The 250,720-nt window shown below is 36.7% G+C and overlaps 1 protein-coding gene and 1 pseudogene across 3 annotated transcripts; both read left to right on the forward strand.

Moving 5' to 3' along the window:
- The first annotated feature begins 688 nt into the window (after nucleotides 1-688).
- On the forward strand, nucleotides 689-194,514 carry LOC100021387 (protoheme IX farnesyltransferase, mitochondrial). 3 transcript variants are annotated; one of them, XM_001373524.4, is made up of 7 exons: nucleotides 689-871; nucleotides 24,523-24,656; nucleotides 29,318-29,639; nucleotides 62,326-62,450; nucleotides 108,170-108,240; nucleotides 152,603-152,835; nucleotides 193,666-194,514. In XM_001373524.4, exons 1-7 carry the CDS (start codon nucleotides 700-702, stop codon nucleotides 194,049-194,051), a joined length of 1,443 nt encoding a protein of 480 aa, XP_001373561.4. In that variant the 5' UTR covers nucleotides 689-699; the 3' UTR covers nucleotides 194,052-194,514. The 3 variants fall into 3 exon arrangements, with proteins under 3 accessions (XP_001373561.4, XP_056673447.1, XP_007483442.1); XM_056817469.1 differs by having other exon boundaries at nucleotides 152,603-152,694; XM_007483380.3 differs by having other exon boundaries at nucleotides 691-846.
- Nucleotides 187,233-187,351, forward strand: LOC130457816 (U6atac minor spliceosomal RNA; annotated as a pseudogene).
- Nucleotides 194,515-250,720: the final 56,206 nt, after the last annotated feature.

The following is a 250,720-nucleotide window of genomic DNA, read 5'->3' on the forward strand; positions in this document are numbered from 1 at the left end:
CAGACAGGGAAAGGAGATGAGGAGGGGCTTGTGGTTAAGGCTAGGTTCAACCAAAAGAGGGTGCATTTGCCTTATAATTAGGGCTGGTGCCCTCTTTCACGAAAGAGAAATAAACTCTGTCTTTTCTGCTCAAAACTTTCATTCTGGAGGTGTTTTTCACATACATACACACACACACACACACACACACACACACACACACACACTTCAGGTTAAGGGCAGAAACACGACCAGAAATAACTACAAAATAATCATAAAACCAGTATTAATTGGCCTGCTCCTTTATTCTGTTATCTGTGTGACGTCAAAATATTAAGAAATAGACCCCAGTATAGAAGGGGGGCCACTTGTATAGGATTTATTAAATGATATGGACGTTTAGCTCTCTATCAGTATGGGAAATGCAACAAGCATTGATCTTGGCTAATGAAGATACAAAAACTTTTTGTCTAATACAGTTCTTGCTCTCAAGGAGTATTGTATGGCGGAGGAGAGAACAAATTATGAAAATATTAGATAATATGATTAAATATTGTTATTACGATAATCCTAAATTTCCCTTTCTACTATTCCCGTGTCTGTCAATTCCAGGTTGCACAAGAAGTTGACCTGTCCCACAATTCACCAGTACCACACAGGTCAGCAGAATCCCAGTGTCTGCAGCTGATCACTTCCTGGGTTCCACTTCCTGTCTGAGGTATGCTCCGTTCCGGATGTGATGTAAGATGTGCTCACGGAGTAGGGGGGACAAAATGGCGGTGCCCAGCAGTCCGTGAGGAACGAGGAAATTTCGCTGACCCTGGCAAGGAGTCTGTAGCTTTTCGCGCAATGACTGCCGGCCTTCACGTACGTTCCTCACTATCCTTGACAGGTATTCAGTCCTCTACCTCTGTATCAACCGAATTGTGTGGTTCTTTGTTCTTCAGCTCTATACTGAGACAACCTTGGTAACTCTTGGAGGACTTTTTTCCGGACAGGGTAGAAAACATTCCTAAAGTGAAGGGGTAGTGATTCAATTTTCGCCTTTCGGCCTCCAAAGCTGTCATCACCAGTTCTCTTGTCCTTAGGACTTAGTTTTATTTTATTTCTGTGCTGTCATTAGAAACAGCCAAATGGGCATTTGGTGTTTTGCTGTAGCTCTTGGTGTTGTGGGACAGTCCTGGGATTTCTTGGGGATAGGATGCGTGGAGCCTTATTTTAGAGGGCCCCTGACCACAAATTTTTGTGTAGCGTTAATCTCAATTTAGTCCCATTAAAGTAAGTTCTCAGATTTATAGAATTACAGTTAGAGCTGGAAGAGTCTTAATTGATCATCTAACCCTGCCACCTTGTTTTGCATAGGTGGAAACAAGTTCAAAAAAGGTTAATGGCTTGGCATAGGATCATAAGTTTAAAGCAAGAAGGGACCATTTAACACTACTCCTTCATTTTACACTCGAAGAAACTGAGTGCCAGAGAAGGCAAGAGACTTTACAAGATCTCAAAACTCTTATTCCAAAGCATTCCACTCTAAAATTCCTTTATTTTGATCAGATCTTACCATGATTGCTTTTCAATCAATTTTGTTATTCCGAAACTCTATCAGGTGATAATATATATAATTGTAACATTTGTAATAATATAATATATAATATGTAATATTAAATTTCTGGGTCTATGATAAGTCACAAGTTCAACAGATAATTTATTAATAAGACACTAGGGATACAAAGAAATTTATTTTGTTCTCAAACATTTTATAATTAGGTGATGTATTCACAGATAAGTAATTTATGGGAGAGATGTGGGTGTAGGTCTTTCCAGGTTTTTCTGAAATGATCCTGTTCATTGTTTCTTACAGCACCATAGTATTCCATTGCTATCATATACCTCAATTTGTTTAGTCATTTCCCCATTAATGGACATCTCCTTAATTTCCAATTCTTTGCCAGCACAAAAAGAACTGCTATGAATATTTTTGTACAAGTAGGTCCTTTATTTTATTTTATTATGATCACTTTAGGATACAGACCTAATAGTGGTGTGATAGGATCAAAGTGTATGAAGTTTTGTAGCCCTTTGGGCATAGTTCTAAATTGCCTTCCAGCCAGATCCCCATCCAACATTTATCATTTTCCTTTACTGTCATATTGGCCAATCTGATGGGTATGAGGTAGTTTTTAAAATTTGCATTTCTCTAATCAAGAGTGATTTAGACCATTTTTTCTTATGATCATTGACAACTTTGATTTCCTTATCTGAAAACTGCTTGTTCATAGCTTTTGACCATTTGCCAATTGGGGAATGATTTGTATTCTTATACATTTGACTTATCTACCAATTTTAAAAATTCAACTTTGATCAGAGAAATTTGTTATAAAATTTTCCCCCAGTTTGTTGTTTTCCTTCTAATCTTGCTTGCATTGGCTTTGTTTGTACAAAACCTTTTAAATTTAATATAATAAAAATAATTCATTTTACAATGTTCCCTACAAATTCTTCCTTTCTCCATAAATCTGCCAGGGAAACTAGTCTATATTTCCCTAATTTACTCATGATATCATCCTGTATGTCTAATTCATATACCCATTTTGACATTGTCTTGGTATAGTATGTGACATATTGATCTATCCCTAGATTTTACCATATTCTTTTCTAGTTTTCCCAACAATTTCTGTCAAATAGTGAGTTATTATCCCCAAAACTGGAATCTTTTGAGTTTGTCAAACACTAGATTGCTTAGGTCATTTACCCCTGTATCTTGTATATCCAATCTATTACATTGATCCACCATTGTAGTTCTTAACCAGTACCAGACTGTTTCAATGATTACTGCTCTATAATGCTTTTTGAGATGTGGTACTGCTAGGCCACCTTCTTTTACTTTTGTTATTATTTATTCCCCTTATATTCTTGACCTTTTTGTTCTTCAGGATTAATTTTGTTATTTTTCTAGTTCTACAAAATAGTTTGATTGGTTGCTTGATTGATATGGCATTGAATAAGGATATTAATTTAGGCAAAATTGTCGTTTTTATTTTATTAGCAAGGCCTATCCATGAACAATTCATATTTTTAAGTTGTTTATATTTGACTTTATTCGTGTGAAAAGTTTTTTGTAATTCTGTTCATGTAATTTCTGTGTTTGTCTTGGCAAGTAGATTTCCCAAGCATTTTGTGTTGTCTAGAGATATTTAAATGGAATTTCTCTTTTTATCTTTAGCTGCTGGACTTTATTGAAAATATAGAGAAATGCTGATGATTTTATATCTTGCATCTTTGTTAAAGTTATTATTTCAACTAGTTTTTTAGTTTATTCTCTAGAATTCTCTAAGAACTTTCTTATCTACAAAGAGTGATAGTTTTGTATCATTGCCTACTATAATTCCTTCAATTTTTTTCTTTTCATATTGCTAAAGCAAACATTCTAGTACAATATTAATAATAGTGATGATAAATGGGCATCTTTGCTTCAGCCCTAATCTTATTGGGAAGACTTCTAACATCCTGAGTCAAGTTGATACTTGCTGATGATTTTATTTTATTTTATTTTATTATTTTAAACCCTTACCTTCCGTCTTAGAGTCAATTGTGTATTGTATATTGGCTCCAAGGCAGAAGAGTGGTAAGGGCTAGGCAATAGTGACTTGCCCAGGGTCACACAGCTGGGAAGTGTCTGAGGCCAGATTTGAACCTAGGACCTGTCTCTAGGCCTGGCTCTCAATCCACTAAGCTACCCAGCTGCCCCTGATTGCTGATGATTTTATATAGATACTATTATCATTTTAAGAAATGGCCAATTTATTCATATGCTTTCTATTGTTTTATAGGTGTATTTTTTCAGTGACTTTTTCTGCATCTATTGAGATAATCATGTTGTTTCTGTTAGTTTTGCTATTGGTATGATTAATTATGCTGATAGTTTTCCTAATATTAAACCAGCTCTGCATTCCTGGTATAAATTCCACCTGGTATAAACTCCACTCATAAGGAGTGATCCTTGTGATATATTGCTGTTGTTTTCTTGCTAGTATTTTATTTACATTTTTGCATCTATATTCATTATGGTCTATCATTTTCTTTCTCTGTTTTTGCTCTTCTCTGCTTAGGTATCCACACTGTATTTTGTTAAAAAGAGTATTTGACAGGACTGCTTTTTTCCCCCATTTTCCCAAATAAATTCCATCTGACCTTGGGGGTTTTTTCTTAGGAAATTCATTTATTGCTTGTTCAATTTCTTTTTCCGAGATGGGATTATTTATTATTATTATTTATTATGTTTCCTCTTCTGTTAATCTGGTCAATTTATATTTTTGTAAATTATTCATTCATTTCATTTAGATTGTTGGATTTATTGAGCAAAATAACTCCTTTACTTCAATTTCTTCTTTAGTGGTTTTCATTTTTTTTTTTCAAATCCTTACCTTCTGTCTTAGAATCAATAACTGGGTATTGGTTCTAAAGCAGAAGAGTGGTAAGGGCTAGGAAATGGGGGTTAAGTGACTTGCCCAGGGTCATATAACTAGGAAGTGTCTGAGGCTAGATTTGAACCCAGGACCTCCCATTTCTGGGCCTGGCTCTCATCTGGCCCAGCTGTCCCCACTCTTTTCATTTTTGATAGTAGTAATTTAAAGAAACAACTCACCAAGTTTATACTTGAGATCCAGTTAACTTGGACTCAAACCCCAACTACCTGACAGGTGAGAACTCTACTGACCAGACTTTGAAGCTGTCTGTGAGATAGGCAACAGCAAACTGAACTGTTACTTTGAAAAAGACTGATAGCCTAAAGAGACTGGCAAGAACTCTGAACTCTCTAGGACATTTATTTGTGTGTGTATGTTTTTTTGTAATGCAAGGAGGGAGAGGGCCCCTTCTCCCATACAAATATTTTCGACTCCATTTTGAGAATAGGGGAGAGACAAAGAATTTTGACTCCCTATTGAGAATAGGAGAGAGACAGACTCCCTATTGAGAATAGGGGTGTGAATGGTTGTTGGAATTTTTAATATTGTGATGGGTGCCAGCCCCAAAAAATTTAGAATGGAAGAATGTTTTTTTTTTATCATCTACCAGTTCATTCCTAATTGTTACAAACTTTAAGGAAGAATTGGCAGGCTGGTGTGAATTCAAAGATATGGACATGACTATTTTGGTAAATTTCTGATTGCTCCAATAATGGGAGGAAGTCTGAGTAGCAAAATAATTGCATCAGAAAATATTTAGCGTATGACTTTTCTGGGAGGTCTCTGGGTTGAACCTAATGTATTAGCTGCTGAGAGTTTAAGACAAGTTATTGAGATAGAAACAGGATATATTGACACTAATGCCAGGTGGAAATGGGTCAGATATACTGCTAGTAATTTGGGAAAATCAAACTGTTATATCTGTGCAGGCGGAAGGCCTAGAGTGCATATTGCTCCATTTCTGATGGGGCTAGATAAGTTTGAGACCAAATTCAAATGCATGGTTAAACTCTTTAGGAAGCTGACCCCAGAACATTGTGAAGCACTGTCATCTCTATTCTCAGAGAATGCTCTCAGTGAGGCAAGATTACTGGGAACACTCAGTGTGTATCTCACAACATGCAGGAGGTGTCTCTGGCCCACGAAGCTAGGGTGTTTACATATTTGGGATTTGACTAATATACCTGAATTTTTTGCCAAGAGTGAATCTCTTGTGGTCCTGTGGAGAACCTATGCTGTGAAAGGTCTTGGTCAGTTGGACTGGTATGTGTGCTCTAGTGAAATTGGCTATTCCCTTTCCTGTAGTGTATCTGAATCAACCCCATTATGAAGTGTGACAGGGAATTTTGTCATTGGAATTTTGGTATTGATCTGTGCTAAACCCATCCCCAGAACTGGTGTTATTGAGTGTTATGGATTTTGTGGGTAAAAGGCTCTTGGATTTGTTAGTTCTTCCCTCATTTCCCTTTCTTTCCCCTCTTAGATGTATAAATGTATCAGCTCTAAAGTGTCTTGCAACAATGTCTCATTTGTCTATCTTGTCAGAATGGTGTGGATTGCTATTTTAAAGATTTGCTAGCCCTGTTTGATTTTCCACTCCCTACACCCATTCTGCAAGCTAAGACATTTTCCAAAAAGGTTTTAATCTGTTCTTTGCTTTTCTCCATGCAGTTTTGTGTGCCCATGTATGTGAACCATAAATGTCATGTTTCATGTCAGCTATTATCTGTGCAATTTCATTTTCCACCTCAATTCTAGACTTTTGTTTTGTACTTAAGTTGCTCCCCTTGGCATCTTGCCCAACTATCTGTTTCTCCACCACTAAAATTTTAAAGTTTTCTTTTTTCCTTTCTACCATCTCCCTTTTTGCACTTTATGCTTACCCTCATGTTTTCTCCCTGGGATACCTCCCAAATTCATCTCTTTTTTACTAGATAATTCTAGTGCCTGGCATCATGTGATATAATTATTATTCCTCAATACCACTTCTGAATAACAGGGTTTTGCTCCAGAAGATATTGCTGCTTCCATGGATTTCAGGTCTGGGGTCTTCTGTTCTCTCAGTCTGCATTGAGAACAACACTGTTTCCTATTAGAGTTCTGTCTCCTATAGTTTTTGTTATTATATACTTTTCCCCAACGGATATGCATTTTGACCTTTCCCATCTCTCTTATTTTGGCCCTGTTCATAGTGATTTTTCATCGGACAGTTTTTTGTTATATGTCCTTGACAAGTGTGACCGTGAAAAATATGGTTTTAAGACTATGAATTGCCAAACTGTGAAGGTTTCAGCCAAACTGTAAAGATAATTTTTAGTGTCTTGATTTTAAATAAAAAATAAGTGGTCACCATGGGAAAAATTCCCAAATATGAAATACCCAAGTCAGCTTGGTTTATGGAAATTTTAATTAATATGAAGGAATTAAGGGAAGGGAGAGAGACAAAGTAAGAGGAAATAGTAGGGAAAGGCCTAGGCCAGCCTAGGCCTAAGCCTTAAGAGAGACTAGTCATTCTTTAATCCCTCACCACAAGATCGTTCCAAGCAAGCTCTAGTGTTCAGAGAGACCCTCCAATTTAGCTTTCAAACTCAACCAAGTTCAGAGGCCCAGCTACTCCAACTAGTCCGAGCTCCAACTAGCCCCTAAGTTGAGAGAGCCAGCTCCTTTTAAAGAAAAATTTCTCTTATGTCACCTCCCCTAAATTTTCACATCTACCAATCACAGTAGACATTTTCCACAGGACTGACCATTCTTAATTCACATCTTCTTTTGTTATCACCTTCCCTGAGTAGAGTAAAACTTCACACCTCTTTTGTTAAGCTTGTCTTTTGTAAGTTGCTTGACCTTTTAGTGATTAATTTAACCTTTATAGGTACTTAGCACTCTTTTGTATTAGATCTAAAAATAGACCTAGCTTAAGGTTTTAGCTTTACTATAAGTATGAGTTAAGGACTTTTCATTGTTCAGTAAGGAATTTTACAACTTTATCTGCCCCTTAAGTATGCCTAAGTATGGGTGGATTAATGTTAAAATTCCCAATAAATTCCTGATCAAGTACCTCCATTGTTTAAATGGGGAATAGCCTTAACCAAATGTTCTAAGGTAGAGTCTGAGAGGTCTTTAAGATTCACACAAGAGCACAAAAAGCAAGTCCTGGTATCTCTTTGTACCCTCTGTTGACTTTGGGGTATCTGTCTATACGGTGTGGTTTGTCTGTTAAATGTCTTAATTGTAGCCAGGTACTTAACCTCCTGTAATTCTTTCTGCCTTAATATTTCATTGGTCTCTTGGAGTTTTTTTCTTAAGATCGTTCTTTCCTCATCTACTTTGTTATTATGTAGATAGATGGCAGTGTCCCTAAGTTGGTTAAGTGAGATGGAGTCAAAATTAGGGCTTCCTGAAGAAATCCCTCAAGTGCTTATCACAGCCTAGAGAAATTGTCTCCTCACATGGACCTCTGATTCTTTTGAATCAGGGTTAAAGCCCAACAGTCCCTCAGTTTTTTCAATAAGGGGATTGCTAAATGAGCTAGGGTGTTCATTTTTTTCTTGGGATAATCTGTCAAATTTTCCCTATGCATTAAGTCTTTCTGACAATTGCTCCATTCCCTGCAATAGATCCTTACGGCGTTTTCTTAGATAAGTCATTGATCTTGGATTAGAAAAATCCAGATCCTCAAAAACTTCTGGCCAGCTTGTGAGTGAGGAATCTTCTAGTTTGCTCAATAAAGTTTTTATGTTCCTGGGGTATAAAAAGTTCAGATAAAGGAATTTCTACATCCTCAAAATCTGGTTCATAGAGGTGAAATGCTCTCTTTATTTCTTTAATTGAGAGATGAGGTTCTAATAAAAACTTAGTCATGTGTTTACGTAAAGACTCTTAAGTCATGGGTGGTGAATGACTTATGAACCCTTGCATGTAAAATGCCAGAGTAATCAGTGACCTTAGCTACATCACAGAAAGGCATAATCTTTTGAACCCCTAATGCATTTGCAAGATTGTTATGTTAGTAGATGCATTAGTTGGTGCCTTGTTGTTCTGTGACTGTATGTTGTTGGCAAGGTTAAATCCCCCTATTGCCCCTAATAGTGGCCCAGTATTAGTATTAGTAACTACATTGTCCTTATTAGTCTGTTCCATCACATCCCCAGTCTCCATGTTGGTTCCCTTCCCCATGCCTTGTTTTCTAAGCATGTAATCCTGGCATGTCTCAATTATAATAGGGATCTGACCAAACAATGCCTCTAATCTATAATCGATTACTAGAGCATGTACAGTTTTCTTTTGGAAGATCAGGTTGACACCAGCTTTGAAATTTTTTAAGATGTTAGTCACTGCCACAAACACCACATAAGTTTCGGGTATGATTTGCCAGAAGTAATTCACATCTAGATAATTCATTGGTAACTGTGTCCATCCCATAGTCATATTGGTTAATGTCCCCAGAACATTGCCTATCATTCCTGCCACTGTATTATAAATGATACAGTAGCCCTGCAAGCTACCACAGAAGACCACAGTATTAGGTGTAACATGTTTCCCATTAGATCTTTTCTTGGCTCTAACTATCAGGAGTTAACAATTAGAAAATGTTTGTTATCCCCACAAGCTTTGCCTTTAGCCAGGATCTAAGATGGCTAGATCCTATTGCTGACAGCCCTAGTACAGCCCTCTTTTTACAATATCCTCTCTTCCTCAATTTTCCAACTGACCAGAATGGCAGTTGGTAACTGACTTGTACTCCCCTCCACCAGGAATCAAGATGTTTTTGATCCCGTGTGGAAACTCCTAGGGAGAGCCCGTGACAATGGCTGCTAGCCTCAAGAGTTGTAATTGACAACAACTTTACAACTGACAGTTGATGACAGTTGGTGACAGTCATTAAAGCTTTTTTTTTTTTTAATAAATGGGGTTCTTTTAAATCCAGGGTGCCATTTGTATTAAAAGGGGAGGTTAAGTTATAATTGAGGGGTTCAGACTTCCAGTATAGAGAGGGGGAAAGAGAGGAGACCCTCCTCAAAAGTGGGGTTCATGGGAGGTAGCTGATGTTTAGGGTTGACTCAGAGAGACGAGAGGGGGTTTGAAAATTTTCCCCCTTCTGCCTTCCCTCCTTAGCTAAGGCTGCTCTCCCATATTCGCTCTTGTCCCTCTTATCCCCCCTCCACTACTTGAGACCAAAGGGTCTCCCCTTGATCTTTTCACTCACACTTGATTCACAGCTTGGGGAACAGATAATTATTTTAATGTCAACTCAATCAGGAGTTAACAAAGAATAACTAGCAGGGAAAAGGAATGGGAGAGGAAAGTGGGGGAAAGGGGTCCCTGTCTCTATCTAAACCCTTTTCCTCCATCCTCGAATTTGGGGGGAACTCAGGCTTTGGCAGCCTGAGCCCCCTGAGAGAAAGTCAGGTTGACTTACTTTGGGTTTGGCCCCTTGGCCACAGTTCAGACTCAGGGCAACAGGAATTGAAGTAAAGTCAAATGTTGGGGGGGAAAGATTTCTAGTCACCAGCAGGAAAAGTGGGTAACCCTCAGGAGAAAGTCTTTTTCCACCTTTTCTCTTTGGCTTCTCAAGACTGAGAGACCAACTTCTCTAACGGCCAGAATCTTCTCCTCAAGATTCTAATCTCTTGGGACCCCTCCCCGGTCAAGGTGGTCTGTTTCACACACTCTTCAATCTGGCACTTTTTTCTTTTAGTGCCAGCCTCTGTCACAGAAGGCAAAACAAAACTAAAGAGAACTACCCCTGGGGGCTCAACTGATCCCTCAGTATACTTAGATATTATTGGGGTACCCAGTTTTATTGGAATTTTATTATTGGAGTCAATGGAGTTTTATTATTCTGAGAACTATAGAATATGCATATTATAATTCAGAAACCCCATCCTGACCAAAAATTTCCTAGACTGATGATTTTTAAAAAGCAAAAATTGAAAGATCAGACTGAGATACTGAAGCAGACGCAATGCTTTGGGTAAGAAGGCCTTTGGGAGGGGGAATAATGCAAACTTTGAAGCGAAAATTGGGATGATCATGTGGGATGAAATTTGTACATTATACCCCAATATATATTGATTAGTATTAGTAATTATAGATTGGCAACTTCCTATAGAAAAATACTGAAGTTAGGTGCCCTCCACTAGGAGATATCAATCTCTCCTTTTGCAAAGTAGAAAAAAACATCTCCCCACGCAACTTTATACATATGTGTGTGTGTGTGTGTGTGTGTGTGTGTGTGTGTATGTATTAGAAAAGGCCTTTGATATTTTTTTCTCAAATGTGACTAAGATACTGTTCCCCTGCCTTCTTCTATTCCCATGGGAAGAAGTTTTAGGGGTGACCCAATTCTTATGCGAGAAATCTCAAAACTTACAAGTTATAAATCTTGACAACATAAGAAATGCTATGATGCTATAGTACTGAGAAATATTTCAAAGAGTTGAATTTCAAAGAGCCTGAATTGTTGCAATCTGATAAATCCTTGGACAGGCCTAAAACCCTGACTCAACTAAAAAATGCAAACCTCAGGAATATCCCCATATGCTTGGAAACACTCAGAAGTGGTGGGAAACAATGAGGATAAAAAAAGGAGGATAAAATAACATACAGATGATGGTGTTAAGTTTAATTTAGGGTTTGAGACTGAATATAATAATTATTGTCACCAAGGATTTTACTTATAAAATCCTAAAATGAAACACTCAAGTCAGAATGGAGTTTGATGGTGATTTAATTACAACAGGAGGAAGAAATTAAAAGAAGGAGAGAGGGGGAGAAAAGGAAAGGGAGTTAGTTCAATTGCTCCAGCTCAGACTGAGCCAGAGGCAGGAGCTCAAGGGTTTGGCCTGGGAGCCAAAGGGAAAAGGGGAGTCAGTCCTTATCACTCACCCACGTGACCAATTGAAGGAAAGCTGTCTGAGGGGCTCCTCCAAGCTTGAGTTCCAGGATCAGACTGGTGTCTAGCCCCCTCCACAGGAAGTGGCGAGAACTCCAGAGGCTGTTCTCTACCTTACTTCCTGCGTTCTCACATGTGCCAATGGTGGCTCAAACTTGGCTTAGGACAGCCCAGGGGGGCAGTTAGTTGTTTCTGATTTGTCATTAGCTAGCACATGCTTGTGTAGTGTGGGTGTGCACATTCCTGGGTGCTAGACCAAGCAAGATGGAAATTTAAAAATCACAATGGGAAAGTGGAGATAGCATTGTTTTGGATCTCTAATAAAATCTGAGTAAACCTAGGCATCTGTGCCCACTTCTGAGACCCCAGAGTGTGGAGTCTGTCTGTCTCTTTCTCTCCCTTTCTCCCTCCCCACACCCCTTCCTCCTCTTTTTCTCTCTCCCTCCCTCTCCCTCTCTCTTTCTCCTGTCTGCTCATTAGAGTGACTTTTGGGGAGGGGAGTATGAGCACCCCAAGGAATTTCACTACACATTGTGTGTAAATTATTTATTTTGTGTTTCCACTTCTCATTTTATTCTCTGGAGATAAACAAGTTATTACTTGTGGACAAATGCGACAAGGAAATCACTTTAAAAGACTGATATATATTAATTTAAGGTCGCCAAGGAATTCAGCTATGTAATTCCTAAATGAAAACTCAAGTCAGCAGTCAACCTTTTATGGAGTTTTTAATTACAAACAGGAGGAAGAAAGGTGAGAGAGAGAGAGAGAGAGAGAGAGAGAGAGAGAGAGAGAGAGAGAGAGAGAGAGAGAGAGAGAGAGAGAGAGAGAGAGAGAGGGGAGAGGGAGAGGGAGAGGGAGAGAGAGAGGGAGAGGGAGAGGGAGAGGGAGAGGGAGAGGGAGAGGGAGAGAGAGAGAAAGGAAAGAGAAGGGAATAGGGCTTAAATACCCCCTCTGTTTAAGCTGGGCCAAAAGGCCCAAGCCCTTAGATAGCTGAGGCAAAGAAAAGAGATCAGTCCCTATCACTCACGTGACCAAAATGGAGAAACAGTCTCAGGGGCCTCCACCTCCAGCCTCCTTTAGAGCCAAACTTCTCAGAGCACAACCTCTCAGAGCAAAACCTCTCCAACCACCCCTCAGTCCTCAGACCCCTCTCTCTTTAAGGAAACCATCTCAGTTCCCTCCCCTCAGTTCTCACATCTACCAATCACTGTCCATGTCTTCCCTGTGTCAGTGGTGGCTCTAGCTTAACCCAGGACCACCCAGAAGTCTGCCCCTTTGCACATGTCTGTTGAAGGTCATATTCTCAAATAATTAAATCTTGATCCTTGCTGCAGCCCTTCCTAAATCCTGTTAGGACTGAGTAGGGTGGAGATTGTAAGTTCCAAGGCCTGGTTCTGTCATTCCAAGTATCTCTATTGTATCAATTCTAAAATCAATCATGTCTCAAAGAACTTCCTGTTCTATGCTTAAGCATAGGTCAAAGCCCTTTCCATTGTTCAGCAAAAGGTTTCTGTCCTAAAGTAATCTTAAGTAGGGAGAAGGACCCTCCCATGCCAAGGGGGTTCACATTCCAATAGACTATCAGTAGGAAATTTTTCAAGTGTGAAATTTCCCAATGGTGAAATTTCCAACATTTATAAGTCTAAGAAATTTTAAGGTTTACACAAGCTAAGTCAATATAATAAAAAAAGCAGTGATGCCTAATTAAATTCACTCAATTTGTGCCTTATCAATAAAACAAAGAATTACTTTAAGGAGCCTGGAAAAAATAATAAAACACATTTGGGGAAGAACAAAAAGCAAAAAAAATCAAGGGAATTAATGAAAAAATATGAAGGAAGGAGGTCCAGAAATACCTGATCTTATTTTATTTTATAAAGCACTAATCAGAAATATTTGCTAATGGATAAGAAATAAAGTGGCTGATCAATAGAACACACTGATACATGATATATCAAAGTAAGTGAGCACCATAACCTAGTATTAGGTAGATATCAAAGAATTCAACTATTGGGGCAGAACTCACTATTTGGCAAAAATTGTTAGGGAACCAGAAAGTAGTCTGACAGAAACTAGCCATAGACCAGCATATCATACTATGTTTCATGATAAGCTCTAAATAGGTCCATGATTTAGACATAAAAGATAATATAAGGAGATTAGGGGGATGTGGGAAAAAATTACCTACATGATCTTTAGATAGGAGAATGATTCCTAACCAAACAAGAGAGAGATGTTCTTAGGAAATAATTTGGTTAGTTTTGATAATATAAAATTTAAAAGTTTTTTCATAATTAAAACTAATTCAGAAAATTTATAAACAATTTTGCAACAAGTTTTTCTAATAAAAAGTTTCTACTATATAGAAACTATATTCATTTTCCAAATATATAGGAAACTGAGCCAAATTTGTAAGAATAAGAAACATTACTCAATTGGTAAATGATAAATGATAAATGATCAAAGGAGATGAACATGTAGTTTTGGCGAGAAGAAATCAAAGTTAGCAATAATCATTTAAAAACATTTTGAATCACCATTAATTAGAGAATTAATTAAATTAGTTAATTTACAAAGCTGAACAGAAGAGAATTTAGGGACCACATCACACCCATCGGACTGACTAAGATGACAAAAAAAGGGAAAATGACATATAGAAGGGGAGAGGGGAAATTAAGTACTAATCCAACCATTTTAGAAAACAATTCAGAATTTTGCCCAAAGGTTTATAAAATTGTTGGTAACTTTTGACTCTGCAATGCTGCTACCAGATTTATACCCCAAGGAGATCAATGTTTTTTGCCCTAGTACATGATCAATTTTGTGAATGTACCATCTGCTGCTGAAAAGAAGGTGTGAATTTTAAAAGTCTCCATCTTGGTCTAGCACCCAAAAATTGTGCACACCCACACTACACGGGCATGTGCTAGTCAATGACAAATCAGAAATAACTAACTGCCCACCTGGGCTGTCCTAAGCCAAGCTAGAGCCACCATTGGCACTTGTGAGGCACAGGAAGTAAGGTAGGGAACAGCCTCTGGAATTTGCTGACTTCCTGTAGAGAGGGCTAGACACCAGTTGGTGTTAGAAGCTTGGATAGAGAGGAGGCCCGCAGACAGCTTCCCTTCAGATAGGTCACGTGAGTCAAGGACTGATTCCTTACACCTTGGCCTTTGGGCCTAAACTCCCTCTGCCTTGGTCAGAGGTTGAGTAACCCCCTTTCCCTTTTCTCCTCTCTCCTTCTCTCCCTCTCCTTTTCCCTACTCCCATTTGTGATTAAACCTCCATAAACTCCATTCTGACTTGAGTGTTTCATTTTAGGAATTTCATAAGTAAATTCCTTGGCGGCCATTGTTCAATATTATAATAATCTTTAAAAAGGTGAAAATTTTCACCACAACAAAGGTATATTTCTTTTAATCCCTATTTACTCTTCTCCATATATCTGTTAACTCTAATTTTTCAAAAATTTCATTTGCATTGGTTACTTCTTATTTATTTTTCAGTTTGATTCATCTAGATCTGATAGAGGAAGGTTGAGGTGTCCTACTAGTATAGTTTTACCTTCTATTTCCTTCTTAAATTTCAATAAAATCATTCTTTAAAAATCTGGATGCTATGCCATTTGGTGCATACATGTTGAGTATATATCTTCATAGTCTATATTGCCTTTTATCAGCATGTAATTATCTTCCTTATCTCTTTTAGTCAAATCTATTTTTACTTTGGTTTTGTCAGATATCATGATTGTAACTTCTGCCTTCTTTTTCTCAGTTGATGTCCAATAAATTCTGCTACAGCCTCTTACCTTTATCCTATGTGTCTGCCTGCCTCATGTGTGTTTCTTGTAGATAACATATGGTAGGATTTTGGTTTTTAATCTAGTCTGCTATCTGCTTTGGAAGGAGGTTTTTATAGAAGATTGGACTGGATTATTTAAAATTAGGGTCACCAGGAATTTAATTAATTCCAAAGTGATTTATTTAACAATTTATTTACAAAATATAGAAAGAGTAAAAGTAAGAAAATGAGAGAGAGGATAGGTAAGATATCTAGCCTAAGCACTAAGTATTTTGCTCAGACCCCTAGCTCAAAAACAGGCAGGACTAGTTAGTCGTTAGCCAGGAGGGGCTTCTGCCCCGAGCTGAGACCTGGGGATGCACAGAGCCTATCTCTAGAGGATAGGTCTCTCCTGAGGCTAGTCTCTTCAGAAAATCCAGGAAAGGAATCAACTCTTTCACTCACCACATGTCAGTCCAAAGGGAGATATTCAAGGACAGTCTCACCAAGTCTAAGGTCTCAGGTCCAGTCAGTAGATTCTTCACCAGCCTTCAACTCAAACCCAGAACTCCAGAAGAAGATAAAGTTCCCACAGGAAGTTGTAACTCCCTTTTAAAGACACTTTCTTTTGTGTCACTTCCCTTGCCTTCCTCCACTTTTATGTCTACCAATTAAAGTTTAAGCTTTGCTTAGGACTGCTTAGAGGCAATCAGTTTGATTCTAATTTGTCACCCACTATCACATACATGGGTCACAGACCTCCCCCACTCAATGATTAAGTGGGATGTTTACACTTTTGGTGATTAAATCTAAAACTGGGCAGGGGAGTTAATTTAATCTTCACAATCAGGGGAGAGTTTATTTCATTTTCACAATCAGGGGAGAGTTAATTTAATCTTTACAGTTTCCATTTTATTGGTGAGTTCATCGCATCCACATTCAGAGTTATGCTCCCAACATTTTGATTTCCTCTTTTAGTCCTTCCCTTTCTTTTTTTCACATTTTCCATCCACACCAGTTTTTTGCTTTTAATCAGTTCCCCTTTTCCCCACTCTTATTTTACTTTCCTTTCCATCCCCTCTTCATTCCCCTCCTATTTCTTTTTAAGGTCTATTAATCATACTCCCCTTGAAACTTTTCTCTCCCTTTTAATACCCTCCTTCCCCTTTCTTGTTCCCTTTCAACTTCTCTGTAGGGTAAGATAGAATTCTGTATTTCAAAAGATCAGGCTGTCTTTCCCTCTCAGAACTGATAACATTGTGAGTTATGCTTAAGTATTACCACTCTTTTCCTCCCATTAACAAACTGTTTAAATTGTTGCATTGGTTACTATTGTTTTCAAAACCATATTTCTGTATTGCACTAATATGACCTACCCCATTCTCCTTAATCCCAAATTTTAGAATAGGGTTAGATAGGTTAGAATAGTAAAGACAACTAGGATTTTTATTTTGAGGGGTTGTGGAATACTTTAATATAGTATAGAATCATAGCTTAGACAGTTAAGGAATATTAATATGAAAGGTAAGTATGGAAAAGACAGTTGCAGAATTACTGGTTGTAAATTCTGCTAAAGACAAAAAAATGGGGATTTGTAAATGAAGATTTTGAAAAGTGGCAGATGCATCTGCAAAAAGAAAAGGAGCTCAGAACTTTGTGAAATGCCAATCAACTGAGATGGGGAGACAGTTTCCATGAAACCTTGGGGAAAAAGCAGTAAAGCAGCTTGAGCTGACTGAGAGGGTTTCCTTCTCTGACTGTTTAACCAGAAGGTAGAAGATAGCTCTCTAGCTATTGCCTTAAGCACAAGATTGTGAGCTGAAAAGACATTTTGGGTTTTAACCCAGAAGAAACCTGTCAGCATTGCAGTCAATATCTCCCCTTATGGAAAGATAATTTTGTTTCCTGAATTTGAATATATCTTGAAATCTTCAATCAACAGGATAACTTAGAAAATTTAGGGAGACCTAATTTCCTCTCACCCCTCCCCTCTCCTTTCCCTCCTCTATCCAAAGAATAAAAGACCTTTTAGTTGAAAGATTTGGTTGTGGGATTTGGTGATTAGGGGAAATCTTCAAGCTTACCATCAGTGAGGAGAATATTTCTAAGACAGTTGAAAGGGAACAGGAAGTAGTGTAGGGGGAGGGACTCAAGATCTAGTCTTTTTCCTGGCTTGCTTCCTGGTGTTACCTCTCTAATATTTCCCCATTACCACAATTCCCTAGTATCAATATCTATTATACTTCCTTTCTTATAATAATAGTATTCTTTCCATACTCCCACTCCCTCATGCTCCTCTTTCTGTGGTATAATTATCCTATTTTATTTCTTCCTTTGAGTTTCTCTTAGTACCATCCTCTTTTTTGTCCCCACAATTTTTAAAATATCATCTTAAATAGCTTAATATCACAACCTCTACCTATGAATATATTTCTTCTATCTGCTATGATAATGAAAACAGTTTTTGATTTGAAATTTTTTATTTAATTTAGAATATTTTTTGATGGTTACATGATCCATGTTCTTTCCCTCCTCCCTGCCAACCCCCCTTTCATAGTCAATGAGCAATTCCATTGGCTTTTACATGTGAATGAAAACATTTTTTAAGAGTTACAGATATCATTTTTCCATATAGAAATATAATCAATTTGACCTTATTGAAGCCCTTAAATTTTTTCCTTCTCTTTCTTGCTTACCTTTTCTCTTGAATTTTGTATTTGGACATCAAATTTTCCATTTAGTTCTGGTCTTTTCTTTAGGAATACTTGGAACTCTTCTATTTTTCTATATGCCTCTACTTTCCCCTGAAAGTATATAGTCACTTTTGATAGGTAGATGGTTCTTGCTTGTAAACCCACTTCTCTTGCCTTCCAGAATATCATATTTCAAGTCTTGCAGTCCTTTAGTGTGGATGCTGCCAAATCCTGTGTAAGGCTCCTTGATATCTGAATTGTCTCTTTTTGGCTGGTTGTGGTATTTTCTCCTTGACTTGGAAGTTCTTGAATTTGGCCATAACATTCCTGGGTGTTGTCTTTGGAGGATTGAATGTAGGGATTTATCTATGGATTCTTTCAATGTCTATTTTGCCCCCTTGTTCAAGATTAGGGTTCTAGTTCCCAGTGCAGTAGGTGGGAGAGAGATATTGGATCTTTCTCTTAGAATTCAATTTTATTTGTGTATCTTTCAGGTTTAATCAAATAAGAGAGACCTGTGGTGCTGTCTTGTTGTTGAGTTTAGCTTTCTGTCTTTTTTGTATGCTTGCTCTTCTTATTGTTTGTTAGCTCTGTTTGTTTGAACCTTTCTATCCTCTACAAGCTTTTTCTCTGCATTCTTGATAAACTGGAATTAGCCAGTTGAGCTGATCTTTAGAAGTGAATGTGCTCTGAGGCCAAAATTTTCAATGGCAGAGGCCTAGATGGATGTGTGGTGGCTGAAGACTTGGACAAATCTTCCCTCTTCTCTGCTTTTCTCCTCCAACTACCTCTTTGCCAGCTGTGGTCAGAGCCCTTAGCTTCACATAGTTGTGATAGCAAGGTACCCTGTCCCAGCTGGAGTCCTCCCCTTGAGAATCCCACCAACCAATTGCGTCTCAGCATAGTAGGTGGGGGAGGGGCACTGGGACTTTCCTTCTTTCTTTTCGGTAAACCGGAGAATCCAGTCTTCTCTGAGTACCTTCTAAATTGAATTGAAGAGGAAGGTCCTCCACTCTACTCAGCCTTGTTGGATTTTGCAATCGATACGCTGCTTCTAAGCTGCCATTTTTGACTCTGCCCCCTTGGAAGAGATCTTGAACAACACAAATTAAATAAAACATAATATCTTTTGGTCTCTATTCAGACTCCATCAGTTCTTTCTCTAGAGAGAAAAGGCTTTTTTCCTTGAGTCTTTGGGATATCTTGGATCACTGCATTGCTAAAAATAACTAGGTCATTCATACTTGTTCATTAATATTACTATTAGTATATACAATGTTCTTCTGGCTCTGCTCACTTCATTTTGCATCAGCTGATGAGTCTTTCCAGATTTTTTGAAATCATCCTACTTGTCATTTATTATAGCCTAATAGTATTTCTTTAAAAACATATCCTGCAACTTGTTCAGCCATTCTCCAATTGATGGACAACCCTTCAATTTCCAATTCTTTGCTACTACAAAAAGAGCTACAAATAAATATTTTCGTACAGATAGAGCCCCCGTTTCCCTCTCCCCCCATTTCTTAATTTCTTTGGGATACAGATCTATTAGTTTAACCCTGTCTTAAAAACAAAAGCCTCTTATTTCCTCTGTTCTGAGAATTCAAATAATGTTTGTGCCCAACTTGCGTTTTCTCTCAGGCATACTTTTATTGATGTGTTAGAGTCATTTTCTTCTTCTGTTTGTGTCTTGAGGACCCCTGCCACCATAATAGTTCTTTATAGTGAAATTCTATTTTTGTTTGCTTGTTTTTCCAGCCCACTTCTTGATTTAGGATTTGATGTTGAGACTAGTCTTTGCCACACTTCTTGTGGGGAAGGTCTGAGGTGGTTCTCTGACTTTTCTTGGAATATTGATTATTGCAGGATCTTAGGGTTAGACTGGAGATCTGCAAGAAAGTTTTCATTGTTCCTAATGTGGTCTGAACTAGGATAGCATTGTAATAAATAAAGTAAAATATTAAATGTAATATCAATTAAGAAAAGATTGTGGTCGCCGTCTATAAAATTAACTCTCAAATCACAAGTCCATTCGTAGCTCTTAACAATTAAGTTTTAATCAAAATGGAGATTAAGTAAAAATAGGGAAATGTAGGAAGGAGACAAAATATCACCCAGCTAAAATACCCTAAGCCAAATCCAGAAGCTGAAATCCAAAGCCCACAAAAGCCCTCAAGCACACAGGAGGCACCAGAGCTCCCATTTCCTACTGTGCTCCACAAAGTGCCAAACCCCAGAGTGCTCTGCCTCTTCCACCACACCTTTTTCTTTAACTCCTCCTGTCACTCAACTTAGGCACACAAAATGGGATGGGGGTGGGGTGGGGGTGGGGGTGGGGGAGGATGAACTTGGGGAGGATGAGCCTGGGGAGTGGATTCTGTCTACACAAGTCTTATTGCTACCCCCTTGGTCTGATCCCTGCAAGTTCTTTACCTGGTTTTCATTTAGAGCAACAGTAGAATTCTGTTGGACTTAATCCCTATCAGTCTGCTAGGAAGTTCCATTGATTCAGAGTGAGTGACAAAAATTTCAAGTTCTTTTGGTCTGAGATTCCTATCCTGGTTATTTTGCAGGTTGGTTTAGATTATGAAACTGAGATCCTTTCACTGCTCCTGTAGTCAAGCCTCTCCTCTACTGCTAGATTTTGACATTATTCCTTTCTGTAAACACTGCATATATTGTGCAGTCTTCCCATCTGGGAATTCCACACCCATGTGCAGGTCCCTGCTCTGAATCTGGGACCAAGAACTGAGAAATGGGCATCAAGGCTGCTATTTGACACTTATCCATTTTGTATTAGGGGAGCTAGGTGGTACCATGGATAGAGTCAGGAAGAACTAAGTTCAAATCTATCTTCAGACACTTAATATCTATGTGACCCTGGACAAGTCACTTAATCCTATTTGCCTCACTTTTCCCATATGTCAAATTAGCTGAAGAAGGAAATGGCAAATCACTCTAGTATCTTTGCTAAGAAAACCTCATATAGGGTCATGGACATAACTGAAATCACTATTATCATATATTGTATTGCTCCTGTACAGGTTATAGAACCTTTTTTTTTTGCCTTAGTGGGAATTTTTCCTTTAACTAGTGAGGAAAAATAAATTTTTTTTTAAAACCCTTACCTTCCCTCTTGGAGTCAATACTGTGTATTGGCTCCAAGGCAGAAGAGTGGTAAGGGCTAGGCAATGGGGGTCAAGTGACTTGCCCGGGGTCACAGAGCAGGGAAGTGTCTGAGGCCAGATTTGAACCTAGGACCTCCCATCTCTAGGGCTAGCTCTCAATCCACTGAGCTACCCAGCTGCCCCCGAGGAAAAATAATATTATGCTGTATCATTTTATATCTAAATACATCTTTTAGTCTAGCTCAAAAGAGACCTCCAGTTCCAGCTGAGGAATGTAATTGCCACTAGACTCCAAGGCTAGAACAGAGGCCCTTACTTTTGTTTACCCTGAACACAGAATCTAGCCTGTACCAGGTTCTTCCCCAGGAATAACCCTTTGTCCTTGCTATTCCCCTCATTAAAACTGGGGGTGATCTGGCAAAAAAAAAAAAGGAAAACCAAGCCAGTAAATGCCTACTTGAGATGGCTTATGTATTTTAATCAAAATTACTTGGAGTAGCCATTTCCAATGGAGCAACTAGAGTTCTTTGAGAGAGGAGTAATCATCCACACCTAAAGGCCAAGTTGATTAATAGTCAGGTTGCCTTTCATTTGTTAGAGGAGGTCCCAATAATGTATTGTCAAAAAGACAGACCTGAATTTAAAGGGTCATGTGACCCTTACTTCACTTTAATCACTGAGAAAGATCAATGACCTCAATTTGTTGGTTATTTCAACCCTATTTAATAAGTTTGATTATGTATGGTATGTTCAGAGAAAATTAGTACCTGTGGTATGAGGTCTTGCCGAGCCCTTTTTTTCAAGGCTGCTTTTCTCCTTTGGTGTTCACCTGCTATTCAAATCTCACCTGTGGCTCTAAGAATGTAGGTGACATGCCCAGCAGCCAGACCCTAGTAAACTATCTTGGTAGCTGGGCTAAAGCAGATTGAGGATGACGGACAGGCCTCAAACCTGATGGTGAATTACAGCTGTGTCTACCCAGCAGAAGGGGAAGATGAGAATGGTTTATTCCAACAGCCATGAAGGTTGTGGAAGCAGGCAATCTGAAGCTATTAGTACTTGATTAGAAACCATCCTGAGCCATCACTTGACAGTCTTCTTGACTTTTGTTTTGCCAATGGATTTGAATAAATTTGGAAGAGAGAGCAAGTCTGATGATATGCAGCAACTCTGTCTTACTTAAATCCAATTTATGTGCAAGTCAAAAGATATCACCAGTGGTGTCATTTTGGTCCTCTTTGAACAAAGGGCAGCAACCAGTAAATTGGTTGATCCTACCTGTAACCCTGTCTCTTTGAATTTCACTTGTGATACTGTTATGCTTACATGCAGCATTCAGGCTGCCCTATTTTGCATAATCTCCAGTTCATCAGTATCCTTTCTAAAATGTGGTGCCCAGAACTCAATTCTACTTCAATCTTAGAGGGTAACCATATGCAGGAATATCACATCATTTAATACTTTTTTAATACTGCTTAAAATCACAACTACTATTTTGACTGTGGGAAGATGGAATTAACTCCCCTTGCCTACTTTTAAATTTAATCAACAAAAGTGAATATAACCTACTTAATGTTTACATATGAGAAGTCCACAAACTACTTACTAAAAGGGTTTGCACCTCCACAAACGACTGACCACCCCCTGGGCAGTCCTAAGCAAATTTAAAGACTACAGTTGGTCCCCTAAAGAGGAGGAAGGAATGTAAAGAAGGGTCTTTAAAAGTGTCCGAAACTTCCTGTCACGAGGTCTTTAAGCTCTTTTGAGGCTCTGGAGGCTGGTAGAGGGCCTTCTTCAGCATGGACCAAGGACTCTTAACATTTGGTAAGACTGCTCTTGGATTTTCCCCTTTGGCCTACAAACGTGAGTGAGTGAAAAACTGACTCTTTCCTGGCTTCTGGAGAGATTAGTTTCTGGAGGAGGCTACATGGTTATTCACCACCTAGTTCTCCAGCTAAACAGCCCTCCAACTGACAGTTCTCTGGTGGAGGGTTATTGAGTCCTGCCTGGGTTGAGCCAGGCACTGGATAAACATTTAGGGTGATAAGCTAAACTGCTTATTCTGCCCTCTTTCACATTTCTCCACTTTACTCTTTCCCTCTATTTTGTAAATAAAAGCTGCTAAATGAAAAGTCATTCAGACTTGAGTTATAATATCTGTGACCACATTCTCTTATATTTAGTCAGATGATATTAATTTTAACCTCTACAACAGCCATATCACACTGTGGACTCATTAATTTTGTAGTCCACTTAATACCCCAAATCTCTTTTCAGACAAATTGTTTTAGTTTAATTTTTAATGCCTCCCTCTTATTGTACTTGTAAAGTTGATGTTTTTGCATTTAATTATTTTCCTTTGCTTTAATCTATATGGTCTCCTTACCATCTAAGTTGGTTTCCTGTGTAGCAACCTTAGTCTTTTTAAGATAACTTTCCCTTTTCTTCAATAGAATTTGTTCTCAATGTTTATTCAAATTTCATTTCTTCAATGCTTCCTTTCATTCTTGGGATGATTTTCCTTCTAGAATTTTAATTCTTGGAATTTTATCTTTCATTTCTCATAAATCTTTGAAATCTGTGTTACTGCACTCTAGGACACATTGAATTATATTTGTCTTTCTGTATTAAAAAATTTCAGATAGAATGGTCATTTATTTCCCTTCAGGGTCTAATGACCATCTCATCAGTGTGTCCCCCTATTAGTGAGAATCAATCCAAAATTCGCCTCTTGTTGGTTCCTCTACATTTTGAAGGTTGAAATTAGCATTGAAGCAATTCAAGAAATTATTATTTGTTCTACTTTTAGTAAAGATAAATCTTTAGCAGCTATATATATTATTGAAGTCTACCGTTATTACTAACAATATTCTGACTGTCAAATGCTTTACTAAAATCTAGATAGACTTCATCAAAAGCATTTTATTGTCTACTAACTGTATTAGGTAATTGATTTAAGGGTTATGATGATTGAGAAATCAGATCTGGCACCCTCCTCCCTTTTGTCCTCCCTTCTCCCTCCCCCCTCATCAGTTGGGGGAGTTCCTTCAGTTGATGTCACTGGAAGACAACTCTGAGTGAGTTTCCTGATAAATCTAATATTTAACTCTCTCTTGAATAGTTTAAACAAGGGGGTTTATTTAGAAAAAGGGGAAGGACAGGTAAGTTTGATGGGAGAGAGGATTAGGGTTTCCCTAATCTTAAAATACTCCTAAATTGAAGAATATTAGAATAGAGTCTTGAATTAAGGGATATGGCTAACAGGTTGAGGATTTTTAGTCACTTTTGTCCAGTAGGGAGAAATCAGTAAGAGGAGGATCTTCTCAGTCCTAATTTGAAATGCTGGCTCTTCATGATCATTGCTTTTTTCCTTTCTTAAAAGTTGAGGCTGGCTAAAACATTTATTGAGTTGGTACCTTTTTTGGCTATTAATTATTCAAAACTAAACTTTAGATAGCTGTGAGGTTATCAACTCCATAATTCAGTATTAACTATGGTTATTAACTTTGATTACTGATTAGATTTAACCATTCTTATAGTGAATTGAACTACCTTTTTTTTCTTTCTTTACATTATAGGCCAGGTAGGAGCATGTATCTGTCACCTTGGAAGAAAAACCATGCAGCAGACACCTCATAGACTTATGCATCTTTTTAAGAGTGGTAATAAACAGTGGATTACATTTCAACACCTTAATTTCCTCAAGCACATGGTAAGTTTAGAATAATATTCCAAATCTGGTATGGAAAATTCTTGTTAATTCTAATTTATTTGGTATTTTTTAAATTCTGTTTAGAAATTTTTATGTTATTGCTTTTGTAAAAATTAAATCTCAATAATAAAAATATTATATTTTAAGAGATTTATTAATGATCATTAGAAATCAAGGAATAAAGAAGATACAAAATAAAGACCATGAGCCCATGGCTGATCAGCCAGTTCAAACACCTGCCTTATCACCATCAAGCTTGGGACCGAAAGTAAAGAGGTGGGACCTTCCATGTCCCCACCTTATATCCCCTATCTACAAGAAGTATGTAATGACAGGAAGTCAGTGGGCTCCTGGGAAATGTAGTTCTTTTTTTAGGCTAACAGATTTATACACTTTGATGGTTTTTGTATGAAAAAAATCAGAATTCTCAATCACAGCATTAAAAGTATGGCCCTGAATTTATCAGTTCATTTTGAAGAAATCTTTAACTTCTGTCACTAAGCTAAAATAAGGAAAACCTGAATTTCATAGCAAATTACTTAACCTCTTTGAAACTCAATTTCTATAATTATTAATTGGGCTAGGAATACTGGCACTACCTACTTTAAAGCTTATTGGAAGTAAGGTGCTTAATGAAACTTTAAGTGCTATATAATGACAGAGACTCATTTTAAATTCAAAGTACAGAAAGAAGTCTATCTTGAATACCCATACTTCTAATTAATTTAATTCAACAGGGGAAGTTAGTGGCTTAGTGAATAGAGTGTCTGGCCTGGAGTCCAGAGGACCCAGGTTCAAATGTGATCTCAGACATTTCCTAACTATGTGACCATGGGCAAGTTACTTAATCTCAGTTGCTTATCCTATAATGCTGTTCTGCCTTGAAACCAATACTTATGTTGATTCTAAGGCAGAAGGTATGGCTTTAAAAAAAATTTAAATTCAACATATATTTATCATATTTTCTATATATAGGGACCTTGTGTTAGATGATGGGGATATAAAGATAAAAGTGAAAAATCATCTTAACCTCAAGGAACTTTTACATAGGATCAAAGGATCATTAGGTTCAAAGAAGGAAGGGATCTCAGAGGACATGTAGTTCAACTTCAGCTTCCCCTCCCAATCTCCCATCCCTCCTCGGGCATTTGACAGATGAAGAAATTGCTAGACAGGTTTGAGACCTGTCTAAGGTCATAAAATAATAAATAGCTGAGGCAGGATTTGAGCCCAAGTCCTTCTACCTCAGGCTATGTATTTCTTTCCACTGTTATTCATCTCAAAAATGTAACATATCAGCATATATTTGAGGAGAGAGAAAACACTAAAAACTAGAGGGATTAATGATTTAAAATACAATTTTTTAAAATTTCGTTAAAAAAATTTTGAGTTTCAAATCTTTTTCTCCCAATAGTTCCTCCCCCACCTATTGAGAAGGCAAGCAATATGTTACCCATTATACATGTGAAGTCAGACAAAACATATTTTTATATTAGTAATGTCAACAAAAAGAGAAGCAAGGAAAATAAAGTGAAAAAAAATTCTGTTTAAATATATACTTGCATTCCTTGAGTTCTCTCTTGAGATGCCATTTTTCATCATGAGTCCTTTATAATTGTTGTGGATCAACTGTTGATCAGAGTAGCTAAGTCATTTGCTTAGGATTACATTGTTACTTAGTACAGTGTTGATCAGAGTAGCTAAGTCATTTGCTTAGGATTACATTGTTACTTAGTACAGTGTTCTTCTGGTTCTTCTTATTTCACTTGTATCAATACATGTAAGTCTGTCCAGGTTTCTCTTCCCATCATCATTTCTTATATATTACAGAAGTATTATTATCATCTAGAGGCAGCTAGGTGGCACAGTGGATAGAATGTTGGACCTGGATCCAGAAAGACCTGAGTTCAAATTTGACCTCTGACACTTTATTGACTCTGTGACCCTCTTCAGATCACTTTACCGTATTTTCCTTGGTTTCTTTATAAGATAAGATAGAGAAGGAAATAGCCAATCCCTCCAGTATTTTTGTCAAGATAACCTCAGATGAAGTCACAAAGAATTAGATATAACTGAAACAACTGAAGAGCAAAAACACATTTCATCATAGTCATATACCACAATTGACAAATATTTTTGTACCTATAGATCCTTTCCCATGAAATTGTGTTTTTAAAAAAAATGATATCCACCTTCTTAAAGTAAGTATTATTAGTTATATAATATTTTCATAACTATATAGAGGCAAGGGCAGAGTTGAGGAAAAAAAAGTTTGTGTCTTCATTTTAATAAATATATGTATTTTACTTGCCATTTTATAGGTGAGAAGATGCCTTAGGCTCAATGTGGACAAGTAGTTTGCTCAAAGCCAAAAAGCTAGCAGGTCTCAGACCTAAGATCTATTACTCCCAAAGCTATTGCTCTTTCCATTATATTTCTTATTCAGATTCTTATCATTTTTTACCCTGAATTATAACAAGAATATATTTATTACCTATTTTTCTCCATCTCAGGACACAAAACTTTTAGAATATTCTTTCTGACATAGTTTTCATTATATCAATTACCCATTTTAGATCTTATGATGGTTCCTTTTGAGTTAAAACGATATTAGATTCAGTCTAACATTTATTTCTTCATGCTGAACTGCTGCATCTAAGTAAATGCAATACTTTGCCTTTGTTAAGAGAGATATAGTGTTTAGAATGAGGGATCTGATAGTTCAGCTGTTCTTTGCCCTGGTCAGAGCACATTTGGAGTATTAATGCAGTTCTGGATTCCACGTTTCAGGAAAAATATTGATAAACTAGATCACACCTAGTGACTGAAGACATCATAGGATCATAGCTCTAGAGCTGAAAGGAAACTGAGATGCCTAAATAACCTGTCATATGTTTTTTTTCATTGATTTGAAGAACTTTTCCTCGGAAAGGAAAAGATGTATCAAGTATTTGAAGAAATGGCATGTCATAGAGGATTAGACTTTTTAGCTTCACTTTAAGAGGAGTAATAGCTGAAGGTAGTGGAGAGATAGGTTTTAGTTTAGTGTATACAATTAAATTGAAACTCTTACTAATGATTAGACGTATTCAAAAACTCATTTGGAAGATATTGAATTATTCTTTTCTAAAAGTGGAAGTCTTCAAGCATAGCCTGGATGACTTTTTCTGGGATATTATAGAAAGAATTTCTTTTCACAAATAGTTGAAACTATACATGTCCTCTAAGATACCTTTTAACTTATAAATTCTGTCTGATTATTGTCAGAATGTTAAGAATGAAAAAACCAAGCCATTAAGCAAAGGGAATAGGCAAAAGCCAAGTTATTGAATTAGAATTTGAAAATGAAGATTGGGATCTAATATGAAATAATAGTCACACAAAAATACATATTAAATAAATGGATAAAAATTTTTGTTATTAAAAGTAAAAGGAAATGCTTCTCATAATTTGTTCTAGCTAAAAATTTAATTTTGGTTGCCTAAAATGACTATATTTTGAAAATATTTTTTGTGTTAATTTTGTGAATCTTAAAATTTCTCAGACTCTACCTTAGAATATTTGGTTAAGGGGGGCAGCTGGGTAGCTCAGTGGATTGAGAGCCAGTGCTAGAGACGGGAGGTCCTAGGTTCAAATCTGACCTCAGCCACTTCCCAGCTGTGTAACCCCGGGCAAGTCACTTGACCCCCATTGCCTAGCCCTTACCACTCTTCTGCCTTGGAGCCAATACACAGTATTGACTGCAAGATGGAAGGTAAGGGTTTAAAAAAAAAAAAGAATATTTGTAAGGCTATTTCCCATTTAAACAATGGAGGTACTTGAACAGGAATGTACTGGGAACTTTAAAATTACTCCACCCATACTTAGGCATATCTTAGGGGAAGATAAAGTTGTAAACTCCTTACTGAACAATGAAAAAGTACTTAACTCATACTTATAGTGAGGCCAAGCCCTTAAGCTAGGTCTATTTTTAGATCTAATACAAAAGAGTGCTAAGTACCTATGAAGGTCAAATTAATCACTAAAAGGTCAAGCAAACAAAAGGCAAGTTTAACAAAAGAGGTGTGAAGTTTTAGTCTACCCAGAGATGGTGATTAACAAAAGAACATGTGAATTAAGAATGGTCAGTCTTGTGGAAAACGTCTACTGTGATTGGTAGATGTGAAAATTTAGGGGAGGTGCATAAGAGAAAATTAATTTTAAAAGGAGGTCAGGAACTGAGAGCTGGGCTCTCTTGGTGAGGTCTCTTGGTGACTGAACTTAGTTGAGCTCAGGGACTGAACTGGAGGGTCTCTGAACACTAGAGTTTTGCTTGGAAAGATCTTGTGGTGAGTGATTAAAGACTGACTTAGTTTCTCAAAGAGAAAGGCCTAGGCCAATGGCCTTTTCCTATTTCCTCTTACTCTGTCTCTTTCCCTTTCCTTAATTCCTTCATTTATATTAATTAAAATCTCCATAAAACCCAGCTGATTTGGGTATTTCATATTTGGGAATTTTTCCCATGACTACCACTTATTTTTGATATAAAATCAAGACACTACAAATTATCTTTACAGCTTTGGCAATTCACAGTCTTGAAACCCACACTTTCACGGTCACAGTTTATGGCAACCACTCTTTTGTCTATAACAATCTTATACTAAAATACATTTTTCTTTCAGTGTTTAATGCAGTTGAACAGAAACCTCAATCAGCAAATAAAACCCAAGCCAGAGTCAAGTGCATCTTTGTTCCTTGAGAAAACATCTTCAAGTCAAGCCAAAACAGTTGTTCATGAAATGAGACCAATTTCACTTCCTAATTTACCTTTGTCTACAATTTCAAATCAGAAGGAGTTGAAAGAATTAGAAACTACACCAGAAGTTGAAAGCCTAGGAAGAGTTGGGCTAGAATCCAAAGATGAAAAGCAATGGAAAGAGATGAAACTACAGATGGATGACTTACCAGGAATTTTAGCTCGGCTATCCAAAATCAAACTTACAGGTACACTTCTTATTTTACTTATTTAGGTCATTTCTTTATTTTCAAGCTCATCTCCAGTTATGGGAAGAGCTATTTTTGCTTACTGTGTAACATTTATTAAAATTGGAACTCTTTTAGTATTATTTTTGTTTCTCATTGAACTTTAATATAAATCTGAATATATTCTGAATTCTGTTTTAATTTGACAAATTACAAGGCTCCTATCTAAAATTATATTATCTTCCCTTAAAAATGCCACTGTTAGTTCTTTAGTTTCACTTCTAGTTCAACTTTACATTAAAGAAGCGTTTGAGGGTACAATGAGGTGACTCAGTAGATTGAGAGCCAGGCCTTGAAATGAGAGACACTTCCTAGCTCTCTGACCCTGGGAAAGTCACTTAACTTCCATTGCCTAGCCCTTATCACTCTTCTGTCTTGGAATCACTACACAGTATTGATTCTAAGACAGAGGGTAAGGTTTTTTGGTGGGTTTTGTGTGTGTGTGTGTGTGTTGTTTTTTTTTTTAATAAGCATTTGATATATGTAAGGGTCAGAAATGTGAGGGGTTTATATAAAAAGGTGGACTGGATTATTTAGGAGAAGGGTCGCCAGGAATTTAGTCCAATTCCAAAGAGATTTATTTTAACAATTTATTTATAAAATATAGAAAGAGTGAAAGTAAGAAAATTGATGAGAGGATTGGGTCTAGCCTACACACTTAAGTATTTTGCTCTAACCCCTGGCTCAACCCAGGCAGGGCTATTTAGCCCTTAGCTGGAGAGGCCTCGGCCTTGAGCCAAGGACGTGGGGATACAGGAAGCTTCTCTCAAGAAGATAGGTCTCTCCTGAGTCTAGTCTCTTCAGAAAATCTAGGAAAGGAGTCAGCCTTTTTCACTCACCCCACATGGTACTTTTATGGGAAGTAGAAGCAGTCCAAGATCCTCAGTCAGAGCTCCTCCAAAGTCAAGTTGAAGACGAAAGATCGAAATAAAAAGAGTCTTTACAGAAGTTCTTGGCATTTTTAAAGATTATTCCTTTTCATCACTTCCTGTGAGTTTTTTCCATTTTATGTGTATGAATTACAGCTAAAGTTTTGCTTAGGATTGCCCGGGGCCAGTCAGTTGATTCTGATTCTTCACCCACTATCGCACAAATGGGTCACAGACCTCCCCCACTCAAGTGTGAGTGGGGTGTATACAATTTTGGTTATTAAATAAAAAAATGGGCAGGGGAGAGTTAATTTAATCTTCACATTTAGAAACTTTTTATAGTAGGGGAGAACAGCAGATTATTGTAAATATATCATTTGCTACTGATTATCTTCCGTTTGTATCTTTGGGTCACTAAGTGTTGTCCTAGGTAAGACAATTCGTTAAGGGGCCTGTTTTGGTCTGGGTATACCCTGAGAGGTCTTTTCTGCATTTAACCTATAGTCTAAAAGACTATTTATTCAGTTGTTCACTTTCTATTCAGTGTCCCCTTGTTAGGTTCTAGTTCCAGATAAATTGCATATGGGGGAAGAATAAAATGGAAAAAAGATGGAGTTTGAATCTAGGCATTTTGGGGAACAAAGTAGTAAAATATGAGAATATCTAAGTAAGAATTTGGCAGTTGTGACGAAACATATACATCTTGGGGCATGAGAAAATTTCTTCAGGTGAAATTGTCTTGAATGCAGTGTGTGATAGTGAAATCACTTTTAAAGACTGATATATATTAATTTAAGGTCGCCAAGGAATTCACTTATGAAATTCCTAAATGAAACACTCAAGTCAGAATGGAGTTTTATGGCAGTTTAATCACAACAGGAGTAAGAAGAAGGAGAGAGAGAAGGAAAGAAGCGGACAAGGGAAAGAGGTTAACTCAACCTTCTGGCAGAGCCAGAGGGAGTCTAGGCGTTGGAAGGCCAAGGTAGAGAAGAGAATCAGTCCTTTGACTCATGTGACCGAACTGAAGGAAAGCTGCCTGCGGGTCTCCTCCCTGCTCAAGCTCCTAGAACGAACTGGCGCCTAGCCCTGTCCACAGGAAGTGAGTGAACTCCAGATGCTGTTCTCTACCTCACTTCCTGTGCCTCACACGTGCCAATGGTGGCTCAAGCTTGGCTTTGGACAGCCCAGGAGGGCAATTAGTTATTTCTGATTTGTCCTTGACAAGCACATGCCCGTGTAGTGTGGGTGTGCACAATTTTGGGTGCTAGACCAAGCAAGATGGAGGAGATTTAAAAATCACAAGTGACAAAACTCAGTAACCAGCCAGGCACAACTTGTTGCCTTCTGTGTACTTAGAATGACCTCCAGCTTATTTTGAAGAAAGCTGTTGACCTGATGGATAATCAAGAAGCCAAAATTGCTAAGTGGTGCAAGGACTATGAATATCAAGGGCCTGGCCAAGACATCAGAGAAGGCAAACACTGATCACTCACTTTTTTTTCCCTTTTAAATATTATTTTATTAGGTCATTTTCAAACATTATTCATTGGAAACAAAGATCTTTTTTTCCCCTCCCCTCCCCTCTCCTGCCATCCCTCCCATAGCCTGATCACTCACTTTTGAGAAAAAGACCATCATATCAAATTTCATCCCATAAAAAGGGTACTGAAATAACTGATAGATGTGACTCCTTAGTGATCTTCAAAAGATCCTGGGGGATTAAAGAAGGACTAATGAAGTGATTTTTTTATGAATGAAAATGAAAAGAGAATAGCATCCGCAAATTATATGAAAATTCTAGAGTATATTATTAAAGATATGATCAATAAATATCTTGAAAAGGAGACAATGATCACAAAGAATTAGCATGTGAAGTCAATAACAAGACATGGCAGACTAATCATATTCCTTTTTTTTAACAGCATGACTGAATTAATAGTTCAATAAAATGCTGTAGATTGAGTTTATCTAGATTTTAATTATTTGACAAAATCACTTACATTGTTCTTGAGAATAAAATGAAAAGATGATCTAAATTATAATGTATTTAGATACTCGTTGACTGCTCAGACCTAATGAGCAGTCTTTAATAGTTCATTTTTCAAGGTGGTCTTCATTAAAGTGTTCCAGGGTTTGTTGGCCTTGTGCCGTTTCACATTTTCATCAGTGATTTGGACAAAAGTAGAGATGGCATACTTTTATTTATACAGACAAATCTAGATACACTGACTGAAATCAGAATTTTGGAAGACTTTAACAGGCTAGAATATTGGTGTAGATCTAATAGAGTAAAACTTAGCGACAAATATAAAAAATAACAAAAAAAGGGACAAATACAAAATTTTATACTTGAGTTCAAAATGTCAACCTCATAGGAACAAAATTGGGGAGACAACTGTATAGCAGTTTGTCTGAAAAAGATTTGGAGGTGTTAGTAGACTACAAGAGCTATGCAACTCATTAGAGTGATATGGCAGTCAAAAAAAATTTGGAATTTTAAAAGTACTATAAGGCATAGTATCTAAGAATTAAGGAGGTAATAGTCCTGTTGAACTCTGTCCTATTCCATATATGCCCTGTTGAAACCATTCTATTCTTCATTTAATCATTGAAGTAATTTTCCCAAAGCATGAATCCAAGTCTTTTAATTCCCCCACTTAGCAAACTCCATTGCCTCCCTCTTGTCTTCAAATTTCTCTGGGTGACATTCAATGCCCTTTATAGCCTAGCCTCTCCCTACCTTTTCAGTCATCTTATACTTTACTCTCTACCATTCACTCTTCATTCCAGTGACACTGGACTTCTTGCTGTTCCACAGACAAGACACTCCATTTCTCAGCTCTGGGTACTTTTTCTCACTGACCCCACTCTTGGAACTTTTCCCCTTCTGTGTTCTGACTACTGACATCCCTGGCTTCCTTTAAGTTACTGGAAACCTTCCCTGACATCTCTTAATTCTAGTGCTTTCCCTTTGTTAGTTATTTCCTATTTATTCTATATAAAGGTCAGCTATGTGTCACAGTTGATAGAGTGCTGGCCCTGGAATCAGAAAGACTCACTTTGCTGAATTCAAATTTGGCCTTAGACATTTCCTAGCTCTGGAACCCCAGGCAAGTTACTTAACCCTGTTTGCTTCAGTTTCCTTATCTGCAAAATGAGCTGGAGAACCTCAAAGGGGGTCACAAAGAGTTGGACATGACAATTTCATTTAGTAGACATTGCCTATTTCATCTTCTGTGAAATGTGATCTTTTCTTTTGTTTGATTAAGACTTCTTTCTTAGCTATAATGGCTAAAATTTCCTAAATCTGTTAAAATCAAGATAAGGCTAACTGAGGCATAAAGTTCCAAGCTTGATCAACTTATTAGTAAAATGTGACTTTACCAGTAAATAGGATCTCAGCTTCCTTAGCAAAGTTAAGATCTCAAACAAGATTTTGGGGAGTCCAGAACAAAGACTAGGATTTCATAGATATAGAACAAGTTACAGTTGGTTAAAAGAGCTTGAGATGGATGACAAAATCACTATGAATGGTTACAGAGTTGAAGTATGAAGGGTAATAGGATTGGTTGAAAATTGGGAATGAGAGGCTAGCAACAATCCCCTCCTTCCTTCTGTGACTAAGAAATATTTATTGTTTGATTCTACCTGAAAGGTTAGAGGTAGTAGACAAGACTTCTTTGGATAATAAACCATATAAACTTAAAGAATATTTTATGGTATAAAGTTACAAAACCAAACTCCCTGGTGTCTACTGGCTTTCCTCAAGAATAAAATATTTCCTTGAGGCAAGAATAGACAATAATTAACAAGAGAACTGGACTTCTAAACTTAACTCATTATAAGCCAGCTGCTGAACTAAGTTCAGAGACAAAGAAGCATAACTTAGCCAGTCACAGAACAAAATGAATGGATTGTAAATTTGTTGTTATCATTTAGTCCTTTTTCATTTATGTCTGATTTTCTGTGACTCCTTTTAGAGTTTATTTGGTAAAAATGCTGGAATGGGTTGTCATTTCCTTCAACTCATTTTACAGATGAGGAAAGTGAGACAAATTGGATTAAGTGACTTGCCCAGGGACATACAGCTAGAAAGTATCTGAGGCTGGATTTGAACTCTGGTCCTCCTGACTTCAGGCTCAGCACTCTATCTACTGCACCACTTAGCTGCCTAATGATAAATGGGATAAATTAAAAGATGATACAGAATCAATTATTTAATTATTTTCATTATTCATTTTTCTTCCAAATAAAAATCTAATTAATATATTTTTATATAATGTATATCTTGAAGTATATATCTTAATATACCTGAGAAGACTCTCTTGTATGGGGTGGATAAGGAGAAGGGAAAAGGAAAACATGAACAGAGAGAGATAAAAAGTGAATAAAGGGAGAAAACCAACCCATCATCTCAGTCAGATAGTGAATTTGCAATGCTTCACACCCATTTTCCCCACCTCTGCCAAAAAGGAAAGGAAGTGCATTCTCTTCTCTCTTTTGGGGGAGCCAAAGTTGATCATTATAATTACACTAAGTTCAGTTTGGGATTAGCTTTGATGTTGTTCTTTCTACTTCACATTTTGGTAATCATGATATGTTATTTTCCATATTCAGCCTCACATATCAGTTTTAATATAAATCTTCCTTTGCTTCTCTGTATCTTTCAATTTTGTTTCTTAGGACAGTAGAATATTTCAATATATTTGTGGACCATTTATTCCCCAATTAAGGGGCATCTTCTTTGTTTCCAGTTCTATATGATCACAAAAAGTTATGCTTTAAATATTGTGTTATACTTGGAACATTTCTTTCCATCTTTGACCTCTTCAGGGTTATATGCTTAGCAGGGTGATCTGTTAAAGGGTGCATGAAAAGTTGCTAATTATCATTGATAAATAATTAACAACTTTCTAAAAATGCCATGATGTTTAGTTTTTGTTCATAAATATTTTATCCACCACATTCTTAAGTCTATTAAATAAATTAAGCTCTGATTTGTAAAGATTTGCTGATTTCTGAGGGGTTATATAAGCTCACATTAAAAATTAAAAAATTGACTTTATTTTGCTAGTAGGAACTGACTTATCTTTGTTAAACACTTAAGCTACATTTTTAGCACAATTTCTTATTTTAAAATGTTTTTATGGATATTTATTGTTTCTTACATTAGTAATTCTGACTTCTCCCTCCTCTTGAGAGCCATCTTAACAAATATTAATTTTTTATAAAGAAAAATATCATCTTAATGTGAATCTTAAAAACTACTCAGAAGTTTAGAAGTTTACTTTAGAAGATTTTAGCTATTATATTGTAACAATGGAGATACTTGGTCTAACAAGAATCAGGAATGTATTGGGAACGTTTAAAATTACTCCACCCTACTCAGACAGTGCCTTAGGGAAAGATAAAAGTTGTAAACTCCTGATTGGACACTGAAAGTCCCTAACTCATACCTTAAACTAAAGCTAGAACCTTAAGATAGGTCTGTTTTTAGATCTAATACAAAAAGGTGTTAAGTACTTGTAAAAGTTAAATTAGTACCTAAAAAGTAACTTACAAAAGGCAAGTTTAACAAAGAGGTGTAAAGTACTCAGAAGATATAATCTAATCAGAGAAGGTGAGAACCAAAGAAGGTGAGAACTAAGAATGGGCAGTCCTGGAAGAAAGCATCTACTGTGATTGGTAGACGTGAAAATTTAGGGGAGGTGACATAAGAGAAAAGTTTCTTTAAAAGGAACGGATAAAAGGTCAGGAGGTAAATTGAGTTTGGAGTTCAGGAAATTGAGTTGAGTGGAGGACTGGAACCCAGCTTGGAGACAGTCTCGTGGTGAGTAATAAGACTGACTCCTCTTTCCTGTAGGCTCAGGGAGGCCACTTTGGTCAAGGCCTTTAACTACTGCTAACTCTCTCTCTCTCTCTCTCTCTCTCTCTCTCTCTCTCTCTCTCTCTCTCTCTCTCTCTCTCTCTCTCTCTCTCTCTTTCTCTCTATTTCTCTCTCTCCCCCCCTCTCTCCCCCCCCCCCTCTCCTCTCACCCCTCTCTCTCTCTCTCTCCTTCCCTTAATTCCTTCATTTATATTAATTAAAATCTCCATAAATCGCCAGCTAACTTGGGTATTTTTCATATTTGGGAATTTCCCATGATGACTACTTATTTAGATTTTAAGTCGAAACACTAAAATTATCCTGACAGTTTTGGCGTTTACGGTAACTTCTTGATACACTGAAAGTCTGAAAACATAAGAAATAAGAAAAACCTGTGGTTCTCCCACCTCTGCAAAGGATATGTTGGGGAGTGTCTTTTCATTTCTTCATTTGAATCCTGCTTGATCTTTATTATTTTTTTTTGGTGTGTTGGTCTTTCCATTTACATTGTTATAATTATCATGCAAATTCTTTTTGTGGCTCTGTTTGCTACTCTTCAGTTGTTATTGATGTCTCCATGTATCTCTCTTTTCATCTTATGCGTGTCTTCTTATAGCAGCATGATTTCTTATATTAAATTCATATACCTAATTTTGTTTAGCCATTCTTCAGTTAAGGGGTATCTATTCTCTTACCCCCATTCTTCGCTCTCATAAAAAGTACTGCTATACATATTTTTTTTCCCTTTTAAACATTGTTTTATTTGGTCATTTACAAACATTATTCATTAGAAACAAAGATCATTTTCTTTTCCTCCTCCGCCTCCCAACACCCCTCCCATAAGCTGATGCACGATTCCACTGGGTATCATATGTGTCCTTGATTTGATCCCATTTCCATGTTGTTGGTATTTGCATTAGGGAGTTCATTTAGAGTCTCTCCTCAATCATGTCTCCTCAAACCCTGTAGTCAAGCAGTTGCTTTTCCTCGGTGTTTTTATTCCCACAGTTTGTCCACTGCTTGTGGATAGTGTTTTTTCTCCTAGATCCCTGCAGAATGTTCAGGGACATTTTATTTACACTAATGGAGAAGTCCATCACCTTCGATTGTACCATAGTGTTTTAGTCTCTGTGTACAGTGTTTTCCTGGTTCTGCTCCTTTTGCTCTGCATCACATCCTGGAGGTTGTTCCAGTCTCCATGGAATTCCCCCACTTTATTATTTCTTTTAGCACAATAGTATTCCATCACCAACATAGACCACAATTTGTTCAGCCATTCCTCAATTGAAGGGCATCCCCTCATTTTCCAATTTTTTGCCACCACAAAGAGCACAGCTATGAATATTCTTGTACAAGTCTTTTTCCTTATTATCTCTTTGGGGTACAAACTCAGCAGTGCTATGGCTGATTCAAAAGCCATAGTTCGCCCTTTGGACATAGTTCCAAGTTGCCCTTCAGAATGGTTGGATCAATTCACAACTCCACCAGCAATGAATTAATGTCCCAAATTTGCCACATCCCCTCCAGCATTCATTATTTTCTGTTGATGTCATGTTAGTCATTCTGCTAAGTGTGAGGTGATACCTCAGAGTTGTTTTGATTTGCATCTCTCTGATTATCAGAGATTTAGAGCACTTTTTCATGTGGTTATTAAAAGTTTTCATCTCTTTGGCTGAAAATTGCCTGTTCATGTCCCTTGTCCATTTATCAATTAGAGAATGGCTTGATTTTTTGTACAATTGATTTAGCTCTTTATAAATTTGAGTAATCAGGCCTTTGTCAGAGGTTTTGTTATGAAGATTGTTTCCCAATTTGTTGCTTCCCTTCTCATTTTGGTTACATTGGTTTTGTTTATACAAAACCTTTTTAATTTGATGTAATCAAAATTGTTTATGTTACATTTTGTGACTCTTTCTACTTCTTGCTTGGTTTTAAAGTCTTTCCCTTCCCACAGGTCTGACATGTATATACTATTCTGTGTTCACCTAATTTACTGATAGTTTCCTTTTTTATGTTCAAGTCATTCACCCATTCTGAGTTTTATCTTGGTGTAGGGTGTGAGCAGTTGATCCAAACCTAATCTCTCCCACACTGTCTTCTAGTTTTCCCAGCAGTTTTTGTCAAATAGTGGGTTTTTGTCCCAAAAGCTGGGGTCTTTGAGTTTGTCATATACTGTCCTGCTGGGGTCACTTATCCCAAGTCTATTCCACTGATCTTCCTTTCTGTCTCTTAGCCAGTACCAAATTGTTTTGATGACCACTACTTTATAATAAGAGTTTGAGATCTGGGACTGCAAGGCCACCTTCCTTTGTATTTTTTTTTCATTATTTCCCTGGATATCCTTGGTCCTTTGTTCTTCCAAATGAACTTTGTTATGTTTTTTTCTAAATCAGTAAAAAATTTTTTGCAAGTCCAATGGGTATGGCACTAAATAGATAGATGAGTTTGGGTAGGATGGTCATTTTTATTATATTGGCTCGTCCTACCCATGAGCAGTTAATGTTCTTCAAATTGTTCAAGTCTATTTTTAGTTGTGCAGAAAGTGTTTTGTAATTGTGTTCATATATTTCCTGTATTTGTCTCGGGAGAGACATTCCTAAGTATTTTATTTTGTCTAAGGTGATTTTGAATGGGATTTCTCTTTCTAATTCTTGCCGCTGAGCTGTGTTGGAAATATATAGAAATGCTAATAGAGAAACTAGGAGAATTGAAGGAGGAAAACGACAGTAAAACCATATTAGTGGGAGACTTGAACCAACCACTATCAAATTTAGATAAATCAAAACAAAAAATAAATAAGAAAGAGGTAAAAGAGGTGAATGAAATCTTAGAAAAATTAGAATTAATAGACATATGGAGAAAAATAAATAGGGATAAAAAGGAATACACCTTCTTCTCAGCACCATACGGCACATTCACAAAGATTGACCATACATTAGGTCACAGAAACATGGCACACAAATGCAGAAAAGCAGAAATAATAAATGCAAACTTTTCAGATCATAAGGCAATAAAAGTAAAGATCAGTAATGGTACATGGAAAACCAAATCAAAACCGAATTGGAAACTAAACAATATGATACTCCAAAATCGTTTAGTTAGAGAAGAAATCATAGAAACAACAGTTTCATCGAGGAAAATGACAATGGCGAGACATCCTTTCAAACCTTTTGGGATGTAGCCAAAGCGGTAATCAGAGGTAAATTATATATTATTGCATATATTAACAATTATGCATATTAAATAAAATATATGCATATAAAATCAACAAATATGCATATATTAACAAACTAGGTAGAGCAGAGATCAATCAATTGGAAATGCAAATGAAAAAACTCAAAAGCGATCAAATTAAAACCCCCCAGCAGAAAACCAAACTAGAAATCCTAAAAATTAAGGGAGAAATTAATAAAATCGAAAGTGATAGAACTATTGATTTAATAAATAAGACAAGAAGCTGGTACTTTGAAAAAACAAACAAAATAGACAAAGTACTGGTCAATCTAATTTAAAAAAGGAAGGAAGAAAAGCAAATTAACAGCATCAAAGATGAAAAGGGAGACATCACCTCTGATGAAGAGGAAATTAAGGCAATTATTAAAAATTACTTTTCCCAATTATATGACAATAAATACACCAATTTAAGTGATATGGATGAATATATACAAAAATACAAACTGCCTAGACTAACAGAAGAAGAAATAGAATTCTTAATCCCATATGAAATCCAACAGGCCATCAAAGAACTTCCTAAGAAAATATCCCCAGGGCCTGATGGATTCATCAGTGAATTCTATCAAACATTCAGAGAACAGTTAATCCCAATACTATACAAACTATTTGACATAATAAGCAAAGAGGGAATTCTACCAAACTCCTTTTATGACACAAACATGGTACTGATTCCAAAACTAGGCAGGTCAAAAATGGAGAAAGAAAACTAGACCAATCTCCCTAATGAATATAGATGCAAAAATCTTAAATAGGATACTAGCAAAAAGACTCCAGCAAGTGATCAGAAGGGTCATCCACCATGATCAAGTAGGATTTATACCAGGGATGAAGGGCTGGTTCAACATTAGGAAAACTATCCACATAATTGACCACATCAACAAGCAAACTAGCAAGAACCACATGATTATCTCAATAGATGCAGAAAAAGCCTTTGATAAAATACAACACCCATTTCTATTAAAAACACCAGAAATCACAGGAATAGAAGGGTCGTTCCTAAAAATAATAAACAGTATATATCTAAAACCATCAGCTAATATCATCTGCAATGGGGATAAACTAGATGCATTCCCAATAAGATCAGGAGTGAAACAAGGATGCCCATTATCACCTCTATTATTTGACATTGTACTAGAAACACTAGCAGTAGCAATTAGAGAAGAAAAAGAAATTGAAGGCATCAAAATAGGCAAGGAGGAGACCAAGTTATCACTCTTTGCAGATGACATGATGATCTACTTAAAGAATCCTAGAGATTCAACCAAAAAGCTAATTGAAATAATCAACAACTTTAGCAATGTTGCAGGATACAAAATAAACCCACATAAATCATCAGCTTTTCAATATATCTCCAACACAGCTCAGCAACAAAAACTAGACAGAGAAATCCCATTCAAAATCACCTTAGACAAAATAAAATACCTAGGAATCTATCTCCCGAGATAAACACAGGAACCATATGAACGTAACTACAAAACACTCGCCACACAACTAAAACTAGACCTGAGCAATTGGAAAAACATTAACTGCTCATGGATAGGATGAGCCAATATAATAAAAATGACCATCCTACCCAGACTTATTTATCTATTTAGTGCCATACCCATGGAACTCCCAAAAAATTTCTTTACGGAATTAGAAAAAAAATAACAAAATTCATTTGGAATAACAATAGATCAAGGATATCCAAGGAAATAATGAAAAAAAAATACACAGATGAGGGGGGCCTTGCAGTCCCAGACTTTAAAGTATATTACAAAGCAGCAGTCATCAAAACAATTTGGTACTGGCTAAGAGACAGAAAGGAGGATCAGTGGAATAGACTGGGGGCAAGTGACCTCAGCAAGACAGTATACGATAAACCCAAAGATCCCAGGTTTTGGGACAAAAATCCACTATTCGATAAAAACTTCTGGGAAAATTGGAAGACAGTGTGGGAGAGATTAGGAATTGATCAACACCTCACACCCTACACCAAGATAAATTCAAAATGGGTGAATGACTTAAACATAAAGAAGGAAACCATAAGTAAATTGGGTAAACACAGAATAGTATACATGTCAGACCTTTGGGAGGGGAAAGACTTTAAAACCAAGCAAGACATAGAAAGAATCACAAAATGTAAAATAAATAATGTCGACTACATCAAATCAAAAAGCTTTTGTACAAACAAAACCAATGTAACTAAAATCAGAAGGAAAACAACAAATTGGGAAAAAATCTTCATAAAAACCTCTGACAAAGGTTTAATCACTCAAATTTATAAAGAGCTAAATCAATTGTACAAAAAATCAAGCCGTTCCCCAATTGATAAATGGGCAAGGGACATGGATAGGCAGTTTTCAGATAAAGAAATCAAAACTATTAATAAGCACATGAAGAAGTGTTCTAAATCTCTTATAATTAGAGAGATGCAAATCAAAACAACTCTGAGGTATCACCTCACATCTAGCAGATTGGCTAACATGACAGCTATGGAAAGTAATGAATGCTGGAGGTGATGTGGCAAATTTGGGACATTAATTCATTGCTGGTGGAGTTGTGAACTGATCCAACCATTCTGGAGGGCAATTTGGAACTATGCCCAAAGGGAGATAAAAGATTGTCTACCCTTTGATCCAGCCATAGTACTGCTGTGTCTGTACCCCAAAGAGATAATGGACAAAAAGACTTGTACAACAATATTCATAGCTGCGCTCTTTGTGGTGGCCAAAAATTGGAAAACTAGGGGATGCCCCTCAATTGGGGAATGGCTGAACAAATTGTGGTATATGTTGGTGATGGAATATTATTGTGCAGAAAGGAATAATGAAATGGAGGAATTCCATGGAGACTGGAACGACCTCCAGGAAGTGATGCAGAGTGAGAGGAGCAGAACCAGGAGAACATTGTACACAGAGAAACACACTGTGGTATAATCGAATGTAATGGACTTCTCCATTAGTGGCGGTGTAATGTCCCTGAACAATCTGCAGGGATCTAGGAGAAAAAACACTATCCATAAGCAGAGGACAAACTGAGGGAGTAAAAACACCGAGGAAAAGCAACTGCCTGACTACAGCGGTTGAGGGGACATGACAGAGGAGAGACTCTAAACGAACACTCTAATGCAAATATTAACAACATGGCAATGGGTTCGAATCAAGAACACATGTGATACCCAGTGGAATCACGTGTCGTCTATGGGGGGATAGGGGGTAGGAAAAGAAAATGATCTTTGTCTTTAATGAATAATGCATGGAAATGATCAAATAAAATACTATAAAATAAAAAAAAAAGATTTTTGAAAATAGGTCAGGAAAACTTAAAGTTTTATGGTGGGTGGGGTTGGGATGCAGGCAATTTTGGTCTAAGGAATAGTAACATTAAGGGATCTTGAGAATTAGAGTTACAAGCTAATACTCTGAGAATTACACACTGAATCTCATTACACACTAGATTTATTGATTTTATCTATGCAGAACTTTTCAGTTGAATGAAATTCAAGTTACTGGTATTATCTTTTGTAATTTCCTTTATCTCCTGTTTGGTTAAGGATATAACTCCTACCCTAGCTAGTAAATGTATATGATCTGGGGGACAGCAGGGTAGCTCAGTGGATTGAGAACCAGGCCTAGAGATAGGAGGTCTTAGGTTGAAATCTGGCCTCAAACACTTCCTATCTATGTGTCCCTGGCAAGTCACTTACCCTCCATTGACTAACTCTAATTAGTCTTCTTCCTTGGAACCAATACACAGTCATTGATTCCAAGACAGAAGGTAAGGGTTAAAAAAAAAAATAGGTATATGATCTGTTTGTAGTCTGATGTTTTTATAGAATGATCATTAATAATTAAGGTCTCGTATCTATATTTAATAAGTTTTTTGTCTAAGCCTAATTTCTTCTAAACTGCCTTTCAATTTTCTCAGAAGTTAGTATAAAACAAGTTTTTCCAAGTTAATTTATGATTTTCATTTATCAAATAAGGGGTTATCCAGTTGTATTGTTTCAGAAACTGCCTTGTTTGATTTATTCTATTAATATATATCTCTGGTTTTGATGACGATTACTTTATAATTTAAGTTGACATTCTGGAAGTTCTATAGCCCTCTTTGTCCCTACTTCTTTTAACTTTCCTTTGATATTATAGAATTTTTGTTTTTCTGAATACATTTTGTTATTATTTTATTGAATTATGTGACATACTCATTTGGTAATTGGATTAGTACAGCATTAAATGTATAAGTTAATTTTGGTGGGATTTTTTTTTAATTTTATTTTATTTGATCAGCCTTGCCATGAACACTGAAATTTCATTTACGTTATTCTTTATTTCTTTAATGAGCATTTTGTAATTGAATCTATACAAATCTTTTGTGTGATTTGGGAGATCAATCGCCAAATATTTTATGTATTTTCTAGTTATTTAGAATGCGATTTATTTTTCTATTATTTCTTCCTTTATTTTTTTTATTATACAGAAGTGCTGTTAGGTTTTGAAATTTTCTTTTAGACCCTGCAACTTTCTTGGAACTATTAATTGCTGATTCTCTGAGGTTTTCCAAGTTAATCATTATACCATTAGCAAACAGTAATACTTTTATCTCTTTTCCTATCTTATTCCTTTAATTTCTTTGACTTGTCTTATGATTGCTGGTTTTTCTAGAACCATATCAAGTAATATGGGGAGAATGGGCATCTTTAATTTATCTCATATTTTTAGGAAGGATTCTAGTATATTCCCATTGCTTCTGATGCTTAGCTTTGGTTTCAGATAGATGCTTTTTATGATTTTTAATAAAACATGACTATCTTTTATAGAGTTTTTAGTATAAAAATGTGTTTCCTTTTGTTCAAGGCTTTTTCTATATCTATTGAGATAATCATGTGGTTTGGGATGTTTTAGTTTTAATTAACTAATTAATTTAATTTAAATAATAAGATTAATTATGTTGTTTGTTTCCCTTGCATCCATGATATAAATCCCACTTGATTATAATGAATAATTTCTTGGATAAATCAGTCTAGTATGTTTAATGGAATTTTTAAAAAAACTTTTGAGTCAATACTCATTAATGATAATGGCCTGTAGTTTTTTTTTTTACCCTCCTGGGTTTTATCTTTGTCTGATTTAGATATTGAGATTATATTTTTCTTAGAAAAATATTATTTTTATTCAAAACGTTTTATTTAATTAATTTAGAATATTTTTCCATGGTTACAAGATTCATGTTCTTTCCCTTCTCTCCTCCCACCCCCTTCCATAGCCAACAAGCAGTTCCTCTGGGTTTTACATGTGTCATTATAAAAATATTCTGTTAGGATGCCTCTTTTTCAGTTTTTGAGAATAGCTTTTGATATTTTGATACTAACTTCTTTAGAAGATTAGTAGAATTCTCCTTCATCAGAACCACAATTGCTTTTCTTTGGTAGTTCCTTTAGAGCTAGATCTACTTCCTTTCCAGGTTGTTTAAAGTCTCTCACTGGTCTTCTGGTAATTTGGATTTTTTAATAGTTTTCAAGGTATTTCTCTTCTGTATTCATAGTTTAACCTGTAACTGATAATAAAAATCTCATTTTTATCATTTTTATTTCTTCCAGTTTTGCTGTGATTTCACCTTGATTACTTGCCATTTTGTTGATTTGATTTTCTGCTCTTTAAAAAAAAAAACGTATTAGCTAAGAGCTTATCAGTTTTATTAGCATTTTTAAAGAACCTGCTTTTAGTTTATTATTTTTATGATGGTTTAAAAAATTTCCAGTGACCTACTTCCTTTGTAATTTTTAACATCCTTTTGTGCTTACTTTAGGTTTGTTAATTTTTTTACATTCTAATTTTTAAAAATTTACATTTAGTGGTTCGTTGATCATTTCTTTTTCTATATTGTTAATAGGTTTGTAACGATATAAGTTTTCTTTTGAGACTTTTTTGGTTCTATCCCTGAAATGTTCAAATGTTGTTTTATCATTTTGATTCTCTTATATAGTTATTTTTCCAATATTTGTTCTTTTACCCACTTATCATTTAGGATTTCTTTGTTAAGTCTTCATTTGTCAGTATCTTTGTGCACCCTAAGTCAGTTTCTGCTTTTATTATGCTCTCTCCTGTAAATGACGTACAGTGGTACCTTGATACACAAGAATCTTAAGTCATTAGCAATTTGAGATACAAGCAGTCACAATCAGGATTTTTTGCTTTAAGTCACGAGCGGATATTTAAATCACAAGCTTCTGCCACCCTCCACTAGATAGCCTACCGAACATTCAGTTTCACAAGTTACATGAGGCTATCTCATTTAGTTTAGTGTTTATCTGGCCTTGTGAGCATCTATATTCAATTGCTTTTGCTTTCTTCTTTATTTTTGTCTTATCAGTGTTTTTTTGGCAAATTTCTTATGGAGGAATTGAGGTGTTAGAACAGCAGCAGCTTATGAAGGTTTTGCAGGAAATTAGTGAGTTGGATGAGGTAATCAGTACAAGTGAGGTTAAGGAAATGTTATGTTTATTGAAAAATACCCAGAAAAAGTTGCAACTGGTTGTGCATTGGAGCTGTTGTAATGACACTTGTTTTACACATTATTGAAATGTTCTGAAAAGGAGGAAGAAACAATCTTCCATGGAAAGGTTTTTGTTGAAACAGCCTTTTAAGTGAAATCGAGGAAAGTGGCAAAACAGCCCAAATTCAGTGAAGAAAATGATAATTAAGTAAGTAAAAAAATAGCAATTAAGTTTGACAATGAAGTTACATATCATAAGTAATTAAGTTATGTTAAGTGGCAGTGCATGAAATGAAAACCTTTTCTGAAGGTAAGTGACATTTTATATGCAAGTTTATTTCTTTATATTCTTTCTTATTACATGTAAATATATTTATTTGCTTTTTTATAAAGCACATTTTTGTATTTAAAAGCATATAAAACAAAAAATCCATGTGGGTTTTTTGGGCTGGAATGGGTTAATAGCATTTCAATTAATTTAAATGGGGAAATTCAATTTGACACATGAGCAAATTGAATTACAAGCTTGACTATGGACAAATAATTTTGCCTTTTTTTTGCATTTGTTTTCAATATCTCTGTTCCCTAGCATATGGCCAGTTTTTATAAAAATTCTACATAGTGCTGAGACATGTATATTCTTTTGTTGCCCAATTAAAAAAATAATTCTATCAACTTTAATTTCTCTAACAGTTTATTAATTTACATTTTTTTCTTTTATTTATATTTGTTTTAGGCTATTGAAGTCTCCCATCACCATCACTATTTTTTTTTGGTAGCAAGTAAAAGAGCTTGGCCAGGTTCTCTGTCCTCAAATCTTTTTTTTAAATTAAGTTAAAAAAATGTTTTTTAAGAACCAACTTCTACTTAGAGTTTTCTGAAGTTCTATATTCCAAACTGTCTAACCTCCTTAGTCGCTCCTTTCTCCCAGAGCTGACAAGCAATTCAATCTGGGTTATACATGTATTAAATCATGCAAAACATGTGTCAATATTATTCTTTTTTATCCTTAAAGAGTTTTTTTATTTTTATTTAATTAATTATTTTAGAATATTTTTCTATGGTTACATGATTCATCTTCTTTCCCTCCCCTCTTCCCCACACACCCTTCCTGGAGTTGACAAGCACTTCCACTGGGTTATATAGGAATCTATAATGGGGAACTATCCTAGAGGGATGTGAGATGATACATCTAGGAACGCCCCAAGGCCAGTGAAGCAAAAACCCTTTGGCTTCCAAAAAAAAAAAAGTTTATTTTATAATGAGAATAAGGGAAACTGGTAGGTAGGACCCTAACTCCACCCAAATTCTAAATCTCCTGAGAAAGGAGAGCCTTCTTTTACTTCTCTGGGCCTTGCCTACAGCTCCCTAATACCTAAAACCCTTCCCCAGGCTATCTGACTCTATCCTGATCTTCCCACTAGTGATTTGCAAAAGAAAAAAAAGAAAGCTTGGGTTTGGCTGCACTAAGTAACCCAAAGTAACAGATGAAAATCTTTGGATTACCTTAGCCCTAAAGTGCTTCTGGCAGATGGACCACTGGCAGATGATCTCTGGACTCAAGTGAAAATGGTTTCCTCCAAATACATTCTCTACCAAGAACGAAATTTTGATTATCTTGGGAAAATCTCTCAGAGCAAACCCCTTCAGCTTGGTGGAAATTCAGGTGGTAGAGTCCAACCTACTTCCAGCTCAAAGGAAATCCAAGAAGGAAGTAAAGTCATTTATTATGTAGTAAGCAAAGGAAGATTGCAAAAGGATTTTGCAAAATGAACTTCATTGGATTGACAGGGACATGTGACAGAATCACATGGGAGCCTGGGTCAAGATTCTAAGGTCTCAACTGAAAAAACAGTTTCCTGGGGAAGCTTTTGGAGATAGCTGGAATTTCTGTCTTTTCTAAAAGGTTTCTGGCCCTTTGTAAGATACCAGCTTTAGTGGAGAAAAACCTGCTTTTACTGGCTGTTGGCAACTGGACAGAAGACCAAAGAACCACTTCTCAGCTGGACCTACTTTGAACGTTTCCTCTGGGATCCTGGTTCATTTACTGGACTCTTTTGTGTGGTTCTGTTTGGGGGAAAACTGAATTTATTTAGTCTAGATAAGTTAGCCATTAGAATATTATTAAGGGAATTTAGGTTTGGGAATTAGATTAAGTACTTCCTTCTCCCTTCTTACCCTCCTTTCTCTTCCTTCCCATCAATAAATTTAAAATATTTATATGTTTCTTCCTGTCTCCTTCCCTTAAACAATCCCACCATAACAACTGTCAGTTCAAACTCACACAATTCCTTTCTCCTTCCCAGAATCCTCTCCCAGGGCTTGTATTAAAATTCCTTTCTTTTAACTAATCTTTGAAATCAGTTTATCCTTAACTTATATTCCTACAAATCATTGTTCAAAACCTATTTCCATCTTATTAGTATTTGTAATAGAATGATCATTTAAAGCCAAAATCTCCAATCATGTACCCATCGAACCATGTGATCAATTATATATTTTTCTTCTCTGTTTCTACTCCCACAGTTCTTTCTCTGGATGTGGATAGTGTTCTTTCTCATAAATCCCTTGGGATTGTCTTCAGTCATTGCATTGCTACTAGTAAAGAAGTCCATTATGTTCGGTTGTGCCACAATATATCTATCTCTGTAAAATGTTCTGATTCTGCTCCTTTTGCTCTGCATCAATTCGTGGAGGTCATTCCAGTTCCCATGGAATTGCTCCAGTTCATTATTCCTTTCAGCACAATATTCCATCACTAACAGATACCACAATTTGTTTAGCCATTCCCCAATTTAAGGACATTCTCTCATTTTCCAGTTTTTTACCATCACAAAGAGCAAGGCTATGAATATTTTTGTACAAGTATTTCCCCCTATTATCTCTTCGGGGTACAAACCCAGCAGTGGTATGGCTGGAACTAAGGGTAGTCAGTCTTTTAAAGCCCTTTGGGCATAGTTCCAAATTGCCTTCTGGAAAGGCTGGATCAGTTCAAAACTCCACCAGTGTCCCCATTTTGCCATATCCCCTCCAACATTTATTAGTTTCCTTTGCTGTCATATTGGCCAATTTGCTAGGTGTGAGGTGGTACCTCAGAGTTGTTTTGATTTGCATTTTATAAATGCAAATCATAAGAGATTTAGAACACTTTTCATGTTTATTGATAGTTTTGATTTCTTTATCTGAAAACTGTCTATTCATGTCCCTTGTCCATTTCTCAATTGTGGAATATTTGTACAATTAACTTAGCTCCTTATAAATTTGATAAATTAGACCTTTGTCAGATTTTTGTTATAAACTTTTTTCCCACTTTATTGATTCCCTTCTACTTTTGGTTACGTTGATTTTGTTTGTACAAACCCCTTGTTAATTTAACATAATCAAAATTATTCATTTTACATTTTATAATATTCTCTATCTTTTGCTTGGTCCTAAATTCTTTTCCATAGATCTTATAGGTATCCTATTCTATGTCCACCTAATTTATGGGTGTGAGATGTTGATTTAAATCTAATCTCTCCCATACTGTTTTCCAATTTTCCCAGCAGTTTTTGTCAAATAGTGGGTTTTTATCCCAAAAACTTTTGGGTTTATTGTACACTCTCTTGCTGAGGCTATATTATTTGTTTTTCTAAGTGAAACATTTAACAAATCCAAAACCCTAAAACATACACCCAAATAATAAGTGATAGATTATATGCTTCCATCTTCATTCTTACTCCAACAATTCTTTCTCTTGAGGTAGATAGCATTCTTTTTCCTAAGTCATGTAGAATTTTTCTGGATCATTGTACTGCTGCTAATAGCAAATTCTTTCACGTTCCATCATTCTGCAACATTACAGTTACTCTGCACTGTTTTCCTGGTTCTGCTTATTTCACTTTGCATCTCTTCATGTAGGTCTTTCCAGCTCTTTTTGAAATCATCCTATTCATCATTCCTTATAGCATAATAGTATTCCATCACTATCACATACCACAATTTATTCAGCCATTCTTTAATTGAGGGACATCTCTTTAGTTTCCAATTCTTTGCCATCACAAAAGAGCAGCTATAAATATTTTTGTATGAGTAGATCCTTTCCCATTTTAAAAAAATCTCTTTGGGATACAGACCCAGTAGTGGTATTACTAGATCAAAGGGTATACATTCTTTTGTAGCCCTTTGGACATAATTCCAAAATTACCCTCCAGAAAGGTTGGATCAGTTTACAACTCTACCAGCAATGGATCATTGTCCAAATTTTGCCACATTCCCTCCAACATTTATCATTATCCTTTTGTAAGGGGGTAGAAATGTGAAGGGTTTTTATAAAAGGTTGGACTGGATTATAGAAGAATAGAGTCACCAGGAATTTTATGAAATCCCAAAGGGCTTTATTTAACAATTTATTTACAAAATATAGAAAGAGTGAAAGTAAGAAAATGAGAGAGAGGATAGGTAAGATATCTAGCCTAAGCACTAAGTATTTTGCTCTGACCCCTGGCTCAAAAACAGGCAGGACTAGTTAGTCCTCAGCCTGGAGGGGCCTCTGCCCTAAGCTGAGGACCTGGGGATGAAGGGAACCTATCTCTAGAGGATAGGTCTCTCCTGAGGCTAGTCTCTTCAGAAAATCCAGGAAAGGAGTTGGTTCTTTTTCAATCACCAGGTGTCAGTCCAAAGGGAGACATTCAAGGACAGTCTCACCAAGTCTAAGGTCTCAGGTCCAGTTAGCAGATTCTTTATCAGCCTCCAACTTGAACTCAGAATTCCAAAGAATGAGAGCACTCAGAAGTCCCAAGCATGAAGAACTCCAGAAGAAGTCCTCATAGGAAGTTGTAACTCCTTTTTATAGACACTTATTTTGGGAACAGCTGGGTGGCTCAATGGATTGAGAGCCAGGCCTAGAGACAGGAGGGTCTAGGTTCAAATGTGGCCTCAGACACTTCCCAGGTGTGTGACCCTGGGCAAGTCACTTAACCCCCATTGCCTCGCCCTTACCGCTCTTCTGCCTTGGGGCCAATACACAGTATTGACACTCCAAGACAGAAGGTAAGGGTTATTTAAAAAAAAAAAAGACACATCTTTTGTGTCACTTCCTGTGCCTTCTTTGTCCACTTTTATGTCTATCAATTACAGCTAAAGCTTTGTATAGTACTGCCCAGGAGGCAGTCAGTTGATTCTGATTCGTCACCCACTATTGCACACATGGGTCACAGACCTCCCCCACTGAATTGTGAGTGGGGTATTTACGCTTTTGGTGATTAAATCTAAAAATGGGCAAGGTAAAGCCTCCCGCCAGCGAGAAGCTTTATGGTAGGAAAATAGAAAAGGGATAGAAGTTTTGGATCCAGCGAAGGGCATGAAGGAGCCAAGCTTTTGAGATGTCAATAATGAGTCAGTAATCAAATATTACTAATATTTGGGAGCCACAGCCATGCTCCGATCAATGGACTTTCCTGGAAGGCTATTTTCCGCCCAGAGATCCCGTTTAACACTACACTGGTCAGAGGATGATATAGCTCAGCTGGGAGAATGAATTGAGGCTAATAGAATTAGAGAATGCTAGGTATTAGCATTGGAAAAGAAAGAGAGACACACCCGGCCGAAGGCCAGGCCTCAGGTAAAGATAGAGGAGAGAGAAAGGTGGTGATAGCAAAACTGTAGCTTGTCCAAGAAGAAGGAGGTGCTGGCCACGGGCTTCTCCATTTATTGTCTTTGAGATACGCAAATGAACTCAATACATATTGATAAGTTACATGATGACTCAATACATATAGATGAGTTACATAGTGTATTGCCATTGGATAATTGCAAATTATGACAAGGTGAAGGTGGGGTTTTTATCCTCAGGTGAGTGCCATGGGCAGAATGGCTATGTGCCCATTCACAAACCTTGCCTCTTTATAATACCTATGGGCTGGACTGCTACACAAGGAGAGTTAATTTAATCTTCACACTTTACTGTCATATTGGCCAATCTCATAGGTATGAGGTTGTACCTCAGTTGTTTTAATTTGCATTTCTCTAATCAAGAGAGATTTAGAGCATTTTTAAATATGATTATTGATAGCTTTGATTTCTTCATCTGAAAACTGCCTATTCATATCCTTTGACCATTTATCAGTTGATTGAATTGGATTCTTATAAATCTGATGTAGTTCTTTATATATTTGAGAGAGGACACCTTTATCAGAGAAATTTGTCATAAAATTTTTTCCCCTGTTGCTTCCCTTCTAATCTTGGTTGCATTGATTTTGATTGTACAAAATCTTTTTAATTTATTATAATCAGTTATTCATTTTACAACTTGTAATGTTTTCTGTCTTTTGTTTCATCATAAATTCTTCCTTTCTCCATAGATACGACAGGTAAACTATTCTATGCCCTCCCTAATTTACTTATAATAATATAATAATACTAGCAATATAATATAAAACATGAACTCTTTATGTTTAAATCATATACCCATTTTGACCATATCTTGGTATAGGGTATCAGATATTGATCCACACCTAATTTTTGCAATACTGTTTTCCAGTTGTCCTAGCAGTTACTGTCAAATATTGAGTTTTTATCCCAAAAGCTGGAATCTTTTGGATAAACCAGTGGGTCATTTACCTTGAATGTATTCCATTGATCTACCCTTCTATTTCTTAGCCAGTACCAGATTATTTTGATGATCACTGCTTTATAGTACAGTTTAAGATCTGTTACTGCTAGGCCACCATCCTTCACTTTTTTTTATTAGTTCCCTTGATATTCTTGACCTTTTGTTCTTCCAGTTGAAATTTGTTACTATTTTTTCTAGTTCTATGTAGTTTTTTGGTAGTTTGATTGGTATGGCATTGAATAAATAAATCCATTTAGGTAAGGTCATTTTTATTTTAACCCTGTTCATGAGCAGTTAATGCTTTTCCAGTTGTTTAGATCTAATTTCATTTGTGTGAAAAGTGTTTTGTAATTGTGTTCATATAATTCATGTGTCTGTCTTGACAAATAGATTTACAGGTATTTTATATTGTCTAGAGTGGTTTTAAATGAAGTTTATCTTTCTAACTCTTGCTGCTTAGCTTTTTTGGAATGCTGACGTTTGGGTTTATTTTGTATCTTGCAACTTTGCTAATTATGAATTATTTCAACCGGTTTTTTAGTTGATTCTGTAGGATTTTCTAAGTATACCATCCTGTCATCCAAAAGAGTGATAGTTCTCTTATTGCCTCCTTTAATTCCGTCAATTTTTTTCGTTGATTTCTAAAGCCAGCATTTCTGATACAATATAAAATAATAGTGGCGATAATGGGTATCTTTGCTTTTATTCCTGATATTTTTGAGAAGTCATCTAACATCTCCATTGCAGATAATACTTACTAAAGGTTTTAAATACTTTTTTCTTTTATTTTAAGGAAAGGCCCTTTTATTCCTGTGTTTTCTAGTGTTTTTAATAGGAGTGGGTATTATAGTTTGGTTTCTTTGCTAGTATTTTATTTTATATTTTTGCATCAGTGTTCATTAAGGAAATTGGTCTGTAATTGTCTTTCTCTATTTTTGGTCTTCCTGGCTTAGGTATCAGCAGAATATTTGTGTCAAAAAGAATTTGGTAGAACTCCTTTGCTTATTTTGCCAAATAGTTTGTAGAGTATTGGGATTAATTATTCTTTAAATGTTTGATAAAATTTATTTGTTAATCCATCTGGTCCTAGGGATTTTTCTTAGGAAATTTATTGATGGATGCTCAACTTTTTTTCTGAGATGGGATTATTTAAGTATTCTATTTCCTGTTTTGTTAATCTATGCAATTTATATTTTTATAAATATCCATTTTACCTAGATTAATTGTGATATAATTGTTCAAAATAGCACCTAATGAATGATTTTATTTCCTATTCATTAGAGCTTAAATCACTCTTTTCATTTTTGATACTAGTAATTTGATTTTCTTCTTTCCTTTTTTAAATTAAATTAACCACTGTTCTATATTTTTTCATAGAACCAACTCCCTAGTTTTATTTAATTCTTCAATCATTATTTTTCTTTCAATTTTATTAATTCCTCCTTTGTTTTTTAGCAATTCCAATTCAGTCTTTAATTGGGGATTTTTAACTTGTTCTTTTTCTATTTTTTTAGTTTCACTACCAATTTATTGATTTACTTTTTGTCTATTTTCTTGATACAAGCATTCAGGGATATAAATTTTCCCTGAGTACTGCTTTTCCTATATCCCATAAAAATTTTGATAAGTTGTCTCTCCTCATTGTCATTCTCCTCAATGACCAACACACTTTGAAGAATTAGATTATTTAGTTTCTAATTAACTTTTAATTTGCCTCTATATAAACCCTTATTGATAATTTTTATTGCATTTTGTTTTGACAAAGTTATATTTATTATTTCTGGTTTTCTGCATTTTGTTGTTAAGTTTTTATGCCCTAGTACATTGTCAATTTTTGTATATGTATGTGCCATTTGTTCCTGAAAGCAAGGTATATTCTTTTTTTCCCTTTTCTTTTTTCTCCAGCTATCTATTAGCTTTAACTTTTATAAAATTTCATTCACTTCCTTACTGCAAGATATGTTGAATATTAATACTTCCTCATTGTCTATATTGCCTTTTATCAAAATATAATTACCCTCCTTATCTATCTTAATCAGATCTGTTTTTGCTTTAGCTTTTTCTGAGGTCATGATTACTATTTCTGCTTTTTTTTATCTCAATTATAGTCTAATAGAATCTACTCTAGCACCCTTTACTCTGTGTCCGCCTCAAATATGTTTTCTCATCTTTTTTTTTCCCATTTGAATTAATTTATTTAGTCAATTTAGAACATTATTCCTTGGTTACAAGAATCACATTATTTCCCTCCTTCCCCTCCACCCATTCTTCCCGCAACCAACATGCAGTTTCATTGGGTATTACTTGTGTCCTTGATCAGAACCTATTTCCATGTTGTTATTTACACTAGGATGTTCATTTAGAGTCTACATCCCCAACCATATCCCTTTGACCAATGTGTTCAAGCAGTTGTTTTTCTTTGGTGTTTTTACTCCCACTGTGTTTCCTCTGGATGTGGATGGATAATGGTTTTCGTCGTAGGTTCCTCCAAGTTGTTCAGGGTCATTGCATTGACACTAATGGAGAAGTCCATTATATTTGATTATACTACAGTGTATCAGTCTCTGTGTAAAATGTTCTCCTGGTTCTGCTCCTCTCACCAATTCCTGGATGTTGTTCAAATCCCCATGGAATTCTTCCACTTTATTATTCCTTTTAGCACAATAGTATTCCATCACCAACATATACCACAATTTGTTCAGCCATTTCCGAATTGAAGGGCATCCCCATATTTTCCAATTTTTGGCCACCACAAAGAGCCCAACTAAGAATAATCTTGTACATGTCTTTTTCCTTATTATCTGTTTGGGGTACAAACTCAGCAGTGCTATGGCCTAATCAAAGGGCAGACAGTCTTTTAGCGCCCTTTGGGCATAGTTCCAAATTGCCCTCCAGAATGGTTGTATCAATTCACAACTCCACCAGCAATGAATTAATGTTCCAACTTTGCCACATCCCCTCCAGCATTCATTACTTTCCATAGTTGTCATGTTAGCCAATCTGCTAGGTGTGAGGTGATACCTCAGAGTTGTTTTGATTTGCATCTCTCTGATTATCAGAGATTTAGAGCACTTTTTCATGTGGTTATTAAAAGTTTTCATCTCTTTGGCTGAAAATTGCCTGTTCATGTCCCTTGTCCATTTATCAATTGGAGAATGGCTTGATTTTTTGTACAATTGATTTAGCTCTTTATAAATTTGAGTAATTAGACCTTGTTCAGAGGTTTTTGTTATGAAGATTGTTTCCCAATTTGTTGCTTCCCTTCTCATTTTGGATGCATTAGTTTTGTTTGTACAAAACCTTTTTTATTTGATGTAATCAAAATTATTTATTTTATATTTTGTGACTCTTTCTAAGTCTTGCTTAGTTTTTAAAGTCTTTCCTTTCTCAAAGATCTGACAAGTATACTGTTCTGTGTTCACCTAATTTGCTTATAGTTTCCTTCTTTATATTCAAGTCATTCACCCATTCTGAGTTTATCTTGGTATAGGGTGTGAGATGTTGATCCAAACCTAATCTCTCCCATACTGTCTTTCAATTTTCCCAGCAGTTTTTATCAGAAAGTGGATTTTGATCCCCAAAACTGGGATCTTTGGGTTTATCATATACTCTCTTGCTGAAGTCACTTACCCCGAGTCTATTCCACTGATCCACCTTTCTGTCTCTTAGCCAGTACCAAATTGTTTTGATGACCGCTGCTTTATAGTATAGTTTGAGATCTGGGACTGCAAGTCCTCTTTCCTTTGCATTTTTTTTTCATGATTTTGCTGGATATCCTTGATCTTTTGTTTTTCCAAATGAACTTTGTTATGTTTTTTTTTGTAATTCAGTAAAAAAGTTTTTTGGTAGTTCAGTGGGTATGGCACTAAACAAATAAATTGGCAATGAGGAAACCAAGCTATCACTCTTTGCAGATGATATGATGGTCTACTTAAAGAATTCTAGAAAACCAACCAAAAAGCTAGTTGAAATAATCAACAATTTTGGCAAAGTTGCAGGAAAAACATTGATTATCATGGGTGGGATGAGTTAACATAATAAAAATGACAATGCTACCCAAATTATTTTACCTATTTAGTGCCAGACCCATTGAACTACCAAATTTGTTTAATTTCTAAGTGTCCATGCTATTATGCTGTTAAGGATTATATTTTGTTATGCGGTAGGTAATATACTAGGGTTTGGTATGTATCTTTTTTTCCTAGTGTAAACCTTAAAAACAGGATTGAGTAAGGGCTGCAGCCTAGATCAAAATTTAATTATTCCAATCTCTACCCTACTCAGGTTAACAGGATTTAGAAAGGGCTGTAGCAAAGGAGCAAAGATTTAATCATTTGAAAATATGACCTTCAACAGACATGTGCAAAGCCTCTGGGCGGTCCTGGGTTAAGCTACAGCCTCGATTGGCACAGGGAAATTGATGGACAGTGATTGGTAGATGTGAGAACTGAGGGGAGGCAACTTGGATGGTTTCCTTAAAGATCAGGGGGGTCTGAAGACTCGGGGGGGTTGAGGAGTTGATGGGAGTGGTGGCAGTGTACTCTGAGAAGCTTGCTCTGAAGGAAGCTGAAGGTGGGGGCCTCTGAGACTGTTTCTCCATTTTGGTCACGTGAGTAATAGGGACTGATCTCCTTTCTTTGCCCCAGCTATCTAAGGGCTTGGGCCTTTTGGCCTAGCCTAAACAGAAGGGGTATTTAAGCCCTATTCCTTTCTCTCCCTTTTCTCTCTCTCTATCTCTAATTCCTTTCTTCCTCCTATTGTAATTAAACTCCATAAAAGATTGACTGCAAACTTGAGTTTTCATTTAGGAATTACATAGCTGAATTCCTTGGCGACCTTAATTAATATATATCAGTCTTTTAAAGTGATTCCCTTGTAACACTAGTCAAATCTGAAATAAATGTTTGGTGTAAGATATTTGTGCTAAGTCTTGCTAAGTGTGGATGTATTATGTTGAGCTATCGTCTGGTGGAATGAATGTGAGGTTAACTTTTGTCTAAGTACCAAGGTTTGGGAGTATAACATATGAAACAAATATGATCAGTTATAGAGATAATAAAAGGGGAAATATAATTTGAAAACTTACATTTGGTACCAAAATAATTATACCTAATATCAGAATAAGACATCATTATGTTACATTTTTCAAGGTAGCTGAACCACAACAATAATAATTGTTGGGCAGAGGTTAATACAAAGGGTGAGGTGGCCACTTATAGATATAAAATTGGGTAAAATTTTTTGAGAAGCGACTTAGTTAAGATTGATTAGTCTTAGTCTTAGGGAGGCTTTCCACCACTAGGGATTGTTCTGCCATGTGAACTATTCTTTTGGCTTGTCTCCAAATCATGGGCTTCAGTGACTCAGGTCTTAGGAGTGGTCATCTTGAGTTTTTTATATTGGCTGTTCCTGCTATGGGTGTTCATTTCCTATGTAAATAAAAACAAAACCTGGACTCCCCATATTATATTTATGGGGTTTTTTGTTTGTTTTTGTAAATAGATTGCTTCAATTCATGATCAGTGATTATACAAATGAATTAACTCATAAGAGATTCATTGTAACTCCAATGGAAACAAAAACTTGGGGTGGGGTATAGTTTCTTAAATAATTGATTGCTATACACATTCAAATTTCTAGGGCTTCAATTATTATTTCACTTTTCTTTGAAAGAAAAAAGTGGGAAAGGATTAAACACTATTTGACTTCAGGTAAGAGTCAGGGTTATTCTTTCCATTTGAATGTTGCATACAGTTCAATGATCTAACAGACAACAATGCCTGAATTCAAAATCCAAAAATTATATTAGTTGCAATCCCCAAAGTTTTTACCTTAAACAGAAATATCTGATTTTACAAGTCATGATAACTATTTTTTTCTTTACAATAATTTTCCAGTCTTTTCTGAGTTTCAATACTTATTAAAATGTCTGGAAATTCTTCCCAATTTATACAGAAAAAAGATACACAATTTTTGGAGGAGTCAAATTTCCACTAACATCTTGATTAATGATGGCTGGTGTAACAGGAGTTTGTTAATGACTTGAAAGAGAATCAACATTATCTTAATACATAACATAATATCTTTTGTACATTGTCATAAACAATTTACCCCAAACTTTTAGGTTACAATACAAATCATATATCACTGCAGGCAGACAGGACTAATTACAGTCTCCCAATTTGCCCAGCACTGCCCAAGTTAGCTAGCTACTAAGTAGGAGTACTGTAAATTCTTGATTTGATTAACTAAAAATAGACAAAGGGATAGTTAATTCTATCTACATAATTGGCTCAACCTGCCCATGTGCAGGTTGTTTTTCCAGCAGTTTAAATCTGCTTTTATTTGTGTGAAAAGCATTTTGTAATTATGTTCATATAGTTCTTGTGCTTGTCTTGGCAGGTAGACTCCCAGGTATTTTATATTGTCTTAGAGTTATTTAAAATAGAATATCTTGCTGTTGGACTTATTTGGTTGTGATTGTTGTTACTGTGTACAATGTACTCTTGGTTCTGTTCACTTCATTTTACTTCAGTTTATATAAATCTTTCCAAGCTTTTCTGAGAGTATCCAGCTCCTCATTTCACAAACATATTCCATCCGAATCACAAACTGGAACTTCTTCAGTCATTTCCTTTTTGTGGACATCCCCTCAATTTCCAATTCTTTGTTGCCACAAAAAAAAAATGCTGTTATAAATATGTTTGTAAAAATGTCTTTTTCTTTCTCTTTAATGATGATTTATGTGGGTTTATTTTATATTTTTTATCCTACAACTTTGTTCAAGTTATTAATTATTTTGATTAGTTTTTTGTTTAATTCTTTAGGATTCTCTAGGTATGCAAGCATGTCATCTACAAAGAGTGATAACTTTGTTATCTCATTGCCTATTTTAATTCCTTCAATTTCTTTTTCTTCTCTTATTGCCATACCAAATATATGTACTAGAAAAAATATATGTACTATGGCAGCTTTTTTTTTGTGGTGACAAAGAATTGGAAATTAGGGAATGTACATAAATTAGGGAACGGCTGAATAATTTCTAGTTTATGATTGTCATAGATAATAATTTTCTTAAATGACATGGCAGATACTCAGAAAAACTGGGAAAGACTTACATAAACTGATGCAAAGTGAAGTGAGTAGAACCAGGAGCACATTGTATACTGTAACAGTATCGTATGATTATATGTATGAATTACTTGGCTATTCTGAGAAACGGGGATCCCAAGAACTCATGATGAAAAATGCTATCCATTTCCAGAGGAAGAACTGAGAAGTCTGAATACAGATCAAAGCATACTATTTTTCACTTTATTTTTTTCATAGTTTCAAAATTTGTTTTATGATTATCCTTCCACAATGATATACATATATGGAAATATATTTTATCTGATTTCACATATGTAATATAGATTAAATTCCTTACATTTTTCAGGGAGTGGGCAGGGAACAGAGGTAGTGAAAGAATTCACAACTCATAATTTTATCAAAGAAATACTAAAGATTGTTTTAAAATGTAATTTGAAAAAACAAAATATATTACTTTAAAAAAAGTACAAAGAGTAGAGAACAGAGAGTTTCAAAGTTTGAGAAATTCAGTTCATTGCTAACACAGTTCCTCCAGTATTTAGGCCAGAACTTAGGATATATTAAACATTTAAAAAGTACTTGTTAACATGTTTTTAAAAATAAAGAAAATGGTAAATACAAGGGAAACTTAGAGATGGATTCATGTTCATAGATTACAGAGAACAAGCTAGTATATGGAGAGCAAAAGGGCAATTTGCTGGAAATGTAATTGAATCAAGGTTGTATTTATTGCCTTGATAAGAAAAAGTGTCAATGATAGAAATAATCCATAGTTGGGTTTGGGCCACACTTAATGAGTCAAAAGACAAGGTGTCTAGGGAGTTTGAGCATAGGGAACAGTCTAGAGTTAAAGCAATTGACTAAGCAATTTAGATACACACTTCCATATTGGTCATTGTTGTCACAGCAAAGTTATACATAACCAAAGCTGTAAATAAAGTCCAAAATACACTACTGTGAAAGATCACTCCCACAGTTCTTTCTCCGGAGGTGGATAGTATTCCCTATCATAAGTCTTTCAGGATGGTCCCAGATTATTGCATTGCTTAGAGTAGCCAAGTTTTCACAATCATCATCTAATATTGTTGTTATTGTGTACAATGTTCTCCTAGTTCTGCTTATTTCACTCTGTATCAGTTCTTGCAGATCTTTACAGCTTTTTCTGAAATCATCTTGCTTATAATTTCTTATAGCACAATAGTATTCCATTACCAACATGTAAAACAGCTCATTTCCCCACTTTTTATTTATCTCTTTGGGATATAGACCCAGGTGTGGCATTACCAGGGCAAAGGTATGCACAATTTTTATAGCCCTTTGGGTAGGGTTCCAAATTGCCCTCCAGAATGGTTGGTTTGGTTCATAATTCCACCAACAATGCTTCCATGTTTCAATTTTGCCCTCTAACATTTACCACTTTCCTTTACTACCATATTGACTAATCTGATAGGTGTATGGTGGTACCTCAGGTTTCTTTTAATTTGCATTTCTCTAATCAAAGGTAATTTAGAACATTTTTTTTTAAATTTAGAATATTTTTCATGGTAATATGATTCATGATTTTTCCTACCCCTCTTCCTTTCTCCCTCCTGGTGCTGACAAGCAATTCCACTGGGTTATACATGTATCATTGTAGAACATTTTTTTCATATGATTATTGTTGGCTTTGATTTCTTATCTGAAAATTGATTGTTCTTATCCTTTGACCATTTGTCAATTGGGCAATGGCCTGTATTTTTAGAAATTTTATTTATTATTTATAAATTTGAGGAATTAGACCTTTATCGGAGACGTTTGTTATAAAAGTGTATTGTTTCCCTTTGAATCTTAGATTAGTTTTGTTTGTGAGAAGAAAGTTTTACTGTTATAAGTGTGATATTCTGGAGAAAAAGTGAGAAACAGATTCATTGGATGATAAAGAACAGTGGAGGGGATAGCTGAGTAGCTCAGTGGATTGAGAACCAGGCCTAGAGACTGAAGGTCCTAGGTTCATAAGTGATGTCAGACACTTCCCAGCTGTGTGACCCCGGGCAAGTCACTTAACCCCCATTGCCTAGCCCTTACCACTCCTCTTCCTTGGAACCAATACACAGTATTGATTCTAAGACAAAAGGTAAACCTTAAAAAAAAATAAAGAACAGTGGAATTCAGTTTATAAGGCAATAACAAAGATGGAATGACTAAAGGCTGAAGATCAGTGAAGGAACTTCAGAGTTAATGAATATGAAAATTAAACATTTGGCATTGGAATTGAGGAATCTGATAAATTAAGATGTTTCAGGAAAAATTAGTATGTATATTAAATAGGCTCCAAATGAGATGGAAGCAAGGGTTGTCTCAGGGTGTGGGAAGAAGTTTTGTAGCACACCTAGGGCAGCCTGCCTTCCCTTTAAAGATCACTGCCTAAATGCTTAATAAATACTTGTTGGCAGAATAAACCCAAACCCCCAACCTCTTTGTGTATTTTAGAAACTGTCATGTACCATACTAGGGTTTGCCTTCTGTTTTCTGTTGCAGCTTTAGTTGTGAGTACAGCTTCAGCTGGTTTTGTTCTGGCTCCAGTACCTTTTGACTTACAGTGTTTCCTGCTTGCCTCTGTCGGAACAGGCCTTGCATCATGTGCAGCAAACTCCATCAATCAGGTTAGTTCATTATTATTTATTTGGTCTGCAAGTGTCTATTCTTGGCTATACCATTGTTTTTTCAGTTATAGCTAGAAGTAGTGATGTAAAAATGAGGTGTTTTTTGAAAGAATAAGAAGGAGATTGAATTTATAGTCATAAGTATATATAATCATATGTATGAGAAAAATATCAACTTGATTTTTCTTTTGAATATAGAATATAATCACAATCATAGTAGAAATGGTATAATCATTTCAACCCTAATCTTAAATCTCATTTTCTTGATTTTTGTTTGGTGTTTTTTAGCATACCTACTTAATTCAAAAGAAAGTGTTAAGCTTGCTGTGAAAATGCTTCCTTGTTATCCAAGAAATAGAGTGTTAGTAACCATATGGTATTATATTCAATGTTAGATTTTGTTGAAACTAAAAACAAGTCTGTACCTTTAATGACCTGATCTTGGGGCTTAGTAATGAATTCACTTTTAAATCAGGAAACTTTATATGTCTAAACCCTTTCAACTTTGAAATACAAAAATTACCTTGTCCCTTTTTTAAAAATTATTTTAATTGAAAATAAGAAAAACCTATTGTGAGTGCCCCCTTTTGAGGGGGAGCATAACCGGGACCAGAGTTCCCCAGGTAAGGTTGAGGAAAAATAGTAAGAGGAATACAAAGATTGAAGTCATAAGAACCTTGCCTGTAGGTAAGGGCAAGGGGAAAGATAAGAATCAAAAGATGTAGTGAAGACGCAGTGTGGGGTCAGAAGGACCTCATTGCTGATGACAAGGAGTGCAATTTAATGTAAAGTGGTTACATCTTTTAAAGGTACAAACCAAAGAAAGTAAAAACAATCATCTGTGAGAAAAATCCATTGGAAAATGTAACAAAAATGTAGATATGGCACCTGGTGTAGGAGATAATGATTCCAAGCATCACCTGGGTTCAGGGAATGGTCAGCAATAACATGTATTGTTATTATAAGCCTAAAGAAGGTGAAGGAGAGGGCACTTGGACCCTTTCTCAGACAGATTCTGAGTTATCGACCTCTTGACGAGGGCACTCAGATCTTTGTCTAAGATGACTCCGAGTTATCCACCTCTGACAACTTATATGCGAAATCATTCTAATGAGGAAAGTTTGCAATAAATTAGATCTAAACATCAGACTTTGGGCTTTACCCTACATTATCTACCTTAAATGACCTAGAACCTGTGGGTGAAAAATTGGTTATACAGCCTCATTTCCCATTCCCAAAATGGTCTTGCTTTCATTTCTAACTTTCTTTTCTCTAATGAAGTTAAAGGAATCTGAATTCAGTCTTCTAGGTTTCTTGCACACTTTGATATTTAAATAATATAAATATTATTTATACATTTATAAATAATATAAATCAATAAAACAAAAACATATTATCTTTGCCATTAATATTAAACCTAAATACTAAGTACTTAAAGTATTTGGATCTTTATTTAATATTACCATCCTCCAGCCAAGTGTGGCAACACTTCTAAATTGTGTTGTGTAGTATCAAAAGACAAAATTTATGAGAATAATAATCAGAAAAGAATTTAAACCTTTATCTAAAGAAAGCAGGTTCTGGCTGAATTAGAGATTTTTTTTTTATCATGGTAGAAATCTATCTCATTACTTTAAAAATTCAATAGATATCTTATTTCCCATCTTTATATATATATATATATATATACATATATATATATATAGTCATAAGACACTAAATTAGTCTGTTAAATGTCTTTATGAACTAGTCTGATTGTTAGCTAATAATTCTTTATTTGGCATATCCTGTCAAAATATTTTCTAAGTATCTTGTATCCTAAATAAAATATGGTTTTAGTCAACAAATTTTTTTACAAGAAACAGAAGTTATAGCGTATCCTTTTAAAAGTAACTTTAATGCCTCCTCATCTTCATTTCTCGATCGTCCTGGTTTCCTTCAATATGAAGCCTTTTGTCATCACCCCAGGAGCAAATGTCCTTCCTTTAAAAACTACCTTGCATTTTTTGACATGCTATCTATGTATCTATAAATATATGTGCCTGTATAAAATTATATATATTAATATAATAATATATTTTCTGTATGTATGTGCACATTTATAGGTATGTATGTGTCATATATTGGCTATGGAGATATACATGTGAAATCTCCATGCATTTGTACTCATGTGTGTATATAATCTATATTTTAAACATAATATGTTTTATACATGTAATATAGCATAGCCACATAATATATGCACATCTCTCACATTAAACTTTAAAAGCCACAAGGATAGGGAATGTTTTACTTCAGTCTTTATATCCCCATTACTTATCACAATGCTTTTTAGTGGGATATTGGACTAGGTTATCTATTAAGATCCCCTTTTTTCTATTTTCTATTTCTATTCTCATAGATAAAAGATGAATAGACATAATAGACCTGCTGTAATAGAACCTAAAACATTTTAAAGCCAATAATTTCTTTAAAAGCAATAACTGAGAGGCAGTTATGTGGCTCAGTGGATCGCGCACACCAGGCCTATAGATAGAAAGTTCTACATTCAAACATGTCCTCAGATAGTTCCTAACTGTGTGACCCTGTCACTTAATCACAGTTTCCTAGCTTTTAACTCTCTTCTGCCAATATTCTGCTAATATATTGATTCTAAGAAAGATAATAAAGGTTTTTTTTTTAAGCAGTAGCTATGTCAAATATCTTTAATGACTTCTTTCTGAAACCTTCCACTCACTTGATATGAATCATACTTGCAAAGTCAAAGCCTCAAAGAAAAATGTGAGGTTTTTTAGGCCCAAAAAGAATTCCTGGAAAAGCACAAAAAGGATTTTGAAAATCAAATGAGAGAGAAGAAAAATTGGGAAAAGAAATGAGAGTGATACAAAAAAATTATTTTAAAAGAGTTGAAAGCAATATTTAGTAAAATAGAAATGGAAATAGAAAGAATTATTATTTACTTCCTTGAAAGAGATTCCAAAATGAAAACTCTCAGGAATATTATAGCTAACTTCCTAAGCTTCCAGATTTAGAAGAAAATATTATAAGCAGACAAAAAAAGAAACAATTCAAATATTGTGGAGCTACATTAAGAACAACAACAGAAAATTTAGCAGCTTCTGCATTAAAAGATGAGAGGACCTGAGTTAGGATTACAACCAAGAATGAACTACCCAGGATAACTGAATAAAATCCTTCAGAGAGAAAAAAATGGATATTCAGAGAAATAGAGGATTTTGGAAGCACTCATAATTAACAGAAAAGGTAAATCATAAGGGATTCAATAAGATTAAACTGTTTATATTCCTACATAGGAAGATGATACTTGTAATAACTAAGAACTTTATTAAGGCAGTTAAAAGGAATATACATAGAGACCATGGTGTGGGTGGAATATAATGAGATGATACCTAAAAACATAAAATCAAGATGTGAGAAATAGAAATGATCTGGGAGAAGGGTTAAGGGAGAATTCAAACGAGTTAAATTATTGCACATAAAAGAGGCTTGAAAGAGCTTTTTACAGTGGAAGGGAAGGATTGGGGAAGTAGAGAGAGAAGTACATGAGCCTTTCTCTTATCAGAATTGGTTCAATGAGGGAGGAACAAGCACAATCAGTTGGGTATAGAAATCTATGAGAAAGGAGAGATAAGGAGAGGAGGTCTAATAGAAGGGAAGGCAAATTGAGGGAAATGGTCAGAAGCAAAACACATTTGACTCTAGAGGCATGGGGTGGAAGGAGAGAAAGGAAAAATAACAGGGACACAGTAATCATAACTGAAAAAAAATTATAACAGGTTTCTCAAAGAAAGGCCTCATTTCAATTAGGTTTAGATCAACATCTTATATCCTATACCAAGATAAATTCAAAATGGGTAAATGACAAATATAGAGAGTGAAATAGTAAATAAATTAGATGAACATAGAATAGTATACCTGGCAAATCTGAGGGAAAGAGAGGAATTTAAGACCAAATAGAGAGATAGAGAATATTGCAAATAGAGATAGAGAATATTGCAAAATGTAAAATGAATGATTTTGATTTTATCAAATTAAAAAGTCTTTGTACAAACAAAACTAATGCAACCAAAATTAGAAGAAAATCAACAAACTAGGAGAACATTTTTATAACAAAACCCTCACAAAGTTTTAATTTCCCAAATATATAAGGAACTAAGTCAAATTTATAAAAAAAATCAAGCCATTCCCCAGTCAACAAATGGTCAAGGGTGTAAGGATGAAATTAGAAAATAAGTATTGTTTTATTAGGTTAGAAATAAGAAGTAAAGTGGCTGGCTGGAGAAAACAACTGGAGTTTGAAGCAGAGCTGAGAGAGCGTGTTAATTTCAGATGTAACAGTTATAGTCGTTTTTCTATGTCAATTATTCTGTCAGTTGGGAATTGGGCTCTGGCAGTTGGCAGAAACACTCTCAGAGACTCTCTCAGGGTTGGAGGAGGTAACGTATTTGCCTCTCTCTGTCTGAGGGAAAGATCTGAAGGAGTTCAGTGTTTCCCTTTCCCAACCTGGGAAACACTATTGAATATCTGTTGTGGTTTTATAGATTGTTTAACTCTGAGAAGACCAAAGAAAAACCTGGTCTTTGGTTTGGACTCTGAGTTTGTTAAGACTCAGAGTCCTAACTGGATTCTTGTTGAGACTCAACCAGCTAGCCTTTGCTATTTTGTAACTTGAGGGCGAAGTTAAGATTTATAATGATAATAGTGGTAGTTTTTATTTAGATAGTATAAATTTAGGTTAGTCAGATTAGGGAGGATTAGTGTAGCCTGTGAAACACAGAAGTGGCTCCTTGTGGATTCTTGGAGTTTATTTGGGTGGATTTAGAATCCCTTAGAATTTGAAATCCTTTATCCTTATATATTTCAATAAATACTTTATTTTTATAATAAGAGTCTTTTTAGCATCCTTGTGCCTGGTCCTGAAGGGAAGTTCACATTTGAACTTCACTTCATCACTGGGGATACTTTTGATTACATCTATCAAATGTATCCGAACAGTTTTGAACAGTTTTCCATCTATATTTTATGTAGCTTGCCATTATTTTTTTTTACAAGGAACATGAATAGGCAGAATCAAAACTATAAATAAGCACATGAAAAAGTATTTTAAATCCCTCCTGATTAGAGAAATGCAAATAAAAACAACTCTGAGGTACCACCTCACACCTAGCAAAATGATTATTGTTGGAGGGGAGCTAGCAAAATTGAGACCCTTGTGGATTTGTGAATTGGTCCAACCATTCTGGAGGGTAATTGGAACTGTACAAAGGGATTTAAAAGACTGTCTACCCTTTGACCCAACCATACCACTGCTGGGTTTGTAACTGAAAGAGATAATAGGGAAAAATACTTGTACAAAAACATTTATAGCTATGCTCTTTGTGGTAGCAAAAAATTGGAAAATGAGGGGATGTCCATCAATTGGGGAATGACTCAATAAGTTTTGGTATCTGTTGGTGACGGAACAAAATCTTGCTGAAAGGCATAATGAACTGGAGCAATTCCATATGAACTGCAATGACCTCCGGGAATTGATGCAGAGTGAAAGGAGCAGAACCAAGAGAACATTGTACACACAGAGACATTATGGCACAATCAAATATAATAGACCTGTCTACTAGTAGCAATGCAATGACCCACAATAATCCAGAGGAACTTATGAGAAAGAATGCTAACCACATCAAGAGAAAGAACTGTGGGAATGGAAATACATTAGAAAAATATGTGATTGATCATGTAGTGCAATAGGAATATTATTGGGGTTATGATGTTAAACTACTGCAGATATGAATAACATCGAAATAGGTTTTCAACAATGATACATGTATAAGCCAGTGGAATTTCTTGTCAGCTTTGGGAAGGGGAGAAAAGAATGGAGTATGGGGGTATCATGAATCATGTAAACATGGAAAAATATTCTAAATTTTAAAAATGACCTCATTTCTCAAAGATGTTAAGAAATGAATCAAATGTTGAAGAAAGCATGTAATTCCCCAATTGATAAATGACCATAGAATATAAACAGGTAGTTTTCACATGAAGAAATAAAGTTCATCTACTATCATATGAGAAAATGCTCTAAATTCTTCTTGATTAGAGAAATGCAGTCACTCTGAGGTATCATCTTGTGCCACTCAGATTGGCTAATATGACAGAAAAAGAAAATGATAAGTGTTAGAAGAAGGATGGGGTAATTGGGACACTAATACCTTGTTGGTAGAATTGTGATCTGATTCAATCAATCTGGAGAACAATTTGGAACTCTGCTGAAAAGATTTTAAAACTGTGCATACTCTTTGAACAATCAATGCCTTTAGTAGGTCTGTATTAAAATATAGTAAGATTGAAGGAGGGGCAGCTAAGTAACTCAGTGGATTGAGAGTCAGACCCAGATATGGTTCAAATCTGACCTCAGACACTTCCTAACTGTGTGACCCTGGGCAAGTCACTTAACCCTCATTGCCTAGCCCTTTTGATTCCAAGACAGAAGGTTAGGGTTTAAAAAAAAAAAAGATTGAAGAGAATTTAAGGAAAAAACATAGAAGGAACATGTAAATATTTTGATTTTATTAAACAAGCAAAGGGAAGGCAAAAAAGAGGAAGGAGGGAAAGGGAGAGATCTTAATTATTTTACCCTCTAAGTTATAAGCTATCTGACTAAATCGATCTTATTTCTAAGTACATTAAAGGTAAAGTCTTTAGGGATCAGTTATCTTACAACAGAGTCTTTTTGTGGGCAAAGTCCAAAATCCCAAGAGAAATATCCAAAGGTGGTCTGTTTAGCTTCTTCTTCTATCTGTCCAGCAGAAGAATGAAGAATGCCTTCTTTTCCACAACCAAAGATATCCCCAGACTTGTAATTTAAATGATGGTTTCTCAAGCTGCTCCTTCATCCAGGTCCAGAGAGATTTTGTCAGTTGCTTAACTGTTTCTCTGGGATTCTATTTCCACCAGCTTCAGGGAAAATTCTAATTCCATGCCCTGTCAATCACTCTTATGTCCTAAATCTTATTTCTTATTGTAACAGTATTCCAAAGAGATTAAAAAAAACTTATTTGTACAAATATATTTATTGCAGCTCTCTTTGTGGTAGGCAAAGAATTGGAAATTGAGGGATTGTCTATCACTTGGGAATGGCTGGACAAGTTGTGGTCTATGATAGTTATGGAATACAATTGAGCTATAAGAAATGACAATCAGGATGACTTAAAAAAAATTTAGAAAGACTTCCATCAACTGATGCAGATTTGAAATGAAAAGAAGCAGAAGAACATTGTACACAGTGATGGCAATATTTCTTGATGAACAACTGTGAATAACTGCTATGGTGTATGGGACCTGCCCTCACTGCAGGGTACAGAGTCCTTGGCTGGTTTGATGGTGTCGGCGTAATGAAGAAAACAATAGGGAGACAGTTGAAGTTTTCACCTGCAGCTAGATGTCACAAGAACTGTTCCTCCTCTTGGTGGCTTAATTTTTATTTTTATACCCTCAGTGGTTACATATACTTGGCACACATTTTCATTTTTCAGTATACATGCTTCCTTACAAGTAATGGAATAAGTCATACATTAACTTTTTTTTTTAATTTGAATTAGTCAATTTAGAACATTATTCCTTGGTTACAAGAATCATATTCTATCCCTCCCTCCCCTCCCTTCCCCCTTCCCGTAGCCCCTCCAACATTCATTACTTTCCTTTGCTGTCATGTTAGCCAATCTGCTAGGTGTGAGGTGATACCTCAGAGTTGTTTTGATTTGCATCTCTCTGATTATAAGAGATTTAGAACACTTTTTCATGTGCTTATTAATAGTTTTGATTTCTTTAACTAAAAATTGCCTATTCATGTCCCTTGCCCATTTATCAATTGTAGAATGGCTTGATTTTTTTGTACAGTTGGTTTAGCTCTTTATAAATTTGAGTAATTAGATCTTTGTCAGAGGTTTTTATTATGGAGATTGTTACCCAATTGATTTCTTCCCTTGTAATTTGGTTGCATTGGTTTTGTTTGTACAAAACCTTTTTAATTTAATGTAATCAAAATTATTTTACATTTTGTGATTTTTTTCTACCTCTTGTTTGATTTTAAAGTCTTTCCTTTCCCAAAGACCTGACATGTATACTATTTGTGTTCACCTAATTTACTTAATAGTTTCCTTCTTAATGTTCAAGTCATTCACCCATTCTGAGTTTATCTTCGTGTAGAGTGTGAGATGTTGATCCAAACCTAATCTCTCCCATAATGTCTTCCAGTTTTCCCGGCAGTTTTTATCAAATAGTGAGTTTTTTACCCAAAAGCTGGGATCTTTGGGCTTGTCATAGACTGTCTTGCTGAGGCCGCTTACCCCAAGTCTATTCCACTGATCCTCCTTTCTGTCTCTTAGCCAGTACCATATTGTTTTGATGACCACTACTTTATAATAATTTGAGATCTGGGACTTCAAGGCCACCTTCCTTTGCATTTTTTTTTTCATGATTTCCCTGGATAGCCTTGATCTTTTGTTCTTCCAAATGAACTTTGTTATGTTTTTTTTCTAATTCAGTAAAAAAGATTTTTCGTAGTTCGATGGGTATAGTGTTAAATAAGTAAATGAGTTTGGATAGGATGGTCATTTTTATTATGTTAGTACGAGTTTGGGTAGGATGGTCATTTTTATTATGTTAGTATATATCGTACCCACAAGCAGTCATTGTTTTTCCAATTGTTTAGATCTAGTTTTAATTGTGTGGAGAGAGTTTTGTAGTTGTGTTCATATAGTTCCTGTGTTTGTCTCAGCAGATAGATTCCTAAATATTTTATATTGTCTAGGCTGATTTTAAATGGAATTTCTCTTTTGTAATACATAGATAATCTTTGGAGAATATTTCTGGTTGTGGTAAATGGATATACTCTGGCTTGTGACTGGAGAGATGCTAGGGGGACACCTATGAGATAATGAGAGATATAGACAAGAGCCATTGCACAGAGCCAAAGAAAAGCCAGTCCAGGATGGATTGATGCACTTCTAGGCCAATGCAAAGGTTTTGAACCTAGTGTGAGACTTGGGGTTGCGACACTTAGTGACTTATATTAAGATGTAGGCCTTCCTTGTGTCCACACTCACTCTGAAGATACTCACAGACGAGTATCCCCGAAACCTTGGCTTCTATAATCTGGTCCCCTTTTCTTCCTCTCATAGTGTGGTACCTTTCTGTAGTCCTGGCTACTGACTGGGTAAATGCATCATTGCTTAGATCATTTTGATTGGGCCCTGATTCAAGGACCTGTTATAGATTTATTTTTCTTTTACTTGGAATTTTTTCACATAAGACTTTGATAGTCTATTTTTTCATCCAGTATTTTCTTTTTTATTTCGATTTTTCTCATATCTTTTTAATATCTGTTGCCAATTGATTCATATACCTCATACCTCAGCCATGGATCCTTAAGTGATCCTGTTTTTTTAATCACCCTCTTAACGGGGGGAATGTAAAAAAAATCATTATTTAAATTGCAAAGTTTAAATTCCTTTTGAGAAGAATTTTAGGTAAAAAAGAAGCTACCTCTCTGAATCCAGAACTGAACTGTTGGAGAAGACACAATGAAGAAGCCTCCAGACCACAACCTGCACAAAAATGAACTTTGGGTGTGGTTGATTGAACATTTATTTGTATCTATACTTTCATGCCAAAGTGGACTGCCTCCTAACTGACTTTTTGTCAATGCGTCCAGCAGTTATTGGTTTTGTTCTTTTTTTCTCTTATCCTCAAGTTATTGTAATCTTTATATAGATTATGTTTTTATGATCCTTTGGAGAAGTCCTTCCCAGAGGATCAAACGGGGGGGGGGGGGGGGGGGAATGTAAAATTGAGATTTGAACTCTGGACTCCATTCCCCAGGAATGCCCTCTAATCTCACTGAATTCTCACCTGGGATGAGAGCAAATTTTTATTTAAAGGGTCTTCCCTGTAGGCGGGGCTCTCTTGACTTTCTGTCTCTGCTGGCAAACAGACTTGTCTCATGATGTGAGTGAAATTTTGGGTGGGCCTTATGGCCCACCTGGCACGTGCCTTTTCTTACTTTGTATATTCTTAAATTCTCAACCTTTAATAAACCTCATAAAATATAATACTCCTTGCAGAGAGAAACTAATTTCTGCCTGCCTCAGTCTCCCCTAAATTTTAATCTTTACAGAGATGCAGCTGGAGGAGTATTCTGGGGTATTCTGGTTTTGCCTATAGATCACTGTTGATGACTAATAGATCAAGATATTTTCCTATCCTCCTCCTCCCTTTTGCCCCTCCCTTAAACACCCTCTTCTTGAAGCCTTTTGGCTTCCTCCCTCCCCCCTAAGTAGACTATAAAGATTTATGAGGAAAAACTCTTTTCTTTTCCTTTTTCAAGTAAGGGGGTTTATTGGGAACAATAGGATGAGGATTGAGGTAAGAGGGATAGGGGTGACCCTAATCTACAAGGAGAATTAGGAGTATTATGGAAATTGTCAGTCCTGTCACAACTGTGATTCAGGGACAGTCAGAGAGATGGAGGACAACTGTTTAGTCTTCTTTCTTCTTCCAATTACACAAAGCCACCAACCATAACTAATTTCTTCTCAAGCAAACTCCAGAAGCCCCCCCCCCCAACCCCCAAAGGTCCTTCAAGCTAGGATATATGAAGCCAGTCTCCCCCTGGTCAGGAACCTCAGAGAAGAGGCCTCTCCCTTGATCAGTAAACCCTGAGCAGAAGTTTTTCAATTCATCTCCTATGGCCAGGCCCAACTGCCTTTCCTGGGAACATTCTGTTTTGGAATGTTCACCTTGATTGACAGATCAGGTCCTTTACTTTGGTTTGCATGCTTGTCTTGTCTTATAAATCCTCTCTTTCTTCATGCCTCTTCCACAATCCCCGCTTTTCTTCTTCAAAAAATGTACCTTGCATTTTTTAATGACACTTACCTTTATTATAATTCTATCTATCTATTCTTAACACTATACTATCTTAAATATTCTCTCCCCCCCCCCCCCAATAACAAAATCCTAACTTATTTTAGCTATTCTATCTAAGCTAAGAGTGGCATAGGAAAATCGTTTAGGTAAGGGATTTACATGAACATAGTTATTTCATAAGAAATCCTGTAACAATTTTTCAAATCATTCCAACAATTTCACTAACATGCAGAATATGCAATTGTCCTAGTTCCTAATATCTATAAATTCACTAAGTAGATTCTTCTAATCCTAACAAATGCTAACCTACAATCATAATGCAATCTATTTCTATACTTCAGTCTCTACTTTCCTAAGACTTAAACAAATACACTAGACCAGTGGTTCTCCACCTTTCTAATGCTGTGACCCTGCAATACAGTTCCTCATGTTGTGGTGAGCCCAAACCAAAAAATTATTTTGGTGGCTACTTCAAAACTGTAATTTTGCTACAGTTATGATTTGAAATGTAAATACCTGATATGCATTATGTATTCTCATTGCTACAAATCAAACACAATTTAAACATAGTGATTAATCACAGAAACAATATTTAATTATATGTTGAGAAATATTACAGTTTTTAAAGGGGAATTACAATAATTTGGGGATAAGAGGAAAATAAAAGTGAAAAGGAACAAAACCAATAATAGGTGCATTGACAAAAAGCCAATTGGGGGCAGTCCTCTTTGGCATAAGAGTGTACATTCAAAACAAAAGCATTTTAATCCCCCCACCCCCCACTCCCCCAGCCGAAGTTCAAATTCACCATATCTCAAAGTTCACTCTGGATCTTCTGATACAGTGTGTGGTCTCTGCAGGCATCTTCACAGCACCTTCTAGATTCTGGGAGGTTGGCTTTTTTTTTTTCATTATTTAGTCAATTTAGAACATTATTCCTTATTTACAAGAATCACATTATTTCCCTCCCCCACCCTTCCTGCAGTCGATACTCAGTTTCATTGGGTATTACATGTGTCCTTGATCAGAACCTATTTCCATGCTGTTGGTGTTTCCATTAGGATGTTCATTTAGAGTTTACATCCGCAATCATATCCCCTCGACCCATGTATTCAAGCAATTCTTTTTCTTCTGTGTTTCTACTGGGAAGTGGTCTCTTGTTCTAAATTTGGCTCAAATTCATGGTAAATTTCAGAAGAATAACATAGTCCCCCCTGAGCTAAATAATAATACATTCCCCCCCCTGAGGAAAATACAGAGATGCAGGTAGGAATTACACAGGTATACATGGTCGAGTCATAAGGCATAAGAATCAAGTATCATAAAACATCAAGGAATCAAAGAAATTAAAATAATAAAAATAATGTCTGAGTCAGATAAAAAATATAAAAAGAAAACTTGAAAAAAAATTCTGCGAAGCAGGAAAAAAAGAAAAAAAAACACAAGTCACAACAAGGTCTTGTAGTGACCCATGTCCCATAAGCGTACAACAATTAATCACTAACCCAATTTAGCAGTCTGGACTATAGGAAGTTGTCACATCATGAGAGAAAATAGAAAAAGGGAATATATTTCGAGATAAATTGGAAATAGAATTTCCTGGTTCAACTCTTTTCTTTTTTTTTTTCCGGATAATGGAGCCAGAGCAAAAGATGTCATGTTCTTGATATAGAGTGTGGTACAAGGAAGTCCTGCATTTAAACATGTTAAACAGCTGCAGTCTCTAGTCTCACATATGGTCAAGTCACTGCTTTTTGTACAGAATGTTATCAATCACCGTAGGATTGGTTTGGTTTCATTCACCTTTTTTGTGCTTGTTTGGCACTTTGCAAGTCAAGTTCTGTGCTCCTTTGTGGTCTGTTTGTCCTTGGATTAGACATAGTTATTGAGCAAAAGTCTCATAATAGTTAAATAACTAGTGACAGGTTGCCATAGTCTAAAGCTTTGGGGGTATGGTTTTTATATGCTAGGGTAAATCGATATCTTAGCTTATGCTATTGCAAAAAGTACAAATAGTTTAAAAATTTTTCAATACTAGTGACATGGGTGTCAATAGCAACAAAATGAGAAAAAAAGGGAAAAAATACTGTATAACACATGTAGGAAGAAAACAAGATGTTAAAATTGTGTATATTTCACAATTACAAATGTAAAGTATAGGGACTAGTTTTCAAAAAACTTTGACTTACCATGAGTGTGAGTGCAAATAAGGCAGATAAAACAATTAGAGTGCAAATGAGGTAGACAAAGCAATAGTACATTCAAGAAAATACAAAAACAATTAGTAAAGGCACAAAATTTTACAAAAGACACATTAGGTCAATATAGGTCACTAATACAGATTTTCTTCTATGAGGTAGTACATGTTTTATCCTACAATGCAATTTGTGCAAATACAAGGGATCAATTAAATAAAGTGCAACAAAATAGTACAAATCCAGCAATAAAGTCCAATCACAATCAGTAGTCAAATACAATCAGTGCAAGCAATTATTCACCATCAACCGAAGGTACTCGTTTTACATGGCTACAATGAATCCATGAGTCTCTCCAATTTTTATGGCTTTTGCTGTAATTAATGGGACCTGGAATGGTCCATCATAAGCAGTTTCAGTCAACCCAGTATATTTGAAATTCTTTACACACTATCACCTGGGTTTAAATCATGAAGTGAGAAATCAATTGGGCCTGCTTGAACAGCAGCTTCAGAGTCTTGGAGCTCTTTCAGTTTTGTTTGTAATTGTTTGATATATGTAGCAATGGTTGTATCCCCTCCTAACAGTGAGGTATAGGCAGGGGAAATGGTTGTGCCTGAATAGGTGGATGTCCAAATAGCATATCAAATGGTGAGATGTGTTAATCACCTCTGTGTCGGCTTCTGAGATAAAATAGGACCAGAGGTAGAATTTCAGGCCTCTTTAAATGAGTCTCTGTGCATCATTTGCCAATCATGGTTTTTAAGTTCTTTGTTCATTCGTTCAACTTGGCTGGATCTCTGAGAATGATATGGTATGTAATTTAAGAGTTATCCCCAGACATGAATAAATTTGAGATAACACCAAATCGGTAAAATGAGTTCCTTTATCTGAATCAATACGTGCTGGCAGGCCAAAACGAGGAATATTTTCTTTCAAAAGGATTTTAGCAACAAAAGCCACTGTTTTTTCCACTGCAGTAGGAAATGCTTCAGACCACCTCATAGTTGATCAACTATGACCAGACAAAATTTATGTTGTCCTGCTTTTGGCATAAAGATAAAGTCAATTTGTAGGTGCTCAAATGGTGTGTAAGCAAGAGGATATCCACCAAAGATTTTTCCTTGAAAGGTGTGTTAATTAAAGGCCTGGACAAGCTGTACATACTTTGGAGGCAATTGTAGTTATTCCAGGTGGTATCTATACTTTTTTAACAGAGTCTACAATGTCTTGGGTGCCAAAATTGCCATGTTTATGAATAGAGTGACAAATCTGGTTATAAAAAGCTCTGGAGAGTAAGGTTTTGCCATCAGATGATACTCATACTCCATTTATCTGTTTTGCTTTAAGTTTCTTCTTCCATTTTTCCACTTTACATTATAAGAAAGGGATAGATCCAAATCATCAGTAATTGTTAGTGGCATAATTAATTCAGGGCCTTCTAAGGCTGTTAGTTTTATTGCGATATCTGCTTAATTATTTCCCCTGGAGACAGGGTCAGTGCCACCTATATGTGCAGAGCAGTGAACAACAACTATAGCTTTTGGGAACTGGATGACAGAAAGAAGTTCAGTAATAAGGTTTGCATTTTCCAGCTGATGTTAAGAATCCCTTCTGAAGCCATAGCATGCCAATGGTGTGACATATGCCAAAGGCATATTGGGAGTCTGTGTAAATTGTAACTCTTTTATCCTTTGCAGTAATACAGGCCTGTTTCAAAGCTGTGAGTTCTGCACCCTGTGCGCTTACATTTGAGGGCAAGGAAGCTGACCACAGAGTAGTTCCTGCATAGCGCACACCATCCCTCATGAATGAAGAACCATCTGTAAATAATATTAAATCCAAATCATCCAAAGGGGTGTGCAATAAATCATTATGAGGTTTATCAACAGTGGACACTAAAGATGTACAATCATGTAAAGGTTCTCCAGAAATTGGTAAATTAGGGAGCGAGGTTGTAGCATTAAGAACTCCACAGCGTATTAGTGTGATATGCTCATTATTTAATAGGGTTATTTCATATTGTGGCATTTAAAAGAGTGGATGCCATAAACTGTAGTGATTAAAATGGTTGTGATCATAAACTGTAGTGAGTTAAAATAGTGGAAGACTTAAATTGTGACCGCTAAAAGAGTGGGTGAGTAAATTGTGACCGCAGAAAATATGTTTTCACCACAGTGTCTTGTTTTAAATCAAATATAAGGTGGTCGCCAGAGAAATATTCCCAATTATGAATATACCCACGTCAATTGGGTTTTGTAGAGAATTTAATTAATAATACAATAAGGAATCAAAGAAAGAGAGAGAGAGAGAGAGGGAAAAAGGAAATAAATGAGAAAAGAATAGGTTGGCCCAGGCAGCCCTGGCCAGCCCAGGCCTAAGCCCTAAAAGAAAAGATCAGTCAGTTCTAATCACTCGCCATAAGATCTGTCCAAACAAGGGATTCTAGTGACACCAGGCCAGCATCATCTTAGCTGCTTTCATCAGCTCAATCCTCTCTCTGAATGTTACAGAATGAGTTCCCGAGAGAGTCTTGAGAGAGACCCTTCAAGGCAGCTTTTCCCAGCTGACTGTTTTTCTACTCAGATTTCTCATCTCCTTATATAGGGCATTTTCTCCTTTGTCACCTCCCCTAAATTCTTACATCCACCAATCACAGTAGACGTTTTTCAAAGACCATTCTTAATTCACATTTTGTTATCACCTTCTTAATTCACATCTTGCTCTCACCTTTTCTGGGTAGACTAAAACTTCTGAGTAATTCACATCAGGAAAGCTCTGAGTAAGTTTTCACCTCTTTGCTCCTTGTAAGTTCAGAAGTTGCCTGACCTTTATAGGTACTTAGCACTGCTTTTTAAAAATAGGCATGGGTTTAAGTACTTTTCATTGTTTTGCAAGTTTTTCTTCCCTAAAGCAGTCTTAAGTATGGGTGGAATAGAGGTCTTCCCATTTCTGATCTAAGTAGAGTTCTCACTTTCCAAATGGGGAATGGTCCCAGTAGGGAATTGTTCCAATGGAGAATTCCCCAATGGGGAATTTTTTAAACATTCACAAGTCTGAGAAATTTCAAGACTCACAATATCTAGTAATCCTTTGGTCAGTAAATGCCTGTGTTCTTTGTCTTAATAACAATGCATCGACCTCATGTGGGCACATTAAGGTCAGAGGGCACCCCAATACCAGAGTGGCAGATTTTGTTACCTGTAAAGCTGTGGCAGCTACTCCTCTAAGGCATGGTGGTGCTCCGGCAGCTACTGGGTCAAATTGGGCTGAATAATAGGCTACTGGGTGTTGAGCAAGTCCCAAAAGTTGAGTTAGAACACCTGAAGGTACCCCTTTTTGTTCATGGGCATATAAGGTAAATGGTTTACCATAATTTGGTATGCCTCGATCAGGGGCAGACAAGATGGTTTGTTTTAAATTTGAAAGAGCTGTTAGGTGTTCTGTTTCCAATTTAAGTGGTTCAGGGACTAATTTTTTTTGTGACAGCTACAAGGGACTTAGTGATTTCCCCATGACAAGGGATCCACTGCCGACAAAATCCTGTTGCTCCAAGAATAGCTTTCAATTGCTTTTTAGTGGTAGGAGCACTTAACTTCTGGATATTTTCAATACACGTGGGAGAAATTAAATGGGACCCAGTATTCAAAATAAAGCCTAAAATATTGTACCTTGGGGAGACACGACTTAACTTTGTCCTTGAAGACCTTGTGGTCTCTCTTATGTAGCTCTAAGAGGAGGTGTTTTCTATACACTTGGCATGCTTCAGCATTTGGTGAAGCCAAGTAAATAATTCATATATTGAATTAAACAACTGTATTTAAATTTTATGGCATCTGTATCAGCAGTTAAGAATTGTGTGAACAGAGTAGGGCTGTCCACAGAATTTTGTGGCAGATGAGCCCAGGTTCACTGGGAGCCCTTACAGGTGAAAGCAAAGATATGCCTAGAATTCTCATGGGTATAGAGGAAAAGGCTGAGCACAAGTCTACTACTGTAAAGGATGTAGCTGTGCCAGGTATTGTAACAATTAAAATTATAGTTGAGACTGAAAAAAAATCTAAATTTAAATGATCGCCTAGGGAAATCCCAAATAATAAAATACACAACTCAGCTGGCAAATTTGTATGGTTATTTAATTACAACAGGAGGAAGAAAATATTACAGGGAGAGAGAGAGAGAGAGGGAGAGAAGGAAAGGAGTTTAACTCAGAACCACTCTGGCTCAGGCTGAGCCAACACGGGGGTTAAAGCCTTGGAGAGCCAAGGCAGGGAAAGGGATCAGTCCTTATCACTCACGTGACAAATCTGAAGGAAAGCAGTCTGTGGGGCTCCTCTAACCTCAAGCTCCAGGATCGAACTGAACTCTAGCCCTCCTCACAGGAAGTCCCGAGAACTCCAGAGGCTGTTCTCTACCTCACTTCCTGAGTCTCACATGTGCCAATGGTGGCTCAAGCTTGACTTAGGACCACTCAGAGGTCTGTCCTTTTTTTTGCAGATGTCTGTTAAAGGCCATTTTCTCAAATAATTAAATCTTGAGTTTGATGCAGCCCTTCCTAATCTTGTTACACTGAGTAGGGTGGAGAATGTGGATTTCCAAGACCTGATTCTGTTGTTCCAAGTATCTCTTGTTATTGATCAGGAAATAGCTAAATCAGATCTTCTAAATAATGGTCTGATTAGGGTGGAATGGTTTTGAAATTCACATTATAGAAGAAATAATAGTATTTATGTTGAAACTATAGGGTGTCTTTTTATAACATGATTGTTCACAGCTCTCACATCCTGGACAAAGCGATAGAGATCCATCCTTGCCATCTGTTCCCAGTTTTGACTTTTTAACAGGCTTAATGGGTGTATTGTATTCAGATTTATAGGGAATTGTGATGCTTTGGTCAATTAGGGAATTTATTACTGGTTTAATGGCTTCAATTGCCTCCTTCAAAAGAGGGTATTGATGAATGGAAGGAAGTGGGCTAGATTTTGTTTGAATTTGGATAGGGTCAGCCGATTTAAGTACGCAAACATCAGAAGATGATGTGGCCCAGAGAGACTCAGGTATTTCAGCTGGGATCTCAAAAATAGGAGTCTCCTTCATTTCATGAGTATCTGAAAGAAGTATAGGGAGTAAAATTAAGGATTCCTCAGGCAGTTTCAGTGTCATAGAGCCATCTGGAGAGCAAGTTATTGTGGCCGTTAACTTGCACAAAAGGTCTCTCCCCAGCAAATTTAAAGAGGAGCCAGGCATTAAGAGGAAAGAGTTTCCACACTAAGGGGTCCTACAGACAGTATTCTAGGGGAAAGCATGGGAACCATTAGGGGTGTCCCTGATACGCTTCTGGAACTGTAATATGAATCAGGTATACTCTTCAATACAGAACCGGGAAGCTCCAGTGTCCAAAAGGCAAATATAATAGATGTTACCAACCTTTAATGTTACAAGGGGCTCATTATTATGGTGGGGGCAGTGGATAGGGACAACAGGCAGTAAGATGGCAGTGTCTGGAAAATCAAAGGTTGTATCCTCTAATTTCTGTGCCCCCACCCCCCTGTACATATGACAAAAAAAAAAATTCCAACCATGTGAATGTCTACCTGCCTCATGTTTGTTTCTTGTAGACAACATATGATAGGATTTTGGTTTCTAATCCACTCTCCTATTTGTTTTTCTTTTATGGGTGAGTTCATTCCATTCCCATTCAAAGTTATTATTGCCACTTGTGTATTCCCTAGCATTTTGATATCCTCTCCTGGTTCTGTCATTTCTCCTTTTGCTCTATCCTTTTAAACCAGTGGTTTGCTTTTAATCAGTCCCCCAAATTCCCACCCTTATTATGCTTCCCTTTCTGTCCCCTCCCTTTTTGTTCCATTCTTCTTATTTGGGGGGGGGTCTGTTACATTCCCTCCCCCCCTCTCTTTCCCTCCCTTTTTGTACTACTCCCTTCCCCACTCCCCACCTTGGTTTATGCTTCTCACTTTCCCTGTAGGGTAAGATAGAAATTGATACCCCAATGGATCTAGATGCTCTTCCCTCTCAGAATTGATTTCACTGAGAGTAAGTTTTAAGTATTACCTATTAGCACTCTCTTCCTCTCCTTATAAGAGTATCCTTCCCCTCCCCTTCCCATGTGTAACTTTGTGTGATAAAGATTATCTTATTTATTTTATTTCTTCAAGTATTTCTTGGTGCCATCTTTGATTTCCCCCTCCCTTATTCTTTTTTGCATATTATCTTATACCACTTATCACTCCAATCTCTTCCTCTGAATGATTATTCTAATTACTACAACAATGAATATAATTTTTGAGAGTTACAAATAACATTTCCCCCATATATTAATATTAATAATTTGATCTTATTGAATCCCTTAAAGAAGAAAGTTTGAATAAAAGAATATTTTTCCCCCTTTCCCTCTCTTTCTTTTTTACCTTTTCATGTTTGCTTTGATCTTTGTGTTTGTATATCAGACTTTCCACTTAGTTCTGGTCTGTTCTTTACAAATACCTGGAACTCTCCTATTTTGTTGAATGCCCATACTTTCCCCTGGAAGTATATAGTCACTTTTGATGGATAGGTGATTCTTGGTTAAAGACCCAGTTCTCTTGCCTTTCTGAATATCATGTTCCAGGCCTTGTGGTCCTTTAGTGTGGAAACTGCCAGGTCTTGTGTCATCCTGATTGGTTCTCCTTGGTATCTGAATTGTCTCTTTTTGGCTTCTTGCAGAATTTTCTTCTTAGCTTGAAAGCTCTGGGATTTGGCAGTTATATTCCTGGGAGTTGTCTTTTGAGGGTTTAGTGTAGAGGGTGTTCTATGAACTCTTTCAATGTCTATTTTGCCCCCTTGTTCAAGAACATCAGGGCAGTTTTCTTGGATGATTTCTTGTAGTATGATGTCAAGATTTCTATTTATTTCTGACTTTTCAGGCAGACCAATAATTCTCAAATTATCTCTCTGTGATCTATTTTCCTGATCTGTCATCTTCTCAGTGAGATATTTTATGTTTTCTTCTATTTTATCAGTCTTTTGACTTTTCTTTATTACTTGTTGCTGTTTTGCAAGATCATTGTCTTCCAGTTGCCTAATTTTGGTCTTTATAGACTGGTTTTCCTTTTCTGTTTGGTCTATCCTGCTTTTCATGGCTTCCAGCTGTTTCTCCAGTTGGGAATTCTTGTCCTTTAAACTGTTATTTTCTCTTTGAACTATTTTCCACTTTTCTTGCCAGAAGGCTTCCATTTTTTTTGATAAGCTCCAATTTAAATTCTTCATGAACTTGTGGTCAATTTCTATTTTGGGGAGAAGGTTTTGGTGCATTTATTTGAATTTCCTCTTCTATTTCCTCTGTAGCCTGGGTTTTTCCTCTGTAAAAATTATCTGGGGTCAACTCGTTCTTCTAGTTTTTCTTGGTGTTGGGACATTGTAGTTCCTGGGCATTGTTTGCCATCACTATGGTGGTTTTTCATTCCCTTTCCAATAGGAAATTTGAGTGAGATGGGTAGACTCTCTGTGTATGGAGCTAAGGAGCAAGGATTTTGCTTTCAGCCAGCTCTCAATTCTCTGCAGATTCTACTGTTTACTGCCCTTCTCTGTGCTTTCTCCCCGTGAGCGCCCACAATATTAACTCTTCAGCCTGCTGGGGTTTCAGGCCTAGCTGCTGTCCACGGTAGGTCTTTGGTGGTCTTAGTCAGCTGCCAAGGATCTAGCGGTGCCCCTCACTCACTCTAGAGGTGCCCCTTGCTCATTCTCTGATTCTAGCGTGCACTGGCTCTGACTCTGGCTCCTTAGGTGGGGGAGGGTAGGGTAGATCAGCTCATGTTTTGGCGGGATCTTTTTCACCCCCTAAATTGTGTGGAAATGCCAAAATCCCACATGCCTTCAATGCTGTGCCCTACTGTAGAGTCCCTTCATTCATATGAATTTTGGGTTGTTTTTTTTTGTTTTGTTTTGTTTTTTTTTTTTGGTCTTTTGAGATAGTCTATATCTGTAGCTGCTGAGGAGAGGAAGAGTCCTGGGTCTAGACTGCTGCCATGTTTACCCAGAAGTCCTCCATATATTAACTTTTTAACAAATTGTTTTATTAAATATTTTGATTCCATGGATTCTAACAACAAACATGAAGCTTTTACAGATGATGGATGTTTTCTCATCACAGACAGCATAGCTAGATATCATTTCCTTATTCATCTGTGAGGTGCTCAGACATGCAGTTAAGCCAAGTGTGATTATTCATTGCACTAATCAAATAATATACTACTGTGTGGGGAAATTTTAGGATTGTGACTTAATCTAAATTTAATTGTTCAACCTGGAAGTAATCCCAAATTAAATACCCAAGTTAGTTGGGAAATTTTATGGTGGTTTAATTAAAATAAAGTGATGAAATTAAGGAGATGAGTGACGGAAAGGGTTAGGATTTCTTCTGCTTGGCCTTTGTCAGGGGTCATTTAAAGACCTCCACCACGAGGTCATTTCAGAAGATTAGAGGCTTTCTCAAGAGGATAGTGTTTTGGAAGGTAAAGGAGAAAAGAATCAGCCTAAACTCTGAGAGAGTTCAAAGACACCTCACCTGAACTAGGTTACTAAGCTTCCCCAGTAGTGTATCAAGGACTCTCACCATCAAACTCGGACAATAGCTGCTGCCATGTGTAATAATTAAAATGGTTGAGGCCATAAACTGTGGCAGTTAAAATAGTGGAAGACTTAAATTGTACTAGATAAAGAGTGGATGAGTAAATTGTGACCGCAGAAATATGTTTTTTATATTAAAAATAAAGTGGTCACCAGGGAAATATTCCCAATTATAAAATATACCCAAGCAACTGGGTTTTATAGAGATTTTAATTAATTAATACAATGAGGAATTAAAGAAGGAGAGAGAGAATAAAAGAGGAATAAGTATGAAGGGCCTTAGCCAACATGGCCTAGACCTGAGTCTTAAGAGAGAGATCAGTCGGTCTTTAATCACTCACCACAAGATCTGTCCAAGCAAGGATTCTAGTGATCAGAAAGGCACCAGCTGCAATTCAGACTTCCCAGCTGACTGTCCCGAGAGAGACCCAGGAGAGAGAGAGTCTCCTTAGAGGGAGTTCCAGCCAGAGTCCTCCTCAAAAGGAGTTCCAGACAGAGGCTGTCCCAAGAGCCTGTTTTCAGAGCTCTCTCCCAACAGCCTCCTTAGAGACTGTTTTCAAGAGACCGACTTTTTAGGAGACTGTCATCTCCTTATATAGGGAATTTTCTCCTATGTCACCTCCCCTAAGTTCTCCCATGTACCAATCACAGTAGACGTTTTTCAAAGGACAGACCATTCTTAGTTCATACCTAAGAAGCTGTCAATTTTTGAGTAATTCACACCAGGAAAGCTCTGAGTAAGTTTCTCACCTCTTTGTTCCTTGTAAATTCACAAGTTGCTTGACCTTTATAGGGACTTAGCCCCCTTTTGTATTAGTCCTAAAATAGGCATGGCCTAAGAACTTTTTGTCCCATTAGAAGTATGGGTTTAAGTACTTTTCATTATTCAGAAAGGAGTTTACAACTTTATCTTCCCCTAAGGCATGCTTAAGTATGGTGAAGTAGAGTTCTCACATTCCTGATCTAAGTTACTTTCACTGCCCAAATGGGGAATGGTCCCAATGGGGAATTTTTAAGGTTCACAACCCAACCTTATGAAGTAGGGTCTGAGAATTTTTAAGGTTCACATATGCCACAATGCCACCACTGCCACCTCTCCATGAAAAGAGGCCAGAGGAAGAGACGCCAAATATATAAACCGTTTTTACATCATTTTCCTGCATCTCACATGTACCAATGGTAGCTTACGCTTGACTTAGAACAGCCCCGGGGTCTGTCAGTTGCTTTTGATTTATCATTTGCTAGCACATGTCTATCATAGGCCATCCTTCTCAATACTTAATCCTTAATTAGGTGTGTAGACATTCCTGTTTTGTTAGACTAAGCAGGGTGGAGTAAATCTAAAATTTACACAATGAATCAGACTTCTAAGAAGATAATCATGATAATATTGTTGCCAAGTCTGTGAGGTCATAGGGTAATCAACACAAACCAGTTTTTAAGTATTATTTCAATACCATGATTTCATTTTCTAATGTTTCCAAGACATATTACCTAGCCAACATTTAACAAAGCAATCCCAGTGCAGTGGAGTCGTACATACCAGCCTCTCCATGACAGGCAATTAATATACCAATTCAGGGAGACTTGTCATCCCTGGCCTGTATGGAGGTGGAGAATCTAAATACAGTTTTGTTATGGGTTTTATACCTAGAAAAATGGGGGGTCCCATCTCTGATTCCTTTATCTAAATGGGTACATAGAAATCCTTAGGTTTAATTTTGTAAGTAGAATCTGGGACATCTATTTCAACCCTGCAAGCATTTTGCTCTCATCTATGTTTCCTGGGTCTGGGTAAGAATAATAATCATAACAATTTCAATAATAAGGGGATATTAGTTAGAGAAGTCACACAGAGGGGATCTGAGTGAGTACTTCCATCCTTCCCAGGAGTCGCTTTGTAGTCCTCAGTTTCCACCTGTGACCGTGTCCGACAGTGTGGATTTGATGACTCCTTGTGTAAAGATTAAAATTTAGGGGAGATGGGGAGACTGAGGCATCTGAGGCAGGTAGAAATTAGTTTCTCTCTGCAAGGAGTATTATATTTTTTAGAGGTTTATTAAAGGTTAAAGATTAAGAATATACAAGTAAGAAACATGTGCCTAGGCCAGAGGCCTAGACAAAATAACCTCACATCATGGAAGAGACGCCTCTGCTCCAAAAACGGAAGTCCCAAAAAGCCGAGCCCTTCAAAAGCCTTTGCTTAAATATCTTCTCGATCTCGGCCCAGGTGAGATTACAAGGCATTCTGGGGAAGTGGAGCAAAGGCTCATGGGGATTGTAGTCCTGTATTCGAGTCTATTTTTTACATCCCCCCCATGTGATCATTTGTGGAAAAATTAATTTTTCCCCAAAAGGATCATAAAAACATAATAAACTTAAAAGATTACAATAGTGTGAGGATAAGAGAAAAAAGAATAAAACCAATAATTTCTGAACACATTGACAAAAAGCCGTTAGGGGGCAGTCCCCTTTGGCATAAAAGTATACATACAAATAAATGTTCAATCAACCACACCCAAAGTTCAATTTTGTGCAACTTGTGGTCTGGAGGCTTCTTCATGGTGGCTTCTCCAACAGTTCAGTTCTGGATTCAGAGAGGGAGCATCTTCTTTACCTAAAATTCTTCTGAAAAGGAATTTAAACTTGCAATTTAAATAATGATTTTTTTTACATTCCCCCGTGTTGTGGGTGATTGAAAGATTCAGAATCAGTTAGGGATGCATGGCTGAGGTATGAGGTATATGAATCAATTGGCAAGAGATATTAAAAAGACATCAGAAAATCCAAAAGAAAAGAAAAATTTCTGGATGAAAATATAGACTATCAAAGTCTTATATGTAAAAATTCCAAGTAGAAGAAAAATAAATCTATAACAGGTCCTTCAATCAGGGCCCAATCAAAATGATCTAAGTAATGATGCATTTACCCAATCAGCGCCAGGACTACAGAAAGGTACCACACTATGAGAGGCAGAAAAGAAAGGGACCAGATTATAGAAGCCAAGTAGGAGCCAAGGTTTCGGGGATACTCATTTGTGAGTATTTTCAGAGTGAGTGTAGATACAAGGAAAGCCTATGTCTTAACCCAGGTTAAACATAGTAACCTTGAGTCTTCACACTAGGTTCAAGACCTTTGTATTGGCCTAGAAGTGCATCAATCCATCCTAGGTTGGCCTTTCTTTGGCCCTATGAAATGGCTCTTGTGTGTATCTCTTGTCCTGGAATCAGACAGAATCATTAAGCAAAGTCCCATAATTTATTTAAATAATTAGTGGCATCAGTTTCATAGTCACAAGCTTTTTAGGGCATGCATTAGCAAATGTATCTTAAACTTGTAGCACTGAAAATCAAAAGGTTTAAAGAAAATCTTAATACTGGTGACATGTGCTTCAAATATAAAAAGGAAAGAAAAAATAATTAAAAAACTGAAAAAGTATATTGCACATGCAAGAAAAATATAACAATAAAAGAGCTTTAAAAATTCAAAAAGTTAAGAAAATATAAAATGCAAGGCTTTCTCACCAAAAAATGAGATCCATTTCCTCTTTGTATCTTGCCATGATCACTGTGAGTAGAAGGCAAATGAATTGAACAAGGTTAACAATTTTTTCATCTTTAAAAATACAGTAGTACAAATATGTAGATATCAAAATCCCCAAAATTCTCAATAGCCCAATTAATTACAATAGCAAACAAACACACTTTCATATTTCACATAAGTTGCTGTGTGACATTTTTAAAACCTATGAATTGATGGACATTTGTCACAATTTTTACAAACGTAGCAATCTTTCAACCTTGGTAATAAACATATTTTTTTTTTTTAAACAAAGTAAAACTCATCTTGGGTTAAGAACATAATCAAGAAATCTATATATCATTCTGGTGCAAGTAAAGTAGTGAGCTGAAGAGTATAAATAAAGGGTGCTCCTTTTGGAGGCTTTTCCCAAGGGTACAAATGCCCTGAAATTAACTGCCCAACTTCCATTCACATGTGGGAAGGTTGGGGGTTATAAAATACATTTCACTTCAGCTACTAGAATGGCCTTACCTCGTGGTAGGGGCAGGCAAAAATAACCAGACTGTTAAAAAAAATTCCAAAATCATATTTAAAAAACCCTTAAAATCAAATCATTTGAGGTATTTAGTACATTAAATTTTCAAAGGTTGTTAATACAATTATAACCAGTTCTGAAGTCCATCTATCCTCAGCAAAATAGAAAAAAGCTGTTTTTTCATATATGGGCTTATTCACAACAATATTTGTTCAACAGTTATAGGGGAAAAACAACAGAATTTCAAAACTCAGTACATTCAAAATAAATTCAATCAACCTTCAGTTCACAGAATAATATTGAATCCAGTAATATATGAACTTAAAATCACAAAGTTAAACCTTAAACAAAAATGCAATAGAATACAGAGATTTTTTTATAAACCATTGGAGTCTGAAATGCCTTAGAATATAGCCTTTAGTCTCTTCAAAGTTCCTTGGGGGTTTTTTTTTTTGTTTGTTTGTTTTTCATTATCCATTTAAATGTCTATTGTCCGAAGGTAGAGTAGTAAAGGCTAGGCTATGGGGTTCAAGGGATCCGTCCAGGGCCCCATAGCTGGGAAGCATGGGAGGCCAGATTTTAGCTAGAGACCTCCCGTCTCTGGGCCTGGCTTCCAGTTCGCTGGGCCACCCATTTTCCTCCACAAAGTTAAAGTTGAATCTTTGGGCTGAGTCTGCTCCCATACAGGCAGGCAAAATCAATGAAATTGCCAGAAGAGTCAAAAATCCTTTTAAACAGCCCATTGCTTTTTATGTTTCTGTTTGAAAAGTCTGTTTCTTCTCTCTAGTCTTTTCTCTCTTTCCCCTCTCTGATCCCGCAGTGGCCAATACCCCCAGCCACGTGGAGGCTTAGCCTAAGGGAAAATTGCCCTTCTCCTTTCCCTCTGGTCTCTCCCCTCCGCCCACGTGGCCAATACTGTTACCAGCTGGTCGCAATGAGTCCTGAGCGATCTGCTCCAAGGATCTGGGTGATGAGCCGGCTGGGGTCACGCTTGTGGGTCTGGGGCTGGGGTGATGAGCTGTCTGGGTCGGAGGCCAGATGGGTGAGAGACAGACCGCCGGGGTGGGTCGGGCCGGGAGCCGGAGCGCAGCTCAGGCACCAGGTGAGAGGCCAGGAGCAGAAACAGGAGCCGATCAAGATGGTTTTCTAAAGAGTATCTTGGAGAATCGTGGCTTTAAAAAAAATTCTCTAGGCTAAAAACATTTTTGAGAAGTTCTCATCCAATCTAGTGGTCGCCAAAAACTGTAAAGATTAAAATTTAGGGGAGATGGGGAGACTGAGGCATCTGAGGCAGGTAGAAATTAGTTTCTCTCTGCAAGGAGTATTATATTTTTTAGAGGTTTATTAAAGGTTAAAGATTAAGAATATACAAGTAAGAAACATGTGCCTAGGCCAGAGGCCTAGACAAAATAACCTCACATCATGGAAGAGACGCCTCTGCTCCAAAAACGGAAGTCCCAAAAAGCCGAGCCCTTCAAAAGCCTTTGCTTAAATATCTTCTCGATCTCGGCCCAGGTGAGATTACAAGGCATTCTGGGGAAGTGGAGCAAAGGCTCATGGGGATTGTAGTCCTGTATTCGAGTCTATTTTTTACACTTGTAAATAACCTAATTATTCTCAGCAAAGTTTTGATCTGTTGAAAAGGGTTTTGACCCTCATCGATTATTGGTATTGGTATCAGAATTACCAATAGTTGTCACTTGTGTGGATAGGTTCTTGAGGTTGATCATTGAGGAAGATGGCTTCTCAAACAGGTGAAGGAAAAACTCCTGCTTGGGCCAGTTATATAAAAACTATTTATTATAAAAGGAAAAGTATAAGGAAAGTAAGCATTGACCAAGTATTCCCTAATAACTAATAAAAACTAAATAAATTCCCAATCAGCTTTCTCACAAGAGAATTTTTTTACCAACAAAGTGATCCTTCTTATTTTACACTTTATCTAAAATATAAGTTCTAACTTACTAAACCTATTTCCAAAAAAATTATGAACTTAACATTATAGAGTTCTGCAAAACTTTCTTCCCTTTGGCCACATATCAAAACAATGTCAGTCTCAGTCAAAAGCTGTTTCCTCCCAGCAGTTGCTCTCTGGCAGCTCCCAGAGGAATTCCAAAGCACTACTCAGTACTCTCATGCTCTCTGACCAAAACAACTATTCAGTTCCTTCAGATTTAAGATGTTGTAAATCTTCCACAAGGTCTCCAAGACTGATCAGAGAGGAAAGTAAGAAACAACCAATCTCTCAGTCTCTGTCCCAGAAGAATTGGGGGAGTGTCCATTTCTCAACCAACACTCTTAAGATACACTGCAAAATTCTCTATCTCTGACCTCATTGGGGTTCTATAGCAAATTCTTAAAGCACCCTAGGAAGTCTCAGATCACTTTTATAAACCTTCCATCTGACTATACTCTATTACAGATCCAAGGCAATCCCAGAGATTCATGCTGAAAAATACCATCTGCCCTTTGAGAAAGAACTGATGGAGTCTGAATACAGATTGAAACATGCTATATTTGATTTTCTTTTTGTTCTCACTGCACCTTTCTGAATTTCAGCCTTACTTTTTTTTGGCTCCATAATAAATTTCTGTGCTTAGGTAGGTATTTTTTAAGGTTTGCTCATTTTTCTTGACTTTAATTTTAACTTTTAATGTGGGCTATGTTTTTATTGTAGCTCAGGCACTCTTTACCCTCATTTCTAGTTCTGGGTTTCTGTAAGTTTCAGTTTTTCCTAGGTGGTATGATGGCCTGTGGACTGGGAGCTCTGAAAGTCACCTCCAGCTGTGTCCCCCAGGGACTAATGATGGTTTGCAGGGCTTGGAGCAGCTTGTTTCAGCTAGGTGCACAGAGGACTGCCCTGTGTTAGGACTTGTGCCCTCATTGCAGGCTTGAGCAAGGGCTTGAAACATTGTGGGCTATGTGTGTGGGTGCTCTGTTGCTCTAATCTAACATATTATATTACACTATGTCACTTTCTGTTAATGTGTTGTGGCCATTAGTTATATGTGCTGTTAATTGTCTTTGTTTCTACCTCCCCATATGACTAGGCCGGAGAAAATGCCATTATGAAAGTCCATAAACAACTTGGGCAAACCCCTTTTCATGACAAAACCATAGGTCTTTATCAATGCTGGGTTTCTCACCAAATCCATCAAGGTCACATGTTGCCTAAAAGGCCTTTTGTCCCTTTTTTGCCTTTGTTAATTGTCACATAGATGATGATGGATGGACTCCTTCAAATGGATTACAATCTGTAAACCCTTTAGAAAACTTAATGGTCTAAAAATTTAAATTGATTTTAAGGTGCCTTAAGAAATGATTTTTAGATATCTAGTAGCGCTACTATCTCTAACTGATCATTTGCCTACCTCTGAGTTGTTTGTAACAGGGGGTAAAGGGTCCATTTAGTAGCTGAAGTGACGTGCTGTAGCATTATTATATTCCCTACCACTACATTTATAAAAATGTAATGGATGAGACATCTGAAGTGATTTTCACTATTATAGTGCCGGGGACATCTACGGAGTCGCAATAGGGGACAGTTTAGAACTGTCGGGGGACAGCTTAGAGCTGTCAGAGAAGTCACAAGAAAGAAAGACTGGAACATTATCAAAGAGGGATAATGAACATTTATTGTAAGCAGAACACCACATTTAAAGCTCTTCTCGAGAGACACAATCTATCCTCCCCAATCCTCCCCAGAGTGTGAACAGGGGAGTTAACCCATTCCCGGGAGATCTTGGAACTGTTCATGCAGCCTTGAACTGAGATTACTATGTTTTGGCGTACTCAGCAGGAATGGTATGCCACAAACATCTGGGAAGAGGAACTCTATTCCATGAAGTCATGAATGGTTCACTGCAATTCCCCCTTTTTTGTTTATGTCATCCAATTCCCTTTGGTACAGGGTCTGATTAATAGTTTTTTTGCAATATATCAAAACTAGTCATTAAAGCTTTTAGTAAACAAGGCAAGCATAAGCAGATAAACAAAATCACAAGTGCACCAACTACAAGAAGAGTAATATCATGAAATAAGGAGGAAAATAATCCCTTTTTTGTTTCAATCCAATTATACAAAAAAATCTGCAATATACTGTGGTACAAGGTTCTCCTATAAGAATGAAACAATATTCTGAATTAATATACCCAAATCATTCATATCTTTGGTGATGTTTTCATGGTCCCATAATCCCTGTAATTGTAATTTTATTTTTTCCAATGTTTTTGTATCATTATTTACTGTTATGGCAAGCATGTTGTAGCTCAGGCACTCTCTTTACCCTCATTTCTAGTTCTGGGTTTCAGTTCAGTTTCAGTTTTTCCTAGGTGGTATGATGGCCTGTGGACTGGGAGCTCTGAAAGTCACCTCCAGCTGTGTCCCCCAGGGACTAATGATGGTTTGCAGGGCTTGGAGCAGCTTGTTTCAGCTAGGTGCACAGAGGACTGCCCTGTGTTAGGACTTGTGCCCTCATTGCAGCAATGCAATGTAGCAAGCAAAATGCAGCATATCTATAATCACTTTTCATGCGTGTTATCAATGACAAATATTCTACTTCATTCATTAGATCAATCATATTTTTCTGTAACATCATAATAATTTTGTAAAAACTCATATCAATTTCTTTTTGTCTTTCTAATGCTGAGGTTACATTAGCAGACAATGCTTTCAAATAATTGACATCATGTTCAAGAGTATGTAAGTTAGAAACTGATTGTGCCAAAGATATAGAACCTATTATAGTAGAAGCCAATGCAGAAACTAATGCTACTATACCTAATGTAATACAAGTAATACATCGTTATGTCATGGTCTTATTTTTTGTTGTAATACATGAAGAATTTGATCCCCTGGACTACCATACCATGAATCTTTATGTTCAGTGGCAAAAAGGGCCACGTGTGGTCGCTTGATGATTAAGACCGGCCTATCCACTTGTGATCCTACACAAAAACTGACCCTACAATTGCTACAGGTTACATTCCAATATCTAACTCCTTTGTGTGTTAATTCAGTAATGTTCAAAGCTTCAGATGATCTTTTACTGTAGTTATAAAAGCATATCTCCCTGTTAGGCAAGCTTGAATGTCTAATGTAACACTTCTATTTACTGGTCTTTGAACTTTCCCATTATTAGTAACATTAACATATTGAGACATATTTACTTTATCCAATGCCAGGGCTATCTTTCCATAATCAGTCAAAATCTGTGTGAAATTAGCAGAATGTAACCAATTAGCTCTGGGGGCATCACCCACGAAAGCAAACTGTATCCTCCTATAAAAGAATCATGAAATTTATAAGAATCCAGTTTCTTTCCAATACACCTTGTGTCGTTATGCCAAGACACCCAAATCATATTTTTCTGATGAATACATGATGCCCTTTTAGATATACATGACAGCAAGGGCAAAAACATATTAACAGTGTCTTTTTGTTCATATTCCATCACATATGGACAAATAGATCTTTCTTGTCCCCAAGTACTATCACAAGATTCCCCTAGCCAACCTAGATATTACAGTTGGCCTTAACCTTCATATTTTACCCCTTTGTTTACATGATAAGGTCCTATCCAGAAAGAGTCTGACAGGTCAGGATGACCATAATAATGTGCCTGCAGAGATTTGAGGGGCAGGCATGCAGGATGGCCTTGTGCGAGGCACACTGGGGGTGCCTCAACTAGTCCAGTCCAATTGAAAGGCACAAACAAATTGTTGGCCTGATTTCTGTCTTTAGCTTGTCTCTCAAAATGGTAAATGTCAGGAATATCAGAGTTAGTTTTTGTATATAAGATGACTTCTGGTAAAGCGTGTCCCATGTCGACATACTCTACCCAAGGTGGTTGTTCCCAAAAAACCCATCTCTTTATTCCAGTAGCTGTACTTAAATTCTGGAATAGAAGCAGAAGAGTTAGTATCTTATGGAAATGTTGTCAAGTCTCCTTGCGAGGCTTCCTGCATCCTCTCCTTGTCCTTTTCTTTATGGTCAATTTCTTGAACTAGGCGGGAAGGGAGCCGTACACTGTCTTTACCTGTGGAGACACAAACAAAACCTCGTCCTGGCAGGACCACTGGGTTGTCCTTGCCAAGACTGATTATCATCTTTCCACATGACACATTTTTGTTCTGGGGCAAAGAGCACAGGAGTGGTGGTACCTGAATTTCGTTCATAAGAGAATGCAGAGAAAAAAAATTTTAGCTCTGGATATATTATTGGAAATAAAGATCAAATTATTTATAGTATATACAGCTATTGCCAATCATTGATGTGGGGTGCTGTCTCCCCCTTTTTGTTTTAAAAGAAACATTTTAAGTATTTGATTACTGTGCTCCACAATAGCTTGTCCTTGTGGATTGTACGGGATACCTGTGAGGTGTTGAATACCCCAAGTTTGGCAAAAAAGAAAAAATGTTTGGAAGTATAAGCAGGTCCATTATCTGTTTTAAATGTTCTGGGTGGGGGGCCAGCCATCTGAAAAGTCATTAAGCAGTGATTAATAACATGAGAAGTTCTTTCTCCCATCAAACAGGAAGCCCATAAAAATCCTGAAGAGGTATCCACAGTGACATGTATATATTTAAGTCGTCCAAAGGACCATTCATGGGTCACATCCATTTGCCATATCTCTGTACTATTTAAGCCTCTGGGATTCACACCAATATGCATTGGGGGGTGGTTTAGAATATAATTAAGGCACTTTTTAACAATACTTCTGGCTTGATCTTTAGTGAGTTGGAACATTTTGTGTAAAGCAGTACTATTTTGGTGAAATCTATGATATGATTCCTCAGCTAATTGCATATCAGTTAGATAACATTGAGTAATTAAATCTTGATCTATGATATCATTTCCTTTAAAAATAGGTCCAGGCAGAGTGGTATGACATATACTGGATGTCCTTTGTCATATGACAGTTTGTAATTTACATTTGTACATTGCTTTGAGTAGATTTGATGACAGCTTGTTCTATACCCTGCAAAAACTGAAAAACATATTTAGAGTCTATTATAAGGTTGAAAGGCTCCTGAAATAACCAAAAAGCTAATAAAACAGCTGTTAATTCATTTTGTTGGGTAGAAGAATAAGGAGTGGTAAAAATGACAGGTGAGCTACTTTCCTTATATACTCCTGTCTTGTAATTAGCATTTGCATCAACATAAACATTAGGTCCTGATACCGGATGATCTCTGAGAATATGAGGAAAAACAATAGGATGTTGTGACAAAAAAGAAAATAAACCTTGTGGAGTGTAGGTGGTAGTAGCAATGGGGTATACTAATAGTAAAGACCATTCGTCATGACTTTGTAAATATTTCTGTAGTATATCTTTAGCAATGGGTACCTGGATTTCATGAGGATACTGTCCTAAAGCTGAGCCCCTAGATAGAGTACGGGACTTGTTTTTTGAATCTTTTCTTGAGCAATGACTAAATGGTATTTTTGCAAGGCAATTTCCAATTGACTATAGCACTTCCTTATTTGGGATTCAATTTCAGCTGCAATAAGAATATAATCCATATAATGGATGATGTACAGAGCAGGAAAGTATAGTCTTACAGAATGAAGGGCTGAAGCTACATATTGTTGGCTGAATAATCTTATCATTCTGGACATGGAATGTTTGCATGAAAATTCCACAGCTTTAAACAAGCTACTTGGTCAGACAGGGCTGGCAAAGTTTGTTTGTTTGAGCATCTTAAAACCTCTGAATCTACAATTAAAATATACTCATCTTTAAGTTCTGTCACACAGTGGGTGTCCCTGTTTATCCCTAAGTATCAGTCTTTCTCCCTGTGTGCGAGGAAGGGGTTAAAAGGAGAAATATAATTTCCCTCTCACCCTTAGAGTATCTCGTATCTCTCGTAGACTCATCACCGAGGGGATCTCCGTAGCGTCGAGACTCTGCATGACCAGCACACAGCGTTGGGGGTTCTCAAAAGAACCGGGCAAGCCAGGGATTCTCCAAAGAGAACCGAAGGGAGGGTTCCAATAAAAGAACCGGGAGGGAAAGGGTGTCCCTGTACTGGGCGCCACTTGCTGGGGACATCTACGGAGTCGTAGTAGGGGACAGTTTAGAACTGTCAGGGGACAGCTTAGAGCTGTCAGAGAAGTTGCAAGAAAGAAAGACTGGAACATTATCAAAGAGGGATAATGAACGTTTATTATAAGCAGAAAATTAATCTTCACAGTGCCTACAAGCACAAGGTCAAGGAGACCAACCAATTCTGTTTGGATTGATGAGAATCTGTACCAAGACAGCGGACTTGTTTTGGGGTTTGAGGAAGCACTTGGCTGTTTGACGTCAGATTTCTCTGTGCCATATTCTAGCCATATTGGCTAGAATATTCACTCACCTATCCCTGAGAGCAAAGGTAAAATCAGATCAGGGAATGCTATTTCCTATCTGCTACAAAAATTTAGTCCCTTTTCTGTCTTTCATAAGGGTGGCAATTTTCTGTAGTCCTGGCTGCTGCAATGTTCCTACAGGCATGTGGGACATAAATCACTTTATTGGGCTCTGATTCTAGGACTTGTTGTAGGCCCATTCTTGTCTACTCAGAATTTTTATATACTATTTAATTTTGATTTTTTTTAAATTTTTCTCTTTTTTATTTTTTTAGGTATTTTTTATTTCTTTTTATCAATTGATTCACATACTCAGCCATGTATCTCTGGGTGATCTGTGTGTTTGTTAACACCCTCCTCAGGCATGATTGTAAAATTGTCATACAATTCTAGTTTTATAAAAATTTTTCTTGTTTGAGAGTAATTTTAAGATAAGAAACTTGCTACCTCTTCGAATCAAGGACATGAACTGCTTGGAGAAGGTGCCATGAGGATGCCTGCAGAAACCACACACTACACCAAAAGATCCAGAATGAATTTTGGGATGTAGTGAAATTGAACTATGGCGTATTGGACACATTTATTTTGAATGTACACTCTTATGCCAAAGGGGACTGTCCCCTAATTGACTTTTTGTTATTGTGTCTACCAAACATTGCTTTCTCTCCCTCTCCCTCTCCCTCTCCCTCTCCCTCTCCCTCTCCCTCTCCCTCTCTCCCTCTCTCCTCTCTCTCTCTCTCTCTCTCTCTCTCTCTCTCTCTCTCTCTCTCTCTCTCTCTCTCTCTCTCTCTCTCTCTCTCTCTCTCTCTCTCTCTCTCTCTCTCTCTCTCTCTCTCTCTCTCTCTCTCTCTCTCTCTCCTATTTCCCTCATCTCCTATTGTAGTTTCCTCTTAAAAAGTGCAATATTTTGTACACCTCTAGAAATCTCTCAATCTGCCAGTTTCAAAGAATTAGATTATTTAATTTCCAATTGATTTAAAATTTTCCTCTCCATGAACCCTCATTAATTATAATTTTTATAGCATTATGATATGAGATGGTTGTATTCATTATTTCTGCTTTTCTGCTTTTGTTTGGTATGTTTTTATGTCTTTGTATCTGGTCAATCTTTGTGTGTGTATCATGTGCTTCAGAAAAGAAGGTATATTCCTTTTGGTACCTATTCATCCTTTTTCTAACATTTCATTCACTTCCTTACTTCTCATTTTTTGGTTCAGTTTGTCTAGTTCTGATAGGGAAAGGTCGAGGTCCCCCACTAGTATAGTTTTACTATCTATTTCCTCCATAAACTCCCTCAATTTCTCCTTTAAAAATCTGGAAACTGTACCATTTGGTGCACATATCTTGAGTACTGATATTTCTTCATTATTCATACTACCTTTTATCAAGATGTAATTTCCTCCCTTATCTTCTTTAATCAAATATTTTTATTTTAACTTTGTCTGAGATCATTATTGCTCCTCCTACCTTCTTTGTCTTAGTTGCAGCCTAATAGATTCTGCTCCAGCCTCTTACCTTTAATCTGTATATGTCTACCTGCCTCATGTGTTTCTTGCAGACAAAATATGCTAGTATTCTGGTGTAAAACACTGTGCTAACCGCTTGAGTTTTATGGGTGAGTTCATCCCATTCACATTCACAGTTATGATTACCATCTGTATATTCCCCTCTATTTTAACTTCATTCTTTAATCCTGACCTTACTACTTCTATTATTTCCCTTCCCTCTAGCATTTTGCTTTTAGTCAGTCTCCTCTCTTTCCCCTCCTTTGTATCACCTCCCCACACTTTCCTCTTACTATAGTATCTTTTGGTTGCACACAACCCCCAGCCTCTTCTTCCATTGTATTTCTCCCCTCCCCTCCCCTTGTTTCCCTTTTACTTTTCTATAGGGTAAGATATAGTTCTATACCCCAAAGTGTCTGGCTGTGCTTCTCTCCCTGAGCCAGTGCCAGTGAGGGTATGGCTTAAGTATTATCTGTCACTAATCTCTTCCTCCTTCCCCCCGGGCTTCTTTAATGTGACATTTCCTCCCCCCCTCCCCCCCATTTTAACTACTATAACAATGATAACAGTTTTTAAGAGTTACAAATATCATCTTTCCATACAGGAATATAAGCCATTTGACCTAATTGAAGCTCTTAAATTTTTCCTCTTATTTACCTTTTCATGATTCTCTTGGATTTTGTATTTGGGTCTCATATTTGCTATTCAAGTCTGGTCTTTTCTTCAGGAATACTTGGAAGTTTTCTCTTTTATTAAATGACCATACTTTCCCCTGAAAGAATATAGTCAGTTTTGCTGGGTAGTTGATCCTTGGTTGTAGAACCAGTTTCCTTGCCTTTTGGGATATCATATTCCAAGCCTTCCAGTTTTTCAATGTTGAGGTTGCCAGGTCCTGTGAGATCCTGATCTGGGGTTCCATGATATTCTAGCTACTTGTAGTATTTTCTCCTTGGTCTGGGGGCTTTTGCATTTGAATATAATGTTGTTGGGAGCTTTGATTTGCCGATTTAATGCAGGAGATGATCTGTGGATTCTTTCCGTCTCTTTTACCCTCTTGTTCAAGGATATCAAGGCCACTTTCTTAGATAATTTCCTGTATTATCATGTCTAAGATTTTTTTTGGGGGGGTGTCCTGGTCTTTGGGTACTCCAATAATTCTTAAATTGTCTCTCCTAGATCTATTACCCAGAAAGTTGTTTTTTTGATAAGGTGTTTTAGATTTTCTTTCTTGTTTTTGTTTTATAAATTCTTGATGCCTTGTGAAGTTATTAGCTTCTAATTGTTCACTCTTATTTTTAAAGACTAAATTTCATCATTTTGAATCCTCCTTTTCCTTTTGATCCATTTTTCTTTTAAATCATTCTTTTCATATTTTAATTTTTTTACCTTATTTTCGAGCTGGTCATCCCGGGCTTTTTAGGTACTATTTTTCTTGTTTTAGTTTTTATGCCTCTGTTTCCAGGTGATCTATTTTGCTTTTTAAGTAATTTTCCTGATTTTCTTCAACCTGTCTTATTTTTTTTTAATTCTTTTTTGACCTTTTCCAGAGCCTGAGTCCAGTTTGCTAGAGTTTTTCAGATTTTGTTTGATGTTCTTGGTCTTCCTCCTCTGTTCCATCTGTTCTCTCTTCTTTATCTGAATAGAAGCTTTCAATCATAATTTCCTGTTTTCTGTTCTGTTGTTTACTCATATTTTTTCTTTCCTCCCTTTCCCCCTCATGGGCTGTACATTCACTCCTCTGGTTGTTTGCTGGCTTTGTGAGTTTGAGCTTTTATGCCCCAAAGTGGCTTTTTCTCTGCTTTGCTGTTAAAATGAATTCAACCAGTTGAGTTGACCTGCTGAGCTAATCTGCCCTGAAGCCAAATATTCCCCAACTTCCAGCAGAGGCTGAAGGTGAAGGTGTGGCCCTTCCTCTGCTCTTTTTTGCCAGCTGCCTGCTGCCAGCCATGGTCCGAGTTCTCAGCTTCACATGGTGGTACCAAGGTATTCTGTTGTGACTTGCAACCTTCACCTTGAGATCCCACTGTCAGCCCAAGTCTTACTATGGGTCTCAGTGCAGTAGGTGAGTGAGAGGACTGTTGGGACTTTCCTTCTTTCCCTTATTCCTTAGAATTCAACTTTCTCTGGGTACCTTTCAAGTTGAATCAAGTATGAGAGTCTTGTGGCTCTTTTTTGTTGTTGGGTTTGGATTTCTGTCTTTTTACATGCTTTGTTTTGATCGGTATGGAAGGATAGACACAGAGGATTTGGCTTCTGCTGTTTCTATGCCACCATCTTGACTCTGCCCCAGTTTCTATCTTTTAAAAAAAAATATTTTTTCCCTCATTATGTTGTCAGCTTCTTTGAAGCAAGGACTGTTTTTTTACTTTCTTTATATACTCAGAATTTATCATGATGCCTGGAACATAATAGTCACTTAATTGATAGGTTGAAGTAAACATAGTTTTCTTTGTAGCACAAATATATGTTGTTCAGAATTATGTTCACATTAGTGGCATTCAGTGAGTTTTAATGTATTTTATTTTTTAGAAAACTGATCATCACAATATAAATATCAATTTGTATTCTTTGCAAAATAGTGTATACTTTTTCAGTATGAGATAAATATTTATACCAGAATTGTTTTGTATAGAATGTAGAAAAGAATTGTTATGCTCTTTGTCCCTATTCATATTGATCTCATTGAAGTGTGAGACCTTATTTACACCACCCAGTATTAATGTGATTTCATCTATGTAGTTACTTCTACCTGTGAAGATTTCAGTTAGTTCATGCTTTTTTACCTCTACATTTCCTGACCATGTTTTTCATACACCTTCAATAGAAGACCTACCAATAAAGCCTATCCAAAAAATTAAAAAGAACTGGTGGTCTTCCTTCTCTTTTTTACCTTGGATGTACCATCATCCTATTTTGCATCTTTTGTATAAAATGCCAGCTTCCTTTTTTAGACTTATGTCACCTCAAACACTCAACACTCATATGTTGTCCCATGCTATGTACTATTTTGGTTTCCTCGTCAATGAAATGCATATTTTTTTTCTGGTTTCCTTCAATATCACTTGCCCATGTACTTTATATTATTCATAAATTTTTATTCATCTGAGTTCATGTTACATTTACTGAGAGTTAATTTTGTTTCCTGGTGAGATTCTGACAAGATATTAGAGCTGGTGTTGGCTTCAGGCCTCTTGGAACAGATCACTAAATAACCAAGCGCTTCTAGCAATATTCAATAGGACCTTGTTTCATGTGAACTCAACACATGTAAATTCAGGTATACTAAGAAAAATAAAGACAGAAAAATATGTAAAATAAAACATTTTAATTATGGATTAAATCTTTGTCATTTTCCCAAGTGGTGTAAAACTTCCCTCCAGTTTGCCCAATAACACTTATTCTTTCTCGTGAGTATTGTTACTATGATTCATTACATTATTTTGCATGAAACATTAGCTCTCACATCAGTTTTTGTCTGGAGTTCTCATTTGTAAAACAAATTATACTCACAGTGCTTCTCTTCATTTTGTTAATGCTATTTAGTTATTAATAATGGCCCCAAAGTACAAAAGTAGTGATGCTGGTAGCTCTGATAAGCCTAAGAAACATTCACTATTGATGCATTATTTTCAACTAATGGAAAAGGTTTTTGAATACATTGCTTATATTAACCAAGATTCTACTGTATTTCTTCAGTCCTTAACCTACAAAGAGCAATCCAAAGAACAATCCTGATGTGGCTCCAACAGACCTGAATTGCATTGCAGATCAGGCTGGCTTTAGATACCCAGGGTTGTAAAATGTTCCTTGAAGGCTTGTTATCAAACTTATGACTTTGTTCTTATCTAGTCCTGGATTTACTGGACTTAGTAAACATTTGCCTAGGGCTTTCTATGTGCTGAACCCTGTTCTAAGGGACAGGAATACAAAAAATCAAGACAATCTCTGCTTTCAAGGAACTCACAGTCTGATAGGGGAGATAACAAGCATACAACTATGTGAAAACAAGATAAATAAGAAAATATAAAAATTATTTAAATAACAGAATATTATAATAACATATCAATCTAAAATGTTAATTTTACTATAATTGTTTTATTATGTATAAGAAATGATGTCTAACAACTGTTGGTATAAAATGGAATTAATAGTAAATTAATATGACTAAGTAATAAAAAGATAAATAATTAAGAGGGAGGAACTAGAATTAAGATGAATTAGGAAAGTCTTCTTGCAGAAAGAAGATGAAATTTTAGTTGCAACTTAAAGGAAACCTAGAAAATCAGGAATTAGAGATGAGAGAGAGCATTGTGGCATGAGAGATAGCCAAAGAAAATACCTCGAACTGAGAGATAGAGTATCTTGTTCATGAAATAATAAAAGGGCCATTGTCACTGAGTCAAAGAGATGATGGCAGGAAATAAGATGTTAGAAGATTGAAAAGATAGTGGGGTGTGTGTGTATGTGTGTGTGATTGTGTGTTTTTAATTTGATTCTGGATGTGATAGGGAGCCAGTAGAATTTATTGAATATGGAATGGCATGATCTGGCCCATACTTTAGGAAAATCCCTTTGGCAGTTAGAGGATGGGTTAGGGAGGGAAGAGACTTATTACAGACAGACCCACAAGCAGGCTATTGCAATAGTCCAAATGTGAAGTGATAAAGACCTACACCAAGGTTATGGAAGTTTTAGGGAGGCGAAGAGACTGATATTCAAGTGATACCCCCTGAGCCTCCTGATGCCTTGCCAGCAGTCAGAGCACTGTGAGCTACCTTATGCCAGGGCTCAAAGTCTAGCCTTAGTCTTGGGGCAGGGAGAGGAAGCTTTTGGTCTCACTCTGGCACCCTATGGACTGTATTGCCCTGGGGCCTGTAACTTCAGCTTGAGGTTTGGTAAGGGCTCCCACAGCATGCTGAAGACTGTCTTACTCAGACTGGCCATGCCTCAAAGCCTGCTTCATGATGAGGCTCAAGCCTTCACCACAAGCTTGAGCTGGGGCCTCCAGCATGCAGCACAGACTGCCTTGGCCTGGGATTCTGGACCTTACTGCAGGTTTGGACTGGAACTTGGAACTTTACAGGGTGTGCATAGGGTTGCGCTGCTGTTGGCTTAGGCTCAAATTCAGAACCTGGGACAGTCAATGTGAGATGGTGGGCCTGGTACTCCTTGGTGTAGCCTCTTTTAGCCTGTGCTACCCTCTCACCCCAGTGAATCAGACCCTCTCTGCCTACTTTTCAAGTTGTTCTCTGCATAAAAGTTGCTTTATTCCATCTCCTTGTTGGTTCTTTCACTCCAGTATTTGTTTTAAGACATTTTAAAGTTGGTTGGAGAGAATTTTCATTGCTGATTCAAGCTTTCCTTCCTTCTCAGCCATCTTGGTTTTCCCTGGAAATCAGTCAGGAATTGCTCTTCTTAGTACCCTCAACTCTTGGTTGCTTTTCTTATAGCTGTTTCATCCTATGGATTTGGCTGACTATGATGACTGTACCTCAGTCCTATGGAATCTTACTGTATCTCTTAGTTAGAGGATAAATTCAAACATATATCAAGGGCCCATGTGCACAGTACTATACTAATTCTTAATTTGGAATTTTCGGGCCAACAATACCTTTTCTCTAGGCCTAAGAAAACCCACAATTCCAACAAGACAGTTTCTTATCTATTAGATCCCAAAGATATCTTCCTTTACCGTGGTACCTCCTTTATCCTTTGGAAGCTGATTTAATATTTATTTTTTTCACTTCCACCTGCTTTTTAGTTATCCAGCTAGAACACTTTCTTCTCTTTACAGATTGAAATTTACCATCCTTCATTTTATTTCCTCTATGAACTTTTCTCTAACGTAAGCAATATGATTTTGTTTTACAACATGAGGAACAAGAAAATATGTATTATCTGATAATATATTTATAACCTATATGGTGTTGCCTGCCTTCTTGGGAAAGAGGAAATAATGGGAGGGAAAGGGGATAAAAGGAATGAGACACGAAATTTTGAATATAATGTATGAATTTATTTAGAATTTTATTCAGAAGTAGTGATAATGGTGGTTCATGGTTGTTGATGCTAGATAGAAATAAAAGATTAAACTTTATTCCTGGAAAATGCTGTGTTTTGTATTGATTGTGTTCAGCAGTACTCGTTGGTGGCAAGTTTAAATGGAATATATTTTCCTTTGTGGATATCAAATACTATAGTGTCCCTTCTATACTTGCATCAATTTTATGTGTGGAGGACATTAAATCCTAGGACTATAGTTAAGCAGGGGCAGAGTAAAAAGCTTTGTGATAATCAATAAAGGCTATATAAGTATTAGAGCACTTTAAGGTGTTTTGTTCAATAATTATTAAATTAGTAAGAAGTTGCTCTTTAGAAAGAATTGTGGAAACAAACGCAAAAGAAAAACATGATTAATCACATAGTTTAATAGGGATATGATTAGGATTTTGATGTGAAAAGATCACTCTTTTGCAAATGTAACTAACACGGAAATAGGTTTTGAACAATGATACATCTATAATCCAGTGTAATTGCTTGTTGGCTCTGGGAAGGAGGAGGGAAGAGGGGTGGGAAAAAATATGAATCATGTAACCGTGGAAAAATAATCTAAATTGAAAAAAAAAGTTGCTCTTTATACTTCTGGGACATTTTGGCATATTCTTTTGTTTTTCTTAAACAGATATTTATTTCTAATACATAACAATATATGTAACATAACATATGATTTGTCAAGAATACATAATTATAATAAAAATGCTTATCCAAGTGACATACTTTTAGTGAGTTTTGTCCTTGTCTCTTCTATTTATACTTCAAAGGGTTCACCAAAAAAACCACTAAGTTGTTTTGTTTGGGTTTTCTCCTCCATCATAGTCCTAGTTTGTTCTATCATTTCATTTCTAATTTGAAACAGAACCCTTTGAGCCCCTTTTCTGCCTCTCTACAATTTCCTGAGTCAAGTCATAGGGGCATTTGGAATTGGCTACTGGTTCTAACAACTTCTCTTTCTTGGGTCCTTGAGCCATTAGACTTATACCCAGTCCTGCTCAGAGTGAGGAGAGTTCCTACAGACTGTATGTTTTTTCTCCTTAGGTACATTTCAGTGATATGTCTGAGTCTACCACATGCTGCTGAAAAAAAAAAAGGGTTTTTGTTGTTTAGTCACTTTTCAGTTGTCTCCAACCCTTCATGACCCCATTTGGAATTTTCTTAGCAGAGATACTAGAGAGGTTTGCTGTTTTTCCTTCAGCTCATTTTATAGATGAAATTGAGGCAAATGGGGTTAAATGACTTGCCAAAGGTCACATAGGAAGTGTAAAATTGAGATTTGAACTCTGGACTTCAATCCCCACAAGTCCTTGCTCCACTTCCCCAAAATGCTTTGTAATCTCATGGAATTCTGAGGTGGGCAAGATCGAGAAGGTACTTAAGCTGATTGCAAAGGCTTTTGATTCTCTCTCTTTTTGGACTTCCATTTTGGAGCGGACGTGGCTCTTTCCATAATGTAGGTGAGGTCTTGATCTTTGCAGAAGTAAGTATCTGAGGTCAGTTTAAAACTCATGAAGATGCCTTACTCCACTCCTGGCACTCTAATTCACCACTTAGTTGCCCCACAAAACTTAACCAATTCCACTACAAATTTATTTTATCCTATCTCAACTAGAATCTTTCTGCAATAAAGCATTCATTGTACTACCAACTAATGGATTTATTCTTCCACTTTGTGAAGCAGCTGTTCCAGTCCTTTTCCTATCTCCTAAACCTTCTCATGGTATCCCTTATTCTACCCTTTTAGCTTAGGCCTTTATCTCAAACTTCTTTCAAAAGAAAAATTGAGGCCTTTCACCAAGAGCTCCTTCCTCTCCTCTCCTCCACAATTCACATCACACAGATATCTTCTCCCATGATTTCTTTCTTACCTTTGGTTTTAAATGAAGAGTAAGGCTTCTCCTTGCCTAGGCCAACCCCTCAGCATTCACCCTTGATCTCATAGTCTTTTTCAACAGATTACCCCTACTTTAACTTCCACTGTTTTGTTTTTTTTTTCATCTCTGCCTCTTGACACCTTACCCCCCGCTGTAAGGATGATATTAGAAATTAAGTCTTGTTATATTAGAGATAAGAAGTGAAGAAGCTGGTTTGAGAAAGAATTGGAGTTTCAAACAGATCTGAGACAGTGTCAGTTTCAAGTCTAACGATTTTTCTGTGACATTTGTTCTCTGGCAATGGGCATAATTAGACTCTTTCTGAGGGCTTGGAATTGTCTCTCACTGTCTGAGGTAGAAGGAAAGACCTAATGGAGCTAAGTGTTTCCTTTCCCAACTTAGGAAACACTAGGGACTATCTATTGCTGTTTTTATAGATTGCTTTTAACTCCGAGAAGACAAAAGAAAGACCTGGTCTTTGTTTTGGACTCTGAGTCTGCTAAGGCTCACAGAGGAGATTAATCTAGCCCCAGCTTTGTAAATGAATGTAATTTGAGCCAAGCCCATCCCAGGAATTTGCTTGTCCTTTGCTAGTCCTTTGGACTGTCCTTTTCCATACAATGAACATCAAGTGATCTGACCATGTGTCTGGTAAATACAGGATACAATATCAATACATCAATCATACTTCCAAGATGTTAACATGCCTGGTATGCTACACTATGTATGTGGCCATGGGCAAAGTAGTATTACTTAGCCTCAGTTTCCTTACCTGTAAAAGAGGGATAATAGGACCTGTAATGTCTACCTAACGTATTTGTTGTAAGGCTCATTGCAGGTGTTAAAATGCTTTTAGAGTGTGTATTTTTATTGTCTATCAAATTTCAACAAATGAAATTTATTATACAATATTTTAATGTTTCAGGAACTTGTAATTTTATAATTGTGGGTATTCTCAGAATTTGAGAGTTGGAAGGACTCTCAACAGCCTTCTAGACCAATACATATAGAAAGATAATCCCTACTAAAAACAAAGCAAGTGTTTATCTAGCTTATGCTTAAAGACTTCCACAATCCACCTTCTCTTTTTTTTAAAACCCTAACCTTCTCTTAGAATCAGTATTGTGTATTTGTTCTAAGGCAAAAGAGCAATAAGGTCTAGGCAATAAGAGTCTAGTGACTTGCCCATGGTCACACAACTAGGAAGTGGCTAAGACGAGATTTGAACCCAGGATCTCCCTTCTCTAAGCCTGACATTCACACTGCTAAGCCACCTAGCTTCCCCCAACCTATCTCCTCTTAATGCATTCATTCCTCTTTTAGATAATTGTAATATTGGAAAGTTTTACCTGACATCAAAACTAAAATTGCCCCTTTGCAACTTTCCAAAGAACCTCTGGTTCTTCCTGGGGCTAAACAAAGTGAGTCTGACTCTTACATATGGCAGCCCTTTTAGATGCCTGAAGACAGTCCTCTTCCCCATACAGGTCCTCCTTTTCAAATTATTTCCTGATTCCAATATGAATCCATGGATTCAAGGACTTTCACCATACTGGTTTCTGTCCTCTTGATACTCTCCAGCTTATCAGTGCCCTCCTTAAACTGTGATGGTCCAAATTGGCACCCCAAACTGAACATGATACTCAGATACAATACAATACCTGACAAAGTCAGGGCACATTGGCACAATGACCTCTCAATTGTTGGGAAACACATTTCTCTTAATGTAACCTCAGATACTAGTAATTAAAACACTTACTCTATTGTACCAGTATCCACATTTCTTTTAATTACAGATAATCTTTGAGAGATGCTACAGCCAAAAATGTCATTGCCCTATAGCTAGTCTGGTAATGGGACCCCTACATAGTTTGGTCCTTAAATAACAGAAATATAAATCTGTCATCAGTCCTCTATCAAAATGTTTTGAGCTTGAATTTGCCACAAATGATTACTTCTGTGGCACAATGAAACATCAGAGTAGGATTTTAGTAAAAGTGACTTTTGAAAGCCTATCATAATTAGAATAAAGTAACTAGAAAGGTAATCATTCTTATGTAGAAATAATTTTAATACTTTTTTATCTCTTTTGTCATTTTATTCTTCAATGCAGTTCTTTGAGGTTCCATTTGATTCAAATATGAACAGAACCAAGAACAGACCTCTGGTTCGAGGACAGATCAGGTAAAGTAATGCAATACATAACCCATTTAAATAATATATTAATCTTACTCTTTTTATGCCCTATTTTTTTCTGTTGATTTAAAGGCAGATAGGTGTGGAAATGGATAAAATTCTGGGCATGACATCAGGAAGACCTGAGTTCAAATACAACCTCAGATAATTACCAACTGTGTATCCCCATACACTTGATCTGTGGTGCCTCAATTTCTTCAGCTGTAAAATGGGGATAAAATTAGTAGCACCTACCTCTTAGGGCTGTGTAAAGACTAAATGATCTAATATCTGTAAGACACTTAACATAGTGCCTGGTATTTAGTAGATATTGTATAAGTGCTTATCTCTCTACCTGCCTTGTACTGTTAGACTACTTTTCTAAAATTTCCACAAAAAAATTCCCATGAAAGACTAAAAATAGACACATCTCTAAATATCTGTATGGTTAATAAAATACTTTTCAATAGAACCCAAAATACCACAGAGTGCATTTAAGTTTTTATAGGGTTTATTGTGTGATAAGACATATTCTTTGTTCTCAAATACAATATCAGAGCATTGTGATTGTCCCCTATTGTTAGTTCCAGGAGCAGCACTATTTGTACTGTAAGCCTTAAAATTTCACAGACTTATGAATGTTAAAAATTTTACTCCACATTGAGGAATCCTCCAATTCCCTACTTGAAATAATTCCCTACCAGATAGTGAGAACTCTATTTGAATGTGAAAACTCCTTGCTATGGGAGGATCTCTACTCCATCCCTACTTGGGGCTGCTTTAGGGCAGAAAACTCCTTGCTAAACAATGAAAGTACTTGAAAACCATACTTATAAAGGAAAGGAGTTCTTTGAGCCATGCCTATTTTTGGAATTGATACAATGGGATGCTAAGTGCCTATAAAGGTGGGGAAACTTGTAAACTACTTAGACCTAAAAGGTGAAAACTTACTCAGAGGTTTTCTCTTAATGAAATTAGTCGACACAGCAGCATTTTTTTCTGACTTACTAAAGAGATTAATCTACTCAGCTGTGAATTCAAAATGGGCTGTCTTTTGGAAAACATCTACAGTGATTGCTAGATGGAAGAACTTAGGGGAGGTGACATAGGAGATTTTGCCCTTAAAAATGAGAGCTCAGAGAAGAGCTGAGATCATTCTGAAACATTCAGATTGAGGAGGACTCATTCTGAAACATTCAGATTGAGGAAGGACTGATTCTGAAACATTCAGATGGAGGAGGGAGCTGGTGAAAGCAGTTGAGATGATGCTGGCCTGGTGTCACTAGAATCCTTGCTTAGACAGACCTTGTGGTGAGTGTTAAAAGGCTGACTGACTGATCTCTCTCTCTTAAGACTCAGGTCTAGGCCATGTTGGCTTAAGGCCCTTCATACTTATTTCCTTTTTCTCTCTTTCTCTCGTTTCTTTAATTCCACATTTGTATTTATTAAAATCTCTATAAAACCCAGTTGACTTGGGTATTTGAATAATTGGGAATATTTCCCTGGTGACCACCTTATATTTGATTTAAAAACCAAGACACTGTAGTGAAACATTTTCTGTGGTCAAATTTACTCACCCTCTCTTATATCTATCACAATTTATATCTTCCACTATTTTAATCACTACAGTTTAAGGCCTTCACCATTTTAAATCTCACAGTACAAATGATTTTCAAACAAATGCATATGTCAGAAGAAACATTTAAGTGTTGACAAAAATCAGACATGAAAAGATCATACAGTGATACCTCACCTATTGCAGGAGTTACGTTCCAGACACCCCTGTGAACTCACTTTCTGACTTTAATATGAAACATAAGGCTGAAATAAAAATAACATGTTAAAGTATTATTTTGATTATCATAAGCCAAGTAACATCATACGTTAGTGATATTTAACATTAAGCCTAACAACAAATGCAAATATAATAGACTGTAAATGGCAATATAGTAAAATAAAGTATGTGTACTATATTTTATTAAAATAATGGCTTAAAGTGAGATTTCTTTGAAAGGAAAAAGAATTATGTCACTTTCACTAAAAATCATACAGGATGGTTATATAAATATGTTTAATATGACATATGAATAGCTGAGAAATAAGAGAGTGCTAGTTATGTATGGTTCAGGCCCTCATCACCTCTCACATATACTGTTCCAATAGACTTTTTTTCCAAAATGCTTTCCTTCTGTATTATAACTGATACTAAGTATCAGTCTAATCAGAAGAGTGGTAAGGAATTAACCCATAATGGCAAACTTACGGCCATCATCTCAGCCAAGTTTGAAAGATTACACCTGAAAAACTTGTGACAGGTATCCATTAGCTTTAAATATCATACAGCAAAATCATGTGAATCCTAATGATAGTGGGTTTGTTTACTATTGTCATTAATTGGGCTATTATAACTGAGGATTTTGATACTTCTTGAATGTGCATTACTTGTTGTACTATTGTTCTTTATAAAAAACTGTTACTTTGTGAAAATCATTTGTACTCACACAGTGAATCATGGCCAAGTTTGTAAAAGAAATGGATCTGATTTTTGGTAAGAAACCTTTAAATTCTACCTATTCTTAGCTGTGTGCAGATGGAAAATTTGCAACACCTAGGTTACATTTCCAGCATCCTTTTAAGTTATGTCCTCATTTTACGTAAGGATGTTTAGGACATAAATTTGGCTGGAACCCACGCTGCGGGGCTCTTTTTTCAGAGCTTGTGCTTTTGGTGAAGTGTTGCATGTGTGAGTCTCTGTCTCTCTTTGCTCTGTTCACTTGACTGAAAGAGCCTTTTTTCTTTTCCCTCTTTTTTGATTTAGTATTAAAATCATATATTTTTTAAATACTAGGAGTATTTATTCATTTTTACTCCTACAGCTGACAGTGTGTCACTGATTGTAAGCTATATATTTTTGGGTTTTTTAACTTTTTTATTGTTGTTTTTGCTTGCATGTGTAATAATAGTATTTCAGTTTTATTTTTTCTCTCCTTTTTGTATTTGAAACACATGTCAGAATTATTGGGAAGATTTTCTTTAACTTCTTTTCATTTTGGAGTAATATAAGTTTAAAATACATTTGCCCTAATGTCAATGCATACCCAAAAAGCTTTATACTATAAAAATGATGCCATTGATTATTTAAAAATAATTATGGGACTTTGCTTAATGATTCTGTATGATTCAAAGAGAAGGAAATGCAAAAAGAGCCGTTGCACAGTGCCAAAGAAGCACAAAGTTACTTGCATAGTGCCAATCAAGCACAAGGTCAAAGAGAACAAACTAATCCTATGTGGGTGGTTTGATGACATTCTGAGCAAAGAGTGCAAGAACTTGATCATGTGTGAGAATTGAGGTTTGCTGTTTAACATGCAGGTCTTCATTTTACTACACACTCTATATCAAATGCCTAACATTGATTATTCTAGCTTCATCCTGGAATTTGCTGCTATAAATCTAGTCCCATTTCTGTCTTTCATAGTGTGACAAACCTTCTGTAGTACTGGCTACTGATTAGGTAAATGCATAATTGCTTAAATCACTTTATTGGGCACTGATTCAAGGACCTGTTATAGGTTTTTTTTCCTTTACTTAGAATTTTTATACATAAGACTGGATAGTCTACATTTCATCCAGAAATTATCTTTTCTCTTTTATTTGGATTTTTTAGATGTTTTTTATTTTTCTTGCCATTTGTTTCATATACCTCATAACTCAGCCATGCTTCCCTAAGTGATCCCTGTGTTTTTCAACATCCTCTTCAGGGAGGAATGTGTAATTATTCTAAAATGCAACATTTAAATTCTTTTTTGAGTGTAATTTTAGGTTAAGAAACATGCTACCTCTCAGAATCCAGAAAGTGAACTGTTTGGAGAAGACACTATAAAGATGCCTACACAGACAACATGTTGTACCAAAAGATCCAGAGTGAACTTTGGGATGTGGTGATTTGAACTGTATGGGGTGGAATGTATTTGATTTTGTATGTATATTCTTATGCCAAAGGGGACTGCCACCTAACTGGCTTTTTGTCAATGTGCCTAGAAATCATTGGTTTGTTCTTTTCCCTTTTATCCGCAAATTACTGTAATCTAAAAGTTGATTATGTGAAATGATCAAATTGGGGAAACTAGTTCCCCAAATTGATCATCAGGGGGGAATGTATAATTGAAAATCTGTTACCCTAAAAAAGAACTACAGGGGGCAGCTGGGTAGCTCAGTGGATTGAGAGCCAGGTCAGGAGATGGGAGGTCCTAGGTTCACATCTGGCCTCAGATACTTCCTAACTGTGTGACCCTGGGCAAGTCACTTAACCCCCATTGCCTAACCCTTACCACTCTTCTGCCTTGGAACCAATACACAGTATTGATTCCAAGGTGGAAGGTAAGGGTTTTTATTTAAAAAAGAAAAAAAAAGAACTACATTTCTCAGGAGTCCATTGACTTCCTGTCATTATGTACTTACTGTAGACAGGGGATAAATTTAGTGGGAGTTCTGGGTCTCACCTCCTTGACTTCCTGTCAATGACGGTATATGTGGGGGTTTTGAACTGGCTGATTAGCCATGGGCACATGATTTTCTACTTTGTATCCCTTTTATTCCTTTATTTCTAATGATCTTTAATAAATCTCTGAAAATATAATATTTTTATTGTTGAGATTTAATTTTAATTTTTATAATGAAAAAATGCATCACCCACTAAGTCTTATAGAATGATAATAAAAAACTAGTCAGACTTTGTATCTAGGTACCGTGACTTTCAGTTTACTTGTTGGATCACACAGTCCTAGTCTACCTTTACTCCTTATAATTTCTGCAATTTTAGATTCAAAGTATTTGGAGTGAATTTTCATATTCTTGCAGGGATCCTCACTACCAAGGAGAGTTGATACACATAAATTTGATCAGTGTTGTAGGATTTAAATTAATGCCCTATACTATAAGTATTATATTTATAAAGTTTTTAATAATCATTAGAAGTACAGGAATAAAAGGGTAATAATCTAACAAAATAAAATCATGTGACCAAGTTTTGCTGCCACCACAGGGAGAGGAGAGAGCAAGACCCAGAACTACACAGAATTTATATTCTGCCTACATCAGCATGGAATGTGAGGAGAGTGGCATGCTGGGAATCATAGTTTTTAGGGTAACAGATTCTAATTACACAATTCTCCCATTATCCTTTGGGAGACTAGTTCTCCCAATGGATCATTTTAACATAACCAGCTTATACCTTTAAAAATTTTCAACTAAAGGTACATATAATATTACACTTGCTAAAGGGGATATTATAATAATTTGGAGGGAAAAGGGAAATAAAAGAGAAAGAGAACAAAATGAATGATTGTTAGGCACACTGACAAAAAGCTAATTAGGGGGCCTTTGGCATAAGAGTTTACATTCAAAATAAATGCATTTAACCCCCATAGTTCAATTTCAGTATATGCCAAAGTTCATGCTGGATCCTTTGGTGCAATATGAGGTTTCTGTAGGTATCTTTCTTGTCACCTTCTTCAAAGAGTTCACTTTCTGGATTCAGGGAGGTAGCAAATTTCTTATCCTAAAATTACTCTCAAACAAGAAAAATTTTCCTAAAACTATAATTTAAATTAATTATACAGTGTGAAGACTTAAGAATGAGAAACGAAAATAGCTGTGGAGGAATAAGAAACCTGAAGGAAAAGGAATTTGAGATGTGAGGAGTCTGGAAACAACCAGATCAAATTAGGAAACAGAAGCATAGGAGGAAACAACTAGCTAGTAGAAGGAATGAGAAAAAAAAGTAGAATCAAGTGTATAGTTTTTCAGAGTATCCTACTTAGTAAAGACCTCAGATTCTTTCCCCTAACCATTTGGAATTCACTCAGTTAACTGAATCCAATCTAGGAAATTAAGAAAAACATTGTGGAGATGACGGTGCAGCATAGAAAAATGTGACTGGTAGGATGAAAAAATAACTGCTCAGTCTCACTACGGTATTTGAGCTAACTACTTTAAGTAGCCTTCTTCCAACCCTGATGGTCTAAAAGAAGAGGCAACAAGGCCAGGAGAAGTATCCAAAAGCTCCTGAAGGGAAAATATTAGTAGTAAACAATTTTGACTACATTTTTTAAATTTTATTTATTTTAAAATATTTTTCCATTCTTTTAACCATGGAATAATGTTCTAATTTGACTAAATAAATTCATTCAAAAACTGGGGGGAAAAAAGAAGTGTTTGTAGAAACAAAACCAATACAACCAAGATTAAAAGAGAAGCAACAAATTGGATAAAAATTTTATAACAGATTTCTCTGACGAAAGCCTCATTTCTTAAATATATAAAGAACTAAGTCATATTTATAAGAACCCAACTCATTTCCCAGTTGATAAACAGTCAAAGGATGTGATTAGGCAGTTTTCAGATAAAGAAACGAAAGCTGTCAACAATCATATTGAATATATTCTAAATCCGTCTTGATCAGAAAATTACAAATTAAAACAATTCAGAGGTACCACCTTATACCTATCAGACTGACCAATATGACAGTAAAGAAAAGGATAAATGTTGGAGGAGATGTGGAAAATTTAGGACAGTACTGTATTGCTAGTGGAGTAATAGACTGCTCCAACCATTCTGGAGGGCAATTTGTAATTATGCCCAAACGGATATAAAAGAATATATACCTTTTGATCCAGTAATACCAGTACTAGGTCTGTGTCCCAAAGTCACAAAAAAGTATAGGAAAAGACCTGTTTGTAGAAAAATATTTATGCGGGGACATCTGGGTTGCTCAGTGGATTGAGAACCAGGCCTAGAGATGGGAGGTCCTAGGTTCAAATCTGGCCTCAGACATTTCCTACCTGTATGACCCTGGGCAAGTCACTTACCCCCCATTGCCTAGCCCTTTCCACTCTTCTGCCTTGGAACTAATACAGAGTATTGATTCCAAGACGAAAGGTAAGTTTTTTGTTGTTTTTTTTTTAATATGCCTGTTCTTTTTGTGGTGGTTAAAGAATTGGTAACCAAAAGGATGTCCCTCAATTGGGGATTGGCTGAACAAATTGTGGTATATGATGGTGATGGAATACTGATGGGTATAAGGAATGATGAAAAGGATGATTTCAGAAAGAGCTGAAAACCTAAATGAACCGATACAGAGTAAAACAGGCAGAAACAGGAACATTATACACAGTAACTTCAATATTGTGGAAAAATCAAATGTGATAGATCCTTCTACTAAAAGTAGAACAATGATCCAGGATAACTGGGGACTTATGAAAAACAATGCTCTCCACCTCCAGAGAAGGAACTTTTGGAGTAGAAATGCAAATGAGAACATATGATTTATCACTTGTTTATCTGGGTTTATGTTTTGGGGTTTGGGTTTTATAAGAGTATTCACTTATAAAAATGAATAATATGGAAATGTATTTTTGTGATAATACATGCATAACCCAGAAAAAAATAAAATAAAATATTTTCCATGTTTACATGGTTAGTTTTTTTTTTCCCCTTGCCTCTTCCCTCCCTGTGCAAGGGAGCTAACAGACAATTCCACTGGGTTATACATGTGTTAACATTTGATATCTATTTCCATATTATTCATTTTTGCAATAGAGCAATCTCTTAAAAACCTGAACCCCAAATCATGTGCCCATATAAAAAAGTAATGTCATATGTTTTTCTTCTGTGTTTCTGCTCCCAGAGTTCATTGTTTTGATGTGGATAGCATTCTTTCTTATAAGTCCTACCTGGATTGTCCTGGATCATTACATTGCTACTACTAGAAAAGTTCATTACATTTGATCATTCCCCAATGTTTCATTTCCTGTGTACAATGTCCTCTTGGTTCTGCTCATTTCACTCTGCAACAGTTCATGGAAATTCTTCCAGTCATATAAAAATCCTCCAGTTCATCATTTCTTATAGCACAATAGTTTTCAATCACCATCATATATCATAATTTATTCAGCCATCCCCAATCAAGGGATACCCCATCATTTTACAATTTTTTGCCACCACAAAGAGTGTGGCTATAAATATTTTTGTATAACCCTTTTTTAGTATTTCTTTGGGGTACAAATCAAGCGGTGCTATTCCAGGATCAACGAGCAGGCATTCTTTTCATGTCCTTTGGGCATAATTCCAAATTGCCTTCCAGAATTGTTGGATCAATTCACAACTCCACAATCAGTGTGTTAGTGTCCCAATTTTGCCACATCCCGTTCAACATTTATTATTCTTCTTTACTATCATATTGGCCAATCTCATAGTTGTGAGGTGGTACCTCAGAGTTGTTGTAATTTGCATTTCTTTAATCAGGAGGTATTTAGAACACTTTTTCATGTGCTTATTTATAGTTTTGATTTCTTCATCTAAAAAATACCTCTTCATATTATTTGATCATTTTTCCATCAGGAAATAGCTTGAATTCTTGTACATTTCAGTTAGTTATATTTGGGAAATTAGACCGTTGTCAGAGAATTTTATGATAGAATTTTCCCCCCAGAGTTTGTTGCCTGCCTTCTAATTTTGGTTGCATTGGTTTTGTTTGTATTAAGACTTAAATTTAATATAATAAAAATTATTCATTTTGCATTTTGTAATGTTCTCTATATCTTGCTTGGTCTTAAAGTCTTTTCTTTCCTATAGATCTGACAGATATACTACTCTGTGTTCACCTAATTTATTTTTTATTTCACTCTTTTACGATGTTGATTTAAACCTAATTTTTACCATATTGATTTCCAATTTTCCCAGCAGTTTTTACCAAATAGTGAGTTCTTGTTCCATAAGCTTGGATATTTGGGTTTATCAGCCACTAACTTGCTGAGGTCACTTATCCCTAGGCTATTCCATTGATCTACCCTTCTATATCCTAGCCAGTACCATATTGTTTTGATGGTGACTGCTTTGTAGTACAGTTTAAGATCTGGTACTGCTAGTCCCCCGTCCTTCCCTTTTTTTTTCTTCATTAGTTCCCCTGATATTCTTAGTATTTTGTTCTTCCAAACAACCTTTGTTACAAGTTTTTCTAATTCTCTATGAAATTTTTTTTTTTGAGTTTGATAGGTATGGCACTGAATTAAGTAAATTAGTTTAGGTAGGATTTATAAAAGTTAAAATTAAATCTCAATAATATTATTATATTTTAAGAGATTTATTAATGATCACTAGAATTCAATGAATAAAGAAGTTACAAAATAAAGACCACATGACCATGGCTGGTTAGCCATTTTTAGTCATCTCCACTCAAAATCATCAATGCTGATTCTACATCAGAGAAAGGGAGCCTCCAAAGCCCACGCCCTTTATCCTCTGTCTACAGGAAGTACTTAATGACAGGAAGTCAGTGGACTCTTGGGATATGTAGTTCTTTTTGGGGGGTAACAGATTTTTAATCATACATTACCCCTGAGACCCATGGAAGACTAGTCTCTCCAGTGGGTCTTAAAAACATACCAACTTTGAAATTGCAGTAACTTGAGAATAAGAGGAAAAGAGAACAAAACCAATAATTGCTAGGTGCATTGACAAAAAGCCAGTAAGGGGACAGTCCCCTTTTGGCATAAGAGTATACATTGAAATTAAATGTTCGATCAACCTTCAGTTCAATCAACTACACCCAAAGTTCATTCTCAATCTTTTTGATGTAGCTTGTTGTCTGTGGAGGCATCTTCATGGTGCCTTCTAAGAAGAATTCATTTTCTGGATTTGGAGAGGTAGCATGTTTCTTACCCTAAAATTACTCCCCAAAAGAATATAAAATTTGCAATTTAAAATAATAATACATTCCCCCCTGAAGAGGGTGTTGAAAAACACAGGGATCACTTAGGGATGCATGGCTGAGTTATGAGGTATATGAATCAATTGGCAAGAGAAATAAAAAATATTTTTAAAAATCCAAATAAAAAATAATTTCTGGATGAAATATAGAAGATCAAAGTCTTATGTTTAAAAATTCTAAGTAAAGGAAAAACAAATCCATAACAGGTCCTTGAATCAGGGCCCAATTAAAATTATTTAAGCAATCATGCATTTACCCAATCAGTAGCCAGCACTATAGAAATTTTGAAAAGGGACTAGATTATAGGAGCCAGGTAGGAGCCAAATATGAGATACTTGGTAGAATGTGGGACAAGGAAGACTTGTCTTTAACACATGTTAAACAGACACAACCTCGAACTGCAAACAAGTTCAAGTCCTCTTGTCTTGGCTCAAAATTTTCATGAATCCCATTGGGATTGGTTGGTCTCTTTGAACTTGTACTCGATAGGCACTATGAAGTTTTAGCTTTGTGCTTCTTTGGCACTGTGCAATGGCTCTTTTTGTATTCTCTTGTCCTGGAATCAGGCAGAATCATTAAGCAAAGTGCCATAATTCTTTTTTAAACAATCAGTGGCTTCATTTTTATAGTCCCAAGCTTTTGGGGCATGCATTGACATTATAGCAAATATATTTTAAACTTATATTACTGCAAAATCAAAATAGTTAAAGAAAATCTTCTCAATGCTGGTGACGTGTTTCAAATACAAAACGGAGAGAAAAAATAAAACTGAAATAGTATATTGTACATGCAAGCAAAAACAATAATAAAAAGAGTTTTAAAAACAAAAATATGTAGCTTACAATCGTTGACACTGTCAGCTAAGGAAATGTAGAATACAAAGGTTTCTCACCAAAAATGAGATCCATTTCCTCTTCAATTCTGACCATGATCCAATGTGAATACAGGCAAATGATTTTCACAAAGTAACAGTTTTTTATAAAGAACATTAGTACAACATGTAATGCACATTCAAAAGGTATTAAGATCCCCAAAATTATAATAGCCCATTTAATAACAATAGCAAACAAACCCATTATCATATTTCATATAAGTTGCTGTATGAAGGGAAAAAAAAACCTATGAACTGATGGATATTTGTCACAATTTTTACAGACGTAGCAAATCTTTCAACCATGGCAAGTATATTTTTAAACAAAAATGAAACTTATTTGGGGTAGAACATCACCAAGAAATCTAGATTGTTCTTGTGGAAGTAAGTAAATTAAACTGAAGAATTTTGGAGGAGCTCTTTTTGGCTTCCTGCTTCATAGAAATACTTTGGTAGGAACATTTCTTTGTTTCTCTACCTTTTATACAACATTCTTTAAAATATAAATATATAAACAAAACCTCATCAATTCAGAAACAACTAATTAATTAAAATTACTTCTGAAGACCCCTTAACATTACAATTAAATTCTTTGAAGGTTGTTAACCAGGTTGAGCCCATCCATCATCTATGTGACAATTAACAAATGCAAAATGGAAAAATAGTCTATTTATGGGCTTTAACAATATTTTACAATATTTTGTTCAGTATTCATAAAGGAAAAGTAACAGAATACATTTAATAGTTGAAACAGATTAAAATGATTCAGTGTAACAGAACAGTATCGAATACATTAATATATGAGCTTAAAACAACAAAATTAAATCTTAAATGAAACAATCAGTAAAATACAATAAGATACAGAGACGTTCATTTTTAAAAATGGAGTCTGAAAAGTCTTAAAATTTCACTTCTAGACCCTTTAAAGTTCCTTTTTCTAAAATTCAGATCCCTATTATCAACACTATGGGATCTTACATAGAGAGGGAGAAAATGAGTTTTAGGAATCTGAAACTGAGCAGACGCAAATGGCCAAGTTGCAGGGAGATGAATTTCTCTCCTGAATCTCAGATAAGATAAGTAAAAGAATCAGTGCACTCATGAATGGTAGAAGCTATTTGAAATAGGCAGTGCACTGCTTTTTCATAGAATATTCCATGCCTGTAATTAACTTCCTGTTTGGAAGAGTCTCTTCCTTCTCCCCATCCCCTCTGAGGTAAAATGTTAGTTTCCCCAGAGGGAGTTAGGAGGCTAATCTTTGCCTACGGAATAAGACACCCTGTTGTTTTTGTTGTTGTTGTTGCTGTTGTTTTTACCACCTGCCCTGAGGAGAGACTCCAAGGAGTCTGCTTCTCGGTACCAGCAATCAGCCCAGCAGGAGCAGCAACACAGTGAACAGGGTCAGGGTGGAAGTCGATTTAGGATCGGAGCTGGAGATCAGGAGGAGGATTTCTAGAGGCCGGGGGCTTTTGTTAATGTGCCCAGCAAACATTGGTTTTGCTGTCTTTCTTCTATTTCCCCTCTTAGAAAGTGAAATTTTATATACACCTGCAGTCAGAAGAATTTAGAGGTGCAGGATGGTTATGTTTAGTGATTAGTTGGGGAGACTAGTCCCCCAATCATCATCAGGGGGATTGTGAATTTTTAGATTTTTTTCCACCCTGATTAAATTTTTAAAATCCTAACAAATAGGAATGTTTACCCCCCTACTTAAGGATTAAGTGTTGAAGAGGTATAGCCTATGACAGACATGTGCTAGGAAGTGACAAATAAGAAACAACTGATAGACCCCCTGGGCTGTCCTAAGTCAAACGTAAGCTACCATTGGTACATGTGAGGCGCAGGAAGTGATGTAAAAAAAAGTCTACATATTTGTTTCACTTCCTCTGGCTGGTTTCTCTCTTTGGGTGGTGGAGAAGTTGAGCTCAGGGTTTCTCTTGGAGACAGGTTCAACTAGCAGTTTGGCTTGTGGCAGTGTTTTGACATCTTGGCATGGGTCAGATGAGGCATCTTCCCTAAGCTCTCTCGGAGTTTAGGCTGATTCCTTTTTTTCCTTTATCTTTTCTAAATGCTATCCTCCTAGGAGGCCCCTCATCTCAGAGGAGGCCTCATCATTCAGGTCTCTGAACTTCCCTTAGCTTAGGCTAGGCTGGAAAATTCTTATACCTCTTTCTCTTTCTCTTTCTCTTTCTCTTCTTCTTCTTCTTAATTCCTTCTCTCTATATTAATTAAACCACCATAAAATTCCCAAACTGATGAGTATTTGATGAGTATTTTTAATTGGGATTTGAATTAATCCCTCATGACTAACTAAATTTATGTTCAGTTAAAAACCCCTAAATTTACCTTTAACAAATTGCCATTTTTATTATATTAGCTTGTCCTACCCATGAACAATTAATGTTTTTTTACTTGTAGTTGTTTTCATTAATTCTTTTGTTTGTCTTGACAAATAGATTCCCAAATATTTTGTAAATTATCTAGAGTGATTTTAAATGGAGTTTCTAGGTTTTGTTGCTGAGTTTTGTTGGAAATATGCAGAAATCCTGATGATTTCTTTGGGTTTATCATGTACCCTGCAACTTTGCTAAAGTTGTTGATTATTTCCTCTAGTGTTTTAGTGGATTCTCTAGGATTCTTTAAGTAGACCATCATATCATTTGCAAAGAGTGATAACTTGGTCTCCTCATTGCCTATTTTAATACCTTCAATTTCTTTTTCTTTAATTGCTACAGCAGGTATTTCTAATATTATGTAAAATAATAGTATTAACAATGGACATCTTTTCTTCCCTCCTGATCTTATTGGGAAGGCTTCTAACTTATCCCCATTGCAGATGATAATTGCTGATGATTTTAAATATATGCTGTTCATTATTTTGAGGAATGGACCTTCTATTCCTATATTTTCTGGTGTTTTTAATAAGAATGGGTATTGTGGTTTGTCAGAGTCATTTTCTACATCTATTTGAGATGATCATGTGATTTCCATTGTTTTGGTTATTGATATTGTTAATTATGTGGATGGTTTTCCTAATGTTAAACCATCCTTGAATTGCTGGTATAAATCCTACCTGGTCATAGTGAATAATCCCTTTTGATGACTTGCTGTTACCTCTTTGCTAGTAGTTTCTTTAAGATTTTTGCATCTATATTCATTAAGAATATTGGTCTATAGTTTTCTTTCTCTGATTTTGGTCAGCCTGACTTTGAAATCAATACCATATTTGTGTCATAAAAAGAATTTGGTAAGATTCCTTCTTTGTTTATTTTGTCAAGTGGTTTGTGTAGTATTGGGATTAGTTGGTCTCTAAATGTTTGATAGAATTCACTTGTGAATCCATCTGGCCCTGGGGATTTTTTCTTAGGGAGTAAACATTTTTTTTTTCTGAGATAGGATTATTTAAGTATTCTTTTGTTAACCTAGGCATTTTATATTTTTTATAAACATTTGCCCACTTCACCTAGATCATAATAATTGCTATATAATTGGGCAAAGTAGCCCTTAGCAATTATCTTAATTTCAACTTTATAAGAGGTGAGATAACCCTTTTCATTTTTCATACTTTTAATTTTATTCTCTTCTTTTTTTATTAGATTTACCAATACTTAATCTATTTTATTTGTTTTTTCAATGTACCAGCTGTTAGTTTTATTCTTTAGTTCAGTAGTTCTTTTACTTTCAACTGATTCCCAATCTAGTTTTTATCTGGAGATTTTAGTTTATTCTCTTTCTAATTATTTATGTTGCAAACCCAATTCATTGATATTCTTCCTCCCTGTTTTGTTGATACAGGCACTCAAATTTTCCTGAGTACTGCTTTAGCTGGGTCCCATAGATTTTCATATGTTGTTTCTTCATTGTCATTCTCTTCAATGAAATCAGTAATTGTTTCCATGATTTGTTTTTTGACCCATTAGTTTTGAAGGTTTAATTATTTAGTTTTCATTTAATCTTAAATTTACCTCTCCGTGAACCCTTTATTAATTATAATTTTTTTGCATTATGATCTGAGAAAGTTGTATTCAATTTTTCTGGTTTTCTGCATTTGTTTGCTATGTTTTTATGCCCTTGTAATTGTTCAGTCTTTGTATATGTACCATGTTCTGCTGAAAATAAGGTATATGCCTTTTTTATCCCTATATGACTGTTAACTCCAGTTTTTCTATTAGTGGCTCTAAGCAGTGTTTTCTATAGGAAAATAAATCAATATATCAAAATATGTATGACCCAATACTGTATGTTCTTCTGACAGAACTCCTGTATTAGTCCTTTTCTTGCCTGGATATGCTCAGGAGCAGACTAAGAAGACAGGATTCATTAGTAGCCTGAATTCCCTCTCAAGTCTAGGGTTGTCTTACTAGGTAACCCAGAGTCCCAGGTGACAAAGCCTTGGGATTACCTTAGTCAAGTGGTCTTTGACTGGTAGTGTGAATTTTAAAACTACTCCACCCTACTCAGACTGTACTTTAGAAGGTTTGATTTAGCTATCTCCTGATTGTATCAATGAAGACACTCTCTTTAACAGAATCAGGAATGTCTTGTAGTACTTTGCATTACTCCACCCTACTTAGACATACTTTAGGAGAAGATAAAGTTGTAATCTCCTAATTGAACAATGAAGGTACTTAGTTCTCACCTTATAGTGAAGCTAGAACTTTAAGCTAAGTCTATTTTTAGACCTTAATACAAAAAGGTGTTAAGTAACTATAAGGTTAAATTAATCACAGAAAGGTCAAGTAACTGACAAAAGGTGAACTTAACAAAGAAGTGTGAAGTAGCTAAAAAGATATAAACTAATCAAGGAAGATGAGAACTGAAAGTATGGGCAGTCCTGGTGAAAGCCTTTGACCTGATTGGTAGATGTGAAAATTTAGAGGTGGACACAAAAGGGTGAAAGGTCTATATATTTGGGATTTTTTTGTCTCTGAAAAACTCTTTCCCTGGAAAGTTGGATCTGGCTGATCACTTCCTGTGAGCAGGTGGGTGCCAGTTTGATCCTGGAACTTAGCCTGGAGGAGCTCACTCAGATAGCTTCCTTGAGATAGTCTCTTGGTGAGTGATAAGACTGACTTCCTTTTCTCTTGGGCGCAGGGAGGCCCCTTTGACTAAGGTCTTTAACTCCTGCCTGGCTCAGCCTGAGCTGGAGCAGTTTAAATTAACTCTTTCCTCTCTCTCTCTCTTTCCTTATTTCCTTCTCGCTATATTAATTAAAATCACCATAATTTCCAGCTGACTTGGGTAGTTTATTATTTGGGATTTTCCCTGGAAACCAATTAATTTAGATTTTAAGTCACAACGTTAAAATTATCTTTACAGTAGCTCTCAGATAGATGAATCTCAGTAATCCAGGGAAAAGCAGATCTCCTCCGAGGCAGATCTCCCACCCAGGAATATCCAACTCTTTCCACAAGATCAGGATTTCCAGGGGAATGCCAGAGCAAAAATCCTCCTTTCAGCTCAATGAAAAGACAGAATCAGGAGTGGCAGTTAAAACCAGTCAAATCTCAAGACTCTCCTCTCCTTCCAGAATCTTTCCCCTCAGGGTTTGTATCCAAATTCTCTTCCTTTTGTCTTAAAGACAATCTATGAAATTTACTCTATCCCTTACTTACATTCCTACAGGCTCTGATTTTATTTGGGACTACTCTCACTACTGGGGGCCATGCCCTAGTATGATGGTTTTACTATTTCCTCCTTAAGTTGCTGTAGTTTTCCTTAAGGAATCTGGATGATATATCCATTTGGTGCATAAATGTTTTATATTGATATTACTTTATTATTTATATTACCTTTTAGCAAAATGTAATTTCCTTCTTTATCCCTTTTAATCAGATCTATTTTTACTTTAACCTTATCTGGTTATAATTGCTACTCTGATTTTTTTGACTTTAGATGATGCATAATAAATTCTGCTCCAGCCTTTTAACTTGATTCTGTGTGTGACCCTGCCTCAGATGTGTTTCTTGTAAACAACATATAGTAGTCTATTATTTTTTGTCAAAAGTTCAAGAAATTTAATGCAAATATTCAATATTCAGTAATGATCCTGTGTTACTTTTTTTTTATTTTATACATTATTTTATTTGGTCATGTTCAAACATTCCTTGGAAACAGATATCATTTTCTTTTCCTTCCCCCCTCCCACCACCCCTCCCATAGCCGATGTGCTATTCCACAAGGTATCACATGTGTCCTTGATTCAAACCCATTTCCTTGTTGTTGGTATTTGCCTTAGGGTGTTCATTTAGAGTCTCTCCTCATTCATGTCCCTTCCACCCCTGTAGTTAAGCAGTTGCTTTTCTTCGGTGTTTTTATTCCCAAAATTTGTCCTCTGCTTGTGGATAGTGTTTTTTCTTCTAGATCCCTGGAGAATGATCAGGGACATTGTATTGACACTAATGGAGAAGTCCATTACGTTTGATTGTACCACAGTGTTTCAGTCTCTGTGTACAATGTTTTTCTGGTTCTTCTCTCACTCTGCATCACTTCCTGGAGGTTGGTCCAGTCGCCATGGAATTCCTACACTTTATTATTCCTTTTTGCACAAATATGGTACTGATTCCAAAGCCAGGCAGGTCAAAAACGGAGAAAGAAAACTATAGATCAATCTCCCTAATGAATATAGATGCAAAAATCCTAAATAGGATACTAGCAAAATTAGACTCCAGCAAGTGATCAGAAGGGTCATTCACTATGATCAAGTAGGATTCATACCAGGAATGCAGGGCTGGTTCAATATTAGGAAAACCATCCACATAACTGACCATATCAACAAGCAAACCAACAAAATCACATGATTATCTCAATAGACGCAGAAAAAGCCTTTGATAAAATACAACATCCATTCCTATTAAAAACACTAGAAAGTATAGGAATAGAAGGGTCTTTCCTAAAAATAATAAACAGTATATATCTAAAACCATCAGCAAACATCATCTGCAATGGGGACAAACTAGATGTATTCCCAATAAGATCAGGAGTGAAACAAGGATGCCTGTTATCACCTCTATTATTTAACATTGTACTAGAAACACTAGAAGTAGTAATTAGAGAAGAAAAAGAAGTTGAAGGCATTAAAATTAGCAAGGAGGAGAACAAGCTCTATGCAGATGATATGATGGTCTACTTAAAGAATTCTAGAGATTCAACCAAAAAGCTAGTCGAAATAATCAACAACTTTAGCAAAGTTGCAGAATACAAAATAAACCCGCATAAGTCATCAGCATTTCTATATATCTCCAACACAGCTCAGCAGCAAGAATTAGAAAGAGAAATTCCATTCAAAATCATCTTAGACAAAATAAAATTCTTAGGAATCTATCTCCTGAGACAAACAGAGGAACTATATGAACACAACTACAAAACATTCTGCACACAACTAAAACTAGACTTGAGCAATTGGAAAAATATTAACTGCTCATGGGTAGGATGAGCCAATATAATAAAAAAGAACATCCTACCCAAACTTATTTATCTATTTAGTGCCATGCCCATTGAACTTACAAAAAATTGTTTTACTGATCTAGAAAATACCATAACAAAGTTCATTTGGAAGAATAAAGGATCAAGGATATCCAAGGAAATAATGAAAAAAAAAATACAAAGGAAGGTGGCCTTGCAGTCCCAGATCTCAAACTATATTATAAAGCAGCGGTCATCAAAACAATTTGGTACTGGCTAAGAGACAGAAAGGAGGATCAGTGGAATAGACTCAGGGTAAGTGACCTCATCAAGACAGTATATGACAAACCCAAAGACCCCAGCTTCTGGGACAAAAACCCACTATTTGACAAAAACCGCTGGGAAAACTGGAAGACAGTGTGGGAGAGATTAGGTTTGGATCAAAACCTCAAACCCTACACCAAGTAGTCTATTTTTTAATCCACTCTGCTATCCATTTCTGTTGAATGGGTGAGTTCATCCAATTCACATTCAGAGTTATGGTTACTATATATTGCCCTCTATCTCATTTTTCCCTTTCGATTCTGCTATTTTTTATTTCACTCAGTTCATCCTCAGGAGGGTTTTCTTTTTTATCACCCCTCCCACATCTCCCTCCCTCCAATTACCTCCCCCTTCCCTTGTTTCAATCCCCTTCTATTTCTCTGTAGGGTAAAATATAGTTCTATACCCCAATAAGTATATATGTTTTTCCCTTCCTGGGTCAGTTACAATGAGATTAATATTTAAACATTGCCCATCACCACTCTTATCTTTCCTTCTCCATAATGATTATTCATGCCTCTTTATGTTATATAAATTATCCCATCCTCTCTCTCCCTTTTTCTCTCAATGTAATTTTTCCCCTCCTTGATTTTTGTATTATCATATATGTCCATATCATATATGTACATTACTTCATATCATCACATACATATTCATCATATATACATCCTATAATCATAATAGGGTTACCTCCCCACCCTCTTTCTCAGTAAATTCCTTCTATCTCCTCTAGTGCAAAAAGTAATTTTTGAGAATTACAGATATCCTCTTTTCATTTAGACATATTTTGTATTTTGACCTTAATGAGTCCCTTAAGTTTTGTCTTTCTCACTTACCTTTTTAGGTTTCTCTTGGGTCTCTGTTTGTACTTTAGATTTTTTATTTAGATCTGGCTTTTTCCTCAGGAATGCTTGTGTATTTATATAATCTTGTATATACAGTTTATTCATATAATCTTGTATTTTGGGGGACATGATAATTGTATGTTGAATTTGGGTTAATATCTTTAGGTTCTTATTTCTGCATAGTCAGGATTGTGTTATTTGTAAGTGTAATTATTTGTAATTCTATAACTAATTATTTGTATAAAAACCAAAATTTGTTTTGCTTTCTTTCTCTTTCTTCTACCTGTTTCTCATTAGTATAGTTTTCTATTAGAATTAGTAGTATAGGCAACTTTGACTAGGAATATGACTAGGTATAAGATAGTTATGTTTGAAAGAACTGTTAGGGAGACTAGTCTCCCAAAGCATCTCAGGGGGGATATGTTAAAGGGATCTTCTTGGTCTCTCCCTCTGTCTCATTAAGAGGCAAGAAAGCAGGGTATATAAGTGGATCAGAGCTGCCAGGAGTCAGTGAGCCAGAACTGAAGATTCCATCATCAACAGGACCAGGATAGAGAAAAGGAAGGAGTGCTGACAGGTTCTTTTGCCTCTGGATCTTGAGAGAGCAGAAGGTCTGCCTCTGAGGCAAGGGTGATTTGGCTGCTAACAGTTGGGTGATAGAAAACTGCTGTCTAATTATTTAGGGGTATTATTTAAGTAGTTAGTGAATCATTTATAGATAGAGTAGGTTAGAGTAGTCCTGGTGTTTGCCAGGCAAGAAGAAACTGTCCTCAGAAGACAATTAGAAGTAAGTTATTAGAAATTTTAGATAGTATTAGGAATTTTGGTATACTTATAGGGTACAAGGATGATAATCTCTCTTTCCTCTTTCCTATTTTCTATCTGTACTTCTATCTCAAATTAAACTGTTTTCATTCAACTCCTACTTTTACTGATTAACTTGTTAATCTTCTGTTCCTCACTTTTTACTGTACATATTTTTCAAGAATAGTCAAAAAGTGGAAGTATAAGAAATTCTAGGCAATTAAAAATGGTGCTAGAGATCATGGCACATGTAATGAAGGAAGAGGTTCCTTATCTTAAACCACTTTTGCTCCTGGGGAACTTTACTGACCTGTTACAGCTCACAATTTTAGATTGTCTCTAGTTATTACTGTTTCTAGGATTATTCATTCTGACAGAATTACTTCAAATGTACTGACTTTATCAAATAATTTGCTTAGTTCTTTCTAAGAAGAAGAAACAATGGAAAGGTAGCTTAATTGAGACTCATTGCATGCCTTGAAGATTTTATTTCTCAAATGGCCAAAACTATTTCTCAACTATCACTCTAACCAACCTGTCTCTTCTACTGTTCTTCCTACTACTCCTCCTTTCACCAACTCCATGGCAGTTCAAGCAAAAATCCAAGAGAAAGAAACAAGAACTAATCAAAGTACAGGCCAAGTACTGAAATGATACAATTAGATCAGAAGGGTTTTAGAGAAGGAAAAAAAAGAGGAAATACATATAAATATTTGATTTTATTTTAACAGAGAGGGGGAAGGGAGAAACGAGGGAAAGGGAGATCAGTCTGCTTAACCCATAGTTTAACCCCCTAGCTAATAAACCTATCTTAACTACACTAAAATCCTAAAGACCAATCCAACATAAACTCAGAGATCTCACATATGTAGAGTCCTTAGCAGGTAGATGCTGGTATCCAGATGAAGCTCCTCAGAGGTCCAGAGAATGGCTGAAGTCGTTTTCCACAATCTTCCCTTAGTCGACCAAAGAGTATTGGGGAAAACTCCTGCCCACTCTTGCTTGAAGGTCTGCTCGTCCAAAGTCCAATGGAGTCCACGAGACAGATAAGATCTGCCACCATCAGGTTTCCCTGTCATCTCAAACTCCAGTTGGGGCAAACTATGTCTCCAACAGTTTTGGAACCTTCCCCTGCCAGCTCTGAAGATTCTCTGTCTTGAGGACCTGCCAATCATGCTTTGCAACCCAACTGCTACAGTCCTCCCCTTGCACAAAGCCTAAATTGTGTTGAAAACATTTTGGCATTTGTGCACAAACTAAATTACTTGCAGATTACCTAAACTAAGATATCTACCCCAAAACAACAATCAACCTACACCCAACTATCTTAATCTACCTATTCTAGGGATTTTATCAAGGAAAGGGAAAAAAGGAATTAAATAATGAACAAATACAAATTTCAAACATATGCAAAAGCACAACAAGCAAATAATGTCAAAATAAAAAGATGATCCCAACTTCCATGCAAAAGTCAAACTAATAAATACTACTCTTATCAACTAATACAGAACATCCTACTACTATCATATTAACATCAAACTTAGAAAAAATTTTTTGAAAACTACAATAAACACAACATTGCATAAGTTTTACACAGAAATTAAACCAAAACATTGAACTTACTTATGCAATCTACATGTAACAATAGATAAAATTATACATAAGTGATCTATTTGCATAATCTACATATACACATATAGTACATGCATACAATATATACATGTATCCTATACTTATATATGCTCCATATTTATACATATGATACATATATGTTGCATATATACATATACATGCACTATAATACAATTAATTTATTATCTTATTATACACACTATTTACATATATTTACATCTATATTTACAATTTTGTTCAATATGTGATGTTATACATTATTTGTGTTATGTAATGTATCTTGTTATGTAATGCAAGTCCGTATGTAATCTTATCTTATTATCTTATTTATCTTATCTAACTAAATCCCTATCTTCAAAATTTTTGTCTAACAAAATTTCTATACTAAACTTAAGTACCTAGGTAGCTAAGTTTTATTAGAAACTATTTTATAGGTAATTATAGCAATGTTAGTATCGTAATTATACATTGTTTCACTCATTCAGATAACCTATTCAATTCTATTGATAACTAATAGATAACTAATTCAGTGTAGCCTAACCCTGTTTATGTATTTTTTTTATATTTTGTTGTTACTTTTGCTATGTCATGTTGTTTTGCTAGTGGAATGTTAGTGTTATGTTACTGTTGCATACTTACCACTACTTCAGATCTTTCCTTCTCTTCTCATCTTATCTTGATTGAATAATTCTTCTTCTCCAACTCCATGGTAGTAAATATATTTATGTTTGTTTGTGAATATGTTATGTTGTTTTGTGTTATAATACATTACCCCAACAATTTTGGAACCTTCCCCTGCCAGCTCTGAAGATTCTCTGACTTGAGGACCTGCCATTCATGCTTTGCAACCCTACTCTACAGTACCAAACTTTAATCCTCAAGAAAAGTTAGTTTCCATAAGACATCAAAGACCATTTACCTCTCAGGATATTGAGGGATTTAAGTCAAGCACCCCTTCTTTTGAGGATGACTCCATAGCTTTTATCAAAAGGCTGGAAAGTATATGCCAACAATTTCATCCAACCTGATTTTGAACATGTGTTAGACAAGTTGTTAATAAAGGGGAAAAGATAAGGTCATCACACTTACTAATGAAGCTTGGGGAAGAGGAGCAGATCACTGGTCACTAATGGACTCTAGTGGGATTTTAATGATGAATCTGATTACACTAGAATGTTTGAAGCTTGGGAGTCAGTTCTCAATGAGAGCATATTCTGACAGAGCAGGTACCTGGGCAAAATTTGAAAAGCTCAAACAAGAAATTGGAGAAAATCCTCCACAGTTCATGAACAAACTTGTAGAACTGGGAGGAAGATATATAGACCTAGATTTGACCAGAGAAAGGGATGTTAGACAATTGAGAAAGCAGTTTGTGAAAAATTGTTGCAGGGTGGTCAAGGACTATTTCAAAACCAGCTGTCCTAACTGGCCTGAATATGGACATTGATGAACTAAGGAGAGTGGCAGTATATGTGTATATGTCATGAAAAGAAAAATGAAGATGATAGTGATTTAGTGGAGGCATTAAGAAAGGAGATAAAAGTATTAAAGGGAAAACTTGGGGGAAAAAAGATACAAATTATGAGGTAGCTATGGCCCCTTTGCAAGAATCTACAAATCAACAACCAGTGTGTTACTTATGAGAAAAAGGGAGATACCTAATGTTAAATTGTAGAAGCTGGACTCAAGTATTCAATAATGTTCAATAATGGTAGAAAATTTAGGAAGAACTATTCTAAGAACAAGTATTGTAGAAATAATTACAACAGAAACAATTACAGAAATAACAATTATAGGAATTTTGATAATGATAGAACCATTAATTAAAATGAGGCAAATGATGTCACAATATATCAAAAATGGGGCTTGTCCACATAATTGCCATAAATCCTCCTTAAGGAAAGAAATCTCAGAGAGGTCCTCACAGACCTTTATGATGGTCTGAGAGGGGAGAAATGACTCTGGAATCAAAGATTGAAACATTTGATTTTCCATACATCGATATAATTACACCAGTCATCCCAGTCCATTCTCTCCCAAATAGCAGTAAACCCCATGTGACACTGAAAGTAGGAAAAATGTTATATGATTGTCTTCTGCATTCTTGGGCATCAAGATCTGTGCTGATGAGTTCACTTGATTCTAATTGTAATTCTGTTGGATCTATCAATGCTGTCAGGGTGTCCAGAGCACTTCTGAAAGTCCCAAAGCTTTCGCCACAAATGGTGTCTTTGGGACCTCTATCTGTGGAATATTTGTTCCATCTTATGCCTAACTCCCATATGAACTTATTGTATAAATTAATAGCCATGATAATATGTACTCATGATGGCAATATTACATTAGAACTACCTGAGGAATCTCTAAATTTGTTCCATGTACTCTTTCTAGATAGTCAGAAGATAGATAAAACTCCCACTTTTGAAATACCGACAGATATACCCGAATATCTCTGGGCTACATATCCCCCTTTTTTGTTTTTTAAAATAAAATGAAAGGTGATTGATATAGAAATGTGACTAAAATTAAAATATAAAAATCATGTAGCATCATCAATTGATGCTTGAGGTTATTAAAAATAGATATTCAATATATATTGCCAAAGCCTTGGCTGAAAAATTAAGTGTGATTAACAACAATAATAAAATCTTCCTCTTTACTCATAAAGATTATTGCAAAGATAAAATGTGTTATTACTAAACGATCAAAATCAAGGATGAAAATTTTCATAAACGATTAAAAATAATGACAAAAGTAATGAGAAAATAGTTTTCACTCTGATTATCCTGAATTATTGAGGTAGTCCCATAGAACATAGGATAGGTGCATTAGATTATCACCCACACACAGTTAGGATTATAAGAAGTTGCCAATGCTTTCATAGCAAGATAAAAGATGACTGTATCTGGATATGAAGGGGAATTTCCTTTTTCTCCCTTGTACTGATTATGCATTTTAGGGATATATCCGCCTAGATGCCTGCCACACAGCAATATGGTTGGACTTTTATACCTGAATCACCTGTGAATGAGGGTGTCGAGTACTGTGTCCCAGTACCTCCAACCTCAGTAGCCCACATATATCCATCTCTTATGGAATATATATGCCTGTATGTGTGGCTTTGGCTATCCGGCCCATTGAGGTGTCCTCTGCATTCCCTTTTTATGCAATCAGTGATGGTATCCCAGTATAGTCACCTGCAACTTAACAAATGCTGTCATGTTCTTATAATCTCATTCTGTTGGGTACATATAAAGAGAAAAATTTGCACCTTCATTGCTCAGGATTAGTGTTAAAAGTACTTGAAATATTTTTCAAAATATAAGAGAAAAATGAAAACAACATAGTATAATCAAAATACTCAGAGAAACGTGAGAGCATCAAATCAAAATTGCTCAATAGGATTAAAAATGATATTAAAATGGTGTAAAAATGTTCTTAAAATTACTTCCTCTCTTATCCCCCCCTTTTTTTTGAATAGCATACCAAATATATTAGCATCTTTTACATTTTTCAAACAGTAGTGCAAACATTAATTCAAATATCAATTTAGCCATAAATATAACATTTTGATTTGTTGAAGACATAAAAACGAAACTAATGAAATGACATTGTACCTTCTGGCTACATATTTCTTACATGAGCCTTATTTAAATCTCTGCTAAAAATGAACTAATCAATATAATAACTAAGAATATAACATAACCAATGTTTGCAAAATTCATTCCACCAAACCAATGTTTGGACTGATAGAAGCTTGAGTTGCTTTCTATATAGAAGCAATTTCTACGGTTACTTGTTCATACAGGGTTTGATGTAACTTATTTTTCTTTGTTGTAAATGAATAATATTCAATGTGCTTTTTCTACAATCTTATTAGCACCAAATTTTTTCCTATTTTCAATACGTACTCCAAAAAAGAGAAACTTAGTGTATACTTTGCCCTTGCTCCATGAATGTGTGTAATAACCTATTCCATCTAGGAGGTTCAACAACTGCGCGTCCACAGAAATTGTCCAACCTAGGCTTTACTTTCATGTACCAGAACGTCTTCCAGTACTTGAAGTGGAAGCTAATAGACCCCGAATCCAGCGACCTGCCTGAATTCTGGGACTGGTGTCAGAGAGCAAGAAAGAGTTCCCATAAAGATATTAATCCAAAAGATGGGGTTTCAGGAGTAGTGATCAACAGTGATATTATCATTTAACTACAGCAATGGCAGTTAGCACATAATGTCTACGTAGTCATTGTCAGGAATATGATCTATACATAGATGTAGGTGATCAAATTTCAATAACTTTGGTTCCTAATTAAAAATTTCTGAAGTGCATTTTGCCTGATATCTCATCCCTTTTTTAAGAGTGATATCAGGACCATCTGTCCATTAAACATTCCTGTGCAGCATCTCCTGCATTAAACATAATTTTTGTGGTCAGGGTTGCTAGGTTTGTGCTATGAATGAAGATTTTCTATCTCCTTACCTTTGGAGAGTCATATTGATGTCTATTCCTATGTCAATAAACCAATTTTTTTACAATACAAGTAGGAGTTTTACAATATATACAAAATAAATTTCCTTTTGACATATATAACAGATAATCCAAAATGAAAGGTATACATTAGTGTTTGAACAATTATAGCTATTTCAATTTTGATCCCATGGTAAAGTCTTTGGAGTGTGGGATCCATCTGGTGTCATAAATATATATGAGTGGGGTTTAGACTATACAAGTTGACATGCTTGATATTGGTTTAGTTATAAAAGACCAAAGGATGTCAGCATGACAATTGTCCATCAGTAGAATAGTAAGTGTCATAAAAAGTAGTGTAATGTCAGTGTTTGGTTTTTATAGTCACCAATAATGGTTTCTTCCAGCGTGCCTGTTATGCAATCAGCTGGCATCGTTGATGTTACTTGTTTGCTTCTCTTCCTTGTCCCGTGCCACATGGCATGACGTGCTTGGTGGGTGACCAGGTGTTTTCATTCTCTTTAAACATACAAACAAAATCTCGACCCAAAATTATCATCCTGTTGGGTCCCTGACAGTCTTAATGTCCTGGCAGTATTCAGCCCAATCCATGTACAACATACAATGCAACGTTTGTCATTTCATGAGAATTGTGATTTAATAATATTAGTTTATATTCCTTCTGGGGTATAGGAGAGATAGATGGTTAGTAATACCATTTCCACCCATTTTTCTTTTTAAAAGCTTCAATGCCTTTTCCAAAAACTTATTGAATAAGATTGATTCTAATGAAGATCTAATTCGTTCTTACAAATTTAAAATGAACCCTATAAGATAAATATTATACATACATTTTGGATGATAGCAACAATTTGTGTTACAATTAGACAGTATTCACTGTACTGTTTGAACATTTCAGTCGTATGATATTCATTTGATCAAATTTGGGTAACATGGAACAATTCCAATAAAATAATTGCAGGTTATATATTGTACAAATAACCTTTGAAGTTTTCAGGTACATGATAAACCTAGATCTTACAACAAATACCCATATACTGGCATAATAGAATGCTAGTGAGTAACAATGATATTTTTCTCTAGGTAGATTGTCTTTCATACAAGTACATTTGTGTGGATATTGCATTAGACCTGCCTATGGGGCAGTGATGGTTTTTCCAGCTCATTGGCTGCTTTTCCTGTTGTCTGGCATCAGTGCCATGTTGTGGATGGTGCCAGATACATCTGCATTGACTTTCTGGGCAGACTGTCTTTCAGCTGGATCATTTCAGTTTTCTTCCATGGACTTCTGGTATCTGAGAAAATAAACAGAAATCTCGACCCCAAAAGAAAGCCTTATTGGGTCTTGTTAAATTAGAAAGTGGCTGAAAATATCTCCTTCTTGTGTTTGGAGTTTGGGGCTTATCAATTCTTTTGAGCCCCTTTTGAAATTGCTTGCATTTAAGCCATGGATTATCCCATTTAGCCCATGTATTGCTGTTACAAGCACTGTTACTCCACAATTGTTTTGGAATAGTTAGATATGCCCAATTATTTAAAAGATCTGTAATAACTTTGCATACTTTATCATTTTGAGCTTAATCCTATACATCAGGAGAGTGATTATCTCCCATCACATGTTAGCTTTAAAATTTTTATACCACAGGAGCATGTTGTAATGCCTCCCTTAGTCCACAATGTTTAGTTCAGATAACTGTTTGAAGTGCATGAGTGACATGATAATATTCACAAAATTTTGCACTGGTAGGTAATTTCACTTGTGTGCATAAAATATTGAGGAATCCTGGACTTGGCACTCTGATGTGTCAGAGAGTGCAAGTGCTCTGTGTCTGCCAAAAGCAGTGACCTCAAGGCCATTTGCCTTTGATATTGATTTCACTTTGGGTTTGCAATATGGCATGCATAGATGTTTAATATTCAAGTTTTAAACCAATAATCATAAAAACCTTATACCATAAATCACATTTGATTTTACCAGCTTGTGCTGTGATCTTAAGCAGCAGCCTATCTGCATGTAACTTTTGCTTTTGTATCAACTTATGCTGTGCATTTAACAATATCTGCTGTACCCTAAATAGATACAGTAAATGTAAGCATAGTAATTGCCGTGATGTTATTATTTTTAAACTGTCAAATTTAAATTTATGACTGAAAAGATTTTGATAATATGAATGGAATTATCAATTTTACCTAAGAGTTTTACAAGATTCTGTTGCCAAAAATGCACTACCTAGTGCAAGTAATATTTGAGCTTGTACACTAGTAATTGGTTTTATACTGCAATAATGATTAGGATTCATATATGCAATTTGAATGAGTGGTAGTGTTGCCCATTCTAAACCACATACAAGTCACTGTTACTGGTTAACAAATTAATTAATAACCGTAATAATTTACTACTGATTAACAATTTGAAACCTTCTAGCACTGTATTTACTCTGATGCCTTGCAATGCTGAGAATGTGTCTCATATTTCGAATTGATGCTATATTATTTTGAGATTGAGTAATTCTAATTAATTTGCTTTTTGGATAAAGTTGCAATAATGTGCTTTACATACAATTTTTGAACTTTATACAGGTTTTTAAATAATGACTGCTAATTTTTATCCTTGTTGACCTTATGTCCTATTTAAAAATTTAATGATTTCTACATATTTAAATTTTGAATATATTAGAAATTTGTCCAAAGCATATGCCAATTGATGCTAGTCAATTAAAAATTTGCACTGATTATTAATTTTGCTTTTGATAATATTCAATACTTGTCATAAAAACTTGTAACCTGAGGTGTAGGCGTATTGCCCTCTATCAATTTATCAAACTGCTTGATTAAGTTTCCTTTCCAGATCCAAATAGTTTTGGTAGTGAGTCACATGGTTGCAATAATCCATGTGGATTTACCTCTGAAAACCTTGATAAATTAGTGTTTATACCTTGGTATTTAGCCTACAGTTATACTATAATTCATTTAAAATATTATTACAGATAAAATATCTCCTGTAGCATATGACAAAAGTCAGAGATTTTTAACTTTAAAACTTTGCCTTATAAGAAATACAATTGGACCTTCCTATATAAATTTGCCGTGTCCAATCCAAGTTAAGACAATTTAATTTTTAAATTTTGCTTCATAATAATACCATCTCTTAGCAAAGATCTGTTTGAAAGACATAACAGGTTTCTACCTTTACATTTAAATAATAGTCCTCCTGCATTCTCTGGTGCTGCTTCAAAAGGCCTGTTCCTTTTAGAAATGCTAAACTGGTGGAGAGGTTTGCTGATAAGAAAGTCTTTTTGCTCTGTTTGTCCTCTTGAGAGCAAAATGACTGTTTGCTTCCTAGTTAGGGCAAACATGTGCTCTGCTTTTTTTTAAACTGGTCTTCCTTTAGGTGCTTAAGGAATAGTTTTCATGCTTTGATATGATCTTATAGTCCTTATGTGAGGGATTGTCTCCTCACAGCACTTTAACCTTACACTAGTAGCCCAAAGTGACTAAAGGTTTGCTCTAAGTTTAAGCATTGCTCATTAAGCTTTCACAATTTACCTGTGCCAGTTAACTTCTGGTAGATAAGTGTTATGGCACAGAGTTATGATTTTTGGCTTTTTTCTTGCCTCACTTTTGCAGTAAGCAATGTTTAAGTAAAGAAATTTCTTGTCATGAACTTATATTTAATTGATAAGAATGGTTTGGTTCTATGACTTGTCAGTATTAGTCTTATCTAGCCCCCTATGCTTTAGCTAGAAGCTTGATACTCTGCTTTGGATTTCTATAGGAGTCAGGATTTCAATGGCCATAGGCTGAATTAAACTTCCGTCTGTACTATTGGAATCATTTCTAAGTTTTGTAGAAGAAACATTTCTACCTGCTTATTTCTTTTTTCTTTTTTTTTTAAACCCTTACCTTCCATCTTGGAATCAATACTGTGTATTGGCTCCAAGGCAGAAGAGTGGTAAGGGCTAGGCAATGGGGGTCAAGTGACTTGCCCAGGGTCACACGGCTGGGAAGTGGCTGAGGCCAGATTTGAACCTAGGACCTCCCGTCTCTAGGACTGGCTCTCAATCCACTGAGCTACCCAGCTGCCCCCTCTACCTGCTTATTTCTATACATTCTAAAATGATCATAATACTACATTAAGCATGGGTGGAGGCAGAGGTTGACATAGACTATTTCTGTCTGTTTCTGCAGCAACAGACAGGGGAGAGATAGCAAGGATAGATAAGTCAGTTGAAGAAAGTGAGTTAAGTATATCGTTAGTATCATAAGTGAAAGAAAGGGCAAGAGACTGAAAGATAAGTCAATCCTCCTTGTTTAATGTAGCACTTTAATCAGAATCCATGTTCTCTTAACAGCAGGTAATATTTTTCTTAATTTCTAATCATCTGGTGTAAAATTTGTTGCTAAAGAGTTTTGATCAGTTCTGTAATGCTGAGTGGTTCCAATATTTTTGCATGCAATAGCACAATCTAGAAATCCTGCTTCTCCTTTGCAGGGGGCTATCTGTAGCCTCCTTATTGCTGTTTTGGCTTGCAGAGTTCTGCGGGGGAGGGGGCAGGCTGCACAAGACAAGAAGCCTTAAAGAATGAAGGTGGTTGGAGAAGGCTGAAAGCTTCCGAGGAAGTGACTTCCTCTTGAATTTGGAAAGATTTTTCTACCTTATGATCGGGATGCTGAAATGGCTTTGCGTTTAACACCCTTTGCCTTATTTCCCACGTTTAAAAGGTAGAGGAGGGAGCAGTGAGCCAAAGGCATTGAACATTATGACTTCTGCCCTTTTTAGAATGGTATTGTCCATACTGAAAAGATTAGGAGAAAGTGTTAGACTTGCCAATGGAGCTCTCTCTCTCGGCCATCTGCCCTAAGAGATAGGTTAGAGCAGAGGCTTTTTCCTCCATAGGTGGAGGGACCGTCAGCATTCTGAGAATTCGAGTTAGACTGAGGCTTTGCTTTCCAGCACCTGTGATGCCTAAAATCTGCACAGGTTGTGCCATCAAGACCATCCTTGTAATTTCCCAAGTGTTCCAACTGACTTGCGATATTTTCTGTCTTTCTTTCTGACACTGCCTCGTTTTTTCTTTTACCAATCAGATCTCATAACTGCACTTTGGGAACTCCCCTTGCTGGGAATTCAGGCTTTGCTTTTCAGTGCCCACTTAAGCAATGCTTCAGAGATCTTAATACCTTTCTGTTCAATTAGAGACATTAACCGTCTAAGGTGACAAGTATATGATGAGGCTTATAGACCCGTGGTTCTAAATAATTTCTAAAATAAGAAATTGAAATAAAAGACATTTCTTACCGTCAGAGGCCACCTGCCCGGTCACGTCTTTGTGATTCCGTACCTCGATGAATGCTCCTCAAGTTGCACGTGCTTGAATGCCTGTGACAAAGGAATTTCGCTCTCAAATCCGGGGTGCCACGTGTGGGTTTTTCCTTAATGGACTTCCCTGATTAGCAGGGTCCCACAAGGGAAGGGGCTCACCTTTGTGATCGGACCAAGGAGAGATAGGAACCAAGAACTAGGGTGGAGAATGAAAGACAGGGACAAGTCAGTGTATGAATAGGCAGGCAAACCTATGATACTCCCCTTGATAGGAAAGTATGAGTACAAAGCAACATGAGGTGGATGAGGAGATTAAGATAGGGAATGCAGGCCGAGATGGTTACAGCCTCTGGGAAGAAGAAGGTTGAGGAAAAATAGACATTGCTAGAGAAGATTGAAGATCGGAGAGAGAGGGAGAGAGAGAGAGAGAGAGAGAGAGAGAGAGAGAGAGAGAGAGAGAGAGAGAGAGAGAGAGAGAGAGAGAGAGAGAGAGAGAGAGAGAGAGAGGAGAGAGAGAGGAGAGAGAGAGAGAGAGAGAGAGAGAGAGAGAGAGAGAGAGAGAGAGAGAGAGAGAGAGAGAGAGAGAGAGAGAGAGAGAGAGAGAGAGAGAGAGAGAGAGAGAGAGAGAGAGAGAGAGAGAGAGAGAGAGAGAGAGAGAGAGAGAGAGAGAGAGAGAGCGCTGCCTCTGTATTTATTGCCTTCCTCTGATTAGGGAAGTATTCTCAAGCACGTAATAACCACGTTACAAAGCATGGACAATAAGGATTGGATAGTGGGGTGTGTAGTTTGGGCGTGTAGATTATAACCCGCGCTTTCCCGGGCACGTGCTCTGAACATGTTAAGGAGTTTGTCTTAGGCAACAGGCTGCGTGGTCAGGTCAAGGTTACCTTCACAAACCTTATCGGTAAAACCTTATGCTTGGAGACACAGTCGCCATACAGTCATTTATGATTCATAGATGTGAATATGCTTGGGATGCTACACTCCAGAACTCAGAGATGCCTCCATCATAGCCCTATATAAGGACAAAGGCTCACGAGCAGCCTGTGACAACTACAGAGGCATCTAACTACTCTCCACTGCTGGGAAGATCCTCGCCCATGTTATACTCAACAGACTCCTGTCATCTGTTTCAGAGCAGAACCTGCCTGAATCACAGTGTGGCTTCTGATCAGATTGCAGCACCATCGACATGGTCTTCACGGTGAGGCAAATGCAGGAAAAATGCCTTGAGCAGAACCTGAGTCTCTACAAAGATCTGACAAAGGCTTTGGACACAGTGAACAGGGACGCATTGTGGGTGATCCATAGCAAGCTGGGTTGCCCAGCAAAATTCGTCAAACTGATCCAGGTCTTTCATATCGACATGACAGGGGAAGTCCTATCTGGTGGAGAGACTTCTGATCGCTTCAACATCTCCAATGGCGTGAAACAAGGCTGTGTCCTCGCTCCGGTACTATTCAACCTATCCTTCACCCAAGTATTACGACATGCTAGTATCCTATTTAAGATTTTTGCATCTATATTCATTAGGGAGATTGACCTATAGTTTTCTTTCCCTGTTTTTAACCTGCCTGGCTTTGGGATCAGTACCATGTTTGTATCATAAAAAGAATTTGATAGCATCCCTTCTTAGCTTATTCTGTCAAATACTTTGTATAATATTGGGATTAGATGTTCTTTGAATGTTTGATAGAATTCATTTGTGAATCCATCTGGACCTAGGGATTTTTTCTTAGGGAGTTCTTTGATGGTTTGTTCAATTTCTTTTTCTGATATGGGGTTGTTTAGGTAATTTATTTCTTCTTCTTTTTGTCTAGGCAGTTTATATTTTTGTAAGTATTCATGCATGTCACCTAGATTGCCATATTTGTTGCCATATAATTGGGCATAGTAGTTTTTAATGATTGCCTTAATTTTCTCTTCATTAAAGGTGAGTTCTCCCTTTTCATCTTGGATACTGTCAATTTCATTTTTTCTTTCCTTTTTTTAATTAAACTGACCAGCACTTTGTCTATTTTATTTGTTTTTTCAAAGTACTGGCTTCTAGTCTTATTTATTAAATCAATAGTTCTTTGACTTTTAATTTTATTGATTTCTCCTTTGATTTTTAGGATCTCTAATTTAGTCTTCATCTGAGGGTTTTTAATTTGCTCACTTTCTAGTTTTTTAACTTGCGTGCCCAATTCATTGACCTCTGCCCTTCTTAATTTGTTTATATATAAAGTCAAGGATATAAATTTCCCCCTGAGCCCTGCTTTGGCTGCATTCCATAGGTTTTCAAAGGATGTCTCACCATTGTCATTTTCTTCAATGAAGTTATTGTTTCTACAATTTGTTCTTTAACTAACTGATTCTGGAGTATCATATTGTTTAATTTCCAATTAATTTTTGATTTATCTCTCCATGTACCCTTACTAATTACTATTTTCTTTGCATTGTGTTCTGAGAAGCTTGCATTTATTATTTCTGCCCTTTTGCACTTGTTTGCAGTGTTTTTGTGCCCTAATACATGGTCAATTTTTTTAATGTACCACGTGCTGATAAAAGGTGTATTCCTTTTTTTCCCTGTTTATTTTTCCCCACAAGTCTACTAACTAAATTTTTCTAAGATTTCATTCGCTTCTCTCACCTCTTTCTTATTTATTTTTTGGTTTGATATATCTAGTTCGGATAGAGGAAGGTTCAGGTCTCCCAGGAGTATAGTTTTTTTTTTATCTATTTCATCCTTGAGCTCCTCTAGTTTCTCCTTTAGAAATTTGGATGCTATGCCATTTGGTACATATATGTTGAGTACTTATATTTCCTCATTGTCTATACTGCACTTTATCAGGATGTAATTACCTTCCCTATCTCTTTTAATTAGATTTATTTTTACTTTGCCTTTTTCAGATATCATGATTGCTAATCTTGCCTTCTTTTTATCAGTTGATGCCCAATAGTTTTGGCTCCATCCTCTTACTTTCACCCTATGCGTATCTACCTTCCTAATATGTGTTTCTTGCAGACAGCACATGATAGGGTTTTGGATTCTAATCCACTCTGCTATTCACATCTGTTTTATGGGTGAGTTCATTCCATTTACATTCAGAGTTGTGATTGCTAGCTGTGTATTTCCTAGCATTTTGATTTCTACTCCTGGTCCTGCCTTTTCTTCTTTCACTATTTCCTTCTACACCAATGTTTGTTTTTAATCAGTCCCCCTAGTTCCCACCCTGATTTTACTTCCCTTTCTACCCCCTCCCTTCTTATTCCCCCTTGTATTTTCCTCTGAAACCTTTTTAAAATTTCCCCCCTCCCTCTCCCTCCCTTGTACTGATTCCCTCCCCACCAGTCCATTTGTTTGCCTTCTACTCCCCTATAAGGCGCAAATCTATTCTCTGCCCAAATGGGTTTGATTTGTTCTTCCTTCTTTGGGTCAATTTGTTTTCTTTTTTTTTTAGTTTTTAAAACATTATTTTATTTGGTCATTTTCATACATTGTTCATTGGAAACAGATCATTTTCTTTTCCTCCCCCCCAACCCCCCCACCCCTTCCCTAGCCAATTTGTCTGGGTATCACACGTGTCCTTGCTCTGAACCCATTTCCTTGTTGTTGGTATTTGCATTAGGGTGCTCATTTAGCATCTCTCCTCGATCATGTCCCCTCAACCTCTGTAGTCAAGCAGTTGCTTTTCCTCGGTTTTTTAACTCCCTCAGTTTATCCTCTGCTTGAGGATAGTTTTTTTTGTTTGTTTGTTGGTTTTCTCATAGATCGCTGCAGGTTGTTCAGGAACATTGTAAAACCATTACTGGAGAAGTCCATTACGTTCTCTTGTACCACAATGTGTCAGTCTCTGTGTACAATGTTCTCCTAGTTCTGTTCCTCTCACTCTGCATCACTTCCTGGAGGTTGTTCCAGTCTCCATGGAATTCCTCCACTTTATTATTCCTTTTAGCACAATAGTATTCCATCACCAATATATACCACAATTTGTTCAACCATTCTCCTCATCAAGGGCATCCCCTCATTTTCCAATTTTTGGCCACCACAAAGACCACAGGTATGAATATTCTTGTACAAGTCTTTTTCCTTATTATCTGTTTGGGGTACAAACCCAGCAGTGCTATGGCTGGATCAAAGGGTAGACAGTCTTATCGCCCTTTGGGTATAGTTCCAAATTGCCCTCCAGAATGGTTGGATCAATTCACAACTCCACCAGCAATGAATTAGTGTCCCTACTTTGCCACATCCCCTCCAGCATTCATTACTTTCCTTTGCTGTCATATTGAACAATCTGCTAGGTGTCAGGTGATACCTCAAAGTTGTTTTGATTTGCATCTCTCTGATTATAAGATTTAGAACACTTTTTCATGTGCTTATTAATAGTCTTGATTTCTTTAACTGAAAATTGTCTATTCATGTCCCTTGCCTATTTTTCGATTGGAGAATGGCTTGATTTTTTGTACAACTGGTTTAGCTCTTTATAGATTTGAGTAATTAGACCTTTGTCAGAGGTTTTTGTTATGAAGATTGTTTCCCAATTTGTTGCTTTCCTTCTAATTTTAGTTACATTCGTTTTGTTTGTACAAAAACTTTTTAATTTGATGTAATCAAAATTATTTATTTTGCATTTTGTTACTCTAAGTCTTGCTTGGTTTTAAAATCTTTCCCTTCCCAAAGGTCTGACATGTATAATATTCTCTATTCGCCTGATTTACTTATAGTTTCCTTCTTTATATTCAAGTCATTTGCCCATTCTGAGTTTATCCTGGTGTAGTGTGTGAGGTGTTGATCCAAACCTAATCTCTCCCACACTGTCTTCCAATTTTCCCAGCAGTTTTTATCAAATACTGGGTTTTTGTCCCCAAAGCTGGGGTCTTTGGATTTGTCAAAGACTGTCTTACTGAGGTCATTTACCCCAAGTCTATTCCACTGATCCTCCTTTCTGTCTCTTAGCCAGTACCAAATTGTTTTGATGACCGCTGCTTTGTAATATAGTCTGAGATCTGGGACTGCAAGGCCACCTTCCTTTGTATTTTTTTTTTTCATTCTTTCCCTGGATATCCTTGATCCTTTATTCTTCCAAATGAACTTTATTATGGTTTTCTCTAATTCAGTAAAATTGTTTTTTGGTAGTTCAATGGGTATGGCACTAAATAGATAGATAAGTTTGGGTAGGATGGTCATTTTTATTATGTTAGCTTGTCCCACCCATGAGCAATCAATGTTTTTCCAATTGTTTAGATCTAGTTTTAATTGTGTGGAGAGTGTTTTGTAGTTGTGTTCATATAGTTCCTGTGTTTGTCTCGGTAGATAGATTCCTAAGTATTTTATATTGTCTCGGGTGACTTTAAATGGAATTTCTCTTTCTAATTCTTGCTGCTGAACTGGGTTGGAGATATATCGAAATCCTGATGACTTATGTGGGTTTAATTTTGTATCCTGCAACTTTGCTGAAGTTGTTGATTATTTTGATTAGCTTTTTGGTTGATTCCCTAGGACTATTTAAGTAAATCATCATATCATCCGCAAAGAGTAACAGCTTGGTCTCCTCATTGCCAATTTTAATACCTTCAATTTCTTTTTTTTCTCTAATTGCCACTGCTAGTGTTTCTAGTACAATATTAAATAATAAAGGTGATAATGGGCATCCTTGTTTGACTCCTCTTCTTATTGAGAAGGCTTTGAGTTTTTCCCCATTGCAGATGATGTTTGCTGATGGTTTTAGGTATATACTGTTTATTATTTTTAGGAAAGGCCCTTCTATTCCTATACTTTCTAGTGTTTTCAATAGGAATGAGTGTTGTATTTTGTCAAAGGTTTTTTCTGCATCTATTGAGATAATCATGTGATTTTTGTCGGTTTGCTTGTTTATATGGTCAACAATGTGGATGGTTTTCCTAATATTGAACCATCCTTGCATTCCTGGTATGAATCCTACCTGATCCTAATGAATAACACTTGTGATGACTTGCTGTAGTCTTTTTGCTGGTATCCTATTTAAGATTTTTGCATCTATATTCATTAGGGAGATTGGCCTATAGTTTTCTTTCTCTGTTTTTAACCTGCCTGGCTTTGGGATCAGTACCATGTTTGTGTCGTAAAAAGAATTTGGTTGAACCCCTTCTTCTTGGCTTATTCTATCAAATAGTTTGTATAGTATTGGGGTTAGCTGTTCTTTGAATGTTTGATAGAATTCATTTGTGAATCCATGTGGACCTGGGGATTTTTTCTTAGGGAATTCTTTGATGGCTTGTTCAATTTCTTTTTCTGATATGGGGTTGTTTAGGTAATTTAGTTCTTTTAGTGTAGGCAATTTATATATTTTTTTTAAGTATTCATGCATATCACTTAGATTGCCATATTTTTTGCCATATAATTGGGCATAGTAATTTTTAATGATTGCCTTGATTTCCTCTTCATTAGAGGTGAGGTCTCTGTTTTCATCTTGGATACTATCAATTTGGTTTTTTTCTTTCCTTTTTTTAATTAGACTGACTAGTACTTTGTCTATTTTATTTGTTTTTTCAAAGTACCAGCTTCTAGTCTTATTTATTAAATCAATAGTTCTTTGACTTTCAATTTTATTAATTTCTCCTTTGATTTTTTAGATTTCTAATTTAGTCTTCATCTGAGGGTTTTTAATTTGTTCACTTTCTAGTTTTTTAATTTGCATGCCCAATTCATTGACCTCTGCCCTTCTTAATTTGTTTATATATAAAGTCAAGGATATAAATTTCCCCCTGAGCCCTGCTTTGGCTGCATTCCATAGGTTTTCAAAGGATGTCTCACCATTGTCATTTTCTTCAATGAAGTTATTAATTGTTTCCACAATTTGTTCTTTACCTAGCTGGTTTGGGAGAATTATATTGTTTAATTTCCAATTAATTTTTGATTTATCTCTCCATGTACCCTTACTATTATTTTTATTGCACTGTGGTCTGAGAAGGTTGAATTTATTATTTCTGCCCTTTTGCATTTGTTTGCTGTGATTTTGTGCCCTAGTACATGGTCAGTTTTTATGAATGTACCATGTACTGCTGAAAAGAAGGTGTATTCTTTTTGGTCCCTATTTATTTTTCTCCATATGTCTTCTAACTCTAATTTTTCTAAGATTTCATTTGCTTCCCTCACCTCTTCTTTATTTTTTGATTTGATTTATCTAGTTCGGATAGGGGAAGGTTTAGATCACCCACTAGTCTAGTTTTTCTATCTATTTCATCCTTGAGCTCCTCTAGTTTCTCCTTTAAAAATTTGGATGCTCTGCCATTTGATGCATAAATTTTGAGTACCAACATTTCCTCGTTGTCTATACTGCCTTTTATCAGGATGTAATTACCTTTCATGTCTCTTTTCACTAGATTTATTTTTACTTTGGCTTTTTCCGATATCATGATTGCTACTCCTGCCTTCTTTTTATCATTTGATGCCCAATAGATTTGGCTCCATCCTATTACTTTCACCCTATGCTTATCTAACTTCCTCATTTGTGTTTCTTGCCGACAGCATATGGTAGGGTTTTGTATTCTGATCCACTCTGCTATTTGCTTGCATTTTATGGGTGAGTTCATTCCATTCACATTCAAAGTCATGATTACTAGCTGTGTATTTCCCAGCATTTTGATTTCTACTCCTGGTCCTGCCTTTTCTTCTTTCACTATTTCCTTCTATACCAATGTTTGTTTATAGTCAGTCCCCCCCCCCCCCCCAGTTCCCAACCCTTATTTTACTTCTCTTTCTACCCCCTCCCTTCTTATTCCCTCCCTTATTTTCCCCTGTAGTCTTTTTAAAATTTCCCCCCTCCCTCTCCCTCATTTGTACTGCTTCCCTCCCCACCAGTGCGTTTTTTAACCTTCTACTCCCCTATAAGGCACAAATCTATTCTCTATCCCAGTGGATTGGATTGTTCTTCCCCCTTTGGGTCAATTTTATTGTACGTAAGAGTTGAGTATTTCCTATCTCCAACCTCTTTTGCCTTCCAGTGTATTGATGTTCACCCCCCTCCCACCATTTATGACATATAAATTTACCCCTTTTTGTTTATTTTCCCATTTCTTTTACTATTAATCTCTTTTTTTAGCTCTAGTTGTGTGTATATATATATGTGTGTGTGTGTGTGTTTGTGTGTATTTATGCATGCATATATCTGTATACCTGTTTATGCCTTGTCATTTCTTCCTATACAGTTTGTCCCTGTTCCCTCTAAGTGTAATTCTTCTAGCTGCCCAGTTGAAAATAACAATTTTTTTTAACATTATTTTATTTGGTCATTTCCAAACATTATTCACTGGAAGCAAAGATCATTTTCGTCCCCTCCCACCCCCCTCCACCTTTCCTCTCCCATAACCGACGCACAATTCCACTGGTAATCACATGTGTTCCTGTTTCTAACCCATTTCCATGTTGTTGGTATTTGCATTAGAGTGTTCATTTAGAATCTCTCCTCAGTCCTATCACCTCCACCCCTGTAGTCAGGCAGTTGCTTTTCCTCGTTGTTTTTACTCCCACAGTTTATCCTCTGCTTGTGGATAGTGTTTTTTAGATCCCTGCAGATTGTTCAGGGACATTGCATTGACACTAATGGAGAAGTCCATTACCTTTGATTGTACCACAGTGTTATCAGTCTCTGTGTATAATGATTTCCTGGTTCTGCTCCTTTCGCTCTGCATCACTTCTTGGAGGTTGTTCCAGTCTCTATGGAATTCCTGTACTTTATTATTCCTTTTAGCACAATAGTATTCCATCACCAACATATACCACAATTTGTTCAGCCATTCCCCAATTGATGGGCATCCCCTCGTTTTCCAATTTTTGGCCAGCACAAAGAGTGCAGCTATGAATATTCTTGTACAAGTCGTTTTCCGAAAATAACAATTTTTATGAGTTACCAATGATCTCTTTTCTTATTGGTATACTTATCATTTTAACTTATTGAGTCACTTTTTTAAAAATTGGGTTTTTTTGCTGTTTTGTTTTGTTTTTCTCTTTTTTCCCCTTCATTTAATTATCTTTTGATGATTCTCTTGAGTTCTGTGCTTGGGCATCAAATTTTCTGTTCAGGTCTGTTCTTTTCTTTACAAATTCTTGGAATTCTTCTATTTTGTTGAATGATCATACTTTCCCCTGTAAGAATATAGTCAGTTTTGCTGGGTAGTTGATTCTTGGTTGTAGACCTGGTTCCCTTGCTTTCCGGAATATCATATTCCATGCCTTTTGGTCCTTCAGTGTGGATGCAGCCAGATCCTGTGTTATCCTTACTGTGATTCTTAGCAGCTTGTAATATCTTTTCTTTGGTCTTCTCCTGAGTGTTGTATTTGGATACCATACTTTCTGTTTAGGAGGTCTTTTCATTAAGAATGCTTAGAAATCTATTTTATTAAATAACCATTGTTCCCCCTGAAAGAATATGCTTAGTTTTTCTGGGTACGTGCTTCTGGGTTGTTAACCTGGTTCTTCTGCCTTTCTAAATATGCCTTCTGGTCCTTTAATGTGAAAGATGCTAAGCCCTATGTATTTTTCACTTTTCCCCATGGTATTTGAATTGTTTCTTTCTGGTTGCATACAGTATTTTGTCCAATGGTTTGGGGTTTCTTGCCCTGTAATATTCCCAGGAGTTGTCATTTGGAGATTTATTTCCGAGGGTGATTTGTGGATTCTTTTCATTTCTATTTTACTTTCTTATTCAAGAATATTATGACAAAGTTTTTTTGTTTGTTTTTTTTTTTAATCATGGCTTTCAGGTAGCCTCATAATTCTTAAATTGTCTCTCTTGCATCTATTTTCCATGTCATTTGTTTTTTCAATGAAGTATTTCACATTTTCTTCTATTTTTTCTTTTAATTTTGTCTTATTGTTTCTTGTCTTATTAAGTCATTAGGTTTTACTTTTTAAGAAACTTTTCATTTGTTTTTTTGTACCTTTTTTTTGTTTGGTCAGTTCTGCTTTGCATTGCTTTCATTTTTCCTCTGTCTCTCTTAATTCTTGAAACCCATTTTTAGCTCTTCCAGAACCTGAGATCAATCCATATTTTTCTTTGAAGTTTTGTGGTGTAAAGATTAAAATTTAGGGGAGATGGGGAGACTGAGGCAGGTAGAAATTAGTTTCTCTCTGCAAGGAGTATTATATTTTTTAGAGGTTTATTAAAGGTTAAAGATTAAAGAATATAGAAGTAAGAAACATTTGCCTAGGCCAGAGGCCTAGACAAAATAACCTCACATCACGCAAGAGACCGCCTGCTCCAAAACGGAAGTCCAAAAAGAGCCAAGAGAGAGAGAGACCTCAAAAGCCTTTGAATCAGCTTAAATACCTTCTCGATCTCGGCCCAGGTGAGATTACAAGGCATTCTGGGGAAGTGGAGCAAAGGCTCATGGGGATTGTAGTCCTCCTGTATTCGAGTCTATTTTTTACAGTAGGTAGCTGCTTTGTTCTCACTTTTCCCTTCTGAGTCTGTGCCTTGCCCTTCTTTGTCTTTGTAAAAATTTTCCATGGTTTGGGTAATTTTTTTTTATCTTTCCCAGCCTTTTTTCTTGATCTTTAATTTGGGATGGCCTCTGTTCTCAGGGTAGAAGGGGCACTCTCTTAAATGTCATTTTTTTCATGCTGCTACCTTTAGATATATTTCTGGATTTCTTCGAGTTTCAATTCTTCTAAGGTAGAAGTATCATGGTCTGTCTGCTGGGAGTACTGGGAGCCACCTTGTTTCTGAGTTGGAGCTCACAGCCTGATTTCAGGCTTCGGCAGGGCTTTGAGCCTCACCCTGAACTTGCATAAGCCAGACATATTGAGGACCTAAGTCCTGACCTTGGACTGGGCCAGGGCTCTGGGACTCATTTTGCCCTTACATTTAAGAGGACATGGGACTGCCTTGGACTGGGGTTCTGCCCTTCACTCTGGGCTTACAGACCTGACCTATTTTAGACTTCCTTGTGCTAGGGTTCAAACCCTCAGTGCAGGCTTGGGCATGGACTCTGGTCCTCCCCTTTGGCTTGTTCCAGCTAGATGCACTGCTGACTGCTCATCCTCGGGCTTAGGGGCCTCAGTTTGTGTTTCAACAGGGTCTCAGAGCCTCACTCTGGGCCTGCACCAGCCATGCATACCATAGCCTGCCCTACACTAGGGCTTAGAACTTTAAGGGGTATGCATGGGTGGGGTTGCACTACTGTTAGCTTATACTGAATCTTGAGGTCTCAAAGTTGGCTTGGGCACAGGTTCAGATCCTAGAGCAATAGATGAGGAGTGGCAAGAATTGATGTTGACTTGTGTACTCTTTGGTGCATCCTGGCTGTAGACTCCATGGCCTTGCTGTCAGCTATACTCCTCTCTCACTCCAGTGAACCAGACCCTCTGCTTATCTTTCAGTTTGTTTTGTGCAGAAAAGTTACTTCACTGTGTCCCCTTTTTGGTTCTTTCACTCCCATATTCATTTTGAAGTGTTATTTTAAGGTTAATTGGAGACTATTTTCAGAGTGGTTTGAGCTTTCCCTATTTCTTGATTCTGCTCCTTCTCATTTAATTAAAAAAATTTTTTGAGAGGCTTTTTGTCCTTTTCTTTACCTCTTCTATACATTCTTGTTGGGTTTTCTTTCCAATTTATATTTTTCTTTGAGGCTTTGTTTGTAGGTAAATCATTGTCTTTTTCTGAATTTGTGTCGTGTAATATTTATTGGGAAAGGAAAAAGGATTTAGAAAATGGGGATAAATGGGAGATTTGTATAGGGGTAAGGAGGAGTTAAAGGGAGAGAGGGAATATTGCTTGATGAGGCAAGGGAGGGAGATGCCCCCTGCTGAGAGGAAACAGCAGGGGTCCAATAAGGACGGTTTGTCTTTGAATGACTGAAACTGAAGTTCCGCTCCCTCTATGACCAGAAAAGATAGTCCACTTATCTGACTGAATCTTAGCAGTACACAGAAAGCAAACAAGAACAATTCTAACCTTTAGAAGCCTGTGTCTTTGGGCTGAACCAAGAAGAGTATGCTACTCCAGACTGGGCTGAACAAGCTCTACCCTCCTCCAACCCGGGACACAAGACCTCTCCCAACAGGAAGGAAGTGCTAGTCCCCAGACCCAACTGCCACTCCCAGTTGGCCCTCCCCCACACAAACTGTTATAACAGTCTAGCTTCCTTTCCACAGTCGTCACCCTATCTTTTCTCTGTCACTATAGTTGTTTTTTTATGAATAGGTTCTTTTTTGTTCGCTCTTTTTTTCCATCATTTTTCTTGACTTTGGACTTTATGCTAGAGTTGGGTTCTGCTTACCTGTAGGAGTTAGGGAAAACATCTGTTCTGAGCCTCCATCTTTTATGAATTTTTGTTGCTTTTACTGCTCAGTGGATGCCTGAAGTTATCTGGAAAGAGGTCACTGCCCTACTGGTCTGCACAAATATCTCTCCTGCTCACTGGTATCTGCAGCATCTACTTTCCACCCTGGTACTACAACCCAGAACTAATGGATGACACAGATGCCAAGTGACTTCCAATCCTGCACCAAGTGCTAGCACAAGGATCATTGGGATCTCTTTCTGATCAGATGTGTAGTCCTGCTCTTGTTGCTGCTACCCTATAGCTGGTGTCTCTTAAAACCACACCACACTTCAGTCCAACCTCTCTCCCTGTTGTCCATTGACCTCTAGGTATGACATAATGTGATTTAGTCTTGTTTTTCCCATATAGAATTTTATTAATGCATTTCTTTAAGTTGTTGTAGAGATATATACTGAGAGAGCTCAGCAAAAATGCTGAATTCACTTTACTATCATTTTTTTATTTGCCTCCAAGGTTTCTATTTCCTACAATGCATAAGACATAAAATTAATATCTTCTTATAGTTTGGAGGAAGGATTACTTTAAATAAAAGGATAAATACTTCACTTCTTACAAAAGACTAAGCAGTATGACTAACAATTTGATTTTTCTTTTCTCTTACAGTCCTCTGTTGGCTGTATCTTTTGCTATTTGCTGTGCTGTTCCAGGAATCACACTTCTGACTTGGGGAATCAATCCACTCACAGGAGTTCTGGGTACTTTCAATATTTTCTTGTACACCTGTTGTTATACACCTATGAAAAGGATTAGTATTGCCAACACGTGGGTGGGAGCCCTTGTTGGAGCCATCCCACCAGTCATGGGCTGGACTGCAGCTACAGGTAGCCTTGATGCTGGTGAGTATCTAGTAACATAAAATCTTCTTTCCCTCAGTAGACAATTGAAACAGATGCCAAGAAACTATATTTCTCTTCTATCCTAGTATTCATAAACACTAATGAAATAAATATTTTTCCTCCAGCACTGAAAAACTGGAGCCTCAATATTCATTTCCAATGCTATTAACTAGTGTGCTGCTAAAATACTTTAAACTAGGGAAAATTTGAAACTATCAAGAGATTCTACATTTTCCGGCTCCATCCTTCAGGCTGAGATCAGTTCTCTTCCGCTGAGTGGAGGTCAAACAGAATTGCTGTCAAGAGGGAACAGTTAGGGAAGCCATCAAGGCCAAACCTTTAATCTCAGGTCAGCCAGGATCAGTCATGCTGAATGCATATCAAGGAGTGGTACTTTCATGCAATCCAAAGGAGTTATTTCAGAAGGTGGCCATTTTCTTTTTGTTGTTGTTGTTAATATTTTTTCCCAATTCCATGTAAAAATCTTTAGCATTCATTTCCTAAAATTTTGAGTTTTCCTCACTCCCTCCTTCCTTCCTTCCTTCCCTCCTTCTTGACCTCCTTCCTGAGACATAAGCAATTCGATATAAGTTATACTTATGCAGTCATGCAAAACATATTTCCATATTGGTCATACTGTGGGAGAAGGTTCATAGCCCACCCCCCCCCCAAAAAAAAAACATGAAGAAAATAAAGTAAAAATAGTGTGCTTCTATCTACATTCAGCCTCCATCAGCCCTCCATCAGTTCTTTCTTTATCAATGGATAGCATTTTTTGTTATGAATCCTTTGGAGTTGTCTCAGATCTTTGTATTCATCATCATGTTTTATTGCTGTTACTGCATGTCATTTTGCATCAGTTTTCATTTTATGCCTTTTCCAATTTTTTTCTGAAGTCATACTACTCATCATTTCTTATAGCACAATAATATTTGGTAATCCCTAAATTTCTAATTCTTTGCCTCTACCAAAAGAGCTGCTCTCAATATTTTTTATCAAATAGGTCCTTTTGTCTTTTTTGTGATCTCTTTGTTATATGAACCTAATCCTGGTATTGCTGGGTCAAAGGTTATGAATAATTTTATAGTCCTTTAAGCACACTTCCAAATAGTTCTCCAGAACAATTAGATCAGTTCAAGTCTCTACCAACAGTACATTAGTGTACTTTTTTAGTGCAGTTTTACCAATTTTTCTTCATCCCTTATGACATTTATCATTTTCCTTTTCTGTCATAGTAGTCAATCTGATAGGTGTGAGTTGATACTGTAAAGGGTGAATATTATGGTTGAGACTGAAAAAAATATAAATTTAAGTGGTCACCAAGGGAAATCCCAAATAATAAAATACCCAAGTCAGCTGGCAAATTTTTATGGTGTTTTAATTACAGCAGGAGGAAGAAAATATTAGAGGGAGAGAGAGAAAGGGAGAGAAGTAAAGAGGGAAAGAAGGAAAGAAGTTTAACTCAGAACCACTCTGGCTCAGGCTGAGCCAAAGAGGGTGTTAAGGCCTTGGAAAGCCAAGGCAGAGAAAGGGGTCAGTCCTTATCACTCACATGACCTGTCTGAAGGAAAGCTGTCTGTGGGGCTCAAGCTCCATGATCGAACTGAACTCTAGCCCTCCTCACAGGAAGTCCCGAGAACTCTTAAGGCTGTTCTCTACCTCACTTCCTGCATCTCACATGTGCCAATGGTGGCTCAAGCTTGACTTAGGACCCCCCAGAGGCCTGTCCTTTTTATGCACATGTCTGTTGAAGGCCATCTCCTCAGATAATTAAATCTTGAGTTTGATGCAGCCCTTCCTAATCTTGTTACAATGAGTATGGTGGAGAATGGGTTTCCAAGACCTGATTCTGTTGTTCCAAGTATCTCTTGTTATTTATCAGGAAATAGCTAAATCAGATCTTCTAAAGAATGGCTGGTTGGGGTGGAATAGTTTTGAAATTCACAATACCTTAAAGTTGTTTATAGTGATTTAAAGCATTTCTTCTTAAGATTATTGCTAACTTTGATTTCTTCCCAAGAAAATGCCTTTTACTGTTTATCAATTGGGAAATAGTTTATATTCTTAAGAATTCATAAATATAAATTTCTCCACATTTGAGAAATGAGGCCTTTATTTAGAGATACATACATGCTGTAAAAAAGTTTTTCCCAAGGTTTCTGCTAATCTTGGTTTAGCATTAGTTTTTTTGCTTAAAAACTTTTTTTTTATTTTATAGTATTTTATTTGATTATTTCCATGCATTTTTCATTAAAGACAAAGATCATTTTCTTTTCCTCCCCCCCACCCCCCATAGACGATGTGTGATTCCACTGGGTATCACATGTGTTCTTGATTCGAACCCATTGCCATGTTGTTAATATTTGCATTAGAGTGTTCGTTTAGAGTCTCTCCTCTGTCATGTCCCCTCAACCGCTGTAGTCAGGCAGTTGCTTTTCCTCGGTGTTTCTACTCCCACAGTTTGTCCTCTGCTTATGGATAGTGTTTTTTCTCCTAGATCCCTGCAGATTGTTCCAGGACATTACACCGCCACTAATGGAGAAGTCCATTACATTCGATTATACCACAGTGTGTTTGTCTCTGTGTACAATGTTCTCCTGGTTCTGCTCCTCTCGCTCTGCATCACTTCCTGGAGGTCGTTCCAGTCTCCATGGAATTCCTCCACTTTATTATTCTTTTTTGCACAATAATATTCCATCACGAACACATACCACAATTTGTTCAGCCATTCCCCAATTGATGGGCATCCCCTCGTTTTCCAATTTTTGGCCACCACAAAGAGCGCAACTGTGAATATTTTTGTACAAGTCTTTTTGTCCATTATCTCTTTGGGGTACAGACCCAGCAGTGCTATGGCTGGATCAAAGGGTAGACATTCTTTTATCGCCCTTTGGGCATAGTTCCAAATTGCCCTCCAGAATGGTTGGATCAGTTCACAACTCCACCAGCAATGAATTAATGTCCCTACTTTGCCACATCCCCTCCAGCATTCATTACTTTCCATAGCTGTCATGTTAGCCAATGTGCTAGGTGTGAGGTGATACCTCAGAGTTGTTTTGATTTGCATCTCTCTGATTATAAGAGATTTAGAACACTTCTTCATGTGCTTATTAATAGTTTTGATTTCTTTATCTGAGAACTGCCTATCCATGTCCCTTGCCCATTTATCAATTGGGGAATGGCTTGATTTTTTGTACAATTGATTTAGCTCTTTATAAGTTTGAGTAATTAAACCTTTGTCAGAGGTTTTTATGAAGATTTTTTCCCAATTTGTTGTTTTCCTTCTGATTTTAGTTACATTGGTTTTGTTTGTACAAAAACTTTTTGATTTGATGTAGTCAAAATTATTTATTTTACATTTTGTGATTCTTTCTATGTCTTGCTTGGTTTTAAAGCCTTTCCCCTCCCAAAGGTCTGACATGTATACTATTCTGTGTTTACCCAATTTACTTATGGTTTCCTTCTTTATGTTTTAAGTCTTTCACCCATTTTGAGTTTATCTTGGTGTAGGGTGTGACGTGTTGATCAATTCCTAATCTCTCCCACACTGTCTTCCAATTTTCCCAGCAGTTTTTATCGAATAGTGGATTTTTGTCCCAAAACCTGGGATCTTTGGGTTTATCGTATACTGTCTTGCTGAGGTTGCTTGCCCCCAGTCTATTCCACTGATCCTCCTTTCTGTCTCTTAGCCAGTACCAAATTGTTTTGATGACTGCTGCTTTGTAATATAGTTTGAGGTCTGGGACTACAAGGACCCCCTCATTTGTGTTTTTTTTTTCATTATTTCCTTGGATATCCTGGATCTTTTGTTATTCCAAATGAACTTTGTTATGTTTTTTTCTAAATCAGTAAAGAAATTTTTTGGGAGTTCCATGGGTATGGCACTAAATAGATAAATAAGTTTGGGTAGGATGGTCATTTTTATTATATTGGCTCATCCTATCCATGAGCAGTTAATGTTTTTCCAATTGCTCAAGTCTAGTTTTAGTTGTGTGGCAAGTGTTTTGTAGTTATGTTCATATAGTTCCTGTGTTTGTCTCGGGAGATAGATTCCTAGGTATTTTATTTTGTCTAAGGTGATTTTGAATGGGATTTCTCTTTCTAGTTTTTGCTGCTGAGCTGTGTTGGAGATATATAGAAAAGCTGATGACTTATGTGGGTTTATTTTATATCCTGCAACTTTGCTAAAGTTGTTGATTATTTCAATTAGCTTTTTGGTTGAATCTCTAGGATTCTTTAAGTAGATCATCATGTCATCTGCAAAGAGTGATAACTTGGTCTCCTCCTTGCCTATTTTGATGCCTTCAATTTCTTTTTCTTTTCTAATTGCTACTGCTAGTGTTTCTAGTACAATGTCAAATAATAGAGGTGATAATGGGCATCCTTGTTTCACTCCTGATCTTATTGGGAATGCATCTAGTTTATCCCCATTGCAGATGATATTAGCTGATGGTTTTAGATATATACTTTTTGTTATTTTTAGGAACAACCCTTCTATTCCTATGCTTTCTAGTGTTTTTAATAGGAATGGGTGTTGTATTTTATCAAAGGCTTTTTCTGCATCTATTGAGATAATCATGTGGTTCTTGTTGGTTTGCTTGTTGATGTGGTCAATTATGTGGATGGTTTTCCTAATATTGAACCAGCCCTGCATCCCTGGTATAAATCCTACTTGATCATGGTGGATGACCCTTCTGATCACTTGCTGGAGTCTTTTTGCTAGTATCCTCTTTAAGATTTTTGCATCTATATTCATTAGGGAGATTGGTCTATAGTTTTCTTTCTCTGTTTTTGACCTGCCTGGTTTTGGAATCAGTACCATGTTTGTGTCATAAAAGGAGTTTGGTAGAACTCCCTTTTGCTTATTATGTCAGATAGTTTGTATAGTATTGGGATTAACTGTTCTCTGAATGTTTGATAGAATTCACTGGTGAATCCATCAGTGTGTAAAATCTTTTTAATTTAATATAATGAAAATTACCCATTTAACATCTCATAATGCTCTTAAATTCTTGCTTTGTCATAAATTCTTTTATTCATGGATCTGACAGGTAGACTAGTCCATCTTCCCTCTAATTTGCTTATAGTATTTTCCTTTATCATGTACATATTTTGACCTTATCTTGGGATACTGTGTGAGCTGTGAATCTATACTTAATTTCTGCCATACTGTTTTCCAGTTTTCTAAGCAGTTTTTTGTCAAGTAGTAAATTTAAATCCTTATCCAAAATGCTTGGATCTTTGGACTTATCAAACACTAAATTACTATAGTCATTTACTACTCTATATTATTGTGTGGAGTGGAATTCTAGGGAGGCTTGTACCCCCAGAAATCACTCTAATGAGCAGATGGAAGACTTCATAAGATGCAGGCAGAGAAAGGCTGCTTCATTCAGAGAAAACATTGGATAGCAGGGAAGGGGTGGGATGTGGATGGGAAGGAAAAGGGACTCTGCCCACACAAGAGGCTTACTCAGAGCAAAAAGCATCCTCTTTCTAGGTACAATCACAGACTTTTATAATAATCCTGATGCAAGATTCTTCTCCTCTCTGTCCAATCTGTAAGGGGTAAATTTAGAGGTTTTGACTAATATATTATCCTTATGGTCGCCAGAGAGTAATTCAAATCCTGTTAAAAATACTCAAGTGCATGAGACCTACTTTGAGATGAGGAGCCTCTTAGGAGGATGGTGTTTTTAGGAAAGGTAAAGGAAAAAAAGGAATCAGCCTAAACTCTGAGAGAGCCCAGGGAAGGTGCCTCACCTGGCCCACAATATTAAGCTTCTCCCAGTTACTGTATCAAGGAAGCTCACCGCCAAACCCAGACAATAGCTGCAGCCACGCCAAGATGCCAAGATGCCCAGGACACTGCTACCAGTCACCTCTCTGCCAAAAGAGGTCAAAGTGAGGAAGTGATGTGAAATATATAGACCATTTTTACATCACTTCCTGCATTTCACATGTACCAGTGGTAGCTTAAGCTTGACTTAGGACAACCCAGGGGGTCTGTCAGTTGTTTCTAATTTGTCACTTGCTAGCACATGTCTGTCATAGGCCATCCTTCTCAACACTTAATCCTTAAGTAGGGGTGTAGACATTCCTGTTTTGTTAGACTAAGCAGGGTGAAGTAAATCTAAAATTCACAAATTCCACAGAGGGGAGGGTTGTGAAACTTACAGTCTTGAACACGTGGTTTTCAACATTGTGTACCCCTAAATACCCCCATGATCCAGAAAAACCCATAACTATCATGGGATTCCCAGGCTGGGACCATAATGAAACTCCCTGCACTTTCCCTCCTTCAGCTTATCTTATAGTTGTCTTTCTTCCCAGGGTACAGATAAACTCTTCTCAAGGTTTTTGAAAATGGGTCAGGAAAACTAGGAGCTTTATGGAGAGGTCAGGCAGTTTTAGTCTAAGAAATAGTAACACTAAGGGGTCTTGAGAATTGGAATTACAAACCAAATACTACTCTGAGAATTATACACTGAATCTCATCCCACACATTATGTACCTAATAATTCAGGTTCTTGGAAATTTTCAACAGCATGTTAATGGCAACTGAAAAGATATGTATTGGGGGTAGTCAGAGTTTAGGATTTTGAAAAAATTTATCAGTAATAGGGCAAGGAGGACTTAAAGGTAGGAGACAATATAAAATTAAACTTGTATGTTACAATATCAAGATTTTGAAGAAAGGAAAGTAAAACCCGAGAAAAGGCTATAAACTGGGAAATCATAAAGGTTAGCATGGCTAGAAGTTGCAGTAGAGATGAAAACTTGAGAAGGATAAGGCATAAAGAATGATAGAAGAACAAGAAATTATGGTTAGAAGTGAGAAATTTCAGAGTTTTGGATCATGGATGTGGAACATTTGTGGGGAATAATTAAAATCAGTATAATCATCCTTAAATGTATTTGAAGTAGAGTGAAGAGTGCAGGTTATGAGCATAGTGGAAATCGATGACCTGGGAGGCCAGTGTGTGTGAAAGTATCAAAATGTATATTGAAGTCCAAAAATCTTGGGTTGGAGAGGAAGACTATGATCCAGAGTGCAAATAAACTTGGAAGAAAATAGATATCCACTATAACAAATTGAATCAAATTGGGTAAAGCAGAAGATTTAGAGCTAAAATGAACTTTAAAAGCTTCTACTTTATTCTAATTCCCTTCATTTTACAAATTAAGAAATTGCTTCATGAAGTAATTAAGTTAAGCAGTCATACAACTAGTATATGTCTGAAGCAGAGATTTGGACTTGCGTCTTCAAGCACTTTATATACTTAACATTGACCCTTGAAGGAGAGATTGGAAGTAGCAGTGAATAACAAGGACTATGCCTGTTCCTTTAGACCTTGAGAGGCGTGAGAAAGTGAATATCCAACCCTACAGGTTAGGATATGACAGCCTTCTGGAGGAAGCTAAGTTTCTGTGATCACAAGAAAATAGAATGTGAAGGGAAAAGCAATAATAGTGAACCATAGAATAAGGACATAATGGAAAAGGAGAGCAGAATAGGAAAGGAACCCACAACAGTAAAAGAAAGGACCCAATAATAAGTCTGCCCTAGTTCAAATGTTGATTGGATCATCACAACCCTCGCAGGCACATACCCTGGAAGAGGAGGGGATCCAATCATGAGTCATTTGGGACCAGAGGGCAGTGTGACTTTAGTTTCTAGGCCTTAACTGTTTATAAATTGGTTGATTCAATCTCCCTCCCTGTCCAGGAAAGTAGAGAAGGTCCTAGCTTCCAGATAGGAATGAGGTGAAATGGTAATGTCCAGTCCTGATATCTTTCATTTGAAATCAGTTATGCTTAGTTTTTTTTTTTGTTTTTTTTTTTGGTGGGGCAACCCTTCTCCTGGTATCCCTCTGTCTTTGTGATCTTTCAGAGATCACCAGTTTGAGGATGATATTAAAAATTAAGTCTTCTTACATAGTTTAGAGATAAGAAGTAGAGAAGCCGGCTTGAGAAAGAATTGGAGTTTGAAGCAGATCTGAGACAGAATGACAGTTTCAAATATTGACAGTATGTGTGGGAGTTATACGTTTTTTCTGTGGCAGTTGGTCTCGTGGAGTTACTTTCTGTCTGCGTGCTGAGAGCAGGTGATATCTTCTTTTCTGTCTCCTCACTGTCTGAAGGTAGAAGGAAAAGAGGGAAAAACCTAAAGGAGCTAAGTGATTTCCTTTTCTAACCTGGAAAACACTAGTGACTGCATATTGCTGTTTCATGAATCATTTTATCTCTGAGAAGACCAAAGAAAGACCTGGTCTTTGGTTTGGACTCTGAGTCTACTGAGACTCAGAGTCCTAACTTGGTTCTTGCTGAGGCTCAGCCAGCTGACCTTTGTTATTTTTATAACTTGGAGACAAAGTTAAGAATTATATACTTCGTATTAGGATAATAGTGTTACTTTTTTGTAGAATAGGTAAACTTTGGGTTAATCAGAACAGGAAGGATCAGTGTAGCCTGTGGAAACAGGAGAAGTGGTTCCTTGCAGAACCAGGGAGTTTTATTTGGGTAGAGTTAGAATCCCTTAGTTAGAAATCCTTTCATATTCTTTTATATCTTTATATGCTCAAGAAATAGTTTATTTTTGTATAGCAAGAGTCTCCTTAGCATCCTTGCACTTGGCTCTGAAGAGAAGTTCACTTATGAGCTTTACTTCACTTACATAAACTTAAGATACTTTGTAAGCACAGCAAGCAGAGTATCTAAATCAGTTTATATCCATAATCAATTCATTGGTCATTTTTTTTACACCAGCAATAGCTCAACAATCACATTTGTCAGTTCTTTATGAACCAACATAGTTTTATCCTCAACTAAGTTATCCAAGGCAGCTAGGTGCTTTAGACTCCGTTTTTTTTTTTTTTCATTATACCCTTTCTATTCCAAGATCATTCTATGTAGGAAAAAGAGAAGCAAAATAAGGAAATGTAAAATTTGAGTTATCATCTTTCTATAATATATAGTCATCATCCCATCCACTTTGAAAAATCTTGTAAATGTTTAATTCCTTTTCCCAACAAACATAGCTTTTTTTTTTTTAACATTATCTTGTTATACTCCCATGTACAGGACTCATAAATAGCTGTTTTTGTCCAATAGTCATTGTATAAAATTCATTACAGGTACATCAATTAAACAATGTTTCTCAAATTCCTCTGCAGAGAATAAGAATGAAATATTTTTAACAGTGTATATTGTCATGAGATTTTTATTCTATTTCTTTTCAATTCAGTAGAGACATCTGGTGACACAGTGTACTGGGCCTGGAGTCAGAAAGACCTGAGTTCAACATCCAGCCTCATGTAATGATCAAATTTTTCTTAGAGACTATATATGTTATATTATAATTATTTATTAAAAGTTGGAGGGAGACAAAAAAAGAACACCTGGTCAGCCTATCTAAAAAAAGTCTCTAAGTCACTGCTAGCCCCAGCTGAAGGGCAGCTAGACATGATTACCAGGCCAAATAAGAAAGAGGCACCTACCTACCAAAAAGACTGAGAGCTAGTTCTGAGCACAAGAGACCCTCCTATTTCCCAGGTTCTCTTTCTTTTAAGGTCAATGATGTCTCTTCTTCTGCATCTCTAATTGACCTAGTTTAACATCTGTGGATCTCTAGTTAGACAGGGATTTCTAGTTAGACAGGGATTTCCCTTGGACTTTTACCAGCCCCCAGCTCTTCCCTGTCTGCCAGAAGGCTACATAGACATAAGTGTGTGGCCAGGCAGAGGCAGAACTGGTATCAATCTGAATTTCAAACTGAATACGTTTTTTTAATTACAATTACATAGTCAGACACTAGGTGTGTGACCTTGGGCAAGTCTCAGTTTTCTCTCCTGTAAAATGGGGATAATACTGGTACCCAGAGTTGTTGTAAAGATCAAGTGAGGTAATATTTATAAAAGGCCCTTATCATAGTACATAGCATATAATATAGAAGCAACTAGATGGCTTAGTGGATGGAGCTCTGGGCATAGAGTCATGACATGAGTTCAAATCCATCCTCAGAAACTTATTAGCTGTGTGACCCTGAATAAGTCACTTATTTTGTTTGCCTTAATCCATTAGAAAAGGAAATGGTAAACCACCCTGATATCTTTGCAAAGAAAATCTCATGGTCCATGGGTTCACAAAAAATGAATGAATGAATGAATGAATGAACAAGAAGCACATAGTAGATGTTATGTAAATGCTTTTTCCTTTCCCTTTCTTTCTCTAATTCAGCAATCATTTATTAAACACCTAAAGGTTCTCCTTTATCACATGTATTAAGAGTACATAATACTCCTTGATAAATGGATTAAAGATTATTCTTGTCAGTAACCCTATGATGGTAATGTCAAGAGAAGTATGAATATTATGCTTTCCAAATGTTTTCACTTTTATCATTAAGGATGCTTTATGCATTGTCCAATTAGAAGGGATTTCCTGTAATTGACCAAGTCTCTCAGACTCTCCTGTTTTAGTGTTATCATATCATCAAACCCCAAAGAATTAGAAAGACTCCTGGGGCAGCTAGGTAGCATAGTGAATGAAGTGCTAGGGTGTGAACCTGGGCCCCATGTAGGAGAAAAAAAAGAATAATCAGAAAATATCAGCCATGGACAACTCCCCCCCCCCCCAAGGGTGCTTGAGTAGATTTCAGGGGATTTGTGGATTTGGGGGGGGGGTGTTTTTTTTTTCCATTTTCACTAACTTGTAACTAAAGTTTAGCATTTCGTTCAGTTATGAATTTTTAAAAATGTTTACTTGGAGAAAGGGGTCCATAGGCTTCAACAGACTGCCAAAGCCTAAAGGCAAGAATATTTTTTAAAACATCCTTTATTGATAATTCTGTTAAAATGATAATCATTAAAGGAATTTTGAGGCAAGGATTAAAATTTTGAATCTGCATTGAATTAAATAATTAATTCTTAATCCTTTAATTGAAAGGTCAAAAGACAAATATTAGAAGTAATAGATGATTACTTTGAGGAAAGAACATTCCAACATGCCAAAAATTTTGAGATGTAGCCAAAATAGTCCTGAGGGGAATTTGTTTTCTAAACACTTCAATCAACAAATAAGGGGAAACAACTTTTTTTTAAAAGAAGGAACTAAAAGATGAATAATTCAGATATACTGAAAGATAAATTCAAAAAATTCTTAAAGTTAAGGAGTGTATGAACAAAATTTAAAGAAAAAAATTGATAAATTTCTTAGGGCAATTGTTGTTTTTCAGTCATGATCTATTTGCATTACTTTTTGGCAAAGAATACTGGAATGGTTTGCTATTTTCTTCTCCAGCTCATTTACAGATGAGAAAACTGAAGCAGACAAGATTAAGTGACTTGCCCAGTGTCACAGTCAGTATGTATCTAAGACCAGATTTGAACTCAGGAAGATGAATCCTCCTGACTTTAATACCAGTACTCTACATACTGCTTCACTTAACTGGCCCTTGAAGCAGGCCTATGTCAGGATATATGGCACATTGTCAGCTGTGAACTGGTTAGGCCCTAACCCTAACCCTTCCTAAACAATTTTAGGTTCCTCTAAACCTCTTAAAAATTGTTCTTGATGTAATATTGTATTCTTTATTTATTGGGGACATGATACTCTAGGATATGGATTAAAAATTGCCGATCTTAAATATTTTGAAAAGTCAGAACAATTAAAGGACTTTGACATTATGCGTTACAAAGCCAAATTCTTTTTTCTAGCTCTAGTTTAGTATGAATAATTTTGGAAAATATACTTAGAAGAATAGCACCAGTGTCATCTTCTCATTGATTATTATCCTTGGATTAAGAATTAGAAAATGTCAGAGCTCTAAGTTTTTTTCAATATAATGCAGGAAATATCACAAGCTAAAGACTTTCCCATGTGAATATTGTGAATACTGATTAAAAGAACACAAAATTCTGAACTTTTTTCATTGTTTTAATATAATATTTTATTTTTCCCCCAAACACATCTAATAACAATTTTTAACATTTTTCTCCCAAAATTTTGAGTTCCAAGTTTTCTTGGAACTTTCTACTTCCCTCTTCTTCCCCTTCACATCCCTGAGATGGCAAACAGTGTGTGATCATACAAAACACATCTCCACATTGTTCATGCTATGGAAGAAGACTCTCATAAAACAAAAGCAAAAACCAGTTTTTTAAAAAAGAAGAAAAATATAGTATATTTAGATCTGCATTCAGACTCCATCAGTTCTTTCTCTGATAGTAGATAGCATTTTTCATCATGATTCCTTTGGAAATGACCTATATCATTGCAATGCTAAGAATAGCTAAGCCATTCATAGATGATCATTGTATAAGATTGCTGTTACTGTTTATAATGTTACCCTGCACATTTGTATTAGTGTCCCAATTTTTATGCTCATGTTTTTAGTAGCAATAGGTGTTGCATTTTGTCAAAAGTTTTTTCTCCATCTGTTGAGATCATCATATAATTTCTGTTTGTTTTGTTATTAATATAGTCAATTATACTGTAGTTTTCCTAATATTAAAATAGTAATTAAAATTCATAATACTCCTAAAATTAAAATACTAGCCCTGAATTCCTGGTATAAATACCACCTGGACATAGTGTATGATCTTTTGTGATATATTTCTTTAATACTAGTATTGCTCGTGTTTTATTTAAAAAGTTGTGCATCAATTTTCATTAGGGAAACTTAGCCATAGTTTTCTTTCTCTATAGTTTTTGGTCTTCCTGGTTCAAGTATCAGCACCTTATTTATGTCATAAAAGGAATTTAGTAGAATCCCTTCTCTAACTTCTTTTCCCAAATAGTTTATATAGTATTAGAATTAGTTCTTCTTTAAGTGCTTAATAGAATTCACTTGTGAATCCATCTGACCCTGGGATGGTGTTTTTTTTTTTAAATAAATGTTCATTTTTCTAAAATGGAATTGCTTGAATAGATTCTATTTCCTCATATTAATCTGAGCAGTTTATATTTATGTAAACATTCATCCATTTTGTTTAGATTATTGGATTCATTGGCATATAATTGGACAAAATATAGCTAAAAATTGCTTTAATTTCTCTTCATTGGTGGTATGGTTCACCCTTTTCATTTTTTTAAACCCTTCTGTCTTAGAATCAATACTCTGTATTGGTTCCAAGGCAGAAGAGTGGTCAGGGCTAGGCAGTGGGGTCAAGTGACTGAGACTAGATTTGAATCCAGGATATTCTGTTCTCTATGCTTGGCTCTCAATTCACTGAGCCACCTAGTTGTCTCTTCAATTTTGATACTGATAATCTAGTTTTTTTTTCTTTCTTTAAATTAACCAGTGGCCTAGCAATTTTGTTGATTTGGGGTTTTTTGTTTGTTTGTTTGTTTGTTTTTATAAAACCAATCCCTAGTCTTAGTTTTTAGTTCAGTGGTAATTTTACTAATATCTTCTTTGATTTTTAGGATTTTCAATTTGGTCTTTTAATTAGAGATTTTTTATTTGTTCTTTTTCTAGTTTTTCTAGTTACATGTCCAGTTCATTGCTCTGCTTTTTCTCCATTTTATTAATGTAAGCATTTAGAGATAAAAAATTTTCCCCTAAGTACTGCTTGGGCCAAATCACCTAAATTTTAGTATGTTTATTTTTATGAAATGTTTTTCTTCATTGAATTTTTGAGCCTCTTTTACCATTTGGCCAACTCTGTTTTTTAAGATGTTATTTTCTTATGTATTTTTTTTTGCCTCCTTTACCCTACTGTTGACTCTTTTTTTACATCATTTTCATTTCTTCTCCCCAATTTTCCTCCACTGATCTGATATTTAAAATCCTTTTTGAGCTCTTCCAGGGCCTGAGACCAATTCCCATTTTTCTTTCTCCTTTTTCTTGTAGTTGATTTACTCATCTTCTTTTGAGTTTGTACCTTGTACTTCCTTGTCACCATAATAATTTTCTAACATTAAAGTTTTTTTATTGTTCTTTTTTGATTTTTACTTATATTTCCTACCTTTTTCTTGACTTTTATTTTTATATTAACTTTGGGCCCTGTTCCGAGAGTAGAGTGAGCACTCTCCTAAACTTTAGATTTTTTTGTGCTGATACCTTCAGAGCTAGTTCTGGGGATCTCCAAGTTTCAGTTTTTCCAAGGTGGTATGATCTATGGAGAGATGTGGTCAGCCTTCTCATTGCCTGTGCTTTGGTGTATGGTTGACCATAATCACTCCTTTCTCCCCTGGAACCCAGGTCTGTGCTCCTGCAAGTCCTCCCCCTATCTCTAGGATTCTGACCCAAAACCTTGTATGAGCTATACAGGTGTCCTCCATCTGCAAAGGATTGCCTATAATTTCCTTCTGACTAGTTTTATGAACTACTTATCACCTGATAGCTCTAGAAACCATCTTCCACTACTTATTCAGTCTCCCTTAAGACCTGCTATTGGCTTGCACCAGTGTTACAGACTGTAGCCTACCTTGTGCTAATAAGGCTTCTACCTCACTGTTCCCTAATGATAGAACTTTGAATGGGTCCAGCACCCTTAGTGTAGTAAGTCACTTACATGTCCATATTTGTTGACCTAACAACATCCCTATTAAGTTTATACTTATATTAAGTTTATACTAAATAGAGATCAAAGAAAGAGGAAAAGAACCCATATGTGCAAAAAATATCTTTAGAAGAACTTAGTATAGCAAGAATTTGGAGAATTGGAGGTAAATATATTTTGTCATAAGAAATGACAAAAGAGATGATTTCATAGAATCTTTGCACTTTTTTGAATTGATAAAGATTGGAGAGGCCAAAACCAGAAAAGTATTTTATATACAGGTAACAATGGCAGACTAAAACAACTTAAGAACTGAGGTCAAAGAAATAACCTACCACAGTCCTCCAAGACCTATGATGAAATAAATTACCCACCTCTTGAAAGAGTGATGTTACAACAAAGAAACACAAAGAGATAATTTAGATATGGTCATTGTGGAATTATTTTTCTTTACTGTGATTATCTGTTAAAAAGTTTGTTTTACTGTGGGAGTAGAAACACCAAGGAAAAGCAACTGCCTGAATACAGCGGTTGAGGGGACATGACAGAGAAGAGACTCTAAATGAACACTCTAATGCAAATATTATCAACATAACAATGGGTTCAAATCAAGAAAACATGTAATGCCCAGTGGATTTACGTGTTGGCTATAGGGGGTGGGGGGGAGGAAAAGAAAATGATCTATGTCTTTAATGAATAATGTTTGGAAATGATCAAATAAAATATTTTTAAAAATAGTTCGTTTTAAAATTGGATAAAGTAGAGGCTGACAACAATACCCAAAAAGGACAGAAGAAAAGTTTAGTTTTTTCAAGAGAAAAGTGCCATCAATATTATATGTATAGTAGTAGTAGTAGTAGTAGTCTCTCGGTAACCAAGGATGACGATTGTCTTTGTGCGCTTTCATCTGTGATGTAGATGAGTGTGCACAAAAACACTTGTGCGTGAAGGAGATTTAAGTGGAAAAGTCGATGCACAGAGATAGTCCCACTCTCTCAGCGTTGGAAGCCTGGGTCCATTGGCATGAAAAATCGTTACACCTGGAGACTTCCTCAGCTGCATTGGATTGTTTTGTTTTGTGCTCCAACACCCCCTAAGTACTCCACAGTGCTCTGCTGCGTTGCCCTCTCAACTGTTGAACCTTCTTATTGGTTTCTTCCGCCTGTTCCACCGAAACAGTCTTCACATGCTGGGTGAGCAAAGCCTTAGTTCACCAGGGGTCTATGACCCGATGGCTACCCTCAGAAGGTTTAGCCGGCCTGTGGAAGCCGTTGCCCGGGGTGTGTATGTATTATATATACACATGTTAGATTATGTGTATAAATATAAGAGAATAAAAGGAAGATTAGAAAGAAACAAAATAACGACATTTTATAAAATAATATTTTGCATTCATTATAAACTTTTTAAAGAAGCAAATTTTATAGAATGGACTTAAATTTTTATTTTTTAATTTTTATATTCTACACTGTATACAGAAACGTTCTTTTTGTTTTTAAGTTCAGAAAAGATTTAAAAATACAGAAAATTATGAAGTGCTTTTAACAATCATAAGCTTCTTGCTGGTGCAAAGACATATTTGAAAACATAAATCTTTATATCTCATGCTGCCATCCTATGTATTTCCTTCATTTCTCAGCCATTCTTCTATATTGGTTGCCTTTACCTCCTCTCTAATCATTTCCTAATACAGGTATCCCTTCCACATCACAGAGGCTAGGGTATAGCACCCCTGCATTTTAGAAAATCCACATAAAGTTTTTTGGCTTTCAAATTCTTTTCAGAATCTTTAACTTTTTACTTTTTTAACTTTAAAAAAGAAGTCATGTATGTTTATGGTATTAAAAGATAAAATGCTGATGTTATATAGTACTATACATATATTTTCCGTGTTTCTGTTTCTACACTTTTCTGTCTTCTGTTGGCCTTTGTGTATCATCTACAGCTGCCACAAAACTTCCCAAAAATTCCCACTTAATTTCTTCTGCCAACCCACAATATATTAAAACCACGATAAGAAAAGACATTATAGTTATTGTTTAGAGAACTTAGAACTCCTTACTTTTCAAAGTTACTATTGATGCTTTTGACAGTTATGACTACTCTCTCCTACTGAATACTCTCTTTTTTTCCTTTTTTGGATCATCTCTCCTAGTGGCCTGATTCAGTGATATAATTTTCCCCTTTCTTCATGTCCCTTCTCTCAAAGTATCCCTTCTTTAAAAAAACAACAACAACTCAATAATGAACTTGTATTTGTGACCTCCCTCTATATAGACTCATTCTAACTACCCTAATAATGATAAAATTATTGGGAGTTAACATGCATTATCTTCTCAAAAGGAACAGTTTAACCTTAGAATTCTCTTTAATGCTTATATTTTTATGCTTCTCTTGAGTCTTGTATTTGAGAGTCAGATTTTCTATTCAGTTCTGGTCTTTTCATGAAGAGTGATTGAAAGCCCTCTTTTTCATTAAATATTTCATTAAATATCCAATTTTTCTAACCTATTTCATGACTTTGCAATTTATGTTAAGATTGGACTCTGCTCACTTGGAGAAGGGTAGATGGATTGGGAAGGAGACACTGTCCCAAACTTCTGCCTTTTTCATGCTACTGTTCTCACAGTAAGTTTTCAGTGCTTCTAATTTAAGGATAGATGTAGTCACTACTCTCCTGGACTGTGGTCTAGAATTTCTGACCACTTTTCTAATCCCCTTACCATCTGTGGGCTGAGAGCTCTTGCTTCTACTGCTATCATAGCTGTCTCTAAGACCCAGAGCAAAATTGCTGCCTCTGGGTCTCTGGTCCAGCCCCATACCTCAGCATCACTGACCTCTGCTTCCAACCTCCTTTCTCAGACTGGTCTCAATCTTACCTTTTATTGGCTATGCCACTTCAGAATTCAATTTGAGACATTATTTTAAAGTTATTTTGTAGAGAATATTGGGAGAGCTTGACTGTAATACTTCCTCTATGCCACTATCTTGGTTCCACTGTCCAAATGTCACATCTCCAATTACCTATCAGACCTTTTGAAATCAATCAATCTGACTAGATAGTCTTTACCCTCAAGGAACTCACAATCTAATGGAAGAGACAAGATAAAAATAATTATAAACAAACTACATAGCTTGTCTGTTCAGTTATATGTATGCTGTCTCACCAATTATTAGACAGTGAGTTCCTTGAGAGGAGAAACTGGTTTTTGCCTTTATATCCCTAGTTTAGTACAAAGGCTGACACATAGGAGATGCTTTATAAATGCTTATTGATTGAATGAGTCGCAGGGCAATATTGATGGAAATATCTGGAAAATCTTGATTCTTAGAACTGATTAGAACTTGGAACTAAGGGACAAGCATATGCCGAGTTATGATACAGATAGCAGAAATATGGGCTAAAATGGAGGTTTTTCATTTCACAGAAAAAAATTACCTGGACCAAAACTGAGTTTAACTGAGCTTACAATTTAAGAGAAATTCCATTTGGATCTTGAAGATCCTTAGATCCTGCCATGTGTTATGTAATAGATTAAATTTTTCTTGGTATTTGTTATTGATCTTTATGGCCAGTTGATATTGATTGGCTAAATCGACCATGAACCCTGGTGTAGTAGGTGTTTGATAAACTTGCTGGATACAATTTAATCCAACAAGATTTATTGTCACTAATCAAGAGAGGCAGGGATAGGAAAAAAGATATAGGAATATAAAGGATATGTAAAATGTAAACTAAAGTGTCCAACTGTACCCCAAACCCCTTCCATCCCCTTAGGGTTGTCTTCGTGTCTGATGAGATCAGACCTGACCTAACTTCCTCTCTATCTAAAATATAAAATCTACCTTGCTGAACTATCCTAATAGCTTATCTTAAATTATAGTTTTCTTTAGTTATATTAAAACAAATCCTCAAACTGATGATCAGCTGAATTGTTTCTTCTCTCAGTAGGGAGTTGAAACTGACACTATACCAGTGAAAGTGAAAAAATGCCCCCTTTCATCCACTTCTCCCTCTTTCCAAGGAAAGCAGTCACTTCACTCAGTCTTCCTCAGATCTCCAGATAGTCCTGTTTTCTCCAAAATAACTCGTACAAAACTCTCAGTTACCTGAGCCAACCCTCCAATCACCTCCTCCAAGCAAGGAAGCTCCCAGAGAAGTGAATCGTTTTCCCAACCATTGTTCCTTTCCTCCAGTTCTCTTCCCATCACTCCCAGAATATTCCTTCCTTACCTGCTTAAAGGAGCTGAGGTAAAAATTAAAAACTTCTCATATTAATTCTTACTTCTACCTAGGTTATTTAACTAATTTAATTCTTATCATTACAGTTGCTTAGAAGAACTGACTAAAGAAAACTGTTTTGTATTTGTTGTTTGGAAGAGCTGAGCAAGATTAAATAGAAAGGGGTGAAATCTAAGGCAGGGAGACCATATTAACTTTTGTAATAATTCAGATTACAGCTGAAGAGAGCCTGAACTAGAATGATGGCCATCGTTCTAAGAAGAATGATAGGGATGTAAGAAGAGTGTTAAGGAAGGAACTAACTTTGTTTCATCCCTAACAGATGTCCTCACCTGCTTCAGGACATATTTGTTGTTAGCACATTCATAGATTCTCATGATTTATAGTGACTTTTTAAAAGGAAGTAGGAATTTCTGTCAAATATTGTCATCTTGTTTATACTTTAGAGGAAGGAGAGTAACAGAGATAAGAAAACACTTAGAAAGAACCAGAATAGTAAGGTTTCTGTTGGTGAATTAAAAAAATAAACCATCTGGGATTTGGGCCTAAAAATTAAAACCAATTAGAATAAAGCTTTTTTTTCTTAACAAAAGATGAATCATTTGCAGTAGAACTGAGTGTTTTATGCTTATCCCTAAAACAGGTGGATACAGCTTTTACTAATTGAAGTCTTCCTAACTTACCATATCAGGATTAAAGTAGTAACTTATCTTATTTCTTTTTATAAAGCCAGTTGTAGCAGGACATCACATTAAACTATGATGATTTTCTAATTACTGCCCATGAAAGGTTAAGATGTGGCTTCCAGAACCTTTCATTTCTAACATGATCTAAACTCATACCTAATTTTCTCTGAAGGAAAAAAAATACAGTTTTCTCAGAAAGAAGGATGTTTTTATTATATTGCATTATTTCAGGAAAAATCATGAAAATTATGCTTTAGGAAAAATAGAATTCTAGGACTTAGCTGGCAAAAAAGCAGCATCGTTGAAGGTGCAAAAAAAGATTTAACATCTATTTTGGCACTGATATTTTAACTATTCATATATGTCAATATTTTAATCCAACTCTTATTATAGAAATTGTTAATGTTGGGCTCTAATGATAAATTACCTTTCCTGTCCCTCCTTTTTCTCTCTCTTTCAGTGTGAATGAATGATAACGTTTTTTCTGGCAAGGAATTTGTTGGCTTCCAATGTTTACAAGATGTCACAACTCCGCAAATCCCAAATTGTTCACTTTATTTAGTAGTAAAACTACTGAGATCCAGGACACTTATGAGAAAGACTGTTTTTGACACTGAGAGAAAGAACTCTTGAAGTAGAAACTCAGAAGGAAAACATTTGATTTATCATTTGTTTATATGGGTATAGGATGGAGGGTTTTGGTTTTTAAAAGATTATTACAAAAATTAATAATATGGAAATAGATGTTGAATGTTTGACTCTGGAGGGGGGAGGGAAAAGGAAAGGGAAAGAACACATATCATGTAACCATGGGAAAATACATAAATAAAAGAAACCAAAAAAAAAACTATCTAGGTCATTATTGAGTTAAGATGAGCAGCATTGTTCTATAGATTTGACTTGTTTTAATGGTCTTTTCTATAACCCTTGTATCTTCTGAGTATTTTATATATTTTCTTATTTTTAAAAGTTCACAGATTCCTTCTAGAACACACTTAATAAGTGATCATTCATCCTTTGTCTTAAAGCTTCTAGTGAAAGGGAATTTAACTATTTCCTGAGGTAAAGGAACTTTTCCTGAGTAAAAGCCAACATATCTTGTATAAATCTTCTCTTCTTCAGACTCAGTTCCTCCAGCTGATCTTCACATAATATAGTCTCAAAAACTTTTACTATCCTTATGATTCTCTACATCAGAGATGTAAACTCAAGTATCCCTGCAGGCTACATATGTAGTAGTAGTCTCTCGGTAACGAGGATGACGATTGTCTTTGTGCGTTTTCATCTATGATAGATGAGTGTGCACAACGACACTTGTGCATGAAGGAGATTTAAGTGGAAAAGTCGATGCACAGAGACAGTCCTACTCTCTCGGCGTTGGAAGCCTGCGTCCAGTAGCACAAAAAGTCGTTACACCTGGAGACTTCCTCAGCTGCATTGGATGGCCGTGTTGTCTTTTGTGCTCCAACACACCCTAAGCACTCCACAGTGCTTTGCTGCGTCACCATCTCAGCCGTTGAACCTTCTTATTGGTTTCTTCCGTCTGTTCAGCTTAAGCAGTCTTCACATTTTGGATGAGCAAAGCCTTAGTTCACCAGGGGTCTACGATCCAATGGCTACTCTCACAAGGTTTAGCCGGCCTGTCGAAGCCGTTGCCCGGGGTGTGGCGGCTGCCACATGCTAGCAGCTACTAGGAGCCACAAGTGAGAGCTGGGTGTCAGGTTGGGGTCAGAGGCTGGAGAGCTGCCCTAGAAGGGCACCACAAGCCCTCTGTACCAGAGATACTACCCCTCCCTGAACACCCCATACATATTGGCTTAGAAAACCACACATTAACATTATCTATGTTGTTTTGTATTTTCATTTATTTTGTTAAATATTTCCCAATTACATTTTAATCTAATTTCCCTGTATTCTTGTAACCAGCAGGTTGTACATTTGATACCTCTATTCTCAATTGATCTCTAGTTTATCAGTTCCTTGTCTAAAATGTGGTGCCCAGAACAGAACACAAAATTCCTGTAATGGTCTAAACAAGGCAGAATATATTGAGACTATCATCTGATCCCTGCACTTCTCTTATTATGGCCCACAAGCATAAGCTACATATTTTTCCCTTTTATATTTTATCTTTTTAAATTAATTCTTTTTTTTTTAATTTTAAACATTATTTTATTTGGTCATTTTCAAACATTATTCACTGGAAACAAAGATCATTTTCTTTTCCTCCCCGCCCCCCCCCCCTCCTACAACCTTTCCCTCTCCCATAGCTGACGCACAATTCCACTGGTTATCGCATGTGTTCTTGACTCAAATCCATTTCCCTGTTGTTGGTATTTGCATTAGAGTGTTCATTTAGAGTCTCTCCTCAGTCATATCCCCTCAACCCCTGTAATCAAGCAGTTGCTTTTCATTGGTGTTTTTACTCCCACGGTTTATCCTCTGCTTGTGGATAGTATTTTTTTAGATCCCTGCAGATTGTTCAGGGACATTGCATTGACACTAATGGAGAAGTCCATTACCTTCGATTGTACCACAGTGTATCAGTCTCTGTGTACAATGTTTTCCTGGTTCTGCTCCTTTCGCTCTGCATCACTTCCTAGAGGTTGTTCCAGTCTCTATGGAATTCCTCCACTTTATTATTCCTTTGAGCCCAATAGTATTCCATCACCAACATATACCACAATTTGTTCAGCCATTCCCCAATGTGACAAAGAAATCACTTTAATGGGCATCCCCTCGTTTTCCAATTTTTGGCCACCACAAAGAGTGCAGCTATGAATATTCTTGTACTTGAATTCTTGTATTGAAAAGTCTTTTTTCCTTATTATCTCTTTGGGGTACAAACTCAGCAGTGCTATAGCTGGATCAAAGGGCAGACAGTCTTTTATCACCCTTTGCACATAGTTCCAAATTGCCCTCCAGAATGGCTGGATCAATTCACAACTCCATCAGCAATGAATTAGTGTCCCCACTTTGCGACATCCCCTCCAGCATTCATTACTTTCCATAGCTGTCATGTTAGCCAATGTGCTAGGTGTGAGGTGATACCTCAGAGTTGTTTTGATTTTCATCTCTCTGATTATAAGAGATGTAGAGCACTTTTTCATGTACTTATTAATAGTTTTGATTTCTTTGGCTGAGAACTGACTGTTCATGTCCCTTGCCCATTTATCAATTGGAGAATGGCTTGATTTTTTGTACAATTGATTTAGTTCTTTGTAAATTTGAGTAATTAAACCTTTGTCAGAGGTTTTAATGAAGATTGTTTCCCAATTTATTGCTACCCTTCTGATTTTGGTTATGTTGGTTTTGTTTATACAAAACCTTTTTAATTTGATGTATTCCAGATTATTTATTTTGCATTTTGTAACTCTTTCTAAGTCTTGCTTGGTTTTGAAGTCTTTCCCTTCCCAAAGGTCTGACATGTATGCTATTCTGTGTTCATCTAATTTTCTTATAGTTTTATTTCTTTATGTTCAAGTCATTCACCCATTTTGAATTTATCTTGGTGTAGAGTGTGAGGTGTTGATCTAAACCTAATCTTTCCCACACTGTCCTCCAATTTTCCCAGCAGTTTTTATGAAATAGTGGATTTTTGCCCCAAAAGCTAGGATCTTTGGGTTTGTCATATACTGTCTTGCTGAGGTCCCTTGCCCTCAGTCTATTCCACTGATCCTCCTTTCTGTCTCTTAGCCAGTACCAGATTGTTTTGGTGACCCCTGCTTTATAATATAGTCTGAGATATGGGACTGCAAGGCCACCTTCCTTTGTATTTTTTTTTTCATTATTTCCCTGGATATCCTTGATCTTTTGTTCTTCCAAATGAACTTTGTTACGGTTTTTTCTAAATCAGTAAAAAAATTTTTGGAAGTTCCATGGGTATGGCACTAAATAGATAGATGAGTTTGGGTAGGATGGTCATTTTTATTATATTGGCTCGTCCTACCCATGAGCAGTTAATGTTCTTCCAATTGTTCAAGTCTAATTTTAGTTGTGTGGAAAGTATTTTGTAGTTGTGTTCATATAGTTTCTGTGTTTGTCTTGGGAAATAGATTCCTAAGTATTTTATTTTGTCTAAGGTAATTCTGAATGGGATTTCTCTTTCTAGTTTTTGCTGCTGAGCTGTGTTGGAATTATATAGAAATGCTGATGACTTATGTGGGTTTATTTTGTATCCTGCAACTTCAATTTCTTTTTCTTCTCTAATTGCTACTGCTAGTGTTTCTATAATACAATTTCAAATAGTAGAGGTGATAATGGGCATCCTTGTTTCACTCCTGATCTTAATCGGAATGGATTTAGTATATCCCCATTGCAGATGATATTAGCTGATGGTTTTAGATATATACTTTTTATTATTTTTAGGAATGACCCTTCTATTCCTATGCTTTCTAGTGTTTTTAGTAGGAATGGGTGTTGTATTTTATCAAAGGCTTTTTCTGCATCTATTGAGATAATCATGTGGTTCTTGCTGGTTTGCTTGTTGATGTGGTCAATTATGTGGATAGTTTTCCTAATACTGAACTAGCCCTGCATCCCTGGTATAAATCCTACTTGATCATGGTGGATGACCTTTCTGATCACTTGCTGGAGTCTTTTTGCTAGTATCCTATTTAAGATTTTTGCATCTATATTCATTAGGGAGATTGGTCTATAATTTTCTTTCTCTGTTTTTGGCCTGCCTGGCTTTGGAATTAGTACCATTTTTGTGTCATAAAAGCATAAAAGGAGTTTGGTAGAACTCCCTCTTTGCTTATTATGTCAAATAGTTTGTATAGTATTGGGGTTAGCTGTTCTTTGAATGTTTGATAGAATTCACTGGTGAATCCGTCAGGCCCTGGGGATTTTTTCTTAGGAAGTTCTTTGATGGCCTATTGGATTTCTTTTTCTGCTATGGGATTATTTAAGAAAGATTATTCTATTAAGTCCCCCCCTATTTCTTGAAGTAATTCTTAGTGTTATCAACAGTTCCACCCCTCCCTTTTTCTTTCTTTGCCCCCCCTTTCCCCAAATCTTCTTAATGCCCCAATCTTTCCCTATGCATGATTCTTCTAACTACTCTTATGATGCATACAATTTTTGAGAGTTACACAAAACATTTTCCCCACATATTAATATATATAATTTGATGTAAATGTAGTCCTTATAGAAGAGAGTTTGACTTAAAGAAAAAGACAAGATTTATCTCCTTTTCCCTTTCTTTCATATTTACCTTTTCATGTTTCTCTTGCTTTCTGTGCTTGGATATCGAACTTTCCACAGAGCTCTGGTCTTTTCTTAGCAAATGCTTGAAACTCTTCTATTTTGTTGAATGCCCATACTTTCCCCTGGAAGTATATAGTCAGTTTTGCTGGGTAGTTGATTCTTGGTTGGAGACCCAGCTCTCTTGCCTTTCTAAATATCGTGTTCCATGCTTTGAGGTCTCTTAGTGTGTTAGCTGCTAAGTCATGTGTGATCCTTATGGGAGCCCCCCTATATCTGAAGCTCCTCTTCTTGGCTTCTCGTAGGATTTTCTCCTTTTCTTGGAAGCTCTTGAATTTGGCAATTAGGGGTTGTCTTTTGGGGATTTAGTATAGAGGGTGTTCTATGAACCCTTTCTATTTCTATTTTGCCCCCTTGCTCCAAAACGTGTGGGCAATTTTCTTTTATAATCTCCTGTAGAATAACATCGAGTTTATTGTTTATCTCTGGTTTTTCTGGGAGATAATTTGGAGGTTGTCTCTTCTCCCTCTGTTTTCCAAGTCTGTGACCTTTTCAGTGAGATATTTTATGTTTTCTTCTAATTCATTAATTTTTTGGGTTTGCTTTATTGATTCTTGCTGTTTTATGATATCACTTTCTTCAAGTTGCTTAATTCTGGTCATTAGGGACTGGTTTTGCTTTTCAGCTTTGTCTGCCCTTCTATTGGATGCTTCCAGCTCTTTCCAATTGAGCAGTCTTATCTGTCAGACTGCTCATCTCTTTCTCCCAATTTTCTTTCCAGGTTTCCATCTTTTGGTTAAGTTCCAGTTTGAGATCTTCCAGAGCTTGTTGATAGTTTCCATTTTGGGAGTCATGTTCTGACTTTTTTTGGATTTCATCCTCATTCTCTTCTTTTCCTTGGGTACTTCCACCATAAAAGTTTTCAATAGTCACCTTTTTCCCTTTCTTCCTGGAGGCTTGATTTTGGGCCATGTGAGCCATCCCTTTGGTGGTTTTATTCCCCTTTCCTTTTTGGTCTGGGGTCTGGGTGATATGGGTGGGTTTTCTGTGAATTTAGGTTGCCTCAGACTAGTTCTTCCCAGCCTCCGAGGTTTCTTAGAGCGCTGGGCCCCTGATCACAGCCAAACTGCCCAGGTGTTCAGCTCCGCCCAGATAATCAGTGTGTGGTCCGCCCCTGGTGTTTAGCTCCGCCCAGATGCTCTGCGCAACCACCCCGAGTATGGCTCCCTGGGCCCCCTGTGCTCAGCGCAGGATTCTCCCGTGAAACAGCCCTGAGACTTTTTTTCCTGGCAGTCCCCAGATCCCAAGGACCCTGGAGTTCCCCCCTAGACAGAGATGTTCCCCACTCACTCGCTGTCCCAGTGAGAGCTCAGGTAGCTCACGCTGGTTTGGTGGGGGAAGTTGGGGGGGAAGGGAGGCCCAGTTCACGCTTCTGTGCAAGCTTTTCCTCCTTATTATAGTGTGGAAATGTTCAAGCCCCACGTACCTTCGCCTCTGTGGAGTACTGGGAGTACTGGGGAGTCCTTCTGTTCCTCCAAAAGTGATTTTTATGCTCCTTTGATGTAGTCTATTTCATTCGGTGCTGGGGAGAGGAAGAGTGTGGCGTCTAGATTGCAGCCATGATTACCCGGAAGTCCAATCCAACCTTTAAATTCATTCTAACATTTTAGGTTCATTTGCTGTTCCTAACTTATGACACTATCTCCTGACTCTTTGCTTTTACATCTGCCTAATTAACTATGATACTCTTCTACCTTACCTCTCTGCCTAACTTCCTTTAAGACTCAGCTCAGATCCCACCTTATGTAGAAAGCCTTTCCCAGATGTTCTCTATATGGCATGAATGGGCTTTCCTTTTAGTTTTGGTTCAGTGTTGTAATAAAATGAGATTTTCTTTTGTCATTCTACAGTTAGTGAAAGGTAAGTATTAGCAAAGTATTTCAAAGAAAATTTATTTTACATTAGTCTTTATATGAAAACAGATCTGATTAGGAGGATCTGAGGTGACTCAGGCAGTCTTGGAACATTCTTCAAATAGGGAGGACCTCAACTTTACTTGGTTAGGCTTTCTTCTGCCTGTCAATACATCCAGAGTAAAAGTTTTAGCACCCTAGGGTAATCAAATACCAGAGATAATCTTGTTACTTTTTAGGGAAAAGACTAGAAGTCTGGGACTTTGTTTTTGCCTTTCCTTGTTTCTCTAACTCTTAGCATAACGTCTGGCACTTTTGTTGTTGTTTAAATGCTTTCTTAACTGACTGTCATCTTCAAAAATAAGAAATGTTCCTTCTATCACTTGATCCAAGACATTGAGCCAAGGACAAGTCCTTGCGTTCATTCTACCTGGAGCCTTGTTGTAAGTTGATATCAACTCTTTAATGACTAACCTTTGGGTTCATCCATTCAGTCAGATCAAAACACATCATTTTTCTGTCCCACTTATTTACACCTTTCCATGATAATGACATGATTTCCCAAATTCTTTGCTAAAATCTAAGTAAATTATCTAAGGCATACCTTAAAGATGCCAGCTTAGTAACCCTGTCACAGAAAGAAATGAGGCTATTTGAACAAATCTTGACCTGCTCTTGGGGAAGCCATGCTGGTTCTGTGTAATCAGTACTTCCTTTTCTATATGTTCATACCTTTAATAGTATATTCTGGTTGTTATCATATTTCACCTAACTCTTACCTGTGACTCCAAGAAGCTGTAGCATACTAAGCAGTCTCATCCCATAAAATTATCTCAGCAGATGGGCTAAACATGTTGAGGATAACCAACAGGCCTCAGATCCATTGGTGTAATAGGGGAACATCTACTCCAAGCATGTGAAGACTTTCTCTGGCAAAATGGGCAGATAAGAACATTTTGATCCAATAACCATCATGATAAGGAAATCACTTTTAAAGACTGATATATATTAATTTAAGGTCACCAAGGAATTCACTTATGAAATTCCTAAATGAAACACTCAAGTCAGAATGGAGTTTTATGGTAATTTAATTACAACGGGAGTAAGAAATTATTAGAGGGAGAAAAGGGAAGAGGGAGAGAAGGAAGAGGTTAACTCAACCTCCTGGCAGAGCCAGAGGGAGTTTTAGGCTTTGGAGGGCCAAGGCAAGGAAGGGAGTCAGTCCTTTCACTCATGTGAGTGAAGGAAAGCTGTCAGAGGGCCTCCACCCAGTCAGACCTCTAGAATCGAACTGGCATTTAGCCCTGTCCACAGGAAGTGAGCGAATTCCAGAGGTTATTCTTTACCTCACTTCCTGTGCCTCACATGTGCCAATGGTGGCTCAAGCTTGACTTAGGACAGCCCAGGGGAGCAGTTAGTTATTTCTGATTTTTCATTAACTAGCACATGCCCCTGTAGTATGGGTGTGCACATTCCTGGGTGCTAGACCAAGCAAGATGGAGGAAATTTAAAAATCACACCATGAAGCATGAACTGTGGAGAACTTAGAGCTTGGCCATTCAGAGTCATTACCATTCATCCTGACTTTCATATTACCACTGGACTTGTATGAGTCTGGAAGAAGTCTGTCTCACTTAAATCCAACTCACTCAGAAGTCAACATCACCTGTGGAGTGAAAGAGCAGAACAAGAAGAACATTGTACACAGAAACAGAAACATTGTGATACGGTCAAATGTAATAGACTTTACTACTAATCCAAGACAATCCTGTGGGATTTATGAGAAAGAATGCTATCCACATCAAGAGAAAAAATTATAGGAGTAGAAATGCAGATGGAAAACATAAGATTTTTCACTTGTTTATATAGGTTTGCGTTTTTAAAAGATTGCTCTGTTACAAAAATGAATAATATGGAAATAGGTATCAAGTAATAATACATGTATAACCCAGTGAAATTGCTTGTCAGCTCTAGGAATGGGGAGGGAAGAGGGGAGGAAGAGAAAATGAACCATGTAACCATGGGAAAATATTTTAAAATAAATTTAAAATGTTTTTAAAGTTGATATCACTCTGTTATCAGTCCTTTTTGAAAACTAAGGGCTAACAAGTATATTCTAGAATTTTGCCAGAAGTCAAAGTCATGTTCACTGGAATATAGTTGTTAAATTTCACTCTAATCCCTTTTTTTAAACTATCAGGACATTTCTTCTTCTCTAGTCCTGTGCCACCTCTCCTATTCTCAGTAGTCTTTAGGAGAAAAACATCCTAGATGTGGCATAGCAACATGGAAAGCTATAACCACTCTGAGAAGGCTCTCAAACCAACCTTAAAATAGCACCTCAAAATAAATACAGGAGTCACAAAACCAACAAGAGGATGAAGGGAAATAATTCTTCTGCAGAAAACAACTTGAAAGGTAGACAGAGTGGGTTTCTTTCACTGGGGTGAGAAGGCAGCCAGAAGTAAAATTGTACACAGAGGAGTAAAAGCCCATCCCTACTACTCCAGGATCTGAACCTGGTCACAAGCCAGCTTCAAGATACAAATTTATGGAATATGGGGAGACTGAGGCAGGTAGAAATTAGTTTCTCTCTGCAAGGAGTATTATATTTTTTAGAGGTTTATTAAAGGTTAAAGATTAAGAATATACAAGTAAGAAACATGTGCCTAGGCCAGAGGCCTAGACAAAATAACCTCACATCATGGAAGAGACGCCTCTGCTCCAAAACGGAAGTCCAAAAAAAAAAAAGCCAAGCGCCCCAAAAGCCTTTGAATCCACTTAAATACCTTCTCGATCTCGGTCCAGGTGAGATTACAAGGCATTCTGGGGAAGTGGAGCAAAGGCTCATGGGGATTGTAGTCCTGTATTCGAGTCTATTTTTTACAAAGTGATATATGTTGGAGGGGACGTAGCAAAATTAGGACACTAAGACACTGCTGGTGGAGTTGTAAATTGGTCCAATCATTCTGGAGGGCAATTTGGAACTATGGCCAAAGAGCTTTAAAAAGAATGCTTGCCTTTTGATCCAGCTGTACCACTGTTGGGTTTGTGCCCCAAAGAGATAATAGGGAAACATACTTGTACAAAAATATAGCCATGCTCTTTGTGGTGGCAAAACGATTGGAAAATGAGGGGGGTGTCCATTGATTAAGAAATGGCCAAATAAATTGTGGTATCTGTAATGGTTAGTCTGGGAAGCTGTTATAGTTTACTAACAAGTGTCTATTTCATCCCTAGTGAGGGAATGTAAGTGAGAGGTCTGGATGGAATATGACTGCCCAGATTTCTCCCTCTGCACCACACTAGAGCTGGGGCAAGAGGGTAATTCCCAAGAAAGATGTGGTTTTTGAGAATAGGCCAGTAGTGATAGTCTAAGAAGGAGGTCATCTTTATTGATAAATGTTAGTTATCCCAGGAAAGGTAAGCACCGATCACCTGAGATAAAAGCCTCCCCTCTGATTCATGAACACAGCAGGAGGCCTAACAGGCACTGGGTATGGCTGATCAGCTGCATCTAGATTCCTGCTCCCTCTATGTCCCCTCAGAATAATGCCTTCCAATATCTGACTGTGAGTTGAGAATAAGGATTTAATGATAACAAGGTATTGGAAGGTGGGGGTCAGGCAGAGGAGTGAGAGATGTCCCTAAATTCCTAACCCCAAGGTCCTTCTTCCTGGATGACTCCAAAAGGCCAAACCTGGAATTCTCCTTCCCTTTCCCAGTTTTTATCTTAACCTAAACTATGGTATTAAGGTATGGCCAGGACTGGATTGAGGCAGGTAAGAGTGTAGATCTATGGTCATCTCAAAGACCATCTGAGTCCTTGACCCCTCAGGTCTGAAGACCTAATTTTACCTCCTTTAAGGTTGACAAGGGATGATCGGCAACACCAGGGTTCAAGATATAGTCTTTCGGGATAATCCTCTCAGCTGGCTTTGGTCAGTGCTAAGCAGTTCAGAGAAAGTCCACTTCTCTCCTCCAAGTCTCAGACCAAAAGTCTCTCATCTTCCTGGGTTCCTTCCCAGGCTCCTTCGCTCCTGCCTCCAACAGTCCAGCCTGTCAGTCCCCCAGGACTCAACATTCCATTCTCCTCCAGCTTTCCGTTCTCACATATCTGATGGTGATGGAATAGTATTGTACTATTGTACATTGAATACAATATACATTGTATATTGAACATTGTACACATTGTACACAGAGACCGATACATTGTGACACAATCAAATGAAATAGACTTTTCTACTAGCAGCAATGCAGTAATCCAGGATAATCCTGAGGGATTTATGGGAAAGAATGCTATCCATATCCAAAGAAAGAACTGTGTGAGCAGAAACACAGAAGAAAATCATATGATCAATCACATAGTTTGATGAGGATAGGATTGGGGTTTTGATATTAGAAGATGACTCTATTGCAAATATGAATAACATAACATGGAAATGGATTTTGAATAATGTTACAAGCATAACTCAGTGGAATTGCATTGTCAGCTTGGAAAGAGGGGTGGGAGATATCTAAATCATGTAACCATGGAAAATATTCTAAATTTAAGAAAAATAATAACATAAAAAATAAAACTTACTGAAATGCCAAATGTGTGACTTGAGAATCAGTGTCAATTAGTGATAATGGATTCTTGACCTGACTATATAAAGGTACATAGGTGATCTTAATCTGTACTATAAAGCAATAATTATCAAAACCATCTGATACTGGCTAAGAAAAGGAATGTTTAATCAATGGAATAGATAAGGGTAAATGACCCTAGCAGTCTAGTGTTTGATAAACCCAAAGATCACACAGCTTTTGAGATAAGAATACTATTTGACAAAAACTGCTGAGAAAACTGAGAAACAATATAGCAAAAACTAGGTAGAAACAAATATTTCACACCTTATAGCCATGGTGGCAAATTTATGGCACATGTGCCTTAGAGGTCACTCAGAGCCCTCTCTGTAGACGTGTGCTATCACCAGGTTCACCAGGGTTTGTTACTAGAAAGCCAAAGGGACATGGGGCCAAGCTGCTCCCCTCCTCTTCTCCACCTGTGCCTGAGGAAATTTCTCATATTATGCACACAAGATTAGAAGGGAAACAACAAGCTTAGAAAAAAAAATTTTATAGAAATTTCTCTGACAAAGGTCTCATTTCTCAAATGTATAAAGAACTAAGTCAATTTTATAAAATGCAAGTCATTCTCCATTTTACAAATGGTCAAAGGATATGAGTAAGCAGTTTTTATTATCAATAATTATGTGAAAAAATGTTCTAAATCCCTCTTGATTATGGAAATGAATATTAAAAGAACTCTGACATACCACCTCACACCTATCAGAGTGGCCATAAAGGCTAATCAAATTGGACAATAAAGGAAAGTGATAAATATTAGGGTAGTTGTTGCCAAATTGGGACACTAATGCATTACTGGTGTAATTGTGAACTGATCCAGCCATTCTGGTGTGCAATTTTGAACTATGCCCAAAGGGTTTTAAAGTAATGTATACTCTTTGATTCAGTAATACCACTACTAGGTCTGTATCCCAAAGAGATTTTTAAAAGTGGGGAAGAGGGGAGATATAGGTCCTACCTATATAAAAATATTTATAGCTGCTCTTTTTGTGATGGCATAGATTTGGAAATTAAAGAGATGTTCATCAGTTGTAGAATGGTTGAACAAATTATGGTATATGATGATGATGGAATACTATTGTTCTGTAAAAAATTATGAACAGGATGACTTCATAAAGAGCTAGAAACATCAAAACAATCTGGTATTGGTTAAGAAATAGAAGGGTTGATCAGTGTAATAAAGTTAGGGGTAAATGACCTCAGTAATCCAGTGTTTGATAAACCCCAAAAATCCCAGCCTTTGGGATAAGAACTCACTATTTGACAAAAACTGTTGGGAAAAGTAGAAAACAGTATGGCAAAAATTAGGTTTAGATCAATATTTAAAGTCAAAAATGGTTATATGATTTAAACATCTTTAAAAAGTGATCTTATTAAGTAAATTAGGAGAACGTAGAATAGTTTACTTATCAGATCTATGGAGAAGAGAAGATTTTATGACCAAACAAGAGATAGAGAACATTATGTAATGTAGATGTAAAATGAATAATTTTGATTATATTAAATTTAAGTTTTCATACAAATAAAAACCAATGCAACCAAGATTAGAAGGGAAGCAACAAACTGGTGAAAAAATTTATAACAAATTTCTCTGATAAAGGTCTAATTTCTCAAATATATAAAGGACTAAGTCAAATCTATAAGAATCCAAGTCATTCCCCAGTTGATTAATGGTCAAAGGATATGAATAGGCAGTTTTCAAATGAAGAAATCAAAGCTATCAATAATCCTATGAAAAAATGCTCTAAATCCCTCTTGATTTGAGAAATTCAAATTAAAACAACTCTGAGGTATTACTCCCACCTATAGTAAAGGAAGATAATAAATCTTGGAGGGAATATGGCAAAATTGGAACACTAATGCATTGTAGCGTTATGAATTGATTCAACTATTCTGGAGGGCAATTTGCAATTATGCCCAAAAGGCTATGAAAGAACATACCTTTTGATCCAACAATACCACTACTATGTCTCAAAGAGATTTTTAAAAACGGGAAAGGACCTGTTTGTATAAAATTTATTTATATATATATATATATTTATTTATTTATGGCTAGGCTTTTTGGGATGGCAAGGAATTGGAAATATAAGGGATGCCCCTTAATTGTGGAATGGCTGAATAAATTGTGGTATATGATGATGATGGAATACTATTGTGCTATAAAGAATGAAATAAGCAGAAAAAGGAGATCATTATACACAGTAACTGAAATATTGTGAAATAGTCAGATATGAAAGACTTTGCTAATAACAGCAATACAGTGATCTAGGACAATTTTGAGGAATTTATGAAAAAAATGCTATCCACTTATAGAGAAAGAAATGTTGGAGTATAAATGCAGATGAAAACACATGATTTATCACTTATTTGGGGGGGTATATGATTTGCAGTTTGGGTTTTATAAGATTATTCACATAAAAATGAATCATATGGAAATAAGTTTTGCATGATAATGCATGTATAGCCCAGATTGAATTGCTTGTCTACTCCAGGATGAGGAAGGGAAGAAGGGGATTTCAATTTTATATGATTATCAAATTGCTTGCCAGCTCTGGGAAGGGCAACTTGGATCACATAACTTCGGAAAATTTATGTGGACATTTGTAAAATGAAACATCTTTATAAATTTTTTTTTTTAAATCATAGCACTGGCTTAGCCACATTAGCCAGTTCTTTTTTTTTTTTTCAGGGATATAGTTCATCTGGAACTGGTGACTTGAAATCATAAAGATTACTTAGGTACCCCCAGAGCTCAAAGGAACCTTAAGATTATCTAGTTCAAACCATTCATTACACTGATGAAGAAATTTAGGTCTTGAGAAGTGAAGTCATTTGTTCAAAGTCATTCAGCTGTAGCAGATCTATGATAAGAATAAACATTCTGGGGGCATCTGGGTAGCTCAGTGGATTGAGAGTCAAGCCCAGAGATGGGAGATCCTGGCTTCAAATATAGCCTCAGGCACTTCCTAGCTGTGTGACCCTGGGCAAGTCACTTAACCCCCATTGCCTAGCCTTTACCACCCTTCTGCCTTAGAACCAGTACCCAGTATTGATTCTAAGACGAAAGGTAAGGGTTAAAAAAAAAAAGAATAAACTTTCTGACTCCCAGGTTCACTTTCTCCTTTGGTGAGTGCTATTCCATGAGAAAATAATATTTTCTTAAAAACTAATCATGAAAAAATGCCTTCAGTGTGTTCATTAAGAGTTTATAGTGTTGTATGAAAGGAGAGAAGGTTAGCACTCCCCTCGATAAGATTGGAAGAGGTCCTAGTGGCCTTTACAACACACATACGGTTAATGACAATGGTGGGACATCCTTTCAAACCTTTTGGGATGCAGCCAAAGCGGTAATCAGAGGTAAATTCACATCCCTGAGTGCATATATCAACAAACTAGGGAGAGCAGAGATCAATCAATTGGAAACGCGATCAAATTAAAAACCCCCAGCAGAAAACCAAACTAGAAATCCTAAAAATTAAGGGAGAAATTAATAAAATCGAAAGTAATAGAACTATTGATTTAATAAATAAGACAAGAAGCTGGTACTTTGAAAAAACAAACAAAATAGACAAAGTACTGGTCAATCTAATTAAAAAAAGGAAGGAAGAAAATCAAATTAACAGCATCAAAGATGAAAAGGGGGACAGCACCTCCGATGAAGAGGAAATTAAGGCAATCATTAGAAATTACTTTGCCCAATTATATGGCAATAAATACACCAATTTAGGGGATATGGATGAATATATACAAAAATACAAACTGCCTAGACTAACAGAAGAGGAAATAGAATTCTTAAATAATCCCATATCAGAAAATGAAATCCAACAAGCCATCAAAGAACTTCCTAAGAAAAAATCCCCAGGGCCTGATGGATTCACCAGTGAATTCTATCAAACATTCAGAGAACAGTTAATCCCAATACTATACAAACTATTTGACATAATAAGCAAAGAGGGAGTTCTACCAAACTCCTTTTATGACACAAACATGGTACTGATTCCAAAACCAGGCAGGTCAAAAACAGAGAAAGAAAACTATAGACCAATCTCCCTAATGAATATAGATAGAAAATCTTAAATAGGATACTAGCAAAAAGACTCCAGCAAGTGATCAGAAGGGTCATCCACCATGATCAAGTAGTATTTATACCAGGGATGCAGGGCTGGTTCAATATTCGGAAAACCATCCACATAATTGACCACATCAACAAGCAAACCAGCAAGAACCACATGATTATCTCAATAGACGCAGAAAAAGCCTTTGATAAAATACAACACCCATTCCTACTAAAAACACTAGAAAGCATAGGAATAGAAGGGTCATTCCTAAAAATAATAAACAGTATATATCTAAAACCATCAGCTAATATCATCTGCAATGGGGATAAACTAGACACATTCCCAATAAGATCAGGAGTGAAACAAGGATGCCCATTATCACCTCTACTATTTGACATTGTACTAGAAACACTAGCAGTAGCAATTAGAGAAGAAAAAGAAATTGAAGGCATCAAAATAGGCAAGGAGGAGACCAAGTTATCACTCTTTGCAGATGACATGATGGTCTACTTAAAGAATCCTAGAGATTCAACCAAAAAGCTAATTGAAATAATCAACAACTTTAGCAAAGTTGCAGGATACAAAATAAACCCACATAAGTCATCAGCTTTTCTATATATCTCCAACACAGCTCAGCAGCAAAAACTAGAAAGAGAAATCCCATTCAGAATCACCTTAGACAAAATAAAATACCGAGGAATCTATCTCCCAAGACAAACACAGGAACTATATGAACACAACTACAAAACACTCTCCACACAATTAAAACTAGACTTGAACAATTGGAAAAACATTAACTGCTCATGGATAGGAAGAGCCAATATAATAAAAATGACCATCCTACCCAAACTTATTTATCTATTTAGTGCCATACCCATGGAACTCCCAAAATATTTCTTTACTGATTTAGAAAAAACCATAACAAAGTTCATTTGGAATAACAAAAGATCAAGGATGGAAATAATGGAAAAAAACACATATGATGGGGGCCTTGCAGTCCCAGACCTCAAACTATATTACAAAGCAGCAGTCATCAAAACAATTTGGTACTGGCTAAGAAACAGAAAGGACAATCAGTGGAATAGACTGGGGGAAAGTGACCTCAGCAAGACAGTATACAATAAACTCAAAGATCCCAGCTTTGGGGACAAAAATCCACTATTCGATAAAAACTGCTGGGAAAATTGGAAGACAGTATGGGAGAGATTAGGAATAGATCAACACGTCACACCCTACACCAAGATAAATTCAAAATGGGTGAATGACTTAAACATAAAGAAGGAAACCATAAGTAAATTGGGTAAACACAGAATAGTATACATGTCAGACCTTTGGGAGGGGAAAGGCTTTAAAACCAAGCAAGACATAGAAAGAATCACAAAATGTAAAATAAATAATTTTGACTACATCAAATTAAAAAGGTTTTGTACAAACAAAACCAATGTAACTAAAATCAGAAGGGAAACAACAAACTGAGAAAAAATCTTCATAGAAACCTCTGACAAAGGTTTAATTACTCAAATTTATAAAGAGCTAAATCAATTGTACAAAAAATCAAGCCATTCTCCAATTGATAAATGGGCAAGGGACATGGATAGGCAGTTCTCAGATAAAGAAATCAAAATTATTAATAAGCACATGACGAAGTGTTCTAAATCTCTTATAATCAGAGAGATGCAAATCAAAACAACTCTGAGGTATCACCTCACACCAAGCAGACTGGCCAGCATTATAGCAAAGGAAAGTAATGAGTGCTGAAGGGGATGTGGCAAAGTAGGGACATTAATTCATTGCTGGTGGAGTTGTGAACTGATCCAACCATTCTGGAGGGCAATTTGGAACTATGCCCAAAGGGCAACAAAAGGATGTCTACCCTTTGATCCAGCCATAGCACTGCTGGGTCTGTACCCCAGAGAGATAATGGACAAAAAGACTTGTACAAAAATATTCATAGCTGCGCTCTTTGTGTTGGCCAAAAACTGGAAAACGAGGGGATGCCCATCAATTGGGGAATGGCTGAGCAAATTGTGGTATATGTTGGTGATGGAATACTATTGTGCTAAAAGGAATAATAAAGTGGAGGAATTCCATGGAGACTGGAACAACCTCCAGGAAGTGATGCAGAGCGAGAGGAGCAGAACCAGGAGAACATTGTATTCAGAGACTTCTCCATTGATGGTGGTGTAATGTCCTGGAACAATCTGCAGGGATCTAGGAGAAAAAAACACTATTCATAAGCAAAGGATAAACTATGGGAGTGGAAACACCGAGGAAAAGCAACTGCCTGACTACAGCGGTCAAGGGGACATGACAGAGGAGAGACTCTAAACGAAACTCTAATGCAAATATTGACAACATAGAAATGGGTTCGAATCAAGAACACATGTGACACCCAGTGGAATCTCGCGTCAGCTATGGGGGGTGGGGGGAGGAAAAGAAAATGATTTTTGTCTTTAATGAATAATGCTTGGAAATGATCAAATAAAATATTATTTTTTTTTTTAAAAGAGTTTATAGTGAACATTCTAGTGCAGACATCAACAACAGGGAAATAGGTTCTGATCAAGGTCACATATAATACCCAGTGGAATTGCTCACCAGCTACAGGAAGGGTGTGGGGAGAGGAGGGAAGAATAGAATATGATTTTTGTAACCAAGGAATAATGTTTGAAAAAATCTAACTTTTCAGACCCTACATCTAACCCTTTGCTCATTTTGTTCACTTGACCTACATTACTTTTCTTTCTCTTTTGTATAAATCTTACCTTCACTTGAATGAGCAACTCAAGTCCTATCTCTTCTGTAAAGCCTTCTCCAGTTCTGCACTACACTGACTTCTGTTTACCTTGGGAATGTGAAATGCTTCATTTTCTCTCTAATGCTTGTATTAGTTTGCTCTCCCTAAATAGATAGTAGGCTCCTTGAAGGATGTTTTGTTTCAGAGTATCTTCCAGGTGTTTGGGAAATATTTGTTGATTGATCAACTCATTTTTATCTCAATTCCTTATATATAATCTGAGTTTATAGCTGTTTTTCTTTTCCTTTAAGATATAACTTTTAAGTCTTTTTCATCTAAGAAGCCTTCTCTGATTCACTCCACTTGGCCCTGTTCACCTGTGAGATTTAAAATGGTTGAGGTCTTAAACTGTAGTGATTAAAATAGTGGAAGATATAAATTGTGATAGATATAAGAGAGGGTGAGTAAATTTGACCGCAGAAATATGTTTCACTACAGTTTGGGTTTTAAAATCAAATATGAGGTGGTCGCCAGGGAAATATTCCCAATTATTCAAATACCCAAGTCAATTGGGTTTTATAGAGATTTTTAATTAACAATACAATGAGTAATCAAAGAAAAAAGAGAGAGAGTAAGAAAGGAATAGGTATGAAGGGCCTCAAGCCAATATGGCCTAGACCTGAGTCTTAAAAGAGAAAATCAGTCCATTTTTTATAACTCACCATAAGATCTGTCTAAGTAAGGATTTCTAATGACACCAGGCCAGCAGTATCTCAGCTGCTTTCACCAGCTCCCTACTCCATCTGAATGTTTCAGAATCAGTCTCCTCAGAATGAGTCTCTCCAATCTGAATGTTTCAGAATGACTTCTCTCAAGAGCCTCCAGAGCTCTTACCCCAGAGGGACAGAGCCCCTCAGAGGAGCTCCTCAAGGAGCTCTCCTTCAGAATGAGATCCTCCAGAATGAGAATCAGAAATCGAGATCTCTTGCTCTTCTCTGAGCTCTTATTTTTAAGGGCAAAATCTCCTCTGTCACCTCCCCTAAGTCCTTACATCTACCAATCACTGTAGATGTTTCTAAAGGACCACCCATTCTTAGTCCACACCTAAGAAGGTGTGGATTTTTGAGTAATTCACACCAGGAAAGCTCTGAGTAAGTTTTCCAGTTCTTTGTTCCTTGTAAATTCACAAGTTGCTTGACCTTTATAGGTACTTAGCTTAAGAAAAGTATGGGTTTAAGTACTTTTCATTGTTCAGGAAAGAGTTTACAACTTTATCTTCCCCTAGGGCAGACCCAAGTAGGTAAAGTAGAATTCTCACATTCCTACTTTAAGTAGAGTGGGTCTGGGAAATTTTAAGGTTTACACACCCAAGCACAATTCTTAAGTACTATTAGGTAAAACATAGGTCTCTCAAATTCTAGTGTGGACTCAAGAACTCAGTAGCTAGGGGCAGCTAGGTGGTTTAGTGTATTGAGGGTCAGGCCTAAAGATGGGGGGTTCTAGGTTCAAATTTGACCTCAGACACTTCCTAGCTGTGTGACTCTGTGCAAGTCACTTAACTCTCATTGTCTAGCCCTTACCACTCTTCTGCCTTAAAACCAATTGGTTCTAAGACGGAAGGTATGGGTTTAAAAATTTTTTTAAAGAAGCTAAGGATTCTAAAAGGCAGAAGTGAAGAGAGAATACATTCAGGTCACAGACACAGAAACAAGAGATGGAATAGATTTCAGGGGGAAATAGCAAGTAGGTTCTCTTAGTTTAAGTGTAGAATATATAAAAGATAATAATGTGAAATAAATCCAAAAAGTTAAATCTATCTGGAAAGTTAAATCTGGAACCAGACTGGTTCACACACCCAGTAGCTTGTTTATGTTTTGTCCTAAAAGATAGTAAGATTTTTGAGGAGTGACATATCTAGACCTGTGTTTTAAATGACAAATGGTTATTTTTTTAAAAACGTGGAAAGACTTACATGAAGTTATGAAGAGTGAAATAAGCAGAACCAAGAGAACATTATATATGGCAATAGAAATATTATTTGAAGAATGATTTATGTATGTCCACTTCAGAGAAAGAACTGTTAAATGGAAATAAGCAAGACATAATTTTATGTGTGTGTGTGTGTGTGTGTGTGTGTGTGTGTGTGTGTGTGTGTCTTTTTGTCAGATGATGCCTTCTCTAATGGAGGAAGGAGATAAAGGGAGGGAGTTACCTAGGTGTTTTAAATGACAAAATAAAGAAATATTAAAAATAATAATAATAGCATTTGTATTATACCTTCATCAGACCCTGTGCTAAACAAATATTTCTCATTCAATCTTTGCAATAACACTAGAAGGTAAGTTCTATTATCCCTATTATCTATTATCTATTATCATTGAGAAAACCAAAGCAAACAAATTTAAGTGATTTGCCCAAGTACACATAGCAAAGCAATATTTGAACTCAGGTCTTTCTGACTTAGTCCAGACTTAGTCCCTATAATACTTAGCTGCCTCACATGATTTTTCACGTGAAATATAATGCAAATGAAGAAAACAGAACAAAATTAAAACATATTTTAAAAGATATATATACTGAGACACACAAATACATACTGAGAAAAGCAAAACCATAAGATTCACACACATATATAATGTGTCTGTGTCTATACAGATAAAGAAATGGAGAAGAATAAGCAATTAATGAAAAGTGATATAACAGGAAATAAAGGGTCAATGTTAAAATACATCTCATGTTGATACTTTTTTTACATTTATTACGAATTTAAGTTTACTGTTTTGTGACCTTTGTGCTCACACAAATGAACTATTCCTAATGAATGTTTTCATTTCTTTAACTTAAAACAGGAGCATTACTACTTGGTGGAATCCTCTACTCCTGGCAGTTTCCTCATTTCAATGCTCTAAGTTGGAACCTTCGAGAAGATTATTCCCGGGGAGGCTACTGTATGATGTCTGTCACTCATCCTGCTATGTGTAAACGAGTGGCCTTACGCTACTGCCTGGCTTTATTTGGACTGTCAGTGTTGGCCCCCTTGTTAAAAGTCACCACATGGACTTTTCCCATCATCTCCTTCCCAATCAACTTATATATTTCCTACCTTGGTTTTCGGTTCTACAAGGATTCAGACCGCATCAGCTCTAGGAAACTCTTTTTCTGTAGCCTGTGGCATTTGCCATTACTCTTGCTCCTTATGCTCACCTGTAAGCAATCATTTGTTGGGGGGAAATGACAAATGGGAACTTAAGAACTGAAATCAGATAACTTGGCTACAAAACAATGCTATGGAATAACATTTTTAAAGCCAGTCAATATTCAATAACAAAGTTTAGGGATTAACATTTTAGTATGTTGATATTAAAAAAATAATCTTCAGTGCTTATAAATGATGCCATAGGAATATATACATGTCTTTGTACATATTTTCATATATACATATATCTTGAAAACTATTTTGCTCTCTTTTCTTCATTTTTTATTATTTCAAGATATTTCTGTATATGTGGTATATACACAGGCTTTATACATATATTGTGGAGCTAGTAATAAAAAAGTTCCCTCTGGGAAAATTGTTCAGCTTAAAGATTTGGTATTTTAAAAGAACATCTTTCTTTTGCTCTGTGCAATAGATAATAAGAGAAATAAAAAATGACATCTCGAAATGATCAAATAAACTATTATAAATTTTTTTAAAATGACATCTCCATTTTACATGTCTTTCTCTAATATATATATATGTGTGTGTGTATATATATATATATATATGTGTGTGTGTGTGTGTGTATATATATATATGGATTCTCTCTTTCCCCTTCTAGCCCTTTTTGTCATCTTTTCCTTTTAAAAAAGAAAAATTATCAACACCCACCTGGATGTTGAATGGTGAACTCTAGTAATCTAAACTCTCTCTAATTCTGTTTTTCAGGCTCTAAATCCCTATCAGATCCTGATAACTTTTCCCTATGGCAGAACAAAAGAAATTCAGCCTTTTTTTAAACCTGGAAATCAAAGACTTTACTCTTTAATTGTTCCCTCTGTCTTTTAAAAAAATCTATCAAACAATAATGAAAAAAGACATCTGTTTATCTCTAACATAGAGTACTACACAAGTTCTTTGCTTGTACATTTCTGATAGAGCTACTTCTCCCCGCCCTGTACATTAGCATTTAAAAAATTTTGTTGAAGATAAAGGCTTACGATAGTGCCTATAAATTGTTTTCCATGGCATTTCTTGAGAGAGGCTTGCTCTGGGCTTGCAGTGTAAGAAATCCCTCATCATTGTATTTGTGAAAAGAAAATTTGCAATTTGTTGCAGCTTTCAAATATATGTGTGTGTGTGTGTGTGTGTGTGTGTGTGTGTGTGTGTGTGTGTGTGTGTGTAAGATTTTCTTTTTCTTCTGAAGTAAAATAATATATAAGAATGGTGGTATATATGATGCAATTTAAGAAAAGGTAAATTTATAATAGGTTTTTACAGTTCCTAAAAAAACTGATAATATTTGATCCAATCCTCCATCAACTAGAAACAAGTAAAGCATCATTTTTTTTCAAACTAGTGAAAATGAGTTGGCTTAGTTTTTTTAACATGAGAACAATACACAAAGGTGTACTGAAAACCCTCAAACTATTCCTTCCCTTTCATCAGTCCTGTTCTGTAGAAGATTTTTCCTATAATTGTAAAACTGTTTGGTTATTGGAGAGAAACTAGATTACCAAGCCCTTATAATTTCCTATTCTTGTTCCCTAGATTACACACTTACATAAATGTTTGTGTAGACACTTGTGTGTGTATTCCCCTCATGTCCACTGAATTCAGAAATTTTCCCTACATTCAGATTGCTCTAACAGCCAATAATGCCAGTGAGGATTTACCCCTCCTGAGGAGAATTTCTATTATGGTAGATCTGAGTAAAAAGTACTTTCATGGTTAAAAAAGGTAGGTCGCCAAATGTAATAATTACAATTAAAATTATGAGGCTATTAGTAGCTTTAGCAATTTAGTTTGATCAAAGTAGAGAGAATAATGAGGGAAATGCAGGAAAGAGGTAAGGAGTTGTCTAGCCTACCCTAAGTGCTGATCCAATTAAATCCAGCTCACCCCCGACAAAAAGCTCAATCTCCAATTAGAAGGGCACAGGAATCTCTTAAGCAAGAGTCCCCAGAGTAAGCATATCCCTTCAGGCCAAGTCCCCAATGGAGGAATCCGAATTTAAGTCCAAGAGTTCCTTCAGCAAGGACCATCAGCACAAGAGGGAGTCCCTTCAGTCAGCATGTCACAAACCCAAGTGAGTCACCAAAACTAAAGAGGCTAAGCAATCCCTGGGTCTTATACACATTTTTCTCCACCCATCAGCTCTCTCCCATCCCATGTCACACCTCAGGAATGTAATAGATGATATTTTGAGGGTGTATATTGATGGATATTAGATAACTAATGGATCAGGAGTTATCTTCTTTTTACCTAACCTCCTCCCCTTTATACCTCCCTCTTCAGAAGCCTTTCAGCCTCCCCTCCCCCCTTCACTCAGTGTGAGCTGTGATGTTTTTTTATTATTTTTATTTATATTTTTATATTTATTATTATTATTATTCAATGAAATACTTCTTAATCTTCTTTGTCAAACAAGGGATTTATTTGAGGAAGACAGGACAAGGGTGGAGGATGGAGATAAGAGGGGTGGGATATCCCTATTCTCTACAGTGAGTGTTGGGTTGGAGGATATTGAGAGAAATGGCAATTCAGTCAGAAGCATGAAACAAAGCCAGTCAGAGAGAGATATAAGAACTGTTTTCCTTCTTCCTTCAAATCATCCAGGTCACCTCCAACTTGATTATATCAAGTCCCAGAGACAAAACCAGCTTTTTGCTTCAGTCACCACCATCAGCCAAAGACCTCAAATCCAGTCAAGCAGTTGGATTGGCTCCAAACTGCTTTTCCCAGTCACATTCCAAATGGAATCTTCATTTGACTGACAAATGACCCATCTCCAGCTTCTGTCCTTTGCTTGCATTTTCTTATAATTTCTCACTTCTCCACAGGAACAAATCATAGTTCCTTTGCATTGCCTGTGGGATCAACTTCCTGTCTCTGAGGGTGTGAACTTCCTTGCAGTCACTGCTAAAGCATCTTCAAGTTCCTAAGTTAAAAAAAAAAAACAACAAAGGGAGAATAATTACATTTTCATAGTACATAGACCCTGGGACAAAAAAAATATATATCAGTTAACTTTATTTTAGCATGACTCTTTAAGGTCTGCTATGAAGTCCCATTTGCCCTAAGCCAGTGATGGTGAACCTTTTAGAGACTGAGTACCCAAACTGCAACCTTCATGCCACATGTGAGCACCCTGCCTTACCTCAGACAGGGGAGGGAGGAAGTGCTTCCATTGAGCTACTGAGTAGAGGGGCAGGTGATGAATGTCCTCAGGTGCATGGGTGCCATAGGTTCACCAACACAGCCCTATGCTATAGTAATTTGGAGCCCAGCATAGTGGTACATGCCTGTAAATCAGTCTCTGCCAGTAGGGAAGGCTTTGAGTTCAAAAGTTGTGAGCTACAGTAGGATTGATTGGCACCAATTTAATAAGTCCCTTGGAGGGAAAAGACCACTAGACTGCACAAGTGCCCCACACCCAAAACAAAAATGGTTAAAGCTTCCATACTAATCAAGATCAGGCCTATAAGTGTTCACTACATTTCCAGCCTGGGTGACATGGTGAGACCCGAGTTTCAATGGTGGGGGAAAGGCAGAACATTTTAATTATTTAGTCTCTAGTAGCATCATCACTATTCAAAGGAATACATATCTGAAATATTACTTCTTAGCTGTATTTAAGCTATTTACAGAGAAGAGCATAAGAACAGGAAAGTTGTGCAAAGAAAATTTACAGCTTGTAGCTTTCAAATATGAAAAAAAAATTCATTTTATTTCCCTTCTACAATAAAATACTATATAAGAATGATGGCATGTGTGATGTAATTTCAGCACAAGTTTTTTTTTTAATAGATTTTTACAGTTCCCAGGAAAATTATAACATTTGATCCAATCCTCCATGAACTAGAAACAAATCAAGTATACCTTTTTTTTTCAAATTAATGAAAATTAATTGATTGGTTTTTTTAATACCTGTACACAAGAGAATAATATGCAAAAGTGTTACCCTCTACTGAAAACCTTCAAACTATTCCTCTCCTTTAACCAGTCCTGCAAACTGATGCTAGCTTATTCTTCTTAAAACACTTTTTAAATTTTATCACTCTACTTCCCTCTGAAATCTTCAGCCCTCTGACAAAGGTCTAATTACTCAAATTTATAAAGAGCTAAATCAATTGTATGAAAAATCAAGCCATTCTCCAATTGATAAGTGGGCAAGGGACATGAACAGGCAGTTTTCAGCCAAAGAAATCAAAACTATTAATAAGCACATGAAAAAATGCTCTAAATCTCTTATAATCAGAGAGATGCAAATCAAAACAACTCTGAGGTATCACCTCACACCTAGCAGATTGGCTAACATGACAGCAAAAGAAAGGAATGAATGCTGGAGGGGATGTGGCAAAGTCGGGATATTAATTCATTGCTGGTGGAGTTGTTAACTGATCCAACCATTCTGGAGGGCAATTTGGAACTATGCCCAAAGAGCAATAAAATACTGTCTGCCCTTTGATCCAGCCATAGCTCTGCTGGGTTTGTACCCCAAAGAAATAATAAGGAAAAAAGACAGGTACAAAAATATTCATAGCTGCACTCTTTGTGGTGACCAAAAATTGGAAAACGAGGGGATGCCCTTCAATTGGAGAATGGCTGAACAAAATATGGTACATGTTGGTGATTGAATACTATTGTGCTAAAAGGAATAACAAAGTGGAGTAATTCCATAGAGACTGGAACAACCTCCAGGAAGTAATGCATAGTGAAAGGAGCAGAACCAGGAAGACATTGTACACAGAGACTCATACACTGTGGTACAATCGAACGTAATGGACTTCTCCATTAGTGTCAATACAACATCCCTGAACATTCTGTAGAGATCTAGGAGAAAAAACACTATCCACAAGCAGAGGACAAATTGTGAGAGTAAAAACACTGAAGTTAAGCAACTGCTTGACTACAGGGGTGGAAGGGACATGACTGAGGAGAGACTCTAAATGAACACCCTAATGCAAATACCAACAACATGGAAATGGGTTCAAATTAAGGACACATGTGATACCCAGTGGAATTGCGCCAGCTATGGGAGGGGTGGTGGGAGGGGGGCAGGAAAAGAAAATGATCTTCGTTTCCAAGGAATAATGTTTGAAAATGACCAAATAAAATAATGTCTAAAAGGAAAAAAAAATCTTCAGTAAGTCCCCATTGCCTACTAAATACAACCTGAATGCTTTGGCCAGACTTTTCATGTCCCACTACAGTATGGCTTCATTCTGCCTTTTCAGTCTTATCTCATTTTCCTGTCTTCTGTAAATAGCACAACAGAGCTGAACTGGAATATTCGTTGTTTCCCAAATAAAGTATCATTTGTATGATTTCCTTTACTTGGATTATATTCTTCTTCAACTCTACCTCAAATACTTAATGATCTTTTAAGGTTCTATTGAAACCCTGCTTTCTCTGTGACATCTTCTCTATTCCAATTATGTTATCAGTCTTTTCTGTTCATTCCTGTAGCAGTACCATTTTTATCATTTATATACCTGTATATATTGTGACCATCTTATCTCCCTTACTAGACTAAAAATTTTGAAGGAGAGGAACTATATATGTCTACACAGTGACTTTTAAATAGTAGACATTTGGTCAATATATGTTGAAAGAAAGAATTAGAAATTCTGTTAAATCTAAATTATCAGAAGGAAAAGATATGTGGTATTTGTTCTCCTTGATTTTTCTTACCTGATTTTCTATACTGTACCAGGGAAAACTAAAAATTAAGATAATTTTGACTGCTTTACCTTAGAGTCATGACTTTAACTTGAGCAATACATGGCAATATATCATAGTATCCTAGAATGTCAGATTTGGAAGAGGCTTTAGAGATTATCTAGTCTAGTCACTTCATGTTATACTTCAGAAGACAGGCCCAGAAAAGAGAAGTAATTTCCTCTTTATTACAGTGATTGCCCTGTAGAATTGAGTTAAAGTTTCCTGATTGCCTAGCTAGTGCCTCTAAACATGTAACTACATATATGGTTCTATGCTAACATACAGAATAATATATAACACTGACATAAGTAGTTTTTCTGAATTAATAAAGTTTTGGGTTTTTTAATGTCTATAAACTATTACCCTTTGTGTAAGCAATTTTTCTACTCAGTAAAAAATAACACAATCCTCTTCTGCTCAGCAAGCATTAGGCAAAGTAAAATTGCCCCCCAAATGGAGGAAAATTGGCTTCTTAAGATTTTAACAGCTGTAGTAATAAAGTTAAGTGGTTAGCAGCTGCCATCCCAAACTCTTTAAAAAAAAAAAAGAGCAGATTAGCTATTCATGCATTCGACTCAAATATCTTATTATGGGTAAAGGACCAGGATAAGTTCAAACTTCCTCAAGTATTTTTTACCTCACTTGATCCTCATGACTACATTTTCCCTGATCTCTAGATTCAAAGTCTATTAAGTTCTGAAATAAAACAAAACAGATTATGACCCTTCCAGGTCTTTGGAAAACATGTTACTTACATAGACAAAATCATTTAGCTTTTTAATGAACATGTCTAAAACTTTAATCAAGAATCATGAAAACAACACATTCTGTGAAACAGTCTCACAGAAATGTTTGTCTTCCAAACAGAGACCTTGGGGAGCTGCTGAGAACTCTGTTCAAAGTTCAAAGAAGCCCCAGTCACTGCTTGGTAAATGTGAGCCCAAGGGAAGATTCAATAAAATGTTACTTTAACCCTTCACTTAGGCTCTAAGATTCATCACTTAGCCCTACCCCTGTCCATATTTTTATCAAAAGATTGAGTCTGAATCATGACTGAGCATTCATCTTCCTTAAGAAATACCTTGCCCTTATCCTATATCCTCTTTGTTTCATTCAAAGCCACTTATAAAATGTACTGAATAAAACTTCAATCAGAATGCCATCAACAAACCAAAGTTTATTTCAATTCTCCCAATGTACATATTCTTGGCCGATAGCACACCTACTTGTCAGATCAATCACCCAGATAACAGAGACTCATCTGCTCCTAAACTCCTAAACTTTCTGAGATGATATGATGGTATGGTTAGAGAATCAACTAAAAAACAAGTTAGAATAATTAATAACTTTCGTAAAGTTACAGGATACAAAATGAATCCACATAAATCAGTATTTCCATACATTACCAACAAAGTCCAATAGCAAGAGTTAGAGAAATTCCATTTAAAATTACTCTAAACAATATAAAATATTTGCAAACCTATTTGACAAGACAAACATAAGAATCATATAAACACAAAGACAAAAATAAGAATTATATGAACATAATTACAGACACTTTTCACTTATAAAGTTAGATCAAAACAACTGAAAAAACATTAATTGTTCATGAATAGGCCAACTAATATAATAAATATGATAATCCTTTCCTACCTAAATTAATATACTTATTCAGTGCCATACAAATCAAACTACCAAAATACTATTTTGTAGAACTAGAATAAATAATAAAATTCATCTGGAAGAATAAAAAATGAAGAATATGAAGGGAATTAAGATCAAGAATATAAAGGGAGAGATTTCTGGGTCAAGATGGCTCAGAGTAGAAGCAGAGTTCTCTCCACCAATCGAGATAGAGTGCCTCAAAACAACAAAGCCAAAGTCCAACGAGGGAAGGAGTTCCACAGTAGAGCATAGCATGGAAGGTAGGCAAAGTTAGGACATTTCCACGCTAAAAGGGGGCGAATTTCCTCCACCAAGGGGCAAACTCATCACTCCTCCCCCACTTCACCTACCTTTCCAGAGTCTGAGCAAACACGGGACAAACTTCTAAGTTCTAGGAAGGAGACTAGCTGATGTCAACACAGACTTACCCCTAAGAGAAACTAGACTCGGAACACTGGGAGGCTGAAGAAACATTGAGATAGGGTGTGGAGCTTGGGGAGAGGGGCAGCTCACAGCAAAATACCACAGAGAACCAAAAAAAAAAAAAACACTCCAGTAAAAACCTCTCCAGTGCTCAATACAGAGTCTTGTCTACACTCCACACCCAGAACTCTTCCAGACAATCTTTAAGTTCTCAGGGGTTGGACTTTGTAAAAAATAGACTCTAATACAGGACTACAATCCCCACGAGCCTTTGCTCCACTTCCTCAGAATGCCTTGTAATCTCACCTGGGCCGAGATCGAGAAGGTATTTAAGCTGATTCAAAGGCTTTTGAGGGGTCTCCCTCTCTTGGACGTCCGTTTGGGGCAGATGTGGCGTTTTTTCATAATGTAGGTGAGATTGTGTCTAGGCCAATCTATGGCCTGGACATGTGTTTTTTATCCTGTATTTTCTTTAATCCTTAATCTTCAATAAACCTCAAAAAAATATAATACTCCTTGCAGAGAGAAACTAATTCCTACCTGCCTCAGTCTCCCCATCTCCCCTAAATTTTAATCTTTACAACTTTCCCATAAGAACAGCAAGACTAAAGACCCCAGGAGGCTGAGTAGATGTGGAGATAGAGTGCAGAGCTTGCACAGAGAGGAGTGTCTCAAAGCAAAATGCCACAGAGACCCAAAAAAATAACCTGTGGGTAAAAACCTCACCAGTGCTCAGTACAGAGACTTGCCTACACTCCACACGCAGACCTTTGAGAGGCAATCTTTAAGTTCTTAGGTGTTGGATCTGCCACTAAGAGCAACTAGACACTGGTGAGGACTGGAAAAAATATTCTCAGGGCAAAAACCTCTCCAGAGCCCAATGCAAAGATCACCCACATTCCTAACTTAGAAATCTTGAGGACTTCCTGTCAAGATGGCGGCTTAGAGAAAGCTAAAGTTCAGATCTCTGGAAAACCCTTCCCGACCGATCTCAAACTATAAGCTCCTAAGGCGCCGAAATTCAAAACGATCAACAGCATAGACCCTGGGAATCCTCCTCCTGGACCTGGACCCAGATCAAAATGTACGGCCCCCCTCAAAAGCCAGAACCCGAGATCACTTGGACTTAAGGGGTAGGAGCGCAGAGTCCAAGGCTCCGGGAAGCCGCAGCCCCGCCCCCCTCAGAGAGCAGGGTCATCTGAAACAACAGCAACCCTCTGGGCGGGCAAGACAGCATCACCAGCTGGATCCTGATATCCAAGTCTCAGTGAAAGTCACTGCCCTTGGAGCTCCTGGAAGCCGCAGCCCCTTCCCCCGCAGAGAGCAGGGTCCTCTGAAACAACAGCAACCCTCAGGGCCAACAAAACAGCCTCACGGCCAGCTATTCTGAAGGCAACTTCCGGAAAGCAACCCGACCCAGTCCAGTCGAGGGGGCACCTTAGCAGCAGGGAAACAGAGAGAGCCGGGGGAGAGGGTGGCCCCCTGGTCCATTCCATTCCAGTTCCAGTGAAAGTCATTGCCTTAAGGCATAATCAATTTAACCCAGGGAAAGCTCATAGAACCGACAATCTGCCCAGGACTAAAGCCTCTGAACACCAGACAGAGATAAGAAAAGCTAATCCTCCCGATTCAGAGATGGCAAACTCCACAGAAGCACAGAAGCCCCAAAATCCAAAGAAAAGTAAGAAGAAAGGGGCGACTTTGGACACATTCTACAGAGCCAAAATACAAAATACAGAGGAGATAGAATACGATACATAAGAAAATGCTCCAAAACCTTCTAAAGGAAATGGAAACTCTCCACAAACCCATGAAGAATTTGAATCAGAAATGACCAAAAAGATGGAAGCATTCTGGGAGGAAAAGTGGGAAATAATGCAAAAGAAATTCACGCATCTACAAAACCGGTGTGACCAAACTGAAAAGGAAAACCAGGCTTTAAAGGCCAGAATCAGGCAACTGGAAGACAACGATCTTGTAAAAGAGCAAGAATTAATAAAGCAAAGCCAAAACACCAAGAAATTAGAAGAGAACATAAAATATCTCACCGACAAGGTGACAGATCTGGAAAATAGAGGGAGAAGAGATAATTTAAGAATAATTGGACTTCCAGAAAAGCCAGAAATAAACACCAAACTCCACATCGTGATACAAGATATAATCAAAGAAAATTGCCCAGAGATTCTAGAACAAGGGGGCAATAAAGCCACTGACAGAGCTCACAGAACACCTTCTACACTAAACCCCCAAAAGACAATTCCCAGGAATGTAATTGCCAAATTCTAAAGCTCTCAAACAAAAGAAAAAATCCTATAGGAAGCCAGAAAAAGACAATTTAGATATAATGGAATGCCAATCAGGGTCACACAAGACCTTGCAAGTTCTACTCTGTATGATCGTAAGGCATGGAACATGATCTTCAGAAAGGCAAGAGAGCTGGGTCTTCAACCAAGAATCAGCTACCCAGCAAAACTGACTATATACTTCCAAGGGAAAGTATGGGCATTCAACAAAATAGAAGACTTCCAACTTTTTGCAAAGAAAAGACCAGAGCTCTGTGGAAAGTTTGATACCGAAAAACAAAGAGCAAGGAATACCTGAAAAGGTAAATATTAAGGAAAGGGGAAAGGAGAAAAATGTTATCTTCTTCTTTTACTCAAACTCTCTTCTATAAGGACTACATTTATATCAATCTATGTATACTAACATGTGGGGAAAATGTAATGTATATATAGGGGGTAAAGAAAGACCAAATAGAATAATCTTTCTCACACAAAGATTCACATGGGAAGGGGAGGGAAAGAAAACTCCTATAAGAAGGAGAGGAAGAGAGGGTTTTTTACCTAAACCTTAATCTCAGGGAAATCAACTCTGAGAGGGAAAAACATCCAGATCCATTAGGATCTTGAATTCTATCTTACCCAACAAGGGTAGGGAGAAGGGAAAACCGGGGGGGGGGGGGGCGGGGGGAGAGGGAAAACAAAAAGGGAGGGAAAGAGAGGGGTAGGGGGAGGGAACAAAAAGGGAGGGACTAAAAAGGGAAACATCAAGGGAGGGGACAAGGGGGACTGATTCAAAGTAAATCACTGGACTAAAAGGTAGAGCCGAAGAAGAAAAAGTTAGAATTAGGGAAGGCTATCAAAATGCCAGGGAGTCCACAAATGACCATCATAACTTTGAATGTGAATGGGATGAACTCACCCATAAAACGTAGACAAATAGCAGATTGGATTAGAACCCAAAACCCTACCATATGTTGTCTTCAAGAAACACACATGAGGCGGGTTGACACCCACAAGGTCAGAATTAAAGGATGGAGTAAGACCTTCTGGGCCTCAACTGATAGAAAGAAGGCAGGAGTGGTAATCATGATATCTGATAAAGCCAAAGCAAAAATAGACCTGATCAAAAGGGATAGGGAACATAACTATATTTTGCTAAAAGGGACTTTAGACACTGAGGAAATATCATTAATCAACATGTATGCACCAAATAATATAGCACCCAAATTTCTAATGGAGAAACTAGGAGAATTGAAGGAAGAAATAGACAGTAAAACCATATTAATGGGAGACTTAAACCAACCATTATCAAATTTAGATAAATCAAATAAAAAAATAAACAAGAAAGAGGTAAAAGAAGTGAATGAAATCTTAGAAAAATTAGAATTAGTAGACATATGGAGAAAAATAAATAGGGATAAAAAGGAATACACCTTCTTCTCAGCACCACATGGCACATTCACAAAAATTGACCATACATTAGGTCACAGAAACATAGCACACAAATGCAGAAAAGCAGAAATAATGAATGCAGCCTTCTCAGATCACAAGGCAATAAAAATAATGATTAGTAATGGTACATGGAAAACCAAATCTAAAACCAATTGGAAATTAAACAATATGATACTCTAAAATCGTTTAATTAAAGAGGAAATCATAGAAACAATTAATAATTTTATCGAGAAACATGACAATGGCGAGACATCCTTTCAAACCTTTTGGGATGCAGCCAAATCAGTAATCAGAGGTAAATTCATATCCCTGAATGCTTATATTAACAAACTAGGGAGAGCAGAGATCAATCAATTGGAAATGCAAATGAAAAAACTCAAAAGCGATCAAATTAAAACCCCCCAGCAGAAAACCAAACTAGAAATCCTAAAAATTAAGGGAGAAATTAATAAAATCGAAAGTGATAGAACTATTGATTTTTAATAAATAAGACAAGAAGCTGGTACTTTGAAAAAACAAACAAAATAGACAAAGTACTGGTCAATCTAATTAAAAAAAGGAAGGAAGAAAAACAAATTCATAGCATTAAAGATGAAAAGGGGGACAGCACCTCCGATGAAGAGGAAATTAAGGCAATCATTAGAAATTACTTTGCCCAATTATATGGCAATAAATACACCAATTTAGGGGATATGGATGAATATATACAAAAATACAAACTGCCTAGACTAACAGAAGAGGAAATAGAATTCTTAAATAATCCCATATCAGAAAATGAAATCCAACAAGCCATCAAAGAACTTCCTAAGAAAAAATCCCCAGGGCCTGATGGATTCACCAGTGAATTCTATCAAACATTCAGAGAACAGTTAATCCCAATACTATACAAACTATTTGACACAATAAGCAAAGAGGGAGTTCTACCAAACTCCTTTTACAACACAAACATGGTACTGATTCCAAAACCAGGCAGGTCAAAAACAGAAAAAGAAAACTATAGACCAATCTCCCTAATGAATATAGATGCAAAAATCTTAAATAGGATACTAGCAAAAAGACTCCAGCAAGTGATCAGAAGGATCATTCACCATGATCAAGTAGGATTTATACCAGGGATGCAGGGCTGGTTCAATATTCAGAAAACCATCCACATAATTGACCACATCAACAAGCAAACTAGCAAGAACCACATGATTATCTCAATAGACGCAGAAAAAGCCTTTGATAAAATACAACACCCATTCCTATTAAAAACACTAGAAAGCATAGGAATAGAAGGGTCATTCCTAAAAATAATAAACAGTATATATCTAAAACCATCAGCTAATATCATCTGCAATGGGGATAAACTAGACACATTCCCAATAAGATCAGGAGTGAAACAAGGATGCCCATTATCACCTCTACTATTTGACATTGTACTAGAAACACTAGCAGTAGCAATTAGAGAAGAAAAAGAAATTGAAGGCATCAAAATAGGCAAGGAGTAGACCAAGTTATCACTCTTTGCAGATGACATGTTGGTCTACTTAAAGAATCCTAGAGATTCAACCAAAAAGCTAATTGAAATAATCAACAACTTTAGCAAAGTATCAAGATACAAAATAAACCCACATAAGTCATCAGCATTTCTATATGTCTCCAACACAGCTCAGCAGCAAGAACTAGAAAGAGAAATCCCATTCAAAATCACCTTAGACAAAATAAAATACCTAGGAATCTACCTCCCAAGACAAACACAGGAACTATATGAACACAACTACAAAACACTCGCCACACAACTAAAACTAGACTTGAACAAATGGAAAAACATTAACTGCTAATGGATAGGATGAGCCAATATAATAAAAATGACCATCCTACCCAAACTTATTTATCTATTTAGTGCCATACCCATTGAACTACCAAAATACTTCTTCACTGATTTAGAAAAAACCATAACAAAGTTCATTTGGAAGAACAAAAGATCAAGGATATCCAGGGAAATAATGAAAAAAAAACACATATGATGGGGGCCTTGCAGTCCCTGACCTTAAACTATATTACAAAGCAGCAGTCATCAAAACAATTTGGTACTGGCTAAGAAACAGAAAGGAAGATCAGTGGAATAGACTGGGGGAAAGCGACTTCAGCAAGACCGTATAAGATAAACCCAAAGATCCCAGCTTTTGGGACAAAAATCCACTATTTGATAAAAACTGTTGGGAAAATTGGAAGACAGTGTGGGAGAGACTAGGAATAGATCAACACCTCACACCCTACACCAAGATAAATTCAAAATGGGTGAGTGACTTAAACATAAAGAAGGAAACCATAAGTAAATTGGGTAAACACAGAATAGTATACATGTCAAAGCTTTGGGAGGGGAAACACTTTAAAACCAAGCAAGACATAGAAAGAATCACAAAATGTAAAATAAATAATTTTGACTACATCAAATTAAAAAGCTTTTGCACAAACAAAACCAATGTAACTAAAATCAGAAAGGAAACAACAAACTGGGGAAAAAATCTTCATAGAAACCTCTGACAAAGGTTTAATTACTGAAATTTATAAAGAGCTAAATCAACTGTACAAAAAATCAAGCCATTCTCCAATTGATAAATGGGCAAGGGACATGGATAGGCAGTTCTCAGATAAAGAAATCAAAATTATTAATAAGCACATGAAGAAGTGTTCTAAATCTCTTATAATCAGAGAGATGCAAATAAAAACAACTCCTAGCAGATTGGCTAACATAACAGCAAAGGAAAGTAATGAATGCTGGAGGGGATGTGGCAAAGTAGGGACATTAATTCATTGCTGGTGGAGTTGTGAACTGATCCAACCATTCTGGAGGGCAATTTGGAACTATGCCCAAAGGGCAACAAAAGAATATCTACCCTTTGACCCAGACATATCACTGCTGGGTCTGTACCCCAAAGAGATAATGGACAAAAAGACTTGTACAAAAATATTCATAGCTGCGCTCTTTGTGGTGGCCAAAAACTGGTAAACGAGGGGATGCCCATCAATTGGGGAATGGCTGAGCAAATTGTGGTATATGTTGGTGATGGAATACTATTGTGCTAAAAGGAATAATAAAGTGGAGGAGTTCCATGGAGACTGGAACAACCTCCAGGAAGTGATGCAGAGCAAGAGGAGCAGAACCAGGAGAACATTGTACACAGAGACTAATACACTATGGTATAATCGAACGTAATAGACTTCTCCATTAGTGGCGGTGTAATGTCCCTGAACAATTTGCAGGGATCTAGGAGGAAAAAAACAGTATGCATAAGCAAAGGATAAACTATGGGAGTAGAAATACCGAGGAAAAGCAACTGCCTGAATACAGCAGTTGAGGGGACCTGACAGAGGAGAGACTCTAAATGAACACTCTAATGCAAATATTATCAACATAGCAATGGGTTCAAATCAAGACAACATGTAATGCCCAGTGGATTTATGCGTCGGCTATGGGGCATGGGAGGGAGGAAAAGAAAATGATCTATGTCTTTAATGAATAATGCTTGGAAATGATCAAAAAAAAAAAAAGAACCTTAGGGGTCATCTAACAATCCTTTCATTTTCCAGATAAAGATATCAAGTGCCAAAAAAAAGAAATTTTGACCAGGAAAGAGCAAGGCAATAGCCACCAACTCCCAGGAAATAAAATCCACAAACACCCCCCCCCCCCAAAAAAAGAAGAAAACCTTAACCCTTGATAATTTTTATGTAGAACAAAAACCAGACTAAAGGAGAGACAGCAGAAGATGGCAAACAATTAAACACACCCAAAACTTCAAAAAAATGGAAATTGGTCACAAGTTCTTGAAGACTTTAAACCCAGGACTGTGAGAAAAATGGAAGAGATGTGGCAAGAAAAGTGGGAAATGGTTCAAAAAGAAAATAACAGTTTAAGACAGGATCTCCCACTTGGAAATTAAAGCCCAGAAATCAAATGAAATAATAAGCAAATTTAAGACCAGAAATGACCTGCTGGAAGCCATGAACATCAGGATAGATCAAATTGAAAAGGAAAATCAAAAGTTCTTAGCTGAAAACCAGTCATTAAAAACTAGAATTGGGCAAATAGAAGCCAAGGGTCTCACAAGACAGCAAGACTTAATAAAGACAAAAGAATGACAGATTAGAAGGCAACAGAGAGACAAATTGAAAATTGTAGCCCTACCTGAAAACCTGGGAACAAACAGAAACCTTGACATCATACTACAAGAAATTATCCAAGAAAACTGCCTTGAGATTCTACAACAAGAGGGCAAAATAGACATTGAAAGAGTCCATAGATCACCTGCTAAACTAAATCCTCAAAAAACAACCCCTAGGAATGTAATTGCCAAATTCAAGAGCTTCCAAGCTAAGGAGAAAATATTATAAGAAGCCAGAAAGAGACAATTCAGATATCAAGGAGCACCACTCGGTATTACACAGGATCTGGCAGCCTCCACACTAAAAGACCACAAGGCTTGGAATATGATATTCAGAAAAGCAAGAGAATTGGGTCTACAATCAAGGATCACCTACCCATCAAAATTGACTATAACTTCCAGAGGAAAGTATGGGAATTAAACAAAATGGAAGACTTCCAAATATTTGTAAAGAAAAGACCAAAACTAAACAGAAAATGTGACATCAAGATACCAAAAGAACCAAAAGAAACCAAAAGAAACATGAAAAGGTAAATGACAAAGAAAGGGGTCTTATTTTTTTTTCTTTGAGGGCCTCAATAAGACAAAATTATTTATATTCCTATATGGAAAAATGTTATTTGTAACTCTCAAAAATTGTATTCACTATTATAGTAGTTAGAAGAACTAGGTAGAGATTGGGGTACTAAGTGGTTTAAAATCATATATTAAAAAAAGAAGAAAAGGAAGGGAGGAGGAGAGAAGATGGCACCAAAGAATATTTAAGGAATAAGAAAATTAGGATAATCTATACTACCCAAAAAGGCACATGGGAGTGGGAGAGGAAGACTACAACTATAAGAAGGAGAGGAAGAAAGTGTGAAAAGGTAATACTCAAACCTTATTCTCAGTGGAATGAATTCTGAGAGGTAAGAGCATCTAGATACATTAAGGTATCAAATTCTACCTTACCCTATAAGGAAGTTGAGAAGGGAAAACTAAGGGGGGGGGGGTAAAAAAGGAGTGAAAGAGAGGGAGAAGGGAATTTAATAGACCCTAAAAAATAAAAGGGGAATAAAAAGATAGGGGGCAGAAGGGGAAGATGTGAGGGAAGCAATACTAAGTAGGGAGAGTGTGTGTGGTAGCTTAAAAAGATCCCAAAAGAAAAATTAGAGAGGAATAAGAAGGGAGGGAAAGGGAAGTAAAATAAGGGTGGGGAATAGGGGGACTGATTAAAAACAGAACACTGGTGTAGAAGGAAATAGTGAAAGAGGAAAGGGCAGGACAAAGAGAGAAAATCAAAATGATGGGGAATACACAGGTAGTAATCATAAATTTGAATATGAATGGGATGAACTCACCTGTAAAGTGGAAGCAAACAGCAGAGTGGATTAGAAACCAAAATCCTACCATATGTTGTTTACAAGAAACACACATGAAGAAGGTAGACACACACGGATAAAAAGTCAAAGGCTAGAGCAAAATCTATTTGGCTTCAAATGAGAAAAAGAAGGCAGGAGTTGCAATCATGATATCTGACAAAGCCAAAGTAAAAGTAGATCTGATTAAAAGAGATAGGGAAGGTAATTACATCCTGATAAAAGGCAGTATAGACAAGGAGGAAATAGCAATACTAAGCATGTGTGCACCAAATGACATAGCATCCAAATTCCTAAAGGAGAAACTAGTGGAGTAGAAGGACAAAATAGATAATAAAACTATACTAGAGGGAGATGTAGATCTTCCTCTATCATATCTAGATAAATGAAATCAATAAATAAAAAAGAAAGAGATAAGAGATGTGAATGAAATCATAGGAAAAATAGAGTTAATAGATATATAGAGAAAAATAAATAGGGGCAAAAAGGAATACATTTTCTTTTCAGCAACACATGGTACATTTACAAAGATTGACCATGTATTAGGGCATTAAAATATGGCAAACAAGTGCAAAAGAGCAGAAATAATGAATGCAACCTTTTCAGATCATAATACAATAAAAATAATATTTAGCAAGGGTACATGGAAAGGCAAACAAAAAATGAATTGGAAATAAAATAATATGATTCTCCAAAATTGGTTAAAGAACAAATCATAGAAACAATAATTTCATTGAAGAAAATGACAATGATGAAACATCCTTTCAAAATCTATGGGATGCAGCCAAAGCAGTACTTGGGGGGAAATTATATCCTTGAGTGCATATATTAACAAATTAGGGAGGGTAGAAGTCAAAGAATTGGGCATGCAAATTAAAAAACTAGAAAGTGAATAAATTAAAAATCCCCAGATGAAAACTAAATTAGAGATTAAAGGAGAAATTAATCAAATTGAAAGTAAAAGAACTATTGAATTAATAAACAAGACTAGAAGCTGGTACTTTGAAAAAACAACAAAATAGACAAAGTACTGGTCAATCTAATAAAAAGAAAGAAAGAAGAAAACCAAATTAACAGTATCCAAGATGAAAAGGGAAACCTCACCTCTAAAGAAGCGGAAATTAAGGTAATCATTAAAAACTAGTTTACCCAATTATATGGCAATAAATATGGCAATCTAGGTGATATGGATGAATATTTACAAAAAATATAAATTGCCTAGATTAACAGAAGAAATAGAATAATTAAATAATCCCATATCAGAAAAGAAATTGAAGAAGCCATCAAAGAACTCTATAAGAAAAATCCCCAAGTCCTGATGGATTCACAAGTGAATTCTATCAAACATTCAAAGAACAACTTATCCTAATACTATACAAACTATTTGACATAATAAACAAGGAAGGATTTCTATCAAATTTCTAGCAGTGTCATATCTTAAACTACTATAAAGCAGTGATCATCAAAACAATATGGTACTGGCTAAGAGACAGAAGGGAGGATCAGTGGAATAGACTTGGGGTAAGTGACCTCAGCAAGACAGTCTATGATAAACCCAAAGAGTCCCACTTCTGGGACAAAAATCCACTATTTGACAAAAACTGCTGGGAAAATTGGAAAAAATATGGGAGAGATTAGGTTTAGATCAACATCTCATACCCTACACCAAGATAAACTCAGAATTGGTGAATGAATTGAACATAAAAAAGGAAACTAAGTAAATTAGGTGAACACGGAGTAGTATACTTGTCAGATCTTTGGGAAAGGAAAGATTTTAAGACCAAGCAAGCATTAGAAACAATTACAAAATGCAAAATAAATATTTTTGATTACATTAAATTAAAAAGGTTTTGTACAAACAAAACCAATGCAATCAAAATTAGAAGGGAAGCAACAATATGTGAAACAATCTTCATAACAAAAACCTCTGACAAAGGTGTAATCACTCAAATTATGAGCTAAATCAGTTGAACAAAAAATCAAGCCATTCCCCAATTGATAAGTGGGCAAGGGACATGAAAAGGTAATCTTCAAATAAAGAAATCAAAACTATTAATAAGCACATGAAAAAGTGTTCTAAATCTCTTATAATCAGAGAGATGAAAAACAAAAGAACTCTGAGGTATCACCTCACACCTAGCAGATTGGCTAACATGACAGCAAAGGAAAGTAATGAATGTTGGAGGGGATGTGGCAACATTGGGACTATAATGCATTGCTGGTGGAGTTGTGAATTGATCCAATCATTCTGAAAGGCAATTTGGAACTATGCCCAAAGGGCTCTAAAACACTGTCTGCCCTTTGATCCAGCCATAGCACGGCTGGGTTTTTACTCCAATGAGATAATAAGGAAAAAGACTTGTACAAGAATATTCATAGCCATGCTGTTTGTGGTAGCAAAAAATTGGAAAACGAGGGCATGCCCTCTGATTGGGGAATGACTGAACAAATTGTGGTATATGCTGGTGATGGAATACTATTGTGCTCAAAGGAATAATAAACTGGAGGAATTCTATGTTTACAGGAATGACCTCTAGGAATTGATGCAGAGTGAAAGGAACAGAACCAAGAAAACAATGTACACAGAGATGGATACATTGTGGTACAATCAAATGTAATGGACTTCTCTCCTAGTAGCAATGCAATGATCCAGAACTAGTCTGAGGGACTTATAAGAAAAAATGCTATCCACATCCAGAAGAACTGTGGGAAAAGAAACACAGAAGAAAACCAACTGTTTGATCACATGGGTCAATGGGGATATGACTGAGGATGTAGACTCTAAAAGATCACACTAGTGCAAATATTAATAGTTGTGATAATTAAAATGTTTTGGGAGCAAGGGAAATATATAACAATTATGACTGCTGAAATATGTTTCTACTGTGTCTTGGTTTTATATAAATATAAGATGGTCACCAGGGAATATATTCCCAATTTATGAATATGCCCAAGCCAACTGGGTTTTATAGAGAAATTTAATTTATAATACACTGATTAATCAATAGAAAAAGAGAGAAAGTAAGAAAGGAATGAGAATGAATAAATCAGTCAGTTGGTTTTATCACTCACCCAAGATCTCTCTAGGTAAGGCTTCTTATGCCAACCTCAGGCTCCACCTTCAAGAGAGCCTCCTTTCAAGAAATGTTTCCAGAGAATTCTCCTCCTTCAGAGCCAGCCTTCTCTCCTTGTCCTCCCACAGAGCAACCTCCTCAGTCCTCCTTCAGAGCCACCTCGCTCAAAGCAAAACCTCCTCCTCCTCCTCCCCCAGTCCTCAGACCCCACTATCTTTAAGGAAACCATCTAAGTTCCCTCCCCTCAGTTCTCACATCTACCAATCACTGTCCATGTCTTCCCTGTGCCAATGGTGGCTCTAGCTTAACCCAGGACCGCCCAGAGGTCTGCCCCTTTGCACATGTCTGTTGAAGGTCATATTCTCAAATAATTAAATCTTGATCCTTGCGGCAGCCCTTCCTAAATTCTTTTACTCTGAGTAGGGTGGAGATTGTAGTTTCAAGACCTGGTTCTGTCATTCCAAGTGTCTCTATTGTATCAATTCTAAAATCAATCATGACTCAAAGAACTTCCTGTTCTATGCTTAAGCATAGGTCAAAGCCCTTTCCATTGTTTAGCAAAAGATTTCTGTCCTAAAGTAGTCTTAGGTAGGGAGGAGAAGGATCCTCCCTTGCCAAGGGGGTTCACATTCCAATAGAGTTCTTACTATCAGTAGGAAATTTTTTCCAAGTATGAAATTTTCCAATGGTGAAATTTCCAACATTCATAAGTCTAAGAAATTTTAAGGTTTACATAGTACAGAAATAGGTGTTGATCAATGACACATGTTAAGCCCAGTGGAATTGTGCATCAGATAGGAGAGGGGTATGGGAGGAGGGGTGGGAAAGAACATGAGTCTGGCATAGATGAGGCAAGTTCTGGCTTTGGGACTGACCCAGCCTGCCTTTCAGGGTAAAAACCTCTCAGGCTGCTGAATGTCCAATCAGTCCATACAGGTCTTGAAATCCCAGAGAGACAGGATCAGTCAACAGTCACTGTGAGCATCGGATATGATAGGGAAATCTTCAGGAAAGGATGGGTTTCCAATCCTGAGGTGGCGATGGTAGCTCTTTCACTCCAGGGTTCAGAAACTGAACTGAATTCAGAGTTCCTTAGTCTCCCAGAAGTTCCTGCTCCCGAACATTCCAACTGCCCCTGTCTGTCATCCTGCTTCACCTGCATTCCATCTCTGTGTAGAATTCTCCTTCAGATTAGACATAAAAGGTGATATATGAAAATGAGGAACATAGAATAGTTTATCTGGAGAAGGGAAGAATTTATGATCAAGAAAGAGAACATTACAAGATGCAAAATGAATACTTTTGACTTTATTAAATTAAGATTTTCTATAAACAAAACCAGTGTAACCAAGATTAGAAGGGAAACAATAAACTTGGGGGGAAATTTTATAATAAATTTCTCTGATAAAAGTCTCATTTCTTAAATATTTGAAGAACTAAGTCAAACTTGTAAGAATACAAGTCATTCCCCATTTCACAAATGGTCAAAGATATTGAATAAGCAGTTTTCAGATGCAAAAATCAAAACTATCAATAATATAAAAAATGTTCTAAACCCTTCTTGATTAGGAAAATGCAAATTAAAACAACTCTGGGTTACCATCTCACATCTATCAGATTACTCATTATGATAGTAAAGGAAAGTGATAAATGTTGGAAGGAATGTGGCAAAACTGGGACACTAATGCATTACTGGTGAAGTCATGGATTGATCCAATCATTCTGGGGGGCAATTTGGAACTATGCCCAAAGGGTATGAAACAATGCATACCCTTTGATCCAGTAAAACTTACTCTATGTAAACCTTAAAATTTCTTAGACTTATAAATGTTGGAAATTTCACCATTGGGAAATTTCATACTTGGAAAATTTCTTACTGATAGTGTATTGGAATGTGAACCCCATTGGCATGGGAGGTTCCTTCTCCTCCCTTCTTAAGATTACTTTAGGACAGAAACCTTTTGCTGAACAATGGAAAGGGCTTTGACCTATGCTTAAGCACAGAACAGGAATTTCTTTGAGTCATGATTGAGTTTAGAATTGATACAATAGAGATACTTGGAATGACAGAATCAGGTCTTGGAAAATACAATTTCCACCCCATTCAGTCCTAACAGGATTTAGGAAGGGCTGCAGCATAGATCAAAATTTAATTATTTGAGAATATGACCTCCAACAGACATGTGCAAAGCCCAGACCTCTGGGCGGTCCTGGGTTAAGCTAGAGCCACCATTGGCACAGGGAAAATGATGGACAGTGATTGGTAGATGTGAGAACTGAGGGGAGGGAACTTGGATGGTTTTCTGAAAGAGAGAGGGGTCTGAGGACAGAGGGGTGGTTGGAGAGTTTGGCGGAGTGGTTGGAGAGGTGCTCTGAGAAGCTTGCTCTGAAGGAAGCTGAAGGTCAAAAACTTTTTTCATGTTGTTGATGTTTACACTAGGATGATCATTTGGAGTCTACATCACCAATAATATCCCCATCAACCCATGTAATCAAGCAGTTTTCTTCTGTGTTTCTATTCCCACAGTTTTTCCTCTGAATGCGGATAGTGTTCTTTCTCATAAATCCCTCTGAGTTGTGTGAATTTCAAAACTATTCCACCCTAATCAAACCATTCTTTAGAAGATGTGATTTAGCTATTTCCTGATCAGTAACAATGGAGATACTTATAACAGAATCAGGTCTTGGAAACTCTACATTTTCCACCCTACTCAGTTTAACAAGATTTTGAAGGTCTGCATCAAACTCAAGATTTAATTATCTGAGGAGATGGCCTTCAACAGACATGTGCAAAAAAAAGGACAGGCCTCTGGGCTGTCCTAAGTCAAGCTAAGTCCTCATTGGTACAGATGAGATGCAGAAAAATGATGTAAAAACGTCCATATAAGGCACAGCAGTTCCTGGCCCATCCTCTTTCCCTGGAGAGATAACTCTGGCTGGCAGCGTGCTAAGCATTCCGACATCTTGGAGTGTTGGGTGGTGAGTTTTGCCCTGGAGCTGATTTTAGGTTTGGGCATCCTAGCTGAGCCCCTTTGGAGGTCAGGCTGATTCCTTCCTCCTTCAAACTCTAAACCCTTACTTCCTTATCTCCTGATCTCCCTGCCCGATACTATTCAGGCCAGAGTATAGGGAGAGAAAAAACCTACTCCTTCTTCTTCTTCCTTCTTCTTAATCTTCTCCACTTTCAATTAAATCACCATGAATTTTGGCAACTGACTTGGATATTTTATTATTTGGGATTTCCCTTGGTGACTACTTACATTTAGATTTTTTTCAGTCTCAAGCATAATTTCACCCTTTACAGTCGTTTAGAATCACTGCATTGCCACTAATGGAGAAGCCCATGACATTTCAATTGTATCATAGTGTATTAGTCTCTGTGTATAATGTTCTTCTGGTTCTGCTCCTTTCACTCTTCATCAATTCCTGGAGGTCATTCCAGTTCACATGGAATTCCTCCAGTTTATTATTCCTCGAGCACAATAGTATTCCATCACCAACAGATACCATAATTTGTTCAGCCATTCCCCAATCGGAGGGCATCCCCTTATTTTCCAATTTTTTTGCCACCACAAACAGCATGGCTATGAAAATTCTTATACAGGTCTTTTTTCCTTATTATCTCTTTGGATTATAAACTCAGCAGTGCTATGGCTGGATCAAAGGGAAGACAGTGTTTTAGAGCTCGTTGGGCATAGTTCCAAATTGCCTTTCAGAATGATTGGATCAATTCACAACTCTACCAGCAATGTCCCAATTTTGCCACATTCTCTCCAACATTCATTATTTTCCTTTGCTGTCATGTTAGCCAATCTGCTAGGTGTGAGGTGATACCTCAGAGTTCTTTTGATTTGCATCTCTCTGATTATAAGAGATTTAGAACACTTTTCATGTGCTTATTAATAGTTTTGATTTCTTTATCTGAAGATTCATGTCCCTTGCCCACTTATCAATTGGAGAATGACTTGATTTTTTTTTGTACAATTTATTGATTTAGTTCTCTGTAAATTTCAGTGATTAGACCTTTGTCAGAGGTTTTTGTTATGAAGATTTTTTTCCAAATTGGTTACTTCTCTTCTAATTTTGATTGCATTGATTTTGTTTGTACAAAACCTTTTTAATTTAATGTAATCAAAAATATTTATTTTGCATTTTGTAATTGTTTCTAATGCTTGCTTGGTCTTAAAATCTTTCCTTTCCCAAAGATCTGACAAGCATACTATTCTGTGTTCACCTAATTTACTTATAGTTTCCTTTTTTATGTTCAAGTCATTCACGCATTCTGAGTTTATCTTGGTGTAGGGTGTAAGATGTTGATACAAACCCAATCTCTCGCATACTGTCTTCTAATTTTCCCAGTAGTTTGTATCAAATAGTGGATTTTGGTACCAAAATCTGGGATCTTTGGGCTTATCATAGACTGTCTTGCTGAGGTCACTTACCCCACATCTATTCCACTGATCCTCCTTTCTGTCTCTTAGCCAGTAACATATTGTTTTGATGACCACTACTTTACAGTATAGTTTGAGATCTAGGACTGCAAGGCCACTTTCCTTCACCTTTTTTTTTTCATTTTTTCCCTGGATATTCTTGATTTTTGTTCTTCCAAATGAACTTTGTTATGGTTTTTTCTAATTCAGTAAAAAAGATTTTTGGTAGTTCAATGGGTATAGCAGTGAATAAATAAATTAATTTGCGGGAGGATTGTCATTTTTATTATGTTAGCTCATCTTACCCATGGGCAATCTATGTTTTTCCAATCATTTAAATCTAGTTTTAATTATGTAGAGAGTGTTTTGTTGTTGTGTTCATATAGTTCCTGTGTTTGTCTGTGATAGGTAGATTCCTAAGTATTTGAATATGTATATATATACATATATATATATTTATTTTAAAAAAAGACATTTTCAACAATTTTTTTAAACCCTTACCTTCTGTCTTGGAGTCAATACTGTGTATTGGCTCCAAGGCAGAAGAGTGGTAAGGGCTAGGCAATGGGGGTTAAGTGACTTGCCAAGGGTCACACAACTGAGAAGTGTCTGAGGTCACATTTGAACCTAGGACCTCCTGTCTCTAGGCCTATCTTTCAATCCACTGAGCTACCTTTCAACAGTTTTTAAAAAATTAATTATCAAATACAAAAACCTATTGAGACCCCTGGAGAATTAAATACCAATGGGAAAATCTGGCAAACAACCCTATTTTTAGCTTATGTAGCTTATCAGTCAAATTAATTAGTAAAGAAATTAGCCATGAGCCTGGCACTGAGACTAAGTCCCAAGTTCCCTTTACTTAAGCAGTATCCTCTCTTTCTGAGTACTTATAAAATTTAAGAAGGACATTGATAAGATAGTGAGTACCTCCAGGGGAATATCACTATGATGATGAAGGACCTTGAGATCTTATCCTATGGGCACTAGAAGGAACTGGGAGCAGTCTAGGTAGCACTGTGGATAGAGCACCAGACTTGGAGTTGTGAGGATCTAGATTCAATTTTGGCCTACAACACTTACTAGATATGTGACCCTGGACAAGTCACTTAACCCTAATTATAACATTATTAGGCCTACTTCTCAAAGAGACAGAATTAAAAGGCAAAAAATTCATATGTACAAAATAGTTGTAGCAGCTCTTTTTGTAGTTTTAATGAAATGGAAATTTAAAAGGTTCCTTTCTATTGGGAAATGGCTAAACAAATTATGGCACATCACTGTAACATTTTTGCATCACAAGAAATGATGAAAATGCACAGTTTCAGAGCAAACTGGAAAAACCTATCTGACTAGATACATACTGAAGTGAGTGGAGCCAGAAGAAAATTTTATACAATGACAACATTATCAAGAAAAATACTCTGAGGGGGCAGCTAAGTGGTTCAGTGGATTGAGATCCAATCCTAGAAACTGGAGGTTCTAGGTTCATGATGGCGAACCCATGACCCAGGTAGCCATTTTCAATGACACGTGGCCACATGTGTGCTCAGTGTGCCTCAGTGCCCAGGAGCTACAGCTCAACCTCAGCTGTGGCCATGGCCGAGGCCATGCCCTGGCCCTGGCCTTGGGGGGAGGGGAGAAGGGCTGCTCCACTTGCTGGCCTCAGGGGCTGTGGGGAGCTTGCCAGGCAGCTGGGGCTGGTTAGGGCTCCCTCGGGGGCAGGGAGAAAAAGTACACACTGGCAGGCAGGCTCTTACACAATATTGGCTCTAAGACAGAAGGTAAGGGTTTAAAAAAAAACTACTCTGAAAAGTTCTGAAAAGTCTGAAAGACTTGAGAACTCTGATCAATATTATAGCATGTTCATAGCTAGTTAGTAAACTTCTCAAAACTTTTTGTCAATTGAATTTGAGTGGTTGCAAGTGTCTGCAATCTTCCTGTCCTTTGAGATTCCAAAGCACAAATCCATAGACAGGGATAACTTCACCCAAATTTCAGGAGGTATAAAGCATCTTTCTTTGGAGGAATTGTAGACATGTATGAGATGTATCACATTGAAATTTTGTTCTAGTATCAGTACTCAATTAGGTGTAAATGAAATGTTCAGATTGAGTCTCTTTGAGGATGGTAAAATGGAGTTTTAGATTTCTTAATGCCAGAAAATGTTAACATTTTCTTGAGTAATGTCTTTCACAGTTTGGGCCTTGGTCAGAATAGTTCCTGTCAGAAAGTCCAAATGCTGAGAAATACTTCTCCCAAAGACTTTAGCAGCTGTGGAATTTTTCTAGTCTTGGTTGAGTTTATCTATAAATACTTTATATTTATATGGATATCCCATTGTGAAATAGCAAGTCACAAACAAAAAAGAGCTGTTTCCTTCCAGATACAGAAAGTCAGGGAAGAAGTGAGAGAGACTAGAGAGGGCCGAGTGAAAAGTCACAACTGACAAATGTCCTCCAAAAACTCTTCTACAAAATGACTGCAAAACCCAACAAACTGAAATCTGATTGAGAAGACCAATTAAAAAACAAAATGAGTTCAAGGTTTGTATATACTTATTTCTCATCCCTCTCAATACCTTTAAATAATTTGATACTGATTTCCCTATTTATTAGTATGCCACAACTGAAATGAATTTGCATTCACATACCCACATGACCTGGGGTTCCCTTATTAAGGAGTTTTGCTTTCTGAGGTTTCAATTATCTCTGGTCAATCTAATGTGTTAGAGGTCTGCCTGTGAAGCATAGATCTGCCCACAAAACACCTCATGGCAAATGCCATGAAATGATTGAAATGATCTGAAATCATTGACTTTTAAACTCCCATTTCTGTGGACCCCCAGAAAAGGAAACACTGTTAATTATAATGTAACTATTAGGTTCACCATAAAAGATTTGTTGATGTAAAAAACCTTTTCCTTTTTTGAAGACAATTTTTATTCATACTTAGCATTCACATGAAATAGTATATTTAAGTAAATTTCCCTGTCTCCTCCCTATTGGGTAAATTATTGTCCTCTGAATAATCTATTTCCTCCAAATAAAAGGATTCCCCCATAGTGGAAAAGTGGAAAACAATTCTTCCTGTGAATTCTTTAAAAAGTGTTTGAGGGGAAATTATCTGCATACATTTTTTCCTCACTTATTTTATAATTAAAAACTCTTGAGCCTGGGGATAGTTACAAAAACATTATGCAGAGGATTGATTTGTGGACACATGGATTTTGTTGTGGTCAAATTCCCAACCTTGATGTGGTCCTTTTGGCTGCAGAAGGGAAATTTTGAGGGCCAAAGTGTTAAGTGAATACTGGATTTTAATTACATTCCAGCAAACTTCTGTTCAAAAAACCCTTCCAAGAGGAATGATGTGTAGAGGTGTCTTTGGAACAAAGATAACTTTTGGAACACGGAAGTAAAGGTGGGAGGAGCCACAGCTTCCCAGATTGAAAGGTCTGTGAATCTAAGAGGAAATCTCGGTGTACCAAGAAAAATACGAATAGTTTATAGAGAAAGCAGCAAGAGCTGGCGGTCAACAGAGAAATGAGATGAATGCCATTGGTCAAGGGCATGGAGAGGGGAATGGGAGAAAGACTACACCAGCGACAGGAATGAAGTGTGTTTTGGGGTTGGGGGCAGGGTTGACGAAGAGGGCAGAGTAAACATGAATAAGGGAACTCAGGGAGAAAACTGACAGAACCAATTCATTCTTTCTCGGCTCTTCATCTTCTCTTAGGCAACTTGGAGGAGAGAGACTCAATACAATATTACCTGCTCCCGCTGCCGCAGTATGGAATGGAGGGAGAAAGGGAAGGATGGATCTTGGATAGGATGAGAAAAGCCTGTATACGAAACTTACTGCTAGAAAAACACTCCGATGCTGGGAACCAGCAGCTGGGTTCCAGAATCTTTGATGCAAATCATAATTGAAAATCTCTGGCAATGTAAACAAAACAAAACAAAACAACGACAAAAAAAAACCCAACAACATTCTTTATGAAGACATGCATCTCCTAGCAAAATAATGATATAGTCCCCAAGATTGTGGGTGATGTCGGGCTGAGGAGTTGGGAGGGTAAGGGAAATCAAAGGAATGAAAACAAAATGTCTCATTTTTGAGGGAGTTGAGTTTCCATATTTATTGAGAACTTTTTAATCTTATGATAAATTTATTAATTGGGAACTTTAAATTTTGTAAATTAAACTCTTTTCTTAGTCAATATTTTGAAAAACAATTACTTTCACTTTGAGAAAAATCTACTTGACTCGAAGAAAATAGTTTTCATAGTACTGGGGAGGACATTTTATTGATTTTTTTAATTACAAGGGAAAAATCATCTTTGAGGAAATCAATTGATGAGTTAATTATTCCAAAACTGAGATGTAATTTGGGGATTATCTTTTTCTTTATCCTGTCTGCCTCTCTTAAGGACAGAAATGGAAACCTGTACCAGGGTGTGCCTTTCTTTGCTTTGCTTAAGTTTAAAAGAGATACGAAATTTTCACTCCATTCCTGGTCCTCCTTGACAACCGAAATTGCAAAAAGACACTTACTTAATGGTCACATTTAGAAGATTTCTATCTAAATTAGATTTGTCTGTTTCTGTTTCTTAACCACTAATGCAAAAACAAAAGTGGGGCTCTAGTGTTTTATTAATCCATCTTGCCTCTTACGGGGGAATTCTTCAGTACTCTGAAATAAATGGGAATGGCTAGTGGTTTATTAAGTAGATCCCTTAGTTACTGCAAGTAAATCCCAACAAAAAGATCAGTTCAGATTTAGAGATATGTTAATGACATCAGTCTCCACACCACCTTCCCCTTTCAAAGATTGATTGCCCTAAGTTTTTATCCTAGGTTAATTTTTTTAATCAATAGCAACAAAATCACATCATTTAACTTCTCATAAGTATCTGGCCAGTCCTGATTTTTGCTAGTTCCCTTGACACTACACTTTCACCCCAAAAGAAAACTGTACATGCTCTAGTCATTGATAATAGATTAGAGACATTGTTTAGTCAGGTCCCTATTATAACTGAGATGTACCAGGATTACATGCAGAGAAAACAAGGCATGGGGAAGGGAACCGATGAGGAAAGTGGGGACATGACGGGACAGACTAATGAGGATGATGTAGTTACTAATACTAATACTGGGACACTATTAGGTGCAGTAGGGGGAAATGACCTTGCCAATAATATACAGGCACCAACTAATGCATCTGCTAACAATCTTGCAAATGCATCAAAGGCTCAAAAGATTATGCCTTTGCATGATGTAGCTAAGGTCACTGATAACTCTGGCATTTTACATATAAAGGTTCATAAGTCATTCACCACCCATGACTTAGAGTCTTTATGTAAATGTATGCCTAAATTTTTATTAGAGCCTCATCTCACAATTAAAGAACTGAGGAGAGAGCATTTCGCCTCTATGAACCAGATTTTGAGGATGTAGAAATTCTTTTATTTGAACTTTTTACACCCCAGGTACATAACAATTTTATTGAGCAAACTAGAAAAGATTCTTCACTAAGAGCTGGCCAGAAGTTTTTGAGGATCTGGATTTTTCTAATCCAAGGTCAATGGCTTATCTAAGAAAATGCCGTGAGGACCTATTGCAGGGACTGAAGCAATTGTCAGAAAGACAATTCATGGGAAAAATTTGACAGTTCATCCCAAGGAAAAAATGAACACCCAAGCACATTTATTGATTGCCTTATTGAAAAAAACCGAGGGACTGTTAGGTTTTAGCCCTGATTCAAAAGAATCAGAAGTACACATGAGGAGGCAATTTATCAAGGGCTGTGATAAGCACTTGAGGGATTTCTTCAGGAATTATTACCCTAAGTTTCACACTATCTCACTTAATGAACTTAGAGACATTGCCACCTATATTCATGATAACAAAGTAGATCAAGAAAAAGAAAAGAATGATCTAAAGAAAAAGCTCCAAGAGACCTCTGAAATATTAAGGCAGAAAGAATTAGAGGAGGCTAAAAACCTAGTACAATTAAGATATTTAATAAACAAACCACACAGTATAGACATACACCTCAAAGTCAACAGTGGGTGCAAAGAGATATCAGGACTTGCTTTTTGTGTTCTCGTTAAGGACACATAGTAAGAAACTGCTCAATGAAACATCGCTATGAACAGAGCCAAAATAAGAGAGATGGGAAAAGGTCAAAATGCATATCATCAGGGAAAAGTATATAACACAAACTATGGGAGACAGAACTCTAATAGCAAGCAGTGTTGCTCTCACTGCAGACTTAGAGAATAGGAGACTCTAGACCTGAAATCTATGGAAGCAACAATAGCTTTTGGAGCAAAACCCCATTATTCAGAAATTGTAGTGAGAAATAAGCCACATGATTCCAGGCTCTAGCATTATCTAGTAAAAAAAGAGATTAATTTGGAGGGTACCTCAGGGAGGAAACATGAGGGAATAAGCATAAAGTACACAAAGGGAAATGGTAAAAAGGAAAAAGAAAATTTAAAATTTTAGTGGTGGAGAAACAGATAGTTGGGTATGATGCCAAGGGAAGCACCTTAAGTACAAAACAAAAAGCTATAATTGAGATGGAGAGTGAAATTGCACAGATAATAACAGACATTTATGGTTCACAATACATGGGCATACAAAACTCCATGGAGAAAAGCAAGGAACAGATTAAATCCTTTTTGGAAAAATTTTTAGCTTAAAGAATGGATCTAGACAGTGGAAAATCAAACTGGGCTAGCAAATCTTTCAAATAACAACTTAAGTATTGTAAAAATAGACTTGAATCCAGGACTTCAATCTCCAGAAATCCTTGTTCCACTTCCCCAGAGTGCTTTGTAATCTCACTGCGTTCTCACCTGGGCCAAGAGTAAAATCATTATTTAGAGGGTCTCCGCCCACGGCGGGCTCTCTTCTCTTCCTGGCTCCGCTGGCAAACAGACGCGTCTCATGATGTGAGTGAAATTTGGGTGGGCCTCATGGCCCACCTAGCATGTGCTTTTCTTGCTTGTATTTTCTTTAACCCTTGACCTTTAATAAACCTCATAAAATAATACTCCTTGCAGAGAGAAACTAATTTCTACCTGCCTCAGTTCCCCTAAATTTTAACTGTTACAGTATCCAGACCATTCTGACAAGATAGTGTTGTATAGTAAAAATTAACTGACCCTCATTCCGCTCCTTACCTTGTCTGGAACAACAAAGTATTCATTAACGGAATGTTTTAGGCAAGGTCCCAGACGTTACAAGACCCTTGCAAAGTCCCAGACATTACAGGACCCCTGAAGTATACCAGTAGCCATGTAGTCACTTGCCCTTCATGTTCATGTCTCTGCCTGTCTGCCTGATATCATTCACCTGTTATGTTAACTTGGTTAACTTTATTAACAGAATGCTCTCATGTAACTCAACTATGATCATACCCTATATAAACACTGTTCAGACTCTGCTTCGGGGGAACTCACCTGGCTGAGTTACCCCTAACATGATAGGAATAAACTTCCTTTTGCTTGACTTACATTGTCTTTGTGTGCTCCTTTGGGTGCTCTATTCTCGGACCCTAACAATAGCTAAATGAGACATTGTTGCAAGAGACTTTGGGGATGATACATTTATACATCTAAGAGGGGAAAGAAAGGAAAATGAGGGGAGAACTAACTTAAATCCAAAAGTCAACCACGAAATCCTATAACACTCAAAAATACCAGTCCTGGGGATGGGTTTAGCACAAATCAATACCAAACTGCCAATGACTGTCTATTCCTTGAACCAGAGCCTGCAAAACAATTTAAGTGAGTGGGAACAGAAGAGTCTTTGGTAGAGAAACATCATCCAAGCAGTTCTCAAACTGAAATTAATACAAACACAAACCTTTCCTCTGAGCAAGCCATTAGCTCACAGACAGCAGTGGTCCAAAGTGATACAGAGCTAGCTAATAATAGTGCATTGAATGGGGGTGAAATAACTAAAGAGGGGATGGTAGATTGCACTATGACATTTATAAAACCTGAAACATCTATTTGTTATACAAGTGCATTACAAACCCTGGTGCAAGAAAGTAAAGATGATAATAGGAAATCTGTGTATGTAAATACCATAATAGCTAATTTGCAAGAAACTCCAGAACCATATCTTGGGACAGAAGTGGGAGAACAAAAGCACAAACTGATAGCAACTGCAAAACAGGTAGAGGTAGAGGCTCCTTTAAAAGAATCCACAAAACAACCACTAACATTATTTTTGTGGAAAGGAAGGTCATGTAGCTATTAATTGCAGGAAGAACAATCAGGAAAATAGAAATAGAAGCTTGAGGAATAATAATAACAATAATAGGAACTCATATAGGAATAATAATTTGAATGAAGTAAATCATAACCCACACCAAAACATCCAATATGGGGTTTGCTCTCACTGTGCTCAGTGCAAGAACCCCCTTCAGTGTGGGAAACCCCCTTTATTATGATTGCCTCTTGGACACTGGAGCTTCCAGGTCAGTTTTGGTGAGTAAACCTGATTCTGAATGTAATTCTATTGGCTCTTTAAATGTAGTAGATGTGTCAGGAACACCTCAAAAGGTCCCAAAGCTTTCTCCTCAAATGGTGTCTGTGGGACCCCTAGCAGAAATATTCTTTCCTTTTAATACCCGATTCTCCTACAAATTTGTTAGGAAGAGATCATTTATGCAAAGTTAAAGCAACAATATCCTGCTCTCCAGATAGCTCTATGATGCTATAATTGTGCGAGAAATCCTTAACTTTGTTTCCTGTCCTTCTTTCAGACAGTCAGTAGGTTAAAGGACCCCACTCCCACCTTTGAAATTCTAGGTGATATACCTGAGTCTCCCTGGGCCACATCTTCCTCTGATGTAGGCCTACTCAAATCAACTGTTCCTGTTCAGATTGAGACAAAAGATGATCCACCTCAGTCCATTCCTCAGAAAAAAAGCCAAAACCAGGACAAGATTGAAAACCAATTAAGGACTAGAAATAGTAGTAGTCTCTCGGTAACTGAGGATGACGATTGTCTTTGTGCGCTTTCATCTGTGATGTAGATGAGTGTGCACAAAAACACTTGTGCGTGAAGGAGATTTAAGTGGAAAAGTCGATGCACAGAGACAGTCCCACTCTCTTGGCGTTGGAAGCCTGAGTCCATTGGCACGAAAAATCGTTACACCTGGAGACTTCCTCAGCTGCATTGGATTGTTTTGTTTTGTGCTCCAACACGCCCTAAGTACTCCACAGTGCTCTGCTGCGTCGCCCTCTCAACTGTTGAACCTTCTTATTGGTTTCTTCCGCCTGTTCCGCCGAAACAGTCTTCACATGCTGGGTGAGCAAAACCTTAGTTCACCAGGGGTCAGTGACCCGATGGCTACCCTCACAAGGTTTAGCCGGCCTGTCGAAGCCGTTGCCCGGGGTGTGGCCACTGCTGCATGCTAGCAGCTACTAGGAGCCACAAGTGAGAGCTGGGTGTCAGGTTAGGGTCAGAGGTTGGAGAGCTGCCCTAGGAGGGCACAACAAGCCCTCCATACCAGAGATACTACTCCTCCCTGAGCACCCCATTCACCCTGGACTAGAAATAATCATGTTATAAAAAGGCACCCTGTGGTTCCCAACCCAGTCACAATTATTTCCTCTATTTCTAGCACAGCCACATACTTTACTGTTGTGGATCTGTGCTCAGAATTCTCTATCCATGAAAATTCCAGGAATATATTTGCCTTCACCTGGAAGGGCTCCTGGTCATGGTCCCAGTTGCTACAATAATTCATCAATAATCTGACCTTGTTCTCACTAATTTTAAAACAGGATTTAGCAAATATCATTTTTAAGAAGAGCTGTTTGATACAATTTGTAGATGATCTGCTTGTGGCCACACTAAATCACAGTGTTCCAAGAAGATAGCAAGCATCTTCCCTTGGAACTAACATAGGAGAAGCCACAAGGTTTCAAAGGCAATGGTGTCAGTGGTGTCTCCCCAAAGTTGTTCTAAATGCTGGTGCCTACTCCATTTCCCCTAAACACATTGAAGCTATTCAGAAATTAACTACCCCCCTCCCAAGAAACAGTTAAGGGCAGTTTTAGGAACAAAATGTTTTTGTAGGCAGTGGATCCTTTGCTATGGGGAAATCACTAAAGCCCTTATATCCGACCAAAAAAAAAAAAATCAGTCCTTGAACTGCTTAGATTAGATGCAGAACACCTGTCAGTTCTTTTGGAATTAAAACAGGCTTTTCTGTCTGCCCCTGCTCTAGCCATTCCAGATCACAAAAAGCCAATTACCTTGTATGTACATGAACAGAGGAGGGTGTTTTAACTCAAACTTTAGGGCCTGTTCAGTGTCCAATTGCTTATTATTCAGTCCAAATGGACCCAGTAGTTTCAAGAATCCCACCCTGTCTTAAAGGTGTAGTTGCCATATCTTTGTTAGTAAATAAATCTGCCGATTTAATATTGGTTGTCCATTAACCATAATGTGCCTGCATGAAATTGAGGCATTGCTGTTAAGGCATAAAACACAAGCATTTCTAGATCAAAGACTCACTAGATATGAGGTAATCTTGTTGGGTAACAGAAATACTACTTTGAAAGCTGTACAGTCCTTAATCCTGCCATCTTGCTTCCAGATTCAGGAGAACCATTGCATAATTGTGAATCTTTAGTGTCCATGGCTGAAAAGTCTGGAGATAATCTCCTGGACACTCCTTTAGACAACTCAGACTGTTTTATTTACTGATGGTTCTTCTTTCATGAGGGATGGCAAATGCTACACTGGAGCTGCTATGGTCACAGAATTTGCCATTCTGTGGTTAGCTTCACTGCCCTCAAATATAAGTGCTCAAGTTACAGAACTGGTAGCTCTAAAACATGCCTGTATAATTACCAGGGGTAAGAAAGCAACAATTTACACAGACTCTAGATATGCTTTTGGAATATGTCATGCAGTGAATATTCAATGGCTCCCCAGAGGGTTTTTAACCTCTGGTGGAAAGTGTATCACAAATGCAGAGATCACTGAAGTGCTTTCTGCTCTCCAGCTATCTGAAACTCTAGCTGTAGTTTATTGTTCTGCTCATATAGGGTGGTATTGACCCCTTCTTTAGAGGGAACCACCTACCAAGCAGATACTGTAGCAAAGCCTGCTGCTTTAGAAGGACCTGAGTTGATTTTAGCTTTGACAACTTGTAATGACTCAAATTTATATCTCTTATAATGAACAGGAAGTGGAAAAATGGAAACACAAGTTTAAAGCAAAACAGATCAATGGGGTATGGGTGTCATTTGAAGGAAAACCTTACTCCCTAGAAGTTTTTTTTTTTTTTTTGGTATCACCAATTATGCTTATCCATTCACAAAAGTGGTCACTTTGGCACTCAGGGTATTGTAGACTGTTAAAAAGGTATGGACAGCCCCCGGCATAACTTCCATAGCCTCTAAAGTGTGTGCAGCCTGTCCCTCTTGCTGGGCAAATAATCAACATACTTTTTGTGGAAAAGCTTTTGGTGGGCATCCTCTGGCTTACACACCTTTTGAGCATTTGCAAATTGACTTTATTACTATGCCCAAGGCTGGGCATTATAAATTTTGTCTGGTCATAGTGGATTAGCTGACCAGATGGTTGGAAGCATTTCCTAGCATCCAGGTTACAGCAGCTTTATTGTTCAGGTGCTTTTGAGGGAGATTGTCCCTTGCTTTGGCCTGCCAGCTCTGAATTTTAAAACTATTCCACCCTAATCAGAGAGTACTTTAGAAGATCTGATTTAGCTATTTCCTGATCAATAACAATAGAGATACTTGAACTAACAGAATCAGGTTTTGGGAACTCTACATTTCTCCATCCTCCTTAGTTTAACAAGATTAGGAAGGTCTGCAACAAACTCAAGGATTAAGTATCTGAGAAAAATGGCCTTCCACAGACATGTGCAGAAAAAGTGGACAGACCCCTGGGCTATCCTAAGTCAAGCTAAGCTATGATTGGTACAGATGAAATGCAGGAAAGTGATGTAAAACCATCTATATAAGGCACGTCACTGGCTCTCTTCATGCTTTTTTCCCTGGAGAGGCGAATCTGGCTGACAGCATGTTAGGCGTTCCGACATCTTGGAGAGATGGCAGTTATTTGTCTGGGTTTGGTGGTGAGTTTGCCTTTGAGCTGATTCAGGTTCGAGCATCTTGGTTGAGCCCCTTTTGGAGTTCAGGCTGACTCCTTCTTCCTTCACACTCCCAAACCTTACTTTCTAGATCTTCTAATCTTCCTGCCCAGTACTAGCCAGGTGGGAGAAAACCTTACTCCTTTTCCTTCTTTCTCCTTTACCTCCTCTACTATCAATTAAATCACCATTAAATTTCCAGCTGACTTGGGTATTTTATTATTTGGGATTTTCTCTGGTGACCATTTAAATTTAGATTTAAGTCACAATGCTAAAATTATCTTTACACAGCACAGATTGATTCAGACAGGGGAACCAATTTTACTAATTATGTTTTGTCTCAGATTTATTCTTGTTTGGGGATCACTCTCCAATTCCATGTACCCTATTACCCCCTTAGAGCTCAGGCCAAGTTGAGAGAATGAATAGATATCTTAAAAATAGGATTGGAAAATTGTGCACTAAGCCTCACTTGAAATGGTCTGAGATTCTCCCCTTAGCCCTGTTTTATCTTTGTAGCAGGCCCAGGTGAGATACACATCTCACCATTGGAGATGCTTTTTGGACATCCCCATCCCCTGCCCCCTCCAGGCTAAGCCTTTTTTTCCTGCATACACATCATTATTAGTTGGGGACACTTCAATTGCTTTTTATATACAGGATTTACAGGTCAAATTGTGTGAACTCCATGTATCTGGAACTGTACAAGCAGGACCTCTAGACTTCTTGCTCCATAACCTACACCAAGGAGACAAGGTGTACATAAAGAACTTCCAGAGCACTGGAGGGACTCAGCCTGCCTGGGGAGGTTCATTTCAAGTACTGTAACTTCTCTGACAGCTGTCAAAACTGGAGAAAAGAGCTCTTAGATTCAATGCTCACATGTAAAACGAGTACCTTCTTTTGACACTGAACTGCATCCTGTCACATATTTGTATTTACTGCTTGTTTTATGATTTAATTTTGTTTTTAAGTTGATATATTAGTCTACTCTAAAATATTCTGTTACATTATGTCACTTTTAGTTACTGTGTTTTGGCTATTAGCTATATATTCTGTTACACTGTCTTTATTTGTACCCTTGTCCTATGACTGAACTGAAGATAATGCCATTATAAAAGTTCATAGACAAATTGGACAAACTTTTTTCCATGGCAAAGCCATAGGCCCTCATGGATGCTGGGTTTGTCACCAGATCCATCAAAGCTGTTTTGTCATGGGCAACAATTCTAGTCCACAGTAATGAGATGTTACCAAAGCTTGCAACACAAGGAAGTCACATGTTGCCTAAACGGCCTTTTGCCTTTGTTAACTGTCACATAGATGATGTCACATAGACATTGGGAGTAATGCAGGGATTACTATACCCTCTAGGAAAACCTTCCCACCTCTTGGATGAGATTATAATCCATCATAGGGTAACCAAACCCCTTGGAAACCTCCTTCTTTTGGTATGAGACTGTAACAGATGTAAAAGGCATGTATTTATTTGACCCTTCCATTGCAGTGTGGAGGTGAAGACTACAATAGTGAAAATCACTTCTGATGTCTGATTTATTACATTTTTATAAATGCGGTGGTGGGTATTACACTCACTTCAGCTACTAAATGGACCCTTACTATCTTGTTTCAAACAACTCAAAGGTAGGCAAATGATCAGTCAGAGGTAGTGGTGCTACTAGATATACTGAAAATCACTTCTGAAGATCCCTTAAAAATCAATTGAGATTTTTAGCTCATTAAAGTCTCCAAATGTTTCTGATACAGGTTGTAACCAGTTTTATGGAGTCCATCCATCATCATCTATGTGATAATTAACAAAGGCAAAAAGGAACAAAATGAATGAACACGTGACCTCAAAGGACCTGGTGACGAACAGCATCCATAAGGACCATGGAAAAGGGTTTGCCATGGAAAAGGGTTTGTCCAAGTTGTTTATGGACTTTTATAATGGTATTTTTTTCAGTCCAGGCATAGGATGGTAAAAAATAGACAGTACAACACAATATATAGCTAATAGTCAAAACAGAAGGTGACATAGTGTAACAATATTAATGATTAAATTAATATGTAAATTTGAAAACAAAATCAAATCTTAAAACAATCAGAAAATATAATAAGCATGTCAGGATGTGAGCAATAAATTCAAAAGTCCTTTTCTTCAATTCTGTTAGCTGTGTTACAGAGATTTCTTCACTATTTGGAAGGGAACAAACTGAAAGTTAATATCAATAAGGTAATGGAGACTGAAAAGACTTAAATTTCGACTCCAGCCTCATTTAGGTTCCTTCCCTTCAGCAGTATCATCATCCATTTGGATTCCTTTGGTCACACTTATGGGGTTCCCCATACCTGCACTGAGCATAGTGTGGATAAACCTCATATTGGATGTGTTGCAAAGGCAGGACATGCTTAGATAGTATGAGGAATGAATCTCCCTTCTGAATCTTGAGATTACTCAAGCTAACAGCAAGGACAAGTGTGCCCATGAATGGTAGGAAGAAAAGACATTCTAAAACTATGGTAATGCACTGCTCTTTCATAGAGTGGGCCATGCCTGTAATTCTACTTCGTGTCTGTAGGTGGTGCTACCCTACTATGTACTGAGTAAAGTTAAGAGGTTTGGAAGAGTAACCTTCCTTTCCCTCCCCCCAGGAATAAAAATGCCAGGGAGCCACTTGCTTCCACTGCCACATGGGCAGGGACTGCTGTTCCTCTTAATTGCTCTCCACAGCTATGTGGGCAGGGAGTAAAGAGGGTGGAAGTGTCTCCTCAGATAAAAGCCTTTAGGAGGCTAATTGTTGCCTAAAAGAAACAACCTGGCTTCCAAAGCAGCAGCAAGCACTCAGGTGTTAGCAATGCAAGGGAAAGAAGGATTTATACTTCATTCACCATGCAGAAAATGGTTTGCAAGGACCCCCTGCCAGTGTGCTCAAGAGAAGTGGTGAGCAGGTGGCAGCAGTGGCAGCAGTGGCAGCAGTGGCAGAGGCAGCAGCAGCAGCAGCAGCAGCAATAGCAACAGCAGTGGGAAACAGTTTTCTCTAAATAACCTACTCCCTATCTTTATTAAAAGGTTATCTTAAAAGAAAAATCAAGGAATCTATCTCTTTGTGGTTGCCAAAAATGTAAGATTAAAATTAATAATCAATAACTCCAAGTATTATATTTTATAAGATTTATTAATCTTGAAGTAGAAGAAGTAAAAAGTATGAAAACCTAAGTAAAACCCACGTGAGTAAAATTCTGCCTGGCACTCATTCAACTTTCACAGCCATGATCAAGAGAAAAGAGAAAGGGTGGAGCTACACAAAGGACGTACATAAGGATGTACCTCCCTACATAAGGACATAGGTAAACCTGTAAATGGGATGCCAGGATTTAGAGTCTTGGGGTGGAAAATCTAATTATACACCTTTGAAGAATTTAATGAGCTAAAAATCTCAATTGATTTTAACAGGTCTTCAGAAGTGATTTTTCAGATATCTAGGACTGCCACTACCTCTGATTCATCATTCACCTACCTTTGACTTGTGTGTGACAAGAGGTTCATTGAATAGTAGTAAGTACATAGGTGACAAAGTGAAGTGCAACAGCACTATTCCATTCCCCACCTCCACATTTGCAATGGATGGGACATATAAATGCCTGCCTTTTATGGCTGTTACAATCTCATTCCAGAGGAAGGATTTCCCATGGGGCTTGGTGACCCCTGAACAGTTCTATATTTGTCAGCTTACTCTACCCTTCCACCAGGATGGTACTTGTGGCTAAAGCCCGTTATTCTACATGTACCTGTGCATGATCACTATATTGGTCAGATAGACAAGTTCATGGCCAGAAATCTAGGTTCTTGGTGGCATTCTAGACCCAAGAGGTCGAGACTAAATTCAGTAGCCTCTTCATCAGCAGTACAGAGATCTTTCTGGGCTCTCCTGTCAAATTTTGGAATGATGGCAGTAATAGACCCTTTTAGAAATATCTCAGCTGAGGTTGATTGGTTCAAGACACAGCTCAAGTCAAACTACTAAAGCTATCTAATGTAAAATTTTATTGGGAAAAATGGGGTGTGATTGAAGAACAGTGGATACTGAAGGTTTTATAACAGGGAATGGAGGAGTTGAAGGGAGAGAGGGAATATTGCTGCTGGTGAGGTAAAAGGAGAGAGATGCACCTTGCCGAGGCTAATTTTTGAAAAATTGGGTTTCTGTGAAATGGGCCACTTAAAATAGCCTGAGGAGACATCTTCTCTATGGATTGATGTGGAAGATACCCCAGAGCAGGTAAGCACAGACCTTCCTGAGGGACAAGCCTTCCCCCAGACTTCTGGTTGCCCAACAGGGGTCTGATAAGGACTGTTTGTAGTTGAATGGCTGACCTGAGGTTCAGCTCCCTCTATGTCCCCTGAAATGTTAGTCCTCTTATCTGATTGTGATATTCAAATAAAGATAAATTTTTAATAACAAGTTTGATTGGGAGGGTATGAAGGAAGAGGGATTCCCTAGATGAGGTTTGAGTCTCTCAGCTTTTGAGCTGAGGCCAGGCCTCACACAGGCTGGCGGAGGGTTTCTGTTATTCTTGTCTATGCTATATCTGTGCTAGCTTTCTTAATTTCAAGTCTTAGCAGTAGACAGCAAGAAGAAGAAAAGTTCCAACTTTCAGAACTGGTTGGGCCTGTCTCTTCAGGCTGATGCCCCTAAAGACCAGTCTTACAGTTCAAACTGCTTCCCTTAAGTCCTTTTGTCGATGACATGATCACAGGAATCCAGGGAGAGCACACAGTTGGAAAATTCAGGGAATAGAGTCACTTCTATCCAGAGACAGGGAGAAAGCTCCTTCCAATTCCAGGGCCAGGAAGGAAGTGCTAGTCACAAGACCAACTGCCACTCCCAGTTGCCCCTTCCCCCACCAACTGTCTTGTCAATATCTTCTCTCTCCAATATTCCCACTGTTGTTTGTTCCACCTCAGTGGTAGAAAGTCCAGAACTTGCTTTTGTTTTCCTTTCCACACTAACCTATAGGATGAGACTGACTCTTTAGCAAAACCAGTTCTACAAAATCAGCTGAGCCTTGAGATGCTCACAACTGCATCAGGAGGTGCATGTGCCTTTATGTAAATAGATCTGGAGAAATTGTGACAAATATCCATGAGCTTCAAAGGCTTTTAAATGACACACAACAAATGGCTATAGAGACTCATGTGAATCCTAATGATAACTGGTGGAACCTCTAATGGCCACAGGGAACAGGTTTGCTTGCAGTCGTCATCAAATGGCCTCTTATGGTTTGGGGAATTTTGGTACTCCTTAAAATCTGCATTAACTGTTGTATTACTGTTTTTAAAAAGCTTTTACCTGGTGAAAAAATTAGGTGCACTCACACCATGGATCATGGCCAAGTTAGAGAGGAAATAGAACTTCCTTTTCTGCTTGGCTAACACACTGTCACATGGAATGTGAATATGAATTTCTGATTTTTAAAAAAATTTTATTAGTTTTTCTTTATATTTCCAATAGGATATTTGATTTTGTCTTTCTTATTTTTTGTTCTTGAAGTACATGGAATCAGTATTATTGTTTTTTATTTTGAAGGATAAGTTTACAATATCTATTAACCCTAATACCAATGCATACCCAAAAGCTTTAGACTATGGAAACTTGTCATTGATTGTTAAATATTATGGAACTTTTACTAAGTATTGTGTTTGATTTCAGAAGAACAGATCACAAAAGAGCCACTGCACCATGCCAAGAAGCACAAGGTTGAGGAGAACAACAATCTTTGTGGGACTGATGAGGATCTGCGCCAAGAGAGAGGACTTGTTTTGAGGTTTGAGGAAGTGGTTGTTTGACAACTTCAGACACTGGACTTCCTGTGCCAGATTCCTACAAATACCTTAAGTTTGGCTTTCATTTTGGCTCCCCTATCCCTAAGATTGAAGGTAAAATCAGACCAGGGAATCATACTTCCTTTTTTACTTAAAAATCTAGTCCCTTGATCCAACCATTCTGGAGGGCAATTTGGAACTATGCCCAAAGGGTGCTAAAAGACTGTCTGCCCTTTGATCCAGCCATAGCACTGCTGGGTTTGTACCCCAAAGAGATAATAAGGAAAAAGACTTGTACAAGAATATTCATAGCTGCACTCTTTGTGGTGGCCAAAATTTGGAAAATGAGGGGATGCCCTTCAATTGGGGAATGGCTGAACAAAGTGTGGTATATGTTGGTGATGGAATACTAATTCCATGGGGACTGGAACAACCTCCAGGAATTGATGCTGAATGAGAAAAGCAGAACCAGGAAAACAATGTACACAGAAACTGATATACTGTGGTACAATCGAATGTAATGGACTTCTCCATTAGTGGCAATGCAATGACCCTGAACAACTCAGAGGAACCTACGAGAAAAAACACTATCCACATCCAGAGGAAACACTGTGGGAGTAAAAATACCAAAGAAAAACAATTGGTTGAATACATGGGTTTAAGGCATATTGTTGGGGATGTAGACTCTAAATGAACATCCTAGTGTAAACAACATGGAAATGGGTTCTGATCAAGAACACATGAAATACCCAATGAAATTGCATGTTGGCTGTGGGAAGAGTGGGTGGAGGGGAAGGAGGGAAATAATGTGATTATTGTAACCAAGGAATAATGTTCTAAATTGACTAAATCAACTCATTCAAATGGAAACAAATATTTAAAAAAATCTAGTCCCTTCTCTTTTACAGTATGGCAGTTTTCTGTAGTCCTGGCTGCTGATGGGTAAGTGCAATATTGCTACAATTATCCTGTAGGCTTATAGGGCATAAATCACTTTAATTGGGCCTTGTTGGTGATTCAAGGACCTTTCATAGGTTTATTCTTTTTCACTCATAATTTTATACACTTAAGATATATATATATATATATATATATATATATGTAAAGATTAAAATTTAGGGGAGACAGGGGAGACTGAGGCAGGTAGAAATTAGTTTCTCTCTTCAAGGAGTATTATATTTTTTAGAGGTTTATTGAAGATTAAGGATTAAAGAAAATACAGGGTAAGAAACACATGTCCAGGCCATAGAGTGGCCTAGACACAACCTCACCTACATTATGAAAAAAAGCCACATCTGCCCCAAACGGAAGTCCAAGAGTCAAGAGAGCCTCCTTTCAAGAAATGTTTCCAGAGAATCCTCCTCCTGACTCCTCCTGAGTTCTCCTTCCACAGCCTCCTTCAAGACCTCTCCAGGAACTCTCCCTCCAGGACCTCTCTCCTCTCAGACCTCCTTCAGAGCATCAACCTCCTCAGTCCTCCTTCAGAGCAACCTCCTGAGTTCTCAGACCCTATCTTTAAGGACACAATCTAAGTTCCCTCCCCTCAGTTCTCACATCTACCAATCACTGTCGATGTCTCCCCTGTGCCAATGGTGGCTCTAGCTTAACCCAGGACCGCCCAGAGGTCTGTTTCCTTTGCACATGTCTGTTGAAGGTCATATTCTCAAATAATTAAATCTTGATCTTTGCTGCAGCCCTTCCTAAATTCTGTTACTCTGAGTAGGGTGGAGATTGTAGTTTCCAAGACCTGGTTCTGTCATTCCAAGTATCTCTATTGTATCAATTCGAAAATCAATCATGACTCAAAGAACTTCCTGTTCTATGCTTAAGCATAGGTCAAAGCCCTTTCCATTGTTTAGCAAAAGGTTTCTGTCCTAAAGTAGTCTTAGGTAGGGAGGAGAAGGATCCTCCCATGCCAAGGAGTTTCATATTCCAATAGAGTTCTTACTATCAGTAGAAATTTTTTTTTAAGTATGAAATTTCCCAATGGGGGAAATTTCCAGCATTCATAAGTCTAAGAAAATTTAAGGTTTACAATCGCCCCTGATGATCATGGGAGACCAGTCTCCCCATTGATCAAACAACATAATCAATTTTGTAATTCTGAATTCAATTCTAACTATAGATATACACAATATTCAATTTTCTAAGAGAAATTAGAATAGTGAGAGAGGAAATAGAAAAGAAAAGAATGCAAAACCAATGTTTTGCTAGGCGCATTGACAGAAAGCCAAATTAGGGGCAGTCCCTTTTGGCATAAATGTGTACAATTACAATAAATGTTCAATCAAAAGTTCAGTCCAATCAATCATATCCAAAGTTCATTCTTGATCTTCTTGATGAAGTGTAGGTTTTCGGCATCTTTCTGCAACAGTTCATTCTCTGGATATAAAAGTTTCTTTCTTGAAGATCTTTTCTCGAACAGAATCAAAATCTTTGATTTTTTATAACAGTAAAATCTTAAACAAAATTCAAAATTCTTGGATTTTTATGAAAATACAATCTCAAACAAAAAAATTCAAAAATTCTTAGATTTTAAATTAAAATACAATCCCCCCTGAAGTAAGTATTATAAAATATCAAGTTTAGCTCAGAATGCAATGTATGTGTCAATTATCAAAAGAATAGAAAAATAATCAAAGACATAAGAAAAATTCAAAATAGGCCTTGTATAGGTCCAGTTTAAAGTAATTTCTATCCCACAAGTATGTAGGACAAAATGCAGTAATATTTCACTTAGCCATTTGTAGCCAAGACTACAGGAAGTTGCCATAATATAAGTAGAAAAGAATTAGAATTCTATTTTGATGAGGAAATGTCATTCCCTCGTCTGATTTTTTTTTCAGGGATATAGGGAACCTTCCTGAAGCCCTAGCTGTAGTTCATTGTTCTGCCCATACAGGCGGCACTGACCCTGTCTCTAGAAGAAATGATTGAGCAGATGCCGCTGCAAAGCTAGCAGCCATAGAAGGACCTGAATTAATTTTAACATTAACAACTACTAATGATTTAAATTTACCACTTTCCTATAATGAAAAGGAAGTGGAAAAATGGAAACAAAAATTTAAAGCAAAACAGATTAATGGAGTATAGGTATCATCTGAAGGAAAACCCCTGCTCCCTAGAAGTTTCTATAACTAAATTTGCCAATCTATTCACAAAAATGGTCATTTTGGCACCCAGGGCATCTTGGACTTGTCAAGAAAGTATGGATAGCCCTTGGTATAACTACTATAGCCTCTAAAGTATGTTCAGCCTGCTCTATTTGCCAGGCATATAACCAACATGTATATCGTGGAAAAGCCTTTGGGGGACGTCCTCTGGCTTACACACCTTTTGAACATCTACAGATAGATTTCATAACAATGCCAAAGGCTGGACGTTATAAATTTTGTCTGGTCATAGTAGATCAACTATCCAGATGGCTGGAAGCATTTCCTATGACCCGAGCCACAGTAGATTTTGTTGCAAAGATACTTTTAAAGGAAATTATTCCTCGTTTTGGCCTGCCAGCACGTATTGACTCTGATAGAGGGAGTCATTTTACCAATTCTGTCTTAAACCAAATATATTCTTGCTTGGGGATAACTCCCAAATTCCATGTTCCATATCACCCCCAGAGCTCAGGCCAAGTGGAGAGGATGAATAAAGAACTTAAGACTATGATTGGCAAATTATGCACTGTGACCCATTTAAAATGGCCTGAAATTCTCCCTCTGGCCCTATTTTATCTTAGAAGCAGGCCTAGAGGAGACATAGATAGATTTTTTTTAACCCAGAATTTAGTTTTTCCTCTTCCATTGGGTTTTGGTTTTCTTTTGACAATTTATTCATATACCCCATACCTCAGCCATGTATCTTGGGGTGATTCTGGGGTTGGTCAACACCTTCCTCTGGCAGGGATTGTATAATTATTCTAAAATCCAAGGTTTAAAATCTTTTGGAGAAATTTTAGGAAAAGAAAATCACCAACACCCCAAATCAAGAAAGTGGATCTTTTTGGGGCAGCTGGGTTGCTCAGTGGTTTGAGAGTCAGGCCTAGAGATGGGAGGTCCTAGATTCAAAACTGGCCTCAGACACTTCCCAGCTGTGTGATCCTGGGCAAGTAACTTAACCCCCATTGCCTATCCCTTACCACTCTTCTACCTTGGAGCCAATACACAGTATTGACTCCAAGATGGAAGGGTTTAAAAAAAAAAAGTGGATCTTTTGAAAAAGGTGCCTTAAGGATGCCTGTGGAAACCACATTGCATCAAGATACAGAGTGAACTTTGGGAAATAATGAACTGAACTGAAAGGGGCTAAACATATCATTTATTCTGAATGTAAACTCTTATGCCAAAGGGAAGTGCCCCCAGTTGGCTTTTTGACAATGGGTCTATCAATCATTTTTGTTTTCTTTCTCTTTTCTTTCCCTCTTATCCTCAAACTGTAATTCCCTCTAGGTAAAGGGCAATGTTTTATACACCTCTAGTAATAGAATCTTTAGAGGTATAAAGTGGTTATTTGAAATGATTCATTGGGGGAGACTAGGCATGTTAATTTCCCAAAGACCTCAATTGAGGAGATTCCAACATGCTCGTCTCCCAACAGAATCATGGGGGGGGAGGGTACTGTATGAAAATAATTTCTCTCTCCCTTATGTTACCTAGCTTAAAGTCACCTCTCAGTGACCTGGAGGTCAAAGACCACTGATATGTGCAGGTATAGACAGGCACTCAGAGAAAGGAATTTAGAGAACCAAGTAACCAATGACACAGAAAATTGATCCCATAGTGCCAGGCAAATTAAGAAATAATGGTTGGTTCCTGAAATGTGACATGTGAGAGTTAGTGGGTGGAGAAAAGAGCTTATAAGGTCAGACCTGGGGTTGGTGGGAGGTCTCCTGGCTGGAGGGTGGAAGCTGAACAGACCTTTTCAGTGTTGAGCTTCCACCCATCATGGTAGTCAATAGAGTAGTAAACTAAGTAACTCTCTACTTCTTTCTTACCTTTCCCTCTCTTTATTATTTATTATCTTTATATTATTATTACTTTGATGTAACAAAGTTATTAAAGCTACTAGAAGCCTCATAATTTTAACTATTACAATATACACTAGAAATTATGTCAACAGCTCTTTTAGAGACTCTTCATATACCAGCTGCCTTGATATCTGTAGTAAAAAGCAATATATATTTAACATACCATATTAACATATACCAAATAACCTATAGATAATATAATAGATGGACTGAGAATACCAGTAATACTTGTGACAGTAGTAAAAAAAAAAAAAACATACAGATATTAAATAGTTGTTCTGCTGGGTGTTTTAGGCCCAATACAAAAAGGATGTTAGTTACTATGTCCTCCAAATAGTCTGGCTTTTGAATCCTTTTGGCAGAAACTCAGATGGAGAGAAAGACTATGCCTTTCAAGCATAGTCTACATTATGTTGAATTGGCTTGGCATCTCAATATAGCTTTACCATCCTTTTTTCTTACTAATAATCTCCTTAATGAGAATGATTTAAAAGTTTGTCCTACTTATTTCATAATTCTTTAGAATTCCACTGCTTTCTCAGAACTAATTCAATTCAGTTTTCATTGATTTCAATAATGGTTCAATTCTCTAAATCTCTTGCTCAGAATCTTTCTTATTTTCACCAATATAATTGTTTCTAGAATTTACAATGGAAATTTGTACTTTATTAAGAATATAATTCTTTGTTCTTGGCCTTAGTTACTGGGCATATTCTTGGGGTTTTCCCATTAATTAATAATAGCTCAGATTTGATCTGTCATTTTACCAACCAGGAGGGAAACATCTCTGTATCAAATTCTTACACCAGGATAAAATAGAAAGCTGTCCTCCCTTCTCAAACCTGCTATGAAAAACACTGCCACATTTATTCTGATCTTTTATTATCTATCTGGATAACAAATAAAATAAACAGTCTCTTTCAGGCAGGACTCTTTCTTGTTCTAATACTCATCATCTTCTGATAATACGTGGGGCTTCTGCTCTGTAATCAATATATACCATTTCCTTACAAAATGTTTTCTGTCTCTGGGTAATCTGAAGAAAATTAAACATATTTGAGCTTGTTAAACAACATCTATCTCACAAGGTTGTTGTGAGGATCAAATACCATTAGTATAAAGTGCTTAGCATAGTACTTGGAGCATAGCAGGTGCTAAATAAATAAGGTCAGCAGTAAATCCTTTAACATAGATACTACTTTACCATTGTAGGGGCAAAAAGTCTGAAGTGCTTTAACATTGTCCTAGCATGGATCTAGTATTGACAACTGTAGGATTTATTCCTTTCTGTGTATCTTTCTCAGCCATTGATGGTAAAGGTCCTGGAGTTGGTTTCACAAGGTTCAAGTGTCTCCTGGTAGTAGAATTGCTTGTAGTGTTGAAGAGTGTTTTCTGGGGCCTAGGAATTTTTACCTTTGTCCTTTCTGCTCACCTGAACACTGAGTAGGCTATAGACAACCTGAATTGGAATTTCTTCCATTTACTTGCAATCTGCAGTTAGGTACTGGGTCTATGTTGCTGAAATGATGCATTGTAAAAATGACATGGAGCAAGAACAAATGAACATTTTAGGACATAAAAGACTAAGAGTAGAAAAGCAAAGAAAAGAAGAAATCTTGTCTTTTGTTGTCCCTGAAGATGTTTGCATTGCTTCCTTCTTTAACAAATATTAGAATTTATGACAACATCAGCCTGGGGCCAAGGTATCAGTGTTCCTGTGATTTAGTTCTTAGTTAAACACATTTCTGTCCCTATTTATGTAACTCTTAACTAGACACAGCAAATAATTCCCTAGAGGGAGCAAAGGAACAAAGCAACAGGTTGAATTACACTGAATGTAGTTTAGGACCACAAAGCTCTTCTTAGAGAGGCAAGTCTTGATTTCATGTGAAAACGTCTCTGAATGGTTAGAGATTGGCCATATCTTTAGTAGAGGAGGGTCTTTCTTGAGAGGGGCCCAGTCAGGTCACTGTCCCATTCTCCAAGAGGAGACTCAAGTTCTGGATTACAACCATTTATTTCCTGGCACACTCACCTTCTAGTCCTTGGTAGGCAATCAATGAACTCCAACTCAGGAGCTGCACTCCACAAGACAGAAACACAGTGAGTCCACAGATCAAAAGAATTGGAACCTATAGTTTAGGGTCAAGGTGAACAGGAAAACCCATTCTTATATTTCAATTCTCATAACGTCCTGGGATTCCTAGGGTCTTCCTACCCTTTACTACCATGGCATAGGTCTTGCAGTCTGTTGACTTGAGGGGAAAGAAGTGGTTGCCCAGACTGGTCTCCCACATTAAAACATAAGCTTTTTAGGACAGAAATTGTTTTATTTTTGTCTATCCCCAGAGTGTCTGGTACACACAGTACTTAATAAAATGCTTGTTGCCTGAGGTAAATGAACTTGATGGGCAGAAAAAAAAATAACAAACCACTGCTTTCTCTCCCTTCATTCGGTATTTCTTTTTCTGGCCTGCTTTGTGTAAAAGAATGATAGTGTGCCCAATACCACTGGTTTTCAGAATGGCAGTCAAAATTTATTTTAAAATATTTTCAATACCAATGCCTGTTTCCTCTAGGTGTGTGCTAAAGTCAGCTCAGATCAAGTTCTTGCTGATTAAATTTTTGACATGAGCATTTTCACCTCAGAAATCTGGAACATATAAATGAGGGCTTGATTTATCATGCTGATGGTTGTCTAGAATTTAAAGTGGTGGGGAAAATGTTAATGCATATCAGGCTTAAAAAAGTTGGTGGATAGTCATCCCTGTCTCCTATCTCCTCACCCCCTAGCCAGTTGTTATAACATTTATGAGTACACCCATGCCTCCAGAATCCTAGTAAACTCCTATTTGATTTTCAAAACTCTTACTAACTTGATTCCTTCCTACCTTTCCAGTCTCACTTGACTTCTCTAGGCACTCTAAGTTCTAGTCAACACTGGCCCTCTTGCAATTCCTCTAACATAACATTCCATCTTCAGGTTTCATGTCTGGATACCGTAGGTCTCCCACATCTAGAATCTGGAATGTTCTACTGAATTCACCTCTACTTCATGGTTTCTATGACATCCTTCAAAACTCAGCTCAAATCCCACCAACTCCAGATCTTTCTGTCCCACTCTCCAAGATAACACCTTGCCCTCTCAGATATCTTTCCATTTATTCTGTGTATATATATATATATATATATACTTAATTATATACTTTTTAGTCTCTCTCTCACCTGTAAGTTCCACAAAGACAGTGTATTTTGTTGTTTTTCTTTGTATCCTTAGCACTTAGTAGTGCTAAGCATTAGTGTATCCAAGCCCTAGTAGTGGCTTGGACATATGTACTTAATGCTTGTTGACTTATTTTCACCATGAATACTACAACTTTATCCAGCAATTTAAAGGTGAAGTGATCATACAAAATTGGAGTTGAAATTGTCATGCTATATTGGTAGATTTTACATTTCTACCACTGCAAAGATGGAAGTTGCTGTAAGCCTTATTATGCTATATGATTTTTCTATCAGTATTCCTATGAATTCTCCATAAGGGATACATGCAACAGTCTAAAAGTTCTTTAGCATTCCCTCCCCTCTGATTAGACCTGTGATTTTCAATGGTATAGGAATAATGTAGGTCCACAACCACTCTGAAATCATATTAGACAGTTGCTTGGAACAATACAAATTTTTAGTAATTTGACCAGAGACTAGCAATTGGTTGTTATTGTTGTTCAGTTCTGTGGAATGTACAATCCATGGGGTTTTCTTAGCAAAAATGCAAGCATAGTTTGCTAGTTCCTTCTCCAGCAAATGAAGATTAAATGGCTTGTTCAAGGTCACAGAGCTAGTATCTGAAGTTGAATTTGAACACAGGTCTTCCTAACTCTGGGCACAATACTCTATTGACTGAGCTATCTTGGCACTACCATGCAGAGGTTAAGTGACTTGCCCAAGTGTCTGAGTCTGGATTTGAACTCAGGTCTTCCTGACTTCAGGTCCAGTACTCTTATCCACTGAGTCACCTCACTGTCTCCTAGAAGCTACGGAATAATGTTTTCATGAACTTTCAAAAACAAGAAGACTGAATGTAGTTACTTTTTTTTTTTATCAGAATGCTCTAACTTCAAACAAAGCCCTTTTCTAATGCTTCAACAAAATGTGAAGGTGGCTTGGTTCTCAGGACACTGCCAACAAAATGTAAGCTTTGTCATGGAAAGGTTTTGAGTATGAGTCTGATCTATTTTTTATTTATTTTGAGGATGAGTCTATCTATTTGTCTGCCTAGAGTCCAACCAGATTAAGTTTAGTTTATCACTAGGTGATATATATTTTTTGAAACAGTAACTTAGGATACAAGATAAAAATCCAAGAAAAAAGATCCTAAAAAGCAGACTAGCATCCTAACCTGGATCAGAAAGTGAGAGTTGAAAAAATGTCAAAAAAGGAAAGGAAGAATTACTATAGAACATTTTGAGATAAGTATTTAGGCTCTTTGCAAAGATTGAATGCTCTGAAGAAGAACCAACTAATAATGAGGTGTCACAGAAAGATCTGAGGTTAAGAGGGGAAAAGAGTTTGGTAACTTAAGTGCTAAGGCTATCTATCTGCTTAATGCTAACAATAGTGAGATCTACTGTTTTATTAAGGTGAGTAACTGGGATTTGAGATGAACCTTTCCCAAGATTTGTGATTCACAAAGACAAAGAACATAAGTTACAGTAGAAAGAACTACTGGGAATTATGATGTACTGAGCATGAAAAGTATAGATGTTGGGAAGAAAGATGGTATTATTTACTACTAATGCTTTTTGAAAGGAAAAGCTGATTTGGAAAGTAAGTTGGTTTGGTAGGCAATGTCTGAGAAAAGGATTTGTTTTTCTGGACCACAGTTTAAAATATAGTAATCATAGCTAGGAGAGCCCCAACAGTTTATCTAGTTCACCCCACCTCATTTTGTAAACAAGGAAACTGAAGTTGACACTTGCCCAAAGTCACACAAGTAGTAAGAACAGATTCAAACCTAGGTCCTCTTCCTACTCCCAATCTAACACTCCTTCCATCATACCACACTGCCTTTATGATGGACAGCAATTGAAGACATTAGTAAGAATTGGTGGGTAAAAAAAAGTTTTTCTTAGAATCTTGCAATTCTAATTGAGGGCTATAAGCAAAAAAGAATCTGGGAAATGGAAAAAACTTCCACCAAGTCACACAGGGGATAGCATCTACTCTGTAGAAAGGATAGAAATACTTAGAAATGGAGACAAAATTCTATAAAATACCCTAGGAATAAAATCCATGTCTTAGGCACAACAAAACTTATAGCACAAAATTTGTGGACTAGGACTCATGACTGGAATACAGTTCTGAAGGAATATAATTTGTTGAAAGATAAATAAGAGAGAAATATTCTATTATGAAAATATATTTATGAGAAAAATCTAGGAATCATATTGGGGAAGTATAATAGAAAAACATTTGGGTGAAGGTCAGCAGAAGGAAAAACAGAAACAATACTGTTATAGGAGATCATATCATATCACATTGCTTTGTTCTTTTTTGTTTTGTTCGATACCATTGTGACATTATTAATATTGAATAATAATTTCATACTTTAGAACTTCATTCATTCTCATGAAACTTAAAATAAGGCAAGAACTGAGCTTATATATAATTTATCAGTAATGATCGGTAATGACTAGGAATCATTAACTAATTCTACCAAAGTGTAACTTCCATTTCTTAGTAAAAGGAACTGCTTGTGGGGGCAAAAATGATGGGAACTCTAGAAAGTGAGCACTCACTCCTAGAGTTTTGATAGAAGAGGAATTCTGGACATAATCTGGCATGTGCCCTGTATTTTGGCAAAAGAAGATTTCTATCTTTTCAGAGGAAGAATCCTATTAAGTAAAATACTACAAGAGAAGCTAGTCTAGAAGGCATGGAAGATACAAGAATGAAATTATGTAGATACACTGGGAAAGCAAAAATGGGATGTCTGGATAGAGTAGACAATTCAGATATTAAAAAGAAATACAGGCAAGTATTGGTGGCACATAGGTGAAATCTCTATTGAGGAGGCCTCCTTACTGAGGAATCTACTGTGCTGGGGAGATAAATGTTCAAACTAAATTGAGGGAGGGAGGAAGGCAGGAAGGCAGGCAGGCAGGCAGGCAGGCAGGCAGGCAGGCAGGAAGGAAGGAAGGAAGGAAGGAAGGAAGGAAGGAAGGAAGGAAGGAAGGAAGGGAGGGGGGGAGGAAAGGAGGAAGGAAGAGAGGAAGGAAGGAAGGAGGAAAGGAAAGAAGGGATAGAAGCAAGGAAGAAGGGATAGAAGGGAGGAAGGAAGGAAGGAGGGAAGGAAGGAAGAAAGGAAGGCAGGAATAAGGGAAAGAAGGAAGGAGGGGAAGGAAGGAAGGAAAAGATGGATAACTAAGGTAAGTAAATAAGAGTAAGAGTCTACTGCAAATATGAATGACATAGAAATATGTTTTGAACAATAATACATGTATAATAACCCAGTGGAACCACTTGTTGGCATTGGGAGGGGGGAGGAGAGAGTGGGGCAGGGGAGCTTATGAATCATGTAACCATGGGAAAATATTCTAAATAAAAATTTTTAAATTAAAAAAATAAGACTAAGAGTTAAGTTTCTTCTAATTAATTAAAGTCTTTTGGTCCAGATGAATTACAAACAGGTTCTGAAAGAATTGGGAGATGTGATTGCTGAATCATTATAAATGATAAAGAACTTGGAAAACAGAAGCAGTACCACAAGATTGGAATAGGACAAATGTACCAAATTTTCAAAATAAGTAGAGACCAGTCTATAAATTTGAATTCTTGGAGAAATTCAAGGGATCACTTAAGAAATAATTGACAGAGAAAGATTTTACCAAAATTATTGATAAAAAGCATCTCATACTACTCTAGTGAAGATGAAGAGATGTAGATTAAGAACAGACTGGATGATCAGACTCAGAAAGACTTGTAAATGGTTCAACATAAATCTGATAGATATTTAGATGGAATATGTTAGGGATTTGTCTTTAGCTCTGCTGTTTGACATTTTAGCTAATGACTGTAATAAAGCATAGACTTATAAAGCATTAACTTTGCTGACATAAAGCTAGGAGGGATAGTTAACAAAGTGGATGACAAATTGATATCCAAAAAGATCTTGGCAGGCTATAACAGGGATTTGCAAGCCCTGGACTGCAATCTGTTTTTGTAAAACTGGAGCAAAGAATGTTGGTTTTTTTTTTAATTTAAATACAATAAAGCTTTATTTAAAAAAGTAAAAACCATTTTTAGCTCCTACTTACAAATAATTGACCCCTAGGATACAGAATTGGACTGAATCTATTAAGATAAAACTTTTTAGTTTTTTCCCTTTTTAGGGGGTAAAAGTGGCAAAGAGGCCAGTTTCCCTAATACTCAGAGCTGACCAAAAGTGGAATAGGCTACCTGTATGCTACAGTTGGGATTTCAGTCACAAGTTGAAACCTAAGAGGGGTAACAAGAAGATTAACTTGATGATTCCTAGGAAAATTATGGATTTTTCTATATATATATATATTTATTATCTCTCCCTGCCATTGAATAAAAAGGAACACTATCAAAACAAATTTGTATAGTTCAACATAAGAAATTTCTACATTGGCTATGTTCAAAAATGTATGCATAGATCTATCTGTAGTGAAGAACCTGTGGCATACATGCCCGAGGGGGCACTCAAGAGTCCTCTCTGTGGGCATGCCCACTGGCACCTCAGCACAGAGGTCATTACTAGAAAGCCAGAGGGATACAGGGCTAGGCTTCTCCCTTCCCCATCTTTAGGCATGCCTGAGGAAATCACCTGCCCCTCTAAAAGGTTCACCATCACTGGCAAAGATAATATTAAAAAAGGTTTATAAGCATCTAGAAAATAAAGTAGTAATCACCAAGAGGCAACATTGCTTCAATGAGGTGGCATCATGCGAGAGTAACTTTATTTTTTTTTGGTCAGGTTTGCCAGACTCATAAGATCAAAGGGTTTCTGTATTTATAATTTATCCAAGTTTAAACAAAGTCTGTGACAACAGAGTTTCACACTATCCTTGTGGAAAGGATAGAGAGAGGTAATCTATGTGGTACTTTATTAGAGGATGAAGAACTCAATGAATGACAAGACATAAAGTGTAGAAACCAATGGCTCAATCTGAACTTGGTCTTTAGTAAAAGGCTCTGAGACCCATCATCCCGTTCCCCACTTGCTGATATGCTTATCAGATCTTAAGCTGATTAAGTGATAAGTGATTAAGCTAGCAGAGTCCCCTAACAAAGTCAACTAATAAAATGGACAAGAATGAGAATACCCCAAAATCTTAATGAGCTATAACTATGGTTTGAATCCAAGGGCGATGAATTTTAAAAATCAACTAACATATAGAATGGGGGCATAGGTAGTCAGTAATATATAAAAATATCTTGGGATTTAGGTGAAATACTAAGATGAATATAGGTCTGCAGTGTAATAAAACAAACCCTAAAATACAATTTTAAGTTGTACTGACATAGCCAGAATCTGAGAGTTGATATCCCTGAATTTCCCTGAATTATGCCCTGGTCAGAACTACTTCTGGAATACTGTGTCTAATTCTAGGTGTCCCATTATAGGAGGAGCCTTGATAAGTTGAGGGTACTTTACAAGAAGTACAATCACATTAATATTAATTAGGGGCCTCATTCTATAAGGATAAAATGAAGGATTTGGTGGTGTTTATTCTGGAGAGAAGACTAAGGGTATCAGTCTTTAAGTATTTGAAAACATATACTGAAGAGGAATTAAGACTTGTTTTGCTTAGTCCTAAAGAGTAGCCCTAGGAGAAATGAAAAAGTAGAACGGGAGGGCACAGGAGATACTGAATTTACTATCATTAACAATGACTGAGGAAATTCTTGGTTGGGTGTGTGAATGTCTCAGATGCTCTCCATTTGTCCCTGCAAAATCTGAGATTCTGAACAGGGAAAAGAGTATTTTATAGTATTAATTTTTATAACATTTAGTAGAGTAATTTTTTCCCTTAAGGTTAAGATTAAAATGGGTGTTCCTAGGAAATGCCCATTTCCTTCCTTCACCTTCTAATTGCCACCCATTGGATTCTTTCGAC

This window comes from Monodelphis domestica, chromosome 2 (genome assembly GCF_027887165.1).
Source record: "Monodelphis domestica isolate mMonDom1 chromosome 2, mMonDom1.pri, whole genome shotgun sequence".
Classification (NCBI taxonomy): Eukaryota; Metazoa; Chordata; class Mammalia; order Didelphimorphia; family Didelphidae; genus Monodelphis; species Monodelphis domestica.

Bases quoted from the DNA above. Each gene is read 5' to 3' on its own strand.
- LOC100021387 (XM_001373524.4), top strand. From the start codon at position 700: ATGCTCCGTTCCGGATGTGATGTAAGATGTGCTCACGGAGTAGGGGGG. The intron at 108,241-152,602 runs GTAAAGTAATGC...TTTCTCTTACAG, and splicing joins CTGGTTCGAGGACAGATCAG to TCCTCTGTTGGCTGTATCTT. The intron at 152,836-193,665 runs GTGAGTATCTAG...AACTTAAAACAG, and splicing joins TACAGGTAGCCTTGATGCTG to GAGCATTACTACTTGGTGGA.